Consider the following 235,098-nt stretch of genomic DNA (forward strand, 5'->3'; position numbering starts at 1 on the left):
GCTAAAACCTTCCAGTGGCTTCCCAAAATGGCAATGAAGCCTCTGGGTGACCTTGCATATTAAATTCTTATGGCTGTTGTTACAAATTATCACCAACTTAATGGCTTAAAACAACACAAATGTATTCTCCACAGATCAGGGAGCCAAATGTTCCAAATGAGTTTTAGGGAGTTAAAATGCAGATGTCAACAGAACTATATTAGTCCTGGAGGCTCCAGAGGAGAATGCATTTCTTGGTTTTGTTCATTACTAGAAGCCACCTGTATTCCCTAGCTCATGGCCCCTTCCCCCATCTTCAAAATGAATAACTGTCATCATCACAGTGACTTGTCTAACTGTAACCCTATTGCATTCCTCTTGTGATTACATTTTTGGGGGTTCACCCTAATAATCAAGGATAGTCTCTCTATATTGAGACCCTTAACACATCCTATCTGCAAAGTCCCTTTGGCCATGTAAAGTAGCATATGTATATGTTTCCTAGATTAGGACATAAATATCTTGGGAGGGGGCATCGTCCACCCTACCCAATCTAGTTCCTACCTACACTTCTTCCTTCACTTCTTGCCATGTTTATTTACATTTAGCTCAGGTCTCTCTCAGTCATTGACCTTGACACTTATTATTCCCATTTCTGGCATGGTATAGTCATCTCTCAAGACTACTCACAGACATTGCCTCTTCTGGAAAGGCATCCCTTGACAAGGCAGGATATGGCTCAGCTGTGTATTCCTACAGTACCTTGCACCTACCTCTAAATCACCACACTGATTAGTAATTACTTAATTCATCTGACTCCTCTGTGGACTTTTAGGAATTCTGGCATAGAGGACTATGATTGCTGGGTCTCTTGCTAAACACAGTACCTAAAATCTAGTAGGCATTCAATCATAAACATGGAATAAATTTTTTAAAATGAATAAACACACTATCAAATAATATCTTAATAGCCAAATTGTTTCTTCATTACCTTGCAAGAGAGAACAAAACCAAGCGAAGCTGATCAGACGGTGGCAGGCACCACATCCCTGAGAGAGTAGCACATCTGGGCAGCCACGTGCAAGGAGTCGGTTGCCTTCCCCATCCACAGTTCCCTCCCCAGCTGCATTCTTAACCACTGTAACCACAAAAGTGGGGAAATGATAGAGTGGGGTGGGTCAGGCGAGAATTTTCCAAAGCTTCTTTACTCTGATGAATATCTGTATTTAAAATTTTGTTTGTTCATGTATTTAGTTTATGTTAGATCCACATTGAAGTCCACCTCAACTTCTGAATTTTAATGACAAGTGGTATTTTATGGGCATTATGTATAGCTTGAAATGACACAGCTGTTCATACCAAGAAAGTGTGATGTGTTAGACTTGGTGGGTCCAAGGAACACATCAAAATTCCTTAAGACACTGGTAAAAACCAAATGGAAAGCCAACAAGAAGCAAAGCCCCTGAAAAATACAGTTTAATATATTGAAAAATAAAGTTTAAATGCTGGATTCTGCTGAAACCCTTTAATTGATCTAGAGGACTCCTCAACTATAAATTATTTGAGCTAATTTTTTCTATTCTAGGTAAAGATTCCTCATCAAGAAGAGCAGAAGAGTTCTTAGGGCTAACAAGGACATTTTATGCCTTTTGTCCTGCAAAGTGTTAACTGCAGTAAGCATTAGGTTGAAAAAAATACAGAATAATCAAAAAGCATTTTAATGTTAAGTTTATCCACTGATAGAACCAAATGTGACTTATAGAGCTTAAGGAATCATTAGCTTAGTTACACAAAAATCTAATATCAAAACCTTATAGCATGAAACTGATAAACATTTTGTAAAATCCATTTTTATACAATAATAAACTTTCATGAATTCAATAGTAAAGTAATCAATGTAGATTTGAATGATTTTATTTTTTAAGCATAAACCTTGGTAAAATAATAGTGGAATGTAGCCACCATTGTGTTCAATGGGGTACTGTTAAAAGTACTCCATTGAGGATGGAACTAGAGACCATTATGTTAAGCAAGATAGCTTAATGTTCGTGTATTGTCACTCACATGCAGAAGCTAGACAGAAAAAAAGGAAAAAGGTGGGGGTGGATCTCCTGAAAATCACAGGGAGATCAGTAGAAGAAAGGGAACAAGGGGTGGGAGGTAAGGATGGAGAAGGGAGGTGCTAGAGCGTGATATTGGTCAAATTATATTGTTATATTGCATATTGCATGCATGCATGCACAAATATGTAACAAATTCCATCAATATGTACAACTATAATGCACCAATAAAAAAAGTGGGAAAAAAATACTCCACTAAGTTTAATACAAAATAAATTTTATAACAACAGCTAATATTGTTCTAGAAATGCTGGAAAATTGTATTAGATTAGAAAACAAAGTAATAAGCATAAATATTGAAAAAAGAAAATCAAATTATCATTTTTGGCAGATTAAATTATTGTAAATTGAAAAAAGCAGGGGGATCAAATTAAAAAATAAATGAAAGATTTCATTATGGTCTTTGATCACAGTAGTTATATTTATTTATTTATTTATTTAAGTCCTTACTATATTTTTAATATTAAACTAATATTTGATTGCACCCCAATTTCAAGAAACATAGGTATGTATACTGTAGCAAGTACAAGATGTCTCTCTCTAATTTCACTCCTCAGAAATAATCATATTTAATAATTGATATCTAACCTTCCAGATGCTTTTCTGTACATATATTGTTATCCTAAATATAATTTGGAGAAATAAATGTTCAAGAATACTCTGTATAATTTCAGAGGAAAAAATAATACAGAAAAAAATAACTATACAAATGGTTGGAAAATTTGATAAAATAGCAATCAAAACAAGCAATGGCATAGAATAGAGAATCTATGAATCCAGATCCAAGCAACTACAAAAAATTCACCTATTTCTGATTATCACAGGGAGGGGTAGACTATTTAACCAATAAGAGTGGAACAATACACTAGCCAGTCACAAAATAAAGAATAAAATATATGACTTCTTGTTACAAAATAAATTCCACATGGATCAAAGATGGAGATAATTTTTAAAACAGAAACAAATATACTAGAAGACGTGAGCAAATCATACTTTTAGGATGTGGAAAGCATTTCTAAATAAGACATGAAACACAGAAGTCATAGAGAAAAAGATTAATATTTTACAAAGTTTAGAATGCTGGTAGTTTCTTACTTAAGTTTTTATAACACATAACAAAAAGGAAAAGATTAAAATAAACTGAAAAACATAGTAAAGTTATAATAGAAAATAAAATGCTAATATTTTTAAAACTCAAAGAGTCTTAAAAGATGAAGAGTCCAAGAGGAAACTGACAAAAGCATTTTTCTTACAGAAAAATTAAAACTGGCTATAAAAATACAAAAATACCATTAATCTCATTCAAAATAACAAAATTCAAAAGACATAAATGGGTTAACAGTTTTGCCTTTCAAATTGTGAAGATTAAAAACAAGACTAAACTTCAGTGCTGGGAAGGGTATGAGAAAGTAGAATTTCTCATATATACTGGTAAAAGTATAAATTAATAAAATTTATAAAAGGTTAATTTGAAAATATACCATAAAAGTTTAAACGTGTACACCCAAAAATTCTATTTTTAAGAATTTTTGCATAGAAACAATCTAATAAAATATATATGTATAAAAATATTTATATAGCATTGTTTATTGTCATCATTCGGATTTGTAGTTCTCCCAGAATCTCATGTGTAAAAAGCTTGGCTACCAGCTTTGTAATGCAATGAGGAAGTGTTTTAGACATTAGGAGGTGGGGTTCAGTGGAAGAAGGTTGTGTCATTGGGGACATGCCCTTGGAGGAGTTATTAGGATTCCAGTTCATCCCTCCCAGTCTTTCTCTTTGCTTTCTGGCAACCATGAGGCAAGAAGTTTTGCTCTGCTATGCACTCCCTGCCATGATGTTCTGCCTCACCACAGGCCTAGAAGCAATGGGGTCAGTCAACCATGGACTGAAACTATAAGCAAAAATACATTTTTCTTCCTTTTAAATTGATTCTCTCAGGTATGTTGTTACAGAGATGTAAATCTGACTAACACATTTTAAAAAATGTAAATTCTAAATAGATTGTAGTATAACCATACTATGCAATACTAACAAACCATTAAAAGAGCTTTGGTATTTACATACAATATATACTTATAAAGAAAAGTGTCTGTGCCATTTTTTAAAGCTTCTACTAAAATGAAAGTTTCCAAAGTATCTATCTCTTTCTTACTCCTTTTCTATCATTTTCATGAAGAGAAAATACCAGAATGGGCAGTGAATCCATTAGTTATGGCTACATCGATGTTCAATAATGAATCAAAATCCAGTAGCTTTAAGAAACATTTATTCTCATAAATTGTTGCATGAGAGTTGAATGATCTAGTTTGGTCTCTACTGGGTGGTCATCTGCTAAGATGACCAGGTATCTCCAACTGTAGGAAAGTCAGCTGAGTTCATGTGGGTTCAGCTGGGAATGCTTCTGCTGCATGAGTTTTCTTTCTTATGAAAACATCAGGCCTATTTGACTTAGGAGTTTTTTTTTTTTTTCATAGCAAAGGCAAAAGAAGGCAAGAAGAAAAACACAAGAGTGGCTTACCCATCATTTCCACCTCATTTTCTTGGCCAAGCAAGTCATAAAGTTAGAATTAAGGGATGAAAAACAAATGTACTCCCTCTTGTGAGGACATTCTGAATCACATGGCAAGGCAGGTGGATAGGGGAAGGGGGAAGAGTTGAGCCATTATGCAACCACCTACAGGAAGACTAAAGAACAGCTTAGGCCAGGTTTACAGGAGAACACAAGCACTGCCCCTTTCAGAGGAAGCTCATTCCTGTCTCATCCACACAGTACAGCAGACCAACCACCTTCTTTCCATTACTTAATGGGATGACTTTTTCCTCTACTTGTGATGGAAAAAAATAATAGTTGAGCTATGGAAGGATTTTAATATTCATGAGTCTTTAATAGTAAAAGTATAAATCATTTATTATAGAAACCCTGAAGTTAAAAACCCAACTACTCCTAATCATGAAGTAGATTTTTTTTCTCTCTTTAACATGACTGATCCAACTGAAGCATGCACCAGGAGAATGTCATGCACTGATGAGCTTGAAATGACTTACTCTGGGATGAGAGATAGGTACCTGGTCAAAATAGAGGTGATATTCTTGAAACTCTAGCCAGAGCAGTTAGACAGATGAAAGAAATTAAAGGGATACAAGTAAGAAAGGAAAAACTCAAACTATCATTATTTGCCCAGAATATGATTATATACTTACAGGATCAAAAAAATTACACCAGAAAATGTTCTAGAATTAATAAATGAATTCAGAAAAGTATCAGGATATAAAATCAATACCCATAAATCAAATGCATTTCTGTACATCAGTGATGAATCTTCTGAAAGAGAAATTAAGAAAACTACCGCATTCACAACAGCCCCCCAAAATAAAATATTCGGGAATCAATTTAACAAAAGAGGTAAAGACCTCTACAGTGAAAACTACAGAACACTAAAGAAAGAAATTGAATGAGACCTTAGAAGATGGAAAGATCTCCCATGCTCATGGATAGGCAGAATTAATATTGTCAAAATGGTCATGCTACCAAAGTGCTATTCAGATTCAATGTGATTTCAATTAAAATCTCAACATCATTCCTTATAGAAATAGGAAAAAGCAATCATGAAACTCATTTGGAAAAATAAGAGACCCAGAATAGCCAAAGAAATCCTTAGCAAGAGTAAAGAGAGGAGGCATCAAGACACCATAGCTTAAACTATACTACAGAGCAATAGTAACAAATCTGGCATGGTATTGGCACAAAAATAGACATGTAGACCAATGGTACAGAATAGAGGACACAGAGACAAACCCACATAATTACAGTTATCTTATACTAGACAAAGTCACCAAAAACATACATTGGAGAAAAGATAGCCTCTTCAACAAATGATGCTGGGAAAACTGTAAATCCATATGCAACAAAATGAAATTAAACCCCTATCTCTCACCCTACACAAAACTCAACTCAAAGTGGATCAGGACCTAGGAATTAAAACAGAGACCCTGTGCCTAATAGAAGAAAAATCAGGCCCAAATCTTCATCATGTTGGCTTAGGACCTGACTTTCTTAAAAAGACTCCTAAAGTGCAACAAATAAAATTAAGAATCAATAAATGGGATAGATTCAAACCAAAAAAACTTCTTCTCAGCAAAACAATGAGGTAAAGAAAGAGCCTACATTTTTGAAGCAAAGTTTTGCCACATGCATGTAAACTATAGCACTAGAGAGAACAAAGATCCTTAGGTTTCTAATCCTTGGGTTTCTAGTCCAGGCAGTTGGAAGAATAGGACAGAGGACAGAGACCTAGATGCACATTTTGTATAAGTGGAAGATTGGGAAGGGTCAGCAAAGGGCAGGGAAGGAACAGTAAATTCTATTTTGGATGTGCTGATGTTGAAATAAAAATAGACGACATGTACAGATGTCTAAGATCTGGGCTCTTATCACCAAAGAAAGTAAGATCCTCCATCCCACCTTTGTTAGTAATTGACAATATGTCTAAGATCTAATATCTTAATGATGATATGATTTTTCTAAGTTTCCCTCTACAATTTCCCTCTTTATTCATATTCAACTTTAATTTCAGTTTACTAGATTTGCAAACCCTTAAGTCTCCTTTTCATGATTGATTAAATCCTCTTGATTAGCTATTCCAATTAATAATCTCCAGATAAAATTATTCTCTTTTGATTGAGTTTCCCCTCTAACATAATAATGAAAAAGCATCCTATTTCTGTAGTCAGCTCATTGGGGCTACACTGAGTCATTAAAAATGACATGGAAATAAGACAAAGTTCAGAAAAAGTAGCTGTGATAAGTCCATTCAGCCTTCTATAACAAAATACCATAGATTGGGGTAACTTATAAACAACACAAATGTATTACAGTTCTGGAGAATGGAATCCAAGATCAAAGTACAGGGACATCTTGACGATAAATTAGGCTGACAGTTTAAACTGTTTTTCTCCGGCCAGATCAAGGGTCTGTTTCCTAGTTGCCTCATCTTGCTGTGTGACCCATGGAGGCAAAGAACAAACTCTGGTGGGCCCATTTCTATGGCACCTTAAAGAGGCAAATAGACCCCTACCCCAGAGAGACAAGACCAGATCCTAAGTGATTTAATTAGCATGTATAATGAACAAACCTAAAGTGAAGAGTGTGTTCCCCGTGCCAAACAGGTAGTCATTCAACTATTAAGTACTAGAAAACAAAGGTCAGAAAGGACATCTGTGTTAGTACCCTCTAGAGACTTTTCAAATGAGTATTTTGATCTCACTGGCAAAAAAACACATTAAACTGTCAGCCTAATTTCACTCAGTGTTTTAATCTTCATGACCTTTAATTTCAATTCAAGGGACCAAATAACTTCATAATTATAATTAGTCTTCATTGAGAGATCTGCCTTCAAGAGAAAAATTTTTCTTATATCCCAACATGAATAAATAACATGGTTCCAGTATGAAGAAGCAGTGATAAGACATTGCTTCCACATAAAAGCCCTAAGCATTCACGGATGAGAATTTCCCAGCTCCTGTCAAAAGCACAGATAAAGGATGAGTTGCCCCCATATCGTTGTAGCACGAATTCCAAGGCCGAGAATAATGTCATGAGTCCTAGATGAAGGCTTGTTGAGTGGAAAATCATTATGCTCTATGATGGTTTAAGTTCTTTTCTTGGTTGCTAAGGATAGAGACCTCAGATCTACACTTCTTCAATCTGGCAGATATCTCACTCTGGGTGGGCTACTGAGACCACCAAGCATGTTTGCATAATAAATGGAAATCAATGGAGACCCGGAGTTCAAGAAGCAGGACAACTAGTTGTCCACCAAAATTGTACTTTTCCCCCACGGAATAGATTTACACTGACAAGAAACTTTCCTGAAAAAACTACCTTCCTGAGCCTCCCTTGCATTTAGATATATTCATATGACAAGTTATCACCAAATGGAACTCAAACGTAAGAGGCGCACGTCACTTCCAGACCAAAGCTTTTCAGAGAGCTTTTCATCCTTGTCAATACTCTCTTTCTCACAGATATCACTGACTATGACATCCTAGAGAAACACAGAGCCACAAAATAAAAGCAGTGTAGGACCAAAGATCACTACCTAAAGGAAAGGTGTTCACTGACCATGAATATATGATAAATATATATATATATATATATATATATATATATATATATATAAAATATATGTATACACACACACAAACATTCACACACATACACACACACACACACATAGTCTGTTTCATGAATGGACAGTAAATATATATTTTGTTTGTACCTTTATAAATTTCCATGTTAACTTATTCTAACAACTGACATTACCCTGATATACCATGTGCATATCCTTGGTACTGTTTAGTATTGAGAGTAAATTATTAAAGGCATTCATGCTTTTCTCTCAATTCCTCACTCTTAGGTGAGGTTCTTTCCTCAGGTGAGGAAACACAAGAATTGTAGATATCACAGTAGATCAGTGTATTGACATTCTAGTTTTAGCATCACTTTCTCTGAGATCGCTCATAAGTCTCTTTTGAGAAATCGACCCAGTGGGCTAACAGATTGACATCTTTGAGACTAGGAGTCTGCAGGACTAAGTTCTAGACTATGAGAAATTCTCCAGCTAGAAAGTTATTTCTCTCCTACGCATGCCTGGAAGATATATATACAGATATAGATATATACATATATAATATTTCTTTATAATATATGTATAATATTACCTTCATACTTTTATGACTTTGAAGACAAGCAGTCAAAATTCACAAACTGTTATGACCAACCCAATAATAAGCCAAACATACTGGAAATGCACAGATGGAATCTTTTTTTTTTAAAGAGAGAGAGAGAGAGAATTTTTTAATATTTATTTTTTAGTTTTCGGTGGACACATCTTTGTTTTGTATGTGGTGCTGAGGATCGAACCCGGGCCCCACGCATGCCAGGCAAGCGTGCTACTGCTTGAGCCACATGCCCAGCCCCAGCTGGAATCTTTTATCCCTCAATACACAAAGTTTTATCTGAAAACCAGAGACGTCAACATCATAGAGAAGTTTGTGGAAAAATCAAATTCACTAATTAGGTTATAGTTTTAACCCAATTAGAGAATTAATTTCCTGATAGGGATTAAGAATGGTAACTGAAGTGGTAGAGTATGGGAGATAGGAACTGGGGGTATGGCTTTAGGGTATATATTTGTATCAGGCAAGTAGAGACCTCTCTCTCTCTCTCTCTCTCTCTCTCTCTGTCTCCCTTCGATCACTAGGTGAGTTGCTTTCCTCTGACACACTCTTCCATCATGATGTTCTGCCTTACCTTGAGCCCCAAGGGATGGAGCCAGCTTTCTATGGACCAAGATCTGTGAAACTGTGAGCCTTCAAATAAACTTTTTTTCTTCTACAATTGTTCTAGTCAGATCTTTTAGTCACAGCAGCGCAAAAGCTAACTAAAACAGAAGTTGGTATTGAGCAGTGGGGTCATTGCTATAACTAATTTGACCATGGGGTTCAGAATATTTTTGGAGCTTTTGGAATTGGTTGGAGGAATTTTGAGATATATAGCAGTTCAGGCCGGAAGTGCTTTAGATTGTTGTAAACAGAGATTAATGGCAGATTCTGGTGGGAGCTCAGAAGACCAGAATGCCAATAGGACTGTGGACGATAAAAAAGGGGCTCAAGAGGGTTCAGAAAAGGAGAACTGTATTGGAATTTGGAGTAGAGCCCATTCATATTATGTTCTGGCTGAGAAGTTGTCTGCATTCTGCCCATGTCCTGAGACCTTCTGTGAGGCTGATTTTAAAAACAATGGACTTCTTAATCTGGTGAAAGAAATGTCTAGGTGGCATAGCATTCAGGTGGTGGCATGGATATTGCTGTGACTTTTAGACAAACTTATTGTGATAATAAGGAGTAGAAAGCAGAGCAGAAAGATTTGAAAAGCTTGGATTTGAAAGTTGGGAGTAAAACTGGACTAAGAAAGTTGAAGTTGTTAAAGACATTACCTCCACTAAAGAAATATTAAAGACTTTGCCAAGAGATAATACGAAAGATGACTTGAGAGTATCTTAGGAGCTGGCAAGACCACACCCATCTCAAGCTCACAGGAGTAAAAGTAAAAATTCTCTTGATAGGAGACCAGTGGGACACCCTTCTTGCACAAGGGGGCCTGGGAGGTTTTTCAACATGCTCAACTACCCAAGTACTCAGAGGGTGCTGCAACCCAGGGTCCCTGGAGACTTGGCTACTGTTCAAGATGGCGGCAGACCTCAGCATCAACCACATGCTGCTGGTTTTACAGGAATGCAGGATGCTGAAGTGAGGAGGCTTATGGAGACTTCCACCAAGATGAAGGCCTTCGAGGCCAGGCAATGTGCAGCGGGGTCAGAGTCCCTGCTGTCACCCCCTGAGAAGGCAAAGTGTGGAAATTTGAGGAGGAAGTTGAAGTTTCAGTGGAGACCCCTGAGATTAAGAAGTTCCAGTAACCTGGGACAGCATCCTAGGGAAGCTGCAGCAATGGAGCAGAATCAAGCCAACAGGAAGGCCACTTGGGCTGCACCCAACAATGCCACAGGGGAACAGTGACACAAGCCCTTTAGTGAGAACATCATGATACCATGAGAACATCATGATACCCCAGACACCAGACATAGAGCTCCAGGACTTGTTTGCCCAGCTGGACTTCGGTCTTGCTTTGGTCTTTCTATACCTCTAACTTTGTGAATGGAAGTACTTACTCTGTACCATTATATATTGGATACTTGTAAATTGCTTTTAATTTTACAAGACCTCACAATGCGAGATTGCCTTGAGCTTCAAAGAAGACTTTGGAGTTGAACTCCGAGCAATCTCAAAACTGTTGAGACGATGGGGACTTTAGGGAATGGACTAAGTGCATTTTGCATTGTCAAATGAGTGTGAGCTTTGGGGGCCAGGGGCAGAATGTTATGGTTTGGGTCTGAGGTGTCTCCCAAAAGCTCACGTGAGACAATGCAAGAAGGCTTGGAGAAGAAATGATTGGGTCTTAACCCAAATGGTGAATTAATTCCCTGATAGGGATTAAATGGGTGGTAACTGAAGTGGCAGGGTGTGACTGGAGGAGATGGAAATTTGGAGACACGACTTTGGGGTATATATTTATATCTGGCAGGTGGAGACTTCTCTCTCTACTTTCTCATCATCATGTGAACTGCTTTCCTCTGACGTACTCTTCCACCATGATGTTCTGTCTCACCTTGAGCCCTGAGGAATGGAGCCAGCCTTCTGTGGACCAAGACTCTGAAACTATGATCCCTCAAATAAACTTTTCTTCCTCTATGATCGTTCTGGTCAGATCTTCAGTCACAACAGTGACAAATCTGACTAGAACCATCTCCATCGTTGGCATCTGGATCAGAATGAGTATGTTAACTGCATCCCCAGGGGATCTGTGTGCTCAGTAAAGTTTGAGAAGCCAGCTGCAGTCTTCTATCTCCTCTCCCACCTTCACTTGTACCCCTTCTCCAAGGTGAAGGGCCTAGGGATATGTGCAATTGACTTCTAGAGGTCTGATATCAGCAGTTATTAGAGAAAGAGAAATCACTCAGGAACCTGACGGCACATGTGATATAAAGGAGCTTGAAAGTACCATCAAAAAATCCCCCAAGTAGGTCCCAAACCCATGTCTCCAGTTCACCCCAAAGCCTCCATGGCTAACAATCGTCATTTCCTCTCTCCCTTGCCCTCTCCTTCACCCTAATAGTCTGACCCAATAAGTAGCCCTCTCCCTGAAAGCCCAGCCTTCAACCCAGTGAGGCCGCTGGTCTCGCCTTCTCGTCCTCACCAGAAGAACTTATGTCCCCTGCTCATGCAAGTGTGGGAGTTTGCTGAGTTTACATCCCTGTGTTGAAATCTGAAAATAGAAAATAAAATCACACATTTCAGAAAAAAAGTGAATTTTCTTTTATTTGTCTTTATGAAGAGAAACATCAAAATAAGTTCAGGAAATGTTACACACTTATATGTTCCTCCTATTCTTTTATTATGCCCCTCTGCTACAGAGTCCCAAGAAAGAAAATCAAGTGAAGGTCTGGAGAAATGTCCACAATTTTCCCTACAGGAGGAACAACTATAAAAATGCATCGTTTTTATCTAGGAACCACTTCTCCATCTCGGTTTGTGGTCTCCTTCTTTCCCTCCCTCCTTCCTTCCTTCCTTTGTTTCTGATTTAATCATATATATCCTCATGTATTTATGGAAATGAACACATTCCAGGTAATTAAGATTACTGAAGATTTATTGCCTCTAAAATCTCAGATCTTTCAGACTTAGTTTGCATCCCATCAAAATCCATAGAGTTGGACTTCTTTCAAACTTAATCCTCTCTATGAAAGTCCCAGGTTTCCAAAAAGAGTTAGTAGAGCAAAGTCATAATCTCCAGGATTTTGTCATCATCAAAATGAAATAGGCATCAGTGTCAATAGAAGCACTAACCCCTGCATAATAGTTCAGAAATTCTTCTTTTGAAACCTGAAGGGAGAAGAAGGCAAGATGGAAAAGGAAGAAATTTGTATCAAAACACACAAGCTACAGTAGAGCATGTCACGTTCCCCCTGAGATGCTTCCTACTGTGTGTGACTTGCCACTGGTCATCAGGAAGAATGGGGGCAGGCAGGGCTTGGCTTGCCTTCCCCTCTGAGGTGGTTTATCTGAACTGAAGCAGCCAGAGGCTCACTTGCACAAAGGCAGCCAGAGGCTCACTTGCACCCAGCCCAGCTATGGTTCCCCATAGCCATCATTTTTTGTGGTAAACTAGGACCTCTAGATCTCTACAATACTATCCAATCAAGTAGCCCTTAGATTTAAATGAACACGAATTAAAATTAAGTATAATAAAAAAATTTTTTCCTTGTTTGTATTAACTGTAACTGCTCATTAGCCACCTGGGGCTAGTTGCTGCCATTCTGGAAAGCACAGATAGAGAACATTTCCATCATCACAGCAAGTTCTGGACAGCAATTCCCTAGAGCTTACACTGAATAACACCCTGAGGCTACTAATTCAGCCATCCTCTGTATCCATGGGTTCCGCATCTGTGCATCTAACCTCCAATCAAAGATATTCAGAAAAACAAAACTGTCTGTACTGAACATGCACAGATGTTTCTCTTGTCATTATTCCCTAGATAATACAGAATAAAAAGTATTTACACAGCATTTACATTTTTCAAGTACCATATGTATTCTAGAGATGATTAAAATATATGGGAGGATATGCATAGATTATACACAAAAACTATGCCACTTTATACAAAGGACTTGAGCATTAGAGAATTTCATGAATTTTCTTTGGCATCCTCGAACCAATCCTCTGTGGATAAAAAGGGAGAACTATACTTCAGAGTAAAGAAATCATAGCATAAATGAACAGAACTTTAGTTAAAAAGAGCCCAGATCAAACCCAAAGGTAGAGATAGAACTAGAGAAGGGAACATTTCCCAGGATCCTTAGCTTTCTAGGAATATATGATGCCTGATATTCAATGGCAGAGTGTAGAGATTCTAGCCACATGGGGTGGTGGGTGTACTATATCATGGTTAGACCTAAGTTTGCTGTACTAAGCAATGAAGTCAAGAGCAAAGATGCAAAGAGCAGGAATCAGCCCCTAGGTTTCTCTCTCCTCCCTATTAAACTCCCCTAATTCTTAATGTCAGCAACATTAGTTATACTCCCCCCTCCATGGTCCTAGAAACACCATTTGGAGATGGGCACACTGGAATCTTGGCTGACCTGGTAGGTGGAGGTAGTCCATCCCTGCAGGAAAAGGAATATTAGTATCACATTTTCAAGCTCTTGTTCTTAGCTGTCAAAATAATAGTAATTATACTGTGTCCGTTTGAAAGTATGTGAGCAATATGAACAGGGCTTTATCATTTTCAAAGTAGAAATTCTCCACCTATAACTGAAACATCATACCAATAACATTTTTAAATGATCCAAAAGCACCACTAGGGAAGGAAACTTTCAAAGAAGCAAGATGTGTAACTTGATAGCTAATAAAAAGAAATGCAAAAGCTAGATGTACTCTTTTATTATAAGAGTTGCTCTTTGGAACCTTAAATTGAAGAAATTCTATTAAACCGGAACCATGCTGATGGCAAAGTGCAGTCTGGGAATGTGACAAAATGACAAGGTTGGTGTTATAAGTTAAACCATATCAAATTTGATGGCTCCAAAACTTCTCAGTTTCTGATTCCTAAAAATGATGCCCCAACTCTTCCATTAAGACAAGTTCTTGCTTTCAATGCCTCCATAGCTACCACTAGACATACATATAACTTTTGAAGTAAAATACTAACTTTGAGATCATATCTATTGTGAAGATTGTTTTTTATCAAGCAGAATGTTATTTAGAAATTGATTTCTCTTCAATTTCTATTTTAAAATACTATCCAGAGCCAGGTACAGTGGAGCACACCTGTAATCCCAGTGACTCGGGAAGCTGAGGCAGGAGGATTGTGAATTCAAAGCAGCCTCACAAAAGCAAGGCACTAAGCAACTCAGTGAGACTCTGTCTCTAAATAAAATACAAAATAGGGCTGGGGATGTGGCTCAGTGAGCAAGTGCCCCTGAGTTCAATCCCTGGTGCCAAAAAATACACACACACACACACACACACACACACACACACACACACAATCAATATAGGATTTACATATAGGAACACCTCTCTGTAGAAAATAGTTCAGCTTAAGCAATGTTATACAATAAAGTATGGTTGACTATTGACCTGTGACTGTTTCAAAAGATATGCAGGAATTTTTTTTTTGGGGGGGGGTTGGCATACTAATTACATTTATATGCAAATAGTATACAGGTCTCCCAGGACCTGTAAAACATATATTATACAAATATAGACAGGAAAAGTCTTTTTAATCATCTTGACATTATTGACTTACTTAACAATTTTCCTTTTTGTTTTTAGTTTAGATGAAATAAAAGTACATTTTCACTCAACCCATTTCTAAATGACTTCAATTAGTGGAGCTTGAATTTCTGGTGAGTTATTACACACTCTGCTGCTTCAATAATAATATTAAGTAAACAAACTTTGAACACTAATGCTAAATGAGATTTTAGACATGACTGAGGATGAAACTGGTGGACTGGATCTTATTTCCCAGTTCCCTGGGAAGTGAGAGGTATGATCTGAGTTTAGCAGGGTAATGCCTGGCATTTGATAATGCCCTGTGTTTGTGGAGCATCTTCGCCCATCAAGGGGAAGCTCTGAGACTCAGAGCCCCAGCAGGAAAATGTCACTCTACCCCCTGTCATTTTCTCTATTTCATGTCCCCATTCTAAGACTCTCTCGGGGTGCTGATTGTCTTCCTTTCCACACATGGCCTGAGCATTTTCAGGAGACGAGGAGTCTGAAAACTTTCCAGCCAAGATCAAGATGTTCCCAAATCAATACCAGTCTCAGAGTGCCAAATGTTAAGGCAGTGAATTCTATTATGAAGAATCAGGAAAAGAATCTAATACAAAAGAAAAAGGGCCATTACATTTTCAGAAATTTTCCCCTAATACGCTATACCTTTCTGAGAGTTGCAAGGTTCCTAGGAAGACCCCAGCTAGAGGTCAGTGACTTGTATTTTTTGTGGGTCTCACTCCTAAGGAACATCTTCCACTACCTTTTGTAAATGGGGGGGAAAATACAAACAAACCTGGCTTTGGTGAAGTAGGTGTGAGAATTGAACAAGAAGGTCATGCTATTCTCAGAGAGGAAGGACTGTTTCACCACAGCCTCACCACACCAACCAAGACAGCAAAAAGAATTCTTCTCACACAGCAGTATTCTCAGAAGCACTATCAATCATTTGTTTATATTTCTTCTAACAGATTTTACCCATCATCAGTTCTAGAAGAAATACTTTTAGGCCTTAATAGTGGACTTTTTTCTATTAGAATAAAATAACTATTTCTATCAAGAGTATGTAGTTTTCATATAAGTAAGTTGGAGGAGTAAAACCAGGCTGAGAAACATTGACTGTCAAAAGAATCAATTATATGAAAATCAATCACATGATGTGACAATCTCTCAGACCCTTGACAACTTTGATTCTACTTTGAGTCAAGCATTTCTAAGAGTTAAAATTGTGTTGCTTCATTCAACCAGTTCTTAATTCAAAATAACAGTCAACAAGTTTGTTGACCAATGTGGAAAATTGGAAGATGTAAGATTTTGCATTCTACACCCAAAGCAATATACATGAATCTAGAATGTATACTACTCAGAGGGTGTTAGCAGAATTTCATAAAGCAGGAGTAGAAGGGCATTCACAAACACCATCCAAGAATACATTTGATTAAACTCTCCACTTGATTAAAAATCAACATATCAAACTGCCTCTGTAGAGCAGCTTCGTGAGCATGGAAGTCCTGCTTACCTGTACTGTCTTGGTTCTGTGAGGCAATCTATATTGGCCAAGAGAATTAAGGGGATTAGACAATTACCTGCCTCCAAGAATAGGAGGGGATTATGCCTGCATCATCTTGATAAACTGTGTTCATCAAACTTACTACATAGTTCCCCAACCCAATACCATGTGAAGAGCCCCAACTTTCCTGGTTTTAGAGGCTGGATGGGACTGTGCAAGGGGTACTTCGGGGCCCATGTTTCATCTTCTCTCTCCTTTCTTTAATCTCTTAGCAACAGTAGGTTGTTAGTTTGGTTTGGAACCATTGCTTGTATTTACTGTAGTCCACTACTCTGTTCTCACAACCTAGGAATGATCATGTGGTACCATAAAATATTTATTGATGGAATATATTTCCGCCCTTAAATCAGGATACATGCCAAGTCAATCTGCAACCTACGTGGAAGGCACCCAACTCTTAGGGTATGAAATATGACTCCATGCCTCTTCAAAACCACACACAGCAAGCGCATCATCCTGTGGAGTGCCATCAGGCCTGGAAGACCCTGTCAAAGTTAAGATGGTGGTGAAAACCAGCCCCCCAGAGTCCTGCCTCAGTCTGAAATTCAACGCATCTTGGGTTTCTCATCTGCACTTGATATAATGTACCCCAACTCTTGTGAAGGGCTGGGCCTCTTGCTCTTCTTACATAGGTCAGCCTCTGGAGAAGTTGAATTCCCAGATGCAGTTTTATACTGGGTGGCTTATTTGAGAAATCCAGATTTGAAGAATGATTACGTATCTCAGACCTGTGTCATAAAAATCTGCTTACCCCATCTTCTAGTCTTTGCTTATTTGTTTAATTTCCTATGTGGGGGTCCTGGCCCAAAAAGTGAGGTGTTTCTGAGGGATGTTTTAGAGACATTTTATGGTGTTTAATCTTCTCACTCAAGCAGTTACTTTTCAATTGCAAATGAAAGAAGTTTTCAAATGTGGAAGTTAAACAGAAAATATATTCAGAAAAATGTTAATAAATATTTTTTAAATAACTCTTCTCTAGTCCTTGAATGGAATAGAGTAGAGGCTGCTGGAATGAATACAGGTAAACAATGCACTATCCCTGCCTATGCCGGAAATCACAGACTGGATTAAGCATAAGAATGGAGTGATCCCTGGCCATCAGGTACTTAGGAGATGTTGCTTCCAGAGCAAAAGAGAGACTTGGTGGCCCCAGAACCCAAATGACTAGAAGAAAGGCAACTGAATATGACCAAATACACTGTGAGGCACAGGTTATCTGAAATCAGATAGCTGTGTCCTGTGCCCCCATTAGACAGGAAGCAAAATACCACTGTTGGAGACGAAGCTGATACTACAACCCAAGCCCTGCTCACTCCAGAGCCCCAGTTAAACCTGGTGTGACTCATACCCAGAATCAAAACACAAATCTATCTAGAGCAGTAGACTTGAAACCCAACATGCCCAGGAAACAGGGGACCTCTCCTTAGCCACATCGCAGGTACAGGCTACAAGAAACATGGATATATTTTTTCTGTACATGTCTTCACAATTTCTTTTGGATTTCTGCATGATTTCTACATGTCTCTTCATAACTCTTGGTATTTTTGGCCACCTACCTCTAAATAAATCCTGACAAATAAATCCATCAAAAAGTCAGACTTGTGTATTTAATTAATAAAGATAGCTTCCTACAATAAGGAGACATTTTACCCAACCTCAACACAAAGGTTCTTCTTCTGGTCTGCCATTAGAACAAAGTTGAGCTTTCCAGCAAGAAACAAAGGTGCCCTATTAAATGACTGCAATAGTTCTCATCTAGCAGCACCTGTTTTCACAATTCTCAAATCAATGTGTATCCTGAGCTCAGCTTCCAAGTCTGTGAAATAAAAAGTAAATATATGAATTAGAACATGGCAAGTGTCCAGACCCTCAATCCAGAGCCACTAAAATACATAAAATCTTTTTTTTAATTTTACTTATTTATTACGTGGTGCTGAGGATCCAACCCAGTGCCTCACATATGCGAGGCAAGCACTGTGCCACTGAGCTGTATCTCCAGCTCGAAAATATATAAGATCTTAAAGGAGACCATTAACCCAATCTATGTCCCCAGACCAGGAGATGGGTACAGCCAGGCACAGAGGTGGAAAGCTGAGAGGCTCTCTTGAGCAAAAAAGGTAAGGGGTCATTACCTCCCAGACCATGACCTGAGGTCACTCGCTGTTTTATCCCCAGACACAGAACATGCAGAGAAAGAGCTGTGATTTCCATTGTATTTTCCAGCAGCTGGCACTGCCCTTCATGGGGAGATCTCACACATCCATACTATGAAACCAAAGCTCAGAGCTGGGAGGAGGAGGCTCTGAGCAAAGAAGTGCCATGATGAAAAATCTGCTCTGGATTATGCCAATGATCCCAGGCCATGTCACACCCAACCTCTTAGTGTTTATGGGAGCTTCAACATTAAGGGTCAAGAACAGGGAGGGGAAAGACAAAGATTCCACCAGGTGAAGGTCAACTGGTATCTCAAGGCAAGATGTTCCACATAAAAATCTGAGAGCACAGGCCAGCCTTAAAACAGTCACAGAGGTGGATGTACTCACGCACACCTGCAGTCCCAGTAATTCGGGAGGCTGAGGCAGGAGGATCACAAGTTCAAAGCCAGCCTCAGCATTTAACAAGTTCAATATATAAAAAAAAAAAAAGGGGCTGGAGATGTGGCCCAGTGGTTAAGCACCCCTGGGTTTAAACCCTGATTACAAAAAAAAAAAAAAAAAAAAGAAAGAAAAAAGAAAGAAAGAAAAGGAAAGAAAGAAAAGAAAAACAACCATAAGAGTATGTTGAAACAGTTGTTGTGGGCCTACTGCTCAAAGAAATGGCCTCTACTCTCACAAAAGTCTTTAAAATGATGGGGGAAAAAAGCTGTTTCAATCTATTTGACAAACCAAGTCTCCTCTAAGCCCTGAGTAGGAAACTCAAGATTCAGTTGCAGAACTTGAGGCTAACATGTGGTCTCTTTCTGGTCCCCAATTGAGACTGAAGCACTAAAGATTTACAGGTCATAAAAATAGAAGTATTTCCCCACCTAGAAGTGGACCATCTAAAATGAGGTGAAGAAAGAGAGTGGGTAGGAGGTGTGGTTATAGTTAAAGTATTCAAACTTTCATTAATAGACAAGGAAGAAAAGCAATGTTGATTAGTTGCACACGTTGGCTGTAGCACTAGGAACTACACAGTTGTGATTCTATTCGATCCCTATTTTAGAGCTAAGGAAACAGATTCAGAGGAGGCAAGCTCACAGTTAACTACTGAGAGTCTTTATTTCTGCCCTTTTCTTACCCCTAGGAAATGCAGTATGTTGACAAGGAAGAAACACTGGAAGGAACATGAAATCAAAAATGATCCAGATTTTTGAGCTGAGGTTTAATCATTTAGAGTCACGTGGCTGTCCCCAAGGCCTGGTCCCCAAATCATGCATTTAGAGCTTCCAGGCGGTTCTCATCATGACGATGAAGTACACATCAGTGTCAATGGATGCGCTCACACCTGCATAATAATTCATGAACTCCTCTGGGGTCACCTGTAGTGAAAAAGTTAAACACCAAAACAAACTTTGTTTCAGTCCCTTTTAATGGAGGTCCATCTTCTGTTCCTGCAAAAAGAAGGAAAACTTCAGTCAAGGAGGCTGTGTGTGTGTGTGTGTGTGTGTGTGTGTGTGTGATCACCACCTAGTAACAGATCTAAAGCAAAAGCGAAGGCAAAGCCAAGCTGGGGGCGGCTGCAAGAGAGGCTCAGGGCAGGAGAGGAAGGAAGTCTAGAAAATGTCCAGATCAGCCTAAATGGAAAGTGAGACACGGCGTCATCTTTTCTTTATGAGCAGCAGCCCAGGGGTTCGAATACATAAGACTGAAATTCAGAATAAGAAACAAGTGGTCTTTAATACTGTCTTCCTGTGGCCCATCCAAAACATGCCAGGTCCTGTGTCAAGATAAGGCAAGTTTCATCTTTCAGAACCTGGAGTCGTCCTGTGGGTAAAGAAACAGATGTCTAGTCAACTGGCCTGGCTTTCATGCATTTCCAAGATAAAAACTACTCATCCAAGGCACAGAGTGAGCAAACCATTGCTTCCTGTCCCCACCTCCCACCCTACCAGGTTCTCTCTCCATCTATGCCTAGGACTGTCTCTCTGGAATCCCCCAGTGATGATCGTGAACTCTGGGTTGGGTATGACTACAAGGCCTGTGATATTCATGCTGTAACTGCAAAAAAAAACAAAAAAAAAAACAAACAAACAAACAAAAAAAAAACCAATAACCTTTGAGAGTATTTGAGAGATTAATGTGGCTGATTAAGATAATGTCATAGTGTATTTATCCATACTAGGATTTTATAGTACTTTCCTTTTGGAAAGAAGGAAAAACACCTGTCAGTCTTTTGTGCTCATGAGAGTGGGTAATGTGTACACTCCAGCTGTGTTGGCTGATATGATGTGCTGAGTCAGGAAAGACGTGTCCTGCTGGACCTCGAAGGTGCTCATTTATCCCAAAGCACAGATCTTCATATATGCCAAATGCAGGCACAGTATTGATGGCTGATTGGGAAATTCATTGTTCTCTAATTAACCCGCAATTTTCAGCACTCATTAGGAACTGAAAACATCACAAAGAGGGAAATCCATAAAGAACCAAAAACCTCTGCCCATAACAGCACGCTCTTCCCGTGCAACATTTTTGGTAGCATGCCTATCTTTTCCAAGGATCATAGGAGCTCATTGACCCCCTTGCCTTTTTTTTTCTTTTTTTGCCAAAATTTTAAGTAAACAGAAAAGAAAAAAAAGTCACAGAACCCACAGTTTATCTTCCTTGTCTTACCCTCTACCCTCACCCCTAATCCCACAAAAAAACAAAAAAAAAGGGCTTAGGACGAAAGGCTGAGCCAATAGTGGAACTGTGGTCTACAAATACAAATAAATAGTATATGCACAAAAGCAACTTATTTTCTTTATTAAAAAAATTTACTATAAAGTTTCTCTGTATCAACAATTCCTATGCATTTAAAATATGATTCAAAGTACAAAAGTTTGAATCATTTCTCCTGAACATTTTTATCATGCCTATTAAATGAGAAACCCCTATAAGCCCTTTAGGGGTTAAGCCCCTGTAAGCATAATGCCCAGTTAATAAGTGCTCAATAAATGTTGCCTAGATTTATCATTATGCTAACTGAGGTTCATGTGCATATTGATGGGCATTTACTAATTAAAAACAGGAATGTCTGATTTGTGAGAGCTAAGGATCTCAAATTTGAAATTACATAGGGGACAATTGGCACATTTATTAAATATGTAAATCCTAGGGCTTCACTAAAAAAAATTAAAAAGTTGGGCTCTGTTGTTCTGCAGGGCAGCCAGCAACATACATTCTTAATAAAACATCCCCCAGTGATGATCGTGAACTCTGGGTTGGGTATGACTACAAGGCCTGTGATATTCAGGTGGCATCAAATGCTGTAACTGCAAAAAAAAAAAAAAAAAAAAAAAAAAACCAATAACCTTTGAGAGTATTTGAGAGATTAATGTGGCTGATTAAGATAAATGTCAAAAGGGGCAGGAGGAAGGACTTTAAATCATCTGAATCACAACAACTGGCTCTTCTGTGTGAGTTAGAGAAAAGGGCAGCTGAGGTTTCCCCTGGTAGTGAGGAGGAACCACCTGCAGAAGGAGGCAAGAGCCACCCGGGGTCTGCCCGGAGTTGGGCCAATGAGGGGAAATGGCAGTTGGCTATTTTTCCACTGACATCTCCGAGATCAAAAGCCAGTCATACTGGAAGAAAACACACGGTTCCGTTGTTTCTGTCCTATGCATTGGGCTGCTCTACAAAATCTAGACCCCTTTTTTATGTACCTCTACAATCCCTTGACCTAGAATAGAGGGAACTTCTCTATCCTTGACAAGAAAACATCAGTATTTCCTGTCGCCCACCCCTTGACACTACAACTCACGATAAAGTTTCATGGGAAAAGCTTGGGGAAATTCCCTTCAGAGGGCAAGGCTTATTTCTTTCCTCCCGTAAACATCACCTCTTCTTCCTGTCCAGTGCCCCACTTACCTTTTCTGGTGTTGCAAGGGGTTAAGAGGCAACCTTAGGTTCTACTGCTGTTGACTGAGGCCAATGAGAGAATCCCCTTTCCACAACCACGACCCTTAGGTCACCCAAGAAAACTGGCTTTGGGTTTTACCATTGTTGTTGCTTTTAAGTTCATTCGCTGGGCACACACCTGTACTCCTGCAGCTAAGTCAACTAAAGTCCTGCTGAGGCAGAAGGACCACAAGTTCAAAGCCAACCTCATCAACTCAGCGAGGCCCTAAGCAACTTAGTGAGACCCTGTCACTAAATAAAAAGTACAAAAGGGCTGGGGATGTGGCTCAGTGGTTCAGCATTCTGGGTTCAATCCCCAGTGCAAATAGATAAATAAATAATCAATCTATTTATGGCTACTGATAAAACACAGATGACATCTTCCTCTCATCTTAGATACAATGATTGAATATAATCCCTTACCCTAGTATGCTGTGCTTTTGTAACTTGAATATAACAGCTAATGGAGATGAGGTCGTTGCTTTGCTTTCAAGTTCATTTTAATTTAGAAATGCAAGTAAATCTCAAAGCATGCAAAAGAGAAGAACCAGGTGAAATTCTCTTATCTGAAATTCCCTTTATCAAAAGTTGCTTTTTGATAAGCCATTTCCACGTAGCAAAGGGTGACGACTAGTGATGCCCATAACGATAAATGTAAAAGCCACCAAAACATCATGAAAAGCCTTGTGAATTTGTAGCAGAAAACTGAATCGTGGTCTCATTTTGAAGTTATATATGTTTTACTGCAGTCTATCTCATAGGAATGTGCCTAGCTACATATGAAGAGTGCAGTAGGATCCCCTACTGGTGTGTGTGTGTGTGTGTGTGTGTGTGTGAGAGAGAGAGAGAGAGAGAAAGAGAGAGAGAGAGAGAGAGAGAGAGAGAGAGAGAGAGAGAGATCTATTTTATTACTTTGTTTTTCAACTTTCCAGATGACCTCTATATATACAGTACCAATGTGTTAAAATTTCTAAGGCTTTGGGCCTATTTCCTATTAAAAATTTGCAAACCAAATAAGAGAAATTTCATTTAGATCAAACCTTTTTTACTTACCAGTCCGTCTTTGTCATAGGGTGAGTCAAAGTTATCCAGAAATTTCCGGAAGACCTGTTCCTCTGTCCACTCTCCATTTTGGTACTTTGGATGGTGTTTTGCATTGTACAACTCGCGAAGGTCTTCGATTGTGATGACGCCATCTCCAGTCTTGTCTAACTTTCTGAAAGCTTGCATGATTACCTCTTTTCTGGCTCTGGACATGGGAGGCTAGATTAACAGACACATACACGTACACACATATGCCAATGAGCCTTTCCTGTATTACACATGATGAAATATCTTACTCCCTCCATAACGTGGACCAGCTTGGGTACCACTACATGAGATGCACTGTGATTGCCCACAACAAGCTCTCAGCCCATTTGCAGTCTCCTGCCCACAGTGTACAAACAACTTGCGAAAACCAAACCTCAAAGTAGCCGAACCAAACCACGTGAAAGCCAGACTTGGCAGATCACCCTGATTCACAGCCTACTTACTCTTTTTTTTTTTTTAAAGAGAGTGTGAGAGAGGAGAGAGAGAGAGAGAGAGAGAGAGAGAGAGAGAGAGAGAGAGAGAGAGAGAGAATTTTTTAATATTTATTTTTTTTTTAGTTCTCGGCGGACACAACATCTTTGTTGGTATGTGGTGCTGAGGATCGAACCCCGGCCGCACGCATGCCAGGCGAGCGCGCTACCGCTTGAGCCACATCCCCAGCCCCCTACTTACTCTTAAAGTGAGAAGAAATTCATTGAAGTCTATTGTTCCATTTCCATCTTTATCAAATCTCCGGAAAAGCTCTTCAGCCTCTTCCTTTTCCATGACCACAGCATAATCATTTAACCCCTTTACAAATTCTTTGAAATCAAGGGTTCGGTTGTTATTGTCATCCATAATTCGAAACACTCTGAAGAAAACACACGCACACACAAAGTAAAAAACAAAAGCAAAAAATCCCCACAAAGAACAAGGTATAAGTGTAAAGATTTAAAAAAAAAATGACTCAAGGTTTTTCAAAGTGAAATACAGAAGTCTGAGATTCTTCTCTGTGCCCTGCCAAAATTGGAAAGCCTCTTCTCAGCTTCTCAAAAAGAAAAATAAACCCTAAACCACACACATGCACATTCACACACACACACACACGCACACACATACACACACATGCACACACACACACATACACATGCACACACATATACACATACACACACACAATTGCACTGTGGGATTCTAATTATATGACATGTACCGGAAAGGCCCAGGTTAAAGGCTTGGTCAAGAGCCTATGGAACTATTGGGAGATGGAGGAACTTGTAGGAGGTATGTCCCATTGGAAGGAAGTTAGCTCATCAGGGGAGTGCCCTTGAAGGGGACATTGGGACCACAGCCTCTTCCAGTTTTTTTTTTTTTTCTCTTTGCTTCCCAGCTGCCATGAGGTGACTAGCTTTGCTCTACCATGCACTCCTCACCAGGGTGTGCCACCTCACCATAGGCCCAAAAGCAACAGAGTGGTCATGGAAATCATGAGCCAAGATAAACCTTTCCTTCCTGGTAACTTGTTTCTCCCAGGTATTTTGTTACAGTAATGGAGAACTCACACCATATATAAATTTTTTTAGGCATCCAAACTTTGCTTATTGACTCAAAAAGACCCAAACCCTTTCCATCTTTCAATTAAAGGAAAGCAAAAAAAAATATAAGTCAGTACATCAAAAATCCTATTTTAAGCTATGTTTCTTGATAAGATCCCCAGAACCTATCATAGAGTATAAATGTTGGTTTTCATTTTTTCAACATAATCCACTGACCATATAAAACATATAAACACTGTGTTAGTTACAGAAAGACTGCACTTAGAAACATGCCTCATTATATCCAACTATGTTGGATCACCTCCACCCCCAAGGTACTCATGTCCTTCTCATGAAAGAAATAACATAGCTTCTAATTTTGTTTAATTGTTATGCTTCAGGTCTTCCATCCATCTCATCACACCCTATTACATGATCTTCCTCCTTCACACATTCCCTTTCTCCTCTATCATCTGCCACTACCCTCAGAACAGCTCTGGGCATTTTCTGCCTTGCTAGTATTCTGACAGGGAGAGAGAGTTCTCCGTTAGGATCTCAAAAACCTGAGCTTGATTTTCAGTTCTTCTGGTAAACTGGCTTTGTGACTTTGGGCATACATTGTAACTTTTCTGGGTCTCACTTTGCTGTAAGAGACTCAGTCAGTTAATCTTTAGTTCCACATGAATGCTAAAATAATGTACAATTTTCAAGTCACAACTTACGCTTTTGTCTATGTTAGTTATTTGTAACAATAATACAGATTCTTACTCCTCTGAATTTCATACTTTATGTAAAAATCAAAAAGAACACTTTGCATGAGAGCATCACATAGATTCCAGAGGGAGGAGACCTGACTATTTTTATTTATTTATTTATTTATTTATTTAGCTGTTACATGTTTACAATGTTATGGTCATTCTGTCAAAATTCATTTTCTGGATGAACAAATGATAAATTAACAAACAAATCACACTGATACAGGAAATGGATTGATCTGTTTTCTTTGTAAAATATATGTAAATTTATAAGATATATGTAAATTCAAAATAAATAATGTGTCATTTAAGCATCTTATGTTATTCAATAAAATTTAATATTGATTAGGCACTTATAAGGTGCCAAACTTTGCACTAAGCCCTGTGAGGAGGAATACAAAGGTAGTGAGACGCCATCTCTGTCCTTTTAAGGAGCTTATTGAGAGACGGAAAAACTCAGAAGAACACTCATTATTCAGTAGTTTTCATGAGAAGTGACATCATAAAAATAAAAGTTAAAAGAACTCTAACAATAGCGATTGAATGATTGGAAGACAAAAGCCTGAGAGCAAAGAAAGCCGTAAGAAAATCTTAGGAAAGATGCTCAGTGCCTGCACATAAGCAATTGAGATAAAGATAAGAAAAGAGATCACAAGATGTTGTAGAAGTAGAGTCATCAATGTGGTGGTCAATGAAGGTACTTCCTGAGTTTCCAACCCAAGGAACTGTTAGAGTGACTTGAAAGGGTCAGGGCTGCAGGGGAAGCTCTGTTTGCAAGAAGGGATGATTAATTTTATTTTATTTTGGACAGTAAGACAACTGTTAAAGATACTCACTAGGTAACTGGCTAGTTAACAAGTTACCAGGTATCGTTCCTGAAGAAGAAGAAGGGGGGGGGATATAAATTATGTGATGAGTTTGGAGCCCAGGAGAAGACCTGATGCTGAGAATGTGGAAGGAGCCAGAGTAAAGATGAGCTCAACTCCGGAGTGGGTGAGATGTATAGTGAATTAAAGATGTTGGCATTTGTGACATAATTGGGAATGACTGAGAAAGAAAACTGTTAGAAACCATCAGACTTTGATGTCATAAAAGCAAAGGTGCCAAAGTCATGATAGACTCATTCTGGTCTTAGTCAGAAGAAAGACTCCAGACAGAATAGAAAGATTGTTCCAGGAGCCAACCCTTCACAGAAGAACGTGTCCTGGAGTTGGCGAATAGTAGAGCTTACCCTGAGGACATGCCCTTCAAAGGCAGGCTGGGGGGTGGGGGTGGAATGAGCCAAGGGAGGGAATATTTCCTGGGATCTGGGATCAGAGTGAAGGAGAGTGTTGAGAGCCACAGCCGAAGGGGCCCCAGCAAACTTTCAGACTGCCAGCTGATGATTGGCTCGCAGCAGCCCCAGCAACTTCTAGCTAATTGGCTCCTCTGCGGTGATGCTCATTGGGCTGTTTCCCTGCCCTTTCAGACCACGGAGCTGCTCATTGGGGGACTTTTTTGGCTCTGCCCACGCGACCCAGCCAATCGGCCTCAAGAGCAGGAGGAGTGGGGGAGGTTGAGAGGCTTGTGGGAAGCCGGTGGTGGCAGTTGGGCTCTGAGGGTTTTTCCTGAGGAGCTGTTTTGTTTGGCGTGTGTGATTCTAAAAATAAAGTTCGTTTCTTTTGACAAGTGGCTCCTGATTGTGCCCAGCCAGACTGTGGCAGGAGAGTGTCTACCTGTCAATAGACCCTAGTGCAGGGTGGACGGAAGGAGCTGCCTCCATTGAGTTGAGAGACTTAGAGAAGGCAGAGGCCAGTAAGAGAGGCCAGGGATGAGGTAACATCTGTTCACAGTGAGGGCTGAAGAAAGTGCAGGGTGTAATGGCACCAACAAGTGGAGAGGGCACCATCAGCAGGAAGGAGTGGACTGAATTGGCCAGGAAGTAGAGGGAAAAGCAGGGTTCCTAAGGAGACTGCTCTGAGAAAGAGGGAGACGCCAACTGAAACAGGTAGAGGTTGAAGAGACACGGTACTGAAGGAAGAGGACTTGCCTTTGGACTGTGACCATGTGGTCACCAGGCTTCACATACCTGTAGCCTGGGCCTCTGACAGAGCTCCAAGTCTGATATCTGGGATGGTTTAAGGTGATATCAGATGAACCTAAAGCCTTCCACAACCTCTGGATGCAGAGTTGGGTGTCTCTCCCACTGACTTTCTGTACTTCTCCAAAATACAACTGCTCCCACCACCAAGGGCCCCATTTACATGACTCCATGGGAACTGGGGAAGCCTAGTTCACCAGGAATCCTCCAAGGTGTGCTCAAGGTCTGGCCCACAGCAGACTCTCAGTGTAGTTTGTTATAATGCACAGGGTCTGCCCTCAGGGGCTCACAGTCTCCTTTTGCCCTTGGGTTTCTCATCCCTGAGGGTGACACACTACCAGAGAGTGTGAGGACTGGCTCTCTCAAGACAGAGACACCCATGGCAGTGACCTGTCAGTTATCCCACAGGCAATCCCAGTGCCACTAGAGCTGAGAAAGACAAGACTGCCTGAGAACAGAACCCCAAATTCTATAATCACTGCCAAGCCACTGTCCTTTCCTCCCTCTTCCAACCCAGCCTGTACTATCCCAGCTTCGGGGAGCTCCTGTGTCATTGTCCTGCTAGGAGTCTGTGCTACCTGGTTGTGCCTCTCCCCTTACCTCGGGAGCCCTGCCCTCTTTCAGCCACACCTGGGCCTTGCTGAATCTGTGATTAAGAACTAAAAAATGGTCACAAGAGACCTGAGAGATCAACTCTTCCAAACTCTGCATTTCACAAGTAAGGAAATGACTCGGCCCAAGATCACGAAGCACTTCTGGCCTCACCTGGACCCCCCACCACCACCAGCCTCTCTACTCCTGCATCCTACCTGCCAAGTCCTTTGATACCTGCAGAGCCCCTGGCCAGGCACTGCAGTCGGAGTCTCTCAATGGGATCCGTGGCTGTGGAGAGTTTCTTCTTGGACTGGATGGCCATCTCTCGGTCATGGCGTGCTGTCCCTGCCATCTGAGAGGAGAGTTCACAGCATATTAGCAGAGCTCCGGCTGCACCACCTGCCTCTGGCTGAACAGGAGATAGCAGCCTTGCTGAGAAGGAAATTTACAGCTCACTTTGCCATCAGATCTCCCAGGAATAGTCTCAAACCTCCTCCCAGAATTTCCAATTTTTAACCAAGCTGACTATGTGCCTGGCATATTTATCACTTACTGACCTTGTCCCGAGGCCATCTGCTTTCCCCCAGCTCAACAATGAATACAAAGCCATTTTCTCATTCTGAAGCCCTCCTCCCTCCATAAAAGTCCAAGTTCTCCACACTCTTTTAGAAACAACCAGGTATCCTATGTCATTTTATTTAGATTTCTCCATATTCCCTCACTCCACGTTTAATTAAGAGTCTCCTCTTTGGTCTAAACACTGATTTTCATTGCTTCTGTCTTCCCTGAGATTCTCAACACTAGGGCCCTGATGATTCTTACCAGCAATCAGTGTGTTCTCCTTTATTAGCAGGTATGTGTCCATTAACAAGGTTCTTTTGTGGGGGGAGGGGGTCCCAGGGAGTAAACTCAGGGCCACATCCCCAGCCCTATTTTTGTATTTTATTTAGAGACAGGGTCTCACTAAGTTGCTTAGCATCTTGCTTTTGTTGAGGATGGCTTTGAACTCACGATCGTCCTTTCTCAGCCTCCCAAGCTGCTGGGATTACGGGCATGCACCACCACACCCAGCAACAGGGTTCTTAAGACAGAACTATTTTAAACAGGGTTGGGGCTGGGGCTCAGAGGTAGCGCACTTGCCTGGCATGTGTGAAGCACTGAGTTTAATTGTCAACACCACATATAAATAAATAAATAAAGGTCTATCAACAACTAAAAACAAATCTGTATTTACTATCTCTCAGCTGACACACATACAAAAAGATATCGTTTTCTCCAGCTTGGCTTTTGTGATTTGAGTTTTCAGAATTGGAGAGAAGGGTGGTGTGGTGAACTGATTCCTCCTTTCAGTTCTCAGAACTTCCACAGTGGTGCAAAGAGCACTGGGCACTGGGAGCCTGGGACTCAGGTTCCAGTCCCACCTCTTCACTGCCATCCCAACCCACCCCATGACATCAGAGCCCATCTCAAAGCTTCCACTGTCTCCTTCTCAGTTGGCTTAGATGATCTTTAAATTTCATTCCGACTCCAAAAACCAGTAATCTCCATGAGTCCACTAACCCAGTGGATGGAAGATTCTAGAAGCTACTTTGAGCTCCAAATAAAAAGAGCAAGAGGGTAGGAAGAATGGCATTCAGTGCACACAAGACAATAAATGGTGCTCGAATGGTTCTACCCTTGACTTAAGGGCTCCCTCGCTGTCCAAATTCTGGCACTTCCCTTGAGGACCACGTAAGGACAGAATTATTTTTATCAAAGATGGCAGCCCTTGGAATTGTGCCCTCCCCTGTACTAACTGTTTTCCTATCACAACCTGAAAGGTCTCCCTATAAAGTATTCAGTATTTAACTTTCAGGAAAGGTAATCTCAAACCGAAAACTGAGGCTCAACTAGACCATACAGAGGAGCACACACTGAACTCACCCCATCTCCAGTAGCCTCCTTCCAGCTGATGAACGGTATCCCTTCTTCTTGCCCTCCCTCCTGATTTCCATCATGTAGCTCAAGATGGGAGTGCTCCACTCAGTTTTCTTGGACTCTGGGCCAGCCTACAGGAGTTCCAGCTGCTTTACTTACTCCATATTTGAAAGAAATCGTTCCACCTAAAGCTAGGCAGGGTCTCCCTTTGCTTGGTCCCTCACCGAAGCAGAGATTCCCCGGAATTCCAGATGGTGGCGCCCACTGCCCCCACAGACCTCATCTCCATCCACGGCAGGTGAACATTCCTGTCCCACCTGGACACCTGCTGCCCTCGCAGTCGCCCCACTGACGGCATGAACCTTCTCAACACTGGCTTTGTCTCTTACCATTTTTTCACCTGACCTCGGACTGACATTCCTAGAGCTTGTCCTGGCTTCCAGTCCTAACTCCATGCCCACAGAATTCCTCATCCACCACCAGATTCTGGTGTCCCCTACAAGACCACCCCCACTCATCTCACTGCTTCCTGCTCCCCACCCACCCACCCTGGAGACACCATTTCCTCACCCTGGCCATATTCTGTCCGCGGAGCTTGTTCCAGCCTTCCCAATTTCCAGGCTGCAGAGGCAGGAACTGGGGAGGGTGGGCAGCATGCCCTCTTCATCCTCTGAACCCCCTCAGAGGCTTGCTCCTTCCAGGAGCACCTGCTGCCCCTTCACCTTGTCCCACCGGCTGCCCCAGCCCCAACTCCCCTCCTCCTGTCCTCCGACCTCTCCTCCCCCTTCTCCACTCTCCTTGCTTTCCTACTTCCACACCATCCTTGACAGCAAGCGAGGAACAAAGAGAGACCTCAACTGAAAGCCAACAGTGGGGAGACAGGAAGATCTGGTGTTTAAGGGATTTTGCAAGTGGAGTGCTCCTCGAAAACCTTTGGGAAAATATTAAAAGCATCAAATTCTAACAGTTCTTGTGCCCCCACCAGATGGTAAGCATGTATTCATTCCTCACACAAAACCCATGAACTGATCTGAAAATAGGAATACCCAAGTCTGTGGCAACATTATCCACAAGAGCCAGAAGGAAAAAACAACCCAAATGTCCACCTATGGATGGACAAACTGTGGCATATCCACACAATGGAATATCATTCAGCCATTGAAAAGGAATGAGGTCTTGATATATACCACAATGTGAATGAATCTTGACTACATTACACCAACTGAAAAAAAGCTGTACAAAAAAAAGAGTCACATATTATATGATTCCACTTGTGTGAAATATCCAGAAAAGGCAAATTCAGAAGACAGAAAGCAAATTAGTGATTACCAGGAGCTGATACCGGGAGGGCAATGGGAAGTGCCTGCTTAATAAGCATGGGATTTCCTTTGGGGTGATGCAGATGCTTGGGAACTTCATATAGGTGGGTGATTACACAACATTAGGATGGTGCTGAATATTTTAAGATGGCTAACTTTATGTTAAGTGAATTTCATATCAACTTTAAAAACCCATGATCATTTGTTAATTAGCTAGATTTAGTCATTTCACAATCTATACATACTTCAATACATGATGCTGTATCTGGTAAACACATACAGCTGCATCCGTCAATTTAAAAGTAAGTAAATAAAAAAGTGTGCCTGGTACATACACATCTTGGCAAAAGAGTTAGCTAAGGGGGGGAAATGAAGTAGTTAGTACTATTTTTTGTATTTCACAAATAAACAGGGGTCCAGAGAAATCAGACACTTGCACAGGGCAGACAGCACAATGGATCACAGTGAATCATATAGTGTCAGGATTGTAAGACTTTACAGATTATCTACGGCCACCTCCTTATTTTACAAAGTTGGAAGGTATGTTAGACCATTTTCTGTTGCTTTGCCAAAAGACCTGAAACCAGATCATTTATTTAAAAAAAATGAGGTTTATTTGGCTCACAGTTCTGAGGCTGGGAATTCCAGGGGACCGCACTGCTGACATCTAGTGAGGGCCCTCCTGCGTCATCATAACATGGCTGAGGGCATCAGGAGCAGCCCCAGAGCAAGTTCCTCTTCTTATAAAGCCACAGTTGCCATCATGGAGGTCCCGCCCCATGACCTCATCTAATCTTATATATCAACAGCCCCATCTGCAAATTCCATTAACAACATACGAATTTGGGGGGACACATTGAAACCAAGGTTGGAACCACATTGGAACCAAGAATTGGATTGGTAAATTGACTTGCCCCAAAGTCCTGGTCAACACCAAAATACCGAGCTTGATTCTCAAGCAGTGCTCTTTCTACTGCACCATGTTTGTGAAATAATATATATGAGGGTCAGAGTATAAGCAGATGGCCCTCTCTCAGAGGAAAGCAAGAACATCCAAGATCACAAGCCTCTCAGAGTCCAAATTGTCCTGTCATCAGAGCTGATCCTACCCAGTGATGACACAGGCTTTCACCTCTGGAATCCAATTTGGCAAGCTCAGGGAAAAAACTGCGTTGGTACCTGATGGTACTTGAACTACCCACATCAGCTATCCTGGTTAATCACTTAATCACCCAGTCCATCAACAAACAGCTAATATTTATTGTGTACTCTCTTCAAGGCACAGTACCGGGCCAGAAGGTAGGAGGTAAGGAATTACTCAAAGCTCTAAATAGCTTAGAATCTTAATAAGTTGGAATTCTGAAGTCCTTATATTTACACACACACACACACACAAAAAAAAAAAAAAAAAAAAAAAAAAAAAAAAAAAGTTTTTAAGTGGATCTTTAAAGGAAAGCAGGATTGGGTAAGGTCCTGGGCAACACTCAACAACTCTCAAAGTTTGCATGAACACACCAGATGACAGGGCAAATATCTGTCCTCAAACATAATATCAAGATGTCCCTGATTTCACAGTGCTGCTCAAAGTGTTCCTGACTCCAGGAGGCTCTTTCTGACTCACATGGTGAGTTCCCCAGCCAAGCCCCAGCAAAGTGGAGAAGGAGGTACACGTAGCCACAGCGCCACCGCGTGTTGGCTCATGGTCTGCGTAGTTCCCCTACCAGAAGCAGGTTTCAGTCTATTTCCACAAATGTCTACTGTGTGCACTGTGTGGGGAGAAAAGAGAATACACAGTGTTGAAGGCCTTAGGGGGAAGGGTGCAACCCCACTTCTAAGCTATAACAAATCACAAGAAGGTGGCTAACCCAGCTTTGGAGCAGGGCTTTATGAAGACATTTCAAAGTGGATAATGCCTAAGTATTATGGGAGGGGATGGTTAATATGGGTATCTCAGGTACCACAGCAGGAACACCACGTGCTTAGGTCAGAGTGAAGGAGAAAATAGTGTAACTTGAGAAATGTGGTTTAGTATGGTTTGGAAATAGGGTCGTGGGGGAGGGAGATGAGAGTTGTGGAGGCTGGGAGGGGCTGTTGGCAGGGAAATGTGGGGGAGGATGAAAGTGAGCAAGGAAGCAGGAACCAGATCACAAGAGTGGGGGCGGGGGTGAAGTGGGGGTGCTGGGTGCACAAAGGGTTCTAAAAAACAGGAATGGCTTGCATTGTAAGAGCCCCCTCCACTGGCTAGGAGGCTGATGTATCGAATATGCTGCCTGGACAGTGTGCACTGAGAGAGGGCTGGCACCTTGGGCTCTTGCTTGTGACTCCCCATCCCCACCCACAATAGCATGTGTGGGGGGTGACATTCATGCAGCAACAAAATGCAGAGGCCTGGAGGTTTGGGGCAGAGGCTGAGTGGAGCCACCAGCAGCACAGGCAAAGGAGACTGTCAGGGATCCCCACCAAGGCTGTCTCCTTCCACGGTCCTGGTACTCGGCTGACTGCCACTGTCAAAGCTCTCTGGATTTCCAGTGTCCTTGGGGAAGGGGATGTGAAGAAAGCTGAAAATCTATGGAGGTCTGTCTCTTCATGGTTCTCATGAGGGTTCTGAGACAGATTTTTTTAAACCCTTAGGAGAAGAAAAGGGAACTGGTCAGCCCAGCCTGCACTTTATTGGGTTGTCTTTGGTGCTCCCTGATGGCAGAAAAATGAATTACATCTCTGTTGAATTACACCCCCTACTCTCTTCTCTTTTTATCTATCTATCTCTATCTCTATCGCTCTCTTTCTCTCCCTTTCTCTCTCTTCTTCTTTCTCTCTTTCTCGTGTAAGACTCTACAGCCAACAACCTATGAACACAAAAGTGAATCTTGTTGCCACAGAGGCCACCAAAGAATCACTGATCCACATAGCCCAAAGTACCAAAATCTTCCACGTCCTTTTTATTGAAAAATCCTAAGGAAATGGCTCACCCCCACTCCTTGTCTCAAAACCCTGCCCCTTTGGTTTCTCTGAGGTTATACGACTGATTTTCCTCTTTCAGGAAAAGGACAGTCGCTTGAAAGAGTTGAGGGAACTAAAACAAGTTTAGTCCCCTCAGACAAACTTCAGAGAAAAGAACTAACCTGAGATGAGGTGGAGAAGGAAGGACAGAACCAGCCAAACAGGAGGCGGTGCAGAGGCCATGCAGGGGACAGAGGGGGCTGTGCTGAGGGAGGAGGGCAACATGGCCAGCTGTCAAGGCTGTGCACCACGATAGCTGGACCAGGTTCAGGGGTTGTCTGTCCATGTTTTTGCAGTTGTCTTTGCACCCCCTCTGCTTGGGCTGCTGAGATGCAGGAACAGCATGTACTGTGAGGAAACAATCCTATTCAGAAAGCCACCCGAGCCCTGCCCCAGGAGCACTGCAAGTACCTGCAGAGCCCTGCGATTTTTCCAAAGGCCCATCCCACCTCCTGAGGCCATCAAGCCCATTTCCCTGGAGCCAGAAAGTGCAATGATTTTTGCCTTCAGAACATTTTTAGGCATATCTGTAATGCTAATAATACCTGTGACATGACAGTGGCCACTTTCAATAACTAGGGGTTGCTATAATGGCCCCTCATGATTTTAAAACATTCTGCTATGAGAAAAAAAAAAAAAGAACAAAAGAGAAAGGCAGTGTGGATAGAAGGAAGCTGTAGATGAAACTAGGAGGGCTTCAAGCTAGTTCTGAGGAGATAAAAAACACTTTCCCCCTCCAAGTCGTATCTGTGCTAGCTCAGGCTGGATGGTGAGCACTGTGGCTACCCCCATGGGGATGGAGGATGACAACCAACTCTCAGCATTTGATGTTACCTCAGCCTCCATTCAAAACGCAAGTTTAACTTTTTCATACTAGAATTAAGGCTAGTTCACTCCTGACACGGTGTCCAGCTGTATATCACATTCAAATAACTTAAGAAGGGCCCAGAGTTAAGAACTTGCAGGCATCGTCCCTCTAGAAGACTGCACTTCCACTGCTGCTTCCTTTAAGTCCATCTGCCTGTGGACTTCAGGTGACCCACACTTATTCCCTTAGTGCCTTGTATATATTGCCAACTTGCTCTATTCCCCCACCCCAACCTCTCTCTTGGCTCCCTGATTCTTCATTTCTGCTTCTTATGACCCTCTGGAGATTGCTCTCCTGGCTCATTATGCTCCCTTGCCCAGGATCTATAAACAATAGACTGTTGAACCTGTTCCCTAGTGTGGTGGTGATGTGTTGAGTTGGTACCTTCCATCCCTGTGAAGAACCAGGGGCTGCTCTGACCCAGGCTTGACTTTTCCCAGGATGCAGAGTGGTGGCCAGGCAGACATAAACAGGACACAGGTCAGACAGGAACCCAAGGGCATCTGCCACTATAAACACGTTTCCCACGTGAGAGAGCATCAGGCCACCCACCAGGTAAAGGATGCATTCCATGAAAGGCACACTGTGCACACCCACGTCCAGATGCCCTTCATCTCCTACTGGAGCAGGGTGGCCTGCATGGTCTGGTACTAAGACCCAAATTTGGCTCTTAAAGCAGGAACATAATGTGGTTTTAACTATTTCTGTTTCTGGGAACTGAATGTAAAACTGTAGGGAAATGTCATCCACAGATGGGAGAAAGATACAACAGACCATTTTTGAAGGCAGTGACTAGAAAAAAAAATTAAACTGTGCACTAACTCATGTCCACTTAATAAGCTAGCTGTTGCCACTAGTAAATGGCAAAAACCTGTGGCTCCTCCAGTAGTGTCCCTTTAGAAAGTATCCCTCTGGAACACATATTGGATTCTACTCATGCTGCCAGAACAAAATACCACACGCTGGGTAACTTGTAAAGAGGAGAAACTTGTTTCTCACATGCTGGAGGCTGGAAATCCAAGACCAAGGCGCTAGGAGGTTCTCTGTCTGAAAGCTTCTCTCTCTGCTGCCAGGATGGTGCTTTGAGAGTCGTGTCCTCCAGAGGGGACAAATACTGTGTCCTCATGTGACCATGTGTCCTCATGCAATGGGAGAGACAGGAGGTCAACAGGGCTGAACTCTGTTGATGCCCCTGTCATAGGTGCCCTAATTTCATTATTGAGGGAGGAGCCCTCATCACCTATCTGATCACCTTGTAAAGGCTCCATTTCTTAAATCTGTTTCATTAGGGATTAAGTCTCCACATGAATTTTGGAGGGACACAGACATTCATAGCACCAGATGTTGAGAACAGCCTAGCCAGTAGCTAGGAAGTGAATAATTACTATGACTAGAATTAAAGACCCAACTCAGAAACCCCAGCAAAGCTGTGTGTCAGTGCGGTTGATAGGGTGAGAATCACTTCTCCAAACCCATTGGAGCTCGATGCAATTAAACATGCCCTGAACGCCACCTCTAGTTATGCAAAATACTGCTAATTCTTCAGGTGATGTTATAGTGCAGTGGCTCCCCACACCCCCTACTGTGATTTTACCCCTAGGAGATATTCAAAGATGTCTGGAGATATTTGGGGGTGTTACAATGGAGGTGGAAGAGAGTGTTATGGGCATCTGGTGGGTTAGAGTGACAAATGCTACTATTCCTGCAATATACAAGACAGACCCTGACAACAGAATTGTCCAGTCCCCAAAACCAAGAGCACTGAGGTTAAAAAGCTCTGCTATAGGGAAAGCCAGGAAACACCCAGGGTGAGCATAAAAAAGAACACACCCACACCCCTCACCAAACACAGTCAATTAGACTCTCTAGATGTAGATGCTTAATATTTTCAGGTGGGTTTAATGCATACCTAAGTTCAAAACCCAAGCTTTAGGAGATCCAAAGTCACCTTCTGGTAAAAGGGATAAGGTCTTATGAGGAAAGGCTAAAACACAACCCAGGGCAAGATAAATACATGCAGAGAAATGGTAGCAATAACAATTACAAGTGCACATGGGCCTAGCCCTTGACTAAGTGCATTACAATCAGCACATTACCAATGTCACGGGTCCTATGAAACATTACTGCCCCCGTTACAGGAAGTCAACAGAGACCAGAAATGCAGTTCACTTGCCTGAGAATGTGTCATTAGGGAGTGGCAGCCAGGACTAAAACACTATGCCAAGATGCTGATGAATTGCTTTGGGAATTCAGAGTAGATTCATGAAATAAGGAAGGGAAAGCTTCAGGGAACAGATTGCCTTGGATCAGTAACGGCATTTCACCCCAGCAGAGAGTGGGGGGCAGCTAGGTATGGGTTCCCCCACACACACACCCATCAGGTCCAGGCTTGGCCTTTCAAAACTTTAAGGCTATATGTCAACTTATGATTGAGGTGAGCCATATTACTGAGTCTCTTCCTCTTGCACCATTTTTTAAGGTATGTGTGAATTTTTTTACACTGCATTATCTTCTATGCACTTTATCATTTACTAGTTTTCCACAGCTTCCTTTTAAAATTACTTCTGCAATGCATGAATATATATGAAACATCCATTTTCTGTTTGGATTACCAACTCTCAGGTACTGCTCAAAGAATGACAGTATTCAATCTACTCTTCAGTGGCTGACGTCCTCACACTGTGGAAATTAAACATCATTTAAGCCTGGCACCAAATTCTCTCTGCTCCACAATGTATTTTCTCAAATTTTTGGAATTCATGTTGCAGGTACTGTCAATAAGCAGGTTTCCTCTGAATCCACTTCTGCTAAATCACAATCTTTTATTCTTTTTGATGATTGTTAGGATGTGAATTGAATCCTCAGCTTAATATATATAAAGCGGCACATTTAAAAAATAATATTTTATAAGTGTTATTGCTATCAAGTGCTTGTTTCATAGCATAATCTTTTTTGATATTTCCTTTAATTCATTTAAACAGGGGTTGGGACTACTACTAAGGAAGCAGTGTTTAAGGGGTACTAGGGCCTAGGATACAATGTTTAAGGAAGTACTCAATCTCAGGACATGCAAACGTCAACCCTACCCTTGCCCATGTCTGAGAATGAATATCTCCTTCAACTTTGTACTTAGGCACGTACCTATTCTCACCCTAGTCTTGGTCTACCTTCAACATGTTAAACACTTACTATGTGTTACATAATATAAATGGATGAGACAACCTATGTTCCAACTCTCAGAAATTTCCATTCTTAGCAATGGTTTTAACTGTGTTGAATTTGAATTGTAGCTGATTTTTTTACCTTTATTTTATTTATTTGTATGTGGTGCCAAGATTCAAATCCAGTGCCTCATGCATGCCAGGCAAGTGCGCTACCACTTAGCCATAACCCTAGCCCCTGTAGCTGATTTTTTAGAATATGAAAACTGATTCAAAGGTCATTCCACTTCCCTTTTTCTCTGCTGTATTCCACTTTGAGCTGGTTAGCTATAAGAAGAAGTTCTGGCCAAAGAGAACCAAATGCAAGTGCTGAGAACTCTGGAACAGCTCTTCTATCTCTGTTGCCTGATTTGAGATAAGATGTGATGTATGGAACTGTGACAGACTTTCTGCATCATGAGGCAAGGGACAAGAGAATCACAACCATATCCAATGAAAGCTCTAGCATCATCAAGGAGATGCCAAACCAATGCCAGTAACTGCCTGATTACACTCCTGTCATGTGAGAAACGTAATCCCTTTGTATTATTGGTTTAATCTGTTGTCAGTCTGGTTTCTGATACTTGCAACCAAAACTATTCCTAACTGATAGAGTTAAAAAAAAAAAAAAAAGCTTATTCTTGCAGCAATTCTAATTGGATTGAACATAATATTGACTCTTACCTGGGAAAAATAACTAGCAATCTGATGTGAGGAGAAACTCAGCTTCTCCCATGAATCAGGAGACAGAAAGGCATTATCTTCATTAATACCTTTCCTTTCAAGAAGATTTTATTGTGAATTATCAGCTTCCCTACCACTTTTAACTATGAAATCAAATGAGGAAAGTGCTTAGTATGCATGATACTCATGGGTTCATATAACTAGCACAATATGGTGAAAATCTAGGTTTAATAAAACACAGAGGCTCCAAGGTTACAGGGTCCTTGCATGATGAGCATCCACTGGAACTGTCCCATGCACAAGTTGTCTTGATAGCCTCTCTTGTTGCTCCTCCTCTGACTTACTGTCCCCTGGGCTGTCTCTTGAATCTCTGGGGTTTTTACCAGAAAATGACTTGCAATCTATTCTGAGTCAGGTCAGCCTGCCAGATGCGAGATCTTAAAGAGACAGAGTAAAGAGATATCTCAACTACACAAAAGGTAAGCAAAGGTTTGGCTGGATTTGTGTACAAAACACCAGTTAAATTAACTAATTAAACCAAGACAAAAGATAAATAAAACTTGTTTCCAAAGTCCCTGGCTTCAATGACTATGCTTGTAGAAATAACCAAGTAACTTCCAAATATTCTGTTTTTCAGGTGCCTTACAGATTTAGTCAGACGGTGATTCCAAACCCTGTCCTTACAAGGACAAGGCCATATCTCTGGCCAACAGTTGCCCTAATGCAGCCATTAGCACCAAAATCCCTTACTTAGTAACTGTTGTGCCATCACTTAGAATGTTTCCTTTGGGTCATCTGCTATTTAATGTCTATTTTATAAAATAGACTATTTTATAGCCACTTAGAAACCCAGATGATTATTTGCATTCTAAGTACTCTTAACCAGTATTTCCAGAAGACTCTGAGAAGAGCAAGTGTATAGAAATGCGATGTTATAGAACCAACACTAATGTAGTCTGCCAAATCAGTTATGAAGCATTGGCACACCAGCCACTCACAACAGAAACAGACCATCATCTCTGAAAGTGATATTTATCTTCTCTCCTGTAAAAATCTGGAGGCAGTCCATTCCTGAATCTCTGGAATTATAAATGTGCACCATTGAGCTGGGCTGTGTTAAATTTATTTATTTTTTATTAAACTTATTTAATACTTATCAGGGGTGGAGGCATGGATTGAACCCAGGGCACTTAATCACTGAGCCACATCCTCAGCCCTTTTTATTTTTATTTTTTTTATTTTGAGAAAGGGAGTCATTAAATTGCTTATCCAAGTAGTCATCAGTGTCCCAAGATGCTAATATCTGTGCCTACCATGATTTTTATCTTTAAAGTTGCCTGAAGGTACATAATACTCAAAGCAGCTCCAACTATTACATCTGCACTCCAAATAGCAAGAGAAAAAGGTACAAAAAGCAGGAAGAATACACTTCCCACTTCAATCTGCCCCCTACTAAGTGGTTCCCAAAAGCTTCATTCAATGATTTAAATATCATTTTTGCCACTCCTGCAAAGGAGGCTGGGAATCCTAATTTGGGGCTAGGAACTTTGCACCCTGCACCCACCAGGTTCTTATTATAAAGAAGAGGAAACTGGCTGTTGAATTAGCAGTTTCCACCCTGACTGGGAGAAAGGAGAGCCATTTCCAAAAGCAGAAATCTGAGCACACCCCCAACAGCTTAACCCAGGACACTACCTGGAGCTGACACAGAGCAGCCAGATCACCCTGGTGGGGAAGACCAAGGAGCAGAAGTTAGCACATCAATGATTTCTCACTTCTCAACCTCTGTTCCCCCAAAGCAAATAAGGTTCAACTTTCCACCAATGGGTATGAAGGATGCCCTGAGTTCAGGAAAACATCATCTGAAATGATGTAGACTTGAAGCATCGAACAAACGAATGGGCTACATTTGACCCTCCATAAATAAAGTTTCATAAATAATGTTTTATTGAAAAACAACCACATTTGTTTATGTTTTGTCTAATGGACTTTTTCATACAACCGCCACAAAGTTGAATGGTTGCATCAAAGACCTTCTAGCTCGCAAAACCTAAAATATTTATCATCTGGCAGCATATCAGGGCAATTTCCAACCCTGAAACTATGAAAAAGATAATAACAAGAGCAACATTATTGAATATGTACCCTGAGTCGGAGTCCTGGCCTGTGTTTTGAAGACTCTTCACAATTGGTTTGTTTAGAATGGGATCTCTTTCTGGTGTAAAGTAAGTTTTTAAAAATGTATTTTGACATATTATACACATATGGAGTACAACTTCTGATTCTTCTGATTATACATGATGTGAAATTACTTTGGTCATATATTTATATATGAACATAAGAAAGTAATGTCTGATTCATTCTACTATCATAAAGTAAGTGGGGCTGGGGTTGTAGCTCAGTGGTAGAGCACTTGTCCAGCATGTGTGAGGCCCTGGGTTCAATTCTAGCACCACATAAAAATAAACAAAATAAATTGTATCCATCTACAACTAAAATATTACAATGTACTTTTTTTTTTTTTTTTTTTTGCATGGGAACATGGTTAAACCTTTGTTACAAAATAGGAAAATGGGCTACAGAGAGATTTAGGTGTTATGCCAGTTCATAACTAAGTAGCAAACCAAGATTCTGAGCAGGGTCATTTGTAAATCACCCACAACATTTCAGAAAATATCCATTCTGTAAATGAGGAGCCCCTAGTCATCACAGTGTGTTCTTATGTAAAAACACGGACAAGCTCATGAATGATCCCGAGTTTATATGATGCTGGTCATTGTTCCTCCACTCTTCTCAGAGGCTAATTCAAATCTCTGCCACTTTCCTGCACACTTGCCTTGAAAGTGACAGGGAAAAAAAATGAGGTCATCAGAAGGAAGACTCGCACTCTCTTCCAGTCTATAAAAGTTCAGATTCCTGAGACCACCCTGACTGCACTCCCCCTCCCCCTGGTGGAGGGCTGACCTTCCACCTGAGGATTACCTCCCCCCCTGCAATAGAGACCCCAGCCCCTCCTGGACCCTCCTCCATGAGTCATGCCCTTTCCCTCCTTCTACCATGAGTCTTAGTCCATGAATCCATGTGGTCCCTCAGTCCTGGACCTCCTTGGGCCATCACCCTTCAAATCCAATGACTCGAAAAAGTCCCCCTTTCCCCACTTCCTCACGCCCCACCCATACCACAGTCTACTGCAGCGTGGTCCCCACTGTCACTCCAGTGAACATGTCCTCAGTAAGTCTGCTCACCAACTTCAGTCGTCATTTTCAGTCTTCTCTTCTTCCGACAGTTGACTCTAACAATCATTCTTCCATTTTGAAACTTTTGTTCTCAATATCCATGAATTTAACTTCCTCTGTCTCTCCTCCGTCCTCTTGAGTGGATCCTTTTACATTTCTTCCCTCTCTTCTGCCTGCTTCTTAAATACTCTTGATTCTCAGCCTTCAATTATGTATGCTCTTCTCCTTCTCCCTTATCTGTAGCAATCTCAGCCAGAGCCACTGAGGCAACAATGACTCCTCAGTCTTCACTCTAACCCTAACCCTCCTGAGCTGCAGAGATACAGATTTCTAATTCCCCCCACAAAATGTGTGCACTTGCATGACTCACAGAGACTTCAGGTTTCACGTTCCAGAATGAAATTCACCCTATGTGGCTGTGATGCAAAAAAATACATAAGCAGAAGAATAACTACCTTCTCTTTACTCATTGCCTCAGGAACAGCAACACCATTTACCTAGACCATTAACTGAATGTCATCTCAGACTCCACCTCACCCTCGACATCCACTCAGCAGCTGAGTCCTGCTTCACTACCTTGACACGGCCCACCTCTCTGCTCCCTCACCCTCATTGCTCTCTCCTGGACCTGGGCACCTCGCAAGCAATTGTCTCCTAACTGACTTCCTGCCTCTAGCCTTGCCCCCTCCAATTCATCCTTCAGATGACTATCAGAGGAATCTTCGAAAGCCTGAGCTTCACACTCTTATTTAAAACACTTTGGTTCTAGTCAGAATGGCAATTATCAAGAATACAAGCAATAATAATTGTTGGCAAGGATGTGAGGGAAAAGGTACACTCATACCGTGCTGGTGGGACTGCAAATTGATACCACCACTATAAAAAGTAGTATGGAGATACCTCAGAAAACTTGGAATGGAACCACCATTTGACCCAGCTATCCCACTCCTCATTTTATACCCAAAAGACTTAAAATCAGCATACTACGGTGACACCGCCAAATCGATGTTTATAGCAGCACAGGAACCAACCTAGACGCATTTCAACAAATGATGGATAAAGGAAATGAGGTATATGTACATAATAGAATATTACTCAGCCTTAAAGAAGAAATTATAGCTTTTGCAGGTAAATGGATAGAACTAAAAAACATCATGCTAAGTGAAATAAGCCAAATCCAAAAAACCAAGAGCTGAATGTTTTCTCTGATTAGTGGATGCTGTTCATAGTAGGGCAGGGGGACAGAGAAGAATAAAGGAACTTTGGTTTGTGTAGAGGGGTGTGAGGGAAGGGGTGGGGTTGTGGGGATGGGAAAGATGGTAGAATGTGACAGACATTATTACCCTATTACATGTTATGATTACACTACTGGAGTGACTGCACCATGTATAGCCAGAGGAATTAGAAGTTGTGATCTATTTGTATACAGTGTGTCAAAACGCATTCTTACTGTCATGTATAACTAATTAGAACAAATAAAAATAATAAAAGAGAAATGTTTTTAAAAAAGAAAAATATCAAACCCTTTGGTGACTAAATAATGTACAAGTGAAAAATTTTAGCACTGGATTCATGCATTGGACAATCCTGTGTCTTATCCCACCTTTTTTCATTTTTTATTTTATTGATTGATTGATTGATTAGATTGGTACAGGGATTGAACTCAGGAACACTCGACTACTGAGCCACATCCCCAGCCCTATTTTGTATTTTGTTTAGAGACAGGGTCTCACTGAGTTGCTTAGTGCTTCACCATTGCTGAGGCTGGCTTTGAATTCTCAATCCTCCTGTCTCTGCCTCCCAAACTGCTGGGTATTTTATTCCTTCTTTCTAGTGATTTTCACCCCTTTCAAAATTGGTCCTGCATCTCTACTTCCTCACATTCCCCAGAATATCAAGGTATTTGAGATCTCGTGTCTTTATGCACACAGACATGCTGTCACCTTGGAGACGTCCTGCCCATCTTTGGATAATCACTGTGGTGAAGGCACAATCACTCCCCAGACAGAAATATCTTTGTGTATCCTTGTGCAAAACCCAAATAGCATCCACGAACTGAACCATAATGTAATTCTTCATTTTTTTAGAACCTCCTGCCCTGCTAGACTCTCAGGACCCCAAGAGCAAGGGTGGTGTCATTTGCATTTCCTGTCATCATCCTGTCATCAGCACTTCACACGGTGCTCTTAGAAGACTATTAGAATTGATCATTGCTGTTGTTATCAGATAATTTTCATCAGAATACAAATACAAATAAATGCCTGCAATTTAAATCTCAACATTTAAAATTTATAATAACCAAATAAGGAAACTTTTGTGGTTGTAGGATTTTGAGGGGGGAAAAAAATAAGAACTCTTAAAACAGGAAAGCATTTCACTTACCTAGTATGGTTTACTTATGCTCCAGAATGCAGGCAAAAGGAATGTGCACCTGAGCAAATGACGTCCCATTTGTCAAGATCCTTCCCAAATAATGATTAATCAAGTCAACTCTCTAGTATAAATTCCAAACAGGTCATATCAGTAGTCTTTAATAAGAATTCTGATTCTTATTCTGATTCTGTCATCAATTCAGAGAGGTATGGATGAAGTAGTACAAACTTATCAGATGAAATAAGGTTTGTGAAAGCACAATCTTGGCATTGCTTTGAGATTTAGGAATGTAGAAACTTCCCTCCTCCACAATTCAGTGTAATAAATGGCCATAGTTATAATAAACCACCCAAACACCATACACTTGGTCACCCAGTACAGAATGACTCCATATTTATTTCCTTCCCTTTTCTGCATGAAATGTATTTTTGTACATTTTTACCTGAGCATCTCTTTGCAATGATTGCATAAAGGTTCTCCCAGTGCCAAGCTGTAACCTCCATGGACTGACAGCCTAGCAATGGCTAAGAACTCACATCAACTTTTTACTCACTAAAAGGAAAACCTTTTCTACTATTTTCCGTTCCTAGTTTAAATGAAACAAAAGTTACCAAACCAATGGAACAAGTGAAACATTGTTACCTTAAATGTTAAAGGGTTGCCACCAGTTGCTTCCTTCCAACTGAAACTATGGATGCCGTTTCCCCCATTTGGGAAATCTGGTCCCCTCCCAAGCCCCTTTGCCTCCTCCCTCTTACCTGTCTTCCTCCCGAAGTGTCAGTCCTCCCTCTTAGTGCTAATTGGATGGCCTAGGAGCCCTGCTATAAACTCATGGCCTGATTGGCTTGGCTCAGTGTCACTCTCTATTCTGGTCCTGCCTTTGCTCAAGTTTACGCTCCTGTTGCCTGGGAAATCCCTATGACTGTGAAAAACCAAGCTTTGCTCTGGGAGAGAAGCCAGCAGGAAGTTTTGCTAGCAATTGTTTGGTTTCCAGAACAGCATCAAAACTTGCCTCCCACGTTTTACAAGATAATGTTCAGCAAGCTGTCTTACTTCTTCCAGGCAGTCCCTTCCTAGCCTTCTGTGGTCTCCAGAGTCTCGCTGCTAGGCTACTACCAGGCAAAACATTAAACCACAACTCTCAGGAGCAGGCAGGTGTAATCACAGGTGATGAAGAGCCCTCCCTTTTTCTCCACATTCATGCACTGATAAGAGGACTTTTCTGCTGTTTCCATTCTTGGTTTCTTCTCTTTTCTCTCTGTTATTTGGTTTTCTCTTCTCTTCTCTCTTTACCTCTGTTCCTTGGCAATACATTTGCCAGACAAAATGTCACCTAATTGTCCTGGGTAGGGGAAAATATCTAAATAATGGTCTCTTTTGCTAGCTATCTCTGCTATGCACGCCCCCCATCCTTCACACCCCATGCTCCTTTCCATGGTGGGGTGATGCAAAGAATTCAGGACCAGAATATGGAGACCTGCATCCCACTTCCTGTTCTACATCTGACTTGATGCATATTTTCAGAAACATGGTAATCGATTTCTAAGATCTCTAAAATTAATAGCACATCTTCTTGTCAACTTCTCAGAATTGCCCTAGAGGTCAAAGGGGTGAGATAACACACTGGCATTGGTTGAGGGTATTTCTGACAGAGTTATGATATGAGGGCAAGAAAAATCTACTTGCTAAAACTATCTTCTTTGTCTCTCTTTAAAAATCAGATGCTATTTCCAGAAACCCCTACCTTTGGCACATGATATAAAGCAATGAGAAGATGTGGACACTGCAGGGATTCTATGTGTCTCCCACCTCCACCCCAGGGTATTCTGAGTGTCTTCTTCACACACCAAAAGTCCCCCTCCTGGCTAAAGCTCACCTAGTGGTATTGAGCTGTGTCATTTCACTTTCACTAAGTGAAATTATGAAGCCAAAATAATTAGCTATTAAGGAGCAACCACTTAGGAAGCCCATCAACGACAGATAAATCTGCTTCCTAATTAACTAGTAAGATAGCGAAAGTCAAGTGAGGGCTTATACTCTAGGAGGAAGAAAGACATCTTTCTAAGTGCCCATCACAGGACCTTGCACAACCTTGAAATCAATAAACATTGGTTGAATCAAATTGTTGAACTGAGTAAAATGCATTCCTATTAAGGACTTTGACAATAAAAGGTCCACTTTTTGGTACTATTTGGTATAAAAACCAATAGTTTTTCTAAGACTTTAGGTTATCCTTTTGCATGATCAGTTGATGACAAATAAAAAACATAACCATCTCACAATAGGCTGTACCTAGGATGTGATAAATGAGACAAAAGAAGACTGACATAGAGGGAAATCCATCCTCAGAGCATTTACTGCAGATGGGCACACAAAGAACCCTTATGTGGTTGTGATGCAAAAATACATAAGGAAACACAAATAATATTTGAACTTCATTTGGGGATCATAAAATATACCACTTAATACAGATAGTCCCCAACTTACAATGGTTGAACAATATTTCTTTGACTTTATAATGGTGCAAAAGTGATATGCATTCCACAAACACCACACTTCAAGTTTTGAATTTTGATCACTTCCCAGGCTAGAGATATGTAGTACGATACTCAGAAACAACTAACATCATGCCTCTCCCCATCAGCTATCCCAAGGGAAAACAACAAATACTCTACTATGGCTGTGCTGCTAAGTCATCATGTTTGGAAGGTCAGGTTATTAAATGCATGCTTTACTTACAATGTTTTCTATTTATGATTAGTTAAGACATAACTCTACTGTAAGCTGAAGAGCATATCTATATTTTTTACATGTAAATTTGTGTCATGTTTCATAAGCACCCATTTAAAACCCAACAAATTAAATATGTTACCTTCACTTAGAATTTATTAGTCGAAAGCAAAATGTATTTTTTGTGGTTATGGAAAGACCCCAGGTCTCACTCACAAAATCTTAGATTAGGTCTGAATATATGTTATAGTTTAGAGAGGTACCCCTCAGAGACCCCCACTGCAGGAATGTTTAGAGGTGAAATGACTGGGTTGAGATGAGAGCTGTAACCTAGTTTGGATGGGCAGACTGGGTGGTAACTATAGACAGATGGGGCATGGCAGGAGGAGGTGGTCACTGGGAAGTATCCTCCAGGGCCTCACCTTCCATGTGACCCCTTTGCCTTCTCTCAACTTCTGGGCCACCAGGAATGGAGCAGCGCTCCCTCACCACCCTCTTCCACCATGATGCCTCATCTTGAACCCAAAGCAAAGGAGTTGGCCCACCGTGCACTAAGTCTCTGAAGTAATTAACCGAAGTAAACTTTTCCTCCTCTAAGTTGTTCTTGTCAGTCATTTTGGTCACAGTGACAAAAAGCTGACTAATACAGTATATGAACTTAGTCCCTAATTTTAGCCTATTATCCATGTGTCCTCTGGTGCCCAGGAAATGGCTCTTTTTCTTACACACAAGTACCTTTTCTCACTTCCAAATTGCACCAACTCTATTTTGGACACTATTAAAATGCATTCACATTTTCAGTTATATTCAAATGCAACAGTAACTCACAAATACTAAACTTTAAGATATCAACCTGGAAAGACATTAACAAACACATCTCACCCATTATAGATATTTAAATAAATTTTAAAGTATATTTTGTATACAACAAACCACATCCATTTAAAGTATGAAATATGAGTTTTGATAGATGAGAACATCTATGAAAGCACTAACAAAATCAAGACATATTACACTTACATTATGCCATTTATAGTCCACCTTCCAGCAACCCACAGCCCATGCAACAGTTAGTCTACTTCTCTCTCTCTCTCTCTCTCTCTCTCTCTCTCTCTCTCTCTGTGTGTGTGTGTGTGTGTGTGTGTGTGTGTGTGTGTGTACATGTGTATGTTGCTGGGGATTTAACCCAGAGGTGCTTTACCACTGAACTACACTCCCAGTTCTTTTTTAAAATTGTTTTTATTTTGAGACAAGGCCTAAGTTGTCCATGTGGTCTTGAACTTGTGATCCTTGTGTCTCAGCCTCCTGAGTCACCGGGATCAAAGTCCTGCACCACCATACTGGACTAGTCTGCTTTTCATCACCATAGATTAGTTTAAATTTTTTCAAATTCCACATAAATGGAATCATCTATGACATACTCTTTTGTGTCTGGTTTGTATTCGATGCAATCAGTGGGAGTCGCTAATGGATTTAAGCAGGAGAATGATAGAATCAGATAGTCAAGATCATGCTCACAGCCCCGTGGAGAAGGCTTGGAGGTATCTGCATGGCTCCCCAGCTGATACTGATCAGATTTCAGGGATTGGGATGCAGCTGGCACAGAGATGCACCAGATGTCAGTAGAGGACAATATGCTGTGAGTGGGAGAAAGGGAGTTACTGTCCAAGCTCCTCAAGTTCCCTCATCTCTGGATCCCAGATCATGAGGGGAATGAAACATGAGCTTCTTCTTCTGCAAAGAAGGCTTCTCATCTATCCCTCAGGGATGATTGCCAAAACTATTTCAAGAAGGTGCATAAGAACAGCTTAAATAAAACCTTTTATCTCACACACACACACACACACACACACACACACAAACACTTTTGTATGTGACACGATCCTAGCCATGTGCATCATCCTTGTACGATGAGAACCCACAGAAATGGGTAGATATTTTGCACCCAGGTCTTCAGATGTCTAGGTGTGTGTGGATGCTTCAGTCCAACACAAAATTAAGCCACAACAGAGAGTAGTGTTTCTCCAAATAATCAATAATAACACGGTGAGGGTTGCCTGGAATGGAGTAACACTAGGTAAGGGAGTCAAATATGGTGGCAGTGTGACATGTGGAAGCTGAGTCTACTGAACTTAGCAGTTAACATAAGCCCATACAATCGTGTAGTTTTTTGGGGGGATGGGGGTACTGGGGATTAAACTTAGGGGCACTCAACCACTGAGTCACATCCCCAACCCTATTTTGTATTTTACTTAGAGACAGGGTCTCACTAAGTTGCTTAGCACCTCGCTTTTGCTGAGGCTGGCTTTTGAACTTGCAATCCTCTTGCCTCAGCCTCCTAAGCTGCTAGAATCAATCTTGTATATTTTTTAAAAATCTTTTTCTCCATTATAATATCTTGACATCAGCCTTTCTGGCTGAAGAAAGACTGTCTCCATTCAGAATAACTCCTTCTTATAAATGACAAATGGCCCAGTTGGTAGCATACTTTTGGCTATGCACACTGAACAATCCAGAAGCATGCCTCCTCTTTCTGGCTCATGTGCCCCCAAAAGCTACATATCTTTGCTTTACTCATCCCAGGGCCAGGTACCAGACAGAGACCGCCCCTAGAACCCAAAGTCCACTTAAAGTATTCAAACCAGCCAATCCTGGACTACTCACCCAACCTTGCCTTTCCCTTAGGAACACCAATAAAGGTTCTAATTTAATGCTTTCCCCTGAGTCCTATGTTCTGCCTTGGGATCACTCTGGTGACATTCCATGGTGGCCATGAATGGCATACCTTCTGTCTCTCAGACCTGCAACTCTAATAAAATGTTTTCCTGTGCCTTTTTTTTTATCTCCTTCTTTTAGTGAGCTTTCTTACTGCTGTGACATAAAGGACCCAACCAGCACAATAGTTAAGGAGAAAGGTTTATTTGAGGGCTCACGGTTTCAGAGGTCTTAGTCCATAGAAGACTGGCTCAAGATGAGGCTGAACATCGTGGCCAAGTGTGTGGTGGAGGGAAGCAGCTCACATCACGGTGATCAAGAAGCAGAGAGACTCCACTTGCCAGATACAAATATACACCCAAAGCCACACCCTACCACTTCAGTTACCACTTAGTTAATCCCTATCAGGGGATGAATTCACTGATTGGGTTAAAAATCTCACAGCCCAATCATTTCTTCTCTGAACCCTCTGGTAATGTCTCACATGTGAGCTTTGGGGAGATACCTCACATCCAAACCATAATACTCTGCTGTAGCCATGCCATAAAAGATACAATAAACACACTCGCACACAAACACATACACTAACACACACTTTTATCATTCTTTCCATAAATTAGATCTTTAAAAAAGTTCAATAATGAATTTCATACAAAACAGTATTCTTTGTATGAATAGAAAAATTCAATAATTAGTAAACAAAAAAATAATACCCAAGATTCAGAAAATTCCTCCTAGCCCATGCATCTATAGCCAACTGGTTGTCTACAAAGGTTCAAAGAACACACATGGAGAGAAAAAATTCTTTGATAAGTAGTGCTGGGGAAATCGGATATCCTCACGCAGAAGAATGAAACTAAACCTTTATCTCTCACCAATTTCAAAAAAAATTAACTCACAATGGATTAAACAATAAAAAGTAAGACTTTATACTATGAAGCTACTGAAAGGAAACACAGGAAACACACTTCAGGAAGTTGCAATACACAGCAAAACACACAGGAAGCGTAAGAAAACTAGGTAAATGGGGTTCCATCAAACTAAAAAGCCTTTTCACAGCAAAGGAAGCAACAGAGTGAAGAAATGACATATAGAATGGAAGAATATTTGCAAACTATACATCTGACCAAGGATTGAGGTCAAAAATATATAATCAACTCCAAAGAATCAATAGGAAAAAAACAATTAAAATGTTCTATAGGCCTAAATAGATGTTAGCCATTTTTTTCATTTCTGTGACAAAATACCTGAGAAAAACGACTTACGGGAGGAAGGTTTATTCTGGCTCATGGTTTAAGAGGTTTCAGTCCACAGTCAACTCATTAAGAAATATTGTGGTGGAAAAGCATGGGAGAGCAATGTTGTTCACCTCGAGGAAGCCTGGGAGAGACAGAGAGACCAGGAATTAGATACAGTCCCCAAGGGCACACTCCCAAGGACCCACTCCCTCCAGCAAGTGCCCACCTCCTGCAGTTTCCATCTTTCCCAATAATGTCATCAGATTTTGAATCCAGCAGTGGACTGACCCAGGAGATCAGAGCCCTCATGATCACTTCTCCCAAAACCCCCACCTGGGAACATTGGAGACCAAAGCTTTAACACATGAGCCTTCAGGAAACATTCCAAAACCAAAACACAACAGTGAAAATTTCTCAAAAGAAAAAAGACAAAAGGTGCAAAGGAATACAAAAAAGAAATATGCCAATCACTAACTCATCAGGGAAACACAAATCAAAGGCGTGAGATTCACCTCACCCCAGTAAGAAAGGCTATTATCAAAAAGACTGAGGTTACCAAGTTCTAAGTGTGTGGAGGAAAGGGAGCCCTTGCATGTTGGGGGTGCTAATGTGTAAATTAGGACCACTATTATAGAAAACAGTATGGAGTTTCCTCAAAAAAAAATTAAAGTAAAATTACCACATGATCCATCCATCCCATTGTGGCTATATATGCAAAGGAAATGAACTCAGATGTTGAAGAGACATTCCCCCATGTTCATGGCAGTACTATTCACAGCAGCCAAACAGTGGAAACAATCTAAGCATCCACCAACTGACGACTGGATAAGGGAAATGTGCACATATTCCATTGTATACTATTCAGCCATAAAAAGAATGAAATTCTGCCATTTCCAACAACAGGATGAAACTGGATATAATTTTGTCAAGTAAAATAAGCCAGGCACAGAAACACAAGTACTGCATGATCTCACTCATATCTGGAACTGAAAAAAAAAAAGTTAGTCTCATACAAATAGAGACTAGAACTACTAGAACTAGAACTAGAATTACTAACTAGTAGTTACTAGAAGCAGAGGAGAAAAGAAGGCAGGAGAGATGGGGAAATGTGGGTCAGTGGGTACTGTTATGGTTACCTAGAAGAAAGAATGTTTGGTGTGCTATAGCACAATGGGGTGGTTATAGATAACAATATTTCAAAATCTAGAAGAAAGGATTTTGAGAAGCCCTCAAGAGAGTCTTGAATCTTGTACAAGATTAAATATAGACTTCCTGGACAACATGGAGGAGGTGGGCTGTAGGATCCCATTGGCTTGAGAGACTGGAACAGCACACATCCTAGAAAATTCTTGGTACCCCAAGGGAAAAAGAAGCTTGGATCTCAGGATAGGTACAAGTCCAACATCTTGTCCTTAACCACATTCCAACATGGGGCATTTTCTTAAATCTAAGAGTGTTAGTACCAGAAAGGCAGATCAGGAGAGAAGGGATGGCAATCGCCAAAAATTAGAAGGAGGTATTATTTAGAAACTGAAATTATGATAATGATTAGATTTAGGGTGGGGCTATCTATGGGAGTGACTTTTTTAACACGAATTCTGGTGTGGTCTGAGGTAACAAGGGATAGAAAAGTGAGCCTTTTTCTAGACTTTAGACTGCCTGCTCTGGCTCACATTTTATCTATGTAAGTGGGGAAGTCTATTTTTATGAGATAAGGAAGCTCTTTTGCTTCATTTCTACTAGCATTCAGAAGGGGGGCGGGGGGAATGGCTGGTGTTTTAGTCACCTTTTTTGCTGCTGTGACTTAAAGACCCAACCAGAACAATTACAGAGGAGGCAACGTTTACTTGAGGGCTGACAGTTTCAGACAGCTGGCTCCATTCCTTGGGGCTTGAGGTGAGGCAGGACATCATGGTGGAAGAGTGTGGCATTGGGAAGTAGTTCATTTGATGATCAACAAGCAGAGAGAGACTCCATTCTCCAGATACAAAATATATGCCCCGTAGCCCCTCCCACAATGAACCACTTCCTCCAGCCACACCCACCTGGCTCCACTCACCACCCAGTTCATCCCATCAGGGATTAATTCAGTGATCAGGTTAAGGATATGATCCAATCGTTTCTCCTCCAAACCTTCTTGCATTGTCTCACACGTGAACTTTTGGGGGACACCACATCTAAACCATAACAGCTGGAGATGGAATTAGAGAGTTCTTAAGAATGATTTTTTTAAAGTCCTCACTGTGAAGGACTTGAGAGTGGAAGCCATAATAGAGATGGTGTTGGGATGAGGAACCCTGAGTGAGCCCTGAGCCATTAGAGAAGCCAAGCATACTCTCAGTTTCCCACTCAGTGGGGACGGTTTCCCGTGATTCCCATGATTCCTGGTTCCTTCTAGCAGCGTGATCCCTGATTCTCAGTGTTCTGAAAGTTTTGAATAGATATCACTACAGATTAAAGGCGCCCCATCCTGGAATGACCCCTTTATCCTGGTAAATTTCTTTCATTTGCAATTTCCCTTGGGACAAGGGTAAAGAAAATAAAACTGGTTCCACAATGTGCAGAACTTACTGCCCCATTGGTCCTTCAAAATTTTTGAGCAGTTAAATTGAAAAAATGTAGGGGCTCCCCAGGACCCTATTGACTTGGGGTTCTTTTCTCTGCCTCAGTTACTTCTCCAGGTTTCCTAGGGCTGAAATACCCCCCGATTTGTTTCATACCCTCCATTACTACCTTCCCCTGGCTGCTAAGAACCTGAAAATGTTCATCACAATTTCTATAGGTAGCTACTGTGTACCCCAAAGACGCTTCCTCTGAACATCCTATTCCCTGCCCTGAAGGAGGAGCTGGGGGACACAGGCGCAGGACTGGATCTAAACAATTGGTGCCAGCTCTGTAAGAAGGGGAGTCCTTCTTGAGCAGGTAAAAAGACAGATAATGAGACTAGTGTTTTTCCAGAATTATTTCCTCCATCTGGGCCCCACAGTACCCACCTAACCCTCACTCCTACAGCCATGGACCCCCGCCCTGCTGGAAAACCTCATGGATGTGAATGATCTTCTAACCAATCCCTGTTTGCCTGAGTCCCTGGAGACTCTGGTATCCTAGACCTGCCTGTCTCTGAATTCCGCAGTCAAGAGAACAAGACCCCAGCAAGAAAAAGACTTCAGCGAGAAAAACCTTCTGCTGCCCAGCCACACTCACTTCTGTAGAAGCTGTAGGGCCAAGCCCTGAGCTGTGCACCCCGTGCCTGGCTAAGAGACCCTGTGTGCCTCCACCAAAGGCACCATCTCTGAGCCTGGAAAGAGTTAAGAGGAGAAATCCTGCCTGTCTTCGCTGTCCTCTTTGCACTTGTGCCCCTCCTCTCTTGGCATGTGTTCATTGAATATTCTATCCTCACTTTCCCCTGTGGAGAGAAGTGGCTGACAAGATGGATTAGTAAAAAAAAAAAAAAAAAAAAAAAAAAGATGGATTAGTCACCCTCCTCTGACTAGGTAACCACTGCCCTGCCTGCCTGGAATATACTGTGACCGAGTGTGTCAGCCAGCTTTCTGTCACTGTGACAAAATGCCTGATAACCAACTTATAAGGAGAAAAGTTCATATTGGCACATGGTTTTAGAGGTTCCAGTCCACAGCCAATTGGCCTCCTTGCTTTGGGGCCTGTGGCAAGTCAGTACCTCATGGAAAAGGTGGATAAAAGCTGCTCAGTTCACAGAAGCCAGGAGATGAGACAGAGAGACAAGGAGAGGCCAGCCAGCATCCTAATATCCCCTTCAAGGACGTGCCCCCAATTACCTAGCTTTCTTCCAAGAGGCACTGCCTCTTAATCGTTTTCTACCACTTTCCAGAAAGCACCGAGCTGAGGACCAAGCCTTTGTCACGTGAACCTTTAGGGAACATTCAAGATCCAAACTGCAGAAGCCAGGAATGGTAAGGACCTTAGGGAGTCAAACCAGGGACAGCTCCAGCTGCAGTGTCCTGGGCCATCTGCCTTTCATTATCTATTCCCTGAGTTTCTAGTGCCCTACTCCTTTCCAACTAAATCCCTAGCTGGTGTCCCAAGCTCAAGACCTCCAGAAGCCAGTCCCCAAAGAAAAACAACATGTAACTACTGCTCAGAGACTTCTCTTGAACGCAGCATATTCTTGGAAAGGTGCCGGTGTTCTACCCAAGTGCTTCTTGAGGTCCTGACCTTTGTGGGGAGAACTGAGTCTCTAAAGCTAATGATGATTCTAAATGAGCATCAGAAATAGGATTGGGACTCTTTCTATATTCTCTCTCACAAGCTGAGGATGGCTGACCCCCTGGTACCTTTGGCCTGAGGAAGGGAGGACACTGTCTTAAAAATCATCTTCACACCTTCTGTCCCCAAAACAAGATTGGTTTTAGTAAGAGTGGCCAGTGCAATGCTAAAACAGACAGAGAAAGTCCTTTACTGAACATCATGACTGTAGATTGCAGTGAGCAATTGAATTCTGCTTTGCAGTATTATGTGCCTTTTATCTATAGATCTTTTTTATAAGTCGGAATTTAAATCATTGCATTCTCATATGCTTGTGTATCCTTTACAAAGCCATACTCACTGAAATGAGAAAGAGAGACAGAGGGCACATTTACCAAGTATCCCTAGGCTCCAGCTCATCTCTTATCTTTGTACCTATTATCTAATTCCAAACTTATTCATATACCCAACCATTATCCTGATTGTAATGCTAATCATGCACCACACTCTGTCTTTGCTGACGATGAGCAGAGAAAAAACAAACCTGCCCTCCCAGAACTTCTATCCTCAGGAGGGAGTCAGTAGAATGCATTCGAATATGTACTGTATTCGTGATCAATACTACAAAAGAGAAAAAGACAGGGAAGGAGGTGGGAAGGGTCAGAGATCAGGAGAAAATGATTCAACAAAACTCTTATAAATTTTACATTCCTATCAGAGAGCTCTGAGCACAGATGTGTCAATCAGAGAAATGAGAAGAGTAAATATTTGATGATACTAAGCAGTTGCTGTTGGGGATGTGTTCTCATGTTACTTTGCTATGTCAAAAGAGTCTCTCTTAGATGTGCATTCTGAAACACGTACAAAAGGAGTGCTATGACATCTGGGGCTTGATCTGAAATCATTTGGATATCAAGGGATGCAAAGTGGAAGGGATCCTGGGAGTACAAATAAAAAAAAGTTAGGAGTTAGTCATCATTCTAGCTGGGTGGGACACCAAGAAGTTCTACCTTATAAATATTTGAAATTTTCAGTAGAATATTATTAAAATCCTCCCAATATTGTTCCATTTTTTTCTTCTAGTTCTCTGCTTTCTTGTGCTATGCACAAGGACATATTATCACATGTATACATCTTGATAATTATTATCTTTCCAGATATTGTATCTTCCTAGTGAAACAATTCATCTTTATTATAAAGGTTCTATTTAATATTGACACGATAGCATTACCTCTAACTGTATTCAAACCTCACCCAGCATTCCAATAATATCCTATGTAATAATATTATTTTTTGTGTGTGTGTGCAGGAGCCAATCCAGCATCATACAAGGTATTTAAATAACGTGACTACTTTATCTTCTTCAGTCAGGACAGCCTTTCCTTGGCTTTCATGTCACTCCTATTTTGAAGTACACAGTCCATTTAATTTATGGAATTGCTCTTGATTTGAATTTATCAATTTGGATTTGTTTTCTTCATTATACTTGTGAAGTTGTGTCAGGAATATCATGAAAGTGGTGTCACTTCTATGTCAGTGAATCTCAGAAGGAGGCACATGATATAAGATTGTCTCATTATTAGTGATATCAAGTTTGATTTGTTGGTCAGAGTTGTATCCTCTATTATTCTCAACTCTAAAGTTGCTAGATTTCCTCTATAATTAGTAAATAATTGGTGTGGAGATATTTTGAAACTGTATAAGTATCCTATTCCTTATCAAGCTTCCACTCACATCTTATCAACATCTATGATTCTTGTCTGAATCAATTATTACTGTGATGGAGGCAAATTTCTAATTTTTAACTCTATTATTCTTCCTACATTTCATATGACATTCTATTTTCACATTTCCGTCTCTACCTCCCTATGAACCTACCTATTTGTCATGTCTATTTATTTATTGTCAACATTAATGCCTGGATTCTTACTCAGTGAGACAGAATTTTTAAAAAATTTTTTTGGTTGTTGTTGGACCTCTATTTTATTTATTTATATGTGGTATTGAGAATCAAACCCAGTGCCTCACACATGCTAGGCAAGTGCTCTACCACTGAGCTACAACCCACAGAATCTGTATTGACCATTATTTGTGGTTTTGCTCCTGTGGAAGCCCCTTTATTCTGGAATTTTTTCTTTCTTCCTTTCACATTACATTCTAGGCTCATTTTGTACTCTTCCTGTTCCTATTTTAAAATCTACAATTGCTCAAGAAACACTGTTAGTAAGGAATGGTATTTAGAAATCAGGATACAGTTGTCATAGTGTTCATTGCTAATGAAGTGTCATCATTTGTAATATCTTCAGAGAACAAAGCTGGGAAATAAATAGGTGGATGTGGATATAAAGAATACATATCTGTTTCTCACCATATACCTGCATTTATATTTAAATAAATTATGAATAACTGCTGATAAATTTAATTTAATATGAAGCCATAAGGGTTATTCTAATCTTCTCATTTTCCATATTTCTAATTCCCTTTTCCAAAAATACTGAGTCAACTTCAGTCAAGGGTGGTGGTGCATGCTTATAATCCCAGCAACATGGGAGGCTTAGGCAGTAAGACTGCAAGTTCAAGTCAGCCTTAGGACCTTAGGGAGATCCTCAGCAAATCATCAAGACCCTGTGTCAAAATAAAAAAACAAAATAAAAGGAAAGAACTGGGGATGTAGCTCAGTGGTAAAGTGTCCCTAGGTTCAATCCCCAGAACAAAAAGAAGGAAGCCAGGCGCAATGGCTCACACCTATAATCCCAGCAGCTCAGGCAGCTCAGGCAGGAGGACTGCAAGTTCAAAGCCAGCCTCAGCAAAAGCGAGATGCTAAGCAACTCAGCAAGACCATATCTATAAATAAAATACAAAATAGGACTGGAGATGTGGCTCAGTGATCATGTGCCCCTGAGTTCAATCCCCGGTACCAAAAAAAAAAAAAAAAAAAAAAAAGAAGAAGAAGAAGAAGAAGGAAAAGGGGTGGGGGAAGGAGAAGAGAAGGAGAAGAAGAAGAAAAGAAACCTGACTCTCAATACTATCAATGTATTCACTTGTTCAATCACACTATGCACAGAAATTAGGTTAAAATATTCAAATCTTCTGTGAACAATCCCATTCAACAGACTACAATATTGATTTTGAGGGTTTTTTTGTGTGTGTGTGTTTAGATTAACTCTACATAGCCACAGCACTGTGTTCATGTGGTTACATTTTCATTTGAACAAAATGGAGTTCATAAGTCTTCATCTCTATATTCCAGTTTATGGTTTCTCTTCCAAGATTGTTTACTTAATCATATAGATGTCACATACAACTTTAATATATCTTCAAAACTCAAACCATGCAAAAACAAACCATGGACCAGTCACTCACATCTCTATCCCTCACACCCTAGTCTTATAGATCATCTATCATATTATTCTCTGGTTATTATCCCTACTCTTTTTTTTTTTTTTGCACAGTTAAGATTATTCAGTATCAGAAAAGTCCAGAGGTCCACAGAGGCTGATGGCACATGCCTGGACAAGGCATACATAGGGCAGGGGTTATGCTAAGACAACAATAAACAAGATAAAGCATTACTTTTTGTGAACAATTATCACAAAAGCAATTAGTATTTCAGCCACTCTGACAACTGTGAAGATGGTAACTCATAATAATATTAGTGAAAAACAGATTGAGTTTATCAATGTAGGAGGTTTCTAGGAGATCAGGCTAAATTAACTTAGGACAAACTTACAACTGTAGAGTCCTTTGTGATCATTATTACTGGGCACTCCCACAGAAGAACCCTTCTTGATAGTCTCCAGCTTCGCTTACTTTTGGTAGGACTTACGCAAGTGTACATTTTAAGTTACAGTTAAAAAAATTGTTTTTCCTTTTAAATGTCCAGGTAGGACTGTGCTTAGGCTATACTCTCCTGCAGGTGTTTAAGACCAAGTTGGTCAAAAGCTACCTTGTTCCTATCTACTCGTAACAGTTAGCTGAGCAGTATGAAATGACTTTCTTTATCCCTTTTGATTAACTGTAGCTTGAAATCTACATTATTTGATATGAGGATGGAAACCCCTGCTTGCTTCTGCAGTCCATGTGAGTGATATGATTTTTTCCAACCTGTCACCTTCAGTCTGTGAATGTTTTTTCCTATGAGATGAGTCTCTTGGAGGCAGCATATTGTTTTTGTTGTTGTTATTGTTGTTGCTGTTGTTATTGTGGCTGTTTTTTTTTTTTTATCCAATCTGCTAGTTTATGTCTTTTGATTAGTGAGTTTAGGCCATTAACATTCAGGGTCATTATTGAGACATAATTTGTATTCCTAGCCATTTTTGTTTATTTTTGGTATCTAATTGACTTAGTTTCTCCTTTGATTAGTTTTTTCTTTAGTGTAATACCACCCTCTGCTGATTTTCATTGTTGTTTTTCATTTCCTCTTCATGGAATATTTTGCTGAGGATGTTCTGTAGTGAGGGCTTTCTAGTTGTAAATTCTTTTAATTTTTGTTTATCATGGAAGGTTTTTATTTCATCATCAAATATAAAGCTTAATTTTTCTGGATATAAGATTCTTGGTTGGCATCCATTTTCTTTCCGAGCTTGGTATGTGGTGTTCCAGGATCTTCTAGTTTTCAGTGTCTGGGTTGAAAAATCTCCTCACATAACCTAATTAGTTTCCCTCATATATAATCTGATTCCTCTCTCTTGTGGCTTTTAAAATAATTTCATTATTCTATATGCTAGGCTTTTTCATTATAATGTGACTTGGTGGGAATCTGTTGTGATTTTGTACATTTGGTGTCTTGTAAGCCTCTTGTATTTGGTTTTCCAATTCATTCTTCATGTTTGGGAAATTTTCTGATATTATTTTGTTGAATAGATTATTCATTCCTTTGGTTTGGAACTCTATGCCTTCCTCTATCCCAATAACTCTTAAATTTGGTCTTTTTATGCTATCCCATATTTCTTGAAAGTTCTGCACATGGTTTCTTACCATCTTCACTATGTGGTCTACATTCTTTTCAAGATTATATATTTTGTCTTCATTGTCTGAGGTCCTGTCTTCCAAGTGGTCTAATCTGTCAGTGTTGCTTTCCGTTGAACTTTTAATTTGGTTCATTGTTTCTTTCATTTCAAGAATTTATGTTTGTTTGGGGTTTTTTAGAACCTCTAAGTCCCTCTTGAAGTAATCTCTTATTTCCTGTATTTAACCCCTATCTCTCACCATGCACAAACTCAACTCAAAGTGGATCAAAAACCTAGGAATTAAACCAAGAGACACTGCATCTAACAGAAGAAAAAGTAGGCCCAAATCTCCATCATGTCAGATTAGGCCCAACTTCCTTAATAAGATGCCTATATAGCACAAGAATTAAAATCACAAACCAATAAATGAGATGAATTCAAACTAAAAAGCTTCTTCTCAGCAAAAGAAACAATTGGTTTGGTGAATATAGAGCCTACATTTTGGGAGAAAATTTTTACTGCATGCACATCAGATAGAGTACTAATGTCTAGAATAAATAAAGAACTCAAAAACCTTAATACCAAAAAACCAAATAAACAATCAATAAATGGGCCAAGGAACTAAACAGACACGTCTCAGAAGATGGTATATAATCAATCAACAAATATATGAAAAAGTGTTCAATTGTAATATGTTCTGCTGTCATGTTACTCATCTCTAGAAGTAGAGAAATTCAAATCAAACTACTCTAATATTTCATTTCACTCCTATCAGAATAGCAGCTATTAAGAATAAAAACAACAACAAGTGTTGGAGCAGATGCGGGGAAAAAGGTACACTCATACACTGCGGGGGGACTGTAAATTGGTGCAGCCAATATGGAAAGCAGTATGGAGAATCCTTGGAAAACTTAGAATGGAACCATCATTTGACCTAGCTATCCCACTTCTTGGTCTATACTCAAAGGACTTTCAAATAGCATACAAGGACACAGCCACATCAATGTTTGTAGCAGCATAATTCACAATAGCTAAACTGTGGAACTAACCTAGATGCCCTTCAATAGATGAATGGATAAAGAAAATGTGGTATATATACACAGTGGAATATTGCTCAACATTAAAAAAGAATAAAATCATGGCATTTGCAGGTAAATGGATGGAGTTGGAGAATATAATGCTATGTGAAATCAGCCAATCCCCCCCAAAAAATGCCAAATGTTTTCTCTGATATAAGGATGTTGATTCATGATGGAGTTTGAGGGGGAGCATTGGAGGATTAGACAAACACTAGATAGGGCAAAGGGGTGGGAGGGGAAATAAGGGAGAATGAAAATAGAAAAGACAGTGGAATGAGATGGACATCATTATCCTAAGTATATATATGAAGACACAAATGATATGGCTCTACTTTGTGTAAAACCACAGATATGAATAATTGTGCTCTATTTATATAGTATGAATTGTAATGTGTTCTACTGTTGTGTATAAGAAATTAGAATTTTTTAAAAAAAGAGTCAGCTGAGATTCCTCAGAGTTCACTCTTGGGGACATATGTAAAGTCTCTTGGCTTTTCTAGCTTTCCTCTAACAGTTGTGCCATCTGCCAGAATGGGTCAGTCTCACAGACTATACATAACTTCTCTTGGAAGCATCAGAAATATTTACATCTCCAATGACCCTCCTCTTTGCAGAATGTGCACTGGTTGGCTTTCTGTTCTCTAGGGTCCTCTCTATCTCTCTGGCAGATTGGGTGACTCACCAAAGCTGCAGGGCTCAAAGAGTGGTTCCATCATTCTCTGGGTCCTGGCTGACCTTAGAGGGCAAGGGCCAAAATATTGGCTGCATTTTATTTGGCCCTTTTACTTCCTTGACTTTGGCATTAAAGTTTTTGGTTTTAAACAACAAGCAGGCCAGTTTCACCAATATTAAAGTGGGAGTAACAGGTTGTAACTCAATATCTATAATTTTCAGATACCTCTTTCATTTAACTGGGGTCACTATTAGTACTGTAAGTCAACATTATATCCTATTTGTCCATTAGGTGATGATTTATTATCTCAAATTAACTCAATTTTTTTTAATGAGAAGCAATACCTCTGCAAAACATTAATAGCCAACAGATACAAAGTTTAAAAGGAAAATACAAAATGATGTTAGTTCTGCCTATCCATGAACAGGGTATATTTTTCCATCTTCTAAGATCTTCTTCGATTTCTCTCTTTAGGGTTCTGTAGTTTTCATTGTATAAGTCTTTCACCTCTTTTGTTAGGTTGATTCCCAAGTATTTTATTGTTTTTGAGGATATTATGAATGGAGTGGTTGTCCTCATTTCCATTTCAGAGGATTTGTCGCTGATATACAGGAATGCCTTTAATTTATGCGTGTTGATTTTATATCCTGCCACTTTGCTGAATTCATTTATTAGCTCTAATAGTTTCTTTGTTGACCCTTTTGGGTCTGCTAGGTATAGAATCATGTCATCTGCAAATAGTGATAATTTGAGTTCTTCTTTTCCTATTTTTATGCCTTTAATTTCTTTCGTCTGTCTAATTGCTCTGGCCAGTGTTTCGAGAACTATGTTGAACAGAAGTGGTGATAGAGGGCATCCCTGTCTTGTTCCAGATTTTAGAGGGAATGCCTTCAATTTTTCTCCATTGGTTCTCTATAGGTTTAATGCAATGCCAATCAAAATCCCAACGGCATTTCTTGTAGAAATAGAGAAAGCAATCATGAAATTCATATGGAAAAATAAAAGACCCAGAATAGCAAAAACAATGCTAAGCAGGAAGTGTGAATCAGGTGGTATAGCGACACCAGACTTCAAACTATACTACAGAGCAATAGTAACAAAAACAGCATGGTACTGGTACCAAAACAGGGGGGTGGACCAATGGTACAGAATAGAGGACACAGAAACCAACCCACAAAACTACAACTTTCTTATATTTGATAAAGGGGCTAAAAGCATGCAATGGAGGAAGGATAGCACCTTCAACAAATGGTGCTGGGAAAACTGGAAATCCATATGCAACAAAATGAAACTGAATCCCTTTCTCTCGCCATGCACAAAAGTTAACAGACATGAGTATGTCAATATGTAAATCAACAGAAGCGTAACTGATGTGATTCTGCAATCTGTATACGGGGTAAAAATGGGAGTTCATAACCCACTTGAATCAAAGTGTGAAATATGATATATCAAGAACTATGTAATGTTTTGAACAACCAACAGTAAAAAAATAATTAAAAAAAAGAAAATACAAAATGAAATTAATAGAGCAAAACATTCAGTTTCTGTAATAGCTATAGCCAAGTAAAATTATTTTTATAAACTTAAACCTTTACTTAGTTATGTTTTATGTCCTGTTTGAGATCACAGTAACGTTTACAACAAAATTCAATCATTTGAACACAACTCTAAATGAGTTCAAGTATAACTATTTTGTAGCCATTCTAACATGGAGTAAGGTGGGAGGCAGAGCCTTATCTTAGGTTACCAGTTACAAAGTAATCACGTAAGACTTTAAGACTTTAGATGCAATGTTGTGTTATTTGCCTCTTTGCCTCTTGACAAATAACACAATACAACATTGCGTCTAAAACATGAATCAAACAAAGGCCAAGAGGGATTTTAACTTTTTTTGTGAAGAAAGTGGCAAAATATTTTCATGTTTTACAACCACCTTTAATCAGATCATACTCTCCTTATTACCTTCCAAAAATACATTTAAATTCCTCTTCCAGATTTCATTTACAGATTGGAAAAGTAACATAAAATTTTATATATAACTTATTGATAACAAATTACTTTATCTAGATATAAAACATCAAATTACATGAATTAATAACAACCAAATTTGTTATTTCTATCCAAATCCAAGACTATTGCTAAAGATAATTTTAGTACAGAGAACACCAGCTTGGTAGGGTACTCTCCTAAGCTTTACATTTAACTAAGTTTAATTTTTAAGTACAATTTAGAACCCATAGCATTCATAAGTACTATTTTAGAATTTGAATTTAAGAAAGGGTCTAAAACTAAAAAATAAATAAATAAAGGGAAGTTATAGGTATGGAAATATATTTTAGTATGGAAAATTAGAAGGTAAAATAAATGTTTCTAGATGAGAAAGTAGTTTGTCTGGTAAAGTAATAGTCTTGTGCTAAAGTCCAAGATGAAAATGAGGACAAAATTAAGGATATAACAAGTTGGGAATGTCTTAAGTAAGTCACAGAAGGTTTGCAGAAGTTAAGTCTCATAAATTTTGTGTTTGTGATTAATTTGGCTATAATTAGCACAGCCAGTCAAAACTATTTGAACTTTAATGTACTGATATAAAGCAAAGTCTGAAACACTGATATGCCCTTATCTATCAAGATAATTTTATTTTATCTTTTAGGTTTTATTATTTAGGGAAAATAAGCCTTAAATGAATTAGGTTTGTACCTGCTTTAAAGTCTTAAGTGATTACTTTGTAACTGGTTAAATAAACAACCTATTTTAAGTTATAACAATATAGTTGACATCCTAAAGCTATGTAACTTCACACACACACACACACACACACACTATATATATATATATATATATATATATATATATATATATATATGAGAACTGCATCCCTCTATAAGCCTTATCTAAGTGTTATATAAAAGTTTATAAAATGAAAGTTTACGTAAGTTTACCAGCAAGATAACCAATAAGTGTTCTCTTTTATACATGGTATCTGACATGGAAGGGCCACACTGTCATTTGAAGACCTGTCTTATATCTGTTTGCTTTGACTAAATCCATTTCTGATCTATGAAAAAATACTTTTAGACCTTGCACATCACTGAGCACCATTTATTACTGGCTGGAGAAAGTTTTCAGAATAAAGCTCACTGAGGAGGTATTCACATCTGGTCAGGCATTCTTCCTGAGAAGAGGAGACTGAATCCAGATTTCAGGGAGATGAAGGCAGCTACAGCTTACAAAATAAAATGTCAAAAAGGAGAGTGCTACATGGGAGAAAGCCTGCAGTCAGAGTCTTCCTGGGAACTGATCAGTCCACATGTTAGCACGCTCCCCAGTGACCACCAGAAATGACCAGGTTAAACAATAATACCCTGAGGTCATGCATCGCCTCTGTATAAGACTTTCTTTTTTTGGATTAGGGATTGAACCCAGGGGTGTTCAACCACTGAGCCACATTCCCAGCCCTTCATTCATTCATTCATTCATTTTGAAACAGGGTCTCGCTAAGTTGCTTAGGGCCTCCCTAAATTGCTGAGGCTGGCTTTGAACTTGCAATCCTTCTGTCTCAGTCTTCTGACACATGGGATTACAGTTGTGCACCACCATACCTGGTCACCTTTACCTTTTTGATTCAACTCTTAATATTTAAATATATCTCAAGATAAGTTTTCCAATTGGCTTGAAAAAAGTGACTGACAGTTTGATCATTATCTTTCTGACTCCTGTGACTCTCTGTGGGTTCTGATATTTGGAAGAAAATTAATTGTATTTTATTAAGTTCTATAACCCCCCCCCCACCACCACCACCAAATGGAATTGGCTTACCTTGTGCAGCAGAGGAAGATGCCATACATTTTACTGCCCTGGACACTATCTTATACTTGCGATTTTCATTTATAGATTGGAAAATATAGCTGGTGAGCACTAAAAATGTTTGTTCCTTCAGTATCCCTGAAGTCATTTATTTATTAAATTGTAAATAATTTATTGATATAGGGAAATGAACCAAACAGGTAGTTCAAACTGTTGAATATTTCAACACACTGTATTGGGTATCAGGTCAGCAAAAAATAACCCAATCATGTGTTTTCCCTACTTCAGACTTCTATCCAAGTTCCACTGCAGAAGAAAAGAAAGAATATTCTGTTGCAACCTCAGAAATGTCCACCAGTCAGAGAAGATTGAAAGAAACTCTGGAATATCAATACTAGGATCCAAAGATAGAACAGTTCCATGAATGCACAGAATTATTTGTACATTTTGTGTGCACAGTTTGTTGAAACATAGAAAGAGGGTGTCTTTGTTTTGTTCCTGCTTTTAGAGGTTCCTACTCTTAGTGTTGAACTTTTCACCACTGAGTAAAATAGTACCTGTAGGATTGCCATATATGGCCTTATGTTGAGGTAGTTCCTTTTGTGTCTAATTTATTGAGAGCTTTTTAATTTATAAAAGGATGTTGAGTTTTTTCAAGTTATTCTCTTGCATATGCTAAAATGATCAGGTAGTTTTGTCCTTCATTCTGTCAATGTAATATATCGCATTTACAGATGTGCTTGCATCAAACCACCATGTATTCCAGGAATAAATTCTAGTTGACCATGTTGAATGATCCTTTTACTATATTATTGAACTTAGTTTGCGAGTATTATATTAAGGATTTTGGCACCTCTGTTTGTCAGGGATATTAGCCTCCATCTTCCTTGTCTTGTAGGATTCTTCTCTGGCTTTAGTATCAGTGTAATACTGGTCTTACAAAAATGGGTTTAGTATTTTCTCTTCAATTTTTTTTGAAAAGTTGGAGAAAGACTGGGATTAGTTCTTTAAATGCTTGGTAAACCTTTTCAGTGATGACAATATTTTATCATTATATGATGACCTTGTTTATTTCGTTGAATAACTTTTGACTTAAAATTTCTTTTACCTGATATAAGTATAGCTACGTTGCTCTCTTTGTTTGCATTTGCACGGAATATCCCCGTAGATCAAAAGTGACTATCCCTTCATGATTAAGGACTTACTACTGCCATTTTGTTAATTGTTTTCTGATTGTTTTGTAGGTTCTTTGCTCCTTTCTTCTTCTCTTGATAACTTCCTCTGTGACTAGGTGCTTTTCTCCAGTTAAATGTTGATTAGTTAATTTTTATTTTTTTGTATACTCTATAGGCTTGCAGGAAACATCCTATAACAAGCTCTCTTAAGCTGGTGACAACTTTATTCACTGAAAGACAGAACGAACGAACAAACAAAAGAAAGAAACTACACTTTTAGCCACTCCCTTCATTTTGAATGTTTTTGGTTTCTTGATTTATGTCTTATTGTATTATGTGTCCCTTAACAAATATTATTTTCATATTTTTATATTTTAACTTTCATACTAAAGATATAAATCATTTCTGCATCACAGCATTAAAGTAATATGAATCTATCTGTGTATTTACTTCTACCAATAAGATTTATACTTTCGTATGTTTTCATTCTTTGACTTCAGCTTGATGAACTCTTTTAGCATCTCTTGTAAGTCAGATCTGAGGTGACAAACTCCCTCAGCTTTTGTTTGTCTGGGAAAGTCTGCTTGTGACGTCAGAGGAGACAGCTTTGCCATCAGTCGTCTTGGTATTCATCATTTTAGTTGCCAGTTTTAGTCTTTCAGCGCATTAAAGGTATCATCACAGATGTACTCTCCAGTGTCAGGTGGTATAATTTAATATATGTTCATAAACTCTGTCCTGTGGACTATGGCTGACAAGAACAACTTAGAGGAGAAAAAAAAATAATTTTGGCTCATGGTTTCAGAGGTCTCAGTATATAAATGGCTGACTCTATTGCTCAGGGCCCAAGGTGAGGCAGCACATCATGGCAGAAGGGTGTGGCAGAGGGAAACTGTTCCTTTCATGGCAGCCAGGAAGCATAGGAGATGCTCCCTTCCAGAGCATAAAGATGCTCCCTTCCAGAGCACACTTCCAGTCACCCACCTGCTCCAGTCAAGCCACCGGCTTACAGTTACCACCCAATCAGTCTATGCAAACGAGCTTGGACTGCACAGTCAGCGCTCTCCATCCAACCATTTCACCCCTGAATATTCCCAGGTTAACAGGAGCTTTGGGGAAACACTTCATAACCAAACCACAACAAGAGGACCTACATTTTACTTATTTTATTGTTCTCTTGGCCTCTCTTTTACTAAAGATGATTTATCAATGTCCTCTATTACTAGTATGTTTCTTTAATTCTCTTTTTCTCTCCGTATCTTATATCATTGGTTTCTACTCACGGGGATGGCTGTTTTGTTGTTTGATACACTACTACTTGGTATCACATATCCATTGTAAACTGTGGCTTTTAGCAATAAATGCATATTTCCTAGTCATATATAAGGGTTTAGGGTTTAAATCTAAACCCTCTTTCTTTTTGTTCTATTTGCATATCCTGTCTTTGTCCTTCCATTTTTTTGATCTACCTGAATTTCCTGTTGGACACATATCTCTTGCATAAAAGTTAAAGAGGCATTTTGCTTTTTGAAAATTTTTTAATTCTAATAGGTTAAGCCCATTCACATTTATTTATGACTGATCTTTTGCTTTCAGCTTTTTCATATTAGAATTATTGTTTTATTCAGTGATGCAGTATTATTTGTTTTATTGCTTATTACTGTATTTTATTTTTAAATTTACCGCCTTTTTATAATGTTCCCAGTGTCATATCTTCTTACTTGACCTTATGTCATCGTAAGCTGTTTTGTTTTCAGTGCTGGGGATCAAACTCAGGGCTTCATGCATGTGCAAGCATCATCTGTAAGTTTTTCTACCTTCTATATAAACTACTTTGTCTTATTGTATTTGGGGGGACATAGTTTTTACCTCTTCTGGTGTTACTTTCTAAAAAATTTGTTGGACCCTATTTTCTCTTACATATCTTGCAATTTGCTCTTTCTTGTTGAGACTTATGTTCCTTTTCCTTCTGTTTCTTTCTTAATTTAAACCAACTTTCATTTTATTTTTTAAAATTTTATTTAGTTTTTTATTTTTAGTTCTGTTTGTTTTTTATATCTGCCCCTTTGGTCTTAGGCATTTTAATTCAGTTTAGAATGTTTTCATAATTTTCTTCTAAACCATGATTGGGTTGTGCAGGAAAATTTCCATCAGTTTAAACATTTTGGTTGTCATTTTCTGTATTCCTCTCAGGTTAGCATGGAACTTTCTGGATGTAAACAAACTTGATTATTTTTGAACAAAATTGGGAATTGGAATAGTTCACAAGAATTCTTACTGAATAACTTCCTCTTCTTTCAGGGACATAGTAGAGCTTTGCTTGCTTTTGTTTATTTTTCTGTGTCATCAAGTAAGCTTGTATGTCCTGAATTTTTTGTTGTTTTTGTTGTTGCCGGTGTTATATGACATCTACAGGAGCTGAAATAGCCTTCTTCTCCTTTTCTTCACACAGTCCACAAAGAACACATCCAAACCCCCTTTAGTCTCTCTCCCTCCTTCCTGGGAGATGTCACCAGCTATGGTGAATATCTCTGGCCTCTCTCTACTGGCTCAAGGTGAAACTCATCAGTTATGTACTATCATAGACCAATGGTACAGAATAGAGGACACAGAGACTAACCCACAAAATTACAACTACCTTATATTAGACAAAGGTGTCAAAGATCAGCACCAAAAAAACAAATAATCCAATCAATAAATGGGCCAAGGACCTGAACAGACACCTCTCAGAAGAGGATATACAATCAATCAACAAATATACAAAAAAATGCTCATCATCTCTAGCAATCAAAGAAATGCAAATTAAAACTACTCTAAGATATCTTCTTACTCCAGTAAGAGTGGCAGCCATTATGAAGAAAAACAACAACAAGTGCTGGTGAGGATGCGGGGAAAAAGCTACACTCACATACTCCTGGTGGGACTGAAAATTGGTGCAGCCAATTTGGAAAGCAGTATGGAGATTCCTTGGAAAACTGGGAATGGAACCACCATTTGACCCAGCTATTCCTCTTCTCGACCTAAAAACAGCATATTACAGAAGCACAGCCACATCAATATTTATAGCAGCACAATTCACAATAGCTAAACTGTGGAGCCAACCTAGATGCCCTTCAGTGGATGAATGGATTTTTAAAATGTGGCATTTATACACAATGGAATATTACTTAGCAATAAAAAAGAATAAGATCATGGCACTTGCAGGGAAATGGAAGCATTAGAAAAGATTATGCCAAGTGAAATTAGCCAATCCCAAAAAACAAATGCCGAATGTCTTCTCTGATATAAGGGGCATGACTCAAAATGGGGTTGGGATGAAGAGCAAGGGAGGAATATTACCTCTAGATAGGGAATAGGGGTGGGAAGTAAAGGGAGGGAGAAAGGGAATAGCATGGATGGTGGAAGGAGACCCTCATCATTATACAAAATACATGTATAAAGATGTGAATTTGGTGTCAACATGCCTTGTGTTGTTTATCATATCAGAGATATGATAAACTATTGTATAATAGTGTATTAAGAATTTTAATGAATGAATGAATGAATAAATAGTGTACCAGTTGCTAAGTTTGGTGAGATCTGCAGAATTGTGATATCTGGTACAACAATTAATTTTAGAACATTCCATCTTCTTCAAGAGAAATTCCAAATGTACTATCAGTCACTGTCATTGTTCTTATACTTTCATTTAGCTCTTTCAATACAACTTCCTTTAGGTTTTTTTGGAATGTATTATAAAAGTTGACTTGAAATTTTTGTCTTAGAAATCTAATACCATCTTCCTCAAGGAGTTTTTATCAATTGCTTTTGGCTGAGATGCTTTCCTATTTATTTGCATGTCTCATAATTTTTTGTTGAAATATAGACATTTTGAATAAGATTGTGGAAATAAGAGTTCCCCCATCCCCACATCTTCTAACTCTTACTGTTCATTACTGTTGTTGCTATTTGTTTTGTGACTTTCTTGAACTAATTCTACAAAACCCATTTTGTTATTGTTGTTAGCCTTGAAAGTCTTTGATCAATAGTTTGGTGGTCAACTAATAAATGGGTGGAGATTTTCCCAAGTGTCTTCCAACAGTAAATGTTTCAGCTTTTGCCAAGGAATTGTGTGTGTGTGTGTGTGTGTGTTCAGCAGACTTTCACTTCTCTTCAGTTTCCAACACTGCCTCAGTCCTCACTTCCTGATTCTGCAAAGGCTCAAGGTTAGCCACAAGTAAGACCTTCTCAGAACTTTTCCAAGCCTGTGCACAGCCCTGCATATAAACATGGCCATATATATTCTTAGGAAAATGTCAGACTTTTTCAAAGCCAAGAAAACTTCTTCCAAATTGCAGAAATTACCTCACAGAAATTGCAGAAATATTGAGTTATATAAACATTTAAACATTGGGTTTGTGTTATTATAATCATGTATTAATTGTTCATTCTTATTTATTATTTAATTTCCAATTATGCAGTTTTCTCCCCCTCTGGAGTTAATAATTGCATTTTTAAAAATCGGGATAGGTAATGGATTCCACCTCTTGGGTCCCCTTCTTCCTCTGGGAGAAGTCTTTTCTGCTGTCCTTTAATAAACTTCTAATTTCTACTCTGACCTTGCCCCGGCGTGTGCTTTTCTGGTGTTATTCTTCAACATTGGGGAAGCAAGGACTCATCACCGGCCAACAGCGGTAACATATTGGAGGTCCCAGACCGAGATTTTTCTACACAGAGATGGGAGCCTCACTCTCCAATACATCAGTAAAGGTGCTGGGACAGGAGAACTGGATTCACCACTCTCGGATTAAGGCCTGCCATCCTAAGCCGATACCCAAAGAAACTTCTTCCCAAGAAACTGAGGAGCGGTACTCCTGCACTCCAGTAGAGGACCTAAAATATCTCTTCCACAGAGAAAATGGTGATATGGAGACCTTTCCTTCTCTTTCTCTTTGTTACCATAAACAGACCAACTGAGGCTAACTCTTTTATAATGTGGGCTCAACAGTATGCCATTAGGTTACAGAAAGATAATTGCTGGATATGTGGACTATTACCCCTTTCCAGCACTTCTGGACTACCTTGGTGGGTATCCCCCTTACAAGGAAAGGACTAGATAAATTTACAATCCTTATGTTAAAACAAAAGAAAGAAAGACCCTATTTACAAAATGCCTCTCATGCAGATGTTAATTTATGGCCTATAAATGAAACTTTATCACAACCTGGTCATGGAAAGATTTTCACTTTAAACCAGACCAACCTTCAGACGTCCACTACTGTTAAATCCCATATAGGCCCATCTAATTCTCTCCTTCCTCTATCTGCACCATCAATATATCACAAATATAAAGATGGTTATTATCAGATTTGGGACAGAGATTTATGGCTCACTCCCACTATTGAGCATTTAAACCAAAAAGCTCTACTCTATTGGGAACAGCAAAACCATATCTGTGACACATGGCCTAATGCTACTCGAGAATTAGGATGGACCCCAGAGTCACAATGTCAACAAATTATAGTTTTACAAGCCAATGATTGGTTTGGAACAAATTGGCTTTCTAGACCTAAAACTATTTGGCCAGCACCCAATGGGACTCAATGGATATGTGGAACTAACCTATGGCCCTGGCTTCCCCCAAGTTGGATAGGAAGATGTACTATTGGGTATCCCTGGATGCAGGGGAGATGGACCCCAAATATAACACAGCCAGCAAACCTCCCCAATCTCAAACACAGATGGGGATGATCTGTGTTTCGTTGGTATGATCATCTAGCTTCTTTGCTTATCCCACAAATTGGTTTAGAAGATGTAATGTGGCATGTGGAGACTTTAAACAATTATACTCAAACTGCCCTCCATGATGTTGAGGAAAGTATCTCTCTCCTTAATACTGAAATTACATTTATGAGGAAGGCCATCTTACAAAATCGAATGGCTTTAGATGTCCTCACTGCAGCCCAAGGTGGTACTTGTGCTGTTATTAAAAATGAATATTGTGTTTACATCCCTGACAATTCTGGCAATGTGACAAATATCCTTAAAGATTTACATACTCAGATAAAAGCCACGTCCTCACCAACTTTGTCATGGGAACAATATCTTAGCTCCTGGTTCTCCGGTACTTCTTGGTGGAAAACATTGTTAGTCTCTGTCTTTGGTATCATACTTATTGGCATATTCCTGTGCTGTGGTATTTATTGCTGCATCAATATGGTTCCAGTATTAATGAATTCTTGTTTCTCTTATAGACCGCCCATCGCTCAAATGGCCCTCCAGCCTATTACTTCTCAATCGGACTTCTATCATGGACCACTCGATAGACCCGATTTTTAAAGGGGGACTCCAAACTGCTTGCCCCACATCGTCCCTTTGTCAGCCTGAAGAAGCCAGAACGGTCTTTGCCCCCATTCCTTACAGCAGTAAGGAGTTCCCCAAATTAGAGGGAGAATGAAGCCAGATTTAAAATTAGGTAGTCAGTGTAGTCAGGTAAATCGGGTCTAATAACAAGTGAAATCTAAAATGGAGGCCATGCTGAGAATGATTCCAGGAAACACAGGACAACTCATGGAATGTTAATGAAGTCCCGGAAAGGCTCTAGGCCAAAGTCCACCCCAAAGAAATGTTAATGGAGCCCAGGAAACAGCCCCCAACAGATTTGGAGATAGCCCATCCCAAAAAGTGATAATTAAGTCCTTCCTGCCCAGATTACTTGTTTGGCCCACCTGTGTCCTAACCTTTCCCCCTTGCATTCCATCACCAAACCTATAAAAAGGGGAACACATTTGCCTGCCAATGCCAACGGATTCCACCTCTTGGGTCCCCTTCTTCCTCTGGGAGAAGTCTTTTCTGCTGACCTTTAATAAACTTCTAATTTCTACTCTGACCTTGCCTCCACGTGTGCTTTTCTGGTGTTATTCTTCAACATCGGGGAAGCAAGGACTTGTCACTGGCCAACGGTGGTAACAGCAGGAGGAGCGAAAGTTCAAGGCCAACGGTGGCAACTTAGTGAGACCCCATATTAAAAAACATAAAAAGGTCCAGTGATATCATTCAGTGGTAGAATATCACTTGATTCAATCCCCAGTATGGGGTGGGGGTGGGAGGATGGAAGTAAAGCAGTCTTTGTTAAAACTGCAAAAAAAAAAAAAAAATCAGGTTAGGTTTGTATGTTTGATTTTCTTGTGTCTTTTGGTCAGTCCTAAATCCCTCAAATATTCTCAATTTTCAATATACACAATACAATATAATTTTCAATAAAGTCCACTTATTAAATAAGTTTTCTTCTAGTGGTGATATTCCTTCTGAATTCTTCCATTGATCCACTCTGAACTGTCCACGCTCTAGGGTACTTACACAGCCGTTATCTTAGGACAAATCTTTAAAATGCACTATTTGGGGCAATTTTATTTTCTGACTCTTAGCCCTTCTCTTTTCTGAATAATTCATTGTTCTGGGGGAGCTAACCCTGCAGTAACTTCTTGATAAATGGTAGATGAAGGGAAAATCTCTGAGAGTGTTTTACCCTTACATCTTGTTGGTTTTCTGTGTTTGCTATCGCGATCCCAATGCTGAAAAGCTTAATGTCATCCTGAGTCCTATTCACCACTGAAATGTATGAAAACCTTTAGGTTGACTTTTACTAATAACTGGTATTATGAATTTTCATGATGACGTGTCTTGTGTGGGTTTTTTTTTGTTGTTGTTGTTAAATTCTTTGTTTTCAGTGCTAGGCATGGAAACTTCTAACGTGAAGACATATGTACAGTAATTTAGCTTGGGAAATTTTCCGTTAATTTAAAAAGAAAAGCTAGTTTTTGAATCATTTTCTCCCACAATATTACTCTATTTATATGAGTTCCTCTAAATATCTTTTCTTTCTTCCTTTATCTTTTCCTTTTGTTCTACTTTCAGAAATATTTCTTCAACTTTAGCTTTCAATTTCTTTATTTTTCTTTCCAAGAACTCTTTTTTATTGGTACATTATAATTATGCAATAACAGTGGGATTCCTTATGCCACTTAACATAATCAATCTCATTCTCCAGATACCTTCCCCTTGCTGTACTCAGCTGGTTTCTTTTCCAAAAACTACTCCTTTGATTTCTGATTGTTTCTGCAAATGGCAACCTCCCAGTTTTGTTTGTTTGTTTGTTTTTATGTTCATGCATGGTTTGTCTTTCCCTTTCTTCCTAAAAATATTTCAGGGTTTAAATAAAACTAAATTTCCCTGAAAAGGCTTCTTCACTTACATACTTGAACACACACACACACACACACACACACACACACACACACACAATGTAGGGGAGGAGCCCTGAAAACTAACTTTTGTACATAAGTAAACTGAAAAGCTCACTTAGGAATCTGTCTTTGTAATGAGTAGCTGAGTCCAGCCAATCAAAGCAGCTAAGCTCCGGTCAGTCTCAGGCCTCCAGTTATTGAAATCAGATCCAAAAGAGGCAAGTGCCAAGCTGGAACCAATCAGGCTTTCCCTCTTCTTTCCTTCTCTTCTCTGTCATTCGGTCCCTTTTTCTGTCCATAAATGGTTTTCAGACCATGTTTCAAGTGGGAGTCCTCCTCAATCAGCTCTGCTTCTGAGGCCTACCAGATGGGTGACTCTTCCTTTGCTCCGTTAGACGCTGTTTCCTTGGTCTAAAGCTTTTCCTTTAACATAGGGTTTTCTGTGTACTTGTGAAGCTTGCTGTGGTCTTGCATTATCATTCTTCCATTTTCTTTATCCCTACATGTTATGATCTAGATGTTGAATGTCCCCCAAGAACCATGTGTAAAGGCTCTGTTCTCCTGGGTAGCCCTGTTGGGAAGTGTTATGGGCCTTTGGAGGGTGGGAATCTAGTGGGAGATCATTAGGTCATTGGGGGCAGACTCTCAAAGGGGACTAGGGACTCTGGCCCATCCTTTCTCTCACCTTTGCTTCAGGGATGATAAAGTGAGCAGTTTTGCTCTGCTACAGACTCCTCCCGGGGTGTACTGTCTCACCAGAGGCCTAAGCAATAGGGCCACTCCTGTCAGTCTCAGACAGGTCTGGAACCTCCAAAACTGTGAGCCCAAATAATTTTCTCTTCATAAGTTAATTATCCCAGGTATTTTGTTACAGTGAAATAAAACTGACTAATACACTGTGTTAGTTGATTTTATGTTGGAGTCTTCCCTCAAATGCCTGTTGATCCTAGGTGTTCATTTACATTTAAATGCACGGCTCTGTGGCTCTATAAAGCTGACTGTCAGCTCTATGTATGGGATAGGGTTTATGAAAAGGTGAGCTTCTCAGCTAGAAGACCAAGCAAAAAACTGGCTTTCTCAGGATACCCCTGAATAATGACATCTAAGGTCTTTACCCTAGGATATTCAGTTCTTCCAGGAAAGGTTTCTACCACCTTCTGGTTGGAGTGTATTGGCCTTGCTAACAAATAATTTTGAAGCTTAGCAGAGTTAGGGTATAAAACCCCTGATTTGAGTATTCCTTTCTTGCCTACCACTTAGAATCCTTGCGGGAGTTTGGTTTCTCTAATAAATAAAATCTCTGGCTCACGTGAGGAAAGGGAGTGAGAAAGCAACTGTCTTCAAGGGACCAGGGTAGTCCAGCTGCCCCCAGGGAACACACCTGTCTAATTCAGTGGTAGAAGATCACAAAACCAGGCCACTGCAGATCTAAAACCAAGCTCTCCACTTTGTCCCCCACTTACCTTACTCATGTGTCTGTCTCTCAGCTGTGTCTTCTCAGGAGAAAAAAAATGATGAGGGACAGGGAAGGAGTTGAGAATTCTACACTGGCAACTATTTTAGGATACTTTTTTTGAACTTGTAGTATTTCTCCCTGAGGTCAGGTAAGCTCTATAAATCTTTGATCTCTTGCCATACATTGTTATTAAGATTTAGGTAAACATTAAGACAAGCAATGGATCCAAATGAGTTAATAAACAGACAAAATATACAGAGAGAATAAAATAAGAGTTACTAGGGACAAAGCGAGGAGGAGGGAATTAGAAGATGTCAGTGGAAGAATGGAAAGTAGCATATCAGTGGAATGAAAAAGTGTATAGTTTTCATGTGTACTATTAGGAGTATATTATTGATAGTCAGTAATATTGTATTATATTCAGAATTTTTTCTAAAGAATATTTTGTAGCTACTATATACACACAAATATACACACATATATACTCCTATGTGAGATAGGAGTTATGTTAATTTGCTACACTACAGTGATTTTTTTTACCATCTATATGTATCTCATAACATCATGTTGTATTCGTTAAATATGCTAATAAAATGTACTTAAACACAGACACATTTAAAGCATTCTGGTTTTCATCTGTGGAAGGAAGCTACCTCTGCATATTGCCCAACATGGTAACCATTAGCCACATATGGCTGTTAAGCACTTGAAATATGGTTAATGTGAATTATAAAATACATACTCGATTTCAAAGATGGTACTTAAAAAGTAAAATGCCTTATAAATAATTTATATATTGATTAACATGCTAAAAATAATATTTTGGATGAATAGGGCTAAGTAAAATATATTAAATTTAATTTCTTCATAAATCTTAAAAAGGTTTCCAGAATATTAACAATTACATTATGTGGCTTGCTTCTGTGGCTCATGTTATATTTCTAGTGGACACTGGTGCAAAGAATAAGTTAGCTATGATACCTGATGTCAAAGAAAGTCCTTTGGTTTCAAGTGAGGTCACATCATGCTCCGATATTGAAGAATATGAGAAACTTGGTCCATCAGTAGATAATGACTTCCCCTTAGGAGCAGTCCTTCATTTTTACGAGGTCAGAGGTAGGGACATCCAAGAAGGTAGGGAAACAGGGATGCCTCAGAATAAACCCTGGCTGGACGGTGAGTGGAAGGAAAGCTTCACTGCCCTCTGCATTTCTCATTTGGGCAGCCCTGCCTTGGGGGAGTCTTTATGCTGATTGATTCCTAGTTCTCTGTGACCTGAACTTTAGCGACCCTCTTCAAAAATTTCCCTGCACTGTGACTTATGGGCTCAAGATCAATATGATAAATTTGGGGTTGGGGTGGCACATAGAGCATTCCTCTTGCTAGAAAGTAGATAGACTACAGGTCAGTAAGTCCATGCCATTTAATCATGCTCTGAAAAATAACTGTACATGTGGTTTGCATGTGGCTTTCCCTAGCAGACAGCAAATCACGATTACCATCCTGATCCTTTAGAAGTGAGCACCCAACAGACAGTGGCTAGAAAAGACTGTGAGAGGTAGTCCTAAGAGAGAAGGTACGGCAGTCCCCTTTAACACTGGTAAGTGTCCTTCACATGTCAAAACATTTGGCAGAACATACTTCTCTTGGACTTGAGCTTGGCTCCCCTGAGTTACCTGCAGCCTGCCATCGCTCCCCAACCATGGACCTCACCACCTCCCCCACCAAAAAAAGAGATGGACCTGGTTTGTGTTAAAGAATAAGGAAAGACCTAGAAAGACTTGATCTAAGATAGTGGCTCACACAAAGTGCATGTTCCTCCTAGTTTGCTCTCAGCTCAGAGATGCCCTTATGTTTTCCCTAGGGACAGGGTCTGCCCCAGAACCTGACAGCTCAGAGGTAGGAACAGGAGAGAGGAGGGCTCCTCTGCCCAGCAGTCCAGCAGCCCAGGTGCAACTCTCTTGCTCTAGCAGTGCCTGCCCCTCACACCCAACAACACCAGAGTCAGGATTTTGGCGCCCCCTGGCAGCAGAATTCCCAATAGCACAAAGGCAAAGAAAAGCAGCCCCTGCTGCCCAGCCTTGCTCATTCCTGCTGTGCCTGGCCAAGCCAAACTCTGTACCGCAAGCCCTGCATTGTGGGCAGGACAAGTGACAAGTGACACTGAGCAGCACTGCTCCAGTACACCAATCTTAATATTTCCTTGTCCTTTTTTCTGGACCTTCCTCTTGGCTTTTGAGTGTTCCATTGCCCTTCCTACTAATTCTGAGAGTCACATACTATCACATAACCAACCCCCCCCCCTTTTTTTAATAGTTTGCTCAACTTCATTCGCATTTCGAAACAATAAAATTTAATTTGGGACTATTTTGTTCTTTCTATGTTTTGCTTGATTTTTTGAAATTATTCCATCTTTCCTCTATCTGAAGATGCATCCCACTTCTAATTTTTTAATGATTGCCAAAAAGATTATAGCACATGCTTAACTTCTCAAAGTCCAAGTTATAAAGAAAGAGTTTGAGTGTTTTCACCATAAGTAAATGGTAAATGTTTGAGGAAATATATGTTTAACCTGAGTTAAATATTTCAAATGTATACACATGTTGAAACATCACATGGTACTCCACAAATATGTACAATTTTAAACTTTTATGTATTTTATGTTAAAAATAAATTTAAATTTGAAAAAGTCTAAGTTAAACAATATCTTTACCCATCTCCTAATATTACTCCCACCTTGTAACACTAACACTGATCTTTCACTCTCAATTTATATGTTTTGTAATTTAATTTTATGTAGATGCTTTAATTTACTTGATGATGATGATGATGATTTGTGATGCTGGGAATTGAACCCATGGCCTTGAGCATGCACTCTAACAGATAAGCTATATCTCCAGCCTTAATATTTTTTTATTATGAAATAAAGTGCAAAACTAAGCACACATACACAAGCATGCACTACTCAGCAATTTATTACAAAGTCAACACCCTGTAAAGCCACCCCTAGATCAAGAAATGGAATGTCCAGCCATCCAGAGCCTGTCTCGTGCTAACTCTTCCTAGTTCCCAAAGTAAGCAATAGACTGATACATTTATCAATCCCTTCCTTGATTTTCTTATGGTTTTACCACAAAAATTTCATCTTCAAAGTGGATAATTTACATTTACCTGCTTTTGTATTTTGTATTTTGCCAATAGAATTATTTTATATCTTCATGTCTTGTTTCTTTTGATTCACATTTTGTTTGTGAGCTTCACCCATTTTGTTGCTTAACTGGAACTAATTCACTATCATTTGTTCATTTATCCACTTGTCCATCTGTTGAATAAATTCATTGTTCTGATTAAGTTTTTCATGGTTGGTGTTTTATAAATAATGCTTTGTGAACATTCCCTTACATGTCTCTTGATGCATATATATGCACATCATCCATCTCACAGTGAAACGACTGGGTATACTTATTTTAACTTGAATAGATATTACCAAAATATTTTTAAGGTGGTTGTACTAATTTATGCTGTGAGTGTTCCACTGTTTCTTGCCAATACATAATGTTACTATTCTTTATCATGTTAGCCAATCTGGTAGGTATGCAGAGGCCTTTTGTTTTTTGTTTTAATTTGCTTATCAATAATTCCAAGGAAAGCAAGCACATATATATTTGGGCATTTTCTTTTGTGTAGGGCCTGATCAGTTTTCTTGATATTTTTCTATTGGTTTGTTTTTATCATCTTGAGTCTGAGTTCTTTATATGTTCTAGGATATGAGACATATCTTAATTTCCTTCTATGTTATGATTCTAACAGATGCAAATGTTCCTGGAAATGTAGTCTAACTTTGATGCACAGGAAGAAAATTATTTTTCTGAACACTTAGTTTCTATATTATCATCTAATGAATAAAAAACATTTCCCTATTTCCCAAATTTGTGAGTTTTTCTTTCATACATAATGTGAAGTTTTTCCAGTTGTTTTCTTAATTTATTGAAATTATCATAAAGTTCTTTTCTTTGCAGTTATGTACAATGAGGTCTTACTGTTATTCTAATCACTGCTTATAAAATTGATTGGCTGGGGTCTCTTTACTTCCACAGGGTGGTCCCCAAACCACACCGAATCTACAGTCTGCTTTGCAGAATAAAAAGTGGACATTTCCTGGCTCATGAAGAGTAGAAAAAAGAACAAATATATAGATTAAATACATAGATATATGCAGTACTGTCTACATTTGGGCAATTAATACGTACATAGACTTTCATCTTCTCCAATTTCTGGCAGGTCAGTCTTTCTGTCTCAGTTCAAAGAGTGTTTCACATTGATTTATTCCCTGAGTCATTCCTTCATCAGATGTTCACTGGATGCCAGGCACCATTCTAAATACTTGAAATGCATTAGTGAATTGGACGCACTCATGAAGTTTACATTCTTTGGAGGGGAGCACAGATAATCCAGTAGGCATAATGAGTGAAATATATAGTATGCTAGAAGATGAAAGTGCATAGAAATAAAAAATCAGAGCCCAGTTAAGAGGCTTGGCAATGCTGAGGCATTTAAGAATGGGCTGTAGCAGATGTAACGGAGGTTGAAGTTCCTATTTTAAATAAGGTAGTTAGGATAGGCCTCATTGAGGAAGTTAAATTTGTCCAAGGAATAAAGGTTTGTTAAAATAATTTAAATTGACCAATGTTCTTTATCACAGCACTTCTCAAGTGTATCTCCCGACTCATCATAAGCTAGTCTTGTCCATTTGAAAATATGTGCTAAATTTTAATCTACCAAGTTCTACCTCTGTCCCTCTCTTTATAATTGATCTGTAGAATTATGCAGGGCATTTGACCTATAGAGTTTCTCACAGTCAGGATTATGGTGACTGCATACTCAGGTGCTGGTTCAAGATGTTCTCTTTTTTCCTGAAATTGGAAGCAGAGGCTTGAGAAGACCTGGGTTGACTCTCTTGGTGGTAGTGTGTTCTTTCATTAGAGAGGTGCATATGACTGGTTTTCTATTTTTTATGATATTAGCAGTCATTAATCTTCAATGCCTGTGTCCATTCGATTATTGAGGTTACAAAATCTATCATTTTCTTTTCAATTAGTAGTTAAAATACTTTTATAAAGGTATGGTTTCTATTCCGGCCCACATTGTGTAGGACCCCTGCCCACATGAACCCACCGCCCCAGCTCCCCATCTACTAATGCGGGCTCTCCCAGCCAACTCTTGGGAAACTGAAACTGCTGCCATAGTCCCCTCTGTGTGGTAGCCTCCACCTGTGGACATTGGACAGGGCCACCCACCACCACACCACTGCACACTAGAGTGCTGCATCTCTGAACAGGCGGCCCATTGCCACCGCAGAGCCTGCCCTTGCTGCCCCATTTCTGAAAACTGTGGCCTCCATCTTGGGACACCTTTGCCACCCTTTTGGGTTACCTTTGCTATCGCCACCACCATCGTTAGCTGGGGCAACCTCCATCCTGGGATCCTGGCAGGGCCCAGAAGCTCAATACCAAGGTATCTATAGTCTCCTAACACTCTCCCCTCCATGAAAAAACAAGGGAAGAAAGTGCTCCGAAGAAACCAAGATACTACATTAATAGAATCCATGGCCAGCACAGTAGAGAAGGAGTTTAGGGTGTACATAATTAAAATGATTTGTGAAGTAAGGATGATATAAGAGAGCAAACATGGCAACAAAATATCACCTCAAGAGCTGTGAGAGTAAATACAGGAAGCAAAAGATTACTTCAATAAAGAGAGATTCTGGGGGAAAAAAAAACAGAAATCCTTAAAATGAAGGAAACAATAAACCAAATTAAAAATTCAATAGAAACTATCATCCACAGACTAGATAGATCACTTAGAATAAAGAACCTCAGACAATGAAGACAAAAAATATAATCTTGAAAATAAAGTTGACCACAAAGTGAAGATGGTAAGAAACCATGAACAGAACTTGCAAGCATTATGGTATAACATTAAAAGACAGAATTACCAGATAGAGGAAGACACAGAGATACAAAGCAATCTATTCAATAAAATAATATCAGAAAATTTCCCAAATATGAAGAATGAAATGGAAAAATCAAACACAAGAGGTTTACAGGACACCAAATGTACAAAATTACAACAGATCCACACCAAGGCACAGTATAATGAAAATGCCTAGCATAGAGAATAAGGATAGAATTTTAAAGGACACAAGAGAAAAGTATTGGATTATATGTAGGGGGAGACTAATTCGGATGTCAGCAGATTTTTTAATGTAAACCCTCAAAGCTAGGAGGTACTGGAACAACATATACCAAGCTCTGAAAGAAAATAGACACCAACCAAGATAGCCAACAAAATTAAGCTTCAGATTTGATGATGAAATGAAAACCTTCCATGATAAACAAAAGTTAAAAGAATTTACATCTAGAAAGCCTGCACTACAGAACATCCTCGGCAAAATATTCCATGAGGAGGAAATGAAAAACAATGAAAATCAGCAGAGAGATGAACTACACTAAAGGAAAAGCCAATCAAAGGAGAAACTAAGTCAAGTTAAAAACCAAAAATAAACCAAAATGACCAGGAATACAAGTTATGTCTCAATAATAACCCTGAATGTTAATGGCTTAAGCGCATCGATCAAAAGACATAGAGTGGAAGATTAGATTTTTAAAAAAGACCCAGCAATATACTGCCTTTAAGAGACTCATCTCACAGGAAAAGACATTCACACACTGAAGGCGAAAGGTTGGGAAAAAACATACCACTCACATGTACTTCATAAGCAAGCAGGGGTTTCCATCCTTATATCAGATAAAGTAGACTTCAAACCAAAGTTAGTCAGAAGAGATAAAGAAAGACATTTCATACTGCTTAAGGGAATCAAACATCAACAAGACATAACAATCATAAGTATCTATGCCCCAAACAATGGAGCATCTATGTTCATCAAACAAACTCTTCTCAATTTCAAGAATCAAATAGACCACAACACAATAATACTGGGTGACTTTAACACGCCTCTCTCGCCACTGGATAGATCTTTCAAACAACAACCAAAGAAACTATAAAATTCAATAATAAAATCAATAATTTAGATTTAATTTAGATGAAATATAGAATATTTCATACATAAACAAGTGAATACACTTACTTCTCAGCAGCAGATGGATCCTTTCTAAAATAGATGATATACTATGTCACAAAGCAACTCTTAGCAAATACAAAAAAAAAATAGAGATAGTACCCTTCATTCTATCAGATCATAATGAAATGAAATTAGAAATCATGAGAAAAATAAATAGGAGCTTCTCCAACACCCAGAAACTAAATGAACAATGGATAGTAGAAGACATCAGGGTAGAGATAAAAAAAATTCTTAGAAGTAAATGAGAACACTGATACATCATATCAAAATCTCTGGGACACTATGAAGACAGTGCCAAGAGGAAAATTCATTGCATTGAGTTCATTCATTAAAAGAATAAAATGTCAACAAATAAATGACCTCAAATTACCTCTCAAATCCCTAGGAAAAAGAACAAATCAACACCCAAAGTAGCAGAAGATAGGAAATAATTATAATCAGAGCTGAAATCAATGAAATTTAAACAACAGAAAAAATTGACAAGAAGTTGGTTCTTTGAATAAATAAATAAAATTGATAAAACTCTTAGCCACACTAACGAAGAGAAGGAGAAAACTCAAAAATTACTAAAATGCATGATGAAAAGGGGAATATCACAATGGACATTACTGAAATACAGAAGATATTTTGAAAATTTATACTCCAATAAAATAGAAAATCTTGAAGACATTGACAAACTTCTAAAGTCATATGTTCTACTCAAACTGAATCAGGATGATATACACAAGTTAAACAGATCAATTTCAAGCAATGAAATAGCAGATGCCATCAGAAGTCTACCAACCAAGAAAGGTCCAGGATCAGCTGAATTCTACAAGACCTTCAAAGAAGAACTAATAACAATAACTAATAACTAATAACTCCTCCAATTATTCCATGAAATAAAAAAGGAAGCAACCCTTCCAAACTCATTCTATGAGGCTAGTATCACCCTGATACCAAAACCAGATGAAGACACATCCAGGAAAGAAAACTTCAGACCAATATCTCTGACAAACATAGATGCAAAAATTCTCAATAAAATTCTGGAAAATAGCATACAAAAGCATATTAAAAAGATACTGCACCACCATCAAATGGGGTTCATCCCAGGAATGCAAGGTAGGATCAACATATGGAAATCTGGCCAGGCATGATGCTGCATGCCTGTAATCCCAGAGGCTCTAGAGGCTGAGGCAGGAGGATCATGAGTTCAAAGCCAGCCTCAGCAAAAGTGAGGTACTAAGCAACTCAGTGAGACACTGTCTCTAAATAAAATACAAAATAGAGCTGGGGATGTAGCTCATGGTCAAGTGCCCCTGAGTTCAATCCCAGGTATTCCCTCCAAAAATATGGAAATCAATAAATGTAATTCATCACATTAATACACTTAAAGATAAGAACCATATGATCATCGCAATAGATGCAGAAAATCTGACAAAATACAGCACCCTTCATGTTCAAAACACTAGAAAAACTAGGGATTACAGAAGCATATTTCAACATCATAAAGTCTATCCAAGCTAAGTCCCAGGCCAACATCATTCTAAATGGAAAAAAATTGAAAGCATTCCCTCTAAAAACTGGAACAAGACAGGGATGCCCTCTTTCACCACTTCTATTCAACATAGCCCTTGAAACTCTAACCAGAGCAATTACACAGACTTCAGAAATTAAAGGAACACAAATAGGACAAGAAGAACTCGAACTATCACTATTTGCCGACAAGATAATTTTATGCTTAGAGGATCCCAAAAATTCCACAAGAAAACTTCTAGAACTAATAAATGAATTCAGCAACATAGTAGGATATAAAATCAACACTCATGAATCAAATGTATTTCTGTACATCAATGACAAATCCTCTGAAAGAGAAATTAGGAAAACTACTTCACTTACAATAGCCTCAAAAAACCAAAAAATACTTGGGAATCAATCCAACAAAAGAGGTGAAAGACCTCTGCAATGAAAACTACAGAACACTAAAGAAAGAAATTAGAGAAGTCCTTAGAAGATGGAAAAATCTACCTTGTTCTTGGATAGGCAGAATTAATACTGTCAAAATGGCCATACAACCAAAAGCACTATACAGATTTAATGCAATGGAAATAGAAAAAGCAACCATGAGATTCATGATTCAGAATAGCCACAGCAATCTTTGACAAGAAGAGTGAAGCAGGAGGCATCACAATACCAGACCTTAAACTATACTACAGAGCTATAGTAACGAAAGCAGCATGGTATTGGCACCAAAATAGATCTGTAGACCAATGGTACAGAATAGAGGACACAGAGACAAACCCACATAAATATAGACATCTCATATTAGACAAAAGCATCAAAATCAGACATTGGAGAAAAGATAGCCTCTTCAACAAATGGTGCTGGGAAAACTGAAAATCCATATGCAGCAAATTGAAATTAAATCCCTATATCTTCCCATGCACAAAACTCAACTCAAAGCAGATCAAGGACCTAGGAATTAGACCAGAGCTTTTGCGCCTAATAGAAGAAAAAGCAGGCCCAAATCTTCATCATATTGGCTTAGGACCTGACTTCCTTAACAAGATTCCTAAAGTGCAAGAAATAAATCAAGAATCAATAAATGGGGTGGATTCAAACTCAAAGGCTTCTTCTCAGCAAAGGAAACAATCAATAATGTGAAGAGAGCCAACAGAATGGGAGAAAATCTTTACCACACATACACATCAGATAAAACAGGATATATAAAGAACTCAAAACACTTAACACCAAAGAAACAAATAACTCAATCAATAAATGGGTTAAGTAACGAATTGAGCAGAAACTTCACAAAAGATAAACAGTTGATCAACAAACACATGAAAAAAATATTCAACATCTCTAGCAATTAGAACTACTTAAGATTTCGTCTCACTCCAGCCAGAATGGCAACTATCAAGAATTCAAGCAACAATAAGTGTTGGCAAGGATATGGGGAAAAAGATACATTCATCCATTGCTGGTGGAATTGTAAATTGGTACAACCAATCTGGAAAGCAGCATGAAGATTCATCAGAAAACTTGGAATAGAATCACCATTTGACCCAGCTATCCCAGACTTCAAATCAACATACTACAGTGATGCAGCCACATATCGATGTTTGTATCAGCTTATTTCACAATAGCTAAACTGTGAAACCAACCTACATGCCCTTCAATAGATGAATGTATAAAGATACTGTGGTATATATACATAATGGAATATTACTCAGCCTTGAAAGAGAATGAAATGATGGCATTTCCAGGTAAATGGATGGAGTTAGAGAATATCATGCTAAGTGAAGTAAGCCAATCCCCAAAAACCAAAAGCCATATGTTTTCTCTGATAAGTGGATGCTGGTAAATAATGGAGAAGGAACAGAGAATAATGGAGGAACTTTGGATTGGTCAAAGGGGAGTGGGTGTGTGTGTGTGAAAGATGGTGGAATGAGATGGACATTATTATCCTATATAGAGGTACAATAGCACAAATGGTGTGACTCTACGTTGTGTACAACCAGAGAAACAAAAAGTTGTGATCCATTTGTATAAAAAAAAGGTGGGGGGCTGGGTCTATAGCTCAGTGGCAGAGCACTTGCCTAGCATGAGTGAGGCACTGGGTTTGATCCTCAGCACCACATAAAAATAAACAAATAAAATAAAAGCATTCTGTCCATTTACAACTACATAAAAAAAAATCAAAAAGGGAGGGGTATGGTTTCCCTAATCTATTCTTTGGCCAAATACTTTGGGGAAATTCTTTTCAGACCAACAAATGTTTATCCAAATACTGATACAAGGCAAAATAACGGTAACTTTTGTAGAATTACTTGGTGTACTGGTGTTCATAACATTATAAACAAAATATATTTAATGCTTACTTTTTAATTATAAATTTTCATTTATGTGTTTTTAAAGATAATATCCTATTTGGGACTCTTGATTGGGTCCTGAAAAGCAGAACAAAATGGTACAGATTCTTGAGTAGCATTGTCTATATGTGCATGGATGTGTACAATTTTAGGTATGCAGATTGTCTACATTGTCTACAGTTAGTATGTATGTAGAGCTGTACTTCCTGAAGCTCCTGAAATTTCTAGTGGTCCTTTTCCATTCATGACCTAAGGTGATGATGTTCACAATCATTATGATTTAATAAATGCAAAGTGGTGAACAGCTAGTTTCATTTGGCAAATGTAAGTAGTTAGGCTAAGCACATGATTTCTCAAGTGGCCCACCCTGAGAAACTCATTCGTTGGCTTCAGGCTATAGGTGAAAATTGGTCTCAAAGATTTCCAAGATACACTTTGACCTGGAAAAATGTTTCTTATTTTCACAAGGTCACCCTACTACAATGCTTTGATAAGATCCATACGATGAGTTCATCATCATTATTATCCTTTCAAACATGTAGACACAAGGTTCTTGGTATATTGGAAATCTTCGCCCCCCAAAAATGTGAGCCAAAATAATTCCCATGTGTAGGCTCTTACTGATCTTCTCTCAGCTATACTTATACATATGTGTGTATATGTGTGTGTGTGTGTGTGCGTGTGTGTGTGTGTGTGTGTGTATAAAATCTTTCCACCTGATTTTTTGGTGGGATTTTTGTTTTATTTTGTTGTTGCTTTTAGTGGTACTGGGGATTGAACCCAGGGGCACTTTACCTCTGAGCTACATCTCCACATTTTAATTTTTTTATTTTGAGACAGGTCTCGCTAAATTTCTGAGGCTGATCTCAAACTTGCAATCCTTGTGCCTCAGCCTCCTGAGACAAAAGGATTAGAGGCATGCACCATGGGACCTGGCTTGAGTTAATTTCTGTGAAAGGTGTAAGATTGGTGTCTAGATTAATTTTTTTGGCATGTAGATGTTGTTTCAGCACCGTTTGTTGAAAAGACTATTTTCCGTTGAATTCCCTCTGTTTCTTTGTCTACATTTCTGTGGATCCGTTTTCAGGGCTTTCTATTCTATTCCATTGTTCTGTCTGTTCTTTCACCAATTCCACAATGTCTTAATTACTATAGTATTACAGTTAGATTTGAAGCCAGTAGTGTTAGTCCTCTGATATAGCTGCTGTATTTTTAACAATGAGTAGACTCTTCTAAGTTTTTTGCTCTCCAAATAAATTTCAGGGGCTGGGGATGTGGCTCAAGCGGTAGCGCGCTCGACTGGCATGCGTGCGGCCCGGGTTCGATCCTCAGCACCACATACAAACAAAGTTGTTGTGTCCACCGAGAACTAAAAAATAAATATTAAAAATTCTCTCTCTCTCTCTCTCTCTCCTCTCTCACTCTATCTTAAAAAAAAAAAATAAATTTCAGATGTAGATTTGCCAATATCCCCAAAATAAGATTTTAAATTGGATTGCACTGAATGTATAGATCAAGTTAGAAAGAACTCACATCTTGATAATATGTGTAACCCAATGCATGAATGTGGACTATTTCTCATTTAGTTCTTTGATTTCTTTTGTAGTTTTTCTCACAAAGATTTTGTACAGATTTTGTTAGATTTATTCCTGAGTACTGAATTGGGAGGGGGTACTAATTTAAATATTATTATTTTTAATTTCAATTTTCAATTATTTTAAATTTTGGTATTTACAAAGTAGCTTGCTGTGTTTTCTTGATTAGGCTGGCTATGGTTTTATCACTTTTATCGATCTTTTCAAAGAGCCAGCTTTTTGTTTTGTTAACTTTTTTTCTATTATTTTCCCATTTGCAATTTCATGGTTTCTACTTTACTTTTTATAATCACTTCTGTTTTAATTATAAACACATGATAAAGTAATGTGGTACCTAAATTATATGTGTTTTTTTTTTAATCTTAAAATATTTCTAAAATTTGCTAATAAATTGTAAGGAACAAAAGATGCCTGAATCTACTTCAAAGAACTTAATCTCAAGTGAAGTAAAATCACAAATAATCAGCAAAATTCTTCATAACTTAGAGAAATGTTTATTTCATGCAAAGCTACATAATTTCCTATATTTTAACAACTAATCATATAAACATTTCAAAAATTCATTACATCACAATAAGTTACAATACTACAAAGGAGCTGCAAGTCAATAAATCTGTCAAATTCAAACTGAGAACACATTATGCACAGATAAGGCCAATGATGCTAACTTACTTATAGATAGCACTTTGCAGGTTTCCCAAATACATGTTTGAAATTGTACTGAGAATCTACATCTAAAGAGAAAAATAGTTCAATCTACAACCCACTGATCAGATAGGAAAACATCTGTCATTACATATCAGGTAATAATGATTAAAATGAAATTTGGCATCATGCACCAAAAATGAACACAGTGAATGAACATTTTGAAAAATCATAATCAAATGCACATTTGAGAAATTTATCTTTTATTTCATCTAATCAAGTTAATTAGAAGAAGGCAAAATAACAAGCACTTTATTAATGCAACATGGATATTAGCCTTTTAGTATACTTTGCTTGGATATTGGTATATACAAAAACATACTGAAGAGATTGTGGGAATATTTCAAATCCACATTAGACTACTGAAGCTTAGAATTTATTGTCCTAAGGAAAAGGGTCTGGTCAGAACTTATTTGAGAAATAGTTTTAGACATTTTAAAAGCAAAACTACAATTACTTACAAAAACATTTATAAAAATTAAATACCATGAAGTAATAACATCAATATTAGAGCTCTTTTGTATTTTTCAATGCTATAATATATAAATATATGTTAGGTTATAGTAATTTTAAAAGCAAGTCCACATATTATCTACATTCTAAAATGAGAAAATCCTTCAAGTTGGTTTCAAAATATGGACAAAAACAAATCCATTGGATTGCTTTAAAAAATAAATACACAGTCTCTCCCCTACAACTTAATATGCTAAGTAGGGAAGATGCTAGTCGCCATTCTTGTGATAAATACAGCTGTAAGTATATAGGTTGATAAGATTTATGTCAATAATATCAACTCTAAATAGTGCTGTACAGTTTAATAAATTATGACTTTACATGTCTGCCACAGTAAGCCACTCTTTCTGTTCCTTTGCACCAAGTACAGTAAAATTTTCCTTTCATAAAATGATTTTAGATGAAGATAACCACAAAAGAAAAGGTTTTTTTTTGGGGGGGGTGCTAATTTTTCCCAAAGAATATATTACAAACAAATGTCTTTTAGAACACCTATGAAAAGAGAAAAATGAAAATAGTCTTTATTAAGAAATTTAAAATTATAGCAACACCTCAGTTTACCTCAATAGACAAATCTTCTGAAAATGGCGGGGGAAAATTTTTAGTTAAACCAGGCTAAGCACAGAAAGAATGTTCCCTTTGCAATAGAAAAAATAGGATCAGACTCATGTCTGTCCTGCTAAGGGAGATGACTCATAAGGCCTGATTCTAGGAGCTGGAGAAGTGGGTTACATTGCCTAGTTTCCCAATCTTCTTGAAAAAGCCTCTGAATTGAAGTACCCTACACAAAGGGGAATTCACATGGAAGATGCCTCTTATATTGTTTCAATTATCCTAAGGAAAGTTTTAATAATTTGTATTATTTATGAATCACTTTTCATGAAAAAGGTCACAAGGTTCTTAATGTTTTGGGGTTTTTAAATTTGGAAATCCATTTCTTATGCTAAAACTTACTGAAAACAATTCATTTTACTGAAGTGCTCTCCTTGGTGACCTAACAGACAACACACTGAGCCAGCATACTTCACATTTACATCCAGATGTTGCTTAGCTATCTAGCAAAACCTGTTTCACTACTCTAAGTACAATACTGTTATTTCAAGTAGTGTGATTTGTAGTCAGAAGTAGTTCCTTTTGAGTGTACTGCTCATCAAAACAAATTTACACAAAAACAAATAGAAGAAAAATCTGTCAACACACTGAAAGTCATACTAGAAAGAGGTCTCAGAAAGGAAGACATAAATAAAATGAGAAAAGGAGGCAGAAAAGAAAGACAAAACCCTAAATACATTTACTTCTTAACATTTAGGATTTAATATAATACGATCCATTATACTTTGGAGTTCAAGTATGCTAACATGTCTCAGGACAAATTTTGTCTCTTAGTGCAAAAATACACTTTCCTACTCAAATCACAAGTACAAAACTTAACCTTACTAAACAGTGTGAATCGTAATAGAGAGTTTATTTTTTTCTTTAATATAGTAATTAACATATCACAAGAACATTCTGTAAACTCATTAAAGGTATAAAAATGAGGTGTGCTATTAAAGAAAAATGCAATTTTTTCATTAACATGCTGAAACATAATTCTAAAGAAACATACATTGACTTTTCCTTTACATTGATTTGGGTATACATTCTGCTTAAATTTTAGAACTGATGATCTAAACAAAAAGTAGAGGCCAAAAACAAATAGCTTGGCAGCATTTATTTCTGAATGTTTTGGATTATTGAATTGTTTGATTTATTCTTTTATAAATCGAAAACCTTTAATGTTTTGATTTAGCTATTACTACTTTTGTGAAGTGAGGGACTTCTGTGTGATGCAATTATTGTAAAGCCCTTATTTTCATTTGGTAAGAGAGCCAATTTTAATAATTAGACTTTATCTCTTAAGAATATTTTTTTACAAAATGCTCTATTGATAACATGTTATTTAAGTAGTAAAAAAAGTTAATTAGTTAATTACAGGTGATTAAGTTAAAAGTTAATTATAGGTGATTCATGAAAATTACAGATTATAATTACTTTCTGCAATGGTTACTTTGAATTACTGGCTTGTAGAATAACCACACCTAATAACTATCTAAAAAAATAATAATAATTTAGAAAATTCTAAACAGATATTTATTAACATGTAAGAAAGACATCAAAAAGTAATTGCCAGAGGAATGGGGATGTGGCTCAGTGGTAAAGCACTTGACTGGTATGCATGAGGCACTGGGTTCATCCCAGGATACTAAAAAAAAACAAAAAAAGTAATTGCCAGAAATACTTTTTTCAAGAAGTGCATTTTGTATGTAAAGTAGATGAATTTGGTTGCAGTATTTTGCAACAGATGTCATCATATGTTAATAAGCTTCTCAAAATAGAAAAACGTGCCAGGCATGGTGGTGCACACCTGTAAGAGGTGTGGGAGGGTTGGGAGGCTGAGACAGGAGAATCACAAGTTCAAAGCCAGTTTCACCAATGGTGAGGCACTAAGCAACTCACTAAGACCCTGTCTCTAAATAAAATACAAAATAGGGCTGGGGATGTGGCTCAGTGGTCAAGTACCCCTGAGTTCAAACCTTGGTACCAAAAACAAAAACAAAAAGGAAAAAATTTTTGCAAATACCATGGGTTTTCTACACAAAGTGGTTTAAAAAAATATTAACTTAGACCTCCAGAAATGAACTGAGTCTTTAGGGGTTAAATCATTGTCTTCTGAACTCAAATTTACCCAGCAAAAGTAACTTTTGTATATGATTGTATACAAAATCCTATAAGATAAATTCTGCTTTAAAATTTGAATACTCTGGATCACTGAAACAACCATGAATTATTTTGGAAATAATTCAAAAGTCATAATTGAATGTATACCATCTGCAAAGTATATGTGTATACATATATGCTTCAATTATTATAATGATAAAAATTTAATAGTAAAGGAAAGAAGTAACATTCCTTTATATATTCTTATCAATTTACCTTAGGGTGCTATAAAAAATAGTATAATAGTAATTGGAAATTTTCTTTTTTGTTTCTACTGTACAATAGCATCAGAATATCATGAAAAAACCTGATGAGAAATAACATTCTGCTAAGGAAAAATATTACAAAGTGAACCAAACACTAAATAATAAAACACAATTTTCATGGGACTTCTGATGAATTAGTCCAAAAAGAGTTGTTTTTTTTTTTTTTTTTCTCTGTGGACTTGTGGTCTTCTGTGTAATAATGAGAAATCAGACCTCTTTCTGGGAAGATCATTTCTACCATGCAACACCTTCAAGCACCACTAGGAAAAATAACATAGCTAACAACTTGTTTTGTCTTTCTAAATTCCAGTGCATAATCATCAACTCAATTTCCTCACAATAGTTTTGTGAGGTAGATCTGTAGATAAACAGCAGTGTCATCTTCAATTGCAAATGAAGAAATTGAGGCACTGAAAGGTCACATGATCTGCCTAAGGTAAATTCTGAAATTACAAATGGTATTAAATTACTGCTTCTGGCCTACTGCTCTCAGACCACAAAGCACAATAAAAGGTATAGGTGGTGCCTGTAATCCCAGAGGCTCAGAAGACTGAGGCAAGAGGATCACAAGTTCAAAGCCAGCCTCAGCAATGGCGAGGCACTAAACAACTCAGTGAGACCCTGTCTCTACATAAAATACAAAATAGGGCTGGGGATGTGGCTCAGTGGTTGAGTACCCCTGATTCCTGGTAACCCCTCCACCCAAAACAAAGGTATAGGTATACTCAAATAAGCAGTCTCTATGACCTTCAATCAATAGTAAATATATCCACTGATAATTATTTTAAAGGGACCAAATATCAAAGATTATAAAAACACAAAGATTAAAAAAAATCGGATAATTAGGATGACGCACTATTTTTTTCAGTACCTGCATAGAACTGTCCTTAAAACATTACATGATAACACTCATTAAAGAGAGAAATGAAAATTTTAAATTTATGACTCAAGAAAAGATTAGCTTCAAGAAACATAGAGCACATTATTAGGATGACCATATAATTCATCTTCAAACGGACACAGCTGAGAGTGAAAGTAATAATTACAAGGATAATAGGTATTAAACTGAAACTTGATCTGGGCAAGCTCAAGTATGGTCATCAAATATAGCATGGGATTTGAAATATTATACAAATATTTCAGTGCCACAAAAACTTCTCTGCCAAGCATGTTACATTTAATCATGATCACTTTGCAATAAAGCTATGATGTTTTAAAATAAATATCTGACTTTGACTTAAACAAAAAGATTAAAACAAGCAATTGAAAATAATAAGCATGTTTAACCAACAAGTTATTATTTTACATTTTCATTCTAATTCAGTTTTCTGTTTTCTATAAACCACAATTTAAGTGCTACCAATAAAAGTAAATGGATTCATTTCTTAACCTTTGAATAACCAGATTTTTCTTTTTAAAAAGTGTAAACAGGCACCTTTAAATATGAGAGAATTTTTGGAACTCTTTGGTTATTAAAAAAATAAAACTATTCACCATTAATGCTTAGAATTTCTCCTTCAATGGAATAATCAACACTGAAATCAATATACTAAATGCTAAAAGTAAAAATTTCTCTCTTAAATGAAATTGTTTTACAGAGGAATACCAAAAGCATAAAAAATTCCATTTACTACAAGGACTGAAAGAATACTGTATTACTTGATTAGAGTATACATCCTAAAGACACTAATGCTATCAGTTGAATTATAATTTTAGTTATACATGCAAAAACCTCCACTAATTTACACACAGCCTTGAAAAAGAGCTTTTTTACATTCAGTTATGTCTGATAAGCAAGTCTTATTTTAAGACATAGGTTTTGAGAATATGGTTATTATCTGAGGTCTTCACTCATTTATATTTCTTTGGGAAATATAGGTTGAACATACTTTTTAGAAACAGCAAAAATATAATCACAATAATAAAACTGTATAATATTATTTAGTATGACTTATGGCTTTCTTGAACCTTTAGTATAACTCTCCTGAAAAAAAAAATAACTGAAACAAACTGGATTACATGTTCTCAACATATACTGATCTTTATCATGAATTAAATCCTTCTTTTGTGACCGTATTCCTAAGGCAGACACTTAGGGAATGGTGCAATAAATCCTAATAGAAAATATGATACTCTAACTCAGGGAACAATAAACATTATTACTAAGATGTAATTAATTCTCAGTGCCTTTTTGTTGTTCTGACATTTCACTGAGAGTACAGAGGAAATTCTGTGGCACACAGATGTTCATAAAGACTGAACTTATGTTTTGACCTTCATTAGTCATTGCATGAATTTTTCCAGACTTTAGACATCATCAAATATTATGCTGGAAGACATTGAGAGATATCGTCCACCAGGTTGATACCTAAAAGATGAACATAAAGAAATGATCTGAAGCATCAAAAATAATAAAGACAGAAAAATGAGAACACATTAAAAGGAACTGACTATATAATTGGTAAGCACTATAAAATCTATTCAGTAGCTGAAAGCAGGAACTTACCTTCCAAGTGTATTATCCAAAAGGACTTAATTATAAATCAACCAGCAACTGTCTTAGAGCTGTATAATACATACATGTAGATACATGTATGAAAGAGTGAAGGATATAAAAAAATGGGGAAGGGATGTAAGACACATCCAGGAAATTAATCAATTTCATAACCACTCTTAATTGTTGAATATAAATAGAATATTCTAGGTTTTTTTGCTATTTATAGGCAATAAGGTAAATATCTTTAAGCATGTGGTATTTTGCTTTTATTATTTTCTCATAGAATACTTGCTAATGGAACAGCTTCTAAAGTAAAAGTAGAGTTTGCTCTATTAGAGTTTGAATGCTTGACTTGACATTTAGGCAAATTACTACTATGCCTCTCTGGATTTAAATATAATTGGATTTTAAACTAAATATAAAATGTTAAAGTTCTTAGAATCGTGTCTGATGTCAACACATAATCTTGCTGTTGTGGCTAAATATAATACGCTTAATACATAGAATTGTCAGGAATAGACATAAAAATATTGCTATGATTATTTGCTATGTATTTCAATTTTTCTTTCTTGTTTATAATACCACTTGTATACTTGTATTATATGAAAACACCAATTTACATTATCATTAATGAATACCTTAATGTTGTTTAATACATAACAGCATCAGAGGGTATAAAAAGGTTTCAAAGGTTACCAATATGCTTTTTATTAGTAGTAAAGATGTACTCTGTGTGTGTGTGTGTGTGTGTGTGTGTGTGTGTGTGTGTGTTGCTTGGTGTTAAAAAACAGGACCTCACACATATTAGGCAAGCGCCCTACCCAGTGAGCTATGTCCCCAGCCCAATTTATATATCTTTTATGTTTATTTATTACTTGTTTTCAACTTTCTCAAGTCAGTATGTTCCTAAAATTTCAGAGGAATGCTAGAGCCAAAAGGACTCAGCCAAAACTTACCTTCCTGATTCAGATTCAAGAGGATCATCAGTGAATGTTTCTGCATTAAAATCCAAAGGTTCTGCATCTTGGAGAAGTTCTATTCGGTCCCTTTCAGTTTTATTATTAGCTCTGGTATATTTGGATGCTGTTCAAAAGAAGAAAAAATGTCTATTTCCCTATCACCTTTTAATTTGTAGGTCACAGTCTATAGACTCACAGAAAAAAAAATCAAGATTATAAAGGAGCCAGATCTTGATTGTGAAAACAAATAATATAAGAAAAGATAACTAATGGTTCTTTAAAAATCAGATTAAAATTGCAAACAGTATAATAGAATGTAATAACAAAAATTTCTCCAGTCTTGTAGTTAGATCTAGCTGAGAGGCAGATCTGGTACAAAGACTTAAATAGTATGAATCAGAGTTACTATTTAACTATAATATTGTAATAGGGAATTGTTCATTATTAAATCAAGTTTCAGTTGCTTTCATAGTGAATCTCATTTTTTTTTTGGCTAGACTTTACAAGATAATAAACTCATCCTTTTAAAGAAAGGCCTTAGTTTTTTGCCCATGAGGTAAGAGTATGGGTGATACTGGCCAGCAAAAATAAAATTTGAGTTCCATATTTAATTCGAAATTTTCTAGTACTGCATTAAAAAGTAAAAATACAAAGATAAAATGAACTTTAATATGTTTAATTTAATCCAATATATTCAAAATGTTATCAACATGGGGCGCCAGCCACATTGCAAGTATTCAATGGTTACATGTGGCTAATAGTTATCATACTAATCAGTACAAATCTAGAGAACTAACTCTTCCTTTTCTACATAAATGGAAATTTCTTTCTTTCTTTTTAAAAAGCAGGAAGCATTGTAGTATATCTTTATTTTTTTTATTTGAGGTGCTCAGAATGGAACCCAGGACTTCTTGCATGCCAGGAAGACACTCTTACCATTGAGCCTCACTCCCAGCCCATAGATGTGGATTTCTACATAACAACTTAAATTCTCACAATGTTGTTGTAAATCTAATCTAATCCAAATAGATTCAAAACAACTTCTAATATAGTTTATTTTAAAAACTTAAAGCACACTATCCATATTTTACATTTTTGTCATCTCAGACTCAGCTTTAAAAGGAAGTCTTTGTCATGTTTCTCACTCATTCATTCAGCAAATTATAGTTAAATACCACATTCCAGATTTTTCTCTAGTTCATCTAAGGCTTTATGCCTCCTCTCCTCTTAACCATTCCCCCGTACTCCCAGATCTTTCCATTCTATAAACCTCTACTCAGTGGTAAGAGTTCAAAATTTCTTTACAGATTCCTCTATTTCCTAGCTTTAACTAAAACTCTAGCTCTCTCCTTCTTAATTCTACAGTATATATCATTTAAATAAACCCTTTTCTTTTTATCTTCAGGATCACTGCCTTATTTTAGGCCCTCCTTGTTTCTTAACTGCATTACTGTAACAGACTCTAAAAAGTTTTTTATGGTTTTTCTTTTCTGGAAATTATGGCATCAAATTCATCTTTATCATGCTTCTTCCCAGATTAAAATCTTACCTTTAGGATAAAATCTAAACTTTTGAGCATGACAATGTCTGTTCCCCCAACTATTTCTGTGGCTTTCTTTCTTATCAGCCAGCTTATGCTCAGGCTGCCATCTCAGAGAAAGACATGCATACTTCTAAAGGCTCTTTCATGTCACTATGTCTTGCACTCATTCTGATTAGAACACCCTTTACCTAGCTAAATATCATTCATTCCTCAATGTTCAGACAAATGTTTACAGAAATATTTTTGTATTACACAACTCCTTTCACAAGACAGAACTCTTTTTCCATTTCCCTAAGTGGAACTTCAGCACCAGGTGTGCACCCTTCAGTAATAACTCTCCTGACAAATCTAAATATTACAAATAGTCTATCATTAAAATGTTGCTGACATTCCCATTTGCCTCTTTTGTATAGTTTCCATCTGGAGAAATTCCCACCTCCCTCTGTTCATGCACATTATCCAATCTTTCTATTGGATATTTTAATGTACTAATTCATTCTACAGTCTAATAATTCCAACACTTGAGCTGCTTCTATGTCTAATTTGTTGAATGTTTTATATTTTAAAGATGGCTAATATTTTCTTAGTTCCTTGTGTATTTCATAATTTTGGTTAAATGCCAGACATTTTGTATAAAAGAAGAAATTAAGATAAATAACTGTTATGTGCTCAGAATGGGTCATCTTAGTGTTGTAGGACTGAATCAATTTAATCTGTAGTTAATCTGGGTTTGGACTTTGTTGTTGCTTTAGTTCCCTTAAATCTCCACAGATTTCACATTTCTCCTGCAATGAACTGTCATTGCCTCATACCTGGGAGGGCCCCAAGTTGTTAGATGGTTTCTCTCAGTATTCTTTTCCACCTTCATATTTCAGCCACAGAGGGGGTTCTCCATTTTCTACTTCTCCAATAGTAGCCTAACGTTGCATAAAACTTCTTGTTAGGCTCAGCTTTCCTGCTCAATCCTCAGTCTTAGGCAGATTTCTGTGCACTGAGGCCTCAGTGGTGGGGCTCCTTCAGCAACATCATCTCTCTCCCAGTGACAGACTTTGCCTTCTACACAGTACAAAGTCCTAGATAGAAATAGGTTTCTTGGCACCTTCCCAGGGGCAAATGGTTTCTGCCTTATGTCAGTACAGAGTCAGTGCTATGGGAAAGTTTCTTAACACATCCCAGTGACTGATGGCTTCTGCCTGGTATCAATTCTTTGCTAAATTATAAGCATCATGAGGACAAGAAATTTACCTTCTCTTTATCAGTGTATATATGGAAAGTACCTGAATACAAGAGTCAGCCAATAAATAATTGTAAAACCAGCTGAATACCCACATCTACAAAAAAAAAAAAAATCTATGTAAATAATAGAAACAAGTACCTGCCTAACACATTGAACAAGTGCTTTTATATTTAGGTTAGTATACTTATAGTATTCATTTGATGTCTTAATTTCTCCTTTTCCTACCAAAATGCACATTTGAGTTTACCCTTCCTTGTATATACTAAAGAATGTGAAAAAGGAAAGTCACTGCAGATGCATGTTTACAATTCTACAGAGACATTTCTGGAAGGGAATCCTAACTATCAGTCTCTATGCATGTAAGCACAAGAAAAATATTTTAAAGCAAACTAGAAAATAAACTACTTACACCAATTGGTATTGATATCTGAGAAATTTGACTCTTTTGGGTCAGGATGAACATTTCTGTTTCTAGTGGAATCTTCTCTATTATGTCCATAACGTTCTTTCCATTCCTAGAAAAGAAACATAAATTAATATATAACAAAAGAACAGAGAATATTTCATCAGTGTCAAAAGTCTATATGCAGGGTAATATAACAATCATTTTCTCTCAGAAATTTATTAGTAATAGTATAATTGCCATAGTGCCTTTAAAAATCAGACACTAAGCACTAGTGTTTGCCTAGCATGCACAGTGCCCTGAGTTCAATCCTCAGTACCTTAAAAAAAAAAGCCAATGTTTTTATCTTCACATGATTTATTAAAACTAGCCTCTATAAATTTTAATCTTTTATTTTCAGAGACACAGACAAAGGTTTATTTAGGAAAACAGAGACACATTAAAGGGAGAATGTAGGTCATCTCCAGAGGGAGATACAGCCTATAAACTTTAATTCTTTTTTTTTTTTTTTTAAAGGGCAACTTTCCCAAGCTACTCTTTTTTTGAGAGAGAGGAGAGAGAGAGAATTTCAATATTTATTTTTCAGTTATCGGCGGACACAACATCTTTGTTTGTACGTGGTGCTGAGGATCGAACCTGGGCTGCACGCACACCAGGCAAGCACGCTACCGCTTGAGCCACATCCCCAGCCCTAAACTTTAATTCTTAATGAAAACATTTAAAGACACTTGCCAGCTATGATTATGTTAAACTTTTATTCTAACTAAAATTTGAAACAGTGTTCCAATAAACTTGTGAACTATGGAAAAACTATGAAATTATGTGATTAAGATACTAATTAAAATTTCTTTCAAATTCACTAAAATGCTAGAGACCTGAAGTAATTTTTGATAGTATAATTAAAGTTGATTCACATAGAATTGTGAGTTATATGTAGTAAAGTCACATTAACTGAGATTCCATTAATTAAATTCTTAGAATTGAAATGGCTATTCAAGATCACCTGATTCAACCTTCCATGTAATGCAGGGACTCATTGTAAAATATCCATGCCAGATGCTTTTTAGCTCTTCCACTAGATAATATCATTTTCTATGTTTGAGCAGCCTATTACAATTTTGGTAAATTGTAGAAGTCAGAAATTCTCATAGAGAAGTGAAATCTACCTCCTGTACCTTCTACTCTTTGATTCTAGTATTCTTCTACTTTTCTGAAATAAAGAACAAGTCTCCCCTTCACATGACATACACTAAAATATATCAGCATAAACACAACCAATTATTAAAAATTTGTGGAAATCTTGAATAGATTTTCTCAGTTTTTGTGTTTTCATTCTAGGAGGATGTCAGTTTCCTCAGCAAATACTAAAGAAAAAATTAAGGAGGAAAAGAATTAATGCATTATTACAAAAATGTAACAATTTTAAAGTAATCCAAACCACTTTATTAGGAAGACTACATGAATTCACTCATTCACTCAACAAATATTTACTGACTACATGCCTTAGATGAGAAACTGCTTGATGTTGAATAAGAAATAATTTATTACTAATGATATTTTAGAACAAGTCTGACAGGAAACCCAGCATGTGTATGTAAAAGTAATAAAATTCTCCTCCTTTAACAATACATCCTATGCCATATTCCCGATGCTCTTCTGTCTTCAGCTAATTATTACAATTCTTACAATATTTCACATTAATCAATAGGTTATAACAATGTAATAAATATTGTACTTACTCTTCTTCGATTTTCACCTTCTTCTTGCCTTTGCCTTTTTCTCTTTTCTGGAGATAGAAAAAGAGCCTCAAATTTTGTATAATATGGTTTAATCAGACATAGAGTAAAATGAAGTAAAGATATCAGTCTATGACCAATATTTCTTTTAAATAACTACAAAATCAAACGTAATAAGTCATTTTTACAAAGGACTTGAGAAGTAACCTAACCACACAGGGCTCATTTTCTTTATATTTGGTGAAGATGGCCATGTAGTCTCTGTCAAATAGCTTTAGTGAAGGAAAACACTTCTTCCTCATGATGACCTGAAATTTGTTTCTCTGTAACTTTTTTTCTTTTTTAGTCCTATCTTCTAAACTAAGTTCATATTTCTGTTCTTTCTGTATAAGTGTTTTTCTCGTTACTCTTTTCAGGTTATACACTCACCCTTTTGGGTCCCAATCTCCCCTAGAATATGCTCTAAAAGTGTAAAATTCTGGCTGTTCTCTTAACATTTTCCAATTCATCAATCTTATTTGAAAAAATCTTACTCAAGACTGGACATGATATGCCAGATGAGTTCTAATTAATGCAGAAAGCATTATATCAACTAGACATTCCCTTCTTTTAAAGCATGTGAAGGCTATGCAAGCTAATTTTGGAGTATATCTAAGAACCAACGTTCTAAAGTCTATGCTTTTCCCACTTTCCCATCATCATCTGAACATCAGTAAATTTAATACTTTCAATTTTGAGAATAGGGTCTAATAGACTGCTATATATATTCTAACAGTACTAACATTCTCACATTAATAATCATTATGTTCTTTAAAAAAATACTCTTGGTTGAATGATTTCCCAAGTAGTTATCAAACTGATAGTTTTTTAAATAAATGAATTTTATACTTGCATAGACCTTGGCAAATATGTTTCAAGGCAAACGTGAAAACAACTAAAAGACAATACAAGTATGTTATGTAATTGTAGACATACTTTAGAATGCAGAACTTATTAAACAATTATATTTCCTAAGAAAGCTGTGTGTGTAGATTTTTAGCTAAAAAACTTGTAAACTTCTAATTGCTGAAAAGAGATTTAAAATTATTTACAAATTATACAAACATTAATTTTATACTTTGAATCTTAGTACTTTTGAATCTTAGCATTTTCCCTTCATTTACTTTATTTATTTATTTTCACATTTGAATCAAATGGGGTATAATTTCTCATTTTTCCAAGTGTACAGGTGCAGAATCACATTGGTTATACAGATACATATATACATACAGCAATACTAGTGTCTATTTTATTCTGCTGCCCTTCCTTTCCCCCCTTCCCCATCCCTCCCCTCCCATCACTTCTCTCTACCCAATCTAATGTGACACATTTCTTTTTTTTAAATCTTACCTCGTCTGATTAATTCTTTTCCTTCATCAACTAAATCTGATGTCATATCATTATCACCCATGAACTGCTGGAAACCAAGCAGATTCAAACAACGGGTTCCCAAACTAATAAAAGTAGATTTTCAAAAAGACAAGCATTATTTTATATTGCAAATATTTAGGTAAACTTTTCATTAGCACTGTCACCCCCAAAGAAGCTTATGCTTCATTTTTAGTTATCATGGCAAGTATGTAGTATTACATCCGTCATTCATCAAGAAGCACTTGTTTTACTTTCTGAAACTTACATCCAGTACTTCACTCACTAGGGGTTATTATACCCAGATTTCTTATGGAAGCAAACTATGTTAGGCCCTCAGCATATCTTCAGAAAACAATTATACCAGGATACTAAATAATGACTATCATACAAGAACAACTTATTACTTTCAAATAACAGTTTTACAACTGAAATGCACACATAAAACCTGCATTTTCAAATGCAGAATATTCTGGTTTAGAAAGTCTTAAATATGCAAATTGATTTTTTTTATTGGTTGTTCACAACATTACAAAGCTCTTGACATATCATATTTCATACATTAGATTGAAGTGGGTTATGAACCCCCAATTTTACCCCAAATGCAGATTGCAGAATCACGTCGGTTACACATCCACAATTTTACATAATGCCCTATTAGTAATTGTTGTATTCTGCTACCTTTCCTATCCCCTACTATCCCCCCTCCCCTCCCCTCCCTTCTTCTCTCTCTACCCCATCTACTGTAATTCATTTCTCTCCTTGTTTATTTTCCCATTCCCCTCACAACCTCTTATATGTAATTTTGTATAGCAATGAGGGTCTCCCTTCATTTCCATGCAATTTCCCTTTTCTCTCCCTTTCCCTCCCATCTCATGTCTCTGTTTAATGTTACTCTTTTCTTCCTACTCTTCCTCCCTGCTCTGTTCATAGTTGCTCTCATTATATCAAAGAAGACATTTGGTATTTGTTTTTTAGGGATTGGCTAGCTTCACTAAGCATAATCTGCTCTAGTGCCGTCCATTTCCCTGCAAATTCTATGATTTTGTCATTTTTTATTGCTGCATAGTACTCCATTGTGTATAGATGCCACATTTTTTTTTATCCATTCATCTACTGAGGGGCATCTGGGTTGGTTCCACAGTCTAGCTATTGTGAATTGTGCTGCTATGAACATCGATGTGGCAGTATCCCTGTAGCATGCTCTTTTAAGGTCTTCAGGGAATAGTCCGAGAAGGGCAATAGCAGGGTCAAATGGTGGTTCCATTCCCAGCTTTCCCAGGAATCTCCAAACTGCTTTCCAAATTGCAAATTGATTTTAATGTTCTATTTTTCTTCCTGAGAACTAGTCAATTATATTTAAATTTTTAAAGTTATATATTGTAAAGTAATCTACACCTTATCTGTGGGCTTTTACCTCAGATTTTATTTGCTATTTACTTTTAATCTGATTGTGGTGCAGCACAGAAGTACTAGTACTCTGAAAGTATGGTACACAAGGAAGGCAGGAATAGATGGAAAGTCAGAATTAATATTGTTACTATTATGCATGAGACAATTTATAGATGCTTTTATTTAATTCTTACTATAACCCTAAGAAATAAATATCACTTTTCTGATAAGGAAACAGGCCCATGGAGTTAAATTGTTTGCTAAATATCTCTTAATAAATGCAGAGCTGGGACTTCAATCCAAAACAAAAATTTTAAAAGTGCTTGTTTTAATACATTTAGTTCTCAGACTTGTTTACTGATGTGCTTTAAAATATATATGTGTGTGTGTGTGTGTGTGTGTGTGTGTGTGTGTATATATATATATATATATATATATATATATATTTTTTTTTTTTTTTTTTTTAGTTGTAGGTAGACACACAGTATCTTTATTTATTTTTGAGGACCAAACCCAGTGCCTCATACATGTGAGGCAAGCACGTTATCACTGAGCTATAGCCCCAGTCCCTGATGTGCTTTTAATTGCAGAAACCTGAATTCCAGAGGCAAAAGGGGAAGAAAGAGGCAAGGATGAAAATTAAGTGTATGAAGAAGGAAAAACAGGTAGTTGAAGTGAAGATCTACCATTTACATTAAATATGTAAATATCTGGCTAATTCAGAATACATATGCATGTTTCAATATAAAGAATATTTTATACAAATTACCATTGAGTGAAATTGGGCTTTCAGGTAGATAACTATGTTAATTCTGTGACTTTAAATACTTCCTTAACCTCTTCATATCTTTGGGGGGAATGAGAAGCATGAAACTAGTTTCTGGAAAGGTCTTTGTCTAAAGTGCCAGGAAACAACCTAACTCTGTCTGGGCAAATAAATCTGAACATTATCTGTGGGTCTGGCTTTTCTGCTCCTAGTATAAGAATTAAACTGTGACAGCACTACAAATGAAAATGGACCTATAAAGTCAAGTTACATGTAAGTGTAAGATATCACTTCATACATTTCTGTAACACAATATTTATTTTATGACATAATTTAAAAATTGAGGAATGACATATTTTTAAAATTTTTTTTTAGTTCTAAATGGGTACAATACCTTTATTTTATTTATTTATTTTTACGTGGTGCTGGGATCAAACCCAATGCTGCACATGGTAGGTAAGAGCTCTCTAGCACTGATCTACAACTCCAGCTCCTGATCTCTTACTTAAATATAAAAGGACATTCAATGTTCATCCCAACTCCAGAAAAACACTTTTAATAATTCTTTTTAATTTTTAGACATAATGATTCCTTTTAAGATTTTATAGCAGACAGAGTACTATTCTACTCCTTATCCCTTGATCCATATAATCATCTCACCTCAAAATACTAACACTTCTAACTACTGACATGAAAATACATCACTTATGTATCACAAGTACGTAATGTTCCACTGATAGTTTTATAAGTTTTTAAAATGAATAAGCATATCATCAAAACTTAGTTTTAGACATACAAAGTATGATTAGTCTCTTCTTTCAATAATTCATTTTTGCATTATAAATTTGTTTTTGTCCTTTCTACCTTAAAGGAAAAACTCAAAATATCAGATTTGCTATCAGTTGTTATTAACAACATAATTTAAACTATAGTCTTTGTGGGGCATGGTGGCACACGCCTGTAATCTTGGCAACTTGGGAGGCTAAAGCAGAAGGATTCCAAGTCCGAGGCAAACCTCAACAACATAGTGAAGCCCTAAGCAACTTAGTGAGACCATGTCTCATAAAAAATAAAAAAATAAAAAAAATGGATGTGGCTTAGTGATAAAGAGCTCCTGGGTTCAATCCCCAGTACTGCAAAAATAAATAAGCTTTAATTTTTTAGCTATTTTACTTATGAGAAGATAAAATATAAATACCTTTTAAAATTCAACACAGAATTTATTTTAAAAAATATCCATTCATTCTTTACCTATTAGTAAATATTATTTACAATAACTATGTAGTGATATTGGAAAATTTAAATGAAAAACAGGTAGACAAATGTTTTTTTCATTAGAGAATCGAACTGATTAACATTAATAAGACATTTTTGCTAAAGTGATATTTTGGGTGTGTTGTGGAACACTTACACAGAGAGGGCAGACAGTATACATACAACATAGGGTGCAAATACCTGACACATGAAAGTAGATAAGATAGGGTGTGAGAAGTCACACACAACTGTCCATTAACTCCTTTTGAATTCCAGCCAAGATTCCACCTTTCTCTCTAATCTCACAAAAGAAAACTAAGGGAGAATTTCTTCCCTAACCCTATGTTTTTTTCCTCACTACAATTGTTCCTCACCCTACCTTTTGCACTGACCATGACCTGAGGAATCTAGAAATCCAGCAATAATTATCTGGAAAGCCCTAAATTATGTTATTGGAAAGAAGCTGGACAAGCTGAAGGGTTTTGTAAGCTATACTGGCTGTCGGTGTCAAAGATCAGGATTTAGAAGTTAATATTCTGTAATTAACCCTACCATTGTGTAGCCTGAATAACTGTAGTAAAATAACTCTACCTCCCTTTTCTTTAAAATATCCTCAGAGGGAGAACCAGACCTGATCACTCAAGCAGTTCCTTCAAACTATCCCAGCTCCCTCAAAACCAAAATAAAGCAAACAACTAAAACCCAACCAATAAATGTTTTTTAAAGTTTTAAAATGAAAAGATACCCCAATACAACTATGAGTGTGAAAAAAGTAATGTTAAGCCTCTTACCTAAAATAAGTAGCAATGCAGAGAATTACCACTAACATAGGATAATATATATAGAATCCATCTGCAATAAAGGATAAAACTTTCATGGAACCCATAATCTGAAGAGCAAGAAAAAAGTAAGTTAAATCAGCACAGTTCTATATTTTTCATTCCTTCTTGTCATTAGAAAATTTACCTACAACCATAGTCATATTAATAAACTGAATTTATCAAAAAATAGAAGCAATACATTAAGCGGTCAAATTTTTAAAAATTTTGTTTTTTTAATCCAAATTTTCTCTTAAGTTTTTAATAGTCTTATTAAGGTTAATATTTTATAGGTCAGGTCTTTGGATACCCTTCTGATAGACAACTTATGTACAAAAAAACATTTTTTTATGATGAGAAGCAAAATCACTTTTATCCAGTCAGCATTAGTAATCACATATACATTGTTAAGAAAAAGTTTAATTTTTTTTTCCAATGGTACTAGGGATTAAATCCAGGAGTGGGGAGTATACTACTGGGCTCTATTCCCTGCCCTTTTTTATTGAGACAGGGTCTCACTAAGTTGCCCAGGCTAGCCTTGAACTTGAGATCCTCCTGCCTCTTCTCCCAAGTAATTGGGATTACAAATGTCTATTACCACACTCAGCAGGAGAAATTTTCAGTCACAAAAATGAGTTTAAAAGTGCTATAGTACATTCTTGCCAGCATTAAAAGAAAGTTTACAATAATGATCTCTCATAGAGTTAATGAATTCTGTTTTCTGGCCATACTTACAGATGTATAAGCAGTTGGCTGAGTATTCTTGTGAGAGATGGATGAATCCATATGGGTCAGACCCAAGAAATTAAGACATAAAGGAGGAGTCAAGCGGCAAAATAACCTGCAGTAAATATTTTTTAAAACCAGAAAATATAAAAGATAGTGCAGCAAAAGATATTTTATATTACATTGAATGTACTAAAAACATTTCAAATCATTATAGCTATAGTATTCATTTATTTGCACCATATACATTTTGAATTTTTAACATGAACATCCCTTAGTCACTTGGGAGACATTCTGAAAATCCTATTAATCATATTCCCCTTAAAGCCATCAAAATCTACATGGCAAAACTACAGCCTCAGGCTCCTTGTCACAGTGGTATCCCATAATTTGTGAAGTTCCTTTGTATGCACCTCTTTTAACTCTACTATCTGTGCAATGTATCTCACAGCATCGCAATGACAGTAACATTCTCAAGGGGTATGGTACTCTGTATATAAAAGATCTAAAGTTGCATCAAAATGTTCATTCTGACAGGTATAGTGAGTATAAAAAGGGTTGTTCAGTTTTAAAAAGTACCCTACAAAACTTCATATGTGGAGAATTGAGTGTGGGAAGAAAGAAGAAACGAGAACATAGAGAGGTATTATGAGGAAGCTCTTTTGTGGTGAGATAACAGTTCTGGATCTTGATTGTGATGGTACCTGTAGGAATTTACACAGAAAAATGAAGCACTGAAAATGGTGAGAACTAAATATTGTCTACAGAGTAGTTAACAGTAATGGTCCAATTTTTTTGGTTTTGTTATTATACAATAACTATATAACATTTCATTATCAGGAGAAGTTTAGTATACATAGGAGTCTGTGTAGTACATTAGCAACTTCCTTCAAGTTCATAATTATTTGTCAAATAAAAAAAAAGTCTTGTTTTGTTTTGTGGTGCTGGAAATTGAACCCAGAGCCTTGTGCATGCAAGGCATGCACTTTACCACTGAGCTATATTCCCAGCCCCAAGAGTCTTAAAGATACTTCAAGTATCAATTCCAGTGAACATCTTTGAGCCCCACCCTTAGAAATGCCTCAAATGATTGATTTGACAATACATAATAGATTGTGCAACCCAGCCCAACCTAGAGGCATTTCTCTAAACTCTAAATTCCTCAGGAAAAATTATTCCTGTTGGTTTTCTTTATATTCTTCAATTCAGTTTAGGCCACTGATTCTGTGAATATTCTCTAAGTATGAATTAATATTTATAAACTTTCAATTGTTTCTATTACTTATTTATCTACATACTGAGTCTCTAATTGGTAAATTCAAGCTCACTATGTCTTACTTCTCCTTTGTAATCTAGGATATGTAATATTGTGGTTTAAATATGAGATGCTCCTTGAAAAGCTCATGTTGCAAAGCTCTAGAAATGAAATGATTAGATGATGAGAGAGAAACCTAATAAATGGATTAATCCATTTGATGGATTAATAATATAAATGAATTACTGGGTGGTAACTGTGAACAGTGGGGTGTGTCTGGAGGAAGTAAGTCACTGGGCACTTGCTCTTGAGGATTATACTTTGTCCTTGGTTCTTTCTCTCTCTCTCTCTCTCTCTCTCTCTCTCTCTGTTTCCCAGCTTCCATGAACAGAATAGTTTTCCTCCTCCATGACCTCACAGCATGATGTTCTGCCTCACTTCGGGCCCACAGATTTGGAGTCTGCTGACCATGAACAGAGATGACTGAGACTTCTGAAACTATGAGCCCAAAATAAACTTTTCCTTCTCTAAGTTGTTCTTGTCACAAATCTTGATCACAGCAATGACAAGCTGATTAACACACCTAGTTTAACCTTAAACCTCAAGGAGGATTTATCTGTGAATCAACAAACGTTATTCAATACTTAAAGCCTTATCAACCATATCATAGAAATATATGCAACATCCATAAAAAAAACAATAAAAGAGAGGTCCATTATAATGCATGCAATGGATATATTTTTCTTATTTCTAAACTCAATCCAACTTACATGCCACTGAAAAGAAGACTGTAAGCATCAGTCTGGTGATGTGAAGCCAAGTAATAATAGTTAAATACACGAATCCTAAATACAGTAGAATAAACACAGATACTTAGGAAGAAGATAGACAGAAAGCAAGCAATCTGAAAAAAACAAAAACAGAACAGTTTAAGACTAACGGACTTTATTATTTTATATACTATAATAAGCATTACCGTTCATTTCCTAATACTTATTGAGGTCCTAAAATTAAAATACAATAAAGTGGTTTTTAAAAATCACCTAAGAAAATGAAATTATATAAAAAAAATCTACATTTCAACCAGTTCAACATCCTAGACCCATAAATTTCAAATCTACCTCCTGAAGTGAGCCTGTTTTCCCATTCCCTTGGCAACTCTTCACATGAAGATTATAAGTTATGTAGCTTCATTGGCATAAAGTGGATCAAAGTATTCTCATAAAACAATTTTTCACTAGCTCTCCTCAAATACAGCTCTTAGTGTTTTATACTCTGGGTAAATTGATGAAGTTCATTTTTGGAAGTATGACTAATAACACTGTGAGAAACTTCACAGGTTTTATTATTACTGGAAGAAATGTATGAGAAAAGATACAATAGTTAAGGATTATGCTATGAACAGACATGTATTTTATGACAGATATGAAATAAACTGACCTCAATATAAATATAATTGTAAGTTCTTTCTGCCAGCTGTATGAAGACTGCAAAGAGGGATAAGACAGGAGTTGTGCTAAAGAACGTGCACTCTGACCACACAACAATCACAGAGAAGATAGACAAAACCACAGCAAGTATCCTGTAAAACCATGGTCGCAAAAGACATTCCCAGTACCATTCTGGAAAATTAAAGAAAAATACAATTAGGAAAACTAGAGGAGTAAAAGGGTATTGACAATATTTCAGAATCTCTCCCAACAAGATAATTATAAAAAGAAAAATAGCAATTTTACAGTGGATGGATCTTGCAGACATATCCTGACCAAATGATCACCAATAAGGGGACAAAGTGACATGGTGCTTCTTGCTATGATGCACTAAGAAGAGCATGTTATCTTTGCTATGGTTATTTCTGCTCAAAATGTATAACCTACATCTAATCATGAGACATATCAAACTCAAATTCAGGGACATTGAATAAACAGCTGGCCTGTACTTTCCACAAACACCTCAGTTATAAAACACAAAGACTAAAAACATTAAAGATTAAAGGAGACTTTATGGAGGATATATGCTCCTACTCATTTTTTCCCAATACTCTGGAGGGCACTGAAAAGAAAACAGGGGCTAGCATTGTGGCTCAGTGGTAGAGCACTTGCCTGACGTGTGAGGCACTGGGTTCGATTCTCAGCACCACATATAAATAAATGAATAAAATAAAAGTCTATCAAAAACTAAAAAAAATATTTAAAAAAGAAAACAGATTTTGAAAACTTTAATTATAAAAGTTATTTTTATTAAAAATCTTTCATTCTTGGGCATTTCTAATTTTTCTTTAGTCTTCATAAATAAGACTAGAATGTAAATAAGCAAAGAGGATTTCTTAGGGGATATTTTAGTAGTATGTCAATATGACTCAAGCTGATGATTTATAGTTGCTTAAAATTATAATTATTTAAATATATATCACATATAATATGCTTGAGATATTACATATATTTTTGTAATACATTTTAGAATTTTAATCATTTTTGAAGTAACACTGGAAACTAATGGATATGATAATTTTTTTTTTTTTTAGTATTTTTTTAGTTGTCAATGGACTTTATTTATATGCAGTGCTGAGAATCAAACCCAGTGCCTCACACATGCTAGGCAAGTGCTCTATCACTGAGCTACAACCCCAGCTCAGATGATATATTTTTACAAGTAAAATAGTTACCCCATATTACCACATGGTATAAACTAAATAATACAAGTAAAATTCAGCTTTGCACTGAGAAAATATGCACTTTTTCCTGTAGAAAAAATACTACTAAACTTTGAAATTTATATGAAATTCCATACCAACTGTAGGATTATAAAAATATTGGATAAATCGATTTTCAGGCTCTGGTGATTGAAAGGTGTGAACAAACTGATGAGTTGCACTAGTTTCATTTTTCGCTACATCTTCTAGATAAAATGCCTGTTCCAAGAGAATCTGCCATTGTACTTGAGTTCGACGGTGCCTCTGAACTGAATAAATCACCTAAAAAAGATAAGAGGGTGGATGTGTTAGTCTGAGAGAACAGTGTGTCAACCTAATGATCACCAGTAAGGGGACAAAGTGACATGGTGCTTCTTGCTATGATGCTAAAAATGCTAGTGAGCATTTTTTATTTTTATTTATTTTATTTTATTTTGGTCACAACATGAACATACTAGTGGTATTTACTGTGTAGGGTCAAGAATTTTTTTTTTTTTTTATGATATGATAGTTCCATAGACCGTAACAGTTCTAATCCTTATTCCTCAATTGCCCAAGGTACCACTGTCTGGAAGCACAAAGTTAACACATTTCAAAAAACAATGATATGTATAGTATGGAAAGAAATTTTAGATATGAATTCAATCAAAATTTATTTTTTGTGTGCAATAATTATAAATCTAGTTGATTTATAATTGCAAATCTAACTGAAAGAGAAAGAGCTATAATTAATTATTTAAGTTACCTGTTTATGTAATTTTACCAGACTCTTTTCACTTGGATAGGTATTACGCTTTTCATCAAAATCTTCATAATCATCCATGTTTCTACCCATTTTTTCCTGATACTCTGTAGGACACTAAAAAGAAACAGAGTTTTAAAATATTAATTATAAAAGATGAAAATTTATTTTTATTAAAAAAATCTTTCATTCTTGGGCATTTTTAATTTTCTTGAAAACATTTTTCTTCCTTTATTGGCATCTCTGAATAGATTTTCACTTGCTCACATTTTTTAAAAAAATGTTTTAAAAAATGTGTTCAGCTTCTTCTCACCTCTATTAACATTAATCTTTATCTCAGATATACTAGCTGGGGAATGGTCGAGACAATGGTAGAGGCAAACTTACCTTAATTGTAGGTAAGTTTACCTACATGAAGCAAATAGTATTTGAAAGGTGTATGCTAAATAAGCATCTGAAAAAAATATCAATTATTTTTCTAGCTAAATTATGAAAAACATTATAAGAAATCCAAGGTGCTGAATTTTGAAAGGCACAATACAGAGAAACACATGTAAGATCTGGGGTATCTGCCATACTACTGGTCACTTATTACCTATATGAATTTGGGCAAGTTAGTTAACCTCCCTAAATAGGTCTCAAAAACTTACAATTACGAGAAAAATGGTCAGAAAATTTATTCCTATGACTAAAATAGCCAAAGTAACACTAGCTAACAATCAGTACAATAGGAAAAGACATTTTTCAGTGGTTCTCAGGCTGCATAAAAGACAACTGGGGAACCACAAAGAACTGGGTTTGGAAGTATATGAATACCTGTAACTCAATACCACCTCATCAAAACCTTAATTATATGGTTTCTTATTAAATACTTATTATATACTTCATAATGTCAGTTATTTCGTGATTGATTATATACTGTAAAATGACATTTAGAAAGCTAGTTGCAAGAAATTATAGAGGTTAGTTTATTTTCTTTTTTTTAATGTTTATTTTTTAGTTGTAGTTGGACACAATACACTTATTTTATTTATTTATTTTTATGTGGCGCTGAGGAGCAAACCCAGGGCCTTGCACACGCTAGACGAGCGCTCTACTGCTGAGCCACAACCCCAGCCCCAGTTTATTTTCTTATAAAAGAAATGCCTTCAGTGCTTATTTACAATGGCACCTTAAAGGTTTATCTCCAACACTGTGTCATAGCAATTATTTTACATAACTCAATATTAATTCTATCTTCATGTTTTAGTGGAAAATATTGTCAGTAATTAACAGTAAACTTATAATAACAGGAGGAAAAAGTCTAAGTACAAATTACTACTGGTTTATGGTTAATATTTCCATGAAAATGCACTGGGAAGACCTGAACCATAGACATTTTTATACTTTTATGATGCTTTTGTTGTTATTACATATTAATTTATATATTATGTAATTATATATTTTAAAATTACCTTTTTAAGTATTGTATCAACACATTTTCTCAATGGGTGGTTATACTTGATGCTTTCATTCACTTTACGAACCTCCTATAACAAGAACAAGAGGAATAAGAATATTTCCATTTCTAGAGGTGAGACATTTCAAGCTTACTAAAACTTTACAAGTTTAATTTCAACTCAAATTACTTAGCATTACAAAGGTTTTTGTTTTGTTTTGTTTTTCTACTGAATAAGAGTTCTTAAAAAGACATGCAAAAGTATAAGGCAACTGAATTGTATCTATACACTCACTTTTTATTACTTTCTAGATTTATTCCCTTATCATTTGCTTACTTAATATACAAAGATGATTAAACATTATTTAAAATGTTCACAAAGGATCTGATAAACTGATCCTAAGAACAGGACTGTATTACTCCACCGTACTCATCAAGATGAATCATTTCATTTATCTAAAATACAGTGAAGAAACCAAAGAAAAAGACTACACATGTCACAAAGCACCTGATGTTTCCAATAGAATACTCTAGAGCAGCCATAATTGATTGGTTCATCTCATACTTGTTTATTAAGATCACCCCATGTCAGCACTGTGGTGGCTATAAGGTGACCATAATACATACAGAATAGCAAGGTTGGAAGACATTGCATTGTCAATCTTTGACTCAAATTATAATGTAGTGGTGAGATAATTAAATAGGTAATTTAATGAAAGGCATAAAAAGAGTTAGGAAGAGGATTTTTTTATAACCGTACTGGGAACTGAACTCTCAGGGTTGGTCTGCTACTGAGCTACATCCCTAGCCCTTTTATTTTTTAATTTTAAGACAGGGTCTTGCTAAGTTTCCCAGGCTGGCTTGAACTTATTAGCCTTCTGACTCAGTTTCCTGAGTCACTAGGATTTTAGGCATATGTCACTGAGTCCAGGCAGAAACAAAAAATGAGAATACAGAAGAAATACAATTGATCCATAAATGCCTAAAAAGGTATTCAAGCTTACTAAAAACAATTATTTACTAGTAGTTCCTAAGAAATATTCAATAATATTCATGAAATAGAAACAAGAGTTGGAACCACTATTTCAGGCAGAAGCAACTCCATATCACAATCTGGGAGTTAAGAGGGAACTAAGCAGGATTTAAAAAGAATATTGGTGGCTAGGATTTGGCTCAGTTGTAAAGTGCTTGTCTCACATGTGTGAGGCACTGGGTTCAATTCTCAGTACCACATATAAGTAAATTAATAAAATAAAGGTCCATCAACAACTAAAAAAAAAATTTTAAAAAAAAGAACATTGGGACTATAAGGCAGAGAAGGGCTTCAAGGGATAGAGAACTAGAGGCAGAAAAAGTTATGAAAAATATTTAATTATATGACAAAGAATCACCATCCTTAATATATGAATAGCTCTTACTACTAAATAGAAAAAATAAGAATACAGAAGAAATAAAATTGGTTTATAATTGCAATTATAATGTTCAAGCTTACTATAAACAAATAATAATTTTTTAAAAAGAGCTTTCCTGCAGAGTTAAAAAACTTGATATTATGTAGTGACATAAGAGTGTAAGGAAACAGGCCCTCCATATGCAGTAAAAAATGATATAATCTATTTGGAGGGTTACCTGGCACTGTCCGTCAAAATTTAGTATATGCATACTCTAGGAATAATCTATACCAACAGACATAGTTCCTGTCAAGGAACTTAGCTTAATGAAGAAAACAGACATTAGTCAAGTAGAAATGATGTGGAAACTGCTGTAAAACAAAAAAAAGTAAAATCCTCTGGGGGGGTATAATCTCTTGTAGGAGGCTTTCTGATACACTGATAAGCTAAAGTGAAATACAGGCTCAGGTTGTAGCTCAGAGGTAGAACTCTTGGCTAGCACAAGGCCATGGGTTTGACCCACAGCACCACAAATAAAATAAATAAAGTAAACTAAAATAAAGTTGCATATGATTTCAATGTGGCTACTGAGGCCTAACTAGACAGCCGTACTTCATTTAAAATTGGATAAAACAAAATAAGTAGAAGTTAGTCAATTAAAAGGAAGGGCAAGAATATTCCAAATAGAAGAACAAGGACAGCGAATACAAAGGTCTCCAGGTAGAAGTGAACAAATTGTTTTAGACAGGAAAAAACAAACAAACAAACAAACAAAAAACCAGCATGACTACAGAGAAAAGAAGAGTAAAGTCCTGACTAGCACTTCACTAGGCCGAAGAAGAAAATCAAAGTGCTCCTAAAAGGCATTAATAACAATTTATTTTGAGGTAAATGTGTGAGGCCCAAATGCAAGAGTGACAAGAACAAACTTGAGTTTTTAAAATGTCCCCTTGAAACATTATTACATTTTAATTGTCTATTATTAAACTGCCTTAAAGTTTGTAACTGAGCACAATTTTATCTTACTTTGAAAAATGAACTACACAATCTTACTGTATACTCTATATAAAATATTTTACCTTTAAATTTAGACATGTTAAAGCAAAACTTTCAATACTTTGTTGAAATAACTATTTCAACTTTTAACATTTGCTACATATGCTGTGAATTTAAGTTTCCTTCAAAAGTTCACAATTTTTGTAAGTATTGGAAGTATTTGAAATATTAGTCTGTTTCCTTCATATAAAATAACATAACTTTAAGCTCTTTCATCAGTGTGCCAAATCAATTATTTTGTAAGCAGGACAGACAATATCCATGAAAGTGGGCCAATAAGCAGTTTTCAGTAGAAATAAGTAGCTATTTCTTCCTCTTTAAAATTCTCTAGAAAAATAACAAAATTGAGCAGTGACTTTTTAAGGTATCTAGTAATACCTTTTGAATGGTTTGCTATGGCTTTTAAGTTTTACTGATGCCTCAAAAAAAATAGATGCACAGATGTATTACATGTGACAAGAACAAACTTGAGTTTTTAAAATGTCCCCTTGAAACATTATTACATTTTAATTGTCTATTATTAAACTGCCTTAAAGTTTGTAATTGAGCACAATTTTATCCTACTTTGAAAAATGAATTACACAATCTGACTGTATATTCTATATAAGATATTTTACCTTTAAATTCCAAAGAGATACATATTTTAAATATACCAAAGTAGTTTTGATAAAACTGCATTTGGGGATTATATGGATATCTAAGAATCTTTTCCCTGCTTGGAAAGTATCATTGATTGGTTCCTTATTACTTCCTTTTTTTGGAGGGGGGTGGTACTGGGGATTGAACTCAGGGGTGCTTGACCACTGAACCACATCCCTAGCCTTATTTTGTATTTTATTTAGAGATAGGGTCTCACTCAGTTGCTTAGAGCCTTGCTTTTGCTGAGGCTGGCTCTGAACTGGAGGTCCTCCTGCCTCAGCCTCCTGAACTGCTAGGATTATAAGCACGGGTCACCATGTCCAGCTTCCTTATTATTTTCAAAATACATTCTGGACTTTTCCATTTGGCATTCAAGGCCCAACTATGACTTTATCTTTTGAAGATAAACTATGTTCACTTTGATTTGGTTTAAAACATTCTGATATTTAACTGGAATGCTTTTAGCTATCAAAATTCTATTCATCCTTAAAGACCCAGGTCACACCAGGTCATACTATATCTCCTCTGATTACTATTCAGATAAGAAAGCTCTCCATATTAGAGCATTTTCTTTGTATCATTCACATCACATTTACCATATATTATATGGGAGGATATAGTTTTCCACTCTAGACAGTTAATATTCTAACGGTCAGTTCTACATAGCACTTCTTATGGCAGAAAGACAATAAGTACTTGTATATGGGCAAATGAAATCACATTCAAATCATGTTTTTTTACGGGTAAGGGAGAAGGCTTCTGCTATCTATGTGAAATAGCTACTATTATAATCCATTAAGAAAAGAGGTGTTTCTTATTCATATAGAAATTTTTCTCTTATCTAAAATTTTTTAAATCCCCCCACTTTAAACCTATGAATACTAAAGTAGCATTGAAGGCACCAATGTTTTTTCTTCATTTTCCACACCTTATTTCTAAGTGCTTCTACCTAATAACAACATCTATTTCATTCAGTATATTATCAAATATAAATTTTCAAATATCTCGAATTTTCCTTCAGTTTCAAATTTTCAGGTATATCAAAATATAAACATAAAATTATTAAATGTAAATTATCTTCTTTGAAAAATGTGATAACATTCATCACAGACTTGAGGAAATATATTCGAATATTTAGATATTTATTCCCACTTTTTGAATCAACGTTTGCTACAGTTCTTACATTTTATAGAGAATAAATGTGAAAAGTCAACATAAAATTTTCCACAGTGCACTTTTTTTTTAATTGTTGGTCGTTCAAAACATTACATAGTTCTTAATATATCATATTTCACAGTTTGATTCAAGTGGGTTATGAACTCCCATTTTTACCCCGTATACAGATTGCTGTATCACATCAGTTACACTTCCATCGATTTACATATTGCCATTCTAGTGTCTGATGTATTCTGCTGTCTATCCTATTCTCTACTATCCCCCTTCCCCTCCCCTCCCCTCTTCTCTCTCTACCCCCTCTACTGTAATTCATTTCTTCCACTTGTATTATTCTTCTCTTACCCCTCCTTTCCTCTTATATGTAATTTTGTATAACCCTGAGGAACACCTTCCATTTCCATGCGATTTCCCTTCTCACTCCCTTTCCCTCCCACCTCTCATCCCTGTTTAATGTTAATCTTCTTCTCAAGCTCTTCCTCCCTACCCTGTCCTTGGTTACTCCCCTTATATCAAAGAAGTCATTTGGCATTTGTTTTTTAAAGATTGGCTAGCTTCACTTAGCATAATCTGCTCTAATGCCATCCATTTCCCTCCAAATTCTATGATTTTGTCATTTTTTAATGCAGAGTAATACTCCATTGTGTATAAATGCCACATTTTTTTATCCATTCATCTATTGAAGGGCATCTAGGTTGGTTCCACAATCTTGCTATCGTGAATTGTGCTGCTATGAACATCCATGTAGCAGTGTCCCTGTAGCATGCTCTTATTAGGTCTTTAGGGAATAGACCGAGAAGGGGAATAGCTGGGTCAAATGGTGGTTCCATTCCCAGCTTTCCAAGAAATCTCCATACTGCTTTCCAAATTGGCTGCACCAATTTGTAGTCCCACCAACAATGAACAAGTGTACCCTTTTCCCCGCATCCTCTCCAGCACTTGTTGTTATTGGATTTCATAATGGCTGCCAATCTTACTGGAGTGAGATGGTATCTTAGGGTGGTTTTGATTTGCATTTCTCTGACTGCTAGCGATGGTGAGCATTTTTTCATGTACTTATTGATTGTATGTCCTCCTCTGAGAAGTGTCTGGTTCAGGTCCTTTGCCCATTTGTTGATTGGGTTATTTGTTATCTTATTGTCTAATTTTTTGAGTTCTTTGTATACTCTGGATATTAGGGCTCTATCTGAAGTGTGTGGAGTAAAGATTTGTTCCCAGGATGTAGGCTCCCTGTTTACCTCTCTTATTGTTTCTTTTGCTGAGAAAAAAACTTTTTAGTTTGAGTAAGTCCCATTTGTTGATTCTAGTTATTAACTCTTGCGCTATGGGTGTCCTATTGAGGAATTTGGGGCCCGACCCCACAGTATGTAGATCATAGCCAACTTTTTCTTCTATCAGACGCCATGTCTCTGATTTAATATCAAGCTCCTTGATCCATTTTGAGTTAACTTTTGTGCATGGCGAGAGAAAGGGATTCAGTTTCATTTTGATGCAAATGGATTTCCAGTTTTCCCAGCACCATTTGTTGAAGATGCTATCCTTCCTCCATTGCATGCTTTTAGCCCCTTTATCAAATATAAGATAGTTGTAGTTTTGTGGATTGGTTACTGTGTCCTCTATTCTGTACCATTGGTCCACCCGCCTGTTTTGGTACCAGTACCATGCTGTTTTTGTTACTATTGCTCTGTAGTATAGTTTGAAGTCTGGTATCGCTATACCGCCTGATTCACACTTCCTGCTTAGCATTGTTTTTGCTATTCTGGGTCTTTTATTATTCCATATGAATTTCATGATTTTTTTATCTATTTCTACAAGAAATGCTGTTGGGATTTTGATTGGCATTGTTCATTTATTCATTCACTTAAAAAATGGATGCCGATGGTCTAAGAGTCTGGGAAATAGAAAAAGCACTAAGGATTGAATTTATCTTCTAACAATTCATATGTTAAAGCCCTAATCCCCAGTACCTCAGTATGTGGTCTTATTAGAAATAGGGTTGTTGCAGACAAAATTAGCTAAATTAAGACAAGGCCATACTGGAGTATAGTGGGCCCTAATCCCACATAACTGGTATCTATAAAAAGGGGAACTTGAACATAGAGACACACAAGGAGAACACCATGTAAAGATGAAGGCAGAGATCTAAAATCCAAGGAATACCAAAGACTACAAGCAAGCCAGAAACTAGAAGGCAGGTGTGACGCAGATTTTCCTGACAGCCTTCAGAAAAACCAAACTTGCCAATGTGTCAATCTTAACTTTTACCCTCCAGAACTGTGAGAAAATAAATTTCTGTCATTTAAGCTACCTAGTTTGTATTACTTTTGTTATTGTAGTCCTACGATGCTAATACAGAAGGCTTCCCTGAAGAATTCTCATTTATGTTAAGACCTGAAAATGAAGCAAGAATTAGTTGAAGAAGGTCAAGAATATTTCAAGAGTGTGGGAAAAGCATGTTTAAAGACAGAAAAGAGAGGTAATAAATGAAATGATTAAGAGATGGGGGTCATCCGATCAGATAAAATCCAGTCCACTATCTGTTCTTATACTGGAAGACAAGAATGCTCATTCATTTATGTATTGTCTATGGCTGCTTTCATGCTACAAAGACAGAGTAGTTAAAACAGGAGACCATATGGCACACACTGCCTAAAATATTTACCATCCGGCCTTTACAGAAAAAAGTGTGCTAGTCTTTATTATAGCACAAACTAAAGTTAGAATTTCTGGTTCTACCACTTACTAGCTGTGTGATATATAGGAAAGTTACTTAACTTCTCTGTGCATCATTTTCATAAAATGGGAATTAAAAATAAACTCTATTACAACTATTGTTTTAATTAAATACAGTTGACCCTTGAAACTGCTCAAATCCACTTGTATGCAGATTTTTTATTTTTGGAGGTTTGTAACAATTAAAAAAACCCAGAGGGCTGGGATTGTGGCTCAGCAATAGAGTGCTCGCTTAGCAGGGGCAGGACCCGGGTTTGATTCTCAGCACCACATAAAAATAAATAAATAAATAAATAAATAAAACCCCCCCTCCTTAAAAATAAATAAATAAATAAATAAAACCCCACAGATGAACCATATAGCCTAGAAATATTGTAAAAAATATTTTTTAAAATTAGTTCTGTTATGAATGCATTAAATGTACATAGGAGAGTCTATTATCATTTACTACCATAAAATATATACAAATTTATTCTAAAAAGTCAAAATTCATCCAAATGTACACACACTTACAGACCATACATAGCACCATTTGTAGACATGAAAAACGTTAAAAATGTAAAGATACAGTATTAAGTCATAATTGCTTAAAATTAACTGTAGTATATTGTTGAGAGCCACAGCCGAAGGGGCCCCAGCAAACTTCCAGCTGCCAGCAAACTTCCAGCTGCCAGCTGATGATTGGCTCACAGTGGCCCCAGCAAACTTCCAGCTGCCAGATGATGATTGGCTCATAGCAGCCCCAGCAAACTTCTAGCTGCCAGCTGATTGGCTCCTCTGCAGTGATGCTCATTGGGCTGTTTCCCCGCCCTTTCAGACCATGGAGCTGCTCACTGGGGGACTTTTTTTGGCTCCGCCCACACGACCCAGCCAATACGCCTCAAGAGCAGGAGGAGTGGGGGGGGCGGGGGTGGAGAGGCTTGTGGGAAGTCGGTAGTGGCAGTTGGGCTCTGAGGGAATTCCTGAAGAGCTCATGTGGTGTGTGTGTTCTAAAAATAAAATTTGTTTATGCTTGATAAGTGGCTTGTGAATTGTGCCCAGCCAGACTGCAGCAGTATATACGACTGTAATACATTTCGTAGCCACCTCTTGCTGCTGTTGAGGTGAGCTTAAGTGTTGTGAATATCCACTTAAAACCCTGTAGCCCTGTTCAGTTCCTCTTCTCAGTAAATTGCATATCTCAGTAAAAAATGGTCTCTCATTGGTTCTAGTGTATATTTCACCATATATGATACACATACAAATTTGTGTTAATCAATTATTTATGTGATTAGTAAGACTTTAGGTCAACAACAGGCTACTAGTAATTAAGGTTTTGGTTACCAAGAGGTACTTAAATCACCGAGCCACATCCATAGCCTTTTTAATATTTTATTTAGAGACAGTATCTCACTAAATTGCTTAGAGCCTCCCTAAGTTACCAAGCTGGCTTTGAACTTGGGATCCTCCTGCCTTGGCCTCCCCAGCCACTGGGATTACAGGTGTGTACCACATGCATAGCAGTAGTTAAGTTTTTGAGGAGTCAAAAGTTATGTGGATTTTTTATTACATGGGGTCAATGCCCTTAACCTCTGCCATTGTTCAGGGTTAATTGTATATTAATATATGTCAAGTATTTAGAAAGACTTAGGCAAACAGTAAGTCTAAAACTGTTTTCTTGAGGTTGTATTGATGTGCAGTTTTACTGGTGGTATATTCAAATATGAACAGAGGAAAGTATGTCTGATTCATTCTACTATCTTTCCTGTTTGTTATTATTATCATTATTAAGTTTAAGGAACCAAAGTTGAGTGTTACATAAATATTAAGTCTAAAGAATTGTTTACTGTTTCATTATTAGCAAGTCTGAGTAACCAAAGTGACCAGAGTAAGTAAGATGGGGGATTGGGATAAGGCTGGAGAGTTAAACGTGGGCCAAATTAATTTTTTGTAGGCCATATTAGAACTTTAGGAGTTAATGCTAACTCCTTTTATGAATGAAAGGCTTTCTACATGAGGTTTTAAATTGACAATTAACATCACCAAAGTGGCATGTTTTCTTCTGGGAGAAAAAAATGTCTACAATACCTCTTTTAAATTCATGACCAAGTTATTATTTAACACAGCAAATTTTTATAATTTGTTATATATTTTTGTGTACATTCCTAAAAGTAATGACTTTCAAATTATACTTTGAATAAGGTGAAGTTGGTTCAAGTAATTTGCATTTTACAAGTGAATACAATGAATTGCCTAATTAAGATTACAGATAAGAAACAAAACTTGCTGAAACAAACTTTCATGCAAATTATTTTCAGTTTCCCACATGGTGGGATTGCCTTTGGTTAAACTTTCAGGAACTAATGTCCTCTGATCACTACTTTCATTTCCACTATTTTAGAGTAACCATATAACGTATTGTCTAATCTGGGAAATTTCTGAGCATAAAAGAAGGCACTATTGAAAGTTCCCCAATACAACAGGCATAGCCTTATACTACTGAACATAATTTCCCAGACATTTGTCAGAAGAAGATGACACCTCAAAAGATTGCTTGCTTTAGCATGTGTAAGGTCCTAGGTTTGATCTCTAGCAATAAATAAAATAAGAAGTTATTCTGATAGAGACATCATCAAATTTGCATTTTGAAGCCCATCCATGTGCTACCAACAACCAAAAATTTGGTGACAAAAAAGGAGTTACATAATACTTGTGAAAAGTTGCTTTTGTAAGATTTAAAAATGCTTACCTCCATAACATCTTCCAAATTCTCTTCTGCATCTGCTTTCTCTGTCATCAGTTTGGCTGCCTTGAAATAAGTTTTCATAAGTAGATAACCCCTTTTAGCTCCATTCCAATATGACCGAGGAATTTCCACCAAGCCATACCCCAACAACAACACAAGAAGAAATAGACCCCAAGTATTGGCAGCAGCTATTCCAATTGTCTGAAGTTGGTTCCTGAGAAAGAGAATAATAAAGCTATAATAAATACATCTTCCTACAAAAATGCAAAGTAAAACTAACTAGTATTAAATGCTTTTTCAGAAAACTGTCCTAAAAGATTGAAAAATTATTTTTATATATATATATATATATATATATATATATATATATATATATATATCTTCAAATCCTGTTATTTTTTTTTCAGTCACAGCAAATAAGTATATTTTAATAGAAAGATAAAACAACTATAAAAATGGACTTTAACATAAGAAACAATGTTTCAATTATCATCAAAATTAGAACCCACGATAATTCATGGTAAAAAAAAAAATGTACATATTTTCACAAACAAACATACTTTTCACCAGGTACTTTCTTTTTTAATATTACCCAAGAGAAGGCTGAAAAAATTTCAAATTAACTTGTGTCAAAGCCAATCTACACAAATCCCAGGAACGTAACAGTGACACTTATCACTACTACTCTATTCCTAAATTTTCAGACCTGGCTTTTTGCATACATTACCCATCATAAAAACAAAATAGATTTCAATTTTATTGAAATATCTAAATCTAAAATAACTTTCAGGACAAATATGCTCTTAAACTACAATTAAAACAAAAGGTACAAATATTTACAAGTTCTGGTGAGGAAAAAAAAACCAGCTATTTGTTCATTTATAAAATTTGAAGTCCTATCTAAAAATAATGTTATTAGGTGGGCACAGTGATTCATGCTGTAGTCCCAGAGACTTGGGAGGCTGAAGCAAATGGATCACAAGTTCAAGGCCAACTCAGAAAATTAGTGAAGCCCTAAGCAACTTAGTAAGACCCTGTCTCAAAATGAAAACTAAAATGTTCTGGGGATATAATTCAGTGGTAAAGCACCCCTGGATTCAATCCAGAGTACCAAAAAATAAAAACAATGTTATTACTTTTAATATATAGCTACTAGTCAAAGCATTAATATCTACCACTTACTGGTTACATTTAAAGATGCTATTCCACATTTTCTTTCTTAGTAATAGAGATTATTCAAATATTCTTTTGGGGGAATTAATAAACAAAAATTTGGAATATTTCTTGAGAAATGACCTGTATATATGAGATAAAAATTGATTTTTAAAAGTGCAAACATTCACAGAACGTTAAGAACACTACTTTTCTTACCATTCTAAATGTAAACGTGGGTTTACAGCTACATAAATTAAAAATGCTCCAAAAATCAGCAAATAGGTGCCATAATAGATTGCATTCTCAATCAGTGCAGTTTTTATTTTTCCAGTGATAGAAAACCCTCCAGATCTTGCATATGACTGCATGAAAGGTAAGAGAATCCTAGATGGAGGGAAAAATATAATAAAAAACAAAACAAAACAATTATATATCTATATAATTTCAAAACACAAGAAATACATAAATCTCAAATTTAATGTGCAATTCTCAGTAATAAATACAGTTATGAGTAGTTACATGTTAATACTGAATAAACATTATTAGGTGACTGTTTATTTTTGTAATATTAAACTTGACAGAAAGCAAATGCCCTAAGACAATAAAGAGCACTTCCTAGGAGAAAAGGAGGCCACAATGACCAGCAAAAAGTATGAAAGTGTTAAATGACTTCAGATGAGTCTAAAAACAGACCTTTAAAGCCTTTATGTAAAATTTGGACTATACCCAAAGAATGAGAAACATTTTCTTTAATAGTAAGAAAGGTATGATCAAATTTAAATTTTCTATGACTTCACCAAGGACAATGGATGGAGAGGAAACAAAACCAGAACTAACTGGGAGTGGTAGTAATAATAAGAAGCAGAAGAGGAAAAGACTGGTTGTCAACCTACTGATTCTAAAGTACCTAGAAGATATCCAAGGGAGTCTTCAAGAGGAGGAAGTAGTTGGCTATCCAACTACTTCAGAAGAAGTACTTAGAAATGTCAACTTTTAAGGAAGAAGTAAAGAAAAAGGAGAAGAAATCAGAGGAGACTGAGATAGAACAATAGAGGGTCAAGGAAAAAATTCAAGGAGCAAGTTAAACAAAAACCAGAGAAGGAAGTATTTGAAAGTGGAAACATAAAACAATAGAATAAAATGCTGCCAAGAGGTCGAGTAAACTGATGACCTCTATGTGTGAGTGGAGGCTTGGGTGTAAAAAAATGGGTACACGGGTTGAGGAATAAGTAAATAATGAATAAATGGAAATGTCAAATGATAGTTCATTTAAGAAGTTTGGCTAAGTAAGATAAACCATGGTATGTACATAAAACAAAATCTTTTATAGAAATGAAAAAGAACAGAACACTAATACATACAATGTAATGTAGATGAATCTTCCAAATATGTAAGCAAAAAAGAAATGCAAAAATATCCATACCATACACCTGATGTTTATAAGGTTCACAAACAGGCAAAGCTAATCTATGGTGATGCAAGACACAATAATGGTTATGGGGCTGGGGTTGTGGCTCAGTGGCAGGGCACTTGCCTAGCATGTGTAAGGCACTGGGTTTGATTCTCAGCACTGCATATAAATATATATATATTTTTTTTAAAGAATCGTGGTGACCTCTGTGGTTAGTGGATGACTGGGGTAACATGAGAGAGGCATCTTGGGGCATTGTTCATGTCCTGAATCACCATTATCTGAGTGCTGGTACACAGATGCATTCATTTTGAAAAAAAGTCAAACTAAACAGAATATGTATTTTTTTTTCAGTATAAGTTTACACTTAAATTTTTTAAAAAGTCTCCAAAAATTTTAGTCATGATAAGATCAACAAGGTGGAGACTGGAAAGGTATTCGAGGTGAAAGACTTTTTGCTTATTGTGCCAAAACTGGAAATCATAAATAGGTAACAAGAGGTGAATGGGGTGAGTCCACAATTTAACGAGAGGGATTAGCTTAACAAGAATGACTCTTCTGTCCTTGGAAGAAAGTTTGTTAGTGAGAAGCTAAAAGAACTGCCATCTGATGACTTCTATTTTCACTGTGAGGTTGACAGAAAGTAAAGTCCTATGCTAAGAGTAAGTGTGACTTTTAGGAAATGAGTAGAAGACAGCAACTAAGAGGACAGAAGTTTGGAGTGACTGGAAATATCTGATGTACAGAATAGGCAAACAGATTAATGAAGCAAAGAAGGAAATTCTGGCAACACTGAGGGCCCAGCTGGTTAACAAGCATGAATTTATTGGGGCACTACTCTATTCTGCTATGCAATTTGTCTTTTGTAATGTTTACCACCTCCCATTTGAGTCTGGTTGCCTCCAGAATATCTTGAGATGTTCAGTAGGGAGTGAGTTTGAGATTAGTGCATAGCAGAAGGACAAAGCTATAATGGGGAGAAAGCAAGATTCTGGATACATGAAACCATGGCTACAATTCAAAGCCATGAAGGAAGAGTCAGATAAGATGACCAAACATAAAATTTTAGGGAAGACTAATATTTAGGAAATGAAGGAAATTCCCCAGAAGAAAATTCAGAGGGTTGGGATAAAGAGACATAAAGTCAGAGAATAATGGTGACCTTAGCAAGAGTAGTTTCATGTAATAATGGGTTAGAAGAAGACTAGATTGAGGGTCACAAGAGAAGGCAATAACTGCAGGGAAACAGTGACCAGGAAAACTTTTTTCTATTCTCTATATTTTTGGTCTGTTTTCCCTTTTCTTCTTTTTTGTTTCATTTTTTTTTTTAAGATAAAAGAGACATGAGCTGGCAGAAAGAAGATACAGAGTTAAGAGAAACAATATGTAACATATGAATAAATTGCAAAATATGAGGGTTCACTGAGAAATAATCACATTTTTTGGTTTACTTTGGCCAAATTTTTAAAAATTTTGTCCATCACTGTCACTTACCATGTTAAAAATTGTGATGTCCAATATACTACCCTCCAGAAAATTGGCATGATTCCATCAGGAATGTAACTCCATGGCTTAAAACATGGATGTTGGCTGTTTAATAACAATTTAAAGCCAATTAATCGCAAACAATTTTAAGTTAAATGAATTATATAAATAATTTGTGTGTGGCAAAGTTCATTTACATCAGGTTAATAATTAATGATTTTCATAAAATTTCAGGAAGAAACTTAGAATTCAAAGCTGACTGTCAAACAGAAAAAATGTACATGATACAAAACAGTTTGTTCTAAAAAGGAATGATTATGGTTTTCAACTTGCATTGTATTTTTTTAATATCTTTATTTTTTATTTGTTTTATTTTTATGTGGTGCTGGGAATCAAACCCAGGGCCTCACACGTGTGATGCAAGCGCTCTACCACTGAGCTACAACCCCTGCCCCATTGCAGTGTATTTTTAATCATTGGGTAAAAAAGACTCATCCCAGTTGTAGGGTTGGTTATGTTTTGTTTTGCTATTACTATCTAGCAGAAGGGGTCGGGCAAGAGAAGTCATTGGGTGATTAATTCCTGGAAATTGGAATGTAAATTATATCAGTCACACCAGCATAGCTCCTGTGGACACGCACACTAGCATCTGCTTGAATTTTCTGATGATGAGTCTCTGACCATAGATTCTTCCACTTAATAATCTTCCTAGAGTGTGAGAATATCCTTTAGTCTAAAAACTTTTAATGCTATAATTGCTTCTGGTCTATATCTAGTTTTTCATGGTTCATCAAAGAGAAAAAGCATATACACTTTAAATTTACTTTTATTCAAATTAGAATATTTTATAAAAGCTGCAAAAATAACCACACAAATACTAAAACATTGGTAAAAGTCTTATATCAATATAGACTCATTTTTTTACTTGGAAATATAATATGAATTCAATATAACCTTTTGACAATTTAAATTTTTATTCATTCTTACTGCAAAAGTATGATGTTTTAACAGGATATGAAATATGAAAGGAGTATCTTAGAGAATAACCCCCTTGTTCTTTATAACAACTTTGTAAATTACGCAAAAGAGAAAATGCATACTCCTTTATTTATTTAGTAATGGTGCCAAAATCTAAGAAAGTCTAGGCTCTATTTTTTAATTTTTTTTAATTGTAATGGACCCGACAGTTTTGTTTTAATGTGGTACTGAGGATCAAACCCAGTGCCTACCACATGCCAGGCGAGCACTCTACAACTGAGCCATAACCCCAGACGCTCCATTTTTTAGATATAAGACAGACTAAGAGGAAAATGGTTTTGGAAGGTACACATTTAATAAGGGGAAGAACCAGAGCAAACAATTAGTTTTTTTTTTTAATTAAGTTCTCACTATCATCTACTGAAAGGCCCTGTGTAACAATAAAGTTTAGATTTAAGTATTTAAAGCTTAGATTTAAATATTTAAAGTTTAGAATACCACATAATAAAATAACTACTAACAAAGAATGAAAATGGGAAGATCAGTAGAAAATAAGGATAACTTTTCTAAATACACAATCTGGATGATAAAAACTGCTAATTTTTAAGCAATTTTCTCTACAATAGTTATATTAAAAAAAAAAGAAAATGAAATACATACCTTGGAACTGGGGTAACAATTGCTGTACTGTTATTTTCAGGAGGGCTGGAATTTGCAGCGGCATGCCTGCACCGGTTGTATATTGTCTAAAGCGATGAATACATGGTTTAAACAATGAGAATCAAAAAGTTACCAAGTACTCAAGGGATATTAGAGTTGGTAAATCTGCCTACCAAAACTTACCTTCCTGGCTATGCTGTTTAACAATCAAATTCCTAAAATAATATTTAAATTCTAAATATAATTATAACCTTATACAATTCAGCTGTCTTAAAAATAATATATCTCAAACAAATTGCACAATTACAGTTGCTTTCTAAATTGCGAAAATTAGTTTCGCATCTTACCGTACTAACATCCAGAGGCAGTATGAAGACGATAAGAAAGCAGAGATACCAAGCAAGCAGTGTTCCAACAATTACAAGTCTATGCTGTTTCTTAAAGTCTCCGTATCGATGAAGTAGGAATAATGCCAGAAAAAAGACAAAAACAATCTCGAGTCCCAAAGCTGCACCACTCATTATTGAATGTTCACTCTGATGAACCAAAGTTATTCATGTATGCTTCTGAACCATATCTATTCACTGAAAAAAATAAAAAATAAAATGTAGCATTAAAACTGGAAGTGACCATTTGGAAATGTTCTAAATATTTAGTAACATATTCATAACCTCTTTGGAAAACTGTCATGCTTTACATTGGACTATGAATAAGATGAAGAGGATAATTCCTAACATTAAGTCCTATATCTTACTTTTCAAAGCACATCTTAAAAATTTCATATACAATTGGGCACAGTGGTGCACACCTGTAATCCTAGGGACTCTGGAGGCTAAGGCAAGAGGATCTCAAGTGTGAGGCCAGCCTTAGCAATTTAGTGAGACTATCTGAAAATAAAAAATAAAAAGGGCTGGTTGCAGAATAGCAAAAAAAAAAAATGCTAAGCAGGAAGTGTGAATCAGGCGGTATAGCAATACCAGACTTCAAACTATACTACAGAGCAATAGTAACAAAAACAGCATGGTACTGGTACCAAAACAGGCGGGTGGACCAATGGTACAGAATAGAGGACACAGTAACCAATCCACAAAACTACAACTATCTTATATTTGATAAAGGGGCTAAAAGCATGCAATGGAGGAAGGATAGCATCTTCAACAAATGGTGCTGGGAAAACTGGAAATCCATTTGCATCAAAATGAAACTGAATCCCTTTCTCTCGCCATGCACAAAAGTTAACTCAAAATGGATCAAGGAGCTTGATATCAAATCAGAGACACAGCGTCTGATAGAAGAAAAAGTTGGCTATAATCTACATACTGTGGGGTCGGGCCCCAAATTCCTCAATAGGACACCCATAGCGCAAGAGTTAATAACTAGAATCAACAAATGGGACTTACTCAAACTAAAAAGTTTTTTCTCAGCAAAAGAAACAATAAGAGAGGTAAATAGGGAGCCTACGTCCTGGGAACAAATCTTTACTCCTCACACTTCAGATAGAGCCCTAATATCCAGAGTATACAAAGAACTCAAAAAATTAGACAATAAGATAACCAATAACCCAATCAACAGATGGGCCCAGGACCTGAACAGACAATTCTCAGAGGAGGACATACTATCAATCAACAAGCACATGAAAAAATGCTCAGCATCACTACAGTCAGAGAAATGCAAATCAAAACCACCCTAAGATACCATCTCACTCCAGTAAGATTGGCAGCCATTAGGAAGTCAAACAACAACAAGTGCTGGAGAGGATGTGGGGAAAAGGGTACACTTGCTCATTGTTGGTGGGACTGCAAATTGGTGCAGCCAATTTGGAAAGCAGTATGGAGATTTCTTGGAAAGCTGGGAATGGAACCACCATTTGACCCAGCTATTCCCCTTCTCGGTCTATTCCCTAAAGACCTAAAAAGAGCATGCTACAGGGACACTGCTACATCGATGTTCATAGCAGCACAATTCACAATAGCAAGACTGTGGTACCAACCTAGATGCCCTTCAATAGATGAATGGATAAAAAAATGTGGCATCTATACACAATGGAGTATTACTCTGCATTAAAAAAATGACAAAATCATAGAATTTGGAGGGAAATGGATGGCATTAGAGCAGATTATGCTAAGTGAAGCCAGCCAATCCCTAAAAAACAAATGCCAAATGTCTTCTTTGATATAAGGAGAGTAACTAAGAACAGAGTAGGGACGAAGAGCATGAGAAGAAGATTAACATTAAACAGGGATAAAAGGTGGGAGGGAAAGCGAGAGGGAAGGGAAATTGCATGGAAATGGAAGGAGACCCTCATGGTTATACAAAATTACATACAAGAGGAAGTGAGGGGAAAGGGAAAAATAATACAAGGGGGAGAAACGAATTACAGTAGAGGGGGTAGAGAGAGATGAGGGGAGGGGAGGGGAGGGGAGGGGGGATAGTAGAGGATAGGAAAGGCAGCAGAATACAACAGACACTAGTATGGCAATATGTAAATCAATGGAAGTGTAACTGATGTGATTCTGCAATCTGTATACAGGGTAAAAATGGGAGTTCATAACCCACTTGAATCAAAATGTGAAATATGATATGTCAAGAACTATGTAATGTTTTGAACAACCAACAATAAAAAAAAAAAAAAAGGGCTGGTTGCGTAACTCAATGGTATCGCACCTCTGGGTTCAATCCCCAGTACTTAAAAAAAAAAAAAAAAAATCACATACATTGTATCTTCATAAAAAAAATTTCTGACAAATGTCACACAAGTTCTTAAAATATTACAAATTAAGAAATTATCTTTTTATATATTTTTTAGTTGTCAATAGACTATTTATTTATTTATTTATGTGTGGTGCAGAGTTTTGATATAGTGTCATTTGGGAGTTTGTTTCTTAAGTATTGACAGAATATTTTAAACAAACATGCTATCCTAGGAAATTAGGATCCTAGGAAATGGAGATTTAGTAAAATAAGGCTTTCTTTTTTGCAGCAGCAGCAGCAGCAGTTTTACACATTCTTTGGGGAAGGCAGGGACTTTACATACATCATAGCGTCTCTTAGCAAATCATCACAGACCGCAGGAAAATCATAAAACAACTCCAAAACATTATTATTAGCACATTCACTGGCAGGAACAAGTTGGGTAGGGGTTAGTACAAGAGGTGGAATTCGTTTTCAAATAAAGTTTTCTAAGATGATTCATAGCCCATAATTTAATATTTTCTAAGACAGGAAGGAAGAGAGAGGAACTAATGGGAAGAAACCTTTCCTTTGTTTAAAACATTAGTTTCTTTTTTTTTTTTTTTTTTGCTAATATTTTCTAACAATTCAACTTCAAGAACTTGAAATTTATTTATTTACTGTTTTACAATATTATTTGCCATTTATCTATGTAAACCTTATTTTCTTTAGAGAAAGCCATTTTACCTATTTTATGTGCAAAAAATCATCAATACCACAGAATAAAATCATACATTTGAAAATATTTTAAAATGTATGATAAATGTTGATTATACAGATGTCAGCAAGACTTATTCAATATCTCTCCACTCCTAAATAATTTACCTTTACTAACTGAAGGCAGTTAAATCAATGTTAGGCATATTTGTTTGTCTATGGATAATTACTGACTGATATTTTAACATTAAGAATAAATATCATAATGCCACCTAACAAAATAAAAGTAAAGCAGAATTGATAATATACTTCAAGTGTACAAACCTCTCCAGCCAAAACTAGTTATAAAAGAATGAAAGTTTAATTACTTTAATGGACTAAATTAACTCTAATTTAAAAAATCATATTTTAAACTATTTTCTTCACTATTTCTTTATGTTTTTGAAGTGACTTCTTTCCATTCATCTACAAATTTAAAACACTAATATTTTCAATTTTCCTAAATGTATAAACTTGAACCCCTTTCATTGTTCTCTATCCCCTTATCTTGTGACATTTTCCCAGTATGCACTTATCTACCTGATACATGTTCTTTGTAAACATTGTCTCCCTTTATTTTTCCTTCCCTAGATTCCAAGACAGTAGCACTTAACTATTTTATCCAGTACCATATCCTAAGTATCTGGAGTTGTGTTTGGCATATAGCAGGTATTCAAGAAATATCTGTTGAAGGAATAAAAGAATGAATAAAAAATTACTGTATACTTTAGTATTTACACAATTTTTTCTATTTCTGCTCATTTCAAAGGCAATCTTTTTAAAGCAAGAATAGATTAAATATTTTACTGAAAACTCAAGGTAGAATACACTCATGAAAACTGTTAACCATCTTCAAGATCCAGCTTTAAAAAAATCATTTAGTGTGAAATTATTGTTTAAGTGCAACATATTTATTGTCTGAAAATCCCTTAGTTTGTCTGAGGTATTTATTTACCTGAAATTGTCCAATGCAAAGAATATGATAATCAAATCATAGGGAAAAAGACTGAATATTATAGATTATGAAAAAAATGCTAAATGATAGAATCTTACTGAAAATCACCCTAATATTAACTGAAAAACTAAATACATGCAATTTTACATAATATGCATAAAAACAATAAGACAACAATGACATAGGAAAAACATGGGCATAAACAAAAACCAAAATCATAGTTATAACTTGCCACTATTACTTTTTTTTACTATCACTCAATTTCTCAGTCTGATTCACAGTACTTTAAAATGATGTAGACAAATAGAATTATGGATCCTTTATTCTAACACTAAAGAAATTATTTTGTTATATTACTTCTTATATTCAGTGTATTAATCTCCTACCACTGCTGTAATAAAGTATTACAAACTTAGTAACATAAAAACACCAATTTATTATTCATAGTTTCTGTGGGTCAGAAGTTCAAGCACGACATGGTTCAGCTGAGTTCTATGCTCAGGTGTCAGTAGGCTTGCATTCCTCTCTGGAGAAGAATCCATTTCTAAGCTTATTCAGGCTGTTGGTAAATTCAGTTATTTATGGTTATAGAACAGAGATCCCACTTTCCTTATAAGCTGCCAGTTAGCATTTGTCCTTAGCCAAGAGGACTCTTCCCAGCCTTTGCATGTAGCCCTGTATATGATTTTTTAAAATTATATACATTTAAGGTGTACTGCTAGGAGCCACAAGCAAATATAGGATGTATGGCACCTTTGGTTGTAAAGTGACACCAGCTAGCCACTGAGATGATTATGTTAAGATTTACATTCATATGGAAATTGGACTCCCACTGTTCACCTTGGCCTGCTACCGGACTCATGTTACCAGACTCTTGGAGAGTTCCCATTGGTTGGGGAAGGATAGTAGGAGGAAATTCCGGGGGAGGTCCGGGGGACCCCGGTTCCGGGAGACGTGCGGTTCCGGTGGACGCCGGCTGGGAGGACCGGGTTTGGCTTGCAGGCGGCGGCTTTTTCGAAATAAAGTTTTGTTCCTGCTTGAGTGGCTCATGATTCTGTGCCCAGCCAAAACTGCGGCAGTGTACCACATGATGTTTTGTCAATATACCATAATTAAACTAATTAATATATCCATTTCTTTACATAGTTACCTTTTTCCTTTTCTTCTTTCTTCTTTTTCCTTTTGGTGGTCATGTATATCTTAGAGCAATGGCTTGTCAAGTCCTTCTCAAACTTGAAATCTATGTGATGTCCTCCTTTGCCCTAAGCTGGGAGAGGTTCGCCTTTCAGGGCTCATTTGATTACATTGGATCCATCTGAATAATCTAACTACATTTAATGGTTCCAGAGATTAGGAAATAGACATCACTGTGCGTCTATTATTGTGTTTACCACATTATCTATTTTTCTTTTTTTTTGTTTTTTTTTAATATTTATTTTTTAGTTGTACACAATATCTTTATTTTGTTTATTTGTTTTTATGTGGTGCTGAGGATCAAACCCAGGGCCTCACACCTGCTAGGCGAGCGCTCTACTGCTGAGCCACAACACCAGCTCTTCTTTTGCCTTCTTTATGACATAGGTGAGGCCTACTGGTCCCATGAAATTGGAGATAAAAACTGGAGTTTCCCTAACTTGAGATGAGAAAATAATAGTTTTAAAGTCCATATCTTTGATCTTATATCTAAATTCAAGTGAGGAATTTTTATAGCACAAAATGACAACACTTTCTAGGGTTCCCTATGAATTCCTATATATCAACTAAAACAATTTTCTGTTGAAAGATAGGGGCATCTTATTCTCCATGTGATTTAGTTATTTGACATTAAATACAATTTCTTGAAAATTTTCAATTAAAGTATAATTTAATAATAAAGATTAGAAAACTCAAGCCTAGATTTAAAAAACCAAAACCGCATTGCTAGAGGAGATAACAACTTGACAATATGTATCGAAAACCTTTTGAAAAGTACATATCCTTTGTCCTACAATTCCTTTTCAGATAAATTATTCTCAAAAAAAAGATAAAAAAAGATTTATCTTCCATGTTATTTTTCATTACAACATTAAATATAAAAACAGACCAACTTAAATATTTGTACTAAATAGTCCACCACCATTGGCCACAGATTTTTTGAGAAAAACAGTCATGGGTTTTAGAACTTATTATCCTGATGCTCTGACCATGACTGACAGGAGCAGGGACCCATGCTTAGTCAAGGGTTACCTAACTATGCAGAGAATGATTAAAGAGATCACGAGAGTCCCCCACTTAGAAAAAAGAAGAGATCCAGAGAGACACATTAAGAGATATAAAAAGTGATAGAAGTAGGGAGTATACACAAGAAACACACACATATGCATGGACAAACACACACCAAAATGCTGACAGCAGTTGTAACCATGTAGTAAAGAGATGATTTCTAATTTCTTCTTTGTGCTTTCTTGGATCCATGTATGTTACTTTAGTTTTTAAAAATGGAACTATATTATTTTATAATTTTAAATTTATTTAAAAATCAATGTAATAATATAAAGGTAAAATACACAGAGAATGAAATTTTTGCAGGATGTTAAGTATCTAACATTACAACTCTTTTAAAATATAAATGTTTTCTTATACCTTAGCAAACCTGGGTTTGAAATTCCAACTCTATTTAATACTCGTATAACTTTATGCAATTTATGCTGCAAAATGAGGATAATCACCTCACACAGGTTGCTATGAGGATCAAATGATATATAAAAGTAAAACACCATGAAGGAGTTCCAGGCATTAGAATAGGTACTAAATAAATGCTAGCTACTAAACTTTGTTGCCTTTGTATGGAGGGCATTTAGGAGATTGGTTGCCTCAATGGTCTAAAAGAGTAGTTTTACCCTAAAAGGTTTACTCTCAGTTCCCTCAAAAAACAAACAAACAAACAAACAAAAACTACAAAATAGAGGCCAGGTGCACTGGTGCAGGCCTATAATCCCAGTAGTTTGGGAGGTTGAAGCAGGAGGATTGCAAGTTCAAAGCCAGCCTCAGCAACTTAGTGAGGCCCTAAGCAACTTAAAAAAATATTTTTAAAAGGAATAGGGAGCTCAATTCACAATAGCTAAGCTATGGAACCAACTTAGGTGCCCTTCAACAGATCAATAGATAAAGAAAAGGCCAAATGTTCTCTCTGACATGCAGATGCTGAAACACAATAAGGAAGGAGAAGGGAAGTACAGAAGTTCATTGGATTAGACAAAGGGGAGGGAAGGAAAGGCAAAAAGGATGGGAAGGAGAAAGACAGTAGAATGAATCAGACATAACTTTCCTATGTTCATATATGAATACAAGTCCAGTGTAACTCCACATTATGTATAATCACAAAAATGGGAAGGTATACTCTATGTATGTATAACATGTCAAAATACATTCTATGGTCATATAACTAAAGAGAACAAATAATTTTTAAAAAATCATATTGCAGATAGTATCAATGTTATTCTCCTTTTGTTAAAATACAACCAAAATTATAATAAAGATTATCTGTGGGTGATGGGGAAAAAAGAGGGCTGAAGATGTGACTTTGTGGTAAAGCGCAACTGGGTTTGATTCCCAGTACCAAAAACAAAAACAAAAATAAACTTAAATAAACCTATGAAATGGTAAGTAACTTTTTATTTTTCATCCTCTGTGTTACCACAGTCTGGGTTCTCCCATATTCCTATAGAACAAGATATGAGCCTGGCTCCTGTTGTTTTTCTCAACAAATAAGGATTTTCTCTTTTGGTCAGCAGAATAGACTAAACAGCCTTTTCATCTGTTTGTTAAGAGACAGAACACATCTCAAGAGTTGTGTGGAGAAGGTGTGCCTGACTCATCAATGCTACATAGAAAGAAAATCTCATTCTCCTAGGCACACAATCAAAAAAGAAGTGGATAATTATAAATCATTTGCTAAATGGTAACCACATGCAGCTTTGCAAAAATTTTAAGGGCAAAAAGGAGAAATAGGTCTTTGATGACCACAGTAGTTGATTAACATTCTCCAAATATTATAATAACATGTTTAGGGAGAATAAAGAGAAGATGAATATGATATTAAAATCTGGAGGAAAATTAAAATTCAGTTCCTGGTGAGTAGAAATAAAAAGAGAATTTAAAGCTATCATAGTTTGGCATTAACACCAACGCAACAAGTAGTTTTACTTAAAAATGCCAATTCACTCACTCTGTCAAATTTTAGTCTGTGACAAGCAGGCAGATCATACCTTCAAAACATCAGTTCCAAAAGCCTAAATCAATAAAATCTAATTCAGGCTTTTTCCAATCATCAAGATATTATTTAATATTACTGTCAAATGCTTTTATTATAGTTTAATAATCAGCTTGCTAATGTTTCTTAGAGTACTAGTTCCTTACCCTTTTATGGTTGATAATGATTCTTTAAGCTAATTATACTCCAAATGGAAGATTTAAAGGTTAAGATAACTTTAGAATTTCAAGAACACCAGTGTTTAAAATGAGAAAGAATTAATAGCAATTGATGAGAATGTAAACAAAAAAATGACAAAATTTTTGTCAAAATCAAAGATTTTACAAGGATGCTCTCTTTCACCACTTCTATTTAACAGTTCTTGAAACACTAGCCAGAGCTATTAGAAGGATGAAAGAAAATTAAAGGATATGGATAGGAAAAGAAGATCTCAAATTATCACTATTTGCTGATGATATGATTCTATACCTAGAAGACCCAAAAAATTCCACCAGAATACTTCTAGATCTAATACATGAATTCAGCAAAGTAGCAGGATATAAAATCAACACTCATACATCAAAGGCATTTCTGTACATCAGTGACAAAGCCTCAGAAAGAGAAACTAGAAAAACTACCCCATTTACAATAGCCTCAAAAAAAAAAAAAAACTTGGGAATCAACTTAATGAAAGAGGTGAAAGACTTCTACAATGAAAACTAAAGGATGCTGGAGAAAGTAATTAAAGAAGACCTTAGAAGATGGAAAGATCTACCTTGTTCTTAAATAGGCAGAATTAATATTGTCAAAATGACCATACTACCAAAAGCCCAATATAGATTTAATGCAATTCCAATCAAATTCCAAATGACATTCCTCACAGAAAAAGAAAAGGCAGTCATGAAATTCATCTGGAAAGATAAGAGACCCAAAATACTAAAGCAATCCTCAGCAAGAAGAGTGAAGCAGGTGGCATCACCAGACCTTTCAGAGCTATAGTAACAAAAACAGCATGGTATTGGCACCAAAACAGACTTGTAGGCCAATGGTACAGAATAGAGGACACAGAAACAAACCCATATAAATACAATTATCTTATATTAGACAAAGGCACCAAAAATACATATTAGAGAAAAGATAGCCTCTCCAACAAATGGTGCTGGGAAAACTGGAAATCCATATGCAACAAAATAAAATTAAGCCCCTACCCCTCACCATACACAAAACTCAATTCAAAGTGGGTCAAGGACCGAGGAATTAAACCAGAGTCCTTGCACCTAATAGAAGAAAAAGTAGGCCCAAATCTCCATCATGTGGGATTAGGCCCCAACTTCCTTAATAAGACTCCTATCCGGATAGGATGTGGGGGGAAAAAGGTACAATCATATATTACTGGTGGGACTGCAAATTGGTGTGACCACTTTGGAAAGCAGTATGGAGATTCCTCAGGAAACCTGGAATGGAACCACCATTTGACCCAGCTATCCCGCTCTTCGGTCTATACCCAAAAGGACTTTAAATCAGCCACACCAATGTTTATAGCAGCTGAATTCACAATAGTTAAAGTATGGAACCAACCTAGATGCCCATCAATAGACAAATGGATAAAGAAACTGTGGTATATATACACAAAGGAATATTACTCAGCATTAAAAGAGAATAAAATTATGGTATTTGCAGTTAAATGGATGAAGCTTGAGAATATTATGCTAAGCAAAGTAAGCCAATCCCAAAAAGCGAAAGGCCAAGTGTTTTCTCTGATTAATGGATGTTGATCTATGATGGAGGAGAGACCATAAAAAGAATGAAAGAACTTTAGATTGGGCAAAGGAGACAGTGTGAAGGGATTATGAGGACAGGAAAGATGGTGGAATGAAATGGGACATCATTACCCCAGGTACAGATATAATTGCACAAATGGTGCATCACTACACCAGGTACAACCAAAGAATTGAAATGTTGCACTCCATCTTTGTACAGTGAATTGAAATGCATTCTGATGTCTAAATGCATTTGACTGTCTACTTGTATAACTAAGTAGAACAAATTTAAAAAATTTAAAAGCCAAAAAAATAAGAAAACAAAAAGGCTTCTATAGCACAAGAATTAAAATCAAGAATCAATAAATGGGATGGATTCAGACTAAAAAGCTCCTTCTCAACAAAATAAAAAAATTAGTGAAGTGAATAGAGAGCCTACAGAATGGGAGCAAATTTTTACCACATGCACATCAGATAGAGCACTAATCTCTAGGATATATAAAGAAGTAAAAAGTCTTAACACCCCAAATAACCCAAGCAATAAATGGACCAAAGTATAGAACAGACACTTCTCAGAAGATGTTATACAATCAATCAACAAATATATGAAAAAAAATGTTCAACATCTCTAACAATTAGAGAAATGCAAAGCAAAACTACTTTAAGATTTCATCTCACTCCAGTCAGAATGGCAGCTATTATGCATACAAACAACAAGAAGTGTTGGCGAGGATGTGGGGAAAAAGGTACACTCATATTGCTGTTAGGACTGCAAATTGGTGCAGCCAATATGGAAAGCACTATGGAGATTCCTTGGAAAACTGGGAATGGAACCACCATTTGACCCAGCTATCCCTCTCCTGGGTTTATTCCCAAAGGACTTAAAAACAGCATACCACAGGGATACAGCCACATCAATGTTTATAACAGCACAATTCACAATAGCTAAATTGTGGAACTAACTTAGATACCCTTCAGTAGATGAATGGATAAAGAATATGTGGTATAAATACACAATGAAATGTTACTCATCATTAATGATGAGTAACATTAGTATTGTTAGTAACATTATCATTAATGATGAGTAACATTCCATTGTGTATATATACCACATATTCCGTGTTAAATAGGTATCTTTATTCAGACAATGAATAATAATGATCTTGAGATACCTCAAGATCCTAATAATGAAAAATAAAAAGAATCAGAACTAGAAGTGAATAATAATGTCAACAATTCTCTACTGCCAATGAAACTTTAAGTCTTGCTTAACATAATCTTTATTCTCATATTTAAATATCTTGAGTTTTGAGAAAGTTCATTTTAGGATGTAGAATACCATAATAGACTATCACCATCATTCTAAAAATGAGAAAAAGTCATAGTATATTTTGAAAACATCTAAGAGCTTGGTGGGCAAACCAACCAAGTAACCTGAATTCCAAAGTGTAAGGAACACCTCCAAGCAACTAATAAAGAGAGATACATTATAATTGTTTCACCTTCAGCAAGGCATGAGAGGGAAGACAGCAACCAGGTAGGTAGGTAAGAAAAGCAAAAACTTTAACAAATTCTTAAGATTCCAGGTATATAAATTGTAGACTTACTTCAATACATAATAAACCTTAGAATCCTTCTTAATAATAAAGTAATTTTTAAAAAAGGAAGCACTGACATTTAGTATGTGTCTGCCATATTCAAAGCATGGTGCTAGCACTTACTATGCTTAATCCAACAAAATTTCACAACCTAGTAAGAAAGGATGGTATCCTTGCTTAATAAAGGGAAAAATGGCACAGAATGAATAAGTACTTTGCCCAAGTTCCCATAACCAGTAAGTAGCAAAGCCATAGGCATCCCGACTTGGATTGCAATCCAGCTTGGATGGCAATTACATGTCCCATCTCCAATCAAGATATCCTTTCTTGCTGTAATTTAAATTGTTTAAATAATTTCTTTAGTTCAGTTTTCTAGTGGACAAATTAAAAAATCATTCTCCTATTAATTATTCTTTTAGATATACAAGACAAAATGCTAAGAAAATCTTGTTTAATGTACAATTTAACTTTTTACTTTTCAGGTATTGTAACTTTAATTGATTTATAGAAATATATGTCTCATCTACACAGGAAAAGTAGAAAAAAACAGAGCAAAGGAGAACCCTTTTGTTCTTTCCCCAGTATCTGTCCATCACACAGCATTAAATTGAAAATAACTAAAGGTCTAGTTTAAAACTAATCAAGGGAAAAGGATCTTTTTGAAATTTGACAGGTGAAAACTTTTGCTTTGTAATTTCCCTCAGTCTTTGGTGCCTGAAACTAAATAATATGAGAATGAAACTAAATGAATTTTAAAATTCACTTCATGCTATGATGGCATTAAGGTAAAAGCACATCATTCTTCTACTTAAATGAAATCTCTTTTATAATAATTGATAGTCAAAACTGAAACTAACAACTACTAGTAATTTATGCTAGTAATTATTTATGGTTGCCAGTCCTTTTAGGCCCTTCCTAAGGCCTACTAATATTGATCAATTTGTAACTATGCTGTGATTTTGACTATGCATAAATGATATCACTCTTGCTGTTTCCAAGCATCTGATGTTACATGATAAACACTTTTCTGATTTACAAAGTAACTTTTAATTCTATCTGAAGTTTCCAGAGTATTAGAAACTTTTACTTACCCTAATGTCATTTGCAGTTATAAAAAATGTAACTCTTTAGATACTGATCTATCAATTCTAATACTAGAAATATGGTATATGCAGTATGCCAAATAAGATTAAACTAACAAGATTAATCAGGAAACTAAAATATGATACATTAGTAATAATTACAATGCAATACTTTTAAAAAAGGGATCAGACAGCTGTCTCTATGCAGCTAGTAATTTCAAATCTTCAAATCAACACAATTTATGTATGTTTAAAAAGTCATGTGTACCTATTTAAACTTTTACTTATTAAGACCACAATTAGAGGGAATCAATCACACACACACACATACATACATACACACACACACACACACACATATATACTCTCTCACACACTAACAAGTTTAAATATTTATTACCAAGGCAAAATGCATTCTAATTTTCAAAGTTAACAGGCTCTACCTTGAGCCCTAGAAAGGACTTAGTGTCCACTAATTCGGTTTCACACATATTCTAGCTCTTTTTGAACATATGGGTGTGTGTGTATGGATGTGTACATGTATTTATTATATGGTTTTGTGTGGGGTTTTTTTTTTTTGGCTTTTGTTTGATTTTATATTTTTGCTAAAACATTTACCTAGTGAGTTGCAGTCTTAAGGGAAAGGATGTAGATAGAGTTAAACTAAGGTAACTGCTTTCTCCAAAGTAACATACAGGTTACTTTAAGTCAAAAAACAGAAGGTTGCATTTTAAAATATTTTCCATATAGTAACGTTATTTAATGAATTGTGAACAATGAGCTCAGTATTCTTCATATCATTTCAATTAACATCAATTTGTGAACAGATCTTCTCTTTACACCAATCTCACCTACTTTCAAGAACAAAGAGTGTTAGAATTTCTTCCTCTATGAAGAGGTAACAGTTAATTTTCAAGCCAAGGATCAAGCTTGAAACAAGCATATACCTGAGAAAGGAAGGTTCTCCGCCCCCCCCGCCTTCTTCTTCAAAGAAACACAACGTTATGTCATACAGCATATGAACTAATATTCTAATATGTTTGTAATGAAGCTGGCTTGCTTACTTCTGAACCTTATAAATGCTCTTTATTTTTTTATTAGGCTTGGGATTTATCCCCTTTTCCTCTCTCACTGTTTTCTCGGGGTCACAGTTATAATACAGTTTGCACAATGAATTTCGCATGGTCATCCTACCTGAAATACCGCAAGCTCCCTACTCTAACCACCCCCAACCTCCTCTACTCAGAGATATGCTAAATGCAGCTTGCTTTTAAGCTGCGACGCAAATGCACGCAGCCGGCGGAGCCAGAGCACCCGAATAGCTTTCCGGTGGCCCTCTGCTTCGCACAGCCCTTTGCATTCACACCGTAATCTTATTTGTTCGCTTGCTAGAATTTATGAGGCTGGTCAAGCCTTTAAGGTGATACCCAGCTTTCCCACCCCACACAGGAACCACTGTGGTGTCTGGCTCCCCTAAAATTAAACCACCGCTTCTAGTTCATCTGCGCTTTAGTTTACACAAGGCTTTCACACACGTTATCTGAAGTGATCCTCACTCCCAGCCCGCGAGAGCTGCGTCGCTGTCGCGGTGCCTACTTTATAGATGAGGTAAGGATCTTCCTGGTGGAGAAACAAGCTTCCTGGCAAAGGGACTGGCAGGTGTGACACGGCGGCTCGCAGTTTCTCACCTGACCGGCGGGCCTGGCTGCTGCCTCCATTCAGGCCAGGGAGGTGGGCCTCGCGACAGCGGCCGTTCAGAGACTTCCAGGGACCCCCTTTATCTCTACCTGCGCTCGCCCGGACCCCAGACCCCATCGCGCCTCACAGCTCCCACTAAGACTCACCGTCCGATCTCGCCAGACAGCGTCTGGAAAGGACAGGGAAGCTCCACGTCCACCACAGCCGTCCAGGGTCTGAGACCCACGAGCACAGGCGACGGCGGTGGCGGTCACCAGAAGGCCTTCGGATTCCCGGGAAAGGAAAATTCGTCCACAGTCAAGCAGCTGACATTTCCCAGTCAGTCGGAGCTCCGCCCACTTCCGTTTCCCCGCCTACTCTGGGTGTTTTCCTGCCCTGCTCCGCGGGGGATTGTGGGTATCTGCAAGGCGGGGGAAATCTCAAGGGAAGGAAGTCGGAGAGAGTTCGTCGGACTGCGAGATAGGCCAAGAACTACAATTCCCAGCAGGCTGCGGGGCCGCGGAGGCCGCGGTGGAAAGCGGGCAGGAGAGCCCTGCGCGCGCTGCAGGAATGGAACGTTGCTAGAGTGCGCGGGTCTGGCTGCTGGGGGCTGGAACCGCACGCTGGGAGCTGTCGCGCGCCAAAGCGGGAATCTGGGAGGCGGGCAGTTGTGCAATTAATGCAGGTATTTAAAACTCCCGAACCTGTGGACGCCATGCACAGGTAAGCCGACTGCAGAAGAGGGCAGAGCATGAATGGACCGTCTCAATTCTTTTAGGCCGCGCATGTTGCTACTTTTGCTAAGATTGTTACAAATGCTGTATTGTTGCCTAGAGCACCTTTTGGGGGGAAATGGATGGATGGATGTTTTAGAGCGAGGATCAGCGTGCAGTTTTATTTGGCGTCTCTAAATGGGTTTTTCTCCTACCATTTTCATTCACTCACATTGCTCTTCCTCTTTCCTTGTTCCCTCCACGGGAAGAAATTCTTGAGGCCTTGTACGGGATCCTAAATCAAAACTCCTTTTGGATCTTTCCCCCACCCCCACCCCGTTTTTCCTTTCATTCTTGGGAACTCGCTGAAGGCACGTAACAAATGCAATTCTTTTAGCTGCTTTGAAAGTTTTCTATAACCCATAATTTGTTACTTCTTGCATGCCTACCTTGGACTTTTTTAGGGGTGTGCTTTCGAAAGGAATGGGGTATTCTGCCCTTCTGCAGGAAGCACCTCCAGGAGATTCCGGACCAGAGTAGCAACGTTACCACCAGCTTCACGTGGGGATGGGATTCTAGCAAGACTTCTGAACTGCTGTCAGGCATGGGGGTCTCCGCCCTAGAGAAGGAGGAGGTGGACAGTGAGAACATCCCCCAGGAACTGCTCTCTAACCTGGGCCACCCTCAGAGCCCCACACGGAAACGGCTGAAAAGCAAAGGGAGTGACAAAGACTTTGTGATCATCCGCAGGCCTAAACTCAATCGAGAGAACTTCCCCGGTAAGAGATGAGGGGAAAACTGTCAGTTATATAGGGGGTAGATTGGATTGTTTTGTTGGTAACCCTTCGCTGGGGGAATCTTTTAAATTTTTCTTTCAGAATTACTTAATTAAAAGTTATTTTCCAATAAAGTGGGACCAGTGCTAATTAAAATCTACTGAAATCTTTCTAAGTCTCCTAATGCACAATCTACTTGAAACTTTTAACCCATGAAAAGACTTTGCTGCCTTTTTCCTTAGAAGGGCATCTGCCTGCCCAAAGTCCAGCTCACTACCACTGATAAATGGGAACATAAACAATGATCTTCTTTTAGGATCCCTTTTGTTTATAATTGCTGCTTTTTACTTCATTAAGCTTTCTGCCTTAATCACATTAGCTATTTGTCAATAGATTGCTAAAATGAATGTTATTGAAAGTGGTGGAAACTTGTTTCCCAGGTCCACACCCAAATGGGCTTCTCCTGGGATGTTCATCTCCATTACTGTGGCATTATCCTTTCAGTCACCCAATACAGAAGATGAAACCTGATTTTTCACCTTTCCCAATGTCTAATCAATCTTCGGATCTTTCCCTCTTGTCTAGTAAATATTTCTCAAGTTCTCCTCATTTTGACTGAATTATTGTCATGGACTCATGATTTCCACCTTCTTTTCCCCGGGTCCTTTCCCCAGAGTTGGAATGAATTGACCAAAAGAGAAGTCACCGTATAGTATTCTACTTATTGATTGATTGACTTTTGGTATCAGGGATTGAACCCAGGGGCACTTAATCACTGAGCCATATCCCCAGCTGTATTTATTTTGAAACAGGTTCTCACTAAGTTTCTTAGCGCCTCACTAAGTTGCTGAAGCTGCCTTTGAACTTGCGATCCTCCTGTCTCAGCCTCTGGAGCAGCTAGGATTATAGGCATGTACCACCATACCCAGCCTATTTTTTATTTTAATGAGACAGGGTCTCCATAAGTTGCTTAGGGCCTCACTAAATTACTGAGCCTGGGCTTTGAACTTGTGATCCTCCAGCCTCAGCCTCCCCAGCTGCTTAATAGCTTACAGACTTTCACCCCTGTGCTCAGCTTATTCTCTTTTTAGTAGCTCCCCATTTCCTGGTTTCTTAAGCAAGTGAATGAATGCCTCAGGATGGACAGAACCCTGAACCCTGGAGTGCTCAAAGCCATGGGGTAAACATAGAACATTGACCTGGGGGTAATGAATTTTGCTTGCTAGTAAGTCATTTAAAACATTAATTCAGCAATATTTGCTAAGCACCTACTATGTGCTTAGCATTGTTCTAGGTGCTGAGGATATAACACTGAGCAAACATTCCTTGTAGTGAGGGAACACAATAAACATAATAAATATGGTATTTCATGCAGTATTGTTAGAAAGTGATAAGTATGATGCCTAAAAACAGAAATTAGAGCAAGCCAGGAGGGAGCGGAAGTCCTGGGGTGGAAGGTAGATTGCAGTTTTAAATAGGAGACTGAGGGAAAGCCTCAGTTAGACAGTGGCCTTTAAGCAAAGGCATAAAGGAGGTAAGGGACTATGCCATGCAAATATCTTGGAGGAAAGAGCCCCAGGTAAAAGGAACAACTCTTGCAAGATCCTGGAGAAATGGATGACATGTTTGCCCAAGGAACAAGAAGGAAGCCTTATACCAACAGTGGGAAAGGAAAGCATAAGGGGAGGAGAGGCTAGAGGTGGTGTTGAGCAGAGCTGTGATGCAACCCTGTGGAACCTTTTGAAAAAACTCTGGTTTGCTCAGACTAAACTGCCTGGGATGGAGGATAAAAGTCAGGATGTGTGGGGGAGGATCAGCAGTAATCAGATTCTGGATATATTCTGACATTAGAGACAATAGAATCAGGAGGCTGTTGAATTATCTGTGGAAGAGATGATTAGAGTCTAAACTGAAATTGGGTTAGTGATGAGGGAGAAGATAGATTAAAGAAATAAGAACCAAGGTAAATAAGTACATCTCTAAGTTCTCCTGTGTGGCTTTGTTTGCAGAAGAGTTGATGAGTTGATTGCTTGTTTGCTTTAAAAAAAAAATCTGTTTCCTCAACCCTTTCTTTAGAAAAGAGAGCCTTGTCCAACTTATGGCATGAAAATCCATACCAAGAATTCGAGTAATTGGGAGAGACGGTAGAAGGTTGTGATGAGGTCAGGTAAATCTGAATTTGAATCCTTATTTTGCTGTTTACCCGCCTTGGAAAGCTGTTGGAACTCTCTGAGTTAGTTTCAAGGCCTGTGAAATGGAATAATAATTCCCACTTCCTAGATTGCTGTGAAGACTGAGGCTGCACATAAATAAAGCTCTTAGTATGCTGCTGACACATAATGTTCCATAAGTAAACCCAGTTACTATTAGTCACCAAAATTTCTGACACCTATTTGAGAGACTGTTTTTGGTTTTTAACCATTATACTGTTAGTCTGATCCTAGAAATATAGACTTTTTATCTTTAAAATTTAATGTCACATGCTATTTTTAGTGTCTGCAATGTAGCACTAGCAATTTGGTGCTTAACTGACCAAACATGGAGATACTTTCTGCTAAGATGAATGTATTTTGATCAACTTTTCCAATGCAATTTGATTGCTATATGTCATTCCACATTCATATATACAAATATAAATTTAAAAAGACATTTTTAAAATATAGTTGTAGATGGACATAATAACTTTATTTTATTTATTTATTTTTATGCATTCCTGAGGATCGAACCCCCGTGTCTTACATGTGCTAGGCAAGCGCTCTACCACTGAGCTATGACTCCAACTCCTAAAAATATATTTAAGCAAGTCACTGAAACCAGACAGAAGTATAAAGGATGATGCTATCTCCTAGGAATTTCAAACAAGGAGAAAAGAAAATAAATAAAAGCAACTTATACACGGCAATATGTGGCTGTGGCTAACACCAGCTGCAGATGAGTAGCTCAAACAGTGAGTGTTCTGGAGAGCCAGAGTGAGGGAGCCCCTTATGCAAAAGTAACTTAATCTGCATTGGGTTGTTGTGGGCAGTCCTCTTTCCCCTCAGCAAAAATGGAGGTTCCAAGGAAAGAGAGGAACTGAAAATTGTCTGATCAGGGAGCCTAGTTTTTAAAATCAACTAAATAAATATATGTCTGAAGTGAAAGAGAACAAACTAACTTATGTTTGGTATCACCTGAGAGAAGCAGGGAGGCAACAGGACACATTTATATATACATGGACTTCCATGTGGATTGGTCAGTTGCTATGGATGGGTTGGGGGAGTGGGCCCAGTGATACAGAGTGAGGGACAGCTGGTGTAGAGGATTCCTCATGGCCTCTGGAAGCTTAGGCCTCCAGTGTAGCTGGATCCTCATTCCAGGGAGTTTTGTCTGCAGTTGTCAGGACAGGTGGCTAATAGCTCTGCCAGGATTAGGGTAGGAAAGGCCACACCTGCTGTACATAGAGATCTGATGACTGGTCCAGAGTTTAAGTTTTTGTTAGTTCTTTGCTAAGCATTGTCTTTTTGCAGGCCCCATTCCAGCCTCACATCTGGCAATTAAATCCTCTTCATCTGTTTATTTTCAAAGATTAAAGTTATGTGGCCAGCTTGTGCCAGAACAGGTCTGTTTAGCCCTTGGGGCCCATGTATGAAAAGAGTTATGGAGAAACAGCCCAGCAATGAGGCCAGTTATAAGTGAAAAGATGACAGTCACATTTTATTTATGCTTATTAAATGCCTTTTCCTGGCCTTTAAACAGGTGATGACCATGAAAATGTGGTTGAACTAATTTGTGGCTCAGCTCTTCCATGGCTGTTAGACTGCTCGAAATTCCAGACCCTCCAAAGGTTCTTAGTTTGGAGACTCTAAAGTTCAGAGTATATCAGAATCCTCAGGGGAACTGGTTCAAAGTGCAAAATTCCTAAGATTATGAATCAAGAAGTCCTTGAGCCTAGGAATCTGTGTTTCAATACCCCAGGGCAAATGGTCATCCCTAACTTTTTGTTTTTAACCAAGAAGAAGTATATTGCAATCCTGGGTGTTTACATGAAATGAGAGTTTCACGAAACTATATACCTCCTTACCAAGATATTTTCTATTCTGTTCTATTCCATTCTTTAATAAAAGAAAATACTAGTTAAACTTACTAAGTTGATTTCACTACCTATCAATGAGTCTCAGTCAACAGTTCCCAAATTGTAGTTACATAGGAGACTTTTTATGGAACCCTTCAAGTCATCTTGCTTTGTTTTCTGTTTTCCATTCATTCGGCAAATATTTATCGAGCATCACTATAGAAATTGGGAATAAAGACATGTACATAAATAAAAGATCCTGCTCTCAGAGCTTCTATTTTGTACCTAAGTCCCCAAATCTTAGTTTCTACTGTTTCTTTGTAACTCCTTGCATCCCCCAGGATTGAGCAAGCTTTTCATAGAAATAAAGGGTTGTGGGCCAAGGCGTGCACTGGGGACCCCTGTTTAGTTTTTCAGTTTTGCTCTTTGGCCCATCTAGCCAAAAAATAAGAACACCAAAAATGTCAAAAGCTAGCACAATCTCATTTTTCTCTTCATTGTTTGTGGGAAGAGGAAGGAGAGCTTATCCAGGATGGCAAAATCTGTGTGTAGTTCCCTAGAATGGAAGCATGGGGTGTTGCTACTTAAAACAAGGCAGAAAAGCAATCTTTAAGTGAACCCCCCTCCCTTTAAAAAACACAGCAGTCATGAGCATCAGGATGCCTGCTTCTCTTGCAAGTATAATTCGATTATTGATGCCTTCAAGAGAGAAGCAACTTTTTTTAAAAGTTGAAATTTGGGAGGTGGTTAAGATTACTTTGAATTTTCTGTTTGAATCTGAGTGTAGGAGATATTCTGAGAATAAATAGTTCAAGTAAGAGGTGTTAACCATATTGCAAAGATCAAATGCATAGAAAACTCTCCTATAGGGCTGGGGATATAGCTCAGTTGATAGAGTGCTTGCTTTACATTCATAAGGCCCTGGGTTCAATCCCCAGCACCACCAAAAAAAGGAAAGAAAACTCCTATAAGCCCCTCCCTCTCTCCAGAGGAGACGTGGAAGATGATGGGTTACAGAGGTATGGGAAGCTGGGTCTGTGTCTGAGGAGAAATTAGAAAGTGTTGGGTGAGGGTGATCAGCAAGCTCTCTGCCCTGGCCAGTTTTTGCCCTGGTCTGGCTATGAAGCATGTTTTGCTGTTGTCCGTGTCTTTTAAGATTGGAATCTTTATCATTGTATACAGCTTTAATCAGTATGTAGCTTCAGTGGGTTAAGCAGAAGCGAGTGGAGAAGAGACCTAGATTTTCCCTTCCTCTCTCAGCAAACAGACCAGGCAGCGATGTAGTCAAGAATCCAGGAAACAGATGGCTGATGTTTTGAGAATTAAATATGGGAAGTAAAATTAGATTAAGCATATCACATCCTGGATGCCAGCCATTAGAGCAGCTACTGAAGACAAACTTCTGCCTGTCTGCTCAGACAGCAGCCAGTTCCAGGCTGTTGCACCCCAACACAGGGGCCCTGTGAATTATGCTCTGTGGTCAGCTGAGTGGAGCCCTGGATGCTTGGCTTTTAGCTCAGACTCTATGTCCTGAGCTGTTGCTTCTTCCATTCGGTGGCAAACCCTTTGGAACTCTCAGCATCTTCGCGTTTTGCTCCCTCTCCCTCCACTGATCTCTTGCTAGCCCTGATTGATTTCTTTTTCCATAGCAAGTCCTAATTTAATTCTCACCTTTGCTAAACTTTTAGAATAATCAAGTACTGTTCACAACAGGAAAACATAAACTCTTAAGAGTATGAAGGGGATAGAAAGGGTTCATGTTTCAAAGTCAGACCTGGGTTTGAATTCCCACTCTGCCATGCACTAGTTGGGTGATCATGTCCCTTTTGTCATAGCTTCATCTTCTCTTGAAGCCCCTCCCCCTCTCTTCCAAAGACTACTGGTAGAGGACAGTCATGCTCTGCAGTTTATCTTCAACCTCATCCCCTCCATATGCTATCCCTTTGCAGGTACTATGCCTCCACCTACAGTGCCTCTGCCACCTGGCAGGTCATCAGGCATCCCACTTCTTGTGACTGCACCTCACAGTGAGGTAGGGTAGTTTGGAAACCCAAGTTTCTTGCCTCTGCCCCCTAAGAGTTGATGTTACCTTGGTGAAGTTATTTAACCCCACAGATGATAATACACAGGTTGCCCCAAAGATTGCATCACAGTTCTTCCATAAATGCCTGAGACTTTTTAGGGTTTCCAGTAGGTGGCAGTTTTAATTGTTAGGTTATGTATTTGTTTATTAGTTCATCTCCTAATGAGGCCACTGGGCAGGAGCTGTGATTCCTAACTAGCTCCCAGCACTGTCACGTCTTTGAAAGTGGAGTCACAGGCCAACCTTATCATTTTACAAATGAGGAAACTGGTCTTAACAGGCTTATATTTAAATTAAAGCCAGCATTCTTTGGAGTATCGATCATTCCTTTGTGAAATACCAGTTAAGCAGTTTCTAATATTCAGTGTTGGGCTATAGGCACTGGGCATGTATTTATTGGTTAATGAAGATTAACCAGTCACATTAAGAAAATTAGCACATTATAGCTTGGATGAACATTGAGAGCCACAGCCAGTTGGAATGGCGCCTGGCATATTACCAGAAGGAGTGGTTGAGAGGTGACACCAGTGAGCCATTAAGATGATGATAATTAAGTTAAGCTGTGTATAATTGCTGTGACTGGATGCTGCTGGATTGAAACTGGCTGTGTATTCAGTTGTATATGGACCCCTGCTGTCCAGCAATAGGACGGCTCCTGCTGCCTGGGCACCCATTGAGTTCCTGTTGAGTTCTCCCTGAGTTCCTTCCCCAAGTTCCCATTGAGCTCTTGCGGGGATTCCTGGAGAGTTCATGTTGGTTGGTGAGGTTCCGGTGGAGGGAGTTCTGATTGGTGTGTGGTGTTCCTGGAAGGGCCGTGTGGGTGGTGTTCGAGGGAGTTTGGGCAATAAAGGAGTTCTTGTTTGAACCTACAAGTGCTTCGTGGCCGCTAGGTTATTTTGTGCCCAGCCAGACTGCAGCAGATGAAAGGGAAATAAAAGGTATATTGTATTTCATAAATACTTATCAAGTGCCATTTATGTGTCGGGCATTGTGTGAGGTGCTGAATGTGGAAGCCTGGGGGTAGGGCTTTGTTGGTGACCTGGGAATGCTTCTCTGAGCAAGTGCTGTTTGAGCTGAAGTCTGGAGGAGGAGGAGGAGCCAGGCAGTTGGAGACAGAAGTTGCAGCACAAAGCCTCCTAACTCCAGATTGTTCTCTTATGTGCTGGGCTTCATTGCCTGGGTGTGCTAGCTCTATCTTCATCGTTATGGCTCCATTTTCCTCCTAGCAGTTTTAATTAACTGTTTCCTATTGCTCTTCTGTTTTTTCTTGATTTCTTACATCTTTCCAATAAAATTAAAAGCACCAAACTTGTATTTTTTTTTATTTTGTATTTTTTATCTTAGCTGCCTTGCATTTCTCAGCAAGCTTTCTTAATTTCCTTTCCCACCCATCACCAGTAGACACTCTTGGCGCCCTGTCCACAGCCCCCATGAAGCTCACCATTCCTGTAATGCCAGAGGCTTTCTGGCATTGTGACTCTGTGCTTGAGGGCTTTCTCTGGACAGGAATGCTAGGGAGTTAACAGCAGAGAGACTGATAGCCCTTATGAACTCATATACCAGCATCCATGCCCTTGGGCAGGTCAGCTATGGGGCAATTCCAGGTAGTCTCATAGAGTCCCCAGAAGATTTGAATCCCAGCTGCCCATAACAGTAACCTGCTTATTGACATGCCGTGAGTAAGCTTTCTTCTTTTCCATGTCTCCCTTCATTTTTTTTCTTTTCTTCCTTCCATTGCTTCCCAAACAAACGACTGGAAGTCATGTTCTCAGGGTCTGTCTCCAGGAATCTCAAACTTAGGAGGCAGATATGAGATTTTGGTGAATCACACTGTGCAGCTCTTGTCAACTCTCTTCAGATCTTGTATTTTCGCCTGTTGGTAAAAAGTAAAGCACGTATTGAAAAGAAGACATTGTCATAAAAGGAAAACATGCAGATTTAATAAGGAAAAGAGAGGAATAGAGGTGAGAATGATTGACTAGCTCTCTGCTGCATCATTTTATCCTTGCTCATACATCATTTTATCTTCATGGTTTTGCAAGATAAATCTATTTATTCTCATTCCTGTAGATGGAACATCAAGGCCCAGAGAGATTAAGTAACTTACCTAAATTCACAGTAGTCAGGGCAATCTAGCTGGGACTCCAATCAAAGTTGGACTTCTTCCTCAGTACAATAATTCTCAAACTCCTGGAGGCTACTCACTTGGATCATCTTTGTAGATCATAGTAAAGCCTGAACATGTTAGCAACTGTATAATTTTTTTATCAGATCAAATACGAAAATATGCCCTATATATGCAGGAGGAAGCAAAGAATGAAGACCTGAGGAAGCAAAGAATGAAAAACTAAGGAAGGAAAACTTGAAAGAAGTGTCTTTCAACATTTTTTGGATTTGAGGAGCAGGCAGGAACTTGATTTAAGAACCTCTGTCCTCTGCCTGCGCTGACTCTGGAGGAATGCTATGGTAGAAAGGTTGTCACACACTGAGGACCCTCAGTATAATCTCCATCTGTCTCCCCAGGTTGAGGACCACGGTCAGCATGGGTGATTTGCCTTTATCCCACTACCCTTAGTTTTCATGGCCTCAGTCAGTCCTTTAACTTTGTTACCTACTGAGAAGGACAGGCATTGATTGAGCCTGCACCTGTATCCTGCCACCATCTCCAGAAAGGCTTCCCTGCCGCCGCTGCACTCCCATGTACTGCAAAACACCCTGGGCCCTGTTGTAGGTTATCACCGTACTTCACTGAAATTTCTTATTATCCCTCTCAAAACTCTGGGCAAATGCAGATTAGGACTATGCTGTGTTTATCTTTGTATCCCTAGAACAGACCTTTGCATGTAGTACATGTTCAGTAAATGTATGAATGGATGGACAGGTTAGACTTTGTGTTTGTTTCTGGAAATAAATATAAAGAATGTTAAAAAGCAGAGTGGGGGTTGTTTGCAAAACTTGTATACTGGAGGGGGGGCGGCATAGAGAAATGAGGAAGTAAATAAATCAATCAATCGTGGTAGATAACACCTGTCCTTGAGGATGTCTTGAGAGGCCTTCAAAGCATAGCAGTTAAGCCTTACATAGCAATTTGATTTTGAATGAATAGCAGCCTGGGGAGCAAGGATGCTTGTCTTAGTGACCCAGAACATCATGATACATTGATGGGCTAGGGCCTCATTCTGTGCCACCATTTATGTCCCTGCCCATGGCTAGCCGACTGGCAACGAAGGGGAAAAGGACAGGACCAGTAATCTTGGTTCTTTCTCATACTGCTGAGAAAGTGAGGTGCTTGGATTGGACAGAAAAGCAAAGGTGAGGCTGAAGAATTCAGTTAGTGTTAAATCCCCCTTTTAAGCTAACCATTGTGAACGCTTACTATGCTTAGAAAGACTCAGTTCACTTGGCAGGGAAGAAGAATGGTGATAAGAAAACTTTTTATTTTTATTTTTGTGGGGTTTTTTTGTGTCTTACAGGTGTTTCGTGGGACTCCCTCCCAGATGAGCTGCTCCTGGGGATCTTCTCTTGCCTCTGCCTCCCCGATCTGCTGAAAGTCTCCGGCGTTTGTAAGAGGTGGTACTGCCTCGCGTAAGTATTCTGCACCCCTTTGGCACATATGAGGGAGGAAGGGAAAGAGATGAATTCACTTCAGTCTGGTGAAACTAAAAGCCAAGAAAGGTACAGAAGCCCGAGCAGACTGTCTTAGTTTTATTAATAGTGTCTTCGTTTCATAGTGGAAGAGAGGAGTTTCCTGGAGGTGTAAACTTTCCCCTTTTCTGACAACTTCTTGGCCTGGTATTCAGTTTGGCACCTGTTTACCAGGTGTGGTATCTGGGCCAAGCAGTGGGCTAAGAGCAGAGAGAGTTCTGGAAAGCCATAAAGACAGTGTGCCTCACCCCAGAGGCCAGGTATGAGCACAGATCCCCGTGTGAGCCTCGCCTCTGCCACTTACACTCTGCACGACTTGAGTGAGGTACTTGATGCTAATAAGCCTCAGCCTCCCCAAGCTTGCAGTGATGCTTCCCTCGGTGTAGTGTGGCTGTGAGGATAAACTGTACTGCTGGTGCAGTGCCTGCCTCCCGGGCATGTTGTGTACCACCCCAGGTGTTTTTTGGTGACACTTTTTAGATGGTGGGCTGGGAAGACAGTAACAGGCCTGAAGCAAGAAAAAGACTGAGGATTTTGTTGTTGTTTATTTTTCCAGTGCTGGGGATGGAACCCAGGGCATCCTGTGCGCTAGGCGCACCCTGCCACTGACCTGCATTCCCAGTCCTGAGGCTGCTTTTTAATCGAAACTTTTTTTTTTTTTTTTTTTTTTTTTTTTACCAGTTCCACCCTTACCCATCTCCGCTTTTGTGTTTGGAGACCATCTATCTGGTTTCTCTCTCCACATATTCAGAACTCCCTTCGTGACACAGCAGGAGGCCTTCCAGGGTGTCTGGAAACAAGACAGCATAGGCATTGGCAGGAGCAGGCTATATGCTTAGAAGGTGAAAGAATTTGCAGGCCTGTAGTGTTGGCACAATAGCTGGGCTTTATTTATCCCCACTAGGAAACCCCACTTTGGTTTTCCTTTCCCATCAACAGTGCGTTTGTCCACTCCATGCAGAATCTCAGCCTTTTAAAAAAAAAAAAATTGTGTTGTACATATTTAAGGTATGCAACATGATGGTTTGATATACAAATAGTGAAATAGTTCTGTGCTTGAGCAAATAAATAAATCCATCATTTCACAGTTCCCTTTTCTCTCTTTTGTAGCAAAAACACTTAAAATATACTTTCTTAGCAAAAATCCCAAATACACTACAATATTACTAGCAGTCCTCATGTAGTATCTTAGATCTTGAGACTTACTTAGCCTACATATCCATTGCTTTGTATCTTCGACCTCTATCTCCCACTCTTGAAGTCCATTGCTCTTCATTTCAATTGTCAGAAATGTAAATCAATGACATTTATTAAGCACTATGTGCCAGGGGCTGTGTTATCAGTTTAATCTTCTATGTAGTCTTAAGTGACAATATCCATAGTATTTCAGTTTTAGGAACAGTAGGTTGAGAGGTAAGTGGGAAAACAAGAATCTAAGGTCCAGCTGACTACACAGCTTTAACCCTAACTAGTTATATTTAGCTTGGGGTTCAGACAGCTCTTGAATTCATCTTCCTGTCTATGCTTAAGATGGATGTTATTCAGGAACAATGTGAATGTTCCAGAAATTTCCCCAGGTTGTTACAGAATGCTTAGTAAGCTGTTTTTGCCTCCGTGCAAATAGAAATGTCAGGCATGAGATCTGAGATAACCAGAGGGTAATCCAGTGTCATTTTCTTGGAAGTAGATTTTTGTCTGGGCAAGAGAAAGATTCAGAGCATTCCAGTCTCTCATGGATATCTTATCTACAGTCTGCCCTTTTCTAATAATAGGGGTCAAATCACACACTGATAATTTCTATATACCAAAAGTTTCAAAACCCTGGCCGGTGGGCCACTTATTTCAAGTACTATTAAAAAAAAAAAAGAAAATTCTACTGCACCTAAGAATTGAGAATATCCCCTCATGTGCTTGTATTTCACATTTTATTTCATTTGCTTGAATTCATCTGTGGATACATTTTTGAAACCTCCCTTTTATTTTAGAAACACTGTAACCTAATATTTTCCCTTTTTTCTTTCACAGTAGTACACATACACACATGTACATACATATACATATGGGTGCATGTGATTGATTTCAGTGTAAGATACTATAAAGCAGAGCTGCACTACGACTGCTTTTTCCTAGACAATATCTGTGATAGCTGTATCTCATAATAAAATAGTGATAAAATAGAATAACTTTGATTCTTAAGTTCTATTTGCATGTTACTTTTGGAAATTGTGGTGATCTCTTCATAGATTTTTTTTGTTGTTGTTGTTGTTTTTCAGTACTAGAGATTGAATCCAAGGCACTCTACCACTGAGCCATAAGCTATGTCCCTAGGCCTTTTTATTTTTTATTTTAAGAGAGGGTCTCCCTCACTTACAAAAGGTGACCCTGAATTTGCAATCCTCCTTTCTCAGCCTCCTGAGTACTGGGATAGTAGGTATGCCCCACCAAGCCTGGTCTGTTCATGCTTAACAACAATGGCAAGAGGTATCATTTAAGAAATTTTGAAACTCCTCATCTAGTAAATAATCAAGTGATTTGAATAATCAGTTTTGGGGGTGGGGGCAGGACTGGGGATTGAACTCAGGGGCACTTGACCCCTGAGCCACATCACCAGCCCTATTTTGTATTTATTTAGAGACAGGGTCTGAGTTGCTTAGCATTTCACTTTTGCTGAGGCTGGTTTTGAACTTGAGATCCTCCTGCCTCAAGCCTCCCAAGCCCATGGGATTACAGTCATACGCCACCACATCCATCTTGAATAATCAGTTGTAAAGTTGTCATATTGAATTGAAAACTAGATTTTTTTTAATAATATTCAGCTTTAAAAATTTTTTTTTTGTTATTGTTGTAGATGGACACAATACCTTTATTTATTTATATGTGGTGCTGAGGATTGAACCTTGTGCCTCACACATGCAAGGCAAGCGCTGTACCGCTGAGCCACAACCCCAGCCCCTGAAAACTAGAATCTTATTCTCTGCTTCTAGATCATTGAAAGTGCTAATTTTAGCATTGAATCACTTAAATTAGAAATATATAAAAAGTAAAATGTGTAAGTTTATTCATATTATGATCAAGAAATATTTAGTAGTGTCTTTAAAATATCTTAGCTATTTGCATAGTCATCTTTGAAGTAAAATTCCCTTCAAGGGGATTTAGCAGCTGTGTCTCACTGGTTGGTAATATCTTTGAGCGCCTCCAGCATTACCTGTGATTACTTACCAAGTCAAGCACCTCCTCTTTTCTAGGTTTGATGAATCTCTCTGGCAAACCCTGGACCTCACAGGTAAAAATCTGCACCCAGATGTGATTGTTCGTCTGCTGTCTCGAGGCGTGGTGGCCTTCCGCTGCCCCCGATCATTTGTGGACCAACCCTTGGCTGAACATTGCAGGTAAAAAAGTAAACTCCCTAAAAAAGGCTCTTTTTCTAAATCTTGAGGTGAAAACAGAGCAGAACTCCTTTGTTTCTTTATCCAGCCTTACAGCCTATGACAGATCCTCTTTGCAGTGTGGGACATTAGGTACACGCCGTGCCCTGTGGCCTCCGGGTTGAAATAGGGCACAGGTTTCAGTGATGTCACTCCGATTTTAACTCAGGGTTTCTACTGTGCTCTTCCTGGGGTTAAAGGTGTTCATTGAGGGGCTGGGGATGTAGCTCAGTGGTAGAGTACTGGCCGAGATTTATGAAGCCCACAGTTTGCTCCCCAGTATCACCCCCACACACATACCCACACACAAAAGGTGTTCATTGAGCTTTTCTTGTTGGGTCCTCAGCAGGTAGAGATCGTGAAGACTCGAGGCAGGCGACAAACAGCCTCGCTCTTTCCCCACTGCCCATTTCTGACAAACAAAAACCTACAAGTAGTCTTTTCTGATTTGTAGCTTGTGCTTTCGGTCCTATTGTGGACAAACTTGGGCAGATTTACAATCTGAGGGGGGAAAATCCCTCTTTGTTTTTTGGTTTCTTTTTTTTTTTGTTGTTTGTTTGGTAGACTATTTTGAAAAAATATTTCTCTGGCACTGCTAATTATGCAGCATTAAGGGTTGGTGTTGTCTCACACTTGAGTAGAATAACTAGACACTGAAGAGAAAAAGAAGCCGACCACAGCCGAGCTAAGGGTGAAACGTGTCTCCCCACTCTAGGACTTTTCCCTTCTTTCCATCATTGAATCATGTCCCGGCTTCTTTCTCCCCGACTCATGCCTTTTCTTAGTCTTCTTTACATGTGTGATTCCTTTTGTTCTCTCCAGAATTCATTCCTGGCTGCTTTTCTTCTTCGTCTACGTGCTGTTCTCAGACATGTTTATGTTCAGGACTCTCACATCCTTATCTGTAGCTCAGCCTTCTCTTTTAAGCTCCCTATTTCTAATTAACTAAAGACTTCCAAACCTGAATTTCTTCCAAGTACCTCAATGTTAGCATATCTAAAATTAAACTTGGCCTCCTCTTCTGTCTTCCCTGTTCTAGTGCATAACCACTGCCACGTACCCACTCACCCTCACCAGAACCAGGTTCATTGTAGGAACTGGGACTGTATTGGCAGCAGTGTCTGCACTTGGCAAAGATCCTTTTGCATTTACAAAAAAAAAAAAAGAGTGGGCAACAACAAGTAGCAATTTGTTTTATGACCAGAACTATATTCAATACATGAAATGTGTATTTAGGGTCTTATTTGTGATGGATTGCTCATTTGGGGAAAAGAAAGGGCCTGATAGGACCTGAGTGTACTTGTGACAGCCACCTCACAGAGAACTCCTTTTTGTCCTCTTTATTCAGCCCTTTTCGTGTCCAGCACTTGGATCTGTCTAACTCAGTTATAAACGTATCTACCCTCCATGGCATTCTCTCTCAGTGCTCCAAGTTGCAGAATCTAAGCCTGGAAGGCCTACAGCTTTCTGATCCCATTGTCAGGTGAGTAGCAACCAAAACGTGACAAAGGCATTTTCTTGTATTTGTTAAACGTGTACCCTGTCTGTAACTAGGGGCCCCTTCTATCCGTGTCCAGATGGACACACAAAATATCTCGTGCAGTGCTCCAACTTCTGTAGAACTTTCCAGAACTTCATGCACGATCCATGCCTCATTCATGGGTGAGATGGATAATTACAGTGCAACATGTTTGTTAAATGGATTGGTGACTATGAGGCATTGAGAGAGGCCAGTTAAATTTGGGGAAGACAGCCTTCTCAGAGAAAGTGACTTGTGAGTCGGGTATTGAAGACATTCACATAGAACTCCAAGTGTTGGACAAAGGATGCAGCTGAGGTAAAGCTGCTGGTGCCATGTACTAAGTGAGCTCTTTAAGTGTGTGCTCATTCCATTCTGAGAGGACCCCACGAAATATGTTCTTATTGTTTCCTTCTTATGGCTGTGGAAACTGAGGCACACAGAGGCTGAATAATTGTCCGAGGTCACACTGTTAGTGGGTGATGAATCAAGATTTGAACCTGTCATTAAGACATGATTTCAGAATAATGGCTCTTAATCACTAAGTTGCCCTCAACAAGGTATTTAGGAATATAGTAGAGGAGAGGGCAAATTTAAGTGATGTAATATTGCAAGAACCTTGTGACTTTTTACATGTGGAAATTTGCCTACAAATGGAATTAATGTTCATCCCATTGCTTTCTTTCTTTTTTTTTTTTTTTTAATTTGAAAAGTACATTGATCAGTGTTTCTGGTGCATTTACTCTGTATCAGATACTGTGCCAAGTCCTTTATTTCATTGTATCATTTAATCTTCCTAATATCCCCACAAAGAAGATGCTGCTATGGCCATTTCCCAGGTGAATAAAATGAGGCAATGAACCCTGCTGAGTGTCCCAGAGATAGTGAAATGTGAATTTTAAACTCAATCTCATTCAAAGGCCTGTGCACTTAGGACACTAACATGCTTTCCTCCAAGTTCCTATTGATTGAACAAGAGTGCCTCATCGGTATTCCTTTGGCATTTTTCTCTTTTTCTAGTAATCTTGCGCAGAACTCAAATTTAGTACGACTCAACCTTTGTGGGTGTTCTGGATTTTCTGAGTCTGCCCTGAAGACTCTGCTAAGCAGCTGTTCCAGGTAGGAAAGATTTGAGCCTTGATTATAGAGCTCTTGAATCAGGTGCAGTTACCCCTCACATCTGAACAGAGCTGGATGAACTTTCTGAGTTATTCTTAACTCTCCTCATTCTTGACAAAGCACAGTATCCTTTGCTTTGCAAAACTTTCCTGCTAAATTCTAGAATCAATTCTAGAATCAAATCAATTCCATTTGTATGGGAGAGATACTTGTATAGTGATTTCTTTTTTTCTGTTTATTTGTTACTATGAAAGCAGGGTGAATGTGGCGTATTTATCACAGTGTAGGTGAAAGAAATCTGTTTACACTTGACTATGCAGTCAAGTTTTTCCCCTATAATATCTATAGACCTAACTTGCAGGTTTGATCAAAAATGGTACATTTTAAGTATAAACCATAATAGATATGAGTGATTCCATTAACATCTTTTATAATGTCAGTGATAAAAGGTACAGAGTTATAGATATTTCTAAGTGAGGGGATACATGGTTTATAGAATACACAGTACTGTGTGTGTGTGTGTGTGTGTGTGTGTGTGTGTGTGTAGCATGTTATTTTTTTTTTAACTATTCCATTGTGTCTGGTATATAGCATTTGTACCTGTGTCTTATTAGTGATCTGCTAAAAGTCAATTGCCTTTGGATAAGAATGTCATCAATGAGATAAGATATAGATGTATAGTGCTACTCTAGTGATTTTGGGAAGTGGAAGGTGTGACTTAGTGGAAAATTGTCTTTGAAAACCTCATTGATTCAATTAACAGAAGCACATTAGACAAAGTGGCATTTTACAATCCTTACTACCATCTACCAGTTTTGTAAAATATTTTGAGTGATTGCTCAGTCTGTCTGGTTGTTCGCCCACCATCTAGATGGTTTGAGAATGAAAACATATAGGCTGGCATTTCCACTTACAGTCCTGGAATGAGGATTGAATCTGCAGGAGAGGAGGGGGCTCCCCTTTATTTCCAGAAGAGGGAAACACTAGGATCTTTGCTTGGATCCCCTGAGCAACTTTCAGGAGCAAACGGGGTAGGGAAATGTCAAAGGGGAGAAGGCAAAGATGAGCAAAGGTAGATGCTTAGAACAGTGGGTGTTCTGTGCGTAAAACTGTATGGAATCTCTGGTTTTATATTTTCTTTATTTACAGCTTGAGGCAAATTCATTCCTGTGTGATATGTTCACGTTATCCTTATTACCTTTCTTTTGTGCAGACTGGATGAGCTGAACCTCTCCTGGTGCTATGAATTCACTGAAAAGCATGTGCAGGTGGCTGTCGCACATGTGTCAGAGACCATCACCCAGCTGAATCTTAGTGGCTACCGAAAGAATCTTCAGAAATCAGGTTTGAACTTCCGGGCCTTGGCAACTGAGGCTTTAATAGTACAAATAAATATGATATATTAAACAGCTCCTAAGTTATCTCAAAGTTAGCCCAGTGCCTGTGTTATTTCCTTTTCCAGGGGAGGAACTGCTGATCAGGAAGGGTTAGGTAAAGGTAAATAGCTAGCGAATTAGAGGACAAGGTTACAAATGGAAAGGGTTTTTTTTTTTTTTTTTTTTTTCTCAATAGCTTCACATTGCAGTCTCAGTCTGGGCTGCATAAAACCTAGTTAATCCAATGACACACATCCACCATGTTTTGATGTTGGTAACTAGCTCATTTGAGTGTAGGAATTTAGTATATGGAATTGTGCCTTTTTTCTTTCCAAATAGCTCCTTTTTCAGTGACTGTACATCAGCAACAGCTGTGTGATACACCATCAACTGAATATGGAATAATTTATATTAAACAATAATAATTTATGCAGCTGATATTCTAATGGACATTTAGAATATTTTGAGTTTCTCACTTCTAGAAATAACTTTGGGATGGACAGAGACAAATCTTCAGGCACATTTCCAAGAATGGGCTCTTAAGCTTTGGCTAGTTCTTTCCAGACCACCTTCCAAGGAGTTTAAAATACCACCAGTGTGCATCCTCCCCCATGAATACCACCACACTTGGTTCTTCCCTGCTCATGCTCAGGAGAAGGGTTGGCAGTGCTATAGGTACAGTCCTTTCCTGCACCAGAGTCTCACCATACATTAATGAGGTAGTGGGAGATTCTGACATCTTCTGACATTGAACTTGTTGTAGGCTTGAAAAACTGCCATAAAGCAACTGCTCTTAATTTTGCCTGAGTATAGATTAAACTCTTCTTTTTGTTCTTCCAGAAAAGGTAAAGATAAGTTGTTTACCAAGTGTTAATTAAGAATTGTAGATAATAAAATCCAGCTTACTAGATACATTCAGCTCAAGGACAAAGAGAGTATAAATTAAAAGTGATAGTTTTCTTAAATACACAATGGAAATAAAAATTTTAATTAATGCCATTAGTGTAGGACACAATATTGTGTTATATATAAGATAATATGGATTTGGTTTTAGCTCACAAACTGGTGCCTGGGTGCCTGGTTCCAAATACCCATTCTGCCATTTACTGGAGAGCCATGAGCCTTATTTTCTGTTCCTGATTCCTCATCAGCAAAATGGATATAATAATAGGATCTACCTCTTAGAGTTATAATAAAGAATAAATGAGTTGATGTACGTACGGCACGTTGAATAGTTCTTGGCACGTGGTGAGAGTTACTGTTGGCTGTTATTTCAGCATCACCAGCCAGTATCACTTACCTCCCTGTGGGGCAGGCAGTTAATGAGATAAGCACAATGTGATCTTGGAGGACCTAGCTTTTCATCTTGCATTTGACCTTGACTCCTAGCAGAAATTACCTCTCCTCTGAAGTGACACGTTGGATTGCCTGGTTTTTAAGATCCCTTCTAGCTTTAGTAGATCTGTTTGTGGCCAAGTGAAGGGAACAGTGAAAAGGGAATCTTGTCAGTGACTACTGTTTACTAACATTTCCCACCCAGGGAAGACAAGGCTTAAATTAGGGATGGAAAGGGAGACTAATTTTATCCCTTCTCTGTTTGGTTTTTCCTCTGGTGGTATCAAGGATTTTATAATTTTACTGATGGCTAGTTGGCCAACTAGACAGTTGGTCACCCAAAATTGTATTATGCACTTTCTTCATTTTGCGGTCATTCATTGAATAAATGTTGATGGAGCACCAGGTTACATGTAGCTCTGTTCCAGAGTTACATAATGATGTGGCCCTGAACAAAATGAAGACAGTCACACTGATTCAGCTTTCATTCTATGTGGGAGGCAGACAGTGAACAAAACTCCCAAATGTTGTGAAAGATAAAGCAATTGAGCAGGTGGAATGTGGATGGAGAAGACTACTCTTAGGTGGACTGGTGAAACAGAGGCCCTCTCTGAGGAGGTGATGCTTGTGCAGAGCCCTGGTTGAGTGAAGGAGAAATCCATGTGGATTTGTGAGATAACATTCTGGAACAAAGGACCAGCAGATGCAAAAGCTTGATATGGCAACCAGTATGTGAGAAGGAACAAGGGAAAACAGGCAGCCAAGGGCTCTCTAAGCCAAAGAAAAAGTTTTGGGTTTTTTTCTGAGCCATTGGAATATTCTGAGTCAAACAGTGTTATGAACTGAATTGCCTACCGTGTGTGTGTGTGTGTGTGTGTGTGTGTGTGTGTGTGTGTGTGTTAGTAGGGTATGAACTCAGGGGAGCTTTATCCCAGCCCTGTTTTGAGATGAGGTCTCACTAAACTGCTGAGGCTGGCCTCAAGCTTGAGGTCCTCTTGCTTCAGCCTTCTGAGTCACTGGGATTACAGGCATGCACCACCAACCAGCCTAACTCTGACTTGCCTTTTTTAAAAAGGGCTTACTGTAGTGCCAGGGGGGGAAAGTGTGAAGCAGGGAGGACAGTTAGGAGACTAGGGTGATAACATTCATGGTACTAAGAAATGATCAGATTTGGGGTACATTTTGAAATCCAGCATAGCAAGATTTGGAGACAGATTGGATGTGGGCAGAGAGAAAAACAGTCAAATGTGGTTCCTGGAGTTTGGGCCTAAGCAACTGGATCCATGAATTTATCACTTTCTGAGATGAGAAGAACTTTAGGGAAGGAACAGATTTAGGGGACATACTGAGTATTTGCTTTTAGATGTAAGTTGGATGCCATCATATACCTGAAATGGATAAGTTGAGAAGGTGGTTGGAAATGAAAGTCTAGACATTAGAGAAGATGATGTGGCCAAAAATATAGCTGTGAGAAGAAAAAAAAAATCCTCAATGATAGAGAAGTTTTGTTGTTTTGCATAAATCACATTTATTGATTCATATTGTTGAGCTCGTGTGACTTTTTCTAAATTCTGAAACGTTATCTGTACAATCCCAACCCCCTTACATTTTGGAATATTTCTTTCTAGGGTTTTTTCTTTCCTGTCTTTCTTTCTGTGAGTCTGTATATGTAAGTGGGTTTGTGTGTGCACGCACGACTAAATACAGTTTACACTGTATTGTAGAAGTTTTGTTTTCAGTGTATCTCCTAATGTTTTTTCATGTCACTGAAAAAAATATTTTTAATAATAATGATTAGTATTATATTTCATTAAATAGCAAAGGTTAACAAACTAAACTACCTGAAGGAGGGCTATTTGTAACTATTACTACAGTCAGTATGTTCTTGCATATCTGCATTTTTCTAAGTGAAACAACTAGACCAAAAGGTAAAATGATGTATATTGCTTTGAATACACTTTAAAATATCAGTGCAGCATCCAAAAAAAAAAAAAAAAAGAAAGAAAGAAAGAAAAGAAAGAGAAAAAGAAATCACTTTCAGCCTCTGGAAAGGCTGCTTATAAAATTAAATATCCATTTCTGGTGGACTGTTTCATCAATTATTTCATCAGGTCTGGGTGCTTAGAATATAATTTTTTTCACTTGATGGCTGAAAAATGGTATTTTTTATTTAGTATTTGTTACTTTATTTTCTTTTTGACAGCTATCAGTTCATGTTTTGGAATTTTTTTCATATATGTATATGTGTGTGTGTATATGCACATATATATATTTCTCTTATGTGTATAGTAAGACTACTAACTCTGTTTAACTTGTGTTGAAAACATTTATTCCCAGTTTTCTGAAATTTCCGTAATTTTTTTTATTCCAACGTGGTAGATTTTCCCCTTCAGTATGGAGATCAAATCCAGGATCTTAGCCATGAAAGCACTCTACCACTGAGCACCATATCCCCAGCCCTTGCATGGTAGAATTTTTAAAAATATATGTAGTATATTATAAGTGTTTCCTATATGTCTTTATATATCCCAAGATTCAACAAATAATTGCCTATATTATATGTGGAATTTGTTGGGATATATCATTTTATTTATTTATTTATTTTGTGGTGTTGAGGATTGAACCCAGTACCTCACACAGGTAAGGTAAGTGCTTCTACCACTGAGCCATAAGCCCAGCCCAACATTGTTTTTTAAGACATGATTTCCTCACTGATTTGAAGTGCCACCTATGTATTTGTCTGTGTGTACTGTTGTTTTGTTTTCTTCCTTGTTTTTATCCCACCAGTTGCTGATACATAATTAAGCTGTGGGTTGTTGTTAGCCAGTCATTTCACACAGCCTTCTTAACATTGCCAGTAGTCTTTCAGATGGACTCTTAGGTTTTCTCAGTAGAAACTTTTATATACCAAGGTGATCATTTTAGTTTTTTCTAATAATAGTGCATCGTTAAATTACATTGTCTCGAACCTTCAGCACAATCATTAAATGCGGTAGTATTGATAACTAATATCCTTATCTTGTTCCTCATTTAGCAGTGACCATCATATTTCTTCATTTTTCCTAGATGTCTCTACCTTAGTTAGAAGATGCCCCAACCTTGTCCATCTGGACTTAAGGTATGTTTTTGTTTTTTATTTTAAATCAAAAGTTGAAAACTCTGGACTGCTCATTGATTGGGGGAGAGGATCCTAATGTTGAATGGAAGGAACTAAGCAGTAGCGTTCTCCATCCAGGGTGGTTTTGAATGTCCTCTCTTCTGCTCTGTTACAGTGACAGTGTCATGCTAAAGCATGACTGCTTTCCAGAATTTCTCCAGCTCAGCTACCTCCAACACCTGTCACTCAGTCGGTGCTATGATATAATTCCTGAAACTCTACTGTGAGTATGTTTTGGTTTTGTATTTTTTATTTATATTTTTAAAATTTTATTTATTTTTTAATTCTTGTAGAAGACAGGTACCAACAAGAGATTCCATTTGGTGTTAAAATCCATCACTATTAATAACAAACATTTAAACTTAAATATTAAGATTAGCATATACAAGCTAGCTGGGAAAGACCAGCAAAATAGAAAAGCCAAAGCAGAGTTCTTGCTTGAAATATCTGAGTTGACTGAGATTGTTCACTAAACATTTGTTATCATACTGTCAGCATTTTAAAATACGAGAATACTGTGTGGTGTCTTTGAAGGACTTGCAAAAGAAGCTTAAGCAAGCCTTTACCTCCAGAGCACTCGGAGTATAATTGGGAAGGCAGACCCCATGTGACTGAATGGGTTTTCCTGCCTACCCCACCCCCTGCTAAAAAAAAAAAAAAAAAAGTTTCAAATCAGCTCTAGTTAACTCAAGCCTTCATCTGGACTTAAATAAAAAGTTCTGTAAGAGTGGTATACGACCTGGATGGTCAAGGAACATGAAGAGTCATAGCATGTAGGTGGTGTATATTCATGAGAGTCTCAATGCTGTCTGAGCAGAAGGGCTGTCAGTGAAGTGACTTATCCAGATGTGATGGTGAGTTACTGCCTGAGCTGGGTCTAAATTTGAGAGTTCCTGGAAAGATACAAAAGAGTTTGGTAGATCATCTAAGGTTTAATTTTACTGCTTAACAATTTCTACAGTCAAGAAGAGTATAAAAAATAAAAGCAATTGAATCCATCTTTCTTTTAGGAAGTGTTTATACCCAAAGTGTCTTGGGGATAATATCATTGTCTCTTCATTTTAAAAAGTTTTCTATCTTATCCCAGAGGGCTGTAATAGTCTTCCTAATGACTAATGTAAATCTATAGCAGTTTCACTGCAAACCACAAGAGGTCAGTATTTTGCCCTTCGTCGGGTGCTCTTTATTACAGTCAGTCAATATATGCTCCATATTAGGCTGCTCTGCTCATTTAGCTCAGTATCCAAATGACGGTAACTTAGATTTAGCTACCTACCCAAGGAAGGTGGTGAATTTAAACCAAAAAATTATTTAGTTCTCAAATTAATGGTTTGGATCTTGTAAATTAGATTTTTGTAGTTAATGTTTAAATCAGATACTTCAGCTATATCAGGTTAACTAATATTGGGAAATCTGGTACTTGTATGATTAATTATTTTAATGAATGACTGTCAGAGCTCAGGGATTTAGCTGGTATCTCATTTGGAAAAGCATTACCTAAAAAAGATGCCACTGTTTACCTGCATGGCTCTCAAATGTTGGGATCTAAACTTGTAAACATGGGACTCTAATTAAAATTCCTGCCTATTTTCTAGCATCCAGAACTCCTAGGAGCCTCTAGAGTCTACCCAAAAAGGTTTCTCTGTCATCTTTTCTCTCCTGCTTTTGCCATCTGGGCTCCCACTTCTTTGCCAGGAGAGAATTCTTTTCTGGTTTCTTTTCTCAAGAGAATCTATCCATATGTCTTGTTTTGGTCCCTTCTCTGCAGAAATAAAGAAGCTAAGAAGGTAAAAACCCAGACAGTTTTCCTCAACCAGAGGTGAGGGGAGGGCTGTGAGCCCTGATATTTTAATGTTTGTGTCCAATGGGATAATTGTACTACCTGTATTAGTAATCCTCACAGCCAGTGTGAACCTTCTCTGCATGATTACTTAGTTTTCTAAATCTTACCTTGAAATAAGAGAAATGGGAATCAGGAGTTTAATTCAAGTCAGAGTGCCAGCAAAGAGTGAGAACAAGAAGAAAGATACTGTCCTTGAATGTTAAGGCCAAGAGTGTTTCTTCAGGTATAATGTAAACAGTATGATGGTTTTACATGATAAATCCCTTAAGATTTTGTTTGTTCGTACCCTATCCTTAAGTCTCTCAAAACAAAATGCCTTGCCCAGTAATTTCATTCTGCAGCTGATATATTTTAAATTCATAATTAAAACTTCCAGGTGCCTCAACAATAATTTCCAGAGAGCCAGTCATCTGTGCTAAAGAATTCAAAGTTATTGACCCCTTATCTAAGAAGTGGGAAAATAAAATTTGAATGTTTGTTCTGTAATAATAATTGAGAAATACTGACAAACTTCAGGTTTTTCCTCCTCACATCCTCTCATGTTTATTTCCTTATTCCTAAATTGGTCTTATCTCCCACATCTAAACTCTCTTCTAAATATTGCCTTTATCACTTAAGGAAGAAATCTAAGATGAGGAGAGTAAATTGATCTCACATTAGGAGAGACTTAAACATTCTTGTTAGGAGAATCCGTAGATGAGGCATTTTCAGTTTTAAAAAGGAAAACAGGATTATGTAGATGAGGAGTAAACTATGAGTTTATAAAGATTTTTTGTTTACTAAAATTGAAAAGAGATCCTGAAGACATTGCCATCGTCATTTTACACTTCTTAAATTAGAAATAATGGCTTTTAAGCTCATTTCAGTTCAGTATCCCCGCGTTCATTTACATTCTCCATGTAATCTCAGAGATACTTGCAGTTTCTCTGTTATAGGTAATGCATGTAACAAGAGGCTGTGTTTTTGTCCTCTTTAAAATTTTGAAGACTCTGATCCTTGACCCCTCATCAGCCCATCCCATGTGGCTCCCTTCTGTGACTCTAAGAGGGCTGTGTGATTTCCGTCCTCAACAAATCTCTCTCCAATGCTGTTGTGAGGACATTTCCTCCTCTGCCATCTGTCATCCCTCCTCCTTTTCTCACTCCCACCTACAGTTCCTTTTAAATATTACCTGCTGCAGAATGATTCACAACTCAGCTGCTTTGGTTATCCCAGAACCAGAATTCTCACAGTATACGGTTCTTATACACTTAGATTTCACATAAGAAGGATGTGAAGTTAGATGGGATTATGATCATCTTCAGTAATAAGTATAAAGATCTATGGATTGGGACTTGATTCCACAGTCCAGAAAGTAGCTTGCTTTAAAAACAACAGCTATTTGTTCTTCTTGATTTTTTTTTTTTATTTGTTATGACCTTCAGATCTCACTGTCCCCCTGTGAACAAGCATATTTTATTTGAATAGTGCTTTTGTTTTCCACAGTACCCATCATCTTGTATTAAGCTAACATCTATTAAATATCTGTGATGCTTAAGACCCTTTCTGAAATGTAGAATGAATACAGTTTAGAGGGAAAGTTGGAAGGCTGGAAGAGCCGGTTTAGAACAGAAGGTCTTATAGCCTGTTGAATAGTCTGCAGGAAACACCCAAGGTTTGGGGGTGGATGAGTGCCATAATCTGAGCAAGGCTTTATAAGGACTCCTTGGGCAATGGTGTAGAGTGTGCTTGAAGGAAGAGGTTGGAGGCCACGTGACAGTTCTTAAAAATGCACATTTGAATAATTATTGACAGTAAAAACCCAAAGGATGCTTCTAACTCAAGGTCATTGATGTGCTGTTCATTGATCTGCAGTGGGCTTCTGTTGAAATTCCAAAATAAATGTTCTGTTTCCTGAGACCTTTGTACTGTGTCCCAACCTGGAGCAAATACAGATCAGAGATGAATTTCTAGGCACATAGATCTGTGTTAAGAATCATTACCAAAACCAAAAAGTATTTACATTGTGGAAATAGACTTCATTTTCTTTTTTGTGAACCAAAATCTCACTGTTGACATAGTTGCTTTTCACCTAATATAAAACACCGAAGAAGGGGACTGACTCACCCATCTGTGATAGGTAAAATGGTAATACATGGAACAGCTTTAAGAGGCTCCTGCCTCCTAGAAAAGTGAGATTTTTTTTTCTTTTCTCTTAATCTGCACCTAACTCCATGATCTTGGGGAAGTCACTGGTAAGTTTCATCACATAGTGGACCTGTTCACTGTGAACTATTATTAAAAACCCTGCTGAAATCTTTTGAGAGATGGAGCGTCTTTCAAATGAAGGTCATGTCCACATCCTTAAAATCCACCACTGTCTGTGGTGGTTCCAACTGATGCCACAGCAAAACATTTATGTTAATCATCACTAGCTTGCTGCCTCACAGCACAGTAACCCCTTTGAGATCAAGAATGGAGAAAGGAAGCAAACACAGTTGGATTTCAAATAAACCTTGGAAAGGATTCTAAGGTTGTTAGGAGTCTCATTTAGCAAAAGGTACAGGTATGATTTCCAGGTTGTTCCACCTTTACATTTCCTCAAATCATTTACTGTGAATTGCTTCCAATTTGCATTTTGTGAAATGTGGTACAAAAGTAAAAACTGGGCCATGTAGTGAGTCAATAGTTTCCCTAGATATTGATCCTCTAAAAGTATCTTTCTTCCTTTCCAGTGAACTTGGAGAAATTCCCACACTAAAAACACTACAAGTTTTTGGAATCGTGCCAGATGGTACCCTTCAACTGTTACGGGAAGCCCTTCCTCATCTGCAAATTAATTGCTCCTATTTCACCACCATTGCCAGGCCAACTGTCGGAAACAAAAAGAACCAGGAGATATGGGGCATCAGGTGCCGACTGACACTGCAAAAGCCCAGCTGTCTATGAAATTATTTCTTGTAGGATGGTGTCTCCTCTTTCTTTGGAATGGGGAAAGTAGGCAGGAAGCCCAATTACTGAGCACTGGGCTAGTTTTTATTATTCGTTTTCTCTTAGCCTTTATCCTGCAAGTAAATTAGGAAACCATTTTCAAGGGAAAACAATGAAGTGTTGCCTTTTTTAAAAATAACTATAAAAGTTTCTGTCAACGCTATGCCCTTAAGAACCTAAGTTGTAGGCCATCAGAAATTTTAGGAGTTTGAGCCTATGATTTCAATTTACTTTTTTACATAGCAAAATTTGTGCCATTTTCTCCAAGTGCCCTTTGGATTAAGTCTTATTTAGAATCAAGCTTAAAAAATGACTTACGGCTAATGATTTTTATAGCCTTTGTGATAACTTTTTTATCTATTTAATTTTTCAGTATTGTTTAATAAGACATAGTTTGGAAGAACAATAAGCTATGTGTAGGGTGAGCTGAACAGAAAGAGTCATAAGATAGTAGCATTTAAGGTATCTGGGAATTTAAAAAAAAAAAAAACATTTCATTTCTATCTTAAGATTTGAAATTAGCTTAACAGAAACATATCCCCACATCTTAAACCTTCAAACAAATTAAACATATGGCCAGAGGTATAGAGTTGGTATAGGATGTAAAGGCTCAAGACGTTAATTTTCTATGCCAGGTTAATCAGAAGTATCCTTTACTATCACTAAGGTACTGTGTTCCTGAAATATAATTGTGGTTTCTAATTTTATAATCAAATTACGTTAACATGAGTTGTTTAGCTTTTAAATGAGTTGCTTTATTTTAGGAAGGTGGTATTAACCTAATCAGTCTCTATTCTTGAAAAATTGAAAGAGTTCTGAACTGATACTGCCTGCTGTTTTCCTTTAGTGCTAAGTTTATTTGTATATTACTCTGGAATCAAGTATTTTAAATTGCCTTTTTAAAATATGGTCTTTTGCAATAATTGTTTGAAACTACCCACTTTATAGGGTTATTGATCTTAAGAATTGCTTGTTCCGGTAAATCAGAAGTACACACTAGAAGCAAGTGTATTTTCCATGCAGTTTCAGGACAGTCTGCACTGGCACCTATGTAAGAGTTAGTACTCAGGTGTTGAACCTTTTAGTAATACGAGTGGGTTTGTTTTTTTAAAAACCTCTCATCAAGGCAAAAAGATCAAGTTCTGCTTTTTAAAAATCACAAAAACACTAATTTTAAGTCAGTGACCTCCCCATATGTGCAAAATGTACCAAAAAAGCCAAAATCCATCATTTTTCTATTAACTGGTTTTACTTTAATCAAAGATTTTAAATGTTAAAAACAGTAGCATGAAGTGCCCTTATCTGCTCAGACCTAAGGAAGAAAATTTTAAAGTAGTGTTACACAAGGAGATGATGTGTCTATTTCTTATTAGCTAAAAAGTGCTAAATACTACTTGAAATTATTGTTTACAGATTAGTGACAAGGGCTGGTGGTAGGATCCGGTTGGACTTACTTCCAGATGCCCTCAAACATACAGTGCCTGTACTTCCAAACTCAAGTCCAGCCATAAGCTATTTTGCCAACATGTCGGAGTAATCTGTATTTTTGTATGTGATTTCTACTTTTATAAACTTGTTTTAAAATAAAACACATTTTTATAAAAATGAGTGCTTGAGCCAAGTTGTATCCCTTTTTATCCTTTCTTTTCTAAGTGTGTCATTAAAATGAAAAAACATTCAGGGTGGGCTGCCATTTGACCAGAGGCCCCTGAGATTCTATAGAACAGCACAAAACACCATCCTTTTTACTTCATGATGATTGTCATATTAAAATGATAGTTTATAATGCATTTTGAAAAGATGCTAAATATCGGCTTACAATTTTTAAAGTGCCTGCAAAAGCAAGGACATTTACAAAACATTTGCATTCATGTGACTAAAGTGATAGTCAAGTTGTTAATAAAAATCAGCTAACACTTAAATACAAACATGATCAGCTTAAACTGTGTATCTTAATGTCATTAGGAAACTTTCATATTTTATGCCCAGAAGGTTTCCCAGAGTTCAGTTCCTTTTGAAGCTATTTTCAAATGGTAGAATAGTGATTTTTTAATAATACCTAGTTTTGTTTATTCTTAAACATTTTCACTACCATGTTTTTTAATGAAAAATGTCAAATACATGTGGGTAAGTAGAGAATATGACAAACCCATCACCAGTCACTATCCATGATTGCCATCCCTTTTTTACTACCTAGACAGAATTTTTAAACAAAACCCAGACCTGTAATTTCATAACTATTTCAGTATATACCTCTAAAAGATAGGGATTCTCCTGAATTCTGATGCATTGAATATCAGGATGATGTTGAAAATCTCTGAGTTGTCTCAAGTGTTTTCATTCTTAAGTTTGTTCTGATCAGGCTCCTACATGGTCCACACATTGCATTTCATTGACAGTCTTAAAGTTTTAATCTTCAAGTTCCCTCTTGCAATTCCCTTGCAATTTGCTTATTGGTCATTTATTTATTAGGCAATAAATGGGCTTGTTTTGTTTAATAAGTAATTTTTGTTTACTGAACCTAAATACTAAAAATGCTGATATTTTTATATTTCTCTAAATGAATAACAAAAATCTAAGTTCCAATTTTGAACATTAAAAATCAATATTTAAGACATTCAAATTTTAAATGATTTTTATCTCTGGCTCCTTGTTTAGTAATTTCCTTTTTTATTTCTTTTATTTATATGACAGCAGAATGCATTACAATTCTTATTACACATATAGAGCACAATTTTTCATATTTCTGGTTGTATACACAGTATATTCACACCAATTCATGTCTTCATACATGTACTTTGGATAGTAATGATCATCACATTCCACCATCATTAATTACCCCTTGCCCTCTCCCTTCTGCTTCAATCCTCTGCCCTAAGTAGAGTTCATCTATTCTTCCCATCCTCCCACTCCCCTATCCCACTATGAATCAGCCTCCTTATATCAAAGAAAACATTTGGCATTTGGTTTTTTTGGATTGGCTAACTTCACTTAGCGTTATCTTCTCTAACTCCATCCATTTACCTGCAAATGCCATGATTTTATTCTCTTTTAATGATGAGTAACATTCCATTGTGTATATATGCCACATTTTTTTACCCATTCATCTACTGAAGGGCACCTAGGTTGGTTTCACAGTAGGCTATTGATGTGGCTGTGTCCTTATAGTATGTTGTTTTTAAATCCTTTGGGAATAGACCAAGGAGAGGGATAGCTGGGTCAAAAGGTGGTTCCATTCCTAGTTTTCCAGGAAATCCCCATACTGCTTTCCATATTGGCTACACCAATTTGCAGTCTCACCAGCAGTGTATGAGTGTATCTTTTTCCCCACATCTTCACCAACACTTATTGTCTTCATAATAGCTGCCATTCTGACAGGAATGAGATGAAATCTTAAGAGTGGTTTTGATTTGCATTTCTCTAATTGCTAGTGATGATGAACATTTTTTCATGTATTTGTTGATCTTCTGAGAAGTGTCTCTTGAGGTTCTTGGCCCATTTTTATCTCTGACTCCTCCTTGTTTAGCGATTTTCTTAAAAATGTCTTAAAACCCATGAGTTAACACTTCATACCTTCCTTATGGTACAAAATAAGTCTGACTTATACTCCCAACCCCTAATGAGTATGTTTAAAATAAAAACTACATTTGAAAAAATAACTGAACACTTCTTTAGTTCAGCAGTATAGTTACTTACTTGATCCCTCCACCATTATGTAGTTTTTTTTTTCCATATTACTTAGTTGTTACATAATCCCTGGTATCTTTTATTACACAATAGCTAATTATCCTTAAGTATAAGGATATTGGTGCAATGGAATGAATTTTTATTAAATAGTTCTAAATATACATTGCTATTTTCATAGGTGAGCAACAGGTCAACAAGGAGCAATAATTTATTCTTAAATTTATATTTGACAAAATTTAAATTCAAGTGAATATTTTACACTAAGTATTTAGAATGGTTTTTCTGATTGAAAAGAGAAGACCATATATTTGGTAAAACCTGATTTGAGGTTCTAGGACCATGAATATAGATGCACGTAGGACATCAAAAATATTGGGTTAAAATTATCTTCGAACTACATTTTCCAGGTAAGCACTTCACCCCTCTGATTAACATTATCACTCTGTGTCAAAGATTAGCAGTGAACAAAGTCTAAGGACACAGAATAATACATTGCAGCTGGGGGACAGACTTTTCAAACAGTGCTTTTTGTTTGTCTGTCTGTCTGTAGCTGTATATGCACAGAATGCCTTTATTTCTTCATGTTTATGAGGTACTAAGGATGGAACCCAGTGCCTCAACACGTGCTAGGCAAATGCTCTGCCTCTGAGCTATAGCCCCAGACCTCAAAAAGTGTTTTAAGAAACTTGGTTTTCAAATAATAATCTATGAGTTAAGGAAATAATCAAATAAAAAGAAACTAACAAAGGTTTAATTTTATTCACATGTAGTTGCCATTAAACAGTTAACTCATTCATAAAAACATCTGTTATTCTAACATCTTTTGCCACTCATCTCTTAGAAATGAATTCCCACCATGGAGCAGAAGTTATATTGCAAATGGAGCAGAGTAAATATTCTTAAAACCTTTAAAAATATGGCATATGAACAATTTCACACATTGCCTATTAATGTTACATATTAACATCTATGGTAACATGTGAATAATCAGATTTCCTTCCAATATTAAAGGCAGAGTTGACATTTTTTTCAAGAAAGTATTTAAAACCTGTTAGAGTGGTTAATCCATAGTATGGAATTTAACTTCTTTCTTATATATATATCATTTTTTTGGAAAAAAAAATCAGATCCAGCTCTGGGAAAACTGATCTTTATTTTATTTTCATCTGATGTATCAATAAATTTGCTCTGAGAGTCTACGCAGGTATTCTTTATGCAGGTACTCTTAATTAAGAGAAAAACAGATTCTTCTCCATTATACATCAAAACCTAGACCACTTTTGTAAATTAACATTTTTTAAAGTATGGATAAAAGTAACATGTTAATCATTGGCAAAACTAAGAGCACTCATTTGACTACATATCTTAGCTTTCACAAAATTTTTACTTCTGAGGTCACTAGTCTCAAACACTATAGAGTCTCTCATTCATCAATGTAGATCAAGCACCTGACACAGAATAGATGACACAGTGAGGTTCATAAATATTTATCAATGACAACTGTTTTCACCATCAAGTGAAAAAAATATACAACTTAATAAATGGCATGATAATACCACTTCATCTTGCAGCAGTAAGAGCATTCTGTGAAAATTCTAGGGTTAAAGAATAAAATAATTTCCTCCAAAAATAAAGGAGTTCTCATAATGGGGGGGGAGGGAGCCATGGCATTTTATCCTACAAAGCTATTATGCAAAATTTGAAATTAAGTGAAAACCTCAATACTGAGCTACAGCCCTTGCTTTTGAAAAGCAAAGACATATTTGTTTATTAACCCATCCTCTGACAATTAACACTAGATGAAAATATTTGTTAAAGATAATACCAATAGAAAATGTCTCCTAATAGAAGATGTCCCATCAGTTCTTTCTTTTAGTTCCTGAATCCATGTTACAGAGTTTTAAAGATGGAAAACACCTATTGGACTCAAATCATTTTTTAAAAATTGACCCAAAATAGGTACTGGATAATTAAAACATTTTTAACAGCATCATGACTTTGTCCCATTGGTGTATTCCACCCAGTATTGTTGAAATTAACTAGAAGGAACATCAAATGGAAGTATCTGCAATTTCAAAAGTGATTTAAATTTTTAAATCAAAAGTCACCACTTCATTGTGTCCTAGAATTAGAAAATTATTATCACATATTAAAAAACACATTAACCTACTTCAATTAGGTGAATGTCAGGACTTAACAAAATTCCCCATCATCAAAAATTTTTAAAAATTTTTGACAGGTACTATAAAAAAATATTCCACAAAGGAAAAGGGAAGCAAAAAAAAAAAAAAAAAAAAACCAAAAAACTACCACACATACAGTCAAATTTAACTTGTACAGTTAAATTTTTAAATCCTAAACGTTGAATCCTTTATTTAAGCCTGCCTCTCTAAATTTGAAAAGATACCACGCTCTTGGTTAACAATTGTAAATAGTAGAGAAATTTACTATTATCAATTCTAATACATTTAGTTCATTTTTCCTCACAGAATGAATATCTTTTTTTTCTATCAGAATCCAATAGAAGATTATTATCTCACTTTCTTTGTCACCTTTGAGCCCAGGAGCAACCAGTCCTAATAACCACCAAAACAAAAAAACAGTGTAGCTTTATGGCTGATGATCTGTTTCCACAGTAAAAATATTTTTCCAGTAATCAAAATTTGCAATCTGAGGAAATCCTTCACTGTTCTAGAAGCACAGTTCGAAGCTCATCTTCTTTATTGATCATCATTGAAGCAATTGCTCCATCATTAAATTCAAAAGAAGTTCCTCCATCCACAACCATACAGGCATCCCAACAACGAGAACGAACACAAACCCTAAGTAGAAGGAAACATTAAATATTGAGTTTCCTTAACTCTAAACAATAACTGATTTAAATTTTTATCTAAATTAGCAAATAATTTCAGCTTGATTTTAACAGTTAAGTTGTTCTTTGGCATGAGAGAATTAGCAACCACATAAATAATATAGGCATATTATCAAAGTCTCAAAATTTATATGTTCCAGATAGTACCCAATATTTATCAGTGAAGAAGTGCAGAGCTGATGGAACTAACAGCTGTTTTCATATGACTGCTAAGTTATTACTATTACAAATATGTTAAATATTAAACAAGAATGTTATTTTCATGTAAATTTTTTACTTATGGTTAACACATAGAGGAGGCCCAAATTCACTAAGATACAGCTTAACTGACAAACTTACATAAATGTCACCCAAATCAGGAAATCAGTGCCCTCTCCCAGTTGCCTTCTTCTTTCCCAAGCATATCCACCATTCTAATTTCTAACACCACAGTAGTAATAGTTTTATCTGTTCTTAAACTTTAGTAAAATGTGTAAAAATAACATTTATATAACAGGTATCATAGTACATTGCTAGGAGCCACAAGCAAAATATATGATGTATGGCACCTTTGGTTGTAAAGCCAGCTAGCCACTGAGGTATTATTATGCTAAGATTTACATTCATATGCAAATTGGACTCCTGCTGTTCACCTTGGCCTACTACTGGACTCATGTTACGGGGACTCATGGAGAGTTCCCATTGGTTGGGGAAGGATAGTAGGAGGAAATTCCGGGGGAGGTCCGGGGGACCCCGGGTCCCGGGAGACGGCGGTTCCGGTTAGACGCCCACGTGGGAGGACCGGTTTTTTGCTTGCTGGCGCTGAGAGTGTTGGCGGTTTTTTCAAAATAAAGTTTTGTTCCTGCTTGAGTGGCTCGTGATTCTGTGCCCAGCCAAGACTGCAGCATTTGGCGGCCCGGACGGGGAACGCCTGAAACTTAGAGGTGAGTAAAACTGCTCGCCCCTGAGGGAAGGCGACAAAATGGGTGAACATTTAGAAAAATAATGTGTTCTTGTTTTGATTTATTTTGTTTTTATTTCAAGCTCCCTAGCCCTAGAATTTTCTCAGGCGAACTGGGAAAAATGGTTGGCTCAAGGTTTGAAGTTATTCGGTCCTGAGAAAGAGAAAATTGATACAACCATTGTCTGTTCCATTTTTGTTTCATTCTGTTTCGGCTTTGTTTTATCCTATCTTATTGGGTTACGTTACCTTTATAGTAGATTAGAATCCAGTAAAAAACAAACTGAAAAACTGCTAAGTAAATTGTTAGAGGTCCAGACTATGGTAGAAAAAACGCTAGGTCAAGCAAAAGAGAAGGTTTCTCAAGCTAGTCAGACAGAGGAGAATTTAAAAAAAGCAAGCTTAGAGGAAAAGCAGCCATCAGGTGGAGAATTACAACAGGAGGTTGCTACTAACTCCGTTCTATCACCAGAGGGCGTAACTCAACCAACAGCTCCATCTACCGCTGAGCGGCCCTCAACTCCCGTAGTTGATGGACGGAATTCTGAGGCAGGACCCCAAAGATTAGCATGCCCTGTACTTGAGCAGGCAGGAGGGCAACGAATTCACCGTGCTTTAGATTTCAAAACAATAAAGCAATTAAAGGAGGCTGTAACGACCTATGGGCCGCAAGCTCCCTTCACAATAAGCATGGTCGAATCTGTTACCAACTTGGACATGACACCAGCAGATTGGGCTAACATGTGTCGATCTGTGCTAAACGGAGGACAATATTTGTTATGGAAGGTTGCCAATGAGGAATTTTGCATGGAGACAGCTAGGCGAAATGCAGAAGCTGGTTATCCTCAAAGAAATATGGACATGCTATTGGGAAAGGGACCATATGAGGGTCAAAGACAGCAAATTGAATATGACCCTGGCGTATACGCACAAATTGCTGTAGATGCAGTTAGGGCATGGAAAACTTTACAGGGGCATGGAGACTTACAAGGTCAATTATCTAAGGTAATACAAGGAACTAATGAACCTTACGCTGAATTTGTAGATAGACTTATTCAGTCAGCCTCTAGGATATTTGGTAATACAGAACAGGTAATGCCATTTATAAAACAACTGGCTTATGACCAAGCAAATCGTTGCTGCAGAGAGGTCATTAGACCATGGAAACATGAAGATTTAAACACATATATTAAATTATGTAGAGACATTAATGAACAAGGGCAAGTCTTAGCAGCAGTACAACAGGCTTTAGATGCCAGGCCAAAAACATGCTATAATTGTAATCAAACAGGACATTTTAAAAGGAGTTGCCCCGTAAGAGGAGGGTTTAACAAAGCTGGATATCAAAGGAATAGAATACCGGGTATTTGCCCACGATGCCATAGAGGGAAACATTGGGCTAATGAATGCCGTTCTCAAACCACCATAGAGGGTATTCCGTTATCAAAAAACGGACAAGGACCAAGTGTTTACCCACGATATCGTGGAGAAAGGTATCAGGCTCCATTGCCAAAAAACGGACTAGAGGGCCCAATGCCCCGGGGCCCAAAACCACAAATATATGGGGCAATGGAGGAACCCAACAGCACCATCAAGGTAGTGCCCAGGACGCATTATCCATTAAATCCCTCATCAGACAAACTAGAGGGAGCACAGGGCTGGACATCTGCGCCTCTGCCAGAGCAGTACTAACCCCAGAGATGGGAATTCAAATCATTCCCACAGGAGTAAAAGGACCTCTTCCCCAGGGAACAGTAGGCTTATTATTGGGACGCAGTTCTTCTACACTAAAAGGACTTATGATAAGTCCTGGGGTAATTGATCCCGATTATGAGGGTGAAATAAAAATTATAGCTAGTTCTCCAAGAGGTATATCAGTAATTTCACCAGGAGATAGAATAGCACAGTTATTAATAATACCCAGCCTGCATGATAAATTTTCCAGTTGTAATGTAGAAAGAGGTTCCAAGGGATTAGGCTCCACAGGTGTAGATTGGGCTATGCTGTCTTTAAATTTAGATTCTCGCCCAATGCTAAAATTAAATATTCAAGGACATGACTTTAATGGGCTGCTGGACACAGGTGCTGACCTCAGCATAATATCTTGTCAAGAATGGCCAAAACATTGGCCATTACAACAAGCCACTCAAACGCTTCGAGGCCTAGGAGTGGCAACAAATCCCCATAGAAGTGCTATGGTATTAGATTGGAGGGATCCTGAAGGATGTGAAGGAACTATACAGCCCTATGTATTGGATCATCTTCCTGTAAATTTATGGGGACGAGATGTCCTAGATCAATTAGGATTGACATTAACAAATAACATCAATCCTAACGCGCCCACTACTAGGGCTAAACAAGGCTTTAGGAAAGAAAAAAGATTAAGAGAACAAGAACAAGGTATGACAGCACCTATTCAAATAGATCAAGAAATAAATAGACATGAATTGGGTTTTCAGAAAGGGCCACTGAGACAATCAAAATTACTTGGAAATCAGAAAGACCAGTGTGGGTTCCTCAGTGGCCCCTGACTAAAGAAAAGATACAAGTAGCCCATGACTTGGTCAGACAACAATTAGCGGAAGGACATATACAACCTTCCGTATCCCCCCATAATACTCCCATTTTTGTCATTAAAAAGAAATCTGGTAAATGGAGATTATTACAAGATTTAAGAGCCATTAATAATGAGATGGTTATTATGGGACCTGCTCAATCAGGGATTCCTCAATTGTCTGCTTTACCAAAAACCTGGCATGTTTTAGCTATAGATATTAAAGATTGTTTCTTTTCAATTCCAATTCATCCCGAGGATAGTCCACATTTTGCATTTACTATCCCTGCACTGAATCATGAAGGTCCTGATCAGAGATATGAATGGAAAGTACTCCCTCAAGGGATGGCTAACAGCCCAACTATGTGTCAAATTTATGTTAATAAAGCAATCCAGCCACTTAGAAACCAAAATCCTGAACTACAAATATTTCACTATATGGATGATGTGTTATTGGCACATAAAGATAAAAACACATTGCTAGAATGTTATGCCGCACTTACAAACTTATTGAAAAATTATAATCTAGAGATAGCAATAGATAAAGTACAATTAAATCTTCCAATTAATTATTTAGGAGTTCTATTATCCTCAACCATGGTCCGTCCACCAAAAATTCAAATACGAGTAGATCAACTCAAATCACTTAATGACTTTCAAAAATTATTGGGAGACATAAATTGGATAAGGCCTTATCTAGGCATACCAACAGGAGAGTTAGGACCTTTATTTGATATTCTAAAAGGTCCATCAGATCCAAATTCACCCCGCATGTTAACGCCTGAAGCAAGAAAAACATTAAAAATCATTGAAACGTATATGGAAAATATGCATTTGGATAGAATTGATATAAGTTTGCCTTTATTATTTATTGTACTACCAACAAAAAATATTCCTACAGGAGTATTTTGGCAGGAAGGTCCATTATTGTGGATACATTTATCTTATTCTCCTAACACTATTCTTACTAGATATCCTGAGGCTGTAGGACAATTAATACTCAAAGGAATAAAAGCAGCTAAGGGAGTATTTGGGATTTCTCCCAATAAAATTATCACTCCATATACTATGGATCAAATTGATGAGTTAGCTTATGAGTTAAATACTTGGGCAATAATCATGTGTAAAACTAGTGTTTCATTTGATAATCACTTACCATCTAATCCTTTGTTGTCTTTTTGGTCTAAGCATCCTGTAGTTTTTCCAAAAATGACAAGAAAAACCCCTATCATAAATGCTCCAAATATATTCACTGATGGGTCAAACAATGGTACAGCAGCAGTAGTTACTCCTGATCAAACTTTTACATTTTTAGTACCCAAACAATCAGCTCAAAAGGTAGAGCTTAATGCAGTATTACAAGCTTTTATGATGTTTAAAGATTCTGTATTTAATTTATTTTCTGATAGTCAGTATGTAGTTAATGCTATAGTATCCCTTGAAGATGCTGGTAGGATCTCACCTTCTTCTACTGTTTTCTCTTTGTTTTCCACTATACAAAGTCTAATCTGGGACCGAAAAGATCCATTCTTCATAGGTCATATCAGGGCACATACAGGATTGCCTGGAGCCCTTAGTATGGGCAATGAACTAGCAGATAAATCTACACATGACATACATATTTTCTCCACAATAGAAGAAGCTATAAATTTTCATAAAAGGTTCCATGTCAATGCTAATACTTTACAAAAGCGTTTTAAAATAACTAAAGAACAAGCCAGACATATAATAAAACAATGTCAAAATTGTGTGACATTTTTACCACAAGTTAATCTTGGAGTCAATCCTAGAGGACTGATACCTAACCATATTTGGCAGATGGACGTCACACACTTGCCAGAATTTGGAAAATTAAAATATTTACATGTTACAGTTGATACCTCTTCCGGATTTTTGATGGGCTCCCTTCATGCCGGAGAAAAAACTAAAGATGTTATAGCTCATTGCTTACAAAATTTTGCCACTGTGGGCGTTCCAAAACAGTTAAAAACGGACAACGGTCCTGGTTATACTTCCACCTCTTTTAAACAATTTTGCTCATCATTTGGTATTACTCACATAACAGGAATTCCATACAATCCACAAGGACAAGGCATAGTTGAAAGAGCTCATCAAACTATTAAAATGTACTTATTAAAACAAAAGGAGGGAATTGGAAAGGGGTATATATCCCCCAAAGATAAACTTAAAATAACCCTTTTTACTCTAAACTTTTTAAATTTAGATTCATCGGGACTTAGTGCTGCGGAAAGACATTTGTACCCCAAAAATGTACATAAGCCTAAGGTACTTTGGAAAGATATTCTAACAGGACAATGGAAAGGCCCGGATCCAGTGATAGTCTGGAATCGGGGCGCTGTCTGTGTTTTCCCACAGGATGAACAGCAACCGATTTGGATTCCAGAGAGATTAACTAAAACAATTTCTACAGAAAAAGAAGATGATTTGACTCAAATCCATAACAGCTGACATCCAAAGCTCCAGCTTGGCTATTCTTACATCTGCGACAGTGATTAACCAAGGTGTTTTTTTCAATATCTATTTTATTATTGCATTTTTCCACATCATAAAGTTCTATTTTATTTTTGAGCTCATACAAACCTAGGTTAATGTTTTTCTGATCAGTTTTATTTTTTGACTGTGTTTTATTTTTTGACTGTGGAGTTTTTAAACATTGCAATGGAGATTTCACCTAGGTATAGTTACAAGGCCTTTATTTACTATTGTCTTATGTGTTGTATGTTGTGTGCACACTTCTGTTTTGTGTTGTATGTCTGTATGTGTGTATGTCCATATTTCTTATATGAGGAGCGCTCATGAAAAAATGGATCCAAATTTTTTCTTTATTCACGTGATTTATATAGTTTAATTTAAATTAGGTAAACAGCTGTTAATGATTGTTTTTAAAGATGGTTAACAGATCTGTTTGTTTGCTAATTTAAATTTGGTAAACAGCTGTTAAGGATTGTTTTTAAAGGAGTTTAACAGATCTGTTTGTTTACTTTCACCTTTCCTTTTTATTATATTTAATAATTCTGTTCAGGATAATGTCTCTTTAACATCATTGCCAGAATTTCCATCTCCATCCCAATTCCAGTGAAGACTGAGATAAAACCAAACTACAGCTTCTATGATAGCAATCACAGTAAACTGTATAAACTGATGCATCAATGAATATAACTCAACAAGTAATGCTATCAAGGACTTGATTTACTTTGGGAGGAAATGGACATATTGATAGACTCCTCCAATTTGAACTGCTTGCAGAACTTGCCTGGACTATATATCAGTTACATACATTGTGAAATATCATCTGGTGCACCAAATTGTGGTACTGCTGGCATATCTTTGCTGATGGTGTCACCAGTGATGCAATTTCCTTGCCAGCTCACCCCATGTTTATTGTGGTAATACTGGCATATCTTTGCTGATGGTGTCACCAGTGACGCAATTTTTCCAAGGAGCCATCAATTGGCTTGGTGTCGTGGCATTTCTGTATCCTCCTCCCTTCTACTAGTGATGGTCTAAAATTTGGGGGCCAACAGAGGTGAGGCAAAGAACCTTACCCCCCCACTGGCACCAAGGCAAAATTTGGGGGCCAACAGAGGTGAGGCAAGAACCTCACCCCCCCACTGGTGCATAGGCCTATCCACAAGCATGGCTGAATGCTGGACCGGTAGTCAGCGACGGGTTGCTCTGATTACAGTGGATTCAACCTAAGACAGGAAGCTGACGCCTAAAGGTCAGTTCTCCCATGACGGGTAAGAACCATATGTTAAATTGGACAACCTACCAGGCACGGTCCCTAGCCACATTGCTTGTTACTTAATTAAACAGAAGGGGGCAGATGCTAGGAGCCACAAGCAAAATATATGATGTATGGCACCTTTGGTTGTAAAGCCAGCTAGCCACTGAGGTATTATTATGCTAAGATTTACATTCATATGCAAATTGGACTCCTGCTGTTCACCTTGGCCTACTACTGGACTCATGTTACGGGGACTCATGGAGAGTTCCCATTGGTTGGGGAAGGATAGTAGGAGGAAATTCCGGGGGAGGTCCGGGGGACCCCGGGTCCCGGGAGACGGCGGTTCCGGTTAGACGCCCGCGTGGGAGGACCGGTTTTTTGCTTGCTGGCGCTGAGAGTGTTGGCGGTTTTTTCAAAATAAAGTTTTGTTCCTGCTTGAGTGGCTCGTGATTCTGTGCCCAGCCAAGACTGCGGCAGTACATCAGTTTAATTTTCATTTCCTGGATGAACAATAATGTCAAGCACCTTTCTCATGCTTACTGGATACCCACTTTTTGTGAAATGCCTAAGACTTTTGGTGCTTTTTCTACTGGTTTGGCTACCTTTTCATTGATTTGCAGAAATTTTTATATACAGGTTGAGTATCCCTTATCCAAAATGCTTGGAACCAGACAAGTTTTGGATTTTAGATTTTTTTCAGATTTTGGAATATTTATATACAAATAGTGACATCATGAGCTTGGGACCCAATTCTAAATACAAAATTCAATTGTTTTATGTATACCTTATATATACATAGACTGCAGGCAAATGTATACAATATTTCTAGAATGTATGCATTTTTTACTGTAACTCATCACATGACATCGGGTATGTAATTTTCCACCTGTATTTTCATGTCTGTGCTCACAAAGTGTAAGAAACTGAAGCATTACAAACTAGATTTTCAGATGGGATGTTCAACCTGTACTTCTATTCTGGTTATGAGCCCATTGCTGCAGATAAGTTTTGCAAATATCTTTCTCACTCTAGCTTGCCTTTTTCTTAATAGTATCTTTTGATTATTAGAAATTCTTAAATCTAGTATAATTAAATTTATTAGGGAGTCACTTTTAGGGAAAAGGTGACAGAAATGAACCCCACTCCAACCAGGTGGTGTACACCAGTAATTCCAGCAAAGTTGGGAGGCTGAGGCAGGTGGATCATAAGATAGGGGCCAGCCTCAGCAATTTAGTGAGGCCCTAGGCAGCTTAGTCAAACCCTATATGGAAAAATTTTTTGAAAAAAGAGCTGGAAACGTAGCTCAGTGTTAAAATGCCCCTGGATTCAATCCCTCATATTAAAAATAGAAAAAAAGAAATGAATCCTACTCTAACTTTGTGAGCCAGGCACAGTGGCACACACCTATTATTCCCAGGTACTTGGAAGCCTGCAGCAAAAGGATCACAATATGAGGTCAACTTCAGCAATTTAACAAGACTCTGAAAATTTTTTTAAAAAGGGGGTGAGGCCCTCCGAGAATGTAACTCAATGGTATAGGGCCTCTAGGTTCAATCCCTATATTACTGCAATAAACAAATATTAATTTGTTCTTATTGTCTCAACACATTAAAAATACAGTAAATCAACATCACCCAATTAAATAAATATACACCTTATTTTCACTTAAATTTTGGTTTCCCTAAAATAACAATAAATTTGAAAGAAAGTGTTTTAGCCAGGTCAGCATGATACCTCATTAGTTGCACAGATTCTACTTTTCCTGATAGAGTAAGTTAAATAATGAATCTAATGAAGCTGAATACTCTTACAAACAAATGTGATTTTAGTGGATGACAGAGATGAAGAGAGTCACAAATCAGACCAAGTATGCTTACTTTGAGGAGAAACAACGCTGACGACTGCTTGAGAAAACTCTGTTTGCTATTGGTTCTCGAATACTGAAAAGTATTTTTGGTTCTTCTGGACTGTACAGCAGTGATTCATTATATTCATTTGTTACTACAAAGGGGAAAAAAACAGTAGCACATTCAAAAAGGATAGTCACTTCTGAGAAGGGTAAAATGAAATATAAAGGCCATCCCCAACTTAAAAAGCCACTCTGTTCCAAAGGTCTGTTAGGTAAGCAAGTTTCCTGGCACTTACAACATATATCCCACTAAAAGAACACCAAAAACAAAAGCCTTAGAAAAACCTTAGAAATAAATATCAGGTTCCACAATTATTAGCCCACAGTACAATGGAAATAGATACAGTTTGGGTGGGGGGGGGGGTGCTGGGATAAGTTACTATGAAGCAAGTAATGAAGAAACAGAACTAGTTAGACACACTCAAAAATGTAACTCAAGTTGTCATATTCTCCTGACAAGTTCTTTCCAGAGCTCCATGTCAAAGAGTTGATGTTAACACTCTTGATATAAAATGCAGTCTCAAACAATGATAGGCAACATGCTTTCTTCAATGAAACTGTCATTACTCAAGATATTTCTAGAAATCAGTAGGCCCTGCTTTCTCTCCATCCAAGAGGCACAGGAAGGTTGGCATGAAAAGTACCAGTGGTTAAAGACAACCGTATAAGATGGTGCAGTGGCACATGCCTGTGGTCCCAGCTACTCAAGAATCTAAAACAAGAGAATCACTTGAGCCCAGGAGTTTAAAGGCTACTATGGGCAGCACAGCAAGAAGCTCTTTATAAAAAAATAAATAAATAAGGTGATGAGAAGGAGGAGGTTTGAGTGGGGAGTACACCTGTATAAAGAAATCAGGCTTGAAAGTAAGTTTAGTTGAGCACCATGTTAAAAAAAAAAAATCACAAGCCTGTCAAATAATCTACTTTTTTATGAAAGTATAATCTGAATTACAAATACTCCTCAACTTAAAACAGAATTACATCTGATAAACCCACCATGAGTTAAAAATATTATAAATTAAAATCACCTAACCCAGTGAACATCATAGCGAAACAGAATCTAGGGTATTAACTATTTCCTCTCCCAATCTTATAGCAAACAGGGAGCTGGAGCTCAGTGTCATGGGAAAAGATCAATATTCAAAATTCAAAATACAGTTTCTCCTGAATGCACAACACTTCTGCATTATCAAGTTGAAAAACCATATTTGGCTCTTTAAAAAACTTCATCTACCCACAAAAATTAAAATTGGCCTCCTTGGGAACACATTACATAAAACATGTTAGCTCTGACAGAAGATTCACAATAGTTCCAGGAATGTCCGTCACAGGGATTGTATTACTGGCATTCACCACTACTTTTGAATAAGACAGTCAAATCTTCAAAGTAAAAACATCCATTAAATAAAGCAATTATATACTAAGATAAAAATATACATTTTATATATATAATTTATATGTCTGACATAACTTCAGTTTCACATATGTTTTTTAGGTCTTTGACACATATTTGTACAAATTTATGAGGCACAATGTGATGTTCTGATTCATGTATACACTGGGTAGTGATGAACTCAGGGTAATGAGCATATCTGTCACCTTACACTTTTATCATTACTTTATGGTTATATTTTAAGCTAAATTATATAATTAAGAATTGATTATCATATGTATCTAATTTTCCTTCCTTTGATACACATTTAATGCTAATGCTAGTTGACAAACCACAATTAAAACCATCTTTTTGGTCTCAAATTCAAAGAACAGAATCTTTTATAAAGAGAAGAAGCCATGAAAAGATAAACACAGACAAGGAAGAACCTTCCATAATGGCACACTGAATTAAGGTATGCCTTTCCTATTTGGAGGACATGAATTTTCCTATACCCCATTACATGTCTACAGTTCCAATGTTTTGATATAAGGATTATATTTAGGGCTGTGGTTGTAACTAACTGGTAGAGCACTTGCCTAGTATGTGTGAGGCACTGGGTTTGATTCTCAGCACCACATACAAATAAATAAAGAAAGGTCCATCAACATGTAAAAAAAAATATTTAAAAAGGGTTATATTTCATAGTTGACAAACTTTACAAAATAAAAGTCCAACTTTAAACTTTAAATGTAGTTAACTTTAAATGTAGTTATGTAATTTAACTACATTTAAAAGGATGAATTAAAGAGCACGTTTGAATCCAAAAAAGTACTGTGCTTTCCTAATTGATCAATATTCCACATTGTCATTATCAAAATTAATTCAAAACTAAATTGTTATTTATATTAATGATGAATATCATCTGTTACTGACCTTTCTCTACCAATTCTCTGTTTAATGGAAGATTCAAATTTCCTTGTCGTTTTGCTAATAAAAGAGAAAAAGGGAAATATCTTCATTAAATAGTTCATATCATATAATAACTAATACATATCATATATGCATTATATAGCATATAACAATCATGTTATAATATGTAATAGCTGTTTTGGTACTCACCAATATTTAAAACATCTTCCACAGCCTGAGTTGCAACCCTGTTAATATTGAATGACCTAGAAACAAAAATCACATAATTCTTTTTTGTATTAATTCTAAAAACATGCTTAAAATGAAAAGTGAACAATCTACTTAATACAGAAAGAATCCTTAGAAATTATTGTTACAAATGAACACAGTTAACAACTGACAATGTTTTGATATAGGTATTAGAAAAGAAATATTCTCATATACTGTTAGGAATACAAAAGCTACAGTTGGAAAGTAATTATGTACTATCAAACTTTAAAATGAACATACTTCTCAATCTAGCAATTTATCCTAAAATATACTTCAAAATATAATGCACTTGGATATATACAGGAAAACTTACTGAAGCACTGTTTATAACTGTAAAACAACTCAAATACACACCCAGAGGAAGGTGATGAAATAAATTATATTAGAGCTACTAGTTATATGATATTAAAAAGAACTGCTGAGTGTAGCTGTGCACTCCTTTAATCCGAGCTACTTGGGAGACTGAGGCAAGAGTATCGCAAGTAACAATTGAGAAAAGTCCTAGACAATTTAAGGAGACCCTATCTCAAAATAAAAAAGATTGGGGATGTAGCTCAGTGGTAAAGCACAAGAGAACAAGAGAGAGACAGACAGACACAGACAGATGCACTGAGAAAGAGAAACAAACCACCAATATGTGCTGATGTGGAAGGATAACTAAGATATTAAGTTAGAAAGCAAGAGGCATTATAATAAGGTGTGTGTACATACTAGAGCTATGAAATGATAAATACTAACTTTTTACTATATATATCCTTTTGTACTATATAACATGTTACTTTAATAGTTTGCTCAAAGATGAGAAATGTACCTTACGATGCCAAATTCTGTCACTTAAAAATAAATATTAGTACAAAATAGATAACCTTTTTAAATTTTTAAAATTTTTTTAGTTGTCGATGGACTTTTGTTTTATTCATTTATATGCAGTGCTGAGAATCGAACCCAGTGCCTCACCCATGCTAGGCAAGCACTCTGCCACTGAGTCACAACCCCAGCTCCTAAAATAGATAACTTTTACAAATATTCCTGTCCTGACATTTATAAAGATCATAAGGAAAGTTTTTTTAAAAATTCAGATAATTTAAATTTCTACTGCCTCATACCTCCTCTTACATGAACTTATAAACCAACATAACTTAAACTTAAATCAGTGGCTCTTAACTTCAATGCAGGAGTTACTCCCTAAACTCTCTAACTCTATACATTCACATTTGTATACAAATACAAAAACACTTTGGACATTCAAGAAAAACTATAGATACACAAAAATTTACATGTAAAATTTACACTCCAATTTCACATTCCAACCACACCAACCTCATTCTTGCCTCTCTAACTTTGCTCAGACTTTTGAATTACAATATATAATAGGCAAAAGACAGTGACTAGTTTGTCCTTATAATAAAGACAATTTATAAGGAGTTTTTTTTTTAAGTCTTTTTAAAGTTTTTTTAAGTCTTTATAAATTTCTAACTCCTGTGAATTACAACTAGATAAGATTATTTTCCTATGGTTGTAATCTAGACCTTAGTGAATTCATAACTATTTTTAGGAAAGAAAGACCAATAATATGCCTACACAGGTGTTAGCTAGGACACAACATACTTTTTGTTTGTTCTAAAATCTTCACCATTCTAAAAGTTTCCATTTGAAATCAGATATAACCTCTACTAAAGATATAACCTATAATAAATTGAACCAGGCATAATGACACACATCTGTAATCCCAGTGACTCAGAGGCTGGGGCAAGAAGATCAGCCTCAACAAGACCTATATCAAAATAAAAATAAAAAGGACTGATGATGTTATAATAAGGCACCCCTGGCTTTAATCCCCAGGTACAAAAAAATTTAAAAATTTAGACAAGAAAATAGAAGGTAAACTGAGTAGCTTTTCTTCATCTGCTACTAATATTTCATGCACAGAAACACCTCTTCACTCTTAAGTCTAGTAGTGTGAAATGTACGGAGGAGAACTGGGAACAGTCTTAAGAAGAAACTCTGACACACTCTAGAGTATTTGTGATAAACTAGATGATGTAATTATCACATACCTCCAAAGTATTTGTGGAAAATTAAATAATGTAATTATCTTGGCAGAGAACTGCAATAAGGGGAGAGAAGGGGCACTTGGTATGCAGGACAATCACTATATCCCACCCCTGTGGAACAATTTCTAGAAATGCAAAGATGAAATTCATAATTCATAATCACGTGGCTGAGTTCTAGCTAAAAGAATCATGATAGATGTCACTTCCAAGCCTGGCTCCCCAGCCTCCCAGGAAACCCTCCATGGTTTCCCTCCTCTTGTGGCTTGATATAGATGAGTACAGCGACTTCAAGAGCTGTGTCTAAAAGATGGCAGAGTTACAGAATGGAAGGAACCTGGCCCCCTATATAACCACTTGAAGGGGAGCCACCTGTCAATTAGGAATACCCACTCTGTACTTTATGAGAACAAGAAATAAACTTCTATTATGTTAAACCACTGAGATTTGGAGTTTATTAGTTACATACAAAAAGTTAGCTAACCTGAGTCCTACATTTCCACATTTCTTTTTGAAGACAAAGACTGAGGTCACTTAAGAAAACAAACTTTTCTCTATCAAGAATTAAAAGAAGAGCCAGACACGGTGGTGCATGCCTGTAATCCCACTGGCTCGGGAGGCTGGGGCAGGAGGATCAAGAGTTCAAAGTCAGCCTCAGCAAAATCAAGATGCTAAGTAACTCAGTGAGGCCCTGTCTTTAAATAAAATATACAATAGGGCTGGGGATGTGGCTCAGTGGTTGAATGCCCCTGAGTTCAATCCCAGGTACCCCCACCTCAACAAAAAATTAAAAGAAGAGAACAAGAAATAGATTACACTGATCTTTGCTTTTCAATGTCTCCTTAGAACTTTGCAGTTTAAAGTTAAGACTAGAATTTAAATACTGGCTTCAACATTTATTAGCCTCACAGTCAGGGGCAAGTCAGTTAACTTCCAAGGCATTTTATATTGTTAAATTAAAATCATATATGTTGAAAGTATTTGTGAGAAATTAAATAACGTAATTACCTTGGAATCAAAAAAGTGCTCAGAAATAGAAGTGTGCTAAAACATCAGGATATATAGAAATGTCTAGCTTTCCCCCAACCCCTATGACCCTTGGGGCTTCTCTTCTCCCTTGCATTTTATTAAGAGAAAATCAAGCATAGCAAAAAAAAAACAAAAAAAAAATCATCAAAAATGGGAAGGAGGAGGCAGAACATGTAGGAAGAAACAAGTTATATAGGACAAAGAGCCTCTAAGGTGACAGGAGTTAGAGAGCTCTATTAAAGCATAGGTGATAATAGGTTTTAATAAGCAATGCAGAGAAGGCTGAAATTCTAAACTAAATCTTACTTATCCAGATGCAACACAGACACAGAACTCAGACTAACAGGTGCATGTAAAGGGTGAGCATTACAGCAGTTGTCATTCTTTATATTCTTCTCATTACTGGAAATTGGAAGACTAAAACTATCAAAATTACACTCCAGGGCAGAAAGTCAAAGTCCCACTGCCTTTAGCAAAAGCACTATTTCACCAAGATTTGCAAGCTTATCTTAACAATTCTTCAATAAAACTGCTATGGTTTGAATACATCCCCCAAATTCATATTTCAGAAACTTAATCCCAGCGCAACAATATTGAGCTTTAAGAGGTGATTATATCTAAGGCTCTGCCCTCACAAGTAGGTTAATGCTGTTACCTCAAGGGTGGGTTCCTGATAAAAAGATGAATTCAGTCCCCTCTCTATCACCCTTCTACCTTCCATGATGGAGTAACACAGCAAAAAAGCTCTTACCAAATTTCAACATCTTGATATTGAACTTTACAGCTTCTATAACTGTGAGAAATAGAGCTATTCATTATAAATTACCCAGTCTATGTTGTTCTATTACAATAAAACAAAATGGACCAAGACAACAACCTAAAGACTCATCCTTCAATTGTGTGGCCTCTGGAGATGGCTTAGAACCCTTCTTCTTCTCTACTTAAAAGCTGACTCTCCTTTATAAGGTAGCACAATTAACAGTGATACAGTGAAAAAAGCACTGGTTTTTCAGTCAAGCACACCTGTGCTTGCATCAAAGTTCTGAAAGGAGTTACATGACTTTGGGCCTTAACATTTATCCTTGCTAAGCTTACCATCTTCCTTTATAAAAGGGAGATATTACTGTATCTTTTTAAGACTTCTATAAGAATTAATGCATGAAAAGCATCTAGTACAGTACAAAGTAGCAGGGGCTAAATAACTGACAGCTTGTATTATAATGCATAGACTATAAACTTACAGAATCAAAGAAGTTCAGAAGTAATATTATTGCACCTGTTCCATTTCTCTCATCTTGCAGGTAAGGAAATGTGTATGGTTGCAAAGCTAGATAGCAGTTTAACCAGCACTCCTAACTCACAGGCAAGTACTTTTTAAATTATGACACAATTCACATTCTTATGGATAAGAATACTGGGGGAAAAGAGAAAGAACCTGGGGAACTACTTCTAATTCTTACTCCAATTTTCAACAAGTGCACACCATGTTCAATAGAAGCTGCTGTTATGACAAATGAAAGTGGTTAGTTGCAATGTTTCCAATTTAATCTATGAGAAAGTCATAAAATAATTTTATATGGGATATTAGATGATCAAATTTTTCTTTAAATAACTATGGAAAAAGTAATTTTAGAAATGTTACTCTCAACTAGCCCTCAGGAAAATTAAATGTTAACCTATCTTTTAAAATAATACTTATTTTTCCCAAAATATTATTTTATTTGGCAACAACTGAGTTTTTCCTTAAAAGATACAAAGTTACTTAATGTGACAAATGATATAATAAATGAAATTATACAATATCTGAAAATTACTTCAAAATACCATGGGACAGAAGACATAGGTCAGGTTAGTACACAGAGGAAACAACATTGGGCATCAGTTGATAATTACTGAACTGCCTAATGGATACATGGGGATTCATTACACTACTTTGTCTACTCTTACATCAATTGAAAATTTTCTACAATAAAGTTTTAAAAGTCATATTGAAAAAGCAGGCAATAAAACTCTAAATTAAACCATCCAAACTTAAAATCAATTTGATAACACTGGTTTAACTATTATTGTGAGCTTGTAGTCATTTATTAGAAAAAAATATTTGAGTAAATATATATTAGGCACTATGTGTACACACACACACACACACACACACACACACAGAGGAAAACAACAGTAGTCACCATCTCAAATCCCTAAAGTTGTTCAAACTAGCTGGGTATTAGCATATTAGATTACTAAGAATGTGATAGATGCCATAACAGCACTATGAGAGAAGTGCTAGGGAAGGACAAAAAGGGGATTAATTCATTGTGCTTATGAAAGGAACTGTGTGTTGATGAAGATTTCATAAGGAGAATGAAGACTGGATTTTTTAGCTAGTGGATGCAAAGTTGAGAGTGCTCAGACATTCAAAGTAGGAAAAACTTGCATTGAGCAAAAACAAAAAGGCAAGAGAGAACAAAATATGTGCTAAGAATTGCAAATAGCCTGTGGTATCTGCAGCTAGTGATGAGTAGGGGTAAGGGCAGAAATAAGGCCAGTAAGGTACCCATGGCCACATTTTATAAGCCTTTACATGACAACTAAGTAATATGAACACAGTCAGGGGTCAATGAAAAGTTTTAAGGCAGAACACACAGAGGCAAATCTATCTACACTTTAGAAGTTACTACTCTGTTAATAGTGTGTAGAGGACAATCAGAAGAATAAAAGATGAGACACAAAAGACATCCACTAAAAAGATGGGGGCCTGGATAAAAGAAGCTGCAATAGGAACTGAAAAAGATGAGCAAATATTTGGGATATGCAATGAGCTGGATTAGAGATAAGGCTGTACAGAGAGGGGAATGAAGAATGGAAAGACGGAAAGGTCAGAGCAAGGTTTTGAGAAGTGATGTTTTTTCTCTGGAGCATAGAGATGGTTGAATATTGATGGTATTAAGCAACACAAGGAACATGGAAAGAAAAACTAAGTTCAGTTTTAAATGTGTTGGATTTGACGTCTATTAACATTCTATCTAGCAAATAATTTTAGAATATGAGTATGTTCTTGGGAAAGAAGACAGTCACAAATATGTTTGGGTGGCATCTGCATGTTTCCTTTGGTTTGAAACAGGGTCTCTGTTACCCAGGTTGGCCTCAATCTCCTGGGCTCAAGAGATTGAGATCTTCCTACCTCAGCTTCCTTAAGTAGCTGGGTCTACAGGTATCCAGCTCCCAGCCTCTTTTTGTATTATACTTTGTGTTCATTTACTATTTAAAATATTCTTAACATTTAAAAAGTATATAATATCCCAAACCGCTTCCCATTTCCTTTTATATCTTTATAAACCTAGTGCAGTAGGCCCAATAATGACCAATCCAAGTTGCAGGCATAACCCAAGAAGTCTAGGCAGGACTACTAGACCCAGGTGGTGAGTGAATCAGAAACTGGGCCAAACCTACACAGTAACACCAGCTACCTCTTATGCACCAGAGATCTTAGATGCCCCACTATGAGGTGCCAAATAAGTTACATCACTTAAAATGTTTCACAAATCTTGATAAGCAACATCCCAAACTACTCACCAGGCCTTGGATCCCGTTCCAGTACACAAATTGAGCCCTGAGCTCTTCTGTTTTTCCCACGGGCCATCATCAACTGAAATTTCGTAGTAGGATGCCCTATGAATTGATAATATAAAACTGTTAAGTTTATGATTCACAATAAAGAAATAAATAGTCTTCTTCAGAACCGATAAATTCTAAGTAAGTAAGTCAACTTAGCTAAGACATCTTACTTAGTAGGCACATCTCTAAGTTACTAGTTCCAATTTAAGTGAAAAAAGTTATAAGGAAAAAAAATTGCATGTCTGCATGTCTTTCTGATCCATATTCTCCTTTCTATCTTTAATATTTCAAACAGGGGCTATACATTTTTAGCTAGCATTGCTGCTACTGCTCTTATGAAATCTAACACAGCTTCATATCAGGATTCAAAAAAGAAAATAACATTCTTAGGTAAATTTCATTCTTGATGGTTAGTCCTTGATATATCTAAATCTGTATCTAATTTTTTGAATTACTAATGGCTTCTGTTAAACTTGTTTCTTAAGTTATATGCTAATACACCACCTTTTAAATTGGTAACAGTTAAAGTTGTAAAGAAAAACTTCAACCAATTCTCTATTAGCAGACAAAACTAAGAAAAAAAATTACAACTGTAATTTCTAAAAGATTATATTTCTTAGAACACTGTATAAATATGAAATCAAATGGGTTTCCTGACACTACCAAAAGTGATACTATTCTTTAACTCCATGCATACGTAAATGATTTAAAATTATGCAAAGAACTTCCGAAATGTGTAAAAGCCTATTTTGTAAATTATCTTAAAATAATGGTGTCAACACTAAATTATTTTCAGCAAATACAAATGTTAAATCTTAATAACAACTTTTCAAAATAATGACAATGATTAGACGTGATTGCAAACACTAACACTCTGGATGATTTATCACTTACTCTAACCCTTTCAAATTTCTCCTGCAATCTCTTCATTTGTGGTGGTTTTACATAATACAACTCCTTTTCATTTTTTTCTCTGAAGTTATCATTTCTTATAAAAAATAGCACACCTACTATGCACATTTAACCTATTTCATAGTTTTGTTACATCTTCCTAGAAAATTCATGTTAGAAGCCTATTATGTACAGACAAGCCAAATCCAGAGAAATGGTTGCTACTATGCTAGAATCAAGTAGAAACAAGAAATTAGAAGTAAGTTGGGGTAGAAGAGAAGTACAAGGAGAGAGAAAGAAAAGCAAGTTGGATAAGAGATGCTGAGTCAAAAAAATGAGCAAATTTAGTGTCATTCTCACATGCAGGTTTATTGAAATTAGTCAATTTAAAGAATTTTTGTTTTGGGGAAATTATTTTTTTAAGGCAGCAATAAAACTCACAGTCCCTTTAGAGTGGGTATACTTCTTCTTAAATTGTCCACTGCTACAGCCCAAGAATAAGACATTCTAGGTTAGGACAAATAAGAGAAAAGAAAAAAAGAGATTGGGCTTTTAAAATGTTCTTAAATCTAAGAACATTATCAATGAGGCAGGAATAATATTGCTGCACTTCATATTTTCCAAGCGAAGTACTTAGGTTTTTGGAACACAGTAAAGCCTCAACATAGGGTCTGGAATCTGAAATAATGGGCTTACATAAAAATTCCAACACTAACTAATGATATAACCTTGGGCAATTTATTTTAACCTTCCAAATCTTAATTTCTTTGCAGTGATAAATTCGACTACCTTTCTCATAGGGTTTTTGTAAGCATTAATGAGATAACAAACAATACACAGCTTGATACATAGCAGACATCCAATAAATGGTCATTTTTTCCCTATGGCTCTTACATCACAGAATCTTTAAAAGTAAGTTCTAATACCCCCAATATTTAACCAAGTTCAATAGTATCAGAAACCAACTCACTGCTGCCCTTATCTTAGTAAAGATAGTAAAGAGACATTATCCTTGGGACTTCACTGCCTCCCCACATATATCATCTAGTCCCAGGTTTTTCCTTTTATAAGTTATTTTTTAGTTAAGTACAAAGAATAAAGCAATGCTAGTTGAATCTTGAAGCAGTTAACCATAAATCATTAAATACACAAACAGAATAAAATAAGCCATCAAGTGGCTTGCATAGACAAAGCATAAATTCACAAAACATTTTACCTTTGTTCTCTATTTAATTTAATGGACTTTCTCCAATATCACTTGAAGTTGTTGCTGTCTTATGTGTTGGCAATAATAACCAGATTATATCACTAGTTATGGTTACATTTTCTCCTCCTCTCTTTCATCACATAATACCTACTATTCACCTTCATATTGATTCAAACTTGATGTATAATCAAAGAAAACAATTTATATATAGCATAGACCTTACTATGTTAAATACATTTTTACATGTTAGTATATTTTTAAGTTTATTTCCTTGAAGAATAAGGTTTACTTTTTTTTTTTTTTGAGAATTTTTAATATTTATTTTTTAGTTCTCGGCGGACACAACATCTTCGTTGGTATGTGGTGCTGAGGATCAAACCCGGGCCGCACGCACGCCAGCCGAGCGCGCTACCGCTTGAGCCACATCCCCAGCCCAAGGTTTACTTTTAAGACTTTTAAAAATTATATATTTTTCACCCTCCAAAAAATTGAAATACTTCCAATGACCTGCACATTGTATCCCCAATGACTAGCACATTGTACATAACAGCTACATGATATATTTTTGTTGGATAAATTTGATATTACATACAACAAAAAAATAACAATTCAAAAATATTATTCAAATCATCCTGCTGACTTAGGTTGTTTTGTTTTTGGTATAGAGATTGAACCTTGGGGCACTTTACCACTGGGTTATATCCCTTGCCCTTATTAAATAAATAAATAAGCTTAATTCTTTTTACTATAACTTGAGTTGATAATAAAGCTATTTACTATTGTCTACAATGTGGATATATTTTAGTTAGACAAATTTTTCTCATCATAACTAAACTCTTTACAAAAGTAAATGGCTTGAAACAAAAGAATTACTAAAAATTCCATGAATTTAAAAAGTCAGGGAATCAATTACACAGCCCCTAAATAGTCACAGGGTTCTGGTAGTAGTAAGTGGGACATAAAACACATACTAATCTTCTATCCGTAACTTACTGATATCTATAAAAATGATAGGGTCTAAAGTACTGTCAGGGTCTAAAGTACTACCAAAATTTATATTAACTTTACACTATATAAGTCAATTTTTAGCTAGTTAATAAATACATGTCATGCAAAAAATAGTAAAAAAAATAAATTGACAAATAAGCCTAAATCACACTTAGGTCCCATACAAGAAATTTTATTGTTAGGAAAGCACATACTATATTTTTATACTACTAATGAGGAACCATATTAACTTTAATTTTTCTTACTAATGGTTATGATTTTGAACTGTATTATGATTTGGATGGTATTCCCCAAAAGCCAAGAAGGCTTAGAGAAGAAATGATTAGGCTATTAGAGCTTTAACCCAATCAGCAAATTAATCCCCCTGATAAGATTAACTGGGTGGTAACTGAAGACATTTCGGGTACAGCTAGAGGTTGGTCTTTGGAGGCTTGCATTTGGGGTATGCATTTTATATCTGAGGAGTGAAGTCCCTCTGCTTCCTGATCATCATGTGAGCTGCCTTCCTCCACCACACTCTTCTACCATGTTGCTCTGCCTCATCTCAAGCCCCCAAAGTAAAGGAGCCAGCAGTCTATTGATTGGGACTTCTGAAACCCATAAGCCCTCAAATAAACTCTTCCTCTTCTATAGTTGTTCTTTTAGTCACAGAAGTGGAAAAGCTGACTAAAACAGAAATTGGTACCAGGAGTGGGGTTGTTGCTATAATTAACCTGACCATGTGGTTCAGAAGCTTTTGGAGCTCTTAGAATTGGTGGGAGGAATTTTGAGATGCTTAGGAGTACAAGCTGGAAATGGTTTAGACTCTTGTAAGCAGAGCTTAATTTCTACTTCTGGTGGGAGCTCAGAAGACCAGAATGCCTACAGGACCAAGGACAGTAAAGACAGGGCTCAAGAGGAATCAGAGGAGGATTCTATTGGAATTTGGAGTAGAAGCCATTCATATTATGCTCTGGCTGAAAAGTTGCCTGCATTTTGCCTGTGTCCTGAGACTATATGTGAGGCTGAGGCTGATTTTTAAAGCAAAGGACTCCTTACTGTGGTGGAAGAAATTTCTAGACAGCATAGCATTCAGGTGGTGGCATGGATATTGCTGGCAGATTATAGCCAAATTTATTGTGATAATCAGGAGAAGAAAGCAGAGAAAAAAGACTTGAAAAACTTAGACTTGAAAGGTGGGTCACTGGGGGTGTGCCTTTGGGGTATGTTTTTGCATTTGGCGAGTGGAGTCTCTACTTTCTGATCATCATGTGAGCTGCTTTGCTCTACCACACACTCTACTGCCAGGATGTTTAGCCTCACCTTGAGCCCCAAGGAATGGAGCCAGCTGTATATTGACTGAGACCTCTTAACCTGTGAGCCCTCAAATAACTTTTCCTCCTCTACAATTGTTCTGGTTGGGTCTTTTAGTTACAGCAGTGAAAAAGCTGACTAAAGCAAACTATCAATATAATTTTCTTCAAATGTGTTACACTAAAAAGAACACATCACCACCTAGGTAGCATTCTTGTCAATAATGCCTTATCTGAATCTTATCATGAAGTGAAAACAAAATTATACAAATAAAAAAGAAAAAAATGGTAATTCTGCAAACCAGCTGGCTTAGACTACTCTAAATTATTAATATCATAAATGACAAAACAGGTGGGGCTAAGGAGCTATTCTTAATTTTAAAGGACTGCAAATGAGCAGATGCAATGTGTGATTCTTAATTGGATCCTGGATAAAACCAAGCAAACAGACAAATCAACTTTAAGACACTAAGGCCAATTAATGGAGAAATTCTCTATTATTTGAGAAAGGTCTTGCTATATGATCCAGGTTGGCTTCAAACTCCTAAATTCAAGCTGGGACTATTGCCATTGCACTCAGCTCTAGTGGAAAAATTTAATATGGACTATCTATAATATAGAATATTATATCAATTGCATATACACTTACTATATCCCTCATTAAATATTTACAAAGCACCTAATATAATAAAGATACTGGGAAGTATTAAAGAAACCTGATACTGTTTAATGTAGGGTTTCACAAATTTTTCTGGTCATGAACCTTTCTTTTCCCTTAATATGTATCAACAGGTATGATGGTTTGGGGAAAAATTTCATTAAATAATTTCTACTACTTATACAGTATTAATTATTCACAAATCTTAGTCAACTTTTGGACATTAATATCCAAAAAGTACTAACATATTAAATTATATAATCAAGATCATAGGTTTAAAAATACCTGGATGATAGACTCTCCCCAATAAAGACTTCATTTAGAGCTCTCACTGGCAAAAGTTGGGGTCCTGAAGTCTCCGACCCTGCAGTAATAGGAAGGAAAAAAATTACCAAGAGAGCTCCTTGAATTTTAGAAGTATTATAAAATGAAGCTTCTGTTTCTCCAGATTAAATCTTATTTATTCTTGAAACAATTTTTCCAGAGTAATAAAATACATTAATTCAATTCACAGTCCTTGTCACAGCTTTATACCCTGCAAGTTTCAGAGGTAAAACTGACCAAGTAGGGCTGTGGTTATAGCTCAGTGGCACAGCACTTGCTTAGTATGTGTGAGGCACTGGGTTTGATCCTCAGTACCACATAAAAATAAATAAAATAAAGGTATGTAAAAAAGGCAAATATATTTTTTTAAAAACTGACAAAGTACACCTAAAGAAGTGCCATCTTGGATTTAGGTATCAAATTACATGCATGGTTCATGTTAGAAACCAAACTAGAAATGAAAGAATAAAATCAGTTATTTTGTTTTTCAAATAAAACCTCAAAAAAGGTTTTTAGCTACAAAAGCATCATAGAAACACTACAAAATCTCCCTTCAGGACTCCTAAAACATGTCATCTTTTATTTTTTAAATCTATAAGACTGTGTGCTTGGTTTAAGTAATTTTCCTTGATGATTATTTAAGCATCACTCCATCCCAGAAAACTCCAAAAGATTTTTAGCGTTTTTTTGGATCAAACTTGAGATTATTACCTTCAAGAGTCTCCCCTTAACTTCATCAGTTTCCAAATAGAAATTCCAATCTTATCTTCTCAATGTCACAAGTAGCATATTTATTGCACTCAAGTATCACACAACAGACAAGTACCATGTGGCAAGTTCACTTTTCTGTCTCTTCTACCATTTTTCCTAAGTCCATACTTAAAAGTCAATCCCTTTGTGGTAGGCAGCCTCTAAGATGGTCCCCAATGATTCAGGCCTCCTGGTATTCAGACCCTTGTGAATACACCTACTCTCCTACATCAAAAAACAGGGTTGTCCAAACTGACAAATAGAATATGGCAGGTTGGCAGATTAGGAAAGAGGACACTGGCTTCTACGTTGGCCCCTCTCTCTCAGCTCACTTGTTTAGGGAAAGGTGTGCAACAAGCAGCCCTCTGGAGATGCAAATGTGCTAAGGAACAGAAGCCACATGCTAACAGGTGATAAACTGGGAAGCAAATTCTCCAGTCCTAATCCCATCTTCAGACCCTAAACCAAAACTACTCAGTCATGATGCTCCTGGATTCCTGACCCTCACAATCTATATAAAATTATAAATATTTAAAATACTAAATGTTGCAATGACACAGCAATAGACAACAGATACTAATACACAACAGATACTGAATACACTAATAGAGCACCAGTGTCACCAAAAACAGTCACTGATCTATTCTCCTCTGACTAGCTAGCCTAATTTTATATTTTTATGTTTACTAAAGAGAACAGTAATTATATTTTTCTTATTTAACTATTCCTTTAAATAAAAAATATTGTTATTACAATACAATCTTTTGAGCACCTGCTATTTGCCTAAATTATCAGTTTGAACTCATAATACAGTAGACAAAGTTTGACACAAATAGCTATATAAAAAGACTTTGTGCTTAATCAAATGTGACTGCACTTAAGACTGTAAAACAGGCTAACTTTTGAAACCATCTTAATTTGCTACTAGATATATTCATGGCTTCCTGAAAGTTTCACAAATGTAAAACACTAAAATTTATTGTTTAAATTTTTTTGGTTTATTTGGTACTGGGGATTGAACCCAGGGGCACTATACCTCTGAGCTAAACAAAAATCAAGTGGGATTTTATTTGGGGAAAAAAAAATCACTTTTTCCCTTCTCTTACTGGCAACTGAACCCAGGGGTGTTTTAGCACTAAGCTATATCCCCAGTCCTTTTTATCTTTCATTTTGAGACAGTCTCACTAAATTGCTGAGGCTGGCCTGGAACTTGGGATCCTCCTGCCTCAGAAGGAGTCACTGGGATTACAGGAGTAAACCAGTACACCTAGCAAAAAGTATACACTTTACAAGTTTATTAGACTATAAATCTATAAACTACCATGAAAAAGCTCTGAAAGATAATAAAAAGGATATAAACATCAGGTAGCATGACAGAGCAGAGACAGAAAGCAAAAAAGTAAAATATAGATTCCTGATAAGTTTACCCAGAAAAATGAAACATTGGAGGAAAAAAGTATCTTTTTATACAGTCTACAAATATTTCTCTTGGGATCTTCCTGCACCAGGAGAATCTTACAGTTTCTGGAAAAACTAGAAAAATTTAGCTAAATAATAATCCATAAATTAGCTCACAATTGAGAATTCACCTTAACCCTTATATAAAAAAGGTACAAATTACCTTCCTTTTATATTCTCCTTAAAATACTTCAAATGCAAATCTTAAAGCTGGAATGCAAATTTACCCAACAAAAAGTGTGGTTTTATTTTTTTTAGGTACAGCAATTGAACCCAGGGGCACTTAATGACTGAGCCATGTCCCCAGCCCTTTTTTATTTTTTATTTTGAGACAGGGTCTTGCTAAGTTGCTTAGGGCCTCCAATTGCTGGTCTGGCTTTGAACTTGTAATCCTCATGTCTCAGCCTCCCAAATACAGGGATTACAGGCTTGAGCCCCTGTGCTGAGCTAAAAAGGTTTTATTTAATAATAACAGTAACTATGGTAAATGTACCTTAAGGTATAATATGAAATTTTCTCCAGATTAGCTCATTTTATATCACTGCTTTTTCTTTTCTCTTGACATTTCAAAGAGTAAGTCCAAAGATCTTCCCTTAAATATCAACTATTCATTTAGGTATTTCATAATCTTTCCCTGATCTAGTTTTTAAACCTGTTCCAGAAAACATTTTCTCTAGAAATATGCTATATTTCTTACTCTGGATTTTAATTACAATAAATTTTACAGCAGAAGGATTTCACTGTACTTCCTTAAGAATTATCAGGGGCACTAAGTTAACTATAAATTATACCCCATAGAATTAGAAGTCAAAAGAACCAGAAGTTAAATATTGCCCTAAACGCTGATTCTTATTTCCAATCTACCTACTTTCATCATCAACTCTTTCAATGTTGAAGGCTCTGCTATGCTGATTCAGACTTAGTTGCTGTTCATGAAGGTCCACAGGAATGGGGTTTATGCCAGTCCCTTCAAGGTATAACCTGATACGCTGCCTCCATAACCACCTTAGAAGAAAGAGTAAAGAAAAGAAAGTTAGGCTAAAATAGAATACACTACACTAGGATTAGACAAAATAATAAATTTTAAAAGTAAAAATGCATATTCAAAACAGGCTATTCTATGATAAATTATACCAGAAACACCTAAAATCCAGGTTCCTGTTCAAAGACAGATTCGGATGTTTATTTTTCTTTTCAGTTATAATGGAAATACCTAATATATTCATACAAAGTCTTCCAAGTAATTTGAACTAAAATGAAACCTTTTTATCAGGAATCCATTAAGTCCTGGACAATTGAGCTAGACACAGTCTTATATTTTCCTCAGCAAAAAGTATTATACAAAAAAAAAAAAAGTATTCTAAAATCAAATGATGGTATTTTTAAGGCAATAAAAGGAAAAAGATTAAAAAGTAACAAATGTAACATTACACTAAAGTCTTATATGATGCTTTTGGTAAAAGTAAAGAAAAAAGGAATTGTGTTTAATTGATTTCAAAACCAATAGGACAGATTCTGCTGGGTAAGCATACAAAAGTATATTCCCACTTGGGGAGTTATAGTAATTTCTATAGGTATCAAATTTCTGAAATGACCTAGAAACTGAAATCAATGATAATAAAGTGATTCTAGAAAAGTCAAGATTTTGGAGTGCAGTTGAGTAGGAAGAATAACTTTTGTTCTATAACACAAAAAGATGACTACAGTTGACATTAATTGAATATTTCAAAATATCTAGTAGAAAGGATTTTGAATGTTTTCAATGCAAAGAAATAATAAATGTCTGAGGTGATAAATATGCCAATTACCCTGATCTGATCATTATACATTATATACATCCATCAAAATGTAACATTATATCCTATAAATATGTACAATTACTATGTGTCAAAAATAAAAACATTTTTTAAAAAGTTAAAACAATTTTGTAAATATATAGGGAAAAAGTTTCTTCAAACTACAAAAAAGTAGTCCAACTTGGCTTTCCCTATCTCATACATAACCAGCTAACCCTATCTCAGGTTCTGTATCCACTAGCCTCTTTTTTCATGAACACATGAAGTAAAAAGAAACTTTTTAAAATCCCCTCTCTGCTTCCCAAGAAACACATCATATGTAAGACAGATATACCAGGAATCTCAGCACTGCTGGATTAAATATCCAACCCTACATTCATTACTGGATAAAAGATAAATATAAAAAATACAAAGTCTCAGAATTTGAACCTTTAATTTTAACAAACAGTTTTAACCATTTTTCTATTAAACTGCTAAAAACATATTATAAGGTTAAGAAAGTAGAGACAGGTCTCTATCACACTGAAAAAGAAAAAATTCTACTTGTATTTAAGGCCAAGTAACATTTGTCAAGGTTCTTTTACAGGATTCCAAGTGGACTAGGGGAAGGTAAGTCTGATCTGTTCATGACTCGGGTGATATATTACATTTTATGGCTACTGCTATAACTATGAAATAATCCAAATATCTGACTTGTTCCATTTAAAAAAAAATCATTACTAACAGTACATACTTATTAAATATAAAAACAATAGTAAAAAAAATCCTACCTGAACTCACCACGATAGAACTTCTGTAAGGCTTCTGGGAAGGAATGTGTATATCGAACAGGCAGACATAAGTGACCCTCTGACCTTTATATTAAAAGAGAGTTTAGGGTGGTGTAAAGGGGAGAAGAAAAAAGGTGAAGGAAAAAATTCAAAAAGTATCACTAAACTACAAAAATCAATTAGAAAATTTTTAAAATTCTACTCTATACTTCATTTTTTTTTTTGCCACAGAACTGTCTGTACTTTCAACAAGAATGGAAATAGTAGTTGACATCAGTTTTAATGTCATAATATAAAGTTCCCACATTATGGTGAAACTAAAAATAAGAGCAAATCTACTATTAACTACTCTGTTATCTAATACTTTAGTGATATTTGCATTTTACCTTTAATTTTTTTAACTATTACCTTTGGACAACCCACTTTAGTATCAATATACTGATTTCTAAAATCATGATAAAACCATGAACCATGAAAGGTTATTCTGAGGAATCAAACTATTTATACAAAAGCATTTTCAACCATAATCCCTTTTTAAATGTCATTTAAGATATTCTTAAATAAAAAGAGAACTAAGAAAGTTTAAGTCAATTTTCATTTATTTAAAAAAATATATAAGAATGAACTTCAACAAATTCATAGATTGAGGAAGAAAACAAACAACCCTGAAGGCAAGCAAAAGTTAATTACTGGACTAATGATCTCAATTATTTACACTCAGGGAATATTTACACAGCTAGATTGAAGTCCTAGCCCTGCTCCTTAAGACCATTTAATTAATCAGTCATTTTTCAAATGTTTATTGCCCCACACAAAAAATTATGCTAATGATAGAAATTAAAATACAAGGTCCTAAATGTATAGTCTAACAGAAGAGATAAACAGAAAACAATATAAAGGGAATGCTCTCTGGATACAGACTCCAGTTAGAACCCAGGAAAGGAACTGGTCTTGAATAAACAAAAACTATAGAAATGAATTTGTACACTCAGTCTTAAAGGAATGGCTAAGGACAGGCTGACAGAGGTACATATAAAAGCACACACATACAAAATGAGCATTCCAACCAGTGGTGGCACACGTCTGTAATCCCAGCAGCTCAGAAGGCTAAGGCAGGAGGATCACAAATTCAAAGCTGCCTCAGCAATTCAGCGAAGCCCTAAGCAACTTAGCAAGTCCCTGGATATGTGGTTCAGTGGTTAAGCACTGCTGGGTTCAATCCCTGGTACCAAAAAAAAAAAAAAAAAAAAAAAAAAGGCATTCTGGAGAAGTCTCACCTTTTCAAATTATGCACTATTTTATGTATCAACAAAGCTTCTCACCAGAGTAAGAGCAGCTCAGAGCCTCCATACATGGTATTAGCAGATACTCATACAGTTAGATTTTGTCCTAAGCCTTTAGGAAGAATCCTAGGCTGTTCCCAGAAGGGTTTCAATATGTATATATAACTTTGTAGCTGAAGAATAGAATGCCTGTGAGTATATGAGGATAGATGAAACTAGAAGAGCAGATAAGTGACAGATGTTAAAAGATCATACATATTAACTAAGGAATTTGCAATGTCTCTTAAAGGCAATAGGAAAATCCTAAAAACATTTTAATTAAATCTTTTCATTAAGGTTTGAATATGAGGTGTCCCTGTATTAATGCTCCTGTGTTAATGAAGGTGAAATGAAAGCTATAACCTAATCAATAGATGAATCCATTTGATGGATTAATAACTGAATGAACTAACCGGGTAGTAACTGTCGGCAGGTGGGTCATGGCCAGAAGCAGCAGATCACTGGGGGCAGGTTTTTGGAATTCATATTTTGTCCTTGATACCTCTCTCTGCTTCCGTGTGATGTTCTGCCTCACCTCAGGACCAAAGCAATGGAATTGGCCAAGCATGGACTGAACCTCTGAAACTGTGAACCCAAATAAACTTTCTTCCTCTTGTTCTGTCAGGTAATTTTGTCACAGCCACAAAGAGCTAACACAGAAGAAATGGATATAATCAGATTTACATTTCAGAAGATGGCAAAGTGTAAAAGATGGGTTGGAAGGTGAGAGATTGAGACTTATTGGAATGATTTAAACTATGCTTAGTGGCAGCCCTAGGACAACCAGGCATGGACTCAAGAATAAGATTCCTTAAACTTAGAATCAATTTGATGATACAGTGAAGGAGAAGTAGTCACATATGTGACTTGGGCATATGTGATGATTCTATTCATCAAACATGACAAAGAGAAAAGGAGAGAACATTTGTAGATAGGATGCATTTTCTTTTGTTTTTGTTTTAATTTATTTTTTTTTTTTAGTTGTAGATGGATCCAATACCTTTATTTTATTTATTTATTTCTATGTGGTGCTGAGGATCGAAACCCAGTGTCTCATGTGTGCTAAGCAAGCACTCTACCACTGAGCTACAACCCCATCCCTGATATGCTGCATTTTCAATACATCCAATCAAAGCCCATAGTGCTAGAATATCATGAAAAAAGGGAAAAATAATAGAAGAGAAAGAGTACAGAAAGGAGCCAGATAATGTAGAGCCTTGTAAGTCACTGTGATCAACTGTCCCCCAGTTTGCCTGGGACTGACAATTTCCTGGGATACAACACTTTCAGAACTAAAATTAGAAACTTCCTAGGAAAAGCAGAATGAGTTGGCCAAGCCAGCCTCACCAAAGAATTAAACTCTATTCTGAGTTAGAAGGAAGATCACCATAATACTCTGAGTACAGAAGTCACATAATATCATTGCTAGCTGCAGCAAGAAGAGACTAAGAATGAGAATGGAAGAAAGAAGATGGTATAGAGAATGAAGGAGTGAAAAAAATGGTCCAGAGCACATCAGTAATTAAGCAGTGACCAAAAAGTAAAATCCTTCAAAAGACACAAAGAAGTAGTCATAGAGAAGAAAGCACATCATAAACACCAATGAAGTACACATGCAGCAAATGAACAGTCAACACTACAAAATTTCCAGGAATCTAGTAAGAAAAGGACTAAAATGTCCAGTAAACTCAGTAACTAGGAAGCCACTGAGATGTAAGGCAAACGCATCATCAATGAACTAGTCAGGGGAAAATTCTGAAAAAAAAAAAAAAAACTGCAAAGGTTTAGAAATAATTGGGCAGTGAGGAAGCAGAGATAAAAAGCTAGGGGCTAAAGGGAAGGAGATGGGATAATAAACAACAGAGAAATTTTCTTGAATAAATAGAAGTCTGGCTAAGAGATTTAAGGCTAAGAGAAAGTAGATGCAAAAGAAGAGGGGGGAAAAGGAACAAATCATAGAACAAGATTTTTTTCCCATGAGAAAAATTAGGAAGTTTCATTTCTTGTGTGAGAAAAGAGAGTCTTATGGAAGGAAGGAAGGAAGGAAGGAAGGAAGGAAGGAAGGAAGGAAGGAAGGGAGGGAGGGAGGGAGGGAGGGAGGGAGGGAGGGGATAAGAGCAGTATTGAAAAGCTGAGGAGCCAATCTTAAAGTAGCCACCACAGGAAATGGGAAAGAGAGATGACCAGGGCTGCCTGTACAGGCAACGCTAAGGATCCTGTTCTAAGCCCTGAAAACTTCAACTTGGAAGTGCCCACGTTTCTATGATCTCTTTCCCCAGATATCTTTCCAACCCTATTATAGTAGTAGAAAGAAATATAACAGACTGATCTAGGAATGAATAAAAATATTTAAGAAACTGTCAAGAAAGTAAATAAAGTGAAGAATTAAAAGAAGAAAACAAAGGGAGGCTAAGCACTCGTTCAAAGGGCAGATTTACTGGGATAAGGGAATAAAAACTGTTGTTAAGGTAGGAGACTATGTTCAGAATGGATTGTGAAGAAGGGAAAATTCCAAATGATCATAAAATCCAGGTATGGTAATGGCTGTGAATGACTGGAATAAAATAAGGTTAAATACCAATGAAGCTAGGAAAGAAAAAAAATAAACACAATAGTGTTTGGATAGGTCTATTCTTGAAGTAAATCAGAACCATCAGCATAATTAGGAATGTAATAATTAGGAAGGACAGAAGATGGAATAGTATTAACTTATTCCTCTTCAGCACATATCAAAAGTCCCAACATACACTTGTTCAAGAGCTCAGGTCTATTCTACCACAGATCCTACTCTCAAACAACCTAAAAAGCTAAATATGAGGACTAGTCCATCCCATAACACAATTAACACCAACACCAGAGAGATGCATATGTATTTCTCTGTCTGAGCAATAATTAGATCTGTCCTTGAAAAACCACATAACAGACAATCCTAGTAAAGACGGTGGATCATCCTATATGCCAAATTTTTATCACTGTTTTTGGAACATGGTTCTAATGTTCATGGTAGCCAGAAATGCTGATGCTTCTATTTAAATATCATGTACCACAGTAAAATTCCTCTAACAGAGCCTAACAGTATGACTACAGTAAATAAAAAATAGTTTGCGAATTTTAAGATTTCTCATACATACTATATAAAAAAACATAGAATTATCTGTACATATAACTTGAAAAGAAAAAAAAACCCACAAACAAAATGCAAAAAGAACCTGTTCTTCCTTACCGTTCTGGATCAGTGTTTACCCCTATAACTGGTTTCAGTCTATCCAAGACTTTACTTGCTGCCAGAAGCATTGTGCCATCACCTGTGACAAAAGACATAACCAGACCTATGTTTTACAACCTGTTTTTTTACATCATTTTCAAAACGACCACCTTTGTTTTAACAATCACATCCTACCACATTGACTGCCAGAGCCTCCCCCTCTTCCTTTCTACCTCCTCTACCTATGTTATTATCCCCACCACTCTAATTCTGAATTTCAAAGGTGGCAAAACTGACATGGTAAGCAGAAAAATTCTTTGCTGCTGGGCTGTCCTGTGCATACAGAATGTTTAGCAACATGTCTACCCAGTTGGGAACCACTGCTCCAATCCCAAAATGTATCTTTCCTCCTCCTATAACACCAGTCCAAATTCACAAATTATTTTAGTGAGAACACATGAAGTGTCCAACTTTAGAGTCTTCTAACAACTATTGTCAATGTAAAGGTTTAGAATGAATGGTCAGTAACAATAATAAAGTTCAGGGAAAAAAAAATTAGTGTAAATATATTGGAGCCAAAAAGGGACAGAATTTATCTAGTTTCACTACACTATCAACTTCACTTTTTTCTTTTCTTAAAGACTAGCATAAACCAAAATACAATTAGAACTAATCCTCTGAATTATATTTGAAGTTAAAAAACACACTTTAAACATACACACAGAAATACATATGTGAAACCTCACAGTAAGATCATTAATTATAAATATGGAATACTGTATAAAACAGAGATGTTTCTTCAGGCATGGTGGCACACACCTATAATCCCAGCAACTCAGGACACTTGAGGAGGCAGGAAGATTGCAACTTCAAGAACAGCCTCATCAACTTAGCAAAACTCTGTCTCAAAAGTAAGAAATAAAGAGGGCTAGGGATATCTCAATAGTAGAGCATTCCTGGGTTCATTCCCCAGTACCACAAATCAATCAATCAATCAATCAATCAATCAATCAAACTTGCCTGTTTTAAAATTTATCCTTAAAAAAAAAGGGAGGGAGGCTGGGGATGCGGCTCAAGCGGTAGCACACTCGCCTAGCATACGCGGGGCGCTGGGTTCCATCCTCAGCACCGCATAAAAATAAAATAAAGATGTTGTGTCCACCGAAACTAAAAAATAAATATTAAAAAATTCTCTCTCTCAAAAAAAAAAAATTGTCTTCCGGTAAGGACTCCAAAGTCTTGAAAATAGCTATATGCAAACATATTTGGAAATAACATGTATTAAAGAACGTTTCCACAATCCAACATCTTTATTTCTATAAGACTGTTACCTCCTGCAGCTATGACTGCATCTGCCCACCGAACAGTCTCTTCATCATATTCTCTCCTCTTTACCAGACGAACCTCAATTCCTTCTTTCCTAAGATAAAAAAGTAAAGGTTTTATAAAATTTTCATTGATAACTTATAATATGGGTAGGTTTTCTGAGAGGCAAAAGAGACATAAAATAATTTTATGTTGCATAAGCAAATCCATGTGTAGCTTTATACAATTTCTTTTCATTTAATAACAATAGCCAATTAACTATGATAAGTCAGGAGGCAAATGAATAAACTAAAAGGTATCACCAGAGTCTCCAAAGTGCTTTAAAAACATTCTTTATAACAACAGTACTGATCAATCAGAATTTCGTCTCATTTTCTCTACTCCTTCTAAGACTAAAATGTATTTATACAAAAATGGTTCAAAAGACTAAAACTAGACAATTTTTTATAAAACCTAATAGCTGTTATTTGAAATTCAACACATTTCACTGAGTGGCAGACACTAAAACAGAGAATAAAATACTTTGCAATTTTCATGTTCTCATACTGATTCTCTAGTACACACATAAACATTTAATGACTACATTTAGTCCCAGGTTAACTTATTTCTTAATAATTTTCAAACACTCAAAAGAATATTATAATAAACACCATATAATCTACAATTCTTCTTTAAGAAATAAAACATTATATATACAATTGTAGCCTGCTGTGTACTGAATTAACTCTGCATTAAAGGCACTTCTGTGGCAGACCAAATAACTGAAAATACCTATGAAATTTTCAGAGTACAATAAAAATTTACTTTCAGAAAGCTATAAAATCAGGTCCATTAATCTCAATATTCTAAAAAATTATTTTATCATGACAATCTTTACTAAAAATTTAAGAATTGGCTACTAGTACAAAATAAAAAATTCCAAGTCTTAAACATAAAAGCCCACCCATGACCCCATCCCACAGACTTACCGTAAACTATCTATAATATGTTCTACATTTTTGGTGTGAATATGATGTCGTTCAAGTAGTCCACTGTAGCTAGAGCCTTTCAATGCAAGCTATATCAAAATATAAGAAATGTTGTTTTACTATTTATTATATATGATGTTACAATATTACATCTTTTAAAAGACCTATATAGAATTTTCTTATAGGTATATTTTAATGACTATCTGTGAAACCTACAAGGTCAAATTGAACTAGAAAGTCTGATTTCAGACAAGCTTAATTTAGTTTGAATATCAAATATAGCATTAAGTTTAAACACGATCTCAAAACTGCAAGTTTTAAAGTTTAACGGGTTTTTTTGTTTGAGTGTTTCTTTTTACTATATTACTTATAGTTTCTTTTTACTATATTACCTGAAGACCAAAGACAAACTAATATTGTTAGAGGCACTTACGATGACCTTTATTCCACTTGGATTTACTATTCTTGTGTTCAGACTTACGAACTGTATTTGAAATTTACCCTACACAATTTACACAGAGTTAATTAGCCCCCTGAGAAAGGACTTTTTAATTTATAGTCACATATCCTTCAACATTTATTTTTCCTAATTGGTTGGAGTAGTACTGTATAACTATCTTACCATTAATAGTTTCCTTTTAAAGTATATGTCTTCTAAATAATCCACAGAGTAAAATGTTGAGAGAAGCTCAGAAATATCCTCAATGAACATCCATTTTATTTCATTTTAATCAAGTAGAAAATCTGTACATTGGAGTAAATGCTAGTAGAATTCAAAAGCATGTTATTTTTCTTCCCTCTTCCAAATTCCTTTATAACTTTCTTTATGGTACAGAATCAACTTTTCAAGTACTTATCCAATATAAAATCTTAAGTGTTTTATTTTATTTTAAATCACTATATTATTTACTAAATAACATATAAGGTAAAAGCAAATTTTAAACAATAATCTTAATGAGTATTTGTTTTCTTTTCCTTTTTGAGGAGGAAGAGGGATTGTCGGGGATTGAACCCTGGGCCGTACACATGTCAGATAAGCACTACGCCAAATCCCAGTCCTTCCTGTTCTGGACAGGGTCTCAGCAACTTGCCTAGGCTGGCCTCACACTTGTGATCTTACTGCCTCAGCCTCCTGTGTGCCATCTCGTCCCCCTTCCATTTTACTTTTTTAAAGTTACAAACATAACACTAACAATATGGAGGATGCATAAAGAAAATTTTAAAATAACCTTATTACTCTGGGATAATCTGTGTTAATACTTTATTACCTGTGCTTCCAGTCTTTTGCCTACAAATACTAAGAGTATTAAAATAGTTTGGTCCTCACTTTACAATCTAAGGATAACATATGTTCCTCAAAAAAGGAGCTAAAGAAACATTTGGCTACTGTGAAAATACATAGATGACAATTCTCAGTAGATCAGAGAGTTTGTTCAAGAATTTATTGCCTACCCATAAACCTCATTATATTTAGAGCCAATCAATGTCAAAATGTTATTTTAGAAGGGAAGTATGACAAGGTAATAACTGGATAATCCTTCATCTACTTTAATCAATAAATCAGGTTTGAAAAACTATTCTTAGAGAAGAATTTCTAATTATGGATGAACAAAGCATTAATATTCAGACTGCTGCTGTCATTACTCAGCCATGGATTGATTGACCAAAACTGGACTACCTACCTCCCAAAAGTACAGACTAAAGTGTCTTTCTTTTCTCTTTTCCTGTGATCGCTAGTTTCAAGGTTTTAAAAGAAACCTTTATGTTGTACAGATGATTCCAAACTGCTATCCCTAACCTTTAGGGTTCAACATGATTTATCCAACTATCTGTTTGACATCTTTCTTAAGATGTCTAATAGGCATCTCAGATTAACATGTTCAACATCAACCCTTTCATTTTCTACCTCAAGGATTCTCCACGTAAGACTTAAGCCAAAAATCCTCCTTTTCCCCCTTATTCTCACATCCAGTATTAAATCCTAGGTCTGATACAGGTACATCTTTCCTTCTCACCACCACCTCTCATGATCTCACATTTGAATCACTACACAAGCCTCTAGTCAGGGCTCTCTACTTCTACTTCTACTCTTGGCCCCTGTAGCATACCATGCATGTCTCACTCTCAGCTTAATGCCAAGAGATATGGAGGTGTCTTGACTATCCAAGGACTAGCTGATCTGACTTCTGCTTCCTTCTCCTACCTCATTTTCTCTTTTCATTCCCTACATTCTAGTCTCATTGTCTTATTCTCACAAAGCTGTTTCTTCTTTGCTTGCTGGAATGTTCTCTATCCCCCAGCACAATCCTGGCTCTTCTCTACTTTGGGTTGTGAGGACAGTAGCTCTTGGTGCTGCAGTCTCAGCTACAACAGCCACCACGGCCAATTAATCCATTCCAAACCTGTTAGCTACCTTAAAAGCATTTATCACACCTAAGATTATCTTGGGTATTTTTTTAAAATCTCTTTGTCTCCCCTTCCTAGTATGTAAATACCAGGAGAGCAGTGATCTTATATTGTTCACCACTGTACCCTCAGCACCTAGGTGCTGGACAAGTAAGTATTTATTGAATAGATTCATTCGTGCATGTTTCAGCTTTGGGAGTGGGATTGCTTAGGACACGTTTCAGAAAAGCAGAATAGGACACAGGCAGATGCCGTAGAAGGTAACTCAGCTAAGTGACAAAAGTGTGCAAAACAGGTCATCTTTACCTGGTCAAGAGGGAACACAGGAAGATTAGTTATTGTAGTACATTATTTTGTTACAGGAATTGCTTTTCACGATCACTTTACAGTGAACACTTTATGTAGAATTAAGCTCTAAAAAATTATATGTTTCGAGGACTATGTTGAACAGAAGTGGTGAGAGAGGGCATCCCTGTCTTGTACCAGATCTTAGAGGGAATGCCTTCAATTTTTCTCCATTCAGAATGATGCTGGCCTGTGGCTTATCATAGATTGCTTTAACAATGTTGAGGTATGATCCTGTTATCCCTAATTTTTCTAGAGTTTTGAACATAAAGGGATGCTGTACTTTGTCGAATGCCTTTTCTGCATCTATCGAGATGATCATATGGTTCTTATTTTTAAGTCTATTGATGTGGTGAATAACATTTATTGATTTCCGTATATTGAACCAGCCTTGCATCCCAGGGATGAATCCTACTTGATCATGGTGTATAATTTTTTTGATATGTTTTTGAATCCGATTCGCCAGAATTTTATTGAGGATTTTTGGTCTTCTTTGATATAAGGGGAGTAACCAAGGACAGGGTAGAGACGAAGAGCTTGAGAAGAATAACATTAAACAGGGATGATAGGCGGGAGGGAAAGTGAGAGTTAAGGGAAATTGCATGGAATTGGAAGGTGAGCCTCAGGGTTATACACAATTACATATAAGAGGAAAGGAGGAGTAGGAGAAAAATTATATAAGTGGAAGAAACGATTTATAGTAGAGGGGATGGAGAGAGAGAAGGGGAGGGGAGGGGAGGGGAGGGGGGACAGTGGAGAATGGGATAGACAGCAGAATACATCAGTGACTAGAAAGGCAATTTGTAAATCAATGGAAATGTAACTGATGTGACACAGCAATCTGTATACGGGGTAAAAATGGGAGTTCATAACCCACTTGAATCAATCTGTGAAATATGGTATATTAAGAACTATGTTTTGAACAACCAACAATAAAATAAAAAAAAAATTATATGTATTCAATATACTGACTACTGTGTTCTTTTTTCCCCTGTGTTCATTTCAGCATTAGTTGAGTTTGATCAAATGTATTTTAAATGGAGCACTGAAAGTTGCCAAGGACTCCAAGAATGAATACAAACACGCAGTAAGTCTATTACAACATTTTGTCAAATTGACTGCTTCTGACCTGCTACAAATAAAACTTTTAAGGGTAGCTTAAACTGCAATTCCCCATTCAAATTTTTGATATGTTACAATTTTGGGTTTGGACTATATAAACCTTAGCCCTGTAAATTCTATTCTGTTGTTTAGAAACGTATGAATTCACTTCCTTGTCCTCAGGAGGCTCCAGGAAATTCAGATACTCAGCAGCTGATTAAGTGGCTTAAGACAGTGAAAAAGTCTAATTTGTGGGGGAAAAAAAATCTTTGAGAACAAAAACTTCAACTTTTCTATGATTGCTAGCAACACTAAAATTTCTTAAATTCCAAGTCTAAATATGAAGTTCACTTAGTATCAGAATACTCAGCATTGGAGCAGAAATGTCATTTCATAAATTCTTATTCCCACTCAAACTTCTTCTTGTAAACTAATTCTCTAATAAATCATGTTCAACATTCATTTAGCAAATACAGGTCTTTGTATTACTTATTTTCCTTAAAGCTCCAGCTGGATGGCTGACTGAACTTTATTAACAAGAAGTAATCTAGGGGGTTGGGTATATAGCTTAGTTGGTAGAGTGTCTGCCTCCTACACACAAGGCCCTAGCATCACACAAAAAAAAAAAAAAAAAAAAAAAAAGTAATCTAGGCAGATAAGTGAGAAAGCATTTAAGAAAAATCACTTAAACAGCATCAACTACAAAGTTCTAACGTACTATTCAACTGGCTCTTACATTTGTATAATATGCAAAAACTGGTAAAAATTTTACTATTTCTGAAAATAACAATTTTAAACATCTTAGTCACAAAAAAATGAGAATATGAATTCTTATAAAATTTTTTACAAAAGGTTAGAGAAGAAATGTAAATGCATTCTGATCTCTGCAATGTTCCACATTAGTAGCCAAATAATTTTTTCAAAACTTGTTAATCCTTCTCTCCATTAAAAATAATGAATATAAAGACACTTAAAGGTGCATCTAAATAGATAAATAACATATGGTATATACACACAATGGAATATTACTCAGCCATAAAGAAGAATGAAATTGTGGCATTTGCCAGTGACTGAATGGAACTGGAGAATATCATACTAATGAAATAAGCCAATCCCAAGTAACCAAAGGCCAAATGTTCTCTCTGATATATGGATTCTAATCCATAACAAGGGAGGGTAAGAAGGAGAAGTATAAAGTTCATTGGACTAAACAAAGGGTAATGAAGGGAAGGGAGTGGAAATGGGGGGAATAGGAAGACAGTAGAATGAATCAGACATAACTCTCCTATGCTCAAATATGAATATACGGCCAGTATAACTCCACATCATGTACAACCACAAGAATGGGATCCTAATTGGAATAGGTTGCACTCCTTGTAATGTCAAAATACACCCTACTGTCACGTATATCTCAAAACAATAAAAAGTTTGCATCTAAAATATCTATAGACGAATACATTTCAGTAGTAAGCAACATTTTCTCCTATAAAAACTGCCAAAAAGCCAGACTTTGCACATTTTAAGGTCAGATGTTACAGTTTTATAATTTCCTAAGTGGTCTGTGACACTTTCATTAAATTATCACCAACATTTTTTACTTAATCCAAACAAACACATTACAATTACAAATTTTAAAACTTGGTTTACCACTCATTTGAGTGTTACTATTTTGTACTTCAAGCAATTTCTATGAAAGCTCAATAAGGGAAGGAGTTCTGTCTTCTTAAATTTAATACATCTGAGATGCAAACTTTTGAGATAAGAGCTTAAATAAATGCACTCTGAATAATTTAAGTATCCTTAAAGTCATACACACTTAACCAAGTGGTAGACTCAGTATTACTAAAAATTGCCTAATTAAGAATTAGTAAATCCAATATTCACCTATTATGTTCAGGCCTAGTGCACTGACCCCTACAGATTTTTTTAGATATATCTGATATTTACCTTGGATCATTTCTATTCACTTACTCTTTCTCCCAGACTCTCACCTTTACTTCCCCCATTGTTCTCTACTTCAGTGTTCCTTTTGTTAATTCTGTTTACTTCCTCTCTTATACTTGGTATTGCTCCATCTTTGGTATCCTTATCCCCCCACTCTAGGGATTCGACCTACCAAGTACTATAAAAGTTAGTGACTTTAAAATTTATCTTGTCAGCCTAAGCCTTTCTCTTTTAATTTTTATTTATTTTTCTTTTTGGTTGTAGATGGACACAGTAACTTTATTTATTTCTTAATATGATGCTGAGAAATTGAACCCAGGGCTTCACTTGTGCTAGGCAAGCGCTCTATGACTCAGCTGTAACCCCAGCCCCCCAAGTCTCTCTCTTGAGCTACAGGCTTGAATTTTCAAATGCCTATCTTTACATTCACCCACAGGTAGTTCAAATACATCTCCCCCAAAAGATCTAAACTTGATTACATATCCCCCACCCCTATAATTCTGCTCTTCTGGGCATTATATGTCAATTAATTTAGTAAACAGAATAAACTCTTAATTCTTCTATCCCACTTAATCTGCACAGCCAGGCAGTGATGGAAGTCCAATAATTACTCCCATAAACTGTTTTTCCAAAGTGTGTCCAGTACGTGCATACTGGCACTACTGCAGTTCAACTCTTATCAGGGCTAATACAAAAGCTTGTCTTCAGTTTTTCTAAAATAGTCTCTCCTTCAATGTCTTAGACTAATACAATCCCCCAACCATCAGAAGTCTGTTTTCATACTATTCCCAAAATGCTGAAGTCATAGAAAAATTGGCCCCCATGCCCTCATTCCAGTGGGAAAATACAAAGAGGCTGAGCAAGGATGGTATTCCACTGTTAAAAAGGTTTGAAACCAACTAGAAGAGAAAGCTAGCTCCTTAGTATGACAGCTCACATCTTACCATGTCTAGCCTACCTGTTGGCCTCAATACGCTCACTCCTGAGCAATGATTTTTCAAGCTACCCTTATAATGAATTTTAAGTTAGCATTCTGATTATACAGAAAATAAAATACACTATGTAACTTGGCTAACCCGTTTCCTGTTTTCCTCTATTTCAAAAATAAATAGTCACTACATAAAATATTTCTGACAGTGGACTACAGTTTTAAAAGCTTGAAGTTTTGTTAACTGCAAAATAAATTTCACCTTATCTTTCTAGTATTGTTCTGTTCCCTTCACCCATATAAATTCTTCCACATTCTTCGATACTTAATCTAAATATCTTAAAATACATTTCACCCTCATCATATTGGCAAAAATGTTAAAATTTAGCAAGTGTGAAAATGTGTGGATTCAAGGACTCAATCAATGCTTCTGGGAAAAATTATTTGTACTTCTAAATGAAGCTTAACCCAATTATCCAAACAATGTAGTAGTATACAGCATTTAAAATGAACATGTATCAACAAAGTTAAAGTTCAAAATCAACAGTAAATAAGAAACGCATATTTCTAAAGAATAGACACATATTCTAAAAAATGTATCATTGGATATAACTTTTCAAGACACACAAACTAATGTTATATCTGTCTATGGATACATATTAATAAATGTAGAAATATGTGCATAAGAATGATATACACCTGTATAATTCTGGAGAGATAGGGAGCAGAAAAAGTTGGTTAGATAGGTCTTTCATTGAAACTATAACACTTTCTTTTAGAAAAACGAAGTTAATATGGAAAAAATGTTAATATCAGCTAAGTCTAGATAACTGAATACACAGGTATCTTGTTAAGTTTCTAAAATTTTTCTATAGATTTAAAATAAACCATAACTGAAAAAATCTATTAAAATTTTGAAAAAAAATCAAATGTCTTCCTTTTTTTCTTCTCTTTATCCTTCTGCTTCCTAACCTAGCTCTCCATTTTCTGTATTCCCACGGACCACTTACAACACCAAGTAATATATTTTCTCCATAGATTTGGAAACTGTTCATCCTTAATTCTCCCAGACCTAGAAGGATGCCTGGTAGTTTGGCAGGTGCCCAGTAAATGGCTTGATGAATAAATAAAGATGATACTTAAAACAAATTAACAAATTTCCTAGATGCTGGTGACACTAAATAATGACAGTGTAGCAGGTATTTTTTAAAGTAGATCATAACTTTAAAAATTATTTTCCTATTACAAAAATATTTCTTTAAAGAAAAGCAAGACTTCAAAGGTATAGCTTCCTCAAAAAAATCATTTAAAAAACACTATACAAGCCAAAGTAAATTGAACAAATCTTCAATTCGCTTCCATGACCTACCTTAATAATACACCTGTATAATTTAAGTGACTGAATCAGTGCTTTTTTAAGTACATAATCATACCAACTTTCAGTTAGGAAGAGGGAGACAACTGGGTAAACCCTCCCTGAATATAAATGTTTTACAAAGGCTGGTCTGATTTTCTGCACAACACACACCCAATGGCCTATTATGAAGGAAAAAAAAAAAAATAATGAATTTTCCTAAGGCACAAAATAACTGGCACACTTGTTTATATTGTGAAAGGACAAACTTCTGTAAGATATTACAAAGTTCTTGATAATGAAATAAAACCAACTTACATTTTACCAGTTGAGATATTAATGTTCCCCAATAAACACTTTCACTTACTTAGAGCTTAAGTCATATAATTAAAAATACATGGGCTGGGGATGTGTCTCAAGGGGTAGCGCACTCGCCTGGCATGCGTGCGGCCCAGGTTCAGTCCTCAGCACCACATACAAACAAAGATGTGTCCGCGGAAAACTGAAAAATAAATATTAAAAAAATTCTCTCTCTCTCTCTCTCTTTAAAAAAAAATACAAGAAAAGTGACAACATGAAAAATTATGTTATTTATAATCTCATGACTGGCCACATATTTGTAGTTTTCACAATCCTTCCTGAGGTACTGCCCATACACAGTGAAGGTTGAAAATCAGAGCTCTAATAGTTAATGGCTCTGGAGTGGTGGCATTTCAGCTAGTGTTATATTTAATCCTTCTACTTCTTTATGAGTCTCCTATTCGCAAATATTTATGAAAATGTGTGTACCGTAAGCCTCTATTTTCTAAGTTGGGTTCCACAGAATTTTGTTTTCTGCCCAACCCCCAACCCCCCAAAAAAATCCTGTGGTCAAATAAAAATCAACCTTTCTTTAGACTGATGTTTCTCAAATACATTTAACCTGACCCCTTTCAAAGAACCAGTGTTGGTAACCTCAGCCTTAAGCTTTTAGTAACTAACATCTGAAAGACCCACAGCTGGTAATAAGGCCCTGGACTGGAACAAAGTTGGTCCACAGCCTCAGGGAGAAAAAAATTAAAATTAAAGAACATCACAAACATTCACCACCCTTTCTAGGAAGAGAGGGGGGTGGGAATCAAAGAGGATGATAAGATAGAGTTCTAGTCCAGAAATCCATTTACAGTTGAGAAGAAAATAATCACAAATAAATACTAAGAAAATATAATGAAGAATACCTAACCCAACCTTGGTAGCAGAGAGAAACAGGGGCACAAACTGGCTAACAAGGTTTCCTGAGAAAGAAATGTCTGAGACTTGGCTCACAACAGGAATTAGATAGAGGTTGGAGAACAGCATTCAACACAAAGGGAGCTTCAAAGGAAAAGACACTGAGAGATGCAAATAAAATCTCCCTTAAATACCATTTTTCACCTACTGGGTTAGTAAAGATTCCAAAATTTGATAAACAGTTTATGAAAACACAGGTACCCTCACACATTGCTGATTAAAGTAAACTGGTATAATCTTTTAAGGCAATTTGGTAATACTTATTAAAATTTCATATGCTTGTGCCTTTTGACTCAGCAATTCCACTTTTAGGTATTTATCTTAGAGTTTCATTTACACACATATAAACACAAATTTTATTCACTGAAGAATGTATTTAATAGACAGTCAAATCAATTGAAGTGATAAATAATGTACACATAATGGAATAACATGAAATAGACACTATTAAAGAATGAGAGTGTTCTTTATGCCAATCTCCACAAATACCATTAAGCTAAAAAAAGTGAAGAGTAATTTAAGTAGTATGTTATCATTGAGTAAAAAGGGATGGGGTAAAGAATGTTTCCACTACTGATGTGTATATACAGACTATTTCTATAGGGAAACAGAAGAAACTGATGTTAGTTGCAGGGACCAAAACCGAATGACAGATGACAAAAGAAAGTCTTTATTGTATAATATTCTGTATCTTTTACATTTTGAGCCATTTTAATGTGCTACTGATCCATAAATAAATTATATCAGCATGACATCTAATGGAAATTAAAACTGCTTAAAATTGCCAAAATATAAAATTCAAGACAAGTGATCAGAAATGAAGCTCACGAGGCTGACAGACACCCCAGTCCAGGAAGGAATCATGGTTGAAACTACAACAGTGTTTCTCAAAGTGTGAGCAGGGAGCCACTTACAAACCTGGGGAGCTGGTTAAAAAACACAGAACCAGGGAATTAGGCCAAAGAATTAGAAATGTTAAGGGTGTGGTTCAGAGAAACAAAGTCTGGGAATTCTCCACCAGTCAAATCAAAATCTTGTGGGCTAACATTCAAACATCTGCACTTTAACAAGTTCCCTAGGTGACAAAAGGTTATGGAGCTGCTGAGGAGTTGTAAGCAGAAGAGCTAAGTGACCAGATGTTCAGTTTTAGATAGACCACTTTGGTGCCTGGGTCTGGAAGATTTGAGAGGAGCAAGCTTCAGTTAGAAAGAAGGGTCTGGCAGTACTCCAAATGATGTTCTTTAATTTGATAAATTTTCACACTGTATACAACACACTTACTGCATACCATGTGGCAAAAGTATTATCTGCCTTAGAGCTACAACCTAAGCTGCATGGTCTTTTTCAGGAAACAAAGAAAACAAATCCAAGGCACTGCACCTCCCAAATCAGTTAAGAAGGCAATAAATAGGAATAATTTATATACAATAATAGAGGTGCTATTAAATGAAATTATTCTATTCCATTATTAATTTTATTTAAAAACCTAAAACTAAAAGGGGGAACTATTAAAGTTACTTCTGAAATTATGAGACTTAGAATGAAGTTGATAAAACTGATTCCTTATTTGATATATATAAAAAGACATGGGTTGGGGCTGTAGCTCAGTGGCAGAGCACTGGGTTCAATCCTCAGCACTGCTTACAAATAAAAAAATAAGGCATGCTGTCCATACACAACTACAAAAAAAATTAAAGAAATTTAAATCAAATTTTTTCTTTGGCCAATTAGATATGTTTCTGGTATCAAAACCCTTTCCAAATTAGTTCTGTTTCATCTAAAGATATAATTTGTGATTATCGTGGAACCTGATTAATAAAAGTTTCACATCTACCAATATCTACATCTCTCATAACACAAATAAATTGTAGTAATAGATTCATTGATTGTTGCAAAGTCATGAGATAAGAGAGATAAAATCCTTGACTAAAAATTTGTTCAATCAATAGGCAGAAAAGCAAGACTCAGAAATATAAAGCAGTATAAAAGAGTAACTGAAAGTCAAAAGTTTAACCCAACTTGAAGGACATAATCCTGTTCTCTCTACAGGTTTTATCAACTAAAAAGATATTTCCTCTAATTGCTTATTTCTACAAAGTTAGAAACCCAGGAGGCTTGGGTTATAAAAGTACACAGGCACTCTTACTTTCATCTGCCATTTGCATTTTAACAAGTACCCTAACAGAGATCTATTTTACATCAAAAAAAAAAAAAACCCACAACAAAAGAGAATGTTTTGATACAGAATCAAGTTACTGTGACACGTGCCAGAAGAGTATTTGGCCATTTCTTTAATATTCAATTCACATAATTAATATACCTTAACAATCCACCCCAACAATACAGCAAACAACATTTATGTTCTTATCACGTCTATTAAGAATTCCATGTTAACCTCACACAGCCCAGTATTCTTTGGCCTGTTCTGTTCCTGACCTCTGATCTGAGCCACATCTAATGTTACTGCATTGTTGAATATTAGCCTTAATATTAATGTAAAATAATTTATTAGTTAGGAACTAAGCCAATAAAATTATAACATCATCATCAACAAAAACTATTCCACGGCCTGACGATTACAAAACTGTATTTTATGGTCCATTAGTTATACTTCAAAGCTTTTTTTTTCAAAACAGAATTACCTAGCAATAGACAAATATTTACCTATCAGCTATTTCCACATTCAGAGAGGGTACACTGGTAGTTTGCTTTTTAAAGACTTAACTGATTTCTCTACATAGTTTTTATTAGTAGCAATCTTGTTCAGAAGTCCAAGAGTTCATCCCAATTCAGATGCCGCCTATTTTCCTGAAGCCTTGAAAAATGTTAGCACTAGAAAGGACCTTGGAGGCTATCTACTCCAATACTGAAAGCTGAAAATACTAAACAAAGTGTATCATTTTCACCCAGAAGTTAAAAATAGGAAGTTAACCACACAGAAGCAGAGCCTAGAGCTCCTGACCCCCAACGCCCCCCCTGTTTGATTATGCCCATTGAGTGTACTACTTCAATTCTTTCTTTTGGGGGTGTTTTGTTGTTGTTGTTTTAGTGTACTACTTTAACTTGGACAAAAATTTTATTGAAACATTTATGCATTCATGACATTTAAGTTTCTAAAAGGTGAACCTTGCTAAATTAGGCATACAATCCAAAAGACACACCCCTTTCCCAAAATAGAAACAATGTACTTTCATCTGACTTTACCATTCCCTACCTCACCCCAATTTCAATCTCTTAACACAAACTCAACTACCCTAGTCTCCTCTTCACTGTTGATTTTATTCTTTAAATGCTCCAGGTGTTTTATATAAACTGCTACCTTCAAACATTTAGAAAATAAATCTGCCCCTAAATTTCCATCAGGTGAATGAAGGAGCCCTCTTGGATTAACCCATCCAAGAAGATTTAGTACTTAAGCAAAGATTCACAGTTGCATTTTGATGTCTACAAAATGACTATGCTGAAGATTACAAAGAAAACCAGGTGTTTAGAACAGGCGGCCTACTAGAGTATTAAACTCATAACAATTAAATGCAGTTAGTTTTAAAGCCTTTGATGCACAGATCTCTAAAAGATTTTTCAGGACATATTGGTCTTGGCAGTATGCGTCACTCTCCATTTCCAAAAGCTGGTGAATACAGACATGGAATCAAAAATTTTCAAAAAGGGGGGGGGGGGGGGAGGTAGCAGTGTCCAACGCAGTGTTCTACCCCTTGTATTTATATACTTCGTAAAGATATTAATATACTAAATATAGTCTAGTGTGGAGGCATGACATTAGAGACATGGGCTTTTTTATTTCACATGTTACCCGAGCTACTTGCTCCTTTTACTTCCTAACTTTTCCACTTAAAAACATATATTCAAGTCTAATCTCCTCCTTTGCCCTTCCCGACACCAGACACCCGTGCTTTGAAAACAAACTAAGACCCCTGTCTAACAGCCACCATTCCAGCATGTTAAAAGCGGGCTTTCCCGGAGTGTCCCAGGCCCGGCCGGTCTGGCAAAGTAAAAGGGGGGTGTGTCCGCAGTACCTTCGCCCTCTTTTCCGCAGCCCACTAGGGCGCTCAGAGGCCCACTTTCTCGCAGCGGCTTCGGGAGCTGTTTCCAGGGCGCCCGGATCTCAAGCCACCCACCCACCTTTCTGGGGGCTGGAGTTGCTTTTCACCTCAAGGGGATGACAGTAGCGGTGGAGAGGGCACAAGTGAACCCCCAAGCCCCTCTCTACGGAGCCACACAGTAGCCCCTTTTCCCAAAATAAGGCAGCCTCGGCCCCCCTGCCTGGAGGTCTCTACGCTCACCCGGACCCGTCCCCTCGCCCATCCCATCCAAACCCCACACGCGCGCGCGAAGGGAGTTCACAGGCGAAGCCAGAGCGAGTAAAAGACAGCGAGAGGCACGCGGGGCGCCAGGGGTGCCCTGGGAAGAAAAGTCGTCCCAAGAGTTGTTCCCCACCCCCACCCCCGAAGGGACGCAGCCACCCACCAAAGCCCCGGCCCAGCCAGGGAGCGACTTGGGGCTGGGAAGAGTCAAAACGGCGGGGGCAGCGGCGACCCACCAGCTGCTTCAGGTCCTCTTCCGAGAGCTCCGCGTAGCGGTACCGCTGCTGCTCGAACTCGTACCGGGTGGTTTTGGCCACCACCACCACCCGCGAGGGGCGGAAGCCGCCTTCCGGACGGCTGCCACAGCCCGCCAGCTCGCGCGGCTGCCCGTGCCCTAGGTGCCTCCGGTCGCCGTCACCGCCAAGCCGGGGCCGCGCGGCAGGGCCTCCCGCGCCTGACCCACGCAGCGCCGCCCGGCCGCCCGCCACGCGACGACAGCTGCCCAGCAGGAAGCCCCGGTAGCAAGTCATCGTCTGCCCGGCCGCGGCTGCAGGCTCGGGCTCCTGCCTGCGCACCCCGCCTCCAGGAGTGCGCGCAGACCGCACCGTCCCGGCCTTTAACTTAGCGCCGGACTGGCAGAGGTTAAGCGCAGGGACGTGCGTGGCCCGCGCCGCGAGGGGGACGTGCCCAGACGTGGCCGCGGGCGGGGAAAGCGGCGCGACTGGGAGGAGGGTGAGTCCCCGCCAGGGACAGATGGGCGGGGAAGAGCGGGAGGCCCAAGGCTGGTGGGTTTTGTTTGTTTATCCGTTTCCATTGACGCCTGCGCAGTGACCTCTTCTCCCGCGGCCCTCCTTCCCGCCACGCCCCCTTTCCTGCTGTCGCTCTTCACCCACCCCAGGCTTACTCTGTCAGCCAATCAGAGCCCGCTGCGGTGTCAGCGCCCGAGGGGCTGCGAAGATTGGTCGGGGCCGGGAAAAGAGGGGGAATTCTATTTGGCGTTCGAGCTGACTCCAGAAATCCAGCTGGAACCGGTCTGAGGCGGCAAGGGGGCTGCGGGCGGGGTTTTAAGCGCCTGGCGGGAAAGCAGGCTCCGTTCTGTTGTGGTTCTTTCCTTATGCAGATCCCAGTAGACCCTACGCTCTCGGTGCATTTTAACCATTGCTAGTTGGATAGCTGAAGTATCCAACCCAGGGCCAGCTGACAATTTGCGGCGGGCGGAGACTTTAGTTCAGAAGGCATAACGGTTGTCAAGGGACTTCAGAGCATTAAGCCAGGCTTGGAGTCCTAAGCGTGGGGCCCTCTGCTTGCCCTGCTGGCCACCAGAGCCATCGGCCAGGGGAGAGAAAGGTCGCACCCTCAGAGGAACTTGGAGGTAGAGGTAGAGGGATCAGGCCGTCTGGAGCATGTCTAGATGAGGAGAGAGGGTCGAAAAACTAGACGGGACAAGAATGAAGGGTTAACAGTAAGTTGGACTTCGTCCTGTAGGCTTTGAAAGCTTCTAACTGAAAAAGAGTTGAAAGCAATGTTTGGTGACTATTGATCTGGCTTTGGAATGATGAATAGACAGGGATGCCAGGGGAGGGCAGGAGGCTGTTGGAATAGTTACAGGGGGAAAGATAAAGACTCAGGTTAATGGGAGTAATGGGAGGGCTGTGGATCCAGCTCAGTTGGTAGAGTGCTTGCCTCACATGCATAAGGCCCTGGTTCAATCCCTAGCACTACCAAAAAAAAAAAAAAAAAAAAAAAAAAAGGAATAGAAGAGAAAGGTCATATTCTAAGGAAAGAATCAAGTGTTAGGGGCATCCTAGTGTTTAATACCTTCTGCTCAGTAGATCTTCTTGCTTTGACACTTTCTTTCTACACTTTGTAGCCCTCAGACTACCCAGTAAATACCTTTTGACTTTGGGCAGGTTATACTTCATCTTCCTGGGCCTCAAATTCCTCCACTGTAAACTGAGATTAAAGTGGTGATTATAAGGTTCTACCAAGCTTACATTGACTCAGTGAATCTTGTATTTCTGAGCTAGCCACCAGCACTGGCACTTATTAACTGGTTCATTGTATTTTTCCAGTGCCTCCTGTGTGCCAGGTAGCATATTAGACTGGGAACATAAATAATTTAGTCTAATAGGTGTTTACTTCTAAAATTTTTGTCACTGACTCCTTCCCATTAGGACTTTAACAACCTTAAAATAACTTATTAACTTCTATGGCAGGTAACTTACCTGTAACTTGGATATCCTCAGGATCCTTCCTATTCTAACACATCATAATTCATTAGCTATTAGGAAGAGAGAAATCACAGATGACACTGAATTTTGAAGCCCTGGTGAATGTTAGTTAATCCGTTTGACAAAAAAAATGAAGTGGGAGAACCTGTTTAAGATCAAAGTTATGAGTTTTGTTGGGCATACGTGAATTTCAGAACTCTTTCTTTTCCACTTCACAAATAAAGACATTTTTGATCCTCTTCCATTTGACGCTACAAGTATAATATACATTGACATCTTCTCAGGATGTCCCTTTGTCCATTATTATGTTGGGTCCCTTCTCCTTGAAAACTGTCCTTAAGTTATCCTCTCCCATGTATCTTGAGTTCTCCCTCCTTACTGGATTTTCCCCTTCAGTACTTAAACATGCTCATGTCTATTACAACATTAAAATTTTAAAGAAAGAAGTTTATAAGCCCTAGTTTTTACTTACTTCCTATGTTCCTGTTGCTGCAGCAAAGATTTTTTGGAAGAGTATCTCCTCATCAGTCATTGCCACATCCCTCCTATTTTTCAGCCCTCAACTGGTTATGATCAAGAGTCCCACTACTTCACTAATTATTGCCATTTCAAAGGTTACCAAATGATGTGACTGAACTCAAGACATTTTCCAGTCCTTAAATTACTTGATCTTTCTGCAGAATTTGAAATGGCTATCAGTTTTTCTCTGGTCTTTTATTATGTATCCCAGTATATCAGTCCCTAATGGTATTTCTTCCATCTCTTTTCCCTTTTTGAATTTTTCCTAAACCCATCTCCACAATCTATCTTCTGTCCTTGTTTCTTTTCTCCCTCTTTCTCATATTCCCTTGCTAGCCCCCTCCACTCCTGAATGAACTCCTCCAGTGTTGTGCAATGAAAAGAGCTCAGGCCTTGAAAGGCCTTGGTTCAAATCCCAGCTTTAACATTTATTAGCTTTGTGAACTTTGAACTGGTTGTTTAACTTTTCTGGGCCTACTTTTTCATTTATAAAACATAATAGCTACCTCAGAAAGTTGTAGATATATGCACAAATACCTAGCCCTGTGTCCATTAAAAAGTAAACATTGGCAAATATTTACCCCTTTTCCCTTTCCTGACTTCATCTACTCCAACAACTTTAGCCTGTATTTTTCTCTTGGGCTTCAAATCCTCTTTCTTAGCTTCCTATCAGATAATATCTCTTTTGAGTTTTATATATACAACACCTACCAGTAGAAATCTCTTGGTAAGTGCTAAAGAACCCTTCCCCTTGAGTATCCTAAAATCTATGTAATAAGAGAGTTACCCACATAGTGCTTTAGGAATTTGGAGGAACACATCTTAATTCAGCCTAAGAAGAATTAGAGAAAGCATTCTGGAAATACCAGGAGCTAAGTACTAAAGAATGAGTGAAGCATTAGTATCAAGAGTGAGAAAGGAATTTTGCAAAAAGAAATAATATAAGCAGAGGCATACAAGTAATGAAATAGCATTTCTTAATTCCTAAAGAATTTAGAGAGGGATAAGCAACACTAGGATTCAAGCTAAAGATGGAGGAAAGACCTGGAAAGTGTTATATTCATACGTAGGAATTTGGCTTTTATCGTGTATATGTTAGGAAACAACAAAAAGAGAAAATGACAACTTTTAGCTTTGCAAAAATTATGAAGAGTGATTTCTTAGGAGGAACACAGCAGTGAATAAATACCTGGTAAGATATTTAATGGAAAATACAAATTAAGGTCACAAGGAAATAGTGTTTTATATCCACTTGACTGATAGAAATTAAGAAATCTTAGTAATACTCTGGTTGTTAGAAAATTATATCATCAAATCCATATGAAGCTAAACATTCACCAGTCATTTAAATAATTCCTCCAATACCAAAGTTAGTAAATATCATAGAAATTTTAAATATATTCATGTTAACTCCAACTCTGAAGTCAAAAATTAACTAATACTATAATTATAATCTGACTATTGGGTTTGGGGGGAGATTTCTGACATTCATTCATGGATCTAATATCAGTTTCATATACGCTCCAATAACTAAAAAAAATTACTGGGTACAGTGGCAAATGCCTATAATCCCAGTCACTCAGGACTCTGAGGCAGGAGGAGGGCAAGTTCAAAGCCAGCCTTAGTAACTTAGCAAGCGCCTAACCAACTTAATATCTCAAAATAAAAAAATAAAAAGGGCTGCCAATATAGCTCAGTGGTTGAGTGCCCCTGAATTCAATCCCTGGTACAGAAAACCACTGTAATATTATTGAGTTTCAAATTTGAACCCATCTATGATGAAGCTGGTGAGTTTTTCTAGTGAATGAGAGTTTCAAACTTGAACTTCATCAATGGTAAGGTTGGTATATTTTTCTGGTAAATGAGCCTAGCCAGCCAAGTGATAACCACATTTTAAGCAAGTTTAATTGTTCTCAAAGTTTGTTTTTTTTTTGGGGGGGGGGAAGTATTATATATCATTGTGATATTCATAATTTAAAGATTTACAGAGATCATAAGATGTATCTTTCCCAATTCCTAGAAACCGTCCATCTCATTTCATATACAGCTGACTCTACAAAAGACAGCCTTCAATTTTCATAATCAAGGAAGACTAGTAGAGTAGAGAAAACGCACCAGGGAAAGGGAGGAGGAGAGAGAAGGGGAAATACTGGGGAATGTATTGAACCAAATTATATTGTGATATCATGTGCATGTACAAATATGTAACAACAGATCCCACTTCTATGTATAATTATAATGCACCAATAAAAATATGGAGAAAGGATGAAGATATATACCTCTCTTTTATGACATTTACATTCTCTGAGACTTTTATAGGATGTTTTCCCCTGGGGACTAAGTATTCTTGCTTCCATAGTAACAAATGTAAAATAATAATTGTTTCAAGAAAAAACATTTTAACAGCCCATGATTAAGCTTCAAGATTGGGGTAAAATCCTATTGAAAGATAAGATTTAAATTATCTTAATATAAGATTTATACATAGATAACTAATATCTTTTATTCTAGTTAAGTAAATTTTAATATAAACAACCTCTGTGAAAATCCAAAATGTAGGCTTTGAAGTCACATAGCTAAGTAACTTATGAAAGTGAATACCATTGTACAATTGATGTCTTCGAATTAAAGAGGGTCAAAGAACATAGAAAGCCAAAAGAAGATGGCTAGGTGAAACACAGGACAAGGAAAAGCTATAAATTTTTTATTTCTGTCATTGAAATGGGTTGAGAAGATCATGAGCTAAACATCATTCCTGCTGTTCCTCTATATTCATTGTCCAGACACCTTCACGCCTTCTCTCTATGCCTTCCTGATATTCTAATCCTAGTTTGGTTCTCTTGCACTGGTATTTGTACATAGAGCACAAATTAGATGGTCTTTTTTTTCCCTTTGATATATGCAGAGAAATCCAAAGAAAATGATAGAATTAATTAAACTTATATTGAAATGTTTGGGGTATTTATAAAATATTGCTTCATATTCACATTAGCATAGGGACAAAAATGATCACATCAGGAAGATGAAGAAGATTTCTGTTCTGTACTTCACTTTAACAGTTATACTGTAATCACAATATCCCCACATAGCTAAGATCTTATAAGAAAAGAGAACCAATACTTCAATACCTTCTTCAAATGTCTCACTGTTTATGTTGTGTTTCTAGTGAGACTCCACTGAGTGTATGCTACATCAGAATCACTCTTCTGGAGTGGGGAGAGGAGGCAGGGTAGAGGTCTAGAGAAAGTCTAAATACATGTTTTCAATTATTTATATCCTTCTCTTCAAAGATTTATTTTCTTCTCCCTACCTTTCCTTTCTTCCTTTCCACATTAACTTTCATTTTCTGAGCCACTGTTTTT

General features: G+C 37.2%; 4 protein-coding genes across 5 annotated transcripts; 1 reads left to right on the top strand and 3 right to left on the bottom strand.

Moving 5' to 3' along the window:
* Nucleotides 1-19,895: 19,895 nt before the first annotated feature.
* CAPSL (calcyphosine like) lies at nucleotides 19,896-45,987 on the bottom strand. Its single transcript, XM_081308386.1, has 5 exons — nucleotides 45,921-45,987; nucleotides 28,897-29,033; nucleotides 24,411-24,588; nucleotides 23,700-23,909; nucleotides 19,896-20,089 (listed from the first exon to the last, which is right to left on the bottom strand). Exons 2-5 carry the CDS (start codon nucleotides 29,031-29,033, stop codon nucleotides 19,988-19,990), a joined length of 627 nt encoding a protein of 208 aa, XP_081164512.1. The 5' UTR covers nucleotides 45,921-45,987; the 3' UTR covers nucleotides 19,896-19,987.
* Nucleotides 45,988-91,024: 45,037 nt separating this feature from the next.
* On the bottom strand, nucleotides 91,025-145,734 carry LMBRD2 (LMBR1 domain containing 2). The gene is made up of 18 exons (XM_081283393.1): nucleotides 145,542-145,734; nucleotides 130,993-131,229; nucleotides 130,646-130,731; nucleotides 129,017-129,112; nucleotides 126,328-126,495; nucleotides 124,960-125,170; nucleotides 115,256-115,330; nucleotides 113,805-113,918; nucleotides 113,158-113,341; nucleotides 111,808-111,989; nucleotides 111,138-111,271; nucleotides 109,122-109,227; nucleotides 108,360-108,457; nucleotides 104,139-104,242; nucleotides 102,753-102,799; nucleotides 101,020-101,125; nucleotides 97,828-97,954; nucleotides 91,025-96,742 (listed from the first exon to the last, which is right to left on the bottom strand). Exons 2-18 carry the CDS (start codon nucleotides 131,164-131,166, stop codon nucleotides 96,682-96,684), a joined length of 2,073 nt encoding a protein of 690 aa, XP_081139519.1. The 5' UTR covers nucleotides 131,167-131,229; nucleotides 145,542-145,734; the 3' UTR covers nucleotides 91,025-96,681.
* Nucleotides 145,735-145,886: 152 nt separating this feature from the next.
* Nucleotides 145,887-174,922, top strand: SKP2 (S-phase kinase associated protein 2). Its single transcript, XM_081299231.1, has 10 exons — nucleotides 145,887-146,097; nucleotides 146,595-146,866; nucleotides 156,471-156,582; nucleotides 159,888-160,031; nucleotides 161,416-161,550; nucleotides 162,607-162,705; nucleotides 163,919-164,049; nucleotides 168,483-168,534; nucleotides 168,689-168,796; nucleotides 173,131-174,922. The coding sequence occupies exons 1-10, from the start codon at nucleotides 146,054-146,056 to the stop codon at nucleotides 173,342-173,344; spliced, it is 1,311 nt and encodes a 436-aa protein (XP_081155357.1). The 5' UTR covers nucleotides 145,887-146,053; the 3' UTR covers nucleotides 173,345-174,922.
* A 3,285-nt stretch (nucleotides 174,923-178,207) lies between these two features.
* Nucleotides 178,208-229,759, bottom strand: NADK2 (NAD kinase 2, mitochondrial). 2 transcript variants are annotated; one of them, XM_081291428.1, is made up of 13 exons: nucleotides 229,223-229,759; nucleotides 215,318-215,406; nucleotides 214,355-214,443; nucleotides 213,042-213,123; nucleotides 208,497-208,580; nucleotides 206,799-206,935; nucleotides 203,684-203,762; nucleotides 199,675-199,740; nucleotides 198,301-198,396; nucleotides 191,591-191,646; nucleotides 191,405-191,458; nucleotides 189,065-189,188; nucleotides 178,208-179,895 (listed from the first exon to the last, which is right to left on the bottom strand). In XM_081291428.1, exons 1-13 carry the CDS (start codon nucleotides 229,514-229,516, stop codon nucleotides 179,757-179,759), a joined length of 1,389 nt encoding a protein of 462 aa, XP_081147554.1. In that variant the 5' UTR covers nucleotides 229,517-229,759; the 3' UTR covers nucleotides 178,208-179,756. The 2 variants fall into 2 exon arrangements, with proteins under 2 accessions (XP_081147554.1, XP_081147553.1); XM_081291427.1 differs by lacking the exon at nucleotides 199,675-199,740 and having other exon boundaries at nucleotides 229,223-229,664.
* Between the last annotated feature and the right edge of the window lie 5,339 nt (nucleotides 229,760-235,098).

This window comes from Spermophilus citellus (assembly GCF_964194105.1).
Source record: "Spermophilus citellus genome assembly, chromosome: 1".
Taxonomy (NCBI): domain Eukaryota; kingdom Metazoa; phylum Chordata; class Mammalia; order Rodentia; family Sciuridae; genus Spermophilus; species Spermophilus citellus.

Bases quoted from the DNA above. Each gene is read 5' to 3' on its own strand.
- SKP2 (XM_081299231.1), top strand. From the start codon at position 146,054: ATGCAGGTATTTAAAACTCCCGAACCTGTGGACGCCATGCACAG. The intron at 164,050-168,482 runs GTTTGAACTTCC...CATTTTTCCTAG, and splicing joins AAAGAATCTTCAGAAATCAG to ATGTCTCTACCTTAGTTAGA. The intron at 168,535-168,688 runs GTATGTTTTTGT...GCTCTGTTACAG, and splicing joins CTTGTCCATCTGGACTTAAG to TGACAGTGTCATGCTAAAGC.
- NADK2 (XM_081291428.1), bottom strand. From the start codon at position 229,516: ATGACTTGCTACCGGGGCTTCCTGCTGGGCAGCTGTCGTCGCGTGGCG. The intron at 214,444-215,317 runs GTAAGTCTGTGG...TTTTTATCTTAG, and splicing joins CATATTATAGATAGTTTACG to GAAAGAAGGAATTGAGGTTC. The intron at 198,397-199,674 runs GTGAGTTTTATT...ATCAATTCATAG, and splicing joins ATACCCACTCTAAAGGGACT to GGCATCCTACTACGAAATTT.
- LMBRD2 (XM_081283393.1), bottom strand. From the start codon at position 131,166: ATGAGTGGTGCAGCTTTGGGACTCGAGATTGTTTTTGTCTTTTTTCTG. The intron at 113,919-115,255 runs GTAATTTTAAAA...GTTTCTTTTTAG, and splicing joins TTGATACAATACTTAAAAAG to TGTCCTACAGAGTATCAGGA. The intron at 109,228-111,137 runs GTAAGTTGGATT...TATTTACTGCAG, and splicing joins AGTCTTCTTTTCAGTGGCAT to GTTATTTTGCCGCTTGACTC.
- CAPSL (XM_081308386.1), bottom strand. From the start codon at position 29,033: ATGGCAGGGACAGCACGCCATGACCGAGAGATGGCCATCCAGTCCAAG. The intron at 23,910-24,410 runs GTAAGTAGGGGG...CTGTTAATCTAG, and splicing joins AATTTCTTCTCACTTTAAGA to CCTCCCATGTCCAGAGCCAG. The intron at 20,090-23,699 runs GTAAGTAAAAAA...TTTTCACTACAG, and splicing joins CCTATGACAAAGACGGACTG to GTGACCCCAGAGGAGTTCAT.